Source organism: Zosterops lateralis, assembly GCF_965231275.1.
Source record: "Zosterops lateralis genome assembly, chromosome: 3".
NCBI lineage: Eukaryota > Metazoa > Chordata > Aves > Passeriformes > Zosteropidae > Zosterops > Zosterops lateralis.
Window position 1 is genome coordinate 56,760,830 of NC_139764.1, and position 263,898 is coordinate 57,024,727.

The window sequence follows — 263,898 nt, forward strand, 5'->3', positions numbered from 1 at the left end:
TTAAATCAGCATTTTTCATATTTATATGAAAAATATAAATTTTTCAAAGGGAGAGCTTGGAGAAGTGAGAGGCTTGATGGTGTATTTTTAATACTATCTGTTATAATTACAACAGTTCTCTCAGTGCATGTCGGAGGGTTCTGCTTCCCTTCCCCAGGTCATCAAGGCTGGCATTTTAGAATTACTTGATCCATGAACCAACTGCATGACATTATTTCTCCTGTGTAAAATCACATGGTCTCTTTGTTTGGGCTGTACCTAACAAGGCTTAAGTAGAACAGGGCTACTCTGTGTTGGTGTGCCTTTCTGAGCAATATCAATGATACAATTTGCATCTGACAGCAGTGAGTGACTTCAGTGCCTGGTCTTGGAACTATTACCCACTTTTAACCTAGGCATTTATAGGTAGGCTGGCTCAATCTCACCCCATAGAGAGCTGGATGCATAACAGCTTCACCAGACTGTTTTTCTCAGATTACTCTACCTAACTGTATGGAGGGAAGGGTTATGAGAAAGCAGGGCCCAGGTGAGTATGTACAAATGACTGGGTCAGGAGCAGCAGCTTTGCCAGTCAGCAGCACAACTCTTTGGGAAGTGTCCCTAAGAAACCCACCTGCCTGGCAGAGCCCCGCACTGCCCACTCTGGGCTGGCTGCAGAGAGAATGGTGGGAAATGGGGAAAACTGGTCCAGTCTGGATCAAACTTTTGTATTTTAAGCAAAACTTTTGCACACCATTACCAGTTGTTTAAATAAAACTTAGAAAAGAAGTGATGTGAGGGGATTTGGGGTGTGTTTTTAAGGTGCAGCCTAGTGCTTTAGCTTCACTCACTTCCGAGGTGGGCTTTGACTTCAGTTCCCTTGGCCCCCATTGACTGCGCACATCCTCCTGCTGAGGAAGGTTTGCGGGGGCTGGCTCTGAGCATGGTGACTGCTGTGCGCTTTTGTATCCCTGTTCCCCTCCCCAGCTCCACATGGAATTCCCGCAGCTGGGGAGGCGAGGTCTGGTGTGGGGTGGTGCTCTGCTTGGCTCAGGGTGACACAGATGTGAGTGGCCAGGAGAGGAGATCTTGTTAACTTGGTGTAGATGTTCCTGACAGAGAAGAGGGTGAAGCAGGAGAGAAGGCACATCTATGTGATGTGGGGAATGATCTTGAAGTGTTGGTCTGCAAAGCAGCTTCTCAGGCCACTCTTGGTCTGTAGCTGATGAGCAGTGAGGCCAAGTTCTGTTTCAATGCCAGATCTGGAATGGCCTTCTAAACTGGTTTGTTTGAGGTTTTTTTTTTGGAGTGTATTGTCTTTCATTTTTTTTTCCTTGATCCTAAGCTATTCCCATTTCTTTCCAGACAATTTTTCACTTTTTAAAAATGTCTTTTAAGCATTACCTTTGCTTGTGCTTTTCTTTCTGAAGGCTGCTGTTGCCAGCAAAAGATATGTGAGTAGCTGGTATCTATCCACAGGCAGGTCAGTGTACCTATTATCACTGCATTTATTCGAGGTGCTTGGCAATGAAGTCTACCTAAAGTCCTATAGGTCTTCTGTGGCAAAAAAAAATAACTATTTTGGCCATAGATACTGCATATTGTGGCTTTCCACAGCTATTCCCAGCGTAATTCTGTAGTGAATGCTTTTTCTCTTCTGTATCACTGCAAAAATGTGGTCTGTTGAAAACTGTGTTCCCTGATAAAGGTGGAGAGAGTGAAGGGTGAGACACACATGATGCTGGAGTTCTTAGGAAAGCAGTTCCTTTACTGCTGTATGGCTCAATGTATAGACACTTCTTTTTCAGAGTGTACCCACCTATTTTTTACAGATCCTGGTCAAAAGCTTTGCTCACATGCGGTGCCCCAGCCATTCTGCACTAAACCCACGTGTTGCTTGTATGTTGGTAGAATTTTCCATCTGTGTTTGCTCCCTAAAAATGCCTGTTATTTGAGGAGCTGACTTGCCTAATTACAAGATAACCCCAAAACCCCCAACAAAAACTGGAGGGCAGTGGCCCAGAGAGGTTTTTCTAGAGATCAGAAACGCGTAAGTACTCTGATTAGGGGTTAAAGGCAAATTCTCTCTGGGTGAATTAAGGTCTGATTTCAAATGAAACCTAAATAATAGGGCTTGCAACATGTAGTTTAATAATTTATAGAGTTAGTCTTGACTTTTGGTCAAATATCTTTGTTACTTAAGTAGCTTGGCTGCCAACTAAAAATATCAGTGCTGCAGAGAGGACCGAGTTGAGGTTTTTGAAGTGGTTTTGATGCCAAAATGCCAACCCTAGATGACATTTTAGAGCACGTTGGAGAATTTGACAGGTTCCAGAAGCAAACGTTTTTTGTCCTATGTTTGTTATCTGCTTCCTTCACCCCAGTGTACGTGGGGGTTGTCTTCTTTGGGTTCACCCCCGAGCATCGCTGCTCCAGCCCTGGCGTGGCTGAGCTGAGCCAGCGGTGTGGCTGGAGCCTGGAGGAGCAGCTCAATTACACAGTTCCCGAGTGGGATGGCCACGGGGCCAGCTTCAGCAGCCGCTGCAGGAGGTACGAGGTGGACTGGAACACAACAGGAATCAGCTGCACTGACCCCCTCAGCAGCCTGGTGCGCAGTGGGAGCTCCGTCTCCCTCGGTCCCTGCCGGGATGGCTGGGTCTACGACTCCCCAGGGAGCTCGATCGTGACAGAGGTAAAAACAGCCCCCTCTGCCCTGTCCCCTCTGTTACAGACAAGGTGAGGGTTGGGGGAGAGGGTTGGTGGAGCTTAAGCTGTGTTAGAATATCCCCTGCTTACCTGGTGGAGGGATTGTTGCTTACTGTGAACTTGCGCTTGGGGGTTTACAAGTCATCTTCCCTCTGTCCTTGCTGTGAAGTGTTGCCTTGGCTGCTCAGGGGGCTTATATCTCCAGCTGGGGAGCAAAGCATATTTCAGCAAATAAATCCCCAGGTAGGTAAAGTCCAGTTGTGAATGAAATTCCTGTCACATGAGAGGTCCGATTGGTGAAGGTGTGTAAACAGTGCAGCTAGCAGTGCTGCAAACAAAACAGGCCAATGCAAAGGTCTTCTTTTCCCCCACCCCCTTTTTTCTTTTCTTTTTCTTTCTTTCTTTCTTTCTTTCTTTCTTTCTTTCTTTCTTTCTTTCTTTCTTTCTTTCTTTCTTTCTTTCTTTCTTTCTTTCTTTCTTTCTTTCTTTTTAATTTATTTTCTTTTTTTTTCTTTTTTTTTCATGTAGAAAGTCTCTTAAAGTTGGTGTTAAATAAAAATGAATGGCAGTCAGTGCAGGGAAAGGTATCCCTTTTGAGGAACTGAGGCCTCCTGCAATTAAACAGCTTAAGTCTGTAAAAAAATCCCAACTGTATTAAAAAAAATAAACTGTAGAAAAGCCAATGACTTTTGTGTTCTCAGAAGGAGTGTGAATAAACTGGAAGTGGTACTTAGGCTACTTGCTGTACTTTAGCAGTTTGGGTAAGAGGGTGCACTCTAAGTGTACTGCTTTCAGCAAGTTACCAGCTGTGAGATGTTAAAGTGAGGAAGTGAGGCACCTCAAATGCAGGATGACCCAGGGCTTCTACGTGGCAACAGCTCAGCAGGCACATCTCACTGGAAAAGGCTCCAGCAGATCCTGTGGTTCAGATGCCCCCACCATCATCTCCTGAGTTTATGGGAAGTTGAGCACTTGCAGTCTGTGTGGGCTCATGCAGTCATGCTCTCACATCAATTGTCTCCTCTTTTCTGCTGAGGGGCTGCAAGACCAGGTCCATGGGCTGCTTCCTTCACAGGATAACCAGATACATCACATAACTCTGCATTTTGTCAATGAGTTCCTGGTTGTGACTGCTTCTGTGAAACTTCTCAGGCTCTGTTATGTTATCCCCTGCTCTGATAGCTAAGAAAAGAAAAGGACAGTGGAGTGTAAACCATGTTATTTCAAAGGAAAAGTTTGCATATGGAAGAATGTCCTCATGGGAAGTCCTATAAAGCGTCAGAGGAAATATTTGGTTTTGTGTTAATTATGGATGCATAGATTCAATTAAATGCAGCTACCAGGAGGAAGGGAAGGGATTCTCAGTCATATTAGGAGAGTTTTTTGCAATAATTTTTCTCTAGTAGCTTTTATGTTTTTCTACAAGTAAGATAGGACAAGACTAGATGGCAAATATATGTGGGTACCCATGTGGTATAAAGCTTGGCCCTGGATAAAAAATATTTGTTCTCTCAACGCATACAACAACGTGGTTGAGCTAAAGACCAGAGCAGAGAGAAAATGCTGTGGCCTCAGGGCAGATGCAGATACTTCCACCCTCCTCCCCGAGGCCAGTGCTCCATGAGATGTGGGACGAGGCAGGTTCCTGAAGGCATCTAAGATACTTTTAGTAACAGCATCACTCTGAGTGGTCTGTGGGGCTACTCTGCCATGCCTGGGTATGAGGCAACAAGAACTACTTAGAAATGTTCACCATCAGCCACAAAAAAAAGCTGTTTTAAAACCTCAGAGTGATCATCAGATCCATGCTGATTTGATCAATGAGGACCAGCATAGGTTTGGATGCCAGTTTTAATGGATAATAATTCACTTATGCTCTTTTGCAAAAAAGAGAGATGAGACATGAATGGGAAATGCCAGTAAACTTCTCAAGGGCTTGTTCCAGTTTTTAATGTTGGACAATTAGTTAAGTCAGTAGGATTTCTGTGTACTGACAAAACAGGCATTGACCCAGAAACAAGTTTAAATCTTTAACTGAAGTGAAGGAGAGTTGTGGACGTGAGCCAGCTCCTCATTTCACTCTTTTGTCTCTGACTGTGGTTGCTCCTTTAGTTTGACCTGGTGTGTGAGGACTCCTGGAAGTTGGATGTCTTTCAGTCTTCTGTGAACGCTGGGTTTTTTATTGGCTCCCTAAACATTGGCTACATTGCAGACAGGTACGTGTGGGCTGACTGCAGAGCCCTCTGACCTCCCTTATCCATGTTCAGCACCCAAACTCAGATAAAGGTTGTGCAACTGGTATCATCTCTGCTCTTATGAAAATAAGGTAATCCCCTTGGATGTTCAGTTGCATCATGAGCCAGTATCCTGCCTTTTAGGTTGTACCTCATGGTTAGCACAGATCTGCTCAGCAAGCCCTGCAGAGTGTACGAGGACTATTTTAGAACTGTACACCCCAAACTTCCTACTGTGCCATGTCAGAGCCCTCGGGTGTTAACCAAAGCCAGGAAATGCTGCTGGTTTGGATCTCCCACCTATTCTGTTGCGCTCTCTGTGGCTGCAGCTTGGAAACCTTTTGCTTCTCTTGGAGAAGCTTAGAAGTAGTTGGCACAGATTTGCCAGATGTGTACAGCAGCAGTCACTGTGAAAAAAGCAGATAATCCCTCTAGCTCCCTGTTCAGAGCCAGCAGAGTCAGACTTCCTGGCTCAGGCACCTGGGGGTTAAAGAAAAACAAATGCCAGTACTGGAGGGCCCATTTCCCCCCTTGCTCCCCTTCTGCCTAGGACTGTTAGTACAGCAGGCTCTGAGTTGCTCCAGCTCAGAAATGGAGCCCACTCACAAGTAGATCCATGCATTACTAGTATTATAAAGGTTAAGGTTGCAGTAAATAAATCCCCTATAAATCTGATGCATGCGGACATATCAGAATCATTACATTAACCCACGCTTATTTTTCAGTCCCAATGTAATACATGTAAACATGGGACTATTCTTTTTTTCCTGGAAGTTTTTTGTGGAATTGCTGAGGAACTGGCACAGTAACTTTTCATGGCATAGAAAAGCAGGTGAGTGAGTAATGGGCAAAGAAAAAAATCATGTCTCTATTTTGCATAGCAAAATTGGATTTTTTCTGTCTGAAGATACACAAAGCTCTTACTAGTTTAAAATGCTCCCATGACTAGTGGTTTTCTTCATGCCTATCATTTTCCAATCCAGGTTTGGCCGTAAATTTTGCCTTTTAACAACAATTCTTGCAAATGTTGTGTTTGGAATACTTCTGGTCTTCGTGCCCTCCTACCTGTGGATAGTCATCATCCGGTTCTTGCAAGGGCTGGTCAGCAAGGGCTGCTGGACTGCAGGCTACATCCTGGGTAAGTAAGTTTGGGACCTTCTCCCAGGAGGGCAAGACTAGCTGCAGAAGATGAAGGTGCAAAACTCAACTCCAGAAAACTTGAAAAAAAAAAGCCATTTAAAAAATGCCTCCCATGGTGTTTCATTAAGGAGTTTTCTCCCTATTTGACTTCTCAGGATGTTTTGAAGCACTGTCATTAGGGAGAAACAAGAGCAGCCTTCAAAGTTTGAGCAAGTGGTGGTATATTAGGGCTCTTACCTTGAGTTAGGCTTTCCCCTGAGGTACAGTTCACCTTTGCAGATCTGTCTGGGTCTCATGGCTCTTCTTCCTTCCATCAGGCTCTGGCTGGGGAAGGTGACCAGGCAGACACAGCCCCTCCAGCTCGGGCACAGACAGGATGGTGACAGAAGAGGCCATTAAAGAAGCAGGCAGAGGGTGGGGAAAACTTGAGACGTTTTTATGACACAAAGAGCATTAAAGGGCAAACAGAGGCTTCAGAACATAAAACTAACTGAAGAACAGCACGTACTTGCTGATAAAAAGACAAGGTGTTTGTCCTGTGATACATCCAGTGTGTATCCACTGGGCTGAGCAGAGGCCATGGAGGAGCCAGCCTGTGTGGGTGCCTCTGCCAGTGCCCTGCACCAGCTGTGGCTACTGGTGAGGCACAGCTGTGCAGCCAGGCTGGGTCTGGGGCCACCTCAGGGCCATTTCCTGGTTCAGGGTAGAGCTGCCTGGAACTTCTCTCATTTTTCTGGAGTGGAGTTCAGTTTCTTGTCCAAAATACCCAACTGCAAGCATAAGTATTTTAAAAGCTGACCAATAGAACCTTAACTGGGTTAGGGTGGCAGGTGGCTCTACCAAATATCTCTGAGAGGTGCAGTTCATTGTGATAGTAGTAAAAATGTAAAAATCAGTGCCCTAAACTTCCACTAAGTCTTTCACTATGGGCATCTTGCTAATTCAGTTATCCAGATATATGATAAAAATAAAATAAAAGCACCTATCCCATAGTCCAGACTGTCTTCTGCTAAGACATGATTATTCCTTCCTGTGCATTTCTAGATTCTTGCTTGGCCTCTTAAATCTTCTCGTGGCACATATGAAATCTCCATCCCCTCTTCTGGGGAACTTCAGGCTGTTTTAGAGCACAAAGTCCTTTTCAGGACAATGATTTGCCCCATCCTGATATTTTCTCCCTGTTACATCTTATTATTCCTGAATTCACTTGAAACTCTCTTATGAAAAAGATCCTGAACCAGCCCCAAAACTTCCTTAAATTTGTTTCTTTTCCCTAAGGGTGGCCAATACTGAATGTCCAGGGAAGGATACTAGGACAAATCAATCTTGTTATCCTGCTCTGCTGGGGCACTCATCTACCCTTCAGCTGCTTCTGGCTCAGTCCTGCTGAGTCTGAGGAGATGTCTTTGTGCATCATTTGGCTGAGCAGCCTTAGCTAATCTGTGGTTCCAAAACTCAGCAGTTCATTTGGCTGCTAATTAGTTCCTTACTGTTCTTTTTGTAATGAGTTTGCTTTCTTGAAGTCACACAACAGGATGCAAAATGTTGAGTGTGCTTGTGCCTGTCTGCTGGAATAGTTGCTGTTAACTCTGTATGAACACGACTTACTTGGAGTGAGATGCAGGCTGAAAGCCTGTACTTTGGAAACAAAATATTCAGCTTTGTTGTTGGGCTGGAGACATGAGGTAAGTTGGCATTAGATTCCACAGCAAAATCTGCCTGTGCACTTTGACAAATGCTTGATTTACTCTGAGACCTCTGCAGCAGAGGACATTCCTGGATGTCTCAGGCCAGTGCACAGCCAGCAACAGTGTTTCCTTCTCTGCTGGGGCTTGGGTGCCAGAAAAACAAACCAGGGGGTTTTGTCTGGAGGAACCATGCTGAGAAGCCCGTGATTACCAAGGTTTCTCCAGGGTGTTACCATAGCATTGGTGCTACAGCGTCCCCCCAGCAGGTTTGTGTGTGGGGGGCACCCCGTTCCTCACCTGTCCCCGTGCACGTTTGCAGTGACAGAAGTGGTGGGCCCGCAGTACCGGAGGACAGTGGGGATCCTCTACCAGGCTGCTTTCTCCGTCGGGCTCCTGGTGTTCGATGCCATCGCCTACGCCATCCCTCACTGGCGCTGGCTGCAGCTCACTGTCACTCTGCCCACCTGCTTCCTCCTGCTCTACTACTGGTAAGTGCCCTTCCATGGTACCTCTGCCCACAGCCCAAAAAAACTGGCTTCTGCTGCTTGATACTGAGAGAGACTGGCCACTCCTTTCTGGCCCCCACACCTCGTGGGGCAAACAGGAGGTCCCCAGAAAAAAAAGAGAGGGAAATAGGACCCTTCAGCAACTGAGATCTTGTTGAATCCTAGCCTGTGCTCTCTCCTGATCTTGTGTTTAAAAAACAGACCACTTGGACAAACACTGAGGGAAAATCAGATTAGTATAATTTATGTTTTCTTTAAGCAATTCATAAATTAAAATAGGTGCCTTGGCATAACTTATTTGGTCTTGCACTGAAAATATGGTTATTGACAGATCACCTAAAACTAACATAATGGTAACAGGTTGTTAGCATGTTCTTTTGAGGCAGAAAAATTGCAGGTTTTTGTGGTCCAACCAAAAAAAACCACCACTTGGGCACTCCTTCATTTTAGTTTATCTCCTCTCTTTTTAATCAATATATTTTGGGTTGAGTGCTTTGTATTTGAGAAATTGTCTGGATGGGTCAAGAGGTTAGGAAGAGTAGAAAGAAATTTGTCACCTTCCTTCTTCTATATTTATGAATTTGGTAAGACAGTTCTAACTTATTTAGTACTTCTTAACCTGTATTGGTAGAAGTGAAAAATGGCTCCCTAAGAGGAGCTGGTTTGTGGTGAAGGGGCTGGATGAGAGCACTATTCTCACTCAAAGCTCCTCCCTGATTTATCTTCAGTAAACTCCTCTTTGACTGTTAGCCTCACCTGTTCCTCTTCCAGTCTCAGCCATGGGATGTACTATTTTTTTCTGACTGGAGAAGTGAGAAGAGGCACACAAAACCTACTCCCCAAAAAATAGTAATAATAAAAAAACAACCCAAAAAAAACCCCAAAAAACCTCAATCATCTACTTCTATTTAATCCTTCCAAAGTCCCCACTCATGGGAGAATAGGTAGGCTTTATGTTTTGTTGTACAATGGCATCCACTCACATTGTAGGTGCCTCCCAGAGTCTCCCAGATGGCTGATATCTCAAGGAAAAAATGACAAAGCTATGAAAATTGTCAGAAATATGGCTAAAACAAATCGGAAAAAGATGCCTTCTCATTTTGAGGTAAGCTCAGGGTTTGCTTGTGCATGTAAGTAAGCATCATGACAGTACCTTGCATCAGTTCCTCCCAGAGAAATTTAATGTACTATGTACTGGCTCTTCCATAGGATATTAAATTTGAAGAGGAAGATTGTGGAAAGCAGACTCCCGCACTGGTGGACCTTTTCAGGACACCACAGATAAGAAAAAACACACTCATTTTGATGTACAACTGGTAAGAATATAACACTAGAGAGCTGGTTTTGGAGCTCTGGATTTGAAAACTCCATCAGGACACGGATGCCTGTTCTCTTACTACCTAACAAATCCAGGATGCTCTTCTCTGCCCAGGTTCACGAGCTCCGTCCTCTACCAGGGGCTCATCATGCACATGGGAATGGCTGCTGACAACATGTATCTGGATTTCCTCTATTCTGCACTTGTTGAGTTCCCAGCTGCCTTCATCATCATCGTCACAATTGACCGTGTTGGGCGGCGCTACCCCTGGGCTGTGTCAAACCTGGTGGCTGGGGCTGCCTGCCTTGCCACAGCCCTCATCCCAGAGGGTAAGTCACCTGAATGGAGCCCTGTGAGGGCTTCCCACCCTGTCCTCTGGAGCCTCCACGCTGCTTTGTGAGGGTCCCTTTGCTGCCACTCATGTGGTCCTCACTGCTCCCAATCCCTCACTCACACAGGTGAAACAAGGTCCCTTAAAAACATCAACTGACATGGGATCAGGGGTCCCACAAAATAATACTGTTGAATTAATTGACACCTGCTGAATCACTGGGATGCTTTTAAATGTATTGAATGTATTCTCTCTGCAGATGTACATTGGTTGAAAGTGATTACTGCTTGCATTGGGAGAATGGGAATTACAATGGCTTTTGAAATGGTTTGCTTTGTAAACACAGAACTGTATCCAACTTACATCAGGTAGGTGCATCCTCTCCCCAGTTGGCATTTGGCCTGGAAACAAATAGTTGAGGCTGATGTTTTATGCTAAGTTAAGTTACCCCCAAATGTGTCAGAACTACACAGGTACTATTGAACATAAAAAAGGTGAAGCACAATTAAAATGCTTTAAATAGGTGGCTTAATAAAAAAAAGAAATGTACTTTTAGACAAGGGGAAATTCACAAGACTGAATTAAAGGGAAAATTTGGGAGAACCAGGATGGGTGAGGGATCTGAAGTTCCACACAGTGCCTGGATCTGTCCTGTGTGAGAGTTGTGATCCATCCACTTCCAACTGCAGTACCCTGACACTAACATAATCCCTTTGCTGCCAAACCAGGAATCTCGGGGTGATGGTTTGCTCCTCTCTGTGTGATATTGGTGGAGTCATCGTCCCATTCATTGTCTACAGACTGGCAGAGATCTGGCATGATCTGCCACTGATTGTCTTCAGTAAGTGCCACCTGACCTTGCTGGCCCCTTCCAGGGTGCAGTAGGGGACCCAAGTTCCAAAGGGAGGGAAAAGCCACCAACACTGCTGCTTTAAGTTCAGCAGAAGCCCCTTACTCTCTACAAGGTCTTAGCCTTCAGTTCATGACAATTTGGAACTTTTTTATGCACTCATATCTCTCTTGCCCCTGTGACTTCTCCTTGCATTTTAGAGGAAGTTAGAGTCGAATACGTGTTTGACAGATGGCAAAGATCTCAGAAAAACTTTGATGAGCTTAATATTTGATGGATTTAAAGCTGATTTATTGTCTTTGTCCAGCAGCCAAACCGTAGAATTTCATTTAATTGCCTATTCAATGGAGTACAATATGGCTGTTATGTTTCAGCTTTTCCTACATTTTGTTAACTGGCTCTTCTCCAGCTATTTGTAAAGTGGCTGGTAAATAAATGCAAGATAAGTTTTGAAGGCTAGTGACCTGAACACTCAGGTCAGGGCCTGCAACACTTTTATGAATCTTTAGGTCAGCACAGTATTTTAGAAAAATACCTTGAATGGTAATAAGCAGATTTTAACAGACAGAACATCTAGAAGGCCACTTAGTAGATTTAAAATACATACCAAACATGTACAAACTGGATAAAAGAAATTATCAAAGGAGAATTAGATCATATTGCTTAGAAGATAATACTTTGTGTATACACTTTCTAATCTAATGTGACTAGCATAAAAATGGAATGTGATTCCTGGTGTGCTCTGGCGCTAAAGAGTTCTTTCCTCTATTAAGGAAGGATCTGTCCAGTTTGAGGTGTCCTAGTTCATGCATAACTCACAAGAGGACTTGGCTTGCTGCTGTCTCCACAGAGCAGCCATGTTCTCCATTTATGCACCAGCATGACAGTTTTGCATATAGAGACATGAAGGGCACATCTTGTATGAAAGAACAGAACAAAATGTCATTGACAAGCCCATTGTGTCTGGCAGTAGCAAGTGGTTGATAAATGCTTACAAGCTCTTTGTGCCTCTGTTTTGAAGCTGTGCTTGGTTTGATTGCGGGTGGATTGGTGCTGCTTCTGCCTGAAACTAAAGGAAGAGTTTTGCCTGAGACTGTGGAGGATGTTGAAAACTTTCAGAGGTGAGTCATGATGATGAACTTGTAGCAGTTTTCACTTGAAATTTGGCATAATCCCTGTCCAGAAGGAATCCCAGGGGTTACTCGGCTGCCTTATTTGTTCCCAAGGAGTTGCTGGGTAATTTCCAGACTCTCACTGGACAGATTCCAGACTCCTTTTATCCCATGTCTACCTAGGCATCTTGAAAACAAGTAGCCAAGGCCTTTACTGGCCTGTGAATAGCTGCACTAGTCTCTCAACACCATTATAAATGGTATTTGTGTAAAAAAAAAGCACCTTAACAATTGAACAGAAAAAGGGCAATCTTGATAGCAGCTTCACATGTGGTGTATGAAGCACCAATATCTGCTGAGGAGCCAGAGCAAACCTAAGGGAATATGTATATCATTTTCTTGGGGCCAAGGCAGAGCAGGTGAAGAATTTGAAGTCAGGGGCTCCCTGAACAACTTAATTCCTGGCTGATGTTCATGTCTTATTACTCTTGCAGGCAAAGTGCTCCAGAGGCCAAAAAAATCTATCTCTATGCCAAGGAACAGAAGTAGCACGTGGCTGAAGAAGTGATAATTCTGCTTTAGGGCAGTAGCATGGAAATGCCACTTAGAATAAATACCCTCTCAAAAGCCTTGCCTCTTTTATTTCAATTTCTACGTCTATCCTTTATTTACAGTGTTCAGGGTTTTCTGATGGGATTGTCCCTATTGCTGCATAGCTGCTTCCCACTCTGTACATTAAGAGAAACTTATTTTAGGGCTGGGAAATTTTTGTACCAGCTGTGTGGACTTCAATGTGGACTTCAAGAGGTCTTAACTTGAGTAGGGTGGGATCCATACCAACAAAACTTTGTAAGTCTCCATGAAGTCTGACTTTATTGGTTTTTCTTAAGTAGAGGCAGCACAATACAAGAGATTAATCTCCATTGCAGAATCAAGGTAAATAAAAACCTGGTCCAATCATGTGACAACTTGCACAGAGTTTTTAGAAAATTGATTTTATTTTTTCCTACTTTATTGGCTACTCACAAGGATGGCACAACTCCAGAGCATGAGAAAGCGTGTACAAGGGAAACCCTCATAATCCTTCATAAGGTAATAGCATTATACATGTGCCCTGCAGGGGCTTTGCTTTGGAGTGAGCTGGGATCAGGATTGAAGACTTGCAGGACCCTGACCAAGGGTCCTGTGCATCAAGGAGAACCAGGAATAGCACAGGGTCTTCCAGAAAATATCCAACACCTTCAGAAATTTCCTAGTCCATCCTGTTGAGCGACTGTAACAGACTTGTTGTTGCAGGACAAAACAGGGACAGTGGTTCTGTGGCTCCTCTTCCCTGTTTGTGTTGCTGGTCCCCATCTGCCGGAACACACTGGTTTTCCATAGGGATACTGTGAGCACGGTACAAGATACCTCTGCCCATTGATAATCAGCTGCAGGGAGAGAACCCCCAGCTGAGCAAGACACTGCTGACTCCAGCAGGCAGGGTGAAATTCCTCCAGGATTGAATCCTGGAGTGCCAGGGACCTTGCACCTGGTTTCAACTGACCTGAAACTCAGTTAATGTTCAGTGTTGCCATGAGGGCCTCCAAGGCAGGGAAGCATGCTGTGCAGAGAGGCAGGGCCATGGCAAGGTTGCCCTGAGAAGAGTAGGGACAGATCAGGAATGACATGAAATTACATGACTTTGGCCCGGGCAGTTGCAAAACTAGTATTTGCATTAGGATCAGAGGAGAATATGCTTGACCTGAGAGTGCAAGAGGAACAGTGGGGGTGTAATTATGTATCTGATAGAGCTGATGTCCTGCTATGGTTGCAGACGTGTCTTTGCTCTGCACTAAAAAAAATGTAGATACTTCTGATTTACAGTTCTTTGATATAAAACCTGTTGAAAACTCCGTAGATGGAAAATGCGGGCAGCAGCAACAAGTCAAGCAAAGCAAAGACTGAGATGAATAAATGAATAACTATTACAAAAACTGAGACCCTTGCCCATCACACCGGTGATGGTGTTCATTCCCATAGGCACTGCTATTGCCACAGCAGGAGCTACATAGGTGGTAGGCTCTGGCAGCTACATCTGATAGTGGCACCTGCTTCAGGTGGCAGCTTAATAAACACAAGCGCAAATGTCCTTCATTCATTTCTTTGCTGACATTTGCTCATTCATGGATTGCTGCCTGGAGCTGGGAAGTCAAGAGATGTAAAAGCTGCAGCTGCACATGGCTGCTCTCAGAATGGGGAGCAGTAGCATGGTGTCCTGGGGGGTGGCAGGAGTGTGCCACCCCCAGGCTCTGAGTCAAGCTCACATCCTGCCTCAGGTAACACAGTTTGACAGCTTCCCTTCCTCTTAAGAGCAGCTGATGCCTGTCTGCTCCTGGGGCTGCTGGAGCATGACCAGTGCCAGGGCTGCCCCTGGAGCCTGGGAAGGAGCACTTCAGGACCAGGCAAGGAGCCTGGGAGCAAGTAACAGAGCCAGGTTAATGAAAGTGGGACTGACCCCTTAAAAAGGTCCTGCCCCTCACCTAATTACTTAAACCTGGACTTTATATCAACTGTGACTGAAGAGAACATAAAAGCTCCGTGTTTTGGAGTACTCACCAGCTTTCATCAACTGAGTTTTGGCCAACCAACTTTACTTTTACAAATTTTCTGGTGTTCTCCATGGCATCACCTGATGGGCAGATGATCTTGTGGCCAAGGGCTGCATCTTTCTAGGCACTGTTCTTGTCCTCTGCTGTTGCTGTCAGCACCTAAACCCAAATGCCAACATGCAAGTAGAGCTGCTGTTTGGACACCTTTGTGCTCCTATCCCTACTCTACAGCACTGTGTCATCCTCCATCCTTAATATTTTAAGATATTAAGAAATTGGGCCTTCTTCCACAACTAGAACTAATCAGGAAGCAAACTCAAATCCAGAGAATAAATAGAAGTTGATGAATATGATGAATCACAGGTAATGAATCACAGCTTCACAAGAGCTGTGGAGACGACTCTTCGATCTCCAAAGGCACCACAGCAGTGATTTTCCACCATGATATAGAGGGAAAACTACTTTAAAAGCCATATCCTTTCTTGGCTTTTTCCCTCTGGCTCAGTACTTATTTCTGCCAGATGTTTGGGAGTTTGGCCATGTAAATAATCAAGCTCAGGGCATTAGAAAAACATTAATGCATAAACACAAAATTTAATGTGCTTTAATATGCAGGGCAGAGTGTCCTGTTTTTATTTGTGCTGGTCCCAGGCGGTGTCTGTGATGGGACTTTCTGCCCCTTCCCCATCACTGATCCCAAATGTTGATGCAGTTGTACATGGCCCAACACATCCTGAGGATTCACTGCCTCCAATTCCTCATTGTCTTTTTTTTTTTTTCCATTTTCCATCTTGCCTAACATCTAGTCAGATTCTGGAACGCCAGATATTAAAAGGCAGCCTGGGCTTAGAGGTGCTTGTTTATTGTACTTATTTCTCTGGAAGAAGAGGAGCAAAACCAGGAGGGAAAAGGGGCTTGTGGATGCCTCGGCTCCCACAGTGGGCTCTACAGTGGCAGCATTCGCTGCTGGGTGGCAGGAGATGAATTATATACCAACAAAACATCAAGGTTTTAAGGCAGGTAGAGGAAATTGTGATAGTAAACCAGATACTGCCTCTAGGTTACTTTTGTGCAGAGGCAGGTGTAGTTTGGAGAAAGTGAATTGGGCTCGTAACTGCACTCCTGCTTGCTACAGAAATGAGCTGTGACTGAGCATCCCAAAGAGATTTTTAGTTTTATAAGAAGCAAAAGAAAGTTTTCCTTCGTGAATTTCCCACTTATGCCACGTGAGTAGCTGCTGCCAGATGGGACACCAGAAACATGAAAGTGTTCAGAAGGCAAATAGAGAAAAAATTACAGGATGGTCCATGAGGGAGTGAAGCAAAAATGCTTTTGCCTCAGGAAGTCTGCTCTTGTTACACACAGTGCTTTGAAAATCAGATGGCATCTGTGGGGGTCAGCCTTGCTGCTAAACAGGGGTCCCTGCCCAGAAGGTGCAATTGCAAACTGCATGACTGAGGACATAGCCTGTGAGCCAGCCTCCTTTGCTGGCCAGTCCCTGGATCAGGCGGGGTGTCACCGTGGAGGGAAAAAAAGAAAAGGAAGAGACTCAGCTCCTGGAAGGGTAGAGGGCAAACCAAAGGGTTTGAAGAGGCTGGAGAGGGTGTCTGTTAATTTTGAATAGGAGTCTGTATCTGCTCTTCCCTTTGCAACATTAACCATCTCTATGGAATTTCAGGGAACTCACCTGTCTTGTGTTTTCAGGTCATTGCTCACTTTTGGTTAATGACTTGGCCAATTAATTCAAGATTGCTCTGATATGGCTTCTCAGCCCATCTTTCAAAGCTGCTATAGCTTTATAGTGGGGATTTGTTTGCTAACTGTGATCTTTTCACATTTTCTTATCAACCCTGGCTGAGAATTGAGCTCTTCTTGAGTGAGGTTTTGTACATCCCTGTTGTTTGTCATTCCCTTTATCACTGTGACTCACTAATATTCAGACATGGAGGGTTTCCAAAAGAAACAATCTAACTTGAACACTGGAATGGCATTTGATTTCTAGCTGACAGAGGTACATATGTGGTTAGAAGTATGAATTATAAAAGCCATTAGATTAGTCAACATCCGCTAACAAAAATAGCACGATAATAAGTAGCAGCCAAAATAAGTGTCTTTTGTTTTCCACAATAACATCAGCAGATCCCATCACTCAAATTTCTCCTCTCACACAGATATTTTTGACTTGCCTTAAAGTTCAGCCCATGAGAGCCTCATCCCACCACATTTGAGACTTCTGGTTTTGTTTTTACCCTGAGCACAGTACGTCCTGGTTATGGTGTTTTGTGTTGCTTTTGGGTGCTCTCAGTGCAGGAGCAGCAGCGAGCTGGGACTGGATGGTGTGAGCAGAGTGAAGACCCCTTAACACTCTGACATGTATGTGTTTTATCTTAGGAGAAATCATATCCTACTCCCTCATCTTTTCATATTCCTATTTCACAAAAAGCCTTTGTAAAAAGTTCGTTCAGTATTTTGACACAGAGAGAGAGACAGAAGAGCACTTTGACTATAAATAGCTATGAATTTGGAAGCTCTGGTTTCTTTTGGCTCTCACCATCATATGGTGGCAAGAAATGCCTTTGCTAGGGAACAATTGCTTGGAAAGATGATCTTAAGAGTGGTGCTTCTGACAATCATGGAATCTGCTCTCTGCTATTTCATGTCCTGTTATACCTGGATGAGGGTGCACCACCACCCAACCTTCAGTTCTGGGAGAAAGGATGGAATGCTTTCAAGTTTACTAGGAGATAAATCAGAAAAAAACCCCTTGGATTTAAGGGAACGAGAGGATGAGGGAGGCAACAAATGTTTCTGATTAAAACAAAACAAAGATCTTCCAAAATGCATGTGAAGAAAAGTTGAAATTGTCATAAATCTGTCCACTTTTGTCCTTGAAATCAGACAGAGAACTCCATCCCAGGACGGAAGACTGGATGTAGGATTTTTTTGGTACTTCTGTAGCTGTTTGATGTCTTTCCCCTGAGAATTTCTTTTGCCTAAGGTGTAGCCACACACAAGATGTGGCCACAAAAAGTTACTTCAATAAGTTACTATCTACTGATGAAAAATCCATTTAAGCAGAAAGCTTCTAAAAAAGTTGGTCTGGTTCACTGGTGGTATGGTAATGATTTAATGAGGATGGGAAAGCAAGCTGTCCAATCTGTGCATAGATGAGCGTCTTCACAAGCAGATTTGTCTGCACAACCTTACTGATGGTGTGTTTGCCTGCACTGAAACTAGGGAGCAGGGACCCACAAGACAAACACAATCTCATCTTAATTTCATGACACTGCAGAAATATTTCAGGGGATGGCTATGCCCCTTCCCATAGACTTTCCCCCTTGGAGGAGTGGGACAGGGAAAAGAAGGGAACAATCTATTCAACAGAGACAATATTGGGGAAGTCTTGGGAGGAAAAGGCTATTGGGAATACAAAGAAAAAAAAAAAAATAATTTCAAGACAGACTGGAACTCAAGATGGATTGTTCACTCCCTGTTACCTCCATTTCTTCAAATTCTAGTCTCATCCTCCCTTGTTATTTTACTGAAAAATTTGGTAAATATGTGGAGGCAGATCAGCTACAAAGCACTAAATTTGTTCAGAGTCTAACCTATAAAGCAATCCACTAGCACAATATATGGCACAGTGATAATTGTGATGGAAAAGAGGAAATGAGGGACAATAAGGTCTACAACTGGCTAAATACAGACTCAGCTGAGAAAAAAAGAGGAACAAATAAAATTTAGGCAGAAATAACTGCTTCCATTTCTGTATCTGAGAAAAACTTTCCTATTTTGAAACTGATTTATGGCCATCTGGATACTGTTAAAATTATTGTGAAACAAATTTATCTCAAAGATGAGCAAATAGTTCTTGGGGCAAGAGTTGAAATTTCATCTTGGACCCAGAGCTTGCATTGCAGTTTGCACCTGTGAGAGAAAACAAAGTCTCTTCACATGTGTGAATTCCACAGGGTTATAAAATGTGGAGTGATACCTTGGCATTTTTGTGGATTCTTGAGTCACAGCAGCCTTTGAAAGTCAGACCTTAGAGACCACCACACATCTCCCTTTTAAGTGACACACAGACTTTTTCAATCAGGTTTTGGTTGCATTTATTTTCTTTCTGAATCATGAATGTTGTTCAACAACATCAGAAAGCAAACAGTCAGAGGAAAGAGTTCATCTCACACCTGTCTACACACCACCCACCTGTCTGCTATGTAGCCAATGCTCATGGAGCCAATAAAAAACCCAGCATTCACACACCACTGGAAGATGTCCAGCTTCCAGGAGTCCTTGCACACCAGATTAAACTGTAAAGGTAAACACATTTAGAAGCTCAGGGGCATTCCCCACAAACCATGGTTGTGGAGAAGGAAGGAAACCGATGGCATCAACTAGAAAACAGAGGGAAAGAAGCCCTCTATCCTCTTAAACTGATGTCTGCAATACATCTTGTTTAGATTTTCCCCAACCTTGTGAAAGTTACACATGGGAAAATGGTTGCATAAAAACACATAAAAGGAGAGTGAAAAAGGGAGGAAAACTGAAAGAACAAATAAAAAAGTTCAGAAAAATCTCATTCTCTTGTCATCGCTCATCTGCTTGAAATTTGGAGGACACTTGGAGTATCATCTCCTTCCCAGATGCCAAGATCTGTCTCAAAACATGTATTTCCTCACTGCAAAAGCCAAACCAGGTGAGAGAGATGGAGGTGCTGCCATGAGCCCTGCTGGGGTGGAGCCAGGAGCTGGGGTGTCCCTCACCTCACCAGCACTGGCAAAAGGCCTAGGATTTGGCTGGCTTTTCTCTGAAGGGAATGGGTACTTGGGAACTTGCTTTTGATTTACAATTAACAGGTTGTCAGGACACACCCAACAAAGGGAGGAGGGTAAATTGGTAATAATTTCTCTACAGCTGGAAATATTACACTAAAATGTAATTAACCTTCAGCCCAGAAAGAAATATGAATGTGTTTGGCTGCTTATTCAATCTTTTTCTAACCCAGACAAGTTTGCTGGGCCATACCAAAGAGCTCAGCTCAGTTTCCCTGGTGTGGGGGACCTCTAGAGTGCTCCTTTCTGCCCCAGCCCATCTGTCCCAAAGGAAAATGAGATGGACTTACTTTGTAATAGTGATGATAATGAACTAAGGAAATATGAACGCCTTACCCACAGAAGCTATGAAGTATCCAGCAATGCACTTTCATAAGATTGAGTTACACAAACATCTGCTGGACACAGTTTAGGGGTAGCTAATACAGATTTGTCAGTAGAGGGGAAGTAGAAGAGATCTGTTTGGAGGTCATCCCTATACACCAGGGAGCCTCTACATGGCTTTAAGAAAATTAGTACTGGTTTGCATTGTCTTTCATATTCTAGGTTATCTAGTTTAGATACTGTAAATTGAGTTAAAGGAATACTGCTGTTGCTAAAAGTATTATATGAGAGCTGTAGCCCTATCCTCTGCTTTTTGTTCATTATGGATGAATGTCTGGATTATCACGCAGAAGTGCATTTCCTCAGTTTGGGCTATGGGGTGCTACCCTCAGTTTGGTGATAGGAATAAAAATTATGAGAATAGCCATTGATGACAAGATTGCAGTATCATGCTGCTAGGAAAAGCAATAATTTCCTCTTGTTTATATACAGGAATTTTTGTCCTAAGTGCCTAGTAGGTTCTGATATTGAATGTTTATTAGCAGTCGGACTGTACACCAAAAGCAAATTTTATTAATCCAGCATATTCTATCTTTAACCTGTGCAGAGAGGAGTGATTTTTCTGGACAAGCTATACCTTACCTCTGTCACGACTGAGCTCCCTGGGGAGTCATAGACCCAGCCATCCCAGCAGGGACCGAGGGGGCCAGTGCAGCTGATGCCTGTTGTGTTCCAGTCCACCTCGTACCTCCTGCAGCGGCTGCTGAAGCTGGCCCCGTGGCCATCCCACTCGGGAACTGTGTGATTGAGCTGCTCCTCCAGGCTCCAGCCACACCGCTGGCTCAGCTCAGCCACGCCGGGGCTGGAGCAGCGATGCTTGGGGGTGAATCCCAGGAAAAAAATCCCCACATAAATGGGAGCAAAAGTAGCAGAAGCAGGTGTAAGACAAAGAAGGCTTTCTTCTGAAAGAAGTCAAATTCATTGACCTGCTCTAAAATGTCATCCAGGGTTGGTATCTTTGTGTGTCACAAATCATGAAAGTATCTAACTCAGCTGCTTTCAAGGGCTTTAGCTTTCACTGCACGCTTAAATAAAAGCTGAGGTGTTTGCTTTAAACTCACAAACATATAATTAGTTAACTTTGTCAATTGCCAAGTCACGCATGGCAATCTTTGTTTCTTAAATGCCATTTCTAAACACACTTTGGCTCTTCTTTTTGTCTTCTGTTGTTAATTTGTTCTCTTGAAATGCAAGATCTGGAGTCTTAACTTATGGCTGCCTCAGTCTGTCATTGAGAATCTGCCAGTGCACAGTATGGGGCAGGTGGTAATTACTCTGTCCAGGATTTTCAGAAGCCATAAATACTATTAAAGCAATATGATCCTTTTCCTCATGTGCATATACAATTGGAGAATCTTAAATTTACAGTGGACATAGATGACTGCTTGTATGCTCTTATAAGGGAATAGGAGAAAGCAATAGAGCAAAATCACAACAGGGCTGACTTCTTTTAGCTACTTAGTGGCTAAAGGGTTGTGCCTCAAATGGGAAGCATACAGTCACTGCAGTATGAGCTGGGGCCTTTGAGTCAAAGGATAACCAAATTGAACTTGCAGGGGTTCACAGGCAGCTGACACGCACTCAGGGAACTGTGAGTGGCCCCGAGATTGGTCACCAGACCTTGCATGTCCATCCTGCCCTCTGCCTCCTGCCCTACCCTGCATCCTGGGGATGCAGAGGGTAGAGGCTGCTGCAAGATACAGCCCCAAAACCAGTTTTCAGCTATTTAATGAGAATTTATTAGACAATGCTAATGTATAAATGTGTGATTAAGCAATGGAGACATCCTCAGCCTCCTTTACTCAAGACGGTGATTAATGTCATGTTCCCATGGCCTGATTGCATAAGGTTCTTTCATGTTGTTCCTCATTTCCTCCAATGATGGGGACTGGAAGAGGTTCAGTGCAGCTGAACATCAAAAGTGTGGATTTGGATAAAAAGCATCTATGGGCAACAATATCTGCTTGAAAAATTTCTGCCATCTTTCTGTCATCTGCAAATCTTTCTGAGCCAGATAAAGACTCTGTAGCTTGATTAGTGTTCCTGAAAGGAACCTCTGAGCAGCCTGCTGTCCCTGGGTTAGTTTTCCCCTGAGGAGCACTCCATGACCTGAGTTTTATAAAGCACAAAACTAGATAATGAGGAAAACAGAGGTGATCAGTAATAAAATATTTAAAAGAGCTATTAAAACCAAGCATTCTTTAGTTACAATGACCAGCATTCCTTGGAAATGTCATGAATCACAAACAGGACTGCTCCTTTGCAATAAACATCTTTTGCAGCAAAGACCAGACCTTTGACAGTGTACAACTGAAGAGTTCACCTATCTCTGTTCAGTCTGGTTTCATTAGCAGCAGAGAAGGGACTCTTCCCTTTGTTAATGTTCAAGGAGCTCACTGCACCAGCAGCTTTTAAACCTTGCACCCTCCTGCACACAGGCTACTCAGCAGTGCATGTATTTGATGCAGCGTTTAACAGCTAAAGCCTGCCCCAGCCAAGACTGAATAAAGTGCAACAAGAAGTGCATAAACTGGTGAAATCTGTTATACTCCCTTTCCTGATTCTGCCTACTGTAGTTTCAGAAAGCAAGAAGAGAGTTGCCAGTGTGGCGTTGACATGGCCAGTTATGCTGGAAGAAGGTTGTATCTCTCATCATGATTAATGTTATTTCTTCTGGAAAACCTTCACTGTCACTTGGGTATTCTCTTTTATCGCCAGGAAGCAAAGTGTTGTCCTACAGTGGAAGTGACCATGAGTAGCTTTACATATTGCAGGATGTCCAGAGGTTTTGGCTACCATTATCCAAGCTGCCCTTGAATAATCCTGGTCAGATTCTCTCCTGTGTATGGTCTCACCAGTCTTTGAGGAACTAAGTGGTCTATCCCACTAATATAAAGGCAATGACTCTTGTCACCTGGATATCCCCGAGTGTGATGTCTTTAAGATGTTTTTAGTATGGGGTTTTTTCCACTTTGCTGGAGACAGAGTAGGCAGGGAGCATGCATACAGTTCTGCTGGTGGATTTGAGTGTGAATGGAGGCAGCATGAGAGCTTGCCAGGGTGACATCTGTACTGAAAAACTAGACATGACTGTGCATGGACACAAGCACTGTCTCACAGCCACAGTACTTCATCTTTACCACCCTCCCCAGTACTGTTTTGCCTGATTCCCATTAGCACTTCACAACACCAGGCAGGTCTGGGGAGGTGATGTCAGGTAGGATGTTTCTGGTGGTCGGGAGGGAACAGATCACCCTGGCTGGGGATGGTGTATACAGAGGTGAGCCATTGCCTCCAGCCTGTCCATTTATTAGCACAGATGCAGCACAGCATCAATCAGCCCATAGCAGGTAATTCAGCCAGATGAGAAAAGGGAAGAATGCCAGAGCAGCTCTGTTAGCAGAGGGCATCTGTGCCCCTGACAGAAGACCCATGTCAGGTTCATGAAACACTGTCAAGTGTGACAGGTTTGCCGGGTATAATCAGTAATCCCCTCAGTCTGCAGTAGTGAAGCATTACCATGACTGCTTTAAAACAAGTCAGCATTCAAAGGCTGGGGTAAATGTTCCTGTACTCTGACCTTCCTGAGCTTTAGCTGTAGGCTCAAAGGGTTGGTGACATGTGAACAAAACCAAGCCTACCACACTCCTGTAAAAAATAACAGATGAAAGGCATACTGATAATGGTTGTATAAATAGCTGTTGGCTGCCAAACAATAGCCCCAATTCAAAGATCTGAAAGCATCTTCTCATTAAATCACTCATAAAGACTGAGAAACTGAGGCAGAGAGATCTAGCAGATTAGCTTTTCAGAGAAACTGGTTTTCAGATCTTTGAGAATTCAGGCTAAAACAGTTTGCTAGAGGTGCCTTAGACAGACTTTCCCATTGAGATTTTCCCACCAGGAGCATGCTGACATGTTTTCCTACAAACCTTTTTGCACGAGTAACTTTTCTGCATTGATTCCCTTCTAGTGAGTCATTCTTTCATCCTTGCCACTTAGTGATGATTTTGGTTCAGTACTTACCTGTGTATTTGGATCTTATCATAGCTCTGTTTCCTGTGAATATATCAAGAAGATAGACTTATAACAGGGAGCTCTGAGCATGCTATCTTGTCATAATAACAGGCTACTATGTACCTGAGCAGGACATGCTTGATTCAGAGGAATGGGATGGAGAATCAATGGAAACATCCATGCAAACAGCAAATCATGCACCCACTGAGATGGACTGCCTGTCCATTGGGGTGCAGGTACTTCAGTCAGGCTGAGCCAGTCTGGTTTCTTGGTGCAAAGGCCCCATCCCCTCTCCTACAGCTTGTTGTGGCACTTGTTAGTCCTGCACACCACAAATTGAGTCAACCTGCTAAGTAGACAGAGGCCAATCCCATCTGCAGTAGTAGGTTTAGGGGCTCAGTGAAGGGATGAGGAAAATTCAGCACAAAGGGAGGCACAGGATCACATGGCTCAATCTGCTGGGAGAAGGAAGCTGGAAAGAAGAGGGAAGAGGAGGGATGTCCCTGTGGTAATGGAAGAACCATCTGTCTTGTAGTTTTTGGTAGGGTTTCACCTGGGCTAATGTCAGCCACACAAATGCTGAAAATGTAGTATCTAGTTACCTCTGCATATATATATCCAGATGTGAAGCAGGAGCTTACAGTGGTGCTTAATGGCAGATCTGTGGACCCAGAGCTGCTAATACCACCTGGAGCTTGGATCGTGGGACCTCAGCTCTGCAGGTCAGCACTGAGATCTAGAAATCTAAGACCTGACTGCAGAGGGAGCCTATGCACCTTGGTTTTAGGCTGTTCGAATTATTTCAAAAGGCTCATGTTTGCACTTGGTATTTATTTGCACTGTGAGAACTTATTTTATAACTGAGAGAAACAAAGTGTACTTTATGGTTGGCTCATATACTACTAACACATTTTTCTTAGATGATAATTACACTGTATTTGGCAAAACCCTCTGGTTTAAGATTATTTGCATCTAGATCCAGAAGTCACAGCTTGAGCTAATTTCTTCCTTGCACATTAATTACCCCTTGGTATTGTGCAACCGAGGAATATCTCCCTTGGTGACAAAGACAGCTCACTGCAGTTCTTACTCCTCAGCCTTTGCAGTGGCACAGAGCACAACGTGTTCATGGAGTTTGTCCTCTGAAGGTTTCATTTCTGCAGTCATGAGGCATGGCATGCCTTTTGCCAAGACCAGGAGCATGCTGAGCTGCTGTACCACTGGCATTTGGCCCCATGGGCTGCTGGAGTGCTGTGTGAGCACTCTTTGGGCCAGGATAAGGATGCTTGCGCTGCCCAGGAAGAAGGAATTGGCCCTGGGGCAGCTTGGCTTGTTGTAAACCTGTGCCCTGGTTTGTAGGGTCCTGTAGCTTTGTTCTGACTTCCCAAGGAGATGGCAAGGTCACTCCACAGTGTGCTTGGGGTTTGTAGAGCCGCTCTTATCAAAGGGTGCACTGATAACAGGTTACCAAAGTGAGCAAAGGAGTCCAGACAGCCCTGTAACTCCTGGCACAGAACATGGAGGGTATGCTAGGCACTTCAGGAAAAACACACAGTTTTTTTAAAGTGCTGAATAGAGAGTTTTCCTGAGCCCACTCACCCATCCACTTCACAAAACTCCTTCAAGAGCTTGTCTGGAAGGGGTAACTACATCTATCAGCAGAGTCAAAGACGGAGCTGGGCAGACCAGCCTTCTGGGATGTCACAGCACAGGTGCAGCACACCATATATAGTTATCCCTGTGTCTCTACCCAGCCTGACACAGCCACCTGGACTGGGAAGCCCAGTGTGACTGCAAAGGGCAAGCCCCATCCCCAAAGAGATTGCAGTCTAAGTGTTAGCTTTGTTATTTCTTTTGCGCAGTCGAACTGCTGATACCTGCTGCAAAGGTAGCAGGACCTACCTGAGACAAGCAGTGCAAACAGTATTGGTATTGCAAGGCTGGATCCTGCTCAGAGGACTTGATAAACAACTGAGGCAGGGGTGAACTGGAGACTGAGGCTGCATCATAACACACATTTCTGCTGGTGTTGAAGATAGGCTTTGCTGTCATGGCATACTGGGTAACTGCACCCAAAGCTACCTGTCAGGGGCTGAGGTGGTGCCTATTTCACTGTTCTCAGCCTGGACATGGTCACTCCTGAGTTGGTTTAAGCACACTGACCCCTTCTGTCCCATGTGTAGAAGCTTCTTTTGGACCACCAGCTCTGCAGAAGTGGGAGCTGCTTCATGCCTGGATAAGAAGGAAGAGTCAAGTAAAGTAGACTTAAATTTAGAGCTGAAAGAAAGGTTGTGAATTCAAAAGGGAAGGAAAAAAAAAGGAGAAAGCAAACCAGCAAGTAGCAAGCAGGTTTGCAGTTTGGAACTGGCCACGTTCCAAGACTTTAGGATGTAGTTAATTACAAGCAGTTAATTTTGCAGTAAGGTCTTGGGAGTGATTGCTTAATAAGTTCCTAGATTACACATATCAGTCATGTCCTTACTGCTGTGCTCAGACAGGGTATGACAGCTGCACAGCACGAGGTGAGGCATGGGGCCATCCCTGGCACCTCACCAGGATCAGAGCAGGATCAAGAGTGGTGGCAGGAGTTGAGACTGTCCTGCAGGGGTCAGAGCAGGGGTGTCCTGTTCCCACCTCTGCAGGTCCCTGCTCCCAGTGCTGCTGCTCTGAGCAGCTTAGGAGGAGTAAAGGTGACAAGGGAGCAGCACATCTTATAACTGTTTCCATCATCAGGGGGCTCCAGATCCCTGCTGTCTGGAGCTCTGTCCTGGCCCATACCTTTCTCCACCTCCACAGTGGGAATGGCCAAGGGAATGCCATGCAGAGGTGCCCCGCTGGGAGGGGGGGAAAGGGTGTTTCTCTGAGAGGTGAGTGGCTGTCTGAAGAAGATGGTGACCCTCTGTCTCATCAGACAAGGCTGCTCTGGAGCAAGGTGTCCTGGCCATGGGAAGATGGACAGGAACAGGGGGGTGTGAGGAGAGAGACTGCTCTTGTCCTTCCAGACCAATTGCTCCCTGTCAAACTCACCTCTCTGCCCTGACTCAACCTGTGATAGTCCCCTTTGACTCCTCTTGCCACCCCTGTTTTTGGCTTAGCCCCTTCAGAAATCCTGTTTGATCCTTGAGGCAGCAAAATACCATTAACTAGAGGACTGGGTTGTCTAAACCCAGCCGTAATAGAATGAAAGGTGGTATAATAACACTACAAGAACTGATTTTTCTGAATTTCTGGTAGCCTTGCTCCTTGCATATCACCATGCAGCTGTTAGGATCACTGGTGTGAATGTGGTCTAATGAGAAGAACTAACTACACCATGCCAGAAGACTTCAACTTCAGAGTCATTATGAACAATATTTTGGATTTTCCATATGGTCCTCACCTAAATCGTAATTCTAGCACTTCTGTGAAATAAGTAAACACACTTCTATCTCCTGGCATCATAAATTGCTCTTTAAATGACAGAAAGCTTGGAATCAAACATAAAACACTAATTAAAAAGAGCACTAAAGCAGTTAATATTGACCTAGGAAAATTGTAATAGGGGATCAACCCAAATTAAGCAACAGATTTAAGTAAAGGCTTCTTGACTCTGGGTTGGAATATTTTTTTTCCAAATGCAAAAGGAGTTCAAATATATTTTGCAAGCTTGAATCTTTGGGGAGTTAAGTATCATAAGCACACAACAGTGATGCAGTTCATCAGTGCTTGTTTACACAATTTTTATTAGATTGGACATTTATTTCTCTAAAAGAGCTTTCTGCTCAGCGGGAAATGAAGCTATTTCTTCCGCTCAAATTGCTTTAAAAAACAGTCCTTTTGTAGCTGAGAAATGGCACATTGGTCTGTGAGATTTTGTGTTCAAGCCTGGTGCCTCTGACATCCAAGGTGCTTGGAAGTGATGTGCTGCCCAGTAGAGGAGGAGGTATCCAACACTACTTGTCATGGCAGGTGCTCCAAAGTCTTCACTTCAGGACAAGCTAAGAGTTCTTGCTCTCAACTTTTGTTTCCATTTCTTAACCTGTGTTGTAAATGTTTGGATTTCAATATATCATAATTTGGTTTTGTGAACATTTGAGTATCTGTCTACACTTCTGAGAGATAATGAAAAATCCTGATGACACAAATCCATTTGCAGCTACAAGTGAGGTCATACAAACACAATAAACACAGTCTCTCAGGGTCTTCAAGGGTGAAGAAAACCATCAAGGAGCAATGGCAGGAAGGTGTCAGTAGTTAAGTCCAGGGGGAACACACAGACACAACATTCAATCTTTGGTAGAGAATTCAGACTAAACTCTACCAACCCATCATGAAAGCAGACAGCCCTGCTTCACTCTAGCCCCAGGACTGCTGAAATTTCAGTGGAACTAGCCAGAAGTACACTAAAAGATGCTGGTCAGGGCACTGGGGGAATCAAGCATAAGGGCACTAGCCAGCAGGCAAGTTTGAGTCCAAATGCATACTACATGGAATAAGAAACAGAGAGCAAGGTTTTTCTGAGTCTTCCCATCCTAATTGCCTGTCTGTGCTGCCCAGTGGGCTTTGGTTCTTCCCTCTCTGCTGCAATAAGTGCCTTCAAAATGGCCTCCAGAGTAAGAAATGAGGCAGTGGGCAGACATTAGTGGTGGAAGAAGCAACGAGACAGTGGTAGTCACCATCAGATATCCTGTTTGGAACAGTGGTAGGTGAGAAGAAGTTGCTCACATGCTTCAATGAGATGTGACCCTTGAGCATCACAGAGTTGGTCAGCTCTTCAACAAGCATCTTTTGAAGTGAAATATCCATGGGAAAACTGGGCCACTTTACAGCTAAGAGAGTGGGTGGAATGAGATCACTGAACTTGGCCCTTCGTACAGATGAAAGACGAACCCAGCACAGAGACACTGAGCCAGAGCAGGTCCACTTTTGTCTTGAGAGGAATTGGCTAAGTGAAGGCACAGGGGAACTCCCTGTGGAAGAGACATTCTCAGTGGACTGAAACCAAGGCATGAAGTTGAGCAAGTTAAGTGACTGCTGAAGCTCAGCCTGTTAATAAGATCAAGACAAAAACAAGGAGAAAATGTAGGCAGCATTCACAGGAGGAGCCACAGTGGAACTGCAGCATCTCTGTGTGTGTGTGCATAGGGGCTCTGCAGGCCAAACAGGCTCTCTGTGACCTGCATGGCCGGCCATGCCCACACACTGAGCCCACTCTGCTTTCCCCAAGCTGAGGCTGCAGAGCCAGCAGCACAGGCAGTTTTACAATGCACAGGCTGCTCTCAAGGGAGGTATTTTAGACTGAGTGACCTTGTGAAACGCATGTCCTGACTCTTCTATGCAGCAAACTGCCAATTCAGTACAAGACATTACTGATAACTTCTGAATTACTGGGCTGCTCCCATAAATACAAGAGTAAGTGGACTTGAGTGCACCAGGAAATTGTGAGCCTAAATTGTCATTAAATTGTCTCTCTGAGTCCCTAAGGTTGAAAGTGGGCAACAGGCAGGGTTAGTCATACCTGTGGAGCCCACCCAGGTGAATGTTCTTAGACATGTATGCACTAAAGTACGTAAAACACAAGGTATGTAATACACTTACATAACACACAATGTATGTAATACTGTTGGGCCAGGTCATAGCTATATCACAGCAATGTTAATATTTAACTGCATCTGCCCCTTGGTTCGTGCAGAAGATACTGTGATCTCAGCTTTCCCTCCTAATTTCTGTGGTTCCTCTGCAACCTGCAGCAGAATTGTCCCATACCAGTGACACCAGTGCTGGTTCCCAGTTCAGACAGCATTCAAAACTGGCCTGGAGCCCAGCTCACATTTCAGTCAAATGAGTGCACGTGACATAGGATCGATGCCATCTCTGCCTTTACATCAGTTTTAATGTCAGCCCCAGCATGACAGGCCCAACCCAACCTGCTGATAGAGAGGGATCTCAGCTGGCACAGATACTGTTATGTCCCTTCAATAGTTAAGTTAAACCAGAATCAGCTGAGCATGTTTATGCATCATTTTTACCCAGCACTAGAAGCCTTACAGCCATGCTGACCAGAGACTCTCTGCCTGACATTGCTGCTGGTGGTGCATGGACACTCCTGTGCATTGGGCACTTCTGGTGTGTGGGATATGTGTGGCTTCTTGTTTTCTTGAATGCCACAGGCCAAAGGGAGTAGCAGATAAAAATAAAGTCATCAAGGACAATAGACAGCAGGAATTTCAGTGAGTTTGGGAGGGTAGAGCTCAGCAGAGACTCCATTCCTAGGCTGGATGTACTTTGTGGTGGTTCACACACAGGTGCTCTGCTGGGCTGATCAGAGCTATGCCCAGTGCAAAATAAATCTGACTACTACTGACAAGCTACTGAGCAGGGAGAAATACACTGCAGACTCCCAAACTCTGACCTTATCAAGAAGATCCTATAACACCTGTGTGTGCTCTGAGATAATTAAAGGTGGCAATGGTTAAGAGGAAAGCTTTCAAGGAAGTCATATGATAGCACACAACAACTTTGTTTAAACTTCAGTTTGCACTGTGGTTTTCTTGGCGTTCCCAGGAACAGTGAAATCTATGAAAAAATATTCTTAATAGCTCTAGATCTGCTAAATGAAACTGCTGCATAGCAAGTGAGAAGCTGAAAGCCTGTCTGAAATTTTTCAGAAGCTTCACAGGAATGAGCCAAGCTTTTCTAAGCAGACACCAGGAGTGATCAGAGACAGAGGCTGAATGAGAGGGTGGAGGAATGCCACATCCCTGTAGATGATATATGGAGGTAGTGGCAGTATTAATTCTGCTGTAACAGTCAACAGTGCTGAGTTTCAATATTATTTATCTGTACTTCAAAGAGACAGCCACTGGATGAGCAATAGTGCTTCCCCTCACTTCTGTGACCTCCTTAGTCCCCTCCTGCTATTTGGCAGTCCTGTACTTTTTTTTTGCACACACAGAGTATTTTCTGAGAAAAGCATAAGAGCAGAGGTGAACTTCAGAGAAACCCAGCTTGCCTTTCCAGGGTAATGGCTTAGCACAGGTAACACAGACTGCTATTGCTTGGACTTTGCAAGGAAAAAGAAACACAGAATAATCATAGATTGGTTGAGATTGAAAGGCACTTCTGAAGATCACCTGCTCCAGCAGGGCCACCTTAGATTAGGTTGCCCAGGATCATTCCCTGATGGCTTTTGAGTATCTCCAAGGATGGAGACTCCACAACCTCTCTGGGCCACTTGTTCCAGTGCTCAGTCACCCTCATGCTAGAAAGATATAACTTCATGCTCAAAGGGAGCATGCTGTGGTTCAGCCTGTGCCCATTGCCTCAAAACATGATCCTTAATAATGTGCTTTAATCCTCTCCTGGAAAAATTCTGCAGTCTCTGTACACAGAAGTCTGGACAGAGCCTTAGTCAATGGATCTCTGGAAAATCTTGACACAGTAGGAACTACCAGGAATCACAGCTGGGACTGTAGTTGCATTGCCTGAGGCCTCCTTATGTTGGTCACAGAGCTAGAGTTTCCTTCTGGACTGTTGGCTTTATGGAACAGGAGAGAAATGGGAGGAGGAATTTCTCATACTGTACACAGAGGTTCTCAAGTTTCTGGTTTTGTCCAGGAGCAAACAGGACTTTCCTGAAAGGTTCATTCTCAGAGGAAGGAAAATTGAAGTGGAGCAGAATGTTATAAGAACAAAACATTATGTGATGGGAAAACCAAGAGAGAAACTTCTCTGGGTATAGAATAGTCAGTGAAGGACTGGCTGGGAATACCTTAGACTTCCAGAAGATAAACAAGGATCTTCCTTGTTGAAAGCTGACAAATTGCTTAGCAGTGCCACCTGTCTGAGCAAAAGCTGTTATCAGGAAGAATTATGAATGAGGCATTCCTGGTACTTTAGTATAAATTGCCATTTTAATCATACTGCTGAAAGGAAGGAAGAAGAATGATTTTGAAGCGGAAGGAGGCTGGTGAAGTTGCCTTTAAACCTGCCCCATGCCAGGATGAAGGGTGGGAGAGTGACAGCCAGGACCTGCCAAGCATGAGGTGTGTGACAGCCAGCCTTCCTCAGCTGCACACACTTCTCCTGCATCCCTGCTCTGCCACCCTGTGCTGGATGGGCAGTGAGTCTGGTATAGGCTCAGCTCCCCCTCACCCCATGGGAAGGTCTGCAGTCCTGCAGTGAGGTCTACAGATGAGGTCTGCAGTCCTGCTGCAGATGAGGAGAGGATGAGGTCCATGCTGATCCCTGCTTCCTATGCAGAAACAAAAATGCCTCCTTGGCTCTGCTGGCCCAGGAGCAGTTTGCTGTTGTAACACAGAACTGGAGGAGGACAGTAATTTGAGGGGTCAGGAGGGTGCCAGCTGCTGTACTGATACATATATGGAAATTATATGGTAATGTTGCTCTTTTCATTTATTAAACAAACCCAAAGTAAATCCTTTTTGCTTTTCTTCAGCTAAAGAATAATTTTGCTAAAAATACCATTGAACTAGCCCTATAAATATTATTTTCATAAAGTTCATCTTTGAATCAGTCTCCTAAATCTAAGTTTCAAGGAGCTGGCAGTTAGTCCAGGAATTTCTTGTTTACTGAATTTGGTCCATTTCCCATCTCCTCATCACGGTGCAGAGGAGCAGATATGTAGGACTGGAAACACTGGCTCTCTGGAAGGATGGATGGTGGGCCTGCACCCAAGGAATCTACCCACCCTGGCAGCAAATGGCACCATGCCAGACTTTGCAAGACCTCCCACTTTCCCATTTCCACTGCAGCATGGAGCTGGGAGAGCAGCAGTGCCGTCCTTTCTCTGCAGCTGATAATGTCCCTTCATCATCCAGCAGTCTCAGCTCTTGGCTGCTCCATGTCTGCAAGGACTGAGTCAAGGGTTGCACTTATGCTGAGACCAGCTGCCAGTGGGAGCAACCTTGCAGCAGGAAGAACAGTCTTTTGCAGACCATGCCTTCCAATTCCCGGTGCCCAGGGCTTTCTGCTGCTGCATCATGGTGACACTGCCAGGGACCACCTCTCCAAGTTTCACTGCACTCTCCTTACACAGGGTCCTCTGTCAAAGCCTGGGTTTGGTGACAGAAAGCTCAGCCTAAAAATATGGAATTCATCTCAGGAACTTCCTTTGCCACCTACATTATTTTACCTGGGCCAGCTCCCCATGATGCAGGTGTTACACTTTCCATCCAGTCACTGCACAGGTGTGCACTGCACAGGAAAATGTGCATACACAACTGCTGCACCTTTTTCAGACATACTCAGCTTGAGCAGCTTTTGTTTTAGCTAATCTCAGGATTTGGGGATCTTAGACCAATGTAAACAATTTCTTCATTTTTGAATTTGTTGAATTATTCTTGCTTTGTGCCTCCACATCAGATATTTACATCTTTATGGTTTTTTCTTAAATACGCTCAGATACACTCAGGAACGTTCGCTAGGGAAGGGAAAATATAATAAATCCTGTGTAATAAATACACTGACATTTAAAATCAAATAAACGTTAAAACAACTGAGTAACTGAAGTACCCTGTGGTATGTTACCACATACCCAAAAATGTCCATTTTAAGTAGTGTGCTAAGAGCTGGATCATGAACAGAGAGCATGTTCATCCAGCTAAGCAGCCTGATGAGAGTACTCTGGTCCCTCTTCCTATTAATAAAGCATGGCAATAAAGCAGGAGGTGAGAACCCAGCTGTGAAGAATTCCTTTGGGCTGGTATTGTGCAGTCAGGACAAAGGACATGATGTTATAGCAGAGATAAACTACAAAAACAGAGTGAACTATAAATAGGTTGTAACCACTAAGGGTTTCCAAAAACAACGACAAGGAGAATAGAGAAAGGCACTGAGAAATTATCAGTTCCCATCCATCCTTCCAGGATGACTTGAACTTTCACTTGTCCATTTGGAGTGTGCAGGATCTCTGCAGCTGCTCTGAACTCACTCTGCTCCTGCAGCTTTTTTTAGTTTCTGCAGAGCTGTTTCTCACTTCTTTTTCAGTGTCATTAAAAATAATTTGCTATTGTCTTGGAAAGACAGAAACAAGAAATCTGTTGAGATTAGATAATTTTTCACACAAATATAAAAAGCATATTTATTCTCCCGTGTGGACTTTGATCAACTAAATGTTAAGGCTCATGGGGTATTTTGAACTCGAATTCTCTTCTACATCAGCTCATACTGTTTCTACCCACAGCTGCCCATAAGATGGACAGTAGTGGTCTAGGGAAATTTCCCTGTTACTTTCTTCTCACAGGTATGAATGCTGGCATTTTTGTTGTGAAGAAGAAGAAGAAGAAGGAGAAGAAGAAGAAGAAGAAGAAGAAGAAGAAGAAGAAGAAGAAGAAGAAGAAGAAGAAGAAGAAGAAGAAAACAAAAAAGGCTCGTTGGGAATACTGAATATAAAAGTAAACCAGAGAAACAATATGAAAATAGATAATAGAGTCCAATGTAAAAAACCCTGCAAGGGGTTTCCTGTGAGGATTTTTTCTCATTTTTTTGTTTTTAATGGAATTTCCTCTTCAGAAATAGCTAGAGACAGGCACTCAGAATTCATCATTGCACTGACACTATTATTGATAGGATTTAAAATTTTTATTTTTATTCTCATAAAATGGATCTAGAAACTTCAAAGCAAAGTCCTTGTATTAGTATTTAGAAATGCTGGTTTCCAAGCTAAATGGAAACTGAATCATAGGGGAGGGATGTGCAAGAATGAGGAAATCACAAACAGAACCAATGTGACTTCTGACTTTCCAAGCAGAACCTGAGGCATGTGCAGCTGAGAGAGGAAGCAACCTTGTGATTCACACCTGTCTGATAACATGAGAGGGAACATTTTCATTTTATTAAGTCTTTACACTCATCCCTGGAAATATGCCTTGTTTGTTCCATTGTGTAAAATATCCTCTGGTGAACTTGGCTTGTCTTATCTTACAGCTGAAATGCTTGCTAATTCTGAGTCATTAGCTAGGATCCTGATAAACATGCTGTGGAATTATGGCATATTTATCTGAAGGATAAATTATGGCATATTTATCTGAAGGAAGGTAGAGCCTGGTGTAACCTCTTCACTGACCTCCAGGGTGGCCGGGTGAAAAGAAAAATCATGAGGGAAGCCACATATAGACTGTGAAAATGGGTACGTAGGAATCCTTTTTCCTCTGGCTGCCTTTCCTTTAGCTGCCCTTCAGGAAACTGGTGAGCCCTTTTGATTCCCAAGCCTGTCTCAGATTCTGAGCTGAAATCCTGGCAAGCAGGTGTTCCTACACCTGTGTGCAGAGACACATTTCTGCTGCTTTCCCTCAGGAAGCTGAGGGTCAGCCTATCATCTGCAGGTACCCAAATGTGTGGTACCTGACATTCTCTGACAGGCAAAGATGAGTGGTATGCAACCACCATGGGGGTGAAACAGCATTGGGTTTGGGAAATAAAGCACAGGCCCAGCAGGATCCCATTTGCCTTGAGCAGAGACTGCTTCACCCCAAGAAAGCCCTGAGCAAGGAAAGGTGTGGGGTGTCAGGGAGGGAGACCTGGTGGCTGTGGAGGGGATGAGCCTGGGGGAGCCACAGGGGCTCTTGGACTTAAATCACATTTGACCCCCACCTTCTGCACCTTGGCAGTGGGAGGAAAAGCTGAGGGTGTGAGAATGAGCACATGCTGCCGATTTAGCATGGCTTCCTCAAAACGACAGATACAGGCTGTCTTCAAAGTGGTCACTACTGGTCTGATCTTTCCTATCCTGTGAGGAGAGAAATAGAAACCTCTGTGCTGCTGTTTTGCTTTTGCTTTCCCTCTCCATGTTTTTTTTTCCCCTCATTTAGATTTTCCCTTCTTTCCCCATGTCTCTATTTTCTTCTGCTGTTTCAGCTGCTCTCTTAGCAGTGAGTACAGATTCCCCTGGTTGTTGTATTCTACAGTTCCAAGTACTGCATTTATTTATATTTGTTCCTGGGATCAAGAAGATAAAAATAGCTCACAGTCCATGGAAATACTGAGGGAGGGGAGTATAATGTGCATTGCTTTAATGAATTGCCAAAAGGTGGAAACCCTGTTGATTGGAATTGACTTTTCCCATGTCTCAAATTCAGCCTACAGCTCACTAAGTTGATCTGGAGGCCTGGGAAAGGACATATTTCATTGAGTACATTTGCCACCTTTTAGAAAGAAAAAGAGGAAATCTGGAAGAGGAAGAGGGAGATAAAAGAAGAAGATGAGAGTGGGTGTGGGAGGAAGAAGAAAGATTAATAAAGTGAAGGGAAAAAAGCCAACAGCAACAAAAGCCAAAATAAAGGAACTGTCAGAGAAAAAGCTACATGTAATTTAGTGTCCTGACCTGGAATGTAATTGTACCATGTGTGGGAGAGGGCAGCCTCAGCATCTTTAACTGCCCCATAAAGTGGTCTCACTCTGGTCTTTAAAAATCCACTATTTATTTAATCACCAAAACTGAGCTCTCCAAAATGGAGAACATTCTAATTCTTCTATCTTCTGCTGTGAGCCAAGCCTTGCCATTAACATCTGTGAAACGTGCTTTGAGCTGCCACTGCCTGGTTCCCTGTTGCAGTTTCTGCTGCGGGGTCTCCAGTGAGCAGAGGCTCAAGTAGTCCCCAAATGCGGGGCTGTGGAGATCCCCACCCCTTCTCCTGGCATGGAAAGTGGAAGAAAGGCTGGTGCAGACAGTCTCCTGTCCCTAGGTGTGAAACTGACTGGTTTCCACCTTTGCTGCTTAGGGCTTCCTAGTCTTAGCAGTTTTGTCTGGGGGACAAATATTTGGTACAATATGATGCTCCATCAAGTGAGATAACAAGCAGGGGGGATGATTGCTGCCCAAGCTTGTTCACAGGCACTCCTTTATTCAGCAAGAGGCATGTGTCTGTACGGACCTTAAACCTAGGTTGTGGTTTTCTGCTGAACTTTATCAGTGCTGTTATGTAGGATGGTGCCCTCAAGTGCCTGCAAAGTGGGTGATGTCACTGCCTCACTGCTGACAACGTTCCAAGAAGGACTTTGAGGTTTTTAAATGATTATCTCATGCAATGGCAGAGGTTATTCAGGGTGTTGCAGTAAAGTTTTAGCTTTCCAGGATTCAGTCAGAGTAGGTATTGATCAAAATACCTCATGCTGTCTCATGCTGTCATCCAGGCATGTATAAACAGTAGTCTAGTGCCACATGTGTACAAGAAGTGTATGTGCCTTCCTCTCTAGACTACATGGCTTTCATTCCGTGTCCAAAATAGCTGTGACATTTGGGCTGCTAAACAGAGCTCCAAATGAAGATGCCTGTGATTGTAATTTAGTTGTACTTCTATATCTCTATTTTCTCTGCTCCCCTTTCATCACCACTTCTGCATCTGCTCTTTCCCTGGCTTGCTCCCTTTACACTCTTCCCCCTCCTTCTTTCTGTTCTCTGCATCTATTTTTACCTCTTTTGCTCTTCTCAACATCTTCCTTGGCTTTTCCCAGGAACAAAGAGAATATTTTTTTTACTGTATGCATAGGACAGAATGTTTAAAATTGTGACCCAGAGATTTGTTCTCAAAAATTTAAACACATTCTTTCAGGAGGTTGCAGCTACAGGCTTTGTGTACAATCTCATCACCTTCCTGTCCTTAGATGTGCTCAGCAGTCCCAGCACATGAAGCTGAAGTTCCAGAAAAAGAATGCAGAAGCCAGGAATTGCTTGCTATAGAATAAATGCAGTAATGCACACTCTCATGGATCTGTCACCATGGTATTTTAGATTTCTTTGACAAACTGGAGCCTTGCAGTACACTGATACGGCGACAAATACTGATACGCTGTTTTCGGACAGAGAACTTGAAACGCAGGTTAACACTGAGAAACCAGGGTTGCCATGACACCATGTATGCCAGGTGGTGGAAATGATTTTACTGAATGAATCCTTGCCTCTATGATCAGCAGCGTTGCTACAGGGAATGTTAGGGAGAATCCCAGATGTCCTCTGCCTTGACCTTAGTCCTGATCTCTCTCAGGCTTTCTGGCTCCTGGTCTGACAGACTGTGATGCATGTGCTGTCCATGACCAGAGCATGATGGACAGGGATGTGGAAGTTTTGACATGTTTTCTTTTAGGAAAGAAAATAACTCCAGAAGCAAGGTTGCAGCAGTGGACTGAATTCTCCCTCAACTGAATCTGGTCTAGCTCCACTGATTAGCAAAGAGATGGCACAGTAATTACACCAATGGATTTCTGAAACAGGAGGGATGCTGGGCACAGCTGTGTTGGTGCATGGCATTTAGGAGGCTAACCCCAATGATTCTGAGTTGAGCTAATGTTCTCTAGTGTAATAATGGAAGGTGTCCCTGCCCAGGGAAGCAGGGTTGGAACAAGATGACCTCCAAAGTCCTTTCCAACCCAAACCTTTCTATGAGTCTATGTTAATATTCAGCAGGAACAAAACCAGTATTTTTTTTATTGAGGTAAGGCTTGAAGAGCAGTGGGTGTTTAATAGACCCTTGGTCGGATCTGTGATAACAGCACACAGTCTGACTATCAGGCTCTATCCCTATTTCTTGTCTTTATGGTATTCCCTACAAGACAATCTCCACCCCCGTCACTGGAAGCTGTTGGAATAAACATTATCACTTTTGACATCTCAGCATGATTCACTTCCAGTTAGACCTGCTGGGATAAAAAAAAAACTTCTCTTGTTTGAAACCAGCCATCAGAGTGTTCCTCATCTCCACCTGGGCCCAAAGGTGATACATTCATGGCCTCTAAGCTTAAGTACTGCAAAATAGCATAACCAGGCATCAAACCAAATTCCCTCAAAAGCGTATTCTGATGCAAGCACAGGAGTGCACCAAACCTAGAAATCTGCATTTTTGCTGAGCTCACACCACAGCATCAGTGTTCATGCCAAGTAGCCTGTATAGTAATCAAAGCCTTCTTTGATTTTTGCAGCTGTTCTTAAAATCATACTTTGTTTCAGAACTGTAGATACCCACAGTCAAGGCTGCAGCTAACCAAGGACAAGGGATTGCAGTGGACATCTTTGATAGAAGCTGTCTCTCTTTGATAGATGCTCCTTCTCCCAAGAGAATACAGTTGCCATGGACCTCATGATCCCGAGGTTCAAAACACCCCACTATTGAATCTCTGATTTGATTCATGGTGCTCTGTATAAAATATGCCCACATGCACACAAAATGGACCCTGGTCCTGGCTCCCTCTTCCCTTCTCCCCCTTCCTCAAACAGCTGAGTAAAAAACTTGTTGTCCATTCATTTTTGAGAAAGAAACACTGTCATTTCTCTTTTAAACATTTGAGAGATTTTGTGGAACTAAATTTAACAAGGTCATATAAAAGCCTCCTTGAACAGGTGGATCAAACTTCAGGAAAAAAAACCTTGGATTTTGGTTTGTTGCAGTCTGTGATCCTCACTTTATTTATGCTACAGAAGGAAAAGGTCTGTGTGAACAAGGTGTGTACAGATGCTGAAACAGTGCTTTGAAGAAGTCATTAAACTTTGCCAGAGTATCAGTTTCTATTTGTGGAAGAAAACACTACAGGTCTTTTGAAACAACTTCCTTTCTGCCCCTGCCGTCCTGCAGAGAGCCTGCATCATTCACTGATGCTTTTTGCAACAGCTCCTGCGCGCTTTCCCCTTTAAGCCCGCCTTACCCTGGCACCTGTTAACACACGGCACCGCTGCGGGAGCTGCCCTTTGGGTCCCGAAGGAGTTAACCGGGTTTATTACATAAGCAGTTCAACATTGGGGGTGAATAGGAAACACACGCCCCTCCTGTGGTACAATCGGTTTGTTCTGTCCAGCCCGCTCCCCTCCCGGCCGTGTGTGAGCGGTGCCGCCGGTCCTGCCCGAGCCCGCGGTGTGTGCGGGGTGCGCTCCGCATGTCCCCCCAGCCCAGCCCAGCCCAGCCCAGCCCTGCCCGCTCCCTCCGCTCATGCCCCCGCCGGCACCGCGCCTGTCCCCGCGTCCGTCCGTCTGTCCGTCTGTCCGTCTGTCTGTCCGTGCGCACATGAGGAGAGAGGAGCGAGCGGAGGCCGGACCGTCACGTCTGTAGGAAGCGCCGGCGGCCGATGCGAAGCGTGAAGGGAAACTCCGACATCTCCCGGGCTGCCGCCAGCCGACACACCGCCCCGCACAATGCCATCTTTCGATGAGGTTCTGAAGGAGGCTGGGGAATTTGGAAGATTCCAAAAGAGGGTCTTTTTCCTCCTTAGCCAGACAGGCATAACTTTTTCCTCCCTGTTCGCCAGCGTAGTTTTCCTGGGGCGAGCACCAGGCGACTTCTGGTGCAGGATCCCCGGGGCAGCCGAATTGAGTGAGCGATGCGGCTGGACGCTGGAAGAGGAACGAAACTTCACGGTGCTGCCCCTGCACCTGGGGAACGAGTCGGCGAGCGGGGAGTGCGAGAGGCTGGATGTCAGCTGGGACCCCTCTGCCGGCTGCAGCAGCCCCCTCGCCCGCCACGGCAACCGGAGCACGGGCAGCTCGCCCCTCGCCCCCTGCCGTGATGGCTGGGTCTATCAACAGCCCCATGCGTCCATCGTCAGCGAGGTAAGGGAAACACCTCTCTCCCGGTGTGGGATTGCGGCGGGAAAATGGGATTGCCAGTCCAAAGGGTTGTTGCTCTGCTGGCTGGTTTTCCTCTCCAGATTTGTTTGATTTTGAGTCACAAGCAAATCCAGACAATGAGTATGGTCAAGTGCAGGCACCAAGCTTTTAGGGAAAGGTGAGCTGATGTGAAAGGTGGCTGCTCAAAGCCAAGTGACAACACAAAGTCGGATACCCTGCAGAGTTATTGCTCTGTCTGCAGAGGAATGTTAGATTAAAACAATGATGTAGTGTCCTTGTAGGCTGTTGTAAGCCATTAACTTTGGTGGTGTAAATTCCAACTGCACTCTATGACCAGGATCGATGTAGATTATCTCTTCTCTGTATTTCCAGTATTGAATATGTAAGTTTGCAGGTAATAAAAACAACAGGTGGCAGAGTGCCTATCTGAGATCTGACAGGAGTCAGCAGAAGTGATTGTGCTTACTAAAGGAAAAAAGAAAAAAAAAAGGCAAACACACATTTTTGTCCAAAGCTAACATTCAGCTTTTCCTGGATATCAGTGTCAGAGAACAGCAGGCTGTTATCATCAGTGGTAAGCACCGGCAAATGCAGTGATTTTTTTAGTGAGGCTGCAAAACACCAGTGAAGATGCTTTTCCTAGGAGACCTGTAATGGTGCTGGGGGTGTGCTCTGGTCTGGCTCCAAAATACAGTCTGCACACTAGGAGTGTGTATTTTAGGGTCATTCTGACAGCAATTGTCACTCATGCAGTGATGAAAAAAAACAAAGTGTACTTAGAAGGATTGGCTCAGAAATAATCAAGGTGCACTGCAAAGCATGTCAGCACAGTTGAGGGCTCTGGTTCCTCTCTGTCTCATGAGCCTCCTGCTGTGCTTTTTAATTTGGTGCTTGCACTGGAGCTGTGTCCTCCAAAGCAGGGAGCTTTGAGGGATTGACAAGGGATGCTTATCCCATCCTTCCAATTCACTATCCTTCTCCCATCTGGCTGGGACTGCTGTATCCATCACAGGCCTCAGGCTGTCCAGACCAGCAACTTTGTCCCCTGTGCACTTCATGCAGCCTAGGTATGCTGCCTAAAGCAGCTTTAGCCAGGGCCTGTGCTCAGGAGAAGAGAAATCAGAGCACCTGACTGGCCCTTGAGCAAAGGTTCAGATCTGGCTTTCATGACCGATCAGTGAAATCAAGGCTGCTCAAGACATGCAGGGAGTTGGTGTCAGACTTTGTCCCTGATAACAATGTACCTCTGCCCATGCTGGCAGTGGAAGGCTGGGCTAGGTGGGCAGGGAGGGAGGACAGATGGTGCCTGGGAGCTGCAGCCTGGCTCTGGAGCAATCCATAGGGTATGGACATGGTGGGAAATTTATACTGCTACCAAGGTACTCCTGTTGGGGAACAGCAGAGGAGTTAGAGCTTAAAAATACAGAGATTCCTTTTCTGTTGTTGTCCCTTTTCTTCCCCCTTCAGCCTTGCTATAGGTGAAAGCACATAGGCTGTGTCCATAAGATTGTGCTCAGAGTCCATTTATGGCAGCCTTTTGTGTATCTAACAGAGCCATTGTGATTCTCCAGCAGCAATGGGTACAGCTGAGGGAAAAGGAAACCAGTATTTGTCTTGCAGCAATAAATGGGAGTGAAAGGTTCAATGTTCTCAGGAAAATACCTCATCCGTCTTTACTTTCTTGCTCTACTTTGCTGGTAAGACCTTTCAGGGAAGGGAGGGAGGGATGAAGGGATGATTGGGCAAGCACTCCCACATGTGCTCCCTAAGGTGCTTCTTGGGAAAACCATGGAGTAACAGTCTGTAAGGATGGGACTGTCTCTCCCCTGTGCCAGGACAGCAGGTCACACACCATTGATGTCACTGGTGGCACTAGAGGTGCTTTTGCTGGCCAGGTCCACCTCGGATGGAGGCTGCTGGCTTGTGACCTCTGCCACTTGGAACCTTTTCCCAATTTTGCAACATTTTATGGATAAATCATATCCCACGAGGCTCAATTTCTTAATCTAGAAAGGAGGCTTGTAGCATGCATGTCCTGACTCAATTGCTCTGAGATCAGCAACTAAAAGGGGCTTGATATCTTGTTAATGAGTTATATATCCAGCAAAGACAATTTATATCCCAGATGTAATTTAGTCTTTTTTTCTCCCAGCTGAGTCTCTAACAAACCATGACTCAGTTTAGGCTCTGTTTAATTAGCTCACCAAAGACTGATTTTCTTAGCCATCTACTTGCAAATGCTTCATTTTGTCCATGTGTGCAGAAACGTTTCTTTCAGCTAAAGATTTCTGGCATGTCTTGTTGAATCAGCAGTGGAAGTGACCACAGAGACAAAGTTAAAAGGATGAGTTACAAAACAGTCTCAGGATGCCTGTTTAGGAAGAAAGAGGGAGGAGAGGGGGGGAAAAGTCAGTGTACTGAAGGAGTTCTTCCAGGCAAGCACAGTGTGGATTTGCAGCATGACAGGGAATTCAGAGGGCAAAAGCAGGCATATAAAGCCTTCTCTGTGAATAGATGTTGTATCACACAGGAGATCTGGCAGCCAAAGCACAGGCTATTGCAATAAGTTCTTAGCACCCTTCAGAAGCTAAATGGCACTGTAGTACCTGACTTCACTGCTCATATTGCTCACTGGTCATTCTCTCATCTTAGAGAGTTGTCTTACACAAAAGTGTTCACAGTAGCATCAGCACAAGGAAGCAAAGGAAAAAAGGGGAGTGTGGATTAATACAAAGCACACACTTCTTTTTAATTACTACTTGGGGTGCCTGCTGCATCACCTGCTGCTGCAGGACTCCCAAGTCTCAGTGTTGGGGTACAGTGAGGTTCTGGGAGAATGTACAGGACTTTCCTCCTTCATCATTTGAGGAGAAGAGCAAATTGTATCAAGAAATCACAGGAGCAGCATGTGGCAAAGCCAGTTACCTCATTCTAGTGATGGGCAGCAGAGCATTGCTAAAGATTCTCTGTTAAGATCTTTTGGTGTCCAATGGGCTCTGACAATAGATCCGTAATTCTGCAGTAATGTGGCCAAGGGTCTCTGTGCTCTATTGCTTTAGGTCAGGCTTTTCTGTGGGGGAAATCCAGATTTGAGATAGTTGCTACTGATGCTGCACACACAAACCTGCACTGTGCTGGAGTTGAGCAAACAAGACCTGGGTTGACATAAAGGTTTTGAGATATCATTTTGGGACATAGCTGTGGCAAGGTGGTGTAGCTGTGCAGAGGACCTTGGCCCAGTGCAATCAGCTCTGGTTTAATTGAGTGTGTCTTGCATATCTCCCTGTGAGTCTGCGTCAGCAGCAGGATGGGAATGCAGTGGCTTCTCAGATTTTTCCTGGAGAGGGAAGCCGACAGGGTAAATTATCAAAGTAAATCAATTCCTGATTCAAGCCAGCTGGTGCCATCTGAAATGATGCTGGTCCCAGCAGGTGGCTGGCACTGCTCAGGTGAGAGGGCTGGTGACAGCAGCAGCTCCTCAGAGGGAGGAGGGAAGGGAAGGACGGTGTTTCTGCGCAGCAGATGGAGACGGAGAACAACATGTGCTGGGGAACTGCAGTGGATTGGGGGGCCACAACCTCATGCTCTAGCCCAGGGGTCTGGAGGGGAGCACAGGTCATCCCCTGAGTTCTGTAGCACTTGAACCAGAAAGTGTTTTGCCTGCCAAGTCCTGCTGGGTGAGGTTTGTGAAGGACCCATGTGTCCAGGACATACCAAAGTAAATAAACCCAACTTTTCCAGGAAACTGTGCTGAAGATGGGACACTGATCTTTAAGACTGCTGGGTTTTGGCACTATGTGCTATTATCCCTAAGAGACAAATCTAGCACTTTGTGACAGGATGGCTGGAAATAGTGTGCAAAGGGAGCATAATTTTCTTCAGACACATTTGTCATTGGCGACTCCTCAAGGCATGGGCATGATTTACAACTGCAGCTGCAGTGAAATGGCCTGAGGCAGTGGAGGAAAGGAAGAGGGAGGTCTATGTGGTCATCAGCAGCTACAGCACAGATGGGCATATTTTAGGCAGCATTTATTTCAGGCTTTGTCAGCAGGAGTTGAGCAGAAGGGACAGATTTCAGTATGCCCTCTCTGCAGCAAATCTTCACACTGCATATGACACCATTGAGGACTTAACAATACTTCTTTGCTAAATTGTGAGGTCTGAGATGGACAAATGATCATCTGAACATAGCCTGTTGCACCTGCTGGGAATCAATCTTCTTACTTCTCTGCTTGCCAGCCATCTCAGAAAATACCAGTCAACATTTGCAGAGAAACCTGGAAGGAAACAAATAATGTTTGTCTCGTAGTTTTTACAGTCCCTCAGAGAAGGAGATAACATGTCAGTCAAACTCAGGGTAGAAAAAGCACATCTGGTCTTTCTGCTATCCTCCTCCAAGGGAATAAACAACTCAATTTACCCTCAAACTGTTGATCTAGTGTGACTGTTGTTATTGGCATGGGAGTATATACTGTCTTATTTTCACTGTCATGGTGGGGTTAATATTAATTAGGGGAGGGAAAAGGGCATACAGAGAGCAGAGGGAGGAGCAACTCCTGAATTTCTTATGAAACTCTGACTAAGATTTCTCTATATGAAGGGCTGGAACAGTTTCTTGCAGGGATTATGCCAGTGGGGCTGTGCTTCTTCCACTGCCATTAAACCCACTGGTACTAGTTGAGGGTTCAATTTTTTTCTTACTATTTTGAGGACAGCTGCTGCCTTTCCCCTGTTAGGAGATGAAGAGTTTCTCTACCTCCCTCTCGCTTTGGCCCTGAAGAGACAGAGAAAAAGGAGAAGTACAGAACAGGCCTTTTGTGCCAGGACACTCAACGAATGAGGTGATCCCAGTGGCAGGGACACAAAATTCATGGGCTTTCAGTCATGCACAGGAAGGAAACTTAGAAAGCTTTCAAAACTAACCTGTCCCTCAGGCCCTGAGCCCCAGTGCCCTGGTGGCAGGGTAGTGACTGACTCCTCTTGTCCTGGTAAGTGCTCACCTTGAAACAAGGCACAGAGAAGGATAGTTGCTTCATCTCTTAGCATTCTGCCAGAAGCTTTAACAGAAAGCAAAAAAGAAGATAATTTCTCCCTTTCCACTGCATGCACTTGCAGAGGGGTTTGTTGCAGTGAGGATGTGGGAAAGAACAGTTTGAAAGGCCAGTGGACAAGAGGAGAACTTCCCAGCAACAAATAAGGAACATGCAGCAACAGTCAGCATCTCCCCAGGTTTCCTTAAACTATGAATATCTCACTGAACCATTTGTCACTGGGAGTGAAAGGGTAAACCAAACTCTTTTTGGTCACTTGTATGAATGCCATTTAAAACCCGTGTCAGGGCTGTGGACATGCTGCTGCAATTGGGCTGGAGAATCACTGTAAAATTCTTTTTTGACCATAGAGTTTAGTCCATTGTTTTGTAATTTAATTGTAACAGGCAGTAAAGCTCTTCAAAACTCTTCCCCAAGGTTGCTACATTTTGAGGAGATTTTAGTGGTATGTTGTGATTTAAACCAATATATTTCTACAGGGATATGTGTGCTGAAGTGAATAAAGGTCTCTCAAGTACCAGGAATTACAAGTTTGTGGTTAGTCTGTAGGTCAAACTGAAAGGGAAAATGTTTGCCTTGTTCCAAAGTCATGAAGAAATGAGAAGTTGCCACAGTCCCATATTTCCCAGTCATTAGTCATGCACAAGCTCATCCAGTTGCCACTCCTTAGAGTGATTACACCACCAATGAGCTACAGGGAGCCAGTGCAAAGCCTCTTCCTTCTCCCAGAGAGATCTCAATTAGCTGGTTTGCTGCTCCTTTATGGATCAGTGATGCGCCCAGGGCCATTCCTTCCAGTCACACCACTGCTCCTGTAGATCTGAGCACCTCGTTGGTGTCTAAGCCTCAGCACATATGCAGACATTCATGACAGAGGTGTGTTTCCAACCAGCAGTGGATGGCTGCACGGACTGCAAGGCTGGCAGGAAGGACAGAACCATTTTTCCCATCTGTTAAGGACATTTTAGAGCTGTTCCTGCTGCCTGCCTGTGATTGCAGCACCTCATTTCTGCTTACGATGGCAGCTCATCGTCAAGGCTAAGAGAAAACCAGTGAGGAGGTGGATCGTTTCCCAGTTTGGGCAGTTTTTCAGTCAGCTCCCTAAACTGAAAGGATCTGTATTCAGGTGCACAGTGGTTTGTGTCCTACAGTGGATAGAAATCCTGCAGGTGGGGACAGGACTGAATGCAGGGGTGAGTTGCAGGGCTGTGCTGAGTGCTTGTACTAGTACAGTGAAAAGCTTGGCTGAGAGTACAGCAAAGCCAGGAAGAGGATGTGCCTTAGCTGGAGCTGGCCAGCTGAACCTGGTCACCTGCTTGGTGCTTACAGCTGGGAGCCAGCTCGCTGGGCTCCAACAGGCTCTGTTAGGGTGTAGCCAGCGCTCTACAGAACAACAAATAGGCTTAAGATCAGGGGAAGAAAACCCTAAGGTTTTACATTACTTGTTCATATCCTTCTCCCCCTGCCCTCTGGCACTGCAGCAAATGCTTTAGCATTTTTAGAAGTGTAAACATCAGCCCGTGCATGTACAGGTGTATGAATGTTCAGAAACAGAGAAGACACCTGCCTGCCATATGCCACTGCCCTGTGTGGAGGCTGCTGGCAAGGAACGTGGCAGGTCTTTGGGAGGGGTGTCCTACAGGGGGACTGAGGACTAACTGGAGGCAGTCTGAAAACGTGGGTAAACTGTTGCAAGGGATGCATATGGGGATAACTTTCATGCACAACCAAACCAGGTCACAGCTAAAGCAGCGAAGTGGGTCTGACAGGCGGCTTGGATAAAGAAAAGGTCTCTGCCGAGTGTTCAAGCCTCTTTTAAAGGTTACATTCCCCTCTAAATGTTATGTTTGCAAATGAAAAACAAGACATTAGCAGGGTGATGACTTCAATGCTAGGTGTTACGTCAAACAAACAGGAGTGCTTATCTATATCAGAATTTATTTAAATACTTAGAAGATGACAAAGAGCCGGACTAACTTAGGAGAACAGTTAGTGTATTCTCACTAATCTTCAGAAAGAGCCCGTAGATCCTTAGAAGTTTCCTGTATGTTACTATTTCCCAGAATACATACAATATTTGACTATATTGTTAGTGTAGAGATAATTCCAGCTGCTGCATAAATCATAGGAAATTGCTGTACAGATGAAAGAATCCTCTCCATTAAAGATACTTTCCCCTTCCTTTCTGGCATGCACTTGTTCTCCTGCCTTCTTTCATGATAGTTTATTCCCTGCTCGTTTACAGTAAAGAGAGATCAAATAATTTAAAAATAAATACAGTTTTGAAAAGGGGTCAAGGAGAGTCTCAGTCTCTGGAATCAGCACAGGCAATTGCATTGTGATTTTAAAAATCTTCTTTTAATGGTCATTCTCATAAATCCCCACTGTTTTCCAAAGATACATCTTTTGATACTATTTGCTAGCACAGCAAATGATACTATTTGTCATAGCTTCAAAAAGCGAGAGGTTAAGCAGCATTTGAAATAAAAGTGCTGCTCAATGTTCAGTCTATTTTAGGAAAGCATTGCAATTGCCCTTGAGTATGAGAGCTGAGAGCAGGTTTTATTCCTCTCAGAGGTTTCCGCAGCCCTCGCTCAAGATTTACAGAAGTGGAAGCTAGGTGCTCATAGCTTGACTTGGCTGAAAGGTGGCCAGTGAGGCCCCTGGAGTAATGGGGTCGACATCAAAACCATGACTTTGTTCAAAGTCAGTGGAGGTGGGATATCTATCAGGTTGGAGACCTGTGAGGTGCTCCTTGTATGCTTGTATCCTGTGTAGGCACCTCTGAGATCTCAGGCCCAGGTAATACTCTGGGCATTAATTACAGCATGCAAATGGGCTGGGAATGCAGCTCAGGGGCACAACAAAAACTTTTAGGGTCTGGAAAACTGTGAATGGCCAAAGAGGCTGCTATTTCTCTAGCCCAACCTGCTCAAGCAGTGCTTGAGCATTGGTGTTGTTATGTGCTGGTGAGCACAGATGTGTGTGCTTTAGCAACCAGCACCATGTTGACAATTAAAATTTTCTTATGGCTCACGTCTGAAAGCAAAAGGGTCTCTCTAGGTAAATGGTAGATTACCCCAGGTATGGATTAAAACCTTTCAAATCCCATATGGTCTGCAGTGGTTAAATTTCTTCATTTTCCAGGAACTTCTAAAGTAATCTCCCATGCCATGCTGTCAATGGAATTACTTCAGTTTTAGTTTCATTTTAGTTTTAGTTCCTAGTCCCTTCCTTCCTCTCAACCACTTTCCCCTTCCCTTTGCCTCCACTCATCCCCACCCCCATCCTTGCTAGGGAGTTATGGATGCTGCAGTGTAAGGAATAGAAAAGTCTTGGAAAGCTACACCAAGAGAATACATGTTCAGTGTATCTGAAATTGACCTGAGATGTGTTTTCAGTTTCTTCAGAGACTACATGTCTTTGCTTTTATCTAGAAGTCACTAAGAGGTATAACTAAATCATTTCTATAAGATGCTGCTTTCGCTGGCAATAGCTGTGGACCCTTATTCTGCACCAAACAAAGTCAGGACTTTGCCTTGGCACCATCTTTAACAGTGTTGTTTGCAGAGGAGCGATTTTCTTTCCAAATCTGGACAATTGATGTATGAAAGGCAGCATCCTCTTGGCAAGGAGGAGCTCTCCCTGTTCATGACCACTTTAAGAGTGTTTGCTCTGGACCCACTGGTGCTTGTTATTGAGCAAGCATATTTGAGCTTCCCCTTCCCGTGTGGACCTATGCAGTGCTGTAATGTTTTGCCCTGAGGGTGACAAATGACCCACCTGGGTGTTTATGGCTCTCCCTTGTTCCCACAGTATGATCTTGTGTGTGACAATGCCTGGATGCTGGATCTCTCCCAGGCCATCCTCAATCTGGGGTTCCTGGCTGGAGCATTCATTTTGGGCTATGCTGCTGACAGGTACAGTATGAGCTCTGCTGTCCTTTGGTTTGTTGGGAGGTGAAACCACTCTCAGTATCACCTGCAACAGGCATGTGTCAACATTTTGAAGGTTTAATTCTTTTGGGATAAATATCCCCAAACTGAGTTTACAAAACCCAGCCAATGTAATCTTTGCTTTGATTAGGGCTGGAAACTTTATGCAATTGTACTTACTGGTCCTATTTGGACCTTAAAATGCCATGAAATGAGCTTTTCTGGTAGTTTCTGAAATTTTCTGTGCACATCTGGACCCAGGAAGGGCAAAAGGACACAGAAACAAAATGGAAGCATTCAGAGGAGCTTTCTGACTGATGTTTATTGAAGAATGTTTAATAGGCACCATTGAAGAAGAAAGCTGCTATCTGAGGAAAGAAGGAAGAGATTCAGTGTGGTAACTCTCTCCATTCACAGACTGGACTCATGCTTACCTCTGATGTCATAGCTCCTGCCAACCAGTCCTCAGCTCTGTGAGAGCTGGATGAAACCAAGGAAAACAAGGAAAAGTTCCTCTCAATCTTACCCATTCAGTGATTCAGTGAAAAGCTGTGGGTGATATTCAGGCTTCAGTAGCTAACCTGCTTCAGAGTGGGGAGCTCCCACAAGCTCTACCTTGCTCTGAAAGTAAAGAAGGGAGCCTAGTTTGTGCTTGGTGCTGCTATTTAACAGTAGTCAACCTGTCCATTGGCTGAGAGCACCACTGATGGTTTCAATGACAGAGCATTTTTCTTCAGTTTGCAAATTACTTTCTGCCTGGTTTATATGTTTTTGGTATCTATAGTAAAAATAATAGCTTAGACTGTGATTTCTTAATCTGTAATGGCATCTCAGATAGAAAATATTGAATTAGCAAACAAAAGTAATTTCAAGGAAAACCTCATCTTTCCAAGGATTATAGTAATAAGGGGAAAGCGAACAAAAAAGAGGCCATGGCACAGACTAACTTAAGATATCTCTGCTCAGTGTCTGGCCAGGCAATTGTGATACTAGCACCACAAAACTGAAAGAACAGAGATATTGCAGCCAATTATTAAAATAAAATAATATACCTAGGAGTGCTTGTGTAGTAAGCCTAATGAAACTACTGTACAGCTGTGAATGTTGTGTATTGACAGAACTGGGGGAATGTGCTGCAGCCAGATCATTTCACTCTTGTCTCCTTGACAGCACTCAAAAGAATGGATCTGGTTGAAAATTGCCTGGGTTTTGTCCTGCATTAATTCTTTTAATGAAACCCTTTGAACAAAATGAACAAACAAATACTGTTGCAAATACTCCATGGTAATATAAAGAGCTGCATAATTTTTTACAGTTTCTTCTTAAAACAGCGACAACAATGACAACAATGGAGAAAAGATCTAGTTGTGCTCTAAAGACACAATTCCATGAAACTATAGGAACATTTTTTTTAAAATTATGGTTTACCTTGGGCACATAATTATGTTTCTTGCTGGAAAGTGAAACTCCTGAGTACATTAGGCACATTTTGAAAAGATTTGATCTAAACCTAAACCAAAGAAAATCACATAGAGTAGTTAAAGCAGAAATTACTTCCACAGAACTGGCTGTAATTATTATTAGAAGACTAATTTGTGGAAACAGAAATTCCCAGCAAAAATTGCCCTTATCAAAAACCTGATCAGATCAACGACCTGAACTGCAACATGTGGGCCGTAGTTTAGGTACAAAAAGACAAACAGTTTTCTAAAACAAAATGAGGGCTGGCGAGGGCATTTCAAGTTTTGAAATTAGTGATGTAAAGACAATGATAACTACAACAGGGAAAAGAGTTCCATATCCCAAGGGCCAATACTACAAAGTTTAAGAGAGCCACCTTTTGGAAAAAGGCTGGTCTCAAAAAGGCACTGTCAGATCTGCCATTAAAATGAAATGTTGGGGGAAAAAGAAAAAGCTTTGTGAGTTTTCATGATTTCTACTTTCTTTTCCTTTTTCAACAGATATGGCAGAATCCCCATCTACCTGCTCTCCTGCCTTGGAGTTGGGATATGTGGTATCATAGTGGCATTTTCACCAAATTTTACTGTATTTATGATCTTCCGTTTTCTCCAAGGCATGTTTGGCAAGGGAACCTGGATGACATGCTACGTGATTGGTGAGAGCTGTTATCCTCTTTTTTTCTTGGTTAGGGAAAGTGAGGGATTTTTGGAAGATAAAGACTCTGGCTGCATCTGCTTGTCATAATATTTTTTCCTTGGGAACAAGGCCCTGGCTCTGGAGTCAGCAGACAAAGAATACTCAAGTCCATCCTAGTTAATGCATTTGTCTTCCAATGATTAAGAGGTGAGGGAATGAATTATTCACATATAAAGGTTTTTTATTACATAGATCACCATGATGATAAAAATCGACAGAGCAAGCCTCAAATAAACCAGATAAACAAACAGGGAGATGGTTTATTTTGGCAGAGTCTGAATGTCTTCCACAGATGCTCAGAGGAGTTAGCTGCCTCTCCCCACTGGGAGGACAGCTTGGCTGGCTGCTTTCATTCTTTAGCTGGGAGATCTTGCTTAGTGTCAGGCTGCACACCAGGGTCCATATTAGGATTATTATTTTCCTGAAAAGGGAAGAGAAAGGGAAGCTTTGTTATGAATAGCATCAAAACAGCAGGGATACAGAATCTTTGGTAAATTATAATTTATCAGTCTATAGTCTATTAATGAAGCTCCTTGCATAGCAAGCTTCCTTTTGACAAGGCAAGGATATTGTTGTGGTGTCTTGAATGACTTCCAGATTCAGTAAGGCAGTCATAAAACATGAAAAAGCCAGATATTGAGTAAGGCATCCTGCAAGAGATGGGATGTCAGATTTACTTAAAAACAAAACCAGCCATTTGGTGATCTACTGCTAAAGACAAAACCATAGTGAGAACATCATTATATAGGGCAAAAGCTTGTATCATTGCTGTTGTCTATGAGGCCTGTCATAAGTGTTTAAAATTCCTAGTGGAATTTAGATGAATGGGAGCAGAATTGCAGACAGACATAAACACTTACAGTGAAACCTGGAAGCACTGTGGTGGTGTATGTGCAAACATACCAGTCTAGCCCTTTTAGCATCTAAAGCCCAGAAGAACCTTGTTTTTCTGGGCCAAGTTACACTGCTGAGCAGCTCTTGTCTAAGATCCAGTGAAAGGACCAGAAGCTGCTTTTCCTCTTACTTCCATGCACATGGCTTAATTTTAAACTGAGATCTTATCTTGAAACTTTGGCAAGTGCTCTAACCAGCAATATATTTTATGACAGACCCATGGCTTCCTTAATATGGCCAAGTTTTAACAGAAAGGAATGTTTTTCAGTGCTCAGATCAGGCTGCCTGGGAAAGATTCAGAGATCCTGAGAACCTCGGGCATGCTGTATTGCTGCAGACCTAAGCAAGGTGCCTAACTCTTAGAGTGATTCCTTCCAAACCCCTTCAGGGATCAACTCTTACCACCTGGTATCATCCAGAGTATTTACCAACCTGACATCTTTTAAGAAACATATACAGATCATAGGTTTGTTTGCACCAGGAGGGTGGTTGCTATTAATACATTCCCAGAGCTCTTGATGTGTGCTTCAGGCTGCCCCAAACACCTCCCTTTGCTTTTACATACAATCCAGCTCCTTTTGAGGGCAGTGCTGATCAGCTATCTTTAGCCAACAGAGTTGCCCCTGAGCTATGCAGATGTGATGGATAGTCAATAAAAATGGTCATGCTGTCATATCTCTCTGCATTGACAGCCGAAAAACCACCATTGTTACTTGTAAATTTGTGCCTCCTTTAGCAAAATAAATAAATAAATAAATTTAAAATAAAATGCTTTCTCTGTGTTGCAAACTAAGGTAAAACCCGCTGCTTTTTCTCTGAAAATATTGTAGTGGAGACAGTTTTAGAACAAACAGGAGACACTTTTTCATGCATTGCTCACCTCAGTTGTGGATGTCATGGCCATGGGATATTGCCTGAAAAACAAGCATAAATTTCAGAGCTATTAGATACATCCACAAAATAAAAAATCCACCAAATGATTAAAAAAACCCAAACAACAAAAGCTAAAACTTTCCTAATAAATAAACAAACCAGACTGGATCATACCTTACCCTCAGAGCAGCGTCTGCCTGAAAGATCCCCTTGTCTGGGGCAAAACTGCACTGGGGAGAGTGCTAAGGATTTCCCACCAAGCATGATCATGGTGCAATCTCAAACTCCTGTTGTGGCCCTATGTGGCCCAGTAGCAAACATGCAGTCAGAAACCCCTCTGGCTGACAAAGGGTGGCTGAGTTGATGAGGAGGTGTCACTCATGTTTGCCCTGAACAGCCTCAGTGACATGCCTGCACTGCTGAACACAAGAAGCTAGGTTAGACAGACTTTGGCCTGATATGGCATAGGCTTCCTTATATTTCACCTCTAATTTTTTTTTTTTTTCAAATTGGGTTTGTTTCTGTGTTACTTATTTTGGCTTTGTCTCTGCTCAGTGACTGAGATCGTTGGTTCCGATCAGCGGATTGTTGGAATTGTGATTCAGATATTCTTTACCCTGGGAATTATAATTCTCCCTGGAATTGCATACTTGATTCCAACCTGGCAGGGGATCCAGCTGGCCATCTCACTGCCCAACTTCCTCTTCCTGCTCTACTATTGGTAATGTTGCAGTCATTGCTCTTGTCATTATTGCTATTACTATTTGAGCACCTTCAGAGTCCTGCTGTGGCTCCAAGTCTCCAGAGTAGATGTAGGTTAGGAAGAAGATATCTGCATATGGTAGACTTTGTAATTTGTATTTCCTTTTTTAGTGAATCACAGACATCCATTACTTTAGTTTTTCTGCCCATAGTTTGCCTCTCTAATCAGCCACAACTGGCCCTTCACAGAACCCTGATCTGTTTAAAAGGTTAACTTGACCAAAGTTTGTTTTTCCTATCAGCCATGAGACCCCACTTCTGCCATTATCTACTTAGTCTGACCTTGCCCTCAGGTCCCCTGAGCCGGGCAGTACAGTTGATGAGAAAGCAGAGTTCAATGCTATGGTAAACACCTGTCTCAGTGCAGCCATCCTGTGGGATGGATCCAAAGAGACTAACCCACAGAGCCTCCTCCTGAACATTGCTTACTTAAATGCTGCCTGCTGTGAACTTTAACATAGTGAATCATCTTAACCCTAGGCTAGTAGAAACTGAAACACCCATCAGTGATATTGCTTTGTGTTCAGTTTATAAAAGAAGTATACATCTGTGTGTGTGTGTCCTATAGTAGTACAGCCAAAAGCTTCCTGATCTGCCTGTGTGTGTTACTCTTACGTGTTTAGTGTTGGCATTTATCGTTGCTGTTCTACAGGAATCTTCTTTGCTTGTTGGTTATACTTTTGACAACCATTGTCCAGATACAACAGTTGGATTTCTGAGTTTTCAGCTTTGCAGAGTATTCATGTGGTCTATTTTCTTTTTTCTTGCCCACTAGTATCAAATATTTTACAGAAGGCTGACTAGAAAATCAGTCCTCAAAAGAGGTTTTTTGACTGAAAAAGACTGAAAAATCTGTGTTTTGTGTTAACACAGGGTAAAAGATAAAAGGCTTTAGTTTACTTATGATGTTACAGAGTAAAAGCCTTATTCATGACTTTTGTGTTCTTACAGGGTGGTTCCTGAATCTCCACGCTGGCTCCTGACACGCAAAAAGGGAGAGAAGGCATTAAAAATCATGCGCAACATTGCAAAACACAATGGCAAATTTCTCTCACCACATTACTCAGAGGTACAGTCATATATTTGAGCTAGAGGTTTTTTCTAAGCTTTCTTAAGAAAGCGTAGAACCTTCTTTGGAAGGTTCAGTGGTGTTAAAATGTATTGTCTTTAAGGGATGGACAATACTCTTGGAGAGTCACACCAGAACAGTTTTTTGTCAGTCACATACCTACTTTGTTAATTGCAAAATGGGAAAAGTGAACTGGCTGGAAATATATGGGCTGAAAAAAAAATAAGTTTGTAAAGCAAGGAATCAGGTCTTTCTTTTGCAACACTAGTACTTTAAAAACTTGTGGGAATTATCAGAAATGAACCTGAGGGGCAATGGTACTTCATAGTAGTTGCCATCTTATCTGACAGAGAGAGTGGAGATAGCGGGATCCACTTTCCTGGCTCCTTTCCTAGAAGTTCCTTTTACAACTCTAAGAGAAAAGGAAATTAGATTTTAAGTATAAATTTGCTCCCATCCCAACAGGGAGAAAATACACTGCAACTGAGGAAGCTCTGTCTGAGATCACTATTCACAAAGTAGGATGATATGTTAGAGTTACAGTCTTGGGCCAGTGGTTGTGAGGGAACTTGAAAGGACCAATGCATTTCAAATAATGCTGTTGTGACATTGCAGCACTTGGCTTGTTTGTGTTAGTAGCAAGTGTCTGGCCCTCAGACCATGATTATTGCAGCATTGGACTTATGGTTCAGTGAGAACAGATGTGGTTAACTGGAGTGATCATTAAGGTCCCTTTCAACCCAAAACATTCTATGATTCCTGTGCTGGGGACCCCAGAGCTGGATGGAGCAGTCCAGGCGTGGTCTCACAAGGGCAAAGCAGAGATGCAGAATCCCCTCCCTTCCCTGCTGGCCACACTGCTTTGGATGCAGCCCAGGATACAATTGGCTCTCTGGGATCCAAGTGTACATTCCTGGGTCGTATCCAGTCTCTCATCCACCAGAACTCCCAAGTCCTTCTGGGCACAGCTGCTCTTGATCTGTTCATTCCCAGCCTGTGTTGATACCGGGGATAGCCTGGATCCAGGTGGAGCACCTCGTTAAACCTCTTGTTAAATCTTGATAAGTGAGCTTACAAAAGGACATAGACCTGTTGGAGTGAGTCCTGAAATGATCAGGGGGCTGGAGCACCTCTCCTATGAGGAAATGCTGAGAGAGCTGGGGTTGTTCAGCCCAGAGAAGTGAAGTTTCCAGGGAGACCTTAGAGCTGCCTCCCAGTACCTAAAGGGGAGTTACAAGAGAGCTGGAAAGGGACTTTTGTCAAGGGCATGAAGGAACAGAACAAGGGGGAATGGCTTAAAATGAAAGAGGGCAGTTTTAGATTAGATATTAAGAAGAAAATCTTCACTGTGAGAGTGATGAGGCACTAGAACAGATTTCCCAGAGAAGCTGTAAATGCCTCAATACCAGATAGTGTTCAAGACCAGGCTGGTCAAGGCTTTGAGCAACCTGGCCTAGTATACAGTGTCCCTGCTTATGGCAAGCGAACGGGAACCAGATGAATTTTAGTACTCCTTCCAACCCAAACCATTTTATGATTCTGTGAATTACTGTCTTTTGCTGGGGCATATACACCAGTATGATTCCGACATCCAGGTCAGAATTATGCAGTGCCAACCGTTCCCCAAGTCATGTAGCAGGAAGTTTGTGCTGCTGCAGCTTCCCCTCCACATTCAGCCCTGTATTCCTACATCCACTTCCTCTCTAAATATCAGCATTTTCAAAGCATCATGTCAGAAAGATTTGTCTTTCCTCGCTTTTCATTTTAAGTTGTATATTTTTTTTTCCCAAAGAATCCATGTTCATGACCTTAAGCCACTCACAGCTGCAACAGATTAACCTCCACACATCCAGATTTGTGCTGGATCTGTTCCTGGGATCTTTTTAATATAGAATCTCTGTCATCCTTTGTGCTGTGGCCAGAGGAAAGAGAGCATCTCTAGGAAGTGCATGGGTAATGGATCAAGGGTATTTCTCACATTTACTGATATCAGACTTTTCTTTCATGAAGAAGCTCCAGAATTTCAGGCTAAGTGCTGCGGGTGTGGAAGGGGGAAGTGAGAGGCATTATCCCTCAATGCACTTGGGCTCAGATTTTCCAGGATGTCTGTATCAGTTTCATCAGCCAAGTCCCTTACACAGCTCTGGATGTTACAGCTTTGGGTTTTTGTTGGCATGCAGAAACCACAGATGACCTTTACATGAAAAAGGATAAACATTTGCTGCTTTTGCTTTGTGAGTTACGACACTGGTATAGGTCAACGCCAACCAGAACTCATCAAATTAATTGTAAATTATAAACTCTTTTTTCCCAGTTGCTCATATTTATTCTACCATGGAGAGTATTTTCAAACTAATTTTCTAATTTTTGGTCTCTGTCCAAAACCAGAATGAAATGCAACCCTCTGAGTAGGAGCTGCTTCTTAAGAGAATTTTGGATCAAAACCTGTCCCTTTATCTACAGATTTTTTCCTATCCTATAGAACCTATCTAGACTTTCTTGCATATATTAACTTACATATGTAAATGCTGTATACATCCATTTAATGTTATATACATCCATGTACATATAAACCTGCATGGCCCATGAAGAATTGAGCATGTAGAACTATACACATAAAAATAATTGTGGGAAAACTGATATGTAATTTTGCTGGAACATGAAATTATGAGGGAAGTTATAAAGCTTCATCCAGGATTTTCAGTTAGGGTATCTTTGGAAACATGGGCCCTGTCACTGAATTCCTGACTCCACTGGTGTGAATAGAAAAGCTCTCCTTGACTTCAAAGAATAAAAAGAGGATTTTTTTCCCCTGCAAAGTGTTGACTCTCCATAATGCTTTTTGCCTTCATCTATAAAAAAGTGCTCAGTCATGCTTGGGGTTATTTTGACTTTATTAAGACATAAAAATACAAGTGGCAGTTGTGCTGAATTTATCTTTAGTCCTCTGGAAATCTATAACCATATTTGCACAAAGTCACAGCTGATGGCTGGCAGCCTGTTCTTATAAACAACAGACATGGCAGCTTTATAACCGTATTATGAAGGAGTCCAAGAGCAGTGCAGAAACCCAGCAACCTCAGCCTGCCTCACTAAGGACTCTGGCATGCAGCACAAGTGGCAGTGCTTTGAAGAAAACTTTTGGCTCTGGTTACTGAAGAAAAGTGAGAGGGAGTAGAAAGGAAGTTCAAACAAATGTGGGGTTTCTCTGTCTTACTTACAAAGCTTTGTGTCAGTCAGTTATGAAAAAGTAATGTGTAAATACATCGAGCCAAATCTCACTGAAAAGCAGCTGTGCTACCTTATGATATAATAAAACAAATAAAGGGCAAAAGCTTTGGACTCAGCCCTGGATGAGCTGATGAAACCCCTAGGGCAATGCCTCTGGCTTTACCTGAGTTCTCATCATGGAGCTGCACATTACCTTGAGCTTCTCTGACTTTTCACTCCTGTCTCCCCTCTGACCTGGGCTCCTGCACCTGTGTGAGCAGCAGGTGCTGTGGTAATAGAGAGAGGTTTGCTCCTCTCTTTGCTGCTTTAGGCCTCCTCCCAGGAAGGGTCAATAATGGAGAGGTAAAGCAGCAAGGCTGCCTAAAATTCTTCTAAAAATGGCACAGCTGGTTTAACCCCATGTTCCCCACAGCTGCTTTGAGAGCTGATAGCAATTCCAGCTGTGGCAGCATCCTGGCTGGTCCCTGCCTAAAACTGCTTCTACCTTTTCTTCCTTTTGTCTTCCTCACCTGCCACATGACCATATGAACAAAGGTTTGCCACCTGGCTTGGACAGCATGGTTAAAAACTGCTGGCTGGAGTTAAAAACAGCCTAGATCAATGTAACTAATCCCTTTTTGGCCCTGCTAGTGTTCTGGCTCTGTAGTATCTACAGCAATGAACTTCATTGGGTAAACACAGGACTGTGCGAAATCCTGCTCTTTTCTGTGCTAAACCTTCTAACCAGTAATTTCATTGAGAGTCTCATTGAAATTGTATTGGAGGCAGCTGAGAACAGATTTATTGTACTTTGTAGGCAGTATGAGGAACATTAATTCATACTTAGCAGGTTATTTTTTTCAGAGTAAAAGCCATGTTCAGCACAGTGGATGTGTATTTTAGGACACTCTGAACTTCACTGGTTGAATATTTTGCAGCACCCAAGCACTGTCACAACACCAAGCTCTTTCTCTCACTCCTCTTTTCTTCTTGCTGTCCAGCTGTGCTGCCAGTGATGTTCCCAAGCCCATTGCTTGCTGCTCAGCCCCTCTCTCCCTGTTTGCCTCAGCCCATTGCTTTGCCCTGTCTCCTCCTCTCTGCTACCCCTGGCAGAAGGCAACTCTGTGCCCAGTGGCCCTGGTGTGACAATGACTGCTTATTACCTTCCAAGAAAATCCAGGTCAACAAGGAGGAAATAATTTTTCCATTCTCAAGTTAAGATTGTGGATTTTTAAATCGATTTTTGCACAACCATCATTAAGGAAAGCTCAGAGCCATATCCAGGTAAGCTGTTCCAACACCTGTGCACTGCTCTGGAGTGCTATGAGCAGCAAAATGGCTTGTCAGCACCTTTGCTTGCTGGAGTGGAATATTGTTAATCACTGTATTTACACAGAGACTCTGTCCCAGTGCCTCCCTGACTCCTGACAGCTGACTACTGCTCACTTGTCTCCTCAGATCACTATTAGCAATGAGGAGGTGAGCAACCCCTCCTTTCTCGACCTGGTGAGGACTCCCCAGATGAGGAGGAACACACTCATCCTGATGTACGCCTGGTGAGTGCCCATATCAGCCCAGCTTGTTACCTGGGTGTGGTGGGGTTTGAGGAACAATTCCCTTGTGACTTTTATGGCCTCTCCCGCTGCTTCTAATCATTTGTTTGCCTCTCAACACTTCTTTCTCCTTTGCTGTTTAGGTTCACAAGTGCCCTTATCTACCAAGGGCTTGTCATGCGCCTGGGAATTATCGGGGGAAACCTCTACCTGGACTTCTTCATCTCAGGAGCTGTGGAGCTGCCTGCTGCTTTCCTGATTATAGTGACAATTGATCGCGTTGGCCGGCGCCTGCCCTTCGCCACGAGCAACATTGTGGCCAGCATTGCCTGTCTCATCACTGCCTTCCTGCCAGAAGGTAGTTCCCTTCCCTGGGTCAGGCTCCCCAGGTCAATGGCTGCTCTTTGACATGCCCTGAGCAAGGGCAGTGAGACATGAAAAACTGCAGATAAAAGTAAGAGCATCTAGTGATACAAGCAGCACAACTGATTTGCATATAGATGGCCCTGGGACATTGAATAGCCGTATCTTTGATGGGTTATAAACAACAGCTGGGAGTAGTCTTAGAGAAAAGGTATATAAAGGCCCTGTGCTCTCTTTAAAGGCAAATGCAAGGGAAGAATACACAAACATAAGGGGAAAATACATTCCCTGGCATGGAACACACTCGGTGATGTAAGAAATCAGTGATTTTGGTGAGTCATCTTGGTAGTCTTTTCCTTTACAAATAAAACAATGCAAATCACAACACAATGTAAGGGCTGTGGTAGGCATCACAGAGATTGTTGCCTTGCCCTCACTCTCCCAGGGGTTTGGACAATACTAAGAGGCTGGGAGAAAGATATGGCTTTTGATTAAGCCATTCTTATCTGGTTTCAAGGACAGATAAAAGGTCTGATACTGCACAAAGGCTTCCCAGCACTTCTTTCTTTAAATTGTTTCCCTACCATGGCTGTATTTTTTTTTTTTAATCCCTAGGGAGGCATTTGGAGATGCTTTGAATTGTATATAACCATAGGATTATGCTTTGCCTTACTGTAGCTGAGGACCAGCAGCTCAATGGACATGAGAAAGGCATATTCCTCCCCAGAACTGTTCCTATCAAAGTGAGAGACAGTCCTGGCCATCCTAAGAGATTTTAGTCCCTCAAGGTATATCATAGGGCTGCCAACAGCCTCCTCTCAGTAAGAGAGGACAGCCTTGGGATTAAGATACTTGCAGATTGGACACTAGAGGTCCCAGTCCTGCTTTGAAGAAGTCTGTTTGTACAGATGGAAAAAACTGCAGCTCTCAGCTATGAGCCCCATCACACTGTGTTGCTCACACAGTTTGAGTCCCCTGGCTGAGGGAGGATCCACATGGACGTCACCATCACCTTGGGACTCTGATGGACTGAAGGGGTGCCATGGAGATGATGTGGATTTGTTTTGTTCTTTTCAGCATTTGTTTTTCTTCTATGTTTTTGAAAACAGAACTCTTCAGGGCAAAAGCAGTGTCTTGCAACATGGGATGAAGTTTGATGGTGGTTTGTTTGGTTGTTTTGGAAGGGAAATAAACCCAAGTGTCTCATTTTTGGTTCAGAGAAAACTGAAATGTTTTCTTGTTCTTCCACTGAAGGTTTGAAAAAACACAATCACTGCCAGAGCCCTCTCCAGTGGCAGAGCTCCCCTTTGTGCCAAGTTCAGGCTTGTTGTTTCACTCGCCTCCCTGTCAGCCTAGTCATGGTTAGACCATGCAGGAGACTGTCCTCTTCCAGGAGCGTGACTGTGCTTGTCACATTCCTTGTGATGCACTTCCAGAGAGCACCAGCTCTCCAGAGAGGGGTTGCTCACAGTGAGAGGGGCAGCTCTGTCCTGCCCTGTGTGGGTGACCACCACACCCCTGCTGATGTACAAGGGCTTCCCACTGATCTATTCAGGGCAGTAGCTGCTCACCACAGCTAGAGTGGAGCTGGGAGAGCTGTGCAGAGCCAGTGGGGCAGTGTCAGGTACAGCCTGTGTCAGTCGTGCCAGGTATGATGGAAAGGGAGGGGAGGATGACTAGGAGCAGCATAATTAGGAGTGTGTTTAATGTGCAGTGGCTATAAATATTACAAAGGGTAGGTGGAGTGCTCTAGGGAGAATTATTTTGCTGCAGCCTTCCTGGAGGTTTTTAAGAGAGGTGTAGATGTGGCACTTAGGGCCATGATTTAGTGGTGGAGTAGCAGGGTTGGGTTAACAGTTGGATTCAATGGTCTTAAAAGTCTTTTCCAACCTAAATGATTCTGTGATTCTATGCAGCTTTAGAGGTACCTTCCTTGTGGTCAGAAGGCTTTGGGAGGTGACTCAACAGTGTTTCTTAAAGCATAACATGCCTATATAGAAAAATACTTCTTTCTGGAGCACAATTTGAATGTGATGATGGAAGCTTATGATGGTTACTCTCCACCCATGCTGTTTTGTCCCATCAGCATTTTGAATCAATCAACTCTAGTGATTTCTAATTCTCCAAAGCAGCTTCACATAATGTTAAAAAACAATAAATGCCAGTATAGATTGATACCTACAGCAGAGGCCTTTCAGTCTGATTTGCAGTGTTCCTGTGGTATAATTTCTGCTGGCAGGGCCTGGGGCTCTCAGAAATGCTCTGCTGATGTGGCGGAGCATACTTCACACAGAAGTATTTCTTTTTGTATGGACAGATATCCCATGGCTCAAAACGACAGTTGCCACACTGGGAAGACTGAGCATCACAATAGCTTTTGAAGTTGTCTATCTAGTGAACAGTGAATTGTACCCTACGACACTGAGGTATGTCAAAAGCTCCCAGGAATCTTTCAACTTTTTTTCCTGGACTTTTCCCCATTTCCTATTTCACTGTCCTTTAGTTAAACTTGGTTTTCTCCAGAGTTTCCCAGCTGCATAGCCACTGCTTAATGTGGATGGCATATACTGAAGAGATAATTTTGGAGCAAAGTCTACATTCTGCTCCTTAAACTGCTGGTTATTCTGTCTGGTAGCACCTCTCTAATATCTGGTACTTTTTTGTCTTTTGCAGAAACTTTGGTGTTTCTCTGTGTTCAAGTCTGTGTGATCTTGGTGGGATCATAGCCCCATTCCTGCTTTTCCGATTAGCAGCCGTTTGGTTGGAGCTACCTCTAATTATTTTCAGTAAGATTTAGTTTACACTATACTTTTTGGTTTAAATATTCTTCTCCTAACAGAGCTTTCTTTTGAGGTAAAAGTAGTATGTGGCCTTATCTCGCCCTCAGACCAGAGCTTCATGCCTAGAACAAGAGTCTGAATGTCAAATGGGTGAACCATGATTTCTCTGCACTATGCGAAAGAGCTCAGGTCTGCTTAGGTAACTCTGCTGAAGGAGCAGAAAAGAAACTATGTGAAGTGCTGTAAGACTGAGAAACCTTACAGCTAGGTTCTGTAATTGCATGTGAGTCTGTGGCTAAAACAGACTTCTAGGAGGTAGAAGTGACTGGAAAAAATCAAAATTGAAAAGATAGAATAAGAAGAGAAATTTGCACCAATGACGACTTTAGCTGAAAACAAAATTGGAAAGATAAAAGACTTTTTAAAAGATTACCATTCTTTCAGGAAAAGATACAGAAGTAAAGTGTTCACAATATCTAATTATTAAATTCTGCTGCTTTTGAGGGATATATGAATTCCCTCTCTCTTAAGTAAACAGCTACAAAATCAGAGTGAACTGTGCAACAGCCAGGGAATATTTGATTTTTTGCTGCAGCTCCTCTATTTTTTACTTAATACATTATGTAAATTATATCTATGCAGGAAATCATTCCAAAAACATCCATTCTTAATTCAGATTGTATCTGAATTCTGCTCCCCAAGGAGGAGTTTTTATTCTGAATCACAAAATTTACTTTGGCCATGGATAAAGGAAGAGAGTATTTCAGGAAAATCTCAGTGGTTTCAGGAAACAGATGCATCTACATGACAGATGTAGAATTTGAGAAAAGCCAGATTTTTTCTACATGAGGAATACCACCCTGGTTCCCGTGCTGGTTTTATACACTTGCCTGTGTGCAGTTATCTCAGGTTTTTGACTTCTAAGATCTCCTTTTGGGGAGATCAGGCTGCAAATGAGCTCCTGGCCCTCAAGTGATTTTGTAATAGGCTAAATTAATGCAATACAGAGGTATTTGATTAGAGTAAGTTAATCAGAACTAGTTGATGCACTTAAAATAGCTCACTTCAAACTCAGCCTGAATAAACTTTTTTCAGTGGATAAATGCTGATAATAAAAAAGTAACAATGTTCTTATTGCTTTTGTATTTCTTCAATGTTCATTGTAGGTATTCTTGCAGCTGTCTGTGGCCTCCTAGTGTTGCTTTTACCAGAGACAAAGGGAATCCCGTTACCAGAGACACTGGAGGATGTGGAGCAGCTTCCAAGGTATGAGATGTATTTTCTTACTTTTACTTGGGTGATGTTTCCTGAGGATGTTCTCCTCTGACTTTAGCAACTGTTATAAAGTATTGACGTTTTCCAGTGTCAAAGTAAATTTCCTAGTTAGGTTGATGATATGAGCAGGTGGTATTTTCTTCAATAGAAACCTGAACTTTCCAGTATCACTAAGAAAGGCTATTAAAAAGATGTATGGTGATAAAATCTGTATTTTTCTCATAGAGACACAAGGTTGTCCTGTGCATCTCTGGAAGCAGATAGCAGTAGTGCACAAGAGAGGTGCTACGAAGCATAGCCTGCAACTCTCTGCTCGAGAAAACCAGCCATTACTTCAGTCAAAGAATCCTGTGAAGAAGGGTCCCTTACATGGATGCAACCCCACAATTTGTCAGGTCATTTAAAAGTCACATTTGAGACAGATTTATAGCTGAAGAGTTGTAGGCACAGCTTTTCCATTCCTGGCACACAGCAAGCCAGACTCTTCACTGCCTGCAGATACGTGGGGGATATTTGCACCTTGGCTAAATAATTTGAGGATCTAGTGCTATACATTAATGTTTCAAGGAGAGGCTTCAGATATTACATTAACAACTTTTTTTCTGATTCAGTGTACAAACTAAAGAAAGAGGAAATTTTCTATGCAAAAAACCCCCCAAAAAACCCAAAAAACAAAAAACAAACAAACAAACAAACAAAAACTTTCAGCACTGCAGCTCAGACCACAATTTGAACTACACATTTTCCTGGTTTTTCACACTTACACTCCTCTCTCCTTCTGTTTCAACAGTCATTTTGGAAAATGTGGCAAGAAATGGAAACACCGGGACACCAACTCTTATATTTGACTTTTGAAGGACAGCACTGAGCTAAGAACTTTGTTCCCATACTGGGAATTTGTTCTCCACCTGCCACCACTTCAAAATTTGCTGCAGAATATGGATTAAACTTCATGTTCTCCTTCTAAGCACAAGGACATTTAATACAAGTAGCGTATTTTTCTATGAATATGGAATAAATACTTTTTTTCCTGAATATACTGTTTGCAAAAAGGGACTGTCGTTCTCCATAGAGAGCAGAACAGCTTTAAAAATATAAAATGTCCAGCTCAGTGACCTTGTATTTATTTCTGTATCTATTTGAGACATTTGTTTATTGTTTTGTTAGGACTTACATTTGTGTGGGAAGGATTTAAACGGTAGTGCTTGTTTAAGATTTAGATTTGAGGAGGAGAAGATGACTATTTTAACCTGTCCTCCTTTGCCCCTGAAGAATCTGGACCAATAGAAGTTATGATGGCTAAAGAGGGAGAGTACTGATCAGGCTGACTCTTTCCTTGGTTGAGAGGGATGGAAATCAGCAGTGTGTGTCCCGAGAATGAACCTCTCTCTGGTCTGATTGTCATCCACAGGGACCCTTTTCAACAAAAGCCTTGCTTCCCTCTTTGTTAAAGGGCTTTCTGAAATGTGGAAGCAGTGCCCCTCACCTTTCCAGGCTTTTATGTAGCTGTCATACCCTGCACAGGGCATTAGCTCTGCAGGACAGATGGGTCCTGCTGCCCATTAGTGCCTTTCCCCAGACACGGCTGGGATTCATGTGACACCCCTCATATCTCCAAGGGAAGGGCTTCTGCATGCCCTCCTCTGTTGAATGCTTTTTCAAACACCTATTTCAAGGGCATCCTGATTTCTTTCCTTTGCAAGTCATGCTCTCTGCCCATCCCTACAAACCGAATTCCTTCACCCTCACCACTGCCAAGATGACCTGTGATTTCTGTCTTCTGTTCATTATCACTATTTGTCATCTTTCTGTCTTGGGGATAATTTTTGGGGGTGATTGACAGAGATGTCAAGCTGTCTTGGGCAGGGATAAGCCAGGAGCTTTGGTTATGGAGGGAAGTAAGTGTTAATTGGTCCTTTGAAGCTGACATGTAACAGAATAACTCTGGCTCAGCAGATTCTAAGGACAGACTGCCTTTCCTTTCTCTTGTATGACCTTCATCAAGAATTGTGTCCTGGCCACTGACTGGTGAACAATACACTCCTTGCAGGGAAGGACTTGAAAAGACGTGGCATTCAAAAGGTATCCTGTTACCAACAGAGAAATAAATAAAAGAAAGTCAGTGAGATGTTGTAAAGGACCTTATAAGCTCACAAAACCCCATGTTTGGCATAAGCAAATGAGTTTGAAAGGTTCGTACCACAAATCAGTAGCACTATAGTACAGTCAGTGAAAATGAATGAGCACTGCTCCAGTCTCACCATCCTAAAAGAACAGCAGGATTTCCTACGGTGAGGAATATATTGTGCTTTTCAACAATTCCCAACCCTCCCTGCCTTTTCCCAGCAACTGCCCTTATCACCAGCCCTTCTGGAGGAAAACAGGACCTTTAATAATAATCCCAGCCTAATGTTTGCACACTTTAGGCAGTTGGTGATAAAGGCCTGTCTTTCAAGGCTGTTTCTGACTTACTCTGAGGCATAGTAAAGGTCAAAGGTATGCTTAGCAAAAGTCAGTAATGACTTAGAGATATGAAACTAAATGAACATCTCACAATACATACAACTAATCTAGAAGACACCACACAAAACTGGAGCTACTGCTACAAGGAGAAAACTGCTCCTAGACCAATAAAATCTGTGGATAGCTGAAGACAATAGCCCAAGGCTGGCTGGCAGAGACCAGCCCTGAACTGGAAGTGATTCATAGGGTAAAGTGATCACATGTGATGCTGGACAAACTGAACCACCCTCTTCCATTTAGTGTTTCTTCTTTGTGATATTTTTTTTAAATTGGTGTCAGCTTGTGAAAGGCTGCAGAGATCTTTTAAAGCTACAACATTCCAAATAAATGTAAATAATATTTGACAGTTTCTTTAGTTTGTGGACAACTAAAACACGTTGAGAAATGAGAGATGCAAAGGCTTGTTTCCTCCTTTCAGATCATGCTTTGTTTTGCATAGCATTATGTGTTGCTCTAAAGATAATATAAGTGATAAATTTTGGTAGGTAAAATGGCTTGGGGCCGTGTCAGATGTTTGAATATATTTATTTCTTAAAGTGTTTTGTTTTTGTTTTGTTTTGTTTTTTTTTTTTTTTTTTTTTTTTTAAGGATGGCAGAAAAAAGGCCTATGTGTATGTTTTGACTTCTGATCTAGTAGTGCTTGGCAATTTCAGGTAGAGTTTGTATTTGGTAATTGCCCCTGTGCTAACAGGGATTTTGTAAGTTGAAAACTCCTTCCATGTCTGTGAAACTTTGTGCTTTTGTGTTGCTCCCTGAAGGTGCAGTGGTATGTAAGGTGGTGTATGACCAGTGGTTTGGTGATGCTGGGGTTACACTCTTGTGGAGGAGAGAGGGCAGATGAGGTGGTGGTACCAGACAAAGAGTTTCAGCAAGGGAGAGCCCCAGGCAAAACCAGCTGCATGGAGGTGGATGCACATGGGCATGCAATCCACAGGACAGGCTGTTTGTTTAAAAAAAAGTTATTCTAAACTCGTATGTGTCTCAAACAGCTTAATACTTACTGGGAAGACCTACAAGCTTCTCAGGAGGCACAGCAGTGTTCTCCTAAGAGGCATGTGTGGACACTAAAGTGGGTGTTGTGACGCAGCTCACTCTGTGAGAGGCACCTCTTCAACGAGGGCCTGAACTCTGTCAGCTACAATTGTCCTGCATGTGTATCCTCCAGAGGCACAGTGAAAAATGTGAGGGACACAAGAGACAAAAGGTCACCGTACCATCACCAAAGGCACATGAACAATGTGACCTCAGAAACCGAGCTGTGTTTTCCCTGTTGGCAAAGAGGTTTCTTGGACCAACAAACAGATGAAAGTGCTATTTTGGGTCAAATGTGCCACTGCCACCACATGTGCTGGGTTACTTTACCCAGTCTGTGCAAATGGTTACCACAAAAAGTGGCAATTTTTATTGCCACTGACAGTCTTGCAGAAGGAAAAATCACAACTTGCACTGTTTGAAGGGTTATGAGGTAGGAGTTTTGTGGCCACTCAGGCATATCCAGAAATTTCTAGCCAGTTTGGCAAGGAGAGCAGGGCCAATGGTTTCTCGATCTACAAGCCAGGTATTAGCCATGCCTTCAAGAGTTTACATCTGAAGAGCTTAACAAATCAAAGTCCAAGCTGCAACACAGAATTTCTGTTGTCAGGGAAGCATTGTACAAAACTCTTGGCTGGTTTAATGACCAAAGTGAATATATATGGAAAATATACAGAAGGGTATTTGGGCTCAGTGACTCCCTCTGACCAGAGAGGTGGGTGGTGTGTGCTTTATCACAGCTGCTCCTGTTCAGGAAGGCAATGCCCTGAGATGATTTCATCTCCCAGAACCAGACTCCAGATGTAGAAGCTTCAGAAATCACCCTGCAACCTAACTATGCTTAGTAATTCTCATCTCCCTTTGAGGCAATAGGACAAAAAACCCAAACCAAACCAAAAACTCCTAGGATGCTTGGATAACACATCCCTTCTGCATGCACAAGCACACAAAAAAATAAAGAAAATTTTAAAATTATGTGCAGCTTGGCTTGTCTGGGGGTACAGACAACAGACAAGACAAATCCCTCCCCAGGATGCAGCTGTGTTACTTAGAATAGACTCAGCACACCCTGGGGATGCCAGAAGGACCCCTTGCAGAGCTGGGGGTCTCCAGATGCCTATGGGGAGCTCCCTGGTTTCTATGCCAGAGAGGCAGGATGTGAGCAGGAGTTCATAGTCAGCAATTCTTACACTTTCGCAAGCATGAGTCAAGATTTCCCTGGAAGCATTTTGAAAGAGTTAAACTTATACTCCCTATAACCAGATGTGTATGTAATCTTCTTTCAGAGGAGAAAAATGTACATCTAACAATTACATAGTCAGATAATGTTATACAAAGAAATAAATGGGTACTATGGACAACACAATTTTATAATATGTAGAGGTATTGTCACTATTTGTGGTAACTATTGATAGCTATTTTCTTTTCTTTACTAGGGACTACCTTCTGGGTGAGGCTGTTTTTTAATTCACTGTTTTATATCTTTGGTGCAACATTTATACTTTTGCTGACAGATGTATTTCCATGATGATTTAAAATATAAAAACACAAACCAAATGTGTCTCCTTGTTTTTTTTTTTTCCCCATTCCATGTATTTAATGCTATCAAATATATCTAATAAAATTTCATAGACATATAAGACATGTACTGTGAGATTCTTCTTTGGTTTGCAGCATCAAGTTGGTAATAGGTTCAGACAACTCATAGACAATAAAAAGTATTCCCATTTCTTCATATGTTAGAAGCACAACATCTTGAAAATGATGGCCTTAAAAGAAAATGTCATTGCAGAGCTAGTAAAATACAAAAATACAGGGGTCCTGTTACAGTTAAGTTTGGGATTTTTAACATGTATTTCAGAGGTGGGTAAGTCTTTCGTCTGACATAGCAAACAAATCATAGAGCATACAGAAAGAGGGTATAGAAAGAAGACTGTCAGCGGGGCTTCTTGGCAATGAATATTAATTTACAGCAATTTAAAATGGATGATCATATTTATTTTGCTTTCTTAAGAATGATTGTATTAATATTGCACTTGGAATCTTGTATTTCTGACGTGCATGCTGCTTTCCAGGAGAGGGCAGTCCATACCCAGGATCAGTTGTTTTCCATCACACTTTTGATCCAACGAACGTAGTTGGAGACTCGAACATAAACACCAGGTTTCATGGGTTGGGCACAGCCAAGACCCCAAGAGGTGACTCCATGTTGGACAAATTTATCTTGGTCCAGACAGACTAGAGGTCCACCACTGTCGCCCTAAAGAGTGAAAGAACAGGATGACTCCTTCTTGGACAGACACATGTGGCCTTCCCACAGGAGGCACAGAAATAGAAGTACCTCCTACATGCAAAGGACACAGTAGTTATAAGAAAACATTGGAATTCTAGCAAGGCAGGAGCTCTCTATGCATATTGTTGAACACTTTTGTAAAGTCCTCTTCATGTCACCCAGGCATTACATTTATTTTTGAAGTAAGGGGATTTATTGAGAAAGAATATGATTGCCCTTGTTAACTCAAATTGTGCTTCCTCCCTCAGTCTCTTTTCTGAGTTCTTCATGGGTTCCTGTTGTTACTAGATGATCCAGTGGCACTGATACTTGGAAATTCATAGCTCCTTTGGCCCTTGTTTTGCCTGCATGACAGGCTCCACTGCAACCTTCCTTACTGCTAACTGAGATGCTGTTAACTGCGCTAGCTTGGACATTGGAGGTAATCTGGTTGAGGCTAGCAAGGGGGTCTGGGGAAAGAAAATCAGACCTTTTGTCATTCTAAGTTGGCTTCCATACTCCTGACTTGTGCAGCTGCTTGTTACCATGTGCTCTGGAGTTCAGACTTATCTGAAAAATTGCCCCCCTTCCCAGCAGCAGCCAAGGGAGCAAGGAAAGAGCCGAATACATGGGCATTTTTCAGCTCAGATACCATGAGGTGTGGCAGTATCCTGAAGATAATTCTGGGCCTCTATAGCCCAAGAAGCAATGCCCTATTTGATCTGAATGTGCTTACAACTGACTGATGCTCACAGACTTTCTTACCTGGCAGGTATCTGTGCCACCATGAATATTCCCAGCACAGAGCTCGTGTTTTCTAACTCTACCGTTCAGAAATTCAGGGCGGTTGCATATTTTATTCTCGATTACAGGAAAGCCAGTTTCTTTTAAGTAGCCACTACCAGAAGTACCTTTACAAATGAAAATGAAACCAAAAAAGAATGAATGACAGGCAGTTATCATATTCACAAACCACAAATATCAGGATATTGATAAGCAGTAAAATCAGCATAGTGTGCACTGTGCACACACTTCCCAGGCACAATATGAAGATATACCAAAATCAGTAAGCATTATCAGTATTATGGTACTTAGCACCCTCTACCACCCACCATTGAGCTTCCTGTTCTCACAGCACATCCATGCGGATCCAGTACCCACAGATACTTGTGGGAGTCATTCCCAAGCCATTTCATTTCCCTATATCTGAATTTTCTGTGGAAGAAATTAGGTGGGAAGCAAACAGTTGAAAATGGCATGATGGGCAAGGAGGCAGAGAAGGTACCAATGCACTTCTCAACGAAGACAGAGTGGGAGGTTTTGAAAATGAGGGTTTTATTTGTGTGAGAAGTGAACCAGCCTGGTTGGGAGGAGGAATCACTCAAGAGAATAAGCAAACTCACATTTATGTGATTAAGAATTAACCTAAATCTAGAAAAACTTTTCATCCAATTGGGCAAAAGCTCATTTTTGAGAAAAGCATATGGACTGAGAGAAAAGTGACTCCTTAGCTCTGCTTCTCCTCTTGTAGCAGCTATTTTGGGGGTTTCAGTTTACATGGCATTGGATGATTTAGGAGAAACAGTGTCAAGAGAGAGACAGTGGAAAATTTGGCAGCAGCTGATGAACTTTGATGAAATACATTTTTCATCAATAGCTTGTGTGGGGCACAAGAGAGGGCACACTTTGGATACAAGTATATACCAGTCTGCAAACATGGAGCATTAAAACGTGTTAATGCTGTCTCACCTTTTGTATCTCCCCAGCCTGTCACATAGCACTCCTCTCTTCCTCCTAACACAGAGTTTTCTTTTGGTAAACAAACTGGGATTACATGATTATTAATGACTGCTGGACTGAAATGAACAAAGAAGAACAATCATTAGCACAATTATATTTAATACTACCTTCAGGTTTCTAAAAAGATTTTTTTTTAATATATTTAGCCTTTTATCATTTAAATCCTTAGTTTCAGTTAAGGTTTATTTCTGACATGCAAAATTGTTTTTCAGGCTCTAAACCCACAGAAAATGATATACAAAAGAGAAAAATCTGAAATTGAGAATGACATAAAAAGAACCAACATTCATCCAGGAGAATGCTTTTACCTAGGCTAATACATAGCTAACAGAACCTAATTATCAAACTATTAAAAAGGATACGATTTAGTGGCATTTAACACCTAGCTTGCTCTTTCTGCATCCAGTCTGATTTTAAATCACTTTCTGTCAGGATACTTAGCACACAACAGAACTTAAGACCATCTGACTTGCCTTTGGGTGCAGCTGAAACTCATTTAGAAGACCACATTTTTAAGCTGACCCCGCATCTGTTTTGGCCATGCACTGCAGCCACAGCAATGAAAGCCCAAGCACCACATATTCACATCTGCCTGCAGCTGCATGGACAAATTCCTTTTGATTGCACAGTTCCACAGAGAGCATTTCCAATGAATGAAAACAGATGCAAGAAGGGCCATAATGGGCGTTACACCAAATTCTGCCTGCCCACTGGCCAGCCCTGCTGGAAGAGGAAATCTCCCCACCACAGCATGGAAACAGCATACATCATCATGCTAATACTGCAGGTTTCAATCATCATTACCTTATCAAGGTACAAGCACGTAGAAATACAGACTGAAAGCACCCTCTAGACATTACCTCCTCCTATTCTGCTGCCACTGCCTCACCTTCCAGCAGTGACACCCAGTGCACTTCCAGCCTAACTGTCCCTAGCCCTCCTCCCCTCTGAAAGGCAGCCTTTCCCTTTCTGAAACCCTGGAGCTTCTCCAGAAAGTGAAGAAAGATCAAATCACTAATTGAACACAGAGTGTGCAGGAACACTCATTTGTACAACACCAGCTACCACTTTTTAGTCATCTTGTCCCATCTGAACAAAGGAGTGCTTCAGGTGGAAAGGTACCTGCGCAGTTTGAGCAGAGCAATGTCTGCTCTCTGTGGCTCCTTGAACAACCTCTCTACATCACGTTTTTGTACTGACGACTCTGTCGCTTGTTCTTTGTGTAATCCAAGGTACACTTTATATGCAGCTGGTCGTGAGGACCTATTGGAAATGGTTGAACATGGTGAGCTGATGAATACACAACCAGAACAGAGATCCCTTACAATGTTATTGAGCACCTTGTCCTATCAAAGGCAGATAGCCAGCTTTGGAGTAAACGTAATCCCTTATAATGGCACATGAAATCAAATTGGCAGAAGACATCACTGTGACTCTGTTTTACAGTCAAAATTCAGCTTAAATGAATGACAAATAGACTTGGCTCAATTCTCAACTGGTTGCAAACTGTTTGCAATCAGCTTGGGTTGGTTATTGGGTCTCTTGTTTCTCTTGTTATTTTCTATCTTGTGTAAGAAGTTGCTAGTGCAGACTATAACAGATACTTACTTTTCTAAGCAATGGGCAGCAGTAAGAACCCATTGAGGATCTATCAGAGTGCCCCCACAGAAATGCAGGCCATAACTGTAATAGAGCAAAAAGTCATGAGAAGGGCAGTGGTTTAAGATGGGGAAGTTAATCCTACTGTAATTTATCAGGTAATATTTCTAATGTGTACTTTTATAAACTAAAGATATTATTCCACAGTTTCATTAAGAAATGTTTTGCTTTCCTTGAATAATGTTCCTTACAGTGACAGTAGGGTTCCGTGGACATTTTTAGGAGGCCTTGTATGAAAACACCTAAATCTTAATTCTTAGTCAACGTTTCTATTACTGAAAAATGCTGTGTGCAGTGAGCTTCACTATTTTAGAGATTTTGACTTTTTATAGGTCTAATCACAGTCATAAAGCTCTTCAATTGGCCTTGATTGCCAGTGTTATTAATAATTTTGCCAGTAGGATCAAATACTTACATGGAAGGACTGATCAAGAGGTGTACTAGCCATACTGTTGCTTTTATTCATTGGAAACTGATTCTATTGTAGAATATAGTGACAGGTTTGAAGTCGTTCTGCCTTCTACTGAAAATGTTTTTGAAATTAACAATTAACAATTGATCATCTCCCTATTTGTCACAAAACAGAGCACTCTTGGTTGTCCAAATGACCTTCTTTAAGAATAGCACACACAATGTTTAGCTTTGAGCTATTTTTAAATTGAAATCAAGTTTAGAATGCTTAAACCACTTACTGTAACATTGTATGAGAGGCAAGGTTTCTTTGCATGTAGAGTCTAATGTGATGGGGAATAACAATACCTGGTACGGAGACTGATCTGCCAGGGCCAGGAGTGTGGATGTGAAACACACCCTGCGACAATCCTCTGAGCACACAGTTTTGGTCTGAACTTGGCTTTTCCACATTCATACTGAGGAGGAGCTTCAGAATAAGAAAAAATATCACTATAAGGAACTTTAGCGATTTGTTATACATTCACTATGAATTGAGTAAACTAGAAGGTGAACCTGTTACATTTGTCACTCCAGCTTTTGATCCTCTTCAAGTAATTCTACACAATACATCACATATATTTTGTTAGGTTACCTTCATCTGGAACACCTAAAATTGCCTAGTAATTTTTTTTTGTCACATGCAGTTGTCAGTGGCCAGCAAATTACACATGGGTAGCTCTACAGTCAGATAAAAAACAAAAAACAAACCCAAAACAAAAACAGAATGGGAAGGAGAGGAAAAGTGAGAGAAAGAAGAAATAAATTCTCCCAGCATTCTTAAATGGGCTCTTATGGACGTCAGCAGTGTAGAAGTTGGACTGGAAGATGTTTTAAACTAATCTTGGTGGTACAGCATGTGAAATTCTAATGACTCTAATGTTCTCTGAGAAACAAAATTTTGTCAACTCTTATCTTAGGATCATTTGGCACTTCAGATGTCTACGAGGTATTAGAAAAAGTAGTTCATATGTGGCCTTGGTGAACTGACTCTTATCAACACAGAATTTAGAATTTTGTCAGCAAAAAGAGCTAACTAATGAAATTAAAGGAAAAAGCCATGTTTCCTCTGTTCTTTAGATTACCATCTCAACAATAAAACAGTATTAATTTAAAGAAGAAATGGATCATCAAAATAGAATACAATAGTCATGTGAAAATATGATTTTTTTTTAAGAGTCCCAGCCCAACACATTCACTGCAGTATTACTTTCACAGCTCCAGTGTGTATACAACAACTATCTTTTTCTTGTTTACTCATTTTTGGGTTTTATCTGAGCACATTTTCTTCTGCTCACTGCTGAGGGAATAAGGCAGCAAGAAAGTCACTCTTCTTTCGAGAGCTACCTCCCTTCCTAGCATAGTTTTTGTTGTTGATAGACATGAAAGGACTGGAAACTAAAATGTTATAAAAGTTTATCATTGTTGCACTACCTCATACAGAGCTTGATTACTACTAACAAAGACAAAGGGCATTTGGTTAAACATTTAGGGTCAGATGCATTTTGCAGACGTCAGATATGGTACAATATCAGAGGAGGGACAATGTGATTATCATCCAGAACAGAACCAGAGCCACACAAGCAGGGAGTGCAAAAATTTTGCTGGTATAAGAGCATGCCTTGTTCAGCCAGACCACACACAGCGCAGTGACAGGAGATTAGGCTGGTACAGGGAAAAATTTTGCTGGAACTGCCCATTTAGAAACACATGGCAAAACCCCATGAGATTCAGTGGCCTCTATATCTTGTAGTGCACTTAGGGCTTTCAAGGAAGACCAATCTCAAGCCTTCAGACAGAGACCTTGAACATCACTTTCCAAGAGCCTTGATTTCTAATCTAAATCTATTGCACTTAGATCAGTCTTTCAGACTAATCACAGAGTATTCTCCAGCTGTTATAAAAAGGTACAGGAAAGGGAGACATGTTGTCCTTAAGAGAAAGGTAGACTAGTCTTAAAAGGAATAATTACGGCACTTGGGAATGTCACAGTACTCCCAGGCTTTTCTCGGGTCTGTTGTGTAGCACCAAGGTCCATTCACATCTCCATCAGGATTCCTGCAATACTGTAACAAAGAATAAAGGCACCAGCTATTAACCAGGGAATAAAAAGGCCAAGCAATTAAAGTTTCAAAATTAAATTAAATTAAATCTGGGAAATTTTATTTTTATTTCCATCCTTATAAGTTATTTCCAATTCCTTTTGTCAAAATTTATTTCATTTTTCTATTTGCTCTGTGAGTTTGGAAAAGGATGATCAGACTTCTTCAATTGTCTTCAGACAGTAAGCTTCACTAGGGCAACCTTGGATCTCTGAGGTCTCAAAAATCAGGAGATCATGACTTTGGATGAAGCTTTCTAAAGCACAGAAAATATCTACTCCTGCTTTCCCTGCAGTTAATAGGAGCAGTAGGATCACTCCTGAGGTCTTTTCATATCCTCTCTGGCCGCATGACCCAGGGACAAGTGAGTGTTGTGTAAGCTGTTCTTGCTCAACTTGATGATGCCTGTGGTGATGCAGGGCTGCAGTGTTCACCCTCATGCAGGTGCTGGCCAGCTCAATCACTCTCTAGGTTTTTCCTGGGCATATTGACTGATCTCTGCTCAGCACAGACACCTCACACAACTGCATGCTACCAGGTATCTTTTCTAGTTCCCTTCCCTATCCTGAAACACATCCCATGTCTTAGAAAAAAGGAGAGGACAGGCAAAGTTCAATGGCAACAAGTATTAAAGGAACAGTTGTTTACATTTTTTTCCAGGCCTGCATTTGGATGAGTTGTAGGAGTGAAATAGTCGTGGCTTTGAGGCCTCTGAGAACTCCACTCTTGACAAGTCCTGCCCCTTGCAGTTTTTGCCACTGTGCCACGGTAGTCAATACCATTTCCAGTAATGCACTCTGTGAAAAACGGAGGAAAGGAAATGGTTGTTAGCGGTGAGCTGTTGGGCTACATCCATACTTGATGGCAGTGAAGCAGAGATAAATTTGAGGAAATACTTCTGCAATTTACACGTCCTACTTATTATGTAGAAGAAGAAAGAAGGGCTACATAGTGTCAAGGATGACTAACAATATTTTTAATTTCCTTGCATCTTAGAAGTTTTCTTCATGATCACAAAAGTCATAAATCAAAGAAGCTTACATTCAGTCAATCCCTCATGACTCCAGAAATCAACTACAAAGACCATTCACTCAAAAAATATTTTCCTTGCAGACCGTGATATCTGTCCAATGCCACATTTCACAATAGGAAAAAAACAATAATATCTATTCAGCCAAAATTATTAACCTTCTAAACAGTGAAATGTGTCATAGCAAAAAAAAAAAAAAAAAAAAAAAAAAAAAAAAAAAAAAAAAAGCTGCAATACTCTAACCATCTACTGCATAATAGAGTTGCGTCTGAACTGAATAAAAAAAAAAGCCATCTGTCCTCTGATGGTAAATGGAACCCTAGAAATGTGAAAGCATGGCACAGGAAAAGACTTTTGGAGCAGGTAGGTGTCAGCAAAATGCCATCACTGCTCCATTTTCTGTCATTGATTGTCAAAGTTGCCCTCCCACAGTAGTGTGGAGACTAGTAGCCATCTGCTTCCTTGCCTTTCCAATATTGCCAGAGGTAGCAGGTAAAATATGCAATATCAGTCTAAAATCTAATGCAGAAACCCTGCTATAAAGTTCTACAAAAATGCTCAGAAAATTAAGAGAGTGGATACATGACTATATTAAATATATTTATTCAGAGTTTCCTGTACTTCATCCTCATTAAATCCTTGAAGATGTTTCCATAAAAACCAGCTTCCTGGTTATGAGCATTTGTGGGGAAGCTGAAAGTATTCTCACCAGGGTTTGTTTCCACTGTTGTCTGAGGAGGCTTAGGTACAGTCTGTGTCCCTTGGCCATCACACTTCTTCAGGTCACAGTACTCCCACCTCACACTGGGGTCGGTGGTGTAGCACCATGGACGGCTGTCGGCATCTGGGTTTCTGCAGTAATTTTGGCTCAGGCCCCTACAAATGTAAACATGTTATATTATATCACATTATTATATGCCACTGCCCAGGGGAGAGCTCAAAAGAACATTTTAGAGAGCAGATCTGCTATGCAGTTAGCAAACATGATTTATCATGTACATTCCGTCATGGCCAATTGAAATTGTTTTTGCAGCAGAAAGAAATCAGAACAAATATGTGGAATATTTAAATACGCCAAATACTTATTCACTGATTAACACTTATGGTAGAATGTAATTTAAAAATCCAGATAAGTAAATGCATATATGTATAGCAAAGATATAATTAATTTTATTTTTTCAAATAAGGTAATAGCTTTTAAAAAGAAATAGTTTTTTGCATTTTGGAAAAAATAAGTGATAAATATTAGGAATAAGAAAACAATCTATCCCTTCCTCAAAGTTTTAATGACTTGTAGACTAGGAAGCAAAGACTTGAACTCATGAACGAATTAGTGCATAGAAGCAGTTCATTTCAGCATGAGGGAAAATTTATGACAACTATTAATTGCTTAAGAAGAAATGTAGAAACACAAGCTTAATTAGTGTAAAGTATAATAGTGGCAACTATGGGTGTTTTCAAGATGAGTTTAATAAAAAATGTTTCCATGATAAAAAAGAAGAAAAGGAAGGGATTACTTTTATCTAATACACTCCCTTCTCAGCTTTATAATCATTGTTGTGCAATGATGATGCAAATCAAAACAAGTTCATGAATGACCACTGTCCAGCGAAACCTGGAAATGGGAAATACACGTACGCGTTTGGGAAGTTCTCTGCTGTTTTGTTGTGCCGGTGAGGTGACATTGAGCTCCAAGCTTGACATTTCTTTCCCGTGACAGTGAAAGAAGCTGTACCACGATAAGTCACCCCATTGCCCTGATAGCACTCCTCCGTAACTTGAGACTGCTCAGGCACATCAACATCTGCAGTGAATAATAGAAACCAATCTCTTGCATCTTAATACTTTGACATTTGCACTTGAGCACAGAAAAACAACAGAAAACACGCCAGAGTGTTTCAATGACCACCACAGCATGCTCTCTGTAATGGAATCCTTCTCAGACAGTAGATCAAATGGAAGATTTCAAAAGATGTTTGCAAAAATTGCATTACATGCTAGGTTAAAAGCACTTGTACATCATTTTACTGTTACACATGGGGATTTATTTCAGATAACAAGCCAAATAGTTCACATGGATCAAATTTTTTTTCAGGATGGGTGCTATCTGTGTCTTTGCCATAGACCCACGTGTGGAACAAGACTACCTTGTGTAAGGTGAGTTTTTTTCCTCATTGTTTTCTATGGAGTCTTGGTTCAGTGTTCCTAAATTATCTTAGGTTTTACTACAGACTCAGTTTTTAATGAACTGGCATGTAAAGCTAACTAACTTCCCATGAAGCATTTATAAATATGTCAGTGGAGGTGGCCACCACTGGGCAAAATGAAAAGACTTCTGTTACTGCAATATTTCCTGATCTGAGTCAGTAGCTGACTTAAAATCTGTACTTCTCTGCCACACTGAGCCCACCAGCCTGGGCTACACATCAGACCCAGGAGTTCAACTGGACACAGCAAAGCAACTGAGCAGAGTCACACAAGACTTTTCAAAATATACCATGGTGACCCTTCACTTCCACTTGTCTTCTGTTCTTACCAGGGGCCTCTGGCTTGGTAGTATCACAGGAAGGGATGTTGCAATATTCCCACCGGGCAGTTGTGTTGGTGGTGTAACACCATGGCCTCTGCTCACCATCAGGATTTCTGCAGTAGTTTTCATCTAGGCCCCTAAAACAGAAAACTTGACTGATAAAAGTCTCCCATGGAAATCTGTTAGAAGTTATGAACAAAAGGAGAATTTCTTGCCGCCAACAGTTTACTGTTGTATTTACTGGTAGGTAACCGCTGCTTCCATTTACTGATAAGATCTGTTACACGAATAATTGCAATTCACTGGTGTTTTGGATGTGCTAAACCCAACACCTGCTCAGCTGATGGATGAATTAATAGATTGTAGTACTTTGAGGTCAGAGTAGCACAGCAGAAGGAATCTAGGGTGAAAGAATCTAGCCTCAAGCAAACATCATAACTGTACCATTCTTACATCCCATGGTTTCATCTGAGCAACCATACAGTAAAAACATGAAATGAGGAGGGAAAAAGACAGTCAAGCAGAGCTTGAAAGTCAGAAGAGGAGACACCAGTATTCAAGAACAAAGTAGTCAATAAAAAGAAATGTATGAAAAGTTTGAAAATACGAGATCCAGCAGGTGATGAATGCTGGTGTGTAACTGAAGAACGGTGCAATATAGATAAAGAAAACTGAAGTGATTCTGAGACTTGGTATTTCTCATGGACACTGAATAACAGAGGAGTTTCACTTACTGGCAGGGATAGTTTTCAGGAGTGCGAGCGTGCCTGTGGGGAGATTGAGAACTCCAGTGCTGACAGGTATTTCCTGATTCAGTAACAGATACGGTGCCTCGATAGTCTTCTCCTCTTCCTGAGAGACACTGACGCCCTGGTGCAGGAGGTGGTGGGGGTGTTGCTGTTACAGGAAAAGGAAGTGAAATAAATCAGTGCCTTGTAGATATAGTAAAAAACTAAACCAAGAAACCACTCTGAACTTTATAATTAAGTGGGCTTTTTAGATTTCTTTGCAGGTAAGTTGTAAATATCAAAATATTTGAAAAGTCTGAAAGGCAGAGTAATACAGCCTTGCACGTGTCCAGGATGGAATGAGACACGTGAAGATGCATCAAGTCTCTGAGGGTGTCCTGCACTTCTCAGGATGGCTTAATAATAGCGAGATGACTTCTCTGGACATACCTTGTAAAATAAAAGGTTTTAATAAAAGAAGAAAATAGTAAACGTCATTAAACAAAGGAATATAAGTCCAACACAGTGCAGAGAACTCTGACACTGGCAAGGCAGTCTCAGAAAAGCAAATGAGCTCTTTGTGCAGCCTCTTTAGTACTCAATGGTCTAGGTGGGCCACCTGGAAGCCTGCCCAAGGAAATTGGCAACAGGCTTTGAGGTACATTTCTAAAATGCAATCAGTGCCTCTGTGCAGGCACTGAGCCAATGCAAATGAAAAGGGCACAGAACTTTCTAGCTTGGTTTCCTTATATGTTTAGGTAAGCTGAAACTTTTTCCCTTATATAGAAACACCTGCTCAATATGTGAAATGTATTCCTACAGCAAAGATTTAAAGATATCTTTCACAACTTTCTCCCATTTTGAGTTCTTCATAAGCAGTCAGGCTGCCAAACGGCATTTGCATCTGCCTCTTTTACAGCAGCCAGGATAGAATACAGGATACAAAAGTCAGGATACAACAGTGCTAGCAGTCTCATCAGAACAGAGATGGAAAGTGAGCAAGTGGTAATACTGTGAAGGGAACTGGGGTGAAAGCGTCAGGCCCATCAGTGATACCGACAGGTGCACGTGTAAGATAGACAGACTGAGTGGTGAGAGAGAGCAAGGATGAGGTCTAGTGAGAAGTCCCAAGGAAAAGTAAAATGGCAAGGACAGGCCTTTAGGGGAAAAGAAAACTTAAAAGGTGGAGAAATCATTTGGAAGAGCAAAACAAAAGGAAGAAAGTTGACATCAAAAGAAGAACATCAGAAGAAACACCAGAAATTGGTCGTAAAAAAACACACCAAGGAAGGGAGATATCCTCCAGACAAAACCATTGGAAATGCCTATGACAGAAATGTCTAGCCTCAATAAAGCTATCAAAGGTTCATTTGAAAGTGATTAATTTTTTTCTTTCAGATAAAACTCAGCTGTCTTTTATACTTTTCTTTATCTCTGGGATCTCTTCTGTTTGTTCTAGATCCTTGCACCACTGACTGGAAGAAGTCTAGAAGTCAGACTCACTGCAACGAGGAATGTCACAATAGTCCCAGCGTTTAGTTAGACTGGTAGTGAAACACCAGGGCCGAGGTTCTCCATCAGGATTACGACAATAATTATTCTTCAGATCCTTCTCTGGAAAACTGAATTAGAAAAATAAGATTTTTAAGTTTTAAGTTTTAAGTTATACTACTAATAGCTGTAACAATTATCCTGTCTGGTTCAGGGTGGTCTTCAGCCCACCATTGATGATAAAGAGACCATCACAGGACCTGACTCACTTTTCTGGGAGGTATCCATGGGAGTGAGGTTCCTGGGAGTCCCAGCGCTGGCACACAAACCCAGACACTGTTGTTGCAACTACTCCATGGTAGTTTTCTCCACTGCAGTGCATGCACTCTACTGTAGGAACAAAGCAGAATTAAGTACAAGAGACAGACAGACTGCCCCTGATGAAATGGTCCAGAAACATTCCCACTCATCTCACATGAAGCACAAGAGCCTGATCAAACCTCAAGGCTGAAGTACAATAATTTTTTTTGAAAAGTAAAATCTTATTTTCTTTGTGTAGATGACTTTAACTAGTTGATTATATTTGTAGTATTCCATTAAAAAAACCCAATTACAGACTGCAAACCAATTACAGACTGCAGACTTTAAAAGAGCTAAATTTAATCTATTAAAAATCATTTAAATTCTGTGCTTTGCTACTGTCACATTTTATTGAGTTTAGCACTAGTTTTGCGCACAGTTTGCACTAGCAGCTGTGATGGGTTCAATTCTAACTTTATGATATATGAATCCACCCATATGCCTTTTTTTATCTAGAGGAAAAAAAGACTTTGCATAGCTGTTATCAGGCTCTTTTGATATCTTCCTTCTTGATGTTGAAAATGTTTTGGAAAGTTTCATGTTGAACTAAATTCAAGTTTGAAGCAAATGCTCAATTGAAAATAAAAGTATCTGAATAACTTCACATTCTTGAACACATCTTGCAAAAAATGGAAAGAAGTCAGTATGTGTATCCTGACCTTCACACTCTGGGATGTGACAGTAGTCAAATCTGGTATCAGGATCTGTTGTGTAACACCAGGGTCCCTTTTCATCCTTGTCAGGATTTCTGCAGTAGTTTTCTTCTAGTCCTGCACTGGGATATTTTTCAGGTGTGTAACTGGAACAGAATTAAATGAGATTACAGAATAAGGAAAGTGTCCCAATTATTCAGCTGAGGACTCTAAACATAAAATCTTTATCTGAGGACAATTTTGTAGATGTTGGTTTTTAGAGGGCCTCTAAATGTTACTGTGTGCCATTGCTGAAGTGTTAGAAGTGCTACAATGATAGACTTCAGGAAATATAGTGCCTCTGTGGCCAGTTATGCCTTTAATACTTGCATTTTCTTCAACTATTATTTCCAGGAGTTATTGTTCAGTCAAGGTACCATGTGGCATGTAGTGAACTGTTTCCTCTGGGATATGTTCCCTGGGAGGTGCAATGAGAACATATTGCTGAAATGTGAGAGTCCTCTGTAACCTGAATGCTATAGCTTCTGAATAGAAGGGTACTAAGTAAACCCAGTTAGGTATTTTTCAATTAAATACAAGAAATACTACCTTATTAGTTGTGGATTCACTGATAAAATTGAGCACCTCTATTTCCCTCGTCTGCCACATGTTATACCTTTGGCCAAGAGAAGTTGTTCTTGCTCTGGTGAGATTACTGAAAAAATTTTGATTTCAGCACAACCAGATGTTTCTGTCTAGTGTTTTGCTCATGTAAAGACTGTAAAATTTAAATGCGACTGCCAAGGCTGACAGTGTCTCTACTGATCATGCAGCACCACTTAGAGCTCCCTGAGTAACAACTCAGATTAGGGAATTATCTTATTCTAGATTCATACAGAAAAATATTTTATAAGGAGATTTCTAACACCAAAAATTGCTTACAAGACAAATGAGCATATATGTATGGCTTGACAAAATTTCAGAAAAGCATATAAACAGATAGGAAAAGACCTTACTTTGGTTTATGTGGGGCATTATCAGCCCACTTCTGGCACCGCACACCTTTCTGAGTTTTGGCTTCTGTTCCTCTGTAATCCACTCCTATTCCCTTCTTGCATTCTAGAAGATAAACTGAAATGGTATGTGCTTAATCAGTATCATGACATATCCATTGGATTCTAACATACAAAATCCATTTTTATGCTAATGCACTTAAATATGTTTGATGATATTTTGACTTTTTTAGGTTCTTAAAACTAGACATTTTACATTGTAAAACCCTGCTAGTTAACTGATATGTAAGTTGACTTAATTGGGACTGAAAAATGCATGTGAAAGCAAAAAAAGTTCTACACCAGAATTCCAGAGAAATAAGTGTAACACAGCCCAGTTACTTCGGAAAGCTCACAGTAGATTTAAATATTAAAATATGCTTTAAACATTTAAATAGATACTATAACAAAATAGAAGCACATTATCTTTTTCTTATCTCCTATGAGATTATTATAGTTGTGCACAGTAATCAAAATCAAATCTTTACAGACAGTCACCTGAATTCAGCTGAAGACAAGACAGCTGCAGTTTAGGGACAGTCACTGTCAGGCAATGCATCCTCTGGCTCAGAGAACTTAGTAGGAAGCTCATTTACCATTTCCCGAGGGAAGTAATCTGTCTTTTAGGTTATGACCTGGTTTGTCTCAGTGTCTTTAAGTAGTGTCCAAACCGAGCATTTGCAAAGACTCAGTTTTGCAAGTTTTTCTCAGCATCAGAGTTGTACCAAATCTGACATAGGAGCAGAAGATTAACAGAAATCTGGAGAAATAATGCCATTTTACACAGACCTGTCTTGCCCAAAGTGAAAAGAACTAATATAATTTAGACCTGAATTTATAGATGCACCTTTAGGCATGCTTTTATTTCAAGGTATATAGAGAGGCAAGTTTACTCCAGAAACTTTAGTTGGAAGCCATTTGGATCCCTCAAACAATTTTGCAATAAAATAACATTAAACCCTTCAATTACTGAACATTGAATCAGTCAGGTGTTGACTCTTCTTGTTTTGTAAACTTTTGACCGTTTATATAACCTTTAGGGCTTTTCCTTTCTGATGAGAAATGACTAACTGATCCCCAAACTCAGCCCATGTCCCTTGGGTTAACTATTCACAAACAGATATGTAGGTAGCAATTCCCAAATGCAGTTTTAATCATTTTAATTCTTTAAATTCTTTAAATACTTTTATGGTAAATCAGAGAAGATTAATTTTCTCTTGTATAGCACGTACTATAGAAAAAATGACCTCTGAAACTGTCAGTTTTATAGTAATTGTCATCCCTTTTTTAATGATAAAATGATAAATACAATGATGCATTGATAAATAGCATCTGGGTCTCATTGAGTCATTGCTTTGACTGAAAACATTACTGCAAATCAAAAGATGAGCAACACAGGCACCATCTGACACATACACAGTAGGTTGTGTTTTTGATGTTTATGATACAAGGTCCATCTTTTGGTTTCTGCAGGTAGAGGGGCAATTTTTGGAAATTTTCATTTTTTCAAACAACAGTTTTTCACACTTTTAGTGGTGTGGTTCTGTTATTTCAAGAAACTAAAACACATGTCTATGGCCTCAAAAGATGTAGTAACAAATCCCCAATGAGTATTGCAGGACCAGGTTCTAACCTCAGTAAATCCAAGGGATATCTCAAAAATAAACCAAAATCTCAAACTAGCTCCTGATCACAGTAAGCAAAACCAATATGATTTTTTATATGTAACTTACTCATTCAGTCTTTTAGCTCTGTTACTTGTTAATTGATCACTCAATTGATTACTCAATTTTCTTTCTAAATAGCAACTGCAGAAGATTTCTAAGTATTACTTAATGATTTATGGAGATTACTTATGATTTATGGAAATTCCCACCTGCTTCTGTGTATAATGAAAGTGCTAATGTTCTAAACATGAAATTACCTACAGAAAAAATGCAGCTGTCCAAAGGGTTCAGAAACTATTAGGTTAAAAAAGACCCTCAGTTGCCTTTGGTCCACAGCCCAGATATAGCACATTCAGGTTCTAAGGTTGGTGAGAGTGCTCAGAGCCGTGTCCAGTCAATATCTGCAAGGGTGAAAGCTCCACAACCTCTCTGGGCAATGTGGCCCCCTACTTACTCACCCTTCTGTGAAAAGTTACTTTCTTATATCCACAGTGCCTGAACAAAATCTCATTTGGATGTTTGGCTGCAATCCAGCTAAAACTGTTGAACTACTGTCCAAAATCCCCCTTCAGCTGCTATACACACAGCATTGTCTTATCCCACAGGGAGGGATAAGGGCAGGTCAAGAGAGAAGTAAAGAAGGCAGTTCTCTGGAGTTCATGGGTATTTACTGTCTAGTTTTTGTGATGCTTGCCTTTTGCTTAGAAACTGGCCCAGCAAAACCACTTCATGACTTTCAGCAGCTGAGAACCTGGTTCATTTTAGCTTGTTGAAGGAGACCAAAGCCTTGAGATCATATAGTTTCCAATTTCTGAATATTTTCAAATGTGTTAATGTTTTTTTTCAAAGTTACAAATCAGCAAATGGCAAAACATGATGTTCATGAAGTTATTTAACACAGACCAGAAATAATTCTATTCAGAGTTTATCATATTATCTTATGTCTGAATGATCCCTAAGGAGATCTTTTCTCCCTTATGTGTTGCCAAAGTCAGGGAGCAGCACAATGAAATTTATGTTACATTAAAAATAAACCACATTCCTTCTTCCCTGTATATAGCAAGAGCTCTATGCTCCATAATGTAATCCAAAGATGGTCTTAAAACCCAATTGTTTCCTTGCATCTGGCGTAAGGTGATAATTTTTGAAACAGGATAAAAAATTGGATAGCTGCCATTTCTCAGAGACACACTTCCTATTTTCAGAAAGAATTAGAGACCACTTCTGTCAAATAATCCTCATCTATGAGGAAAATATTCATAAATAAAGTACGTACAAAAGGGGAGCACAAAAATTCACCATGTCAATTAATTATGCCATAAAATAAGAATAGGATAAAAATGTCACCAAATTAATTAACTGAAGAGTACGAACGTCATACAATATACAAATACTATAAAAATAGATAATTTTTATCTGAACCACAGTCCAATAATATAAAAAAGATATAGACATACTTCTTTTTTCGTAAAGAACTGCATTTGCTCTTCTGAATACCATTGCTGTTTTGGTGTTCTCAGTCAATGTTAAACACTGTTGGTCTTTACTGGTAAATAAGAAGGCCCTGTTGAAATGAAGAGGAGAGAGCAATGTAAGAAACAATACTGAATAAATGCTTATTTTCCTGACAACATTTTTGAATATTCACTTGTCATTTTATAAAACACTACAGTTCAGTGATACTTAAGACTGAGAAATATTTTCAACTCATTGAGTATTGCAGTTATCACATTTTCAGTGGTGATTTTCACTTCTGAGTGTTCATATCTAACTTAGGTTGAAAGGGAGCTACAAGAACAAATTAGAACAAGGGATAAAAGGTTTACAACCTGCCAGAGGCTCAAGAGACCTCATGTTGAAGGGGATATATACACAAACACCTTGACCTTACTTCAGAAATGTTAGTGGTCAGTCAAGGAGTGAGACATTCCACAATATGCAGCCGTTGCCAAGGAGCAGGTAAAACACAGTCCAGGACCTTAAATTATTTTGTGGTGACTCTTCTGAGAGTTTATAAGCACTTTATAAGTCATAGCCTTTTGTCTTTTCAGCAAGTGCCTAGGCTGCAAACTGCAAAACTGAAGCAGATGGTGTAGCCTTTAGAATAACATCTAAGGAAACCTTCTGACAGGCTAAGTAATTGCTACAGCTGGGTTTTTGAACCAAAAAATGAGCAGCATGGCATTCAGTGGGTAGATCCATGCCAGGAAAGCTGTTACCCTGAGTCAAACCAATTAAGCTGCCAGTAATGTTAAATTTGCGTGTAAGGAAGCAACTAAGGGGCATGGCCCAATCCACCTCTAAGGTGGGATAACAGGTCTGAAGTATTGATCTGAACAGATTGGTCTGAAGCATTAAGGTCTGAAGCATTCAACATAACTTTCTTAATTACCCTATTTCTTATGTCTTCACCTATATGTCCCAGACATTCTGTTTCTACACATTTTTCATTTTTCCAGCAAACCTCAAATGTCCACACAGTCATAAAGGAAACCTGTGGAAGTTCAGACTGTTGATAAAAAAGGTGCATTGTTCCATCACCTGCAATGAAAGATATATGATGGAACCAATGGAAATTACCTGCAAGCAAACTTATCTTCATTTTCACATTTCTCTGCACATTCTTCTTCACTATTTGCTCTATAAACTTGCTTCATTGGGTTGAGCAACCAAGCTCCCTCTGTCCTCACATAGCCATCTAGGATGCCTCCTTGCACTGAAAGGAAAAAAAAGAGAGAAAGGAGTGAAAGTGAATGATGATTTGATTTAATTCAAACTCTCATGTTAAATTCTTTATCACCCAGTCATGTGACATCATCATTTAATTGCTGGACTAATTGGGGTAATGGGTAAATCTAAAATGCCATCCTGATATGGTAAAAGCATTACTGAAAACCCAGTGTAAGAGAAATTCATCTAACAACCTCTGGGATACAGCTGTGTGTCAAATACATAGGATACTTAAAAGTACAGCTATGTTTAATGGTAAACTCAAAAAGTGTTCAGGAACAGTCCTCCTTGTAAAGGACTTTGGCATTTAGCATTTTTCTGTTACACCTCTGCAGTCTCAGAATTAGTGCATAGCACAGTAACTTTCATGACTTCCAGCTGCAGGGTCATGGAGTTGCATGAGTCCTATGATTTTTACAAATTCTTTATCAGTGGAGCATGTGACCCTTCTGACGAACATTTGGCTCTGGGAGTTATTACCTGTTCTGTAGGGTTTCAACCCCAGACAGACCCCCTGGCCCCTGGTCACTGCAGGACATCTCAGTCCTGCTCTGTGTTTTTGTGCCTGGCCTTATGCAATCGCTGAATAAAAGGCAGACAGGGGATGAACCAGACCATGACTGGAATCTCAGGAATAACAGCCATGCTGCAGAGAGGAACTTCTTCACTTTCTCTGATCCCTGTCTGTCCCAAGATCATTCTGCATCTATAAGTTGAAGCTGGTGAAATAGGGAGAAGAACCAAATTATGCTTCCTCTCAAACAACTGCAAAAGCATACAAGTTACTGAAGGGTTTTTTTCTGCATTAAACAAGGGAAGAGTTCATCCCTAAAAGTTGACAGTTACTTTAGCAGTGTGCATGGAAGAAAAGGATAGCTGCTGGAAAACAAAAGCATAAGTGAAAAAGAGTCCAATGAAATTTCCACTAGTTATTTCAAAACAAAAACATTGAGAAGAAATGAGTTTTGAGACAAAACATTAAACTAGGTTAAAGACAATATCATAGGGATGCTGCAATGCCTTCCACAAGGAAAAGAAAAACAAGCAAAGAATACCTATTATGGTACAGCTTCCATGCAAACTTAATTCTGTTCTGTTTTGACGTTTTGCATCATCATTATTATTACAACATTTGATTTTAGAAATATTAACAGGGTTATAATTGATTTGAGTAATAAAAATATTTTCCCCTTTTCTGTTATATTTACATGGCAAGGCATAATACTTTAAGGAAAACAAAAGGAAAATATGCAATCTGAGTATAACAGCAGTAAATTTTTATGCTACCATTTTCCCTATACCTGTGTTATTTTACAGTCCCAGAAAGATGTATTGCTATCTTATTCAGAAATGCAAATATTTGCTACCTTTTGATAAAGGATTTGCAAGCAAAAGTATAGTATTTCAGATGAAAGACTAAATTGTATATTTTTCTCCCCCATATAAATTCTTACTAAATTGAGAATGGTATTTGATTTTACTGAGGCTGTTCTTTTGCAAAAACAAGGCTTAGAAACTATAATTTAAACTAAGATAAAAAATTTTAGCATTAAATAACAGGGTTTTTTTAATGTTGGAGAATGTCTATAATATTTCCAGCTAAAATCTACCCATATATTTTCCTAACTGTTACCTTTTCTTATGTTTTAAAACTGCACATGTAAACTGCTTATTTTATTGCAGCTTTAGATATGCATTAGCACACTCATAACTGTACTTTTTACTGCAATCACAACATATTAGGTGGTTACACAGATGCCTGCAAGAAGAAGTGTGGTCTGAATCTCACAGTTCATTGGAGTTTAAGGTTTTCAGGACAGGGAATATTCATATGTATGAAACCCATATAAATACATCTAAAGAGCCCAATTCAGTTCTTGTGTGTTCAAAAATTTTGGTATCATCTTCCACAAAAATGTCTTTTCATACCAAAAATATTACAGAAACTAACCCTGATCAGATTTGGTCTCCCTATCACATGGAATGAAAAAAAAAACACTGCTAAGAATGTGGTTATGAAAAAGACTAAAACTACAGTGTGTAGAACAAGCTTTCCTTTCCTTTGCAATTGTGTTTTGTACAAGTATTAACAAACCTTAAAGCAATCAGCGTAAGGATCACAGTAGCTGGCACCAACATAGAAAAAATCCCCAAACCTAAGATAAAAGGCTGCTGAAACCAGAGGGAGCCCTGCCTTTGTACAAGCCTTTGACAGACTGCTTCCCAAGGGTGTCCCTGTCTCCGGCCATGGGAAATGCTTGCTGGGAGCCATTAGTTGCCCATGCAGAGACCAAGGCTGCTCCTTTTCTGCTGTCTCTAATGAACACAACCCTTGGGCACCGAAAGCTCTCACTCTATTCAGCAGCAGCTCTTGCTGGCCAGCAAGCTCCAAATCCATTATCATCCAGGGAAGTTGTGACACAGGAATTTGGGGACCTACCTTCATCATATGGAGCTCGTAAGTGTCTGGCCCCAGTTTCACCTAGGCAAGAAGAAGGCAAAAGACTCTTACCTGAGCTGAGAAGGAACAGAAGGAGAGAGGCAGCTCTGCTAATCCCCATTTTGGGCCAGCTTGGCGGGTGCTGGAAGTTGTGTGTGTCGCTGCTCAAAGTTTTATTGACTCCCACTGGAGTGAGGCAGCATCAAACAAACAAGGCAGGAGGATTAAGTTAATCATTCTCCCGTGCTGCTCCCCCCTTGCCATGGTGTGGCCGTTCAAACAACCTTGAATTGGATGGATTACCAAATCAGATTCAATCATTTCTACTGGATGCTATTAAATGCAAAGGCCCTTTCTTGTTTTCTAGGGTACGTTTTGTTCTCTAATGGTTGGGTCTTTCTCTGCTAGAGAAAAGACAGGAATAATGTTGCTGGAAATCATGGGAAATCATGTGTCCAGGCAGGATCTGAATTTTTCTTGACATTAGAGTCCCAATAGTAAATTCAGACACGCATACCTGTATTGATTTATAAGGAGCAACTTCTATTTAATTTCATGGTAAGCATGGCTATAAGATTCAGATAATATTAACTCTGCAGAATAGTTTAATTTTACTATTTTATTAAAGAATTCATTTTCTGCTGTCTCCTTGACCTAGCACTTTCATTTTTTTTCTTCTATTTGGGTGTAGTACTTAATTTGAACTTCATTTCAATTTTAGATTTAAGAGGATACTCTAAACCTTAAACATTAAGTTCAAGAATCATAGGTAGCAATTTAATGTTCTTCCTTACCAGACATTTAACCTCACTCTGCATGCACAAACTCATCCAGCGAGGGTGTCAGACTTTGTTCATCTGTGTGCTATCCTGATTTCAACATCAGCTCACTCTGCATTTCCCAAGCAGCCTTTACCTTGGAAAAGTTGCACTGCAGCACCATTTCCTGGCTTCTCTTGCATGTTAACTCTCTGGCATTGCTTCCAAACTTATTGAATCAAATGTGCCAGTGACTCAATAGAGGCAGGAGCAGGATGAATACTGGACGGGGAGAACAGACTTGAATGGACACTGCTGGACCATGCAATTAAATCTTCTGCAATTGAAAGCAAAACGTTTACAGAATAATGAGTTGCTTCTGAAAACTAATGACACTGTCCACTTCTATGACATCCTGCCTGCTTTAAGTAGAAACTACACTGAGGGCTTAGAATAAAGCTAGGAATAAATATGTGAGAGAGGCATTCTAGCATGAGAACAAAATTAGCTCATATTTGATTGATTATGTGAAAAATCTAAAGCTGATCCTGCTTGTGGTCCTATGCTATTTTTCTCCTGTAGGGTAGTATCACACCAAGCTATTTGGTTGCTTTCTGTGCTTGAATCTGTTTTAATGCAACTTGTGAATGACAGCAAAACATGAGATATCTGTAGAGGCTTGGGATACCACTGATGTTAGTCCAGGGAAACAAATCAGATGGGGCAAGGAGAGGAGCCGGTTGGAGCCAGACTTAGTTCAGGGATGCCTTTGAAGGATGAGAGGGAGAATGGGTCGGACATAATGCAATTATATGTGGGATCAGGCTTATCAGGTTTTAGGAACAATTGCTCATTGAGAAAGAAGGGTAAAACAAAGGAGCAGAACACCAGATAGGCTTTACCAGCAAGCAAGCTTTTGAAAGCTATTCAAGTCTGGTTTAGCTCCATGTTTTTAACAATCTCAACCTCATTTGCAATTCTAGCTCCAAATCCTGGTTTCCATCTCCCCTGCTCTATACAAACAGGATACTCCCTGGCTACAAACAGCATCTGCTCACCAATGCCTGTGCCTCCTTCCCATCAGACACTTTCAGATAGTGGGTCTTTTCCTTACTCCAAAGCAAAATTGCCCTCTCCAACATCTTTGGCACCTTCCCCATTTTTCTATATCCCCCGTTTCCACTGAGGTAGTCATCGGGTTAGTGTGTTAGGTGCACATCTGGTGGTAAAAGTAAAAGAAACAAAGCTGCATAAGCAAGTGTGAGTGCAGCTCTTTCTGCTGCATGGAGAGACTTGAAAGGCTATGAGTCTTAACTGAGTGTGTAGAACACATCAATAAACACTGTGTGTTAGAGATTTTAATCAAATTAGCTTTTCCTACTGGTTTTCAAAACCAAAGAAGCTCATTGTGGTATCCAAAGGTTTGTTAACATGTGTCCAGGATAGTTTGGGAAAATTTGCATGCATCAGGTAAGCAAACTCTTTTGCAAGCATTCCTCATGTTAAAGATCTAGATATAGTCCTTCACAATCTATACTCCTTCCTTATAGTCTATAGTTGTTGCCACATTTAGGCTTGGCTCTGCTTCTTCTCTCAATCTCATTGTCTCAAATCTGATTAAAATGCACTTACATTGGTGTGAATGTTTTGAAGAAAGCAAAGAACACTCAAATTGCCATTTCATTCAAAGATGGCAATACAGATTTGAAGAAATCTTATTAATCTATGGCTAAATAGATCTGACTCTGGAAAACTGGACTTGAGAATATTGTCAGCAACTGTTCCTGGTACAAAAACAGTCATTCTGTAAGTTTTCCACAAGAAAATGACAAAACAGTGGTGTCTTTTATCTGCCACACTGGTACTCCTCTCTGTTATCTTGTGACAAGGATGTGACCTGTCAAGGCATTATGTTGGAGAGGATCTCTTGTAAACTGTTGATTTATCATTTTGTGCCTTTCCTTCTTTCCTCTTTTCCCTCGCAGATGCACACAGTATCTAAATCTCTCCCCAGATCTGGTCTTGTGGTGTTTGTTCTCATTTATTTGATCACTGTGAGGCCCACCCATAGGTGGAAGTTTATCAGATCTTATTTCAGAGTCAGGGTACATTAGTTAGCACAGTGGTTAAAATATAAACAACAGTAGGAGGCTTTTTAAATAGAAATTGACCCTTGAAATTGGGTATACTGTAAGTCCAGCAAAATATCCCCACAAAAGAAATTGCAAACAATGTCAGAACACAGAGCACAATTTTTTGAATAAATTCACTTAAACATAAATTCTCTAAATTTCAGAACCAGAAAACGTCAGAAAACAGACACTGAGATATCCCTTACTTGCTAAGAGGAAAGAACCAAAGAAAAGGTTTAGTTATCTTTAAATATCTTCAAAGGAAGGGAAAATTTCAAAAGGCATCTCTAAGTCATTGCACATCTGCAAGACTGGAATGAGCATGAAGTAAAGGAATTCATGTAATTGCTCCAAAAAGTAATGCCATGACATAGAACCATGAGCAGCTGGGAAAAAAGGAAGGTATTTTTACTTTCTTGGCAAACCCTACCAGAACAACTAACAAAGTAAGACGTATATAATCCTGATCCACAGAGCCAGAGGGAACTTTGGGCAGCAGCCCCAGACGGATAATGTGGATGGCTTCTAACAGCAGATGCTGCTGAATGCAAGGTAGGGAGGAGTTCAGGAGGAGAAAGGGTAGCCAAGTTAAAAATAAATTCTGTCCTTGCTCTGCACATGAAAGAACCCAGAGGGCAGAAGATCATGTAGATAACCTCATCTCTGTGATTTCTGGCCACAGATGCTAATGGATGCAAGGTAAAGAAAATGACAATAAGGAGATAGAGAGAGGATGATTTTTCAGTAATGAAAGCTTCTGTCTCTAAAATGTTCATTTGTTCTGGCTCCTGCCAAATTTAAGAAATCAGCAGAATACAGTCAGACAAATGAGAAGGCAGAACTGAGCAAACTGAGTGTCACTTTATAACAGAAACATCTAAAGAATTAATTAGTGAGGCTTCTGCATTGTTGAAAAAGTATCTGGAAATGCAGGGGCTGTGCAATTGCCTTTAAGAGAGGTGTGGAGAGCATTAAAGCCATAGAGATTCTGACAGCCAGCACTTAGCACACAGTGTGTTACAGGTCTTTGCACATGGGGGACAATTACATCATGTTGGTGCTAGACAAGAGGGTAAAACCATTCTTCATTTCCTAGACAGAGAACATCAGAGAAACCACAGCGAAGCTAAAGAATTGTGGACAGCAGATCCACAATTGTGGATTGTGCAGCCTTGAGTCGTGCATGAGTGTCCCAGCATGTAACAGCCAGCACTAGCACTGCTTTGGGAAATGGTTCAGCAAAACTGCTGTAGTGATCTGCTGTAGCCTGCTCCACGTTGGTGTCAGGGGGAGCACATGTCCTGCACCCAAACTTATCCTTCCTTGATTTTGTTTTTCTCACTGCTGTCACCACCCTGCCTAAAGAGTGCTGCCCACTCTTTACATGAGGGGCTGCAAAACACAAACAGAGAAGCAACACGTAATAGGGCCTGAAGTGCAATCCCTATGTCTGATTTTCTTTTTAGTTCTGTTCTTCTTGGAAGAGTCTGTAAGGAAGTGAGAATCTTTTTGTATTCAGGCTCCTCCAGGACTGGTTCATGCCAGGTCATTGCTGCACTTCTTTGTGTTTAGCAGGCGAGCAGCTCCTGTCTCTGCTGTTCCAAGTCACAGGACTCACCTCTGAGCTCTGTTCTGGAGCCCCTGCAGAGGGAGGGTTGTTGAATTCTTGTCAGTCCTTCCTCTGATACCTCCTGGTGCAACTTAACCCTTTGACCACCCTGTTCAAAATGTTTAGAGTTACCGGGGAGTCCTTGCATGAGGGTAAGGAAAATTTGGCAGCAGAATGTGGAAGAGAAAAGAAAGAAAAGAGGCATAATGAGTATTTCACTTCTGGTTAGAAAAGCAGAGGAGAGACTGTGTGGAGGAATTTTGCGTTTTACTCAAAAGTTGTCCAAGTGCTTCCAAAGACCCTTGCCTGCTATTTGTAAGGTGCTGTTCTGGTCTTTATCTCAGGCAGTTTTACACAATGATCAGTGCTGCAGTGTTTTCCCAGCTGATGGTTCCAGCCAGTGACGAAATCAACTGTATGGAGATGTCATTGAAATAAGATGAATGTTTAGAGTTCCTTCTATGACAGGTTCAGAAAAGAGGGACAAGCCACCTCCATTTTTCACACAAAGTGTATATTGAAATTTCCAAGTGCATTTTCTGCTTGTCACTTCCATGTAGGTTTATTTTCATGCTAATTCTTGGCTGGTTAGCTTGCGTAAAGGAGGGATGTTCTAACCAGTTTAATCTTACTGAAAGTAAGTCTTAAAAAGAGTAAGGCAGAAAATGTTGTTAATATTCCATTCAGGGCTGTTTGGAAGGGGATCAGTTCAAGACACTTGAGTCAGAGAGATTTACAGCAATATGTCAGCAAGGCGAGAATATTACCTTCAGGTTTAGTTTAATATTTTGACAAATTGCATGAGTGTGTGTGGGCATGCATATGTGTGAGTGTGTTTATGTGTGTGAATATAACCTGCTATAACATCTTTGTTTACAAACAGTTAATAAAAGTGTTTATGACAGTCCTGGTTTGATTGATGTTGTATAAAACTCCTCTATTCTTTAATCGTTTTTATGTCCCTATGCAAAAAAGATCTTGTCATTATATTCCACAGCTTGCATTTGCTGAAGACAACATTCAAAAAATTGCTTGGTTCTTTTTTTCCTGGCCCGCATGTAAATTCCTAAGTCGAGAGCAGGAAATTTTGCATTAGAAATCTTGCAAAATTTGCTGATCAGCTTTATTATTTGCTCCTATTATATTTTAATTCAAAGTAAATTTCTGAAAGCTATGCCACCATTTACATGTGCTGTGTGTGCAAAGACTGTAGCATACTGTGTTCTGTTTTTGGCATAGAAAGTACAGAAATATGAGTCATCACAAACAGTGGGATGGAAGGTGGATGAAATGGAGTAAAAATTAAACAGACAATGCTGTCAGCAACTGGAATTATCTTAATTATGTTTTCCCAATTTGTTTTTCAAACTCTGCAGCACCTTCCCTAGTTACAAACTACCCATTAGTGTTCTGACATCTTGTCTAAGATATCTTCTTGAAAAAAAAAAAAAAAAAAAAGCTTTTCTAGCACTCAGAAAGCTTTGGAGCATGGCAGTTTTCTACAGGATTAAGATATAGGAAAACAAAAAAATCCAGTGGTACTACATTTGAAAATGTGAGAGAATAAGGACATACAGATCACCAAAGCAGGTGAAATGAGGAGGATGGTACTTGTGTTCTAAGGATGCAGAGTCCCATCGGATGACAAAGTGTTGGTGTTATCATCAGAATCAGTGTCCAAGGTCCTACATTCTATGACAATATATTGACACAGTCCTAGTAGTAATGACACAGTCCTAGTATTCAAATGTAAATATGAGAAAAGAATTATTATTTAGGCATATCGAAGACGGAAAATGCAGAAAATCTTGCCAGAAGTATCACCTGAATAGGTGCCTGAATTAGGACAGACGACTTATAGTAAATCAAGAATTCCCATGCTGCTAGAGAACAGATAAAACTGCAACCATTTTCTCAGCTGGAGAAAATAATGCAAGATATTTGTGAGACTGTATTCTCACAGAAGCAAAACAATCTCCTAAGTCACAAAATTACACATAAAAAAAAAACTCAGCTGTGGAATCAAGCCAAAGAAGACTCAGAGAATATTGCAAAGTGAAGGCCTGACAGTTTTAGCTCCTGAGAACATCCTATATCAAGAGGATGGGCTGTTAACGAGTCACACAGATTTATGGGCAAGAAACCTGATTTCCAAATGTGATGCTTAATAACATGAAAATTGTTTTTCTGACAGTCACCCCAAAATTAACCAAGGAGCACTAAGAGGTAAAGTGTCTGAGAAGAATAGCCTTTTAAAAACTTTTAAATCAAGAACAACAGCCTTTGCCTTACATGAAACAGCAGCAGCTTTTCAGTGACAAACACAGGGGGTTGCTGGGTTCCATGGGGAGTTTGCTGCACGTCTGTCCTGCTGTGATCTGTGCCTTACAGGCAGACTGTGCCAGGCCTCTGCAGGCAACAGCATCACCTAGGGGGGCACATCCCCAGCAGGCACAGTTCAGCATCTGCTGGCAAAAGACAGTATCAAATAGCAGAAATTTCCATTAGACAGTGCCCACAGGACCTGCAGAATGTCTCACAGGAACCAAAAGCAACAGGAACGATTTTTGGGTCTGGCCAGTTATTACAGAGAATTGATGCCAATATTTTTTAAAGAGCAACACTACTGGCAGAACTTTCAAAGCCAACAGTACACGGGGGATAGAAAGCAAGTGCCAGATGGCAGCAAGCCTTTTGTATGCTCTGGGAAATGTTGTGCTCAACAGGTTCTGAAAACATCCAAATTTACCAAGCATGAAGCTCAAGAAAAGCATTTGGGGCTGCAGTACAACAGGAGAACTAGGGAGAGACACACTGAGTACTTTGCCTGAGCAAGGGCAGCTCGTTTTGCATTCACATTTCAGGTTTTTCCTTGTCCCACTGGTTGACTAGTGAGGGAAATGGTAACAGCAGTCTGCAGAAGTGGCTGTAGGCTGAAGGACAGTCCCCTGTAACAGCCCGTTCAGATGATCACACAGGAAAAAGTGGAGGGGAGCCACCACCATTTCCAGCATCCCTGTGTGAGAGTACAGGAGTCTGTGGTGGTGTGAGAAGCTCCACACTAAGAGCCACATGCTCTGAAAAGGTAGCCTGCTCTTATGGCCGTGGTGGGGATCCTAAGGGCAGACTGAATGGGAGAGCAGGAGCTTGGAGGCTGGAACAATAGTCAGGACTTGGAAGGAATCCAAGAAAAAGGTGCTTTCAAACAAAAGAAATTGATGAATGGGTCAGAATGGAAGCCATAAATCATTGATGAAGATTATCAAGGAGTAAACTGAGAGCCGGCAAACATTTTATATATTTTTAGCAGTAGCTTTTTTAAAAATCCCAAAATGAGTTTTTGCAGAGCCTGATCTCTGTAGGGTTCTTTATAGCAATAATAAAACACCTAAATACTAGATATAGATTTATAATATACTTTATATGAGGTGTTCAACAGGAAGACTTAAAAAATATAAACATCCTTGTTCGGATTTAGAGGTCCATTTCTATTGGGCAGGTGTACATTTCTTTCATATGTAGGTCAATATATATTCTGTTTGGAAGTGTTTTTAAATTATATACAGAAAACTGGAAAAACAGCTAAGAATTCTGGAATTAGTTTTGGTTACTGACTGGGAGTCTAGGGGTCAGGTGTATTTCTGTTGATTTTTTTTGTTGTTGTTGTTGGAACATGCCCCACTCAATTTCCTTTGGTCACTGCAGTACTGCTTGAAGGACTAACCCAGACTTTCCTGACACTTCCAGCGCCAATCCTTTTCCATTGCTCTGAGTGGCATCCAGGCCCAATTCCACGGCTCTGGGAGGCTTGACTAACCTGTGGGTGCTCCATTCTCCATTTCCCTGCGGGAGACTTACCTAGATTTACATGGATTTGAACTCTTTCAAACATAAGGTGTTTTCCGGACAAGCAAGTATTTGTGAAACCAAGGTTGAATTTTCCCCAACTATAGTTTATTTAGACGTGGAATTCGGTCTCTGCTCCCCCTCCCATGCTGATTTTGTGACCAAGGTGCATGACATAGCACGACACTCTTTCCCACTGCTTAAATGCAAAAATAGTGTGTTGGTTTCCCCATCCTAATAGACTTCAGAAGAAATCAAGCCTGTCCCATTTGTTTTGGCTGTGATCACCTGAAGTTTAGGAAGAAGCTGCCACCATGTGGCAAGCTGAACAAAAAGAAAAAGGAAAAATTGCAAAGTAAGAGCAGCAAGGGACAAGGTGAGAGGAAAGCCAATAATTGCTGTCTATGCTAGAGAAAAGCGTTTCTTAATAATGCTGATGATTTTCACTAGTATTAGAGTGACTACTCTTGTACTTATTCTCATAACATCAGTTTTGTTGCTAAATGACATGAGAAAGAGAAGAAAGTACAGCAACCTCTGGAAGCTTTATTGTGAAACCCAGAGACAGGAATGGGTTTTCTTCTTTTTATTTTTTGTATTTTTTGGATGCACATACAGAGAAGAATCCTTGGCTTTGTTTTACAGTTGGAATGTTAAAAAGGCGAGTCTGGCAAATGGGGTGGGAAGGGCATCCCTTGCCTACAGCTCAGCAAGGCCAAGTGTGCTTGTGGGAGTTGGTTATAACAAAAGAGTTGTATGAGCACGTCAAAGGACTACACACTAAAGTCTCCAAACTGACTTGATTAAAAGAACAATCCTTTAGGAGAAAGAAAAGATATCTGATGAACCACATCAAACTTTCTGAAACAAAACAAGTACGTTTTAAAGATAAATATTTTTCTGAAAAAAAGATTGTGGGAATTAGTCCACAAATAAAATACTATTAACCACAGGATACAATAGGGATATTCAGGAGATCTGTTACTCTTTATTCAAGCTTCTTGTATAGCTTATAAATAGCACAAAAGGAAAATAATTTAATTAAAACATATACAAAGACTGACTAACCCTACAAGGGAAACAACTCTATTCTGCAAAGTTAAAAAGCAACAATGCTGTACTTAGTTACAGACAAATTCTAGCTCCAATATGCAAAGCTTCCAGAACACATCACAAAAATGAGACTTAATGACATGTGCTGTTACACTGCCATCCTGTGGCAAAGTCCCTGAAGTTTTCTGAGAACACAAGGGTTTTTCCAAATGATAACCTGCTTTCAAAAAGACTTTGCATTCTTGTTCTGAGGACAGGAAAACATCTGTAGAGATTTAGCCATACCTCAGGAGATGTTGCTCAGAGAGATCATGACCTCTTTGTCTGTACACAAAATTTGAACCTGTGGCTTCTGAAACCTCGATTTCTGGAAGTGAAATAAAAGGTGTTTACCTTCTTTTCCTCATGTTGCAAAAGAAATAGACATTCTAGTACGTTGTCATCTGTCTCTACCCCCCAAAAACCCAATTAAACAAGTCACCTAAAGAGATCAGATTTATTCCCCTGACATGGAAAATGGGCCTGACCACTACTTGCTTCTAGAGCTCAGATGGCACAAATGTGTTTGTGTTTGTCTCCATCTTGTGTTTGTCAAAGGTGTGATGGTCACAGAAATCTCAAAGACATCCTTTTGAAACAAGTGTTCTGGGAAACTGGACACAAGCTTTTGGCAGTGATAGAAAACCTGTCAATGTCTTATGCCAGACTTATTTAGAAGGCTTCATGGCCCATTACTGCTGGTCAAATTAGACAGTATCAAATCAGCCTCCTATGTAAATGATTTAAAATTACCAGTTTGACTTTGCCATAACTGAGCCCCTGAGCTGCCAGGAAGGTGGTTAGGAAGGAACATCTGGATTTCTGGTCCAATCCCTTGTTCAAGGCAAGGCCAACCTGAAAGTGAGACCAGGTTTTTCAAGGCCATTATTTCATGGAGTTTGGGGCACTATGAAGGGCAGAGAGGTAAAAGAATGGAGATACACTGAGGATAAAGAGAAGCACAAGAATGTTGAGGAGTGGGATTTAGTTTGTGTTTTGCCAAGGCAACCCAAGGACAACTGCCTTGTGAAAAAAGGAATACCTCCACCTGTCAGCTGAGTGCATGCAAGCATTTGAGAAAGTAGAGGACAGCTAAGTACAAAAAGAGACAGCAGTGTCTGCCACTAGTAACACATGAGGAATAGGGAAGGCAGATTCCAGAAGGTGCATCCTTTGGGAAACCAGTGTAATTCAGTGACAGAACTTGAGGGGTGCAATGCTTGGGAACTATGTCACAAACTCAGGACCACAAACATTTGCTCACCTCTAGTTTGTGCAAATTGCTGTCAACTGAAGGCTAATTTTACCCAACTTCCCTTCTGGAAAAAAACCAAACTACGTTAATTGAAAACCTTGCACTGATTTCTCAAACCTTCTAGTGCATGAGAGCTTCAACGTCTACAGTTTTAGTAATTTTTTTACACAGAAGTAATTAATATATTAATATATTAATAGTTTTCCAGTGACAAATATGCTTCAGTTTATTAGATAATTATCCCTATGAGGAAAAAAAAATCCTCCAAAACCCTGCTCAAATCAACTACTAAATCAGGCAACAAATAAAAGTTTCTCCAGTATCTGCACAGCTCGAGGACATCCATTTGTGCTGTTTACAGAAAGTTTGTGTGCAATCCAAACACTTGTCACTTGCCCTGCTGAGCCCAACAGAGCCCATTGCCCAGGGACTGTATTCTTCCTCGAGCAGCTGCTGTCAGTCTGAACTCCGAGAGCTAATAATTCTATAATAGCCAATAGCTCTACGGTACTTTCTACACCTTTTTTTTTTTTTTTTTTTTAAGGACCATAAATTACCCGTGTGAGTGCTCCCGTTTCTGACGCTTGTTCTCATCTATCTATCTATCTATCTATCTATCTAGCTAGCTAGCTAGCTAGCTAATCTAGCTAGCTAATCTTTCCCTCTCGGTCCCCTGTGCGCCTGCGCGGCGCGCGCCGTTTCCTTGGGAGCCGGGATTGTTTTGGGCGGCACCACCCGCGCGGCCGTGGGGGGGGAGCGGGGCCCGGCCGGGCCCACTGGCGGAGGGCAGGGGGGGCCGGGCCGCGTCGCGGCGGCCGCGGGAGCGACGGGCCCGACGTGAGTGGTGCCCTGGGCGGGGAGCGGGGCCGTGTCCGGGCCGGGCCCCGCCGGGCCTTTGCCGCCGCTCGTCCCGGAGCGCCGGGGGCGGGTAGGGCCGGGTAACGCCTCCCCGCCGCTGTTCCCGCCCCGGGGCGGGGGGCTCAGCCCGGGGCCGGGCACGGCCGCAGCCGCTCGGGGGCCGCCGGCGTTGGCGCGCGCGGGCGGGAGCGGGAGCGGGGCCGGGGAGCGGGAGCGGGAGCGGGGGCGCGGTCGGGCTTGGCGGCAGCCAGGGCGGGCGGGGGAGCGCGGGCGGGAGCAGGGTTCGGCAGCGGCAGCGGGCGGCGCACCCGGCCCGAGGGCCCCGCGGTATCTCGGCTCCCCCCGGCGGGCGGAACGGGCGGCCCGGGACGGCCCGCGCTGTGGCTGTGCCCGTGGCTGTGGCTGTGACTGTGGCTCTGGCTGTCGCTGCCCGGTGCCGGCACTGGGCGGTGCCCGGGAAGCCCCGAGCCCCGGGGCGGTGTCGGGTCGCCCCTCCGCCGGTCAGCGGGGCTTTATCGTTCCCCGCGGTGACGGGCCGGGGCAGCTGTAGGGGCCGGCAGGGCCGCTCCGTGCCCCGCCCCTCGGGCTCCAGAGCGGGGGTGCCGCCCTCGCGTGCGGAATGAGCATCTGCCTGCGCATCCCATCCCCGCTGAGTAATTCCCTCGGTTATCCGGCCGTGCTGTGTGCTCTGAATGGCCCTTGAGAGCTTTTAAATCCAGCACTGTTCTTCCAGGCAAAGCAGAACGCTACACTGGAAATTGAAATACTTAGGGTGGTCTCTTGCTGAGAACGCATTGTCATAAAGCAGAAACTTAATAAACAATAAAACTCTTCTATATTTCCTTACATAGAACCAAAGCCCCTAATTTTAACATCAGAATCAGTTTGCAACTTTCTCTTGACTAAAGGTGCCAAATTTCTCGGGCCGAAACCTCAACCTGACAGTTCCTATGAATCAAAAGCTTTCTGGTATGTTACTGCTAGAAAACATATTTTTTTTTATTAGTGTGAGCATAAGGTTTTTACAGGCACATCTAAACTGGTAGAAAACCACTGCACTTGTATTAGTTTTTATTTGACATGCAGGTACACAGGTGCTTACCTGATCTGTCAGTTTTCTGGACTAAAATACTGAATTTTCATTAATAAAACTAGCTTGGTTTTTGATGTCAGATTTCTCAATAGTGAAGAGGAACAGATTCATCTTGGTGCAATTTTGCTGTGTAATTCTGAGCTGAAGCTCTTTCACATCTCAGAGTAATGATCCCTGCATGTAGCTCAATTAGAAACCTAGTACTAAACCCCAAGATTTCCCTCCATGGTCTAGAAGATGAGAAATAAACAAGGCCTGATGTTCTGCTTATTTTCAGTCACTGAAGTTTATGCTCACTTATGGTGACAAAATAAAAATGAGGAATTTAGTTCAGGAAAATCCTAAGTGTGCAATCATTTTGTCAGCTCAGTTTCCTAAATAGCTGTAATTAGGTAGGAAATTTTTCACTTCCCATTGGGTAGTGCAAATTGTGTATGTTCTGCTCATTGCAGTGTGGGTTTGATTGATCTGTTATTAGTGGTCAGCAAAAGCAGGTTCTGTGTCTGGTGACCTTTGTGGCACGTTCAGCCACACAGAGAATCCCTGTATTGCAGATGGAGAAATCAGCAACTCATTAAGTATTGTAAAATACTGTGAAAAGAGCAAGAGTTTAATGTAGAATCACTTTTATTAATGCAGATAGAGTAGATTGGAGAAGAGCAAACAAGGTTATTTTCAGGAAAGTACAGTAATTGGGAGTTTGGGCTTTATGAATTTGTTTTGCTGTTTATTCCTGGTGGCTGGACTGTGTCACTGTTCCAGATAGGTGTTTTTGTCAAACTTGGATTGTCTTATGTTTACTAGCTGGGAAGAGATCCAATCTGATCAGGCAGGAATGCTTCTTACAAAATAATAACTGAGCTTACTCAGACTGGGGCATGGTGGTTGCTGAACTTTGATATAGGATTAATTCTCTCCTATTCTAAGGTGAGATTACGCTAAGTCAACAGCCTGTTCTTATCCTTGTTGATTAATGATCTATATTTACACAAGCCTGATAGTTGCTTTAATGCACCATGTCAAAGACCATGAAGATCTAAATTGGAAGTGCCTTTTAAACAATAGCACTGTCATTAGAGGACTTTATCTCTTAGTTTTATTGCCACAACAGGGTAGAGACTGAATAAATAAACAAACAGTGATGCACTCATTGGTGAATTTTGCTAATTCTTCATTTCACAGAGAATTCTTGTAGATGCAAGGTGAGCCCAGCCTTTGGTAAGATGTTTGTTTGATTATAATCAAAAACTATCTGCAGAATTAATATTTTAACCAGCCTATAGGTCAGTTGGGTTTTTGGGTGGACTAATTTATTTAACCTTTGACCAGAAACTTATTTCCATACTTAGAATAGGTATATACTTATTTCTTATTGGTTTTGTGTATTATATTGTCTCTGATATTTTTTGCTTTAAATTTAAGAGCCGTTCAGTATTTTATTTCTTGTTTCTAATTATTTTCTGAGGGCTTCTTGAAATCATTCAGCTAATTATAAGATACTTTTCTGTGTTCATGTGGTCCTCAGTTAATGATTAAAGTGATAGAATCCTCTGTATTTTTGAATTTATTTAGTTTTCTACTCTTCTAAATTGTGTATTTTCTACCCAGTTGTGAATTGACTACTTGGAAAGCAGCACTTAGTAGCTGTAGTACTTTTAAAATGGCCATTTGTTTTAACCAAGTATAAATTGCGAAAGCAGTTTTATTTTTTAATGGTGTTTTCTCTTTTAATTTATTGTAAGAAGTGTTATTTTTAACAGTTGGTTTAGTTGTGACAGTACGGCTTTGCTGTTGGAGTCAGAACATGTTTTAGGTAGTGAAAATATTGCAGTCTTATCAGTGTCATTTCAAGCATATTGCAAAGCTGAGCATTTTCTTGCTGCTGCTGAAGCCCATTTGGCCACTTTGCTCTTTTGAGACATCCTGAGGTTTCTGGATACTTAGTATAAATGCTAAAGGCATGAAATAAACAAATTACTCTTGGCATCTGACTAATCAGCTCCTGTGTAATCCCAAAGCAACCTGAACACTTTGCCTTTTTTTCCTTAATTTGGTTTAGTTTGGATAGCCAGCAGACCAAAGCACTGTAAGTAAAGAGTGTGAAATGACCTGAAAGTACCAGGGCTGTGCAAGAGATGAGAGAGATGGGAGAGTAGGGTGGTGCAGATGCTTGGGGACCCAAGTATAGCCTCAGCTCTTCCCTGTGCTGGTGAAATGTGTGTGGCCAGGAGACATTTGTAGTGCTGTGAGGCCAAGTGCTGTGTTTGGCTCACTTCACTGCTAATTAACTCCCTCGGCCTCAAATCAGAGTAGCTGCATGCAAACTGCCTATTTATAGTAACCCATAATAACTCCTAAACTATCCAGGCATAGTTTGGGTGAGTGTTAGGTGGCTTGGACCAAAATGGTGTGAGAATAATGCAACCAGACATCCTGGCAGTGTTTAATGCTATGCCTTAGTTTGTTAGGATCAGTGTAGTCTGGGTGTGCAGTGAATGTGAGTTACTGGTGTCCAACAGGAGGAGTTACCCAGGGAGAACTTGGAGCTGTTACCTGGTGGGCTGTGGGGGACATGGGTACCTCCAGAGTTGCTTGCATGGAAGGCTAAGGGGAACGTCACACCTTGGTAGGAACCTACACTTCATTAGTTCCACTGTTTACAAAACAGCTCTTTGTATTAAAGTTTTGTGTAGAACAGTTGGAATTTTCTTGATGAAAAGATAAACCTGTGTAATATTTTTATTTGCCTTCAAGCTTTGTTTGGATTGCATTTGTGGGCTTTTTTCCACAACCAGGAGGGCCTTACAATTTTTTTCTTTAGAGAAATGAGTTTCATGTTGTTGCTTGTCTGCTTTATAAAAAATACAAATGCTTTATATAAACATAAATATTTAGAGATTTGTAATAAGGTTAGATTTGCTGGCAGATACTAACCCTTGTGTTTAAAACTATCAGCTGGCTTCCTCAATGATGGTGCCAGGAGAGGAATCTGATTACAATGGCTTCAACATAAATGGTTTCATGGGTCATTATTATTTAAATAAACTGTTGGGTTTTTAGAAGACTGGAGGACTGCAGTCCTGAATTATTTCGTTACTGCCCAGAAATAAAACTAATTAAATTGCTTGTAACATTGTTTTTGTTTGCCCTCAAATAATAAGTATCAGAGCTGGGATTCGATAGCAGAAAACTTCTAATAATTTAGACAAGCAGGGAAATACTTATTTCTAAATAAAACATAGTCATCCCTAATACTAATTAGCACAGATTTAATTATTAACTTGAAGTCTATGGATGATTTATGTTAACAACAGTTGTTAAATACTTTAAATAGAACGGTGAATTCTGATGAAGAAGCAGCTGTTGTGTTGAGCCACTTCTGAGGAATGAAAATGCGAGCAGGTAAGGATCCTTTGTGTTTGATTTCCAGTACCTATTTTATAGTTAGAAATAGGTGCAAATGGTAGAAGTTATTTCTATCTATTTACATATGTCTTATATAAACCTTTAATGCTCCATTGGCTCCTTTTTGAGTTCATGATTATAGTTGATTTTCAAAGTGGTGTTAGTTTTTTATTTTTAATTCAGGGTCTTTTGTAAAAGTTGCACTGATAGTGGTAAATATGCTGTAGCTGAGGATTCAACAGCCTTTTTCAGTGGTGTGCCAGGTTGCATTTTCAATTCTTAGTTACAAATTAAGCATTACCTGAGGCGAACTAGAACACCTACTGCTTCAAGAGTTGAAATGCTGCTGATGGCAGTATGATTCATAGAATGGCAAGAGTGGCAGCTCCTGGCTCCTACAGATCTGTCTCAGGATGGTGCTGCTCTGGTTTCCAGACCCAGTAAGAACCCAGAGCTGCTGCTTCTCCTGGAGTGTGTCATCTCTGCTCATAAACAGGGAGGGCAGTAATCTGTCCTCTGCTTTGGCTAGCCCAGGTTTTGTGCTGATCCTGATGCGCGTGCTCTTCAAAATGTGCTTTCTTCAGGAGACAGAGTAGATGGTGCTGACTTCAGCAGCAAGTGGAAGATTGGGGGTGTGTGTGTGTCTGTACAAAGGTTCTGAGTTACCCTTTTATGTGTTGTGTTAGCAGTGGAAATTCTTAACTGAATACAAAGTGAATTTCTTGGTAAACTTTCCCTGATAAATAATTCTCATCCTTTGCAATTTTAAAGCATTATGCACTTTTTTTAGCAATGATGATTAATGAGATAACAAATCATACTCTCAATTTCTTTTTGCAGTTGAAAGTGAGGCAAAGGCAAAAACCAAAGTCCGCTTTGAGGAAATCTTCAGACGCCATGCTGGCCTACCAGACACAAAGAAATCAAAGAAAAAGAAGTTTGACTCTCAAGAGAGTATTGTGGTGAGTTAGAACACATGCAGGCTTTGGTTGCCTTCCTTAACTGAAAAAAGATCAGGAAAATGTATTGCAGAAAGGAGATGTAAGCATTTAAGAAAAAATTAAGTGTAAAGTATGTTTCTGTACGTACCCCTTGGTTTTGGTGGGGCTTTTATTTTCTTTTTTGTGTACCAGCAAAGCATCCTTATAACTTGAAGGTATGCCAGAATTATAGAGAATATAATACTGGTGAAAAGAAAGTGGCATCTGCAGGCAAGCACTCGTTTAATGTCCACCACTACTTGTTTTTCCATACCCTTTTTTCATAAAATGTTTCAAATTCAGTACTGACTTTACTGGGAGTTAATTAGATGTTTGAGGGCTTTTAGAATTACAGCTGTGAAAGTATTTAATTTTGAGAGCACTACATCTGTGCAGTACAGGTATGTCTGTCTAATAGAGCTGTGAATTGAGAACTGATGAGAAAGTATAATAATAGTAGAGATAATAATTACCAATTCAATTTTCTACTTTTTTTTTAAATCTCAGTAATCGGTGAATTTCTGCATGTGCTGAGCTTTGTGTCTTGAGTGGTTCCGTGTTCACATGTCAACTTTTTTTAAAGATTTTGACCTTAGCTTATGATTTGCAGATTAGGAATGATTCTATCACCCAGACTTTATAGTTAGATGACATTTTTGTTTGTGGCATATCTGTCAGTAAAGGAGCCTCAGAAATCCCTCTGAGTAATGGTTCACACTGTATTCTTTTTCCTGAAGAGAGAATTAAAGTTCAGTATGAACTTGTTCTATATAAACTTGATTATTGACTTAGAAGATTTGGAATTTGAAAAGAAAGTAAATTGTTTAGAAAACAAATGTTCTGGTTTTTTATTTTCCTCCTGATAGGTTTTATATTTTCAGTCTTTTTTCGTACAATTGTGTCCATATCAGATTCTGAAATGAATGTTCCTTCATTAATACTCATTTAAGACAAATGAGTGGTATTTCATGCCATATCATAAATATTACATGTAGTTGTATATATTAATTATATTCAGAATAGATAAATTAAACTTAGTAGTGCTAAATATTTGGTCTTAGATTGACAATTTGGATTTTATATGACAAGTTGGATTTTGTATGGACTTTTAAAAAATTTATATTCCTTGATGTATATGCTATTTAGTCAATAGTCTATATAAAGAATCAACCTTATGTTAAAAAATAGTACAGAGAGTTAGAAGGTGGGTTTTTTTCCTTATTTACTGGCATATATGTAAATAAAAGACTTAATAAATAAAATAAATTCGTCCTCAGTTAAGTTTACTTTTTTATGAAATGTGAATTTTTAATTCTGTAATATATAAGTATTTTTGAACACTTAATCGTGTGTTCATATGCAACTAGATATTACTCATAAATGTTTTAAACTTGCTTTGGTATTAGAACTGATTTCCATTTCAGAAGTCTCTGATGTAAAACACAAGTGTTTTGGAGTTATGTAGAAGCACTTAAAATCCCAGTAACCTGAATGAAAACTCAGTGGCATGCAAGCAAATTAAGAAGCATTTTTAGGATCAGTGTGGAAGCTTAAATTTCTGGCTTTGTTGAGGCTATAAGTATTACAAATCAAACCACTTAAAAATTAAGGACTTGATGAGAGCTTGTATTGAAACTTATTACTGATCATTTGGAATATTTCCTTAAAGTGGGACAAATTTTCAGGAGCTCAGGTTGGTATTTTCCATGCTGGTTGCATTCAAGTAGAAATTTCTGTAAAAGCTTCAGCAAATAAACAGTCATTTCTCTGTAAAAAATAAACGTGTGTGGGAGTGGAAGAGTAGGTAGATGGAGGAGGCTGGCTGGTTTTGTTCCCATTTTCTTCAGTTCATATGATTTAGCTGTACAGAGTTTCACATATCTTGAAATAATGTGAAATTTGTCAGTGATGGTTGGCTTCGTGTCACGCACTTGCCATAAATGGTCTCCCAGCTTTGATCAGAAACAGGTCATGGTTCAGAGCCTATTTCCACTTGAAATGTTCCGGTCTGTTTCCTTCCTTTGTCTCTGCTCTAGCCTTTCTTAAAGATTAATAAGACTTTTTCCCTTATAGTCCACTGTTTCTTTGAAACCTGAGTTCTGGAGCTGCAGGGGGTTGCTATGGCTTTAAATTACAGAAGTGAGGATAAGGAGAGTGCCTGCTCTGCTCTGCTCTGTGTGCCTACTGCCTAGAGAGCAGGGAAGCAGTGTGCTTGGAAGAGGAAAGGTCTGCAGGGCAGGATGAGTTTGAAGCCACAACTGATAGGAATGAAGAGCTTGTAATGGAGATGGAAATACACATCAGCTGTGGCCAGTGAAAGCTCTGCTTTGCTTTTCAGTAAATAGCCACTGTGGCAGTGGGTGTGAAGCCTAAAGGCATCGTGGGAAAAAACAAGCAGTTGAGACACAGTCAGAAAGTGAATTTGCTAATATCCCTTCTAGGGAAGTCACTATATTTATTTTTTTTCCAATTGTGCTTCCTATTACAACTTGTTAGAATGAGGCAAGCTGCAGATCAGGCAAAGTCCAGGTACATTAATCTGTCTTAAGTCATCATGAAAATGATTGAATTTATTTGGTTCAGTCTAAATTCTGTGGTTGAAAAGAGGGTGTTTAAAATTTTTCTATCAGATGAAAAGGTTAGATCTCTCTATGGAGGCAAAAATTTCTTAGACTGTAGTCTGATCAGATTACAATATTGGGGTGGACCAGCATTGCTAACTTGGACTGATTTATCTGGTTTGTAGGCTGAAAGGCAATTGTTGAGATTGCCACTGGATTTTACCCTTTTGTTTCTTGTGCATAAAATAGGAGAACTGGTAATAGTTGACTGTATAATTGATCCACACATTTTTGCAGTGTTTTCTGTTAGAATTTGGATTCCAAACCCATCATCTTATCTGTAAATTAAAGTTCTTTCAGCTTTGCGCGTCTATATTTTATAGCCTTAGACAAGCAATGGCAGTAAAATTGGTTTCCTAGTACATTAAGATTTTTTTAAACATCCCACCCGAACAAGTCATTATCACAAGTACATTCATTAACAATTCAGCTGGAGGCTAATGGTCTTTTATAACCAGTACATGCCAGCGCTTCAGTGGGCTGGCACTGTCCAACCCTAATTTTTCAAGGTGTGCCTGTATTATTAGGGGCGGAAATTCAGGTAAATCTCTGCAAATCAGGTTACACAAGTTTCCAAATACCCGTGGCAAAGTCACTCTGTAAGTTGCCAGCTTCCACTCATGCATATTTGGGAAGCCCTTTTTGAAAAGGTGTAAGATTCTTAGGTGTTGTTCCTGCTATCAGCTCTGGGGCACGAGTGGCAGTGATGTGACCTGTAATTGTGGTGTGAGCCTTGAGTGTCAGCCCACGTGTGCACCTTGGCTGGCACCTGTCCCCTGCTTCTCTCAAGCCAGAAGTGTAAGCAAGGCTCTTGTGTAAGCAGAGGGGAGTGCTTCCTCTGCCCTGGTGTGATGTGGCCACAGAGCTGTTTTGAAACAAAGCCTTCTTATTTGTTCCATATTTTAAGCTGAGAAAGTCAGTTTCAGGTCAGCAACCCTCTGGATTTACTCCAGAGACAGGCCTGTCTTACTAAGCTGCTTTTTTAGCCTAACTCCTTTCTCTGATTCAGTTCAGTGTTGATATTTTGGTGATTGCTCTTAGTTGGTATCTCTCAGTACTGTCTTTCAGAGAATCTATATCAGTATTTCCACCTCTGCCAGAATCCTAATCTGAAGGCTTTTATGTACCTCTTGGCTTTTACGTCATTGTTTTGTAACTTCTTTGCATCTTTCTCCTCTGTTTAATTATGTCATGTAATTACAACATGTGGGAAAGGTGGCCTGAATTGAGATCATACAGGCTGTTTATCTGTGGGAATTTATGTCTGAACTGCTGGAACAACTTTGTTCTGACTGAAATATCTATTAATGTTTCTGAAATTTGCTGTAGTGTGAGACTGTGGTTTGTTTTCACTAAAAGGAATGGCCTCAAGTTGTAGCAGAGGAGGTTTAGATACTAGGAAAAACTTTTCCATTGAAAGGATAGTCAGACATTAGCTGCCCATGGGAATGGTGGAGTTAGAATCCCTAGAACCGTTCAAAAGGCACGTGGATGTGGCACTTGGGGATATAGTTTAGTGGTGCTGGATTAATGGTTGGACTTGATGATTTTAGAGGTCTTTTCCAACCTGAGTGATTCTATGAATCTATGATTTTTTTGTTTATAGGCAATAATAAATAACAAGTTCTAGTAAGTATTTCAAGCCAGTTTTTGCATCAGGTAGATTTCTTTAAGGAGATAATTCTTGAATATCAGAGTTATTTTAGAAACTCTTGTTTCTAAAGAAGAAACCTGTTTTAGAAACCAGGTCATAGATGAGGGCTTTTTGTTTAGGATTTCTCAAATAATTCTACTACTTGGACTTAGTGGATTAGTGTTTTATTAAGGACAAAAGTCAGCATGACCTTAGTTATTGACTGCTGTTGGGTTTTAATTGTCAGTGTGTTTTAATCTTCATTTCTCATACTCTACAGTTAAAGTTATTCACAGAACTAAAAATAAGGAAGTGAACAATCTATTAGAAAAAATATTCTGTTTTGGGGTTTTTCTTAGTTTATACAAAGCCTACTCTTTATTCTTTTATTTTCCTTACTCTGTTCTGTATTTCAAGGTATTTATATGAAATTTTCCACATCGTCTTGAATCATTGACTTACAAATAAATATGATGTTAGTGGTTTCTTTAAGCAAGTATAAGATAAAAATAAAAGGACAAATTTTTCTTACCTATTATCCTTTTTTACAAATGTTTGAGACAAACATGATTCTGTAACTGGGAGACGTATCCTGACTGGAAGGGAGCAGTGTCTGTGTTTATTGAGGAAGGAAGTTTTGGCAAATAAAACTTTCTAGGCAGATATGTGTATTTTCTCCAAACTTTTCTAATTTCTTTTTGTTGTGTTTTAAAGCCCTTTCTTATATTTCACATTGAGGCTCTAAGAGAGTCTTTTGTAAGACAACAGCATAAATGAACCTCAGTGACTTTATAGAAATTACATCAAGGAACAGAGATCTCTGCGTTGAGCTTACAGAATTAGACCTCAGTTACTTGCTGTGTTCTTTGGCATTATCACAGAATCATAGTTTGGGTTGAAAGGAACTTTAAAGGTGATCTAACCCAAGCACCCTGCCATGATCGGGAACATCTTGAACTAGGATGCTCAGAGCCCCTTCCAAGCTGACCTTGAACATATCCAGGGAGGCAGGGATGTGGCATTATAACCTTAATACAGTAACTAGAAATAGAAATAGAGTAACCAGAAATATATGTAAAAGTCATATGAAAACCTAGTGTAACATTGAGGATGAGGTGCCCAAATATCAAATGTGTTTTTCCAGCGTGAATTTTCTGCTGACTTTCAATCTGTCACTTGTCAAATTGAAACAATGAAATAACTAGATTTTTGACCTTATTTTACTTTGAGTACTATTGCTGAAGGAATAACATGAAGTGCAGTGTTTATCCTTGGAACATGATTTTTAGTACAAATATGTTTTATGTTCTTTTCATTTATAGCTTGATACCTTTAGAAATAATATTGATCTGTCTAAGGAAAGTGTGAATGATGAAGCAATTATAAACAACACATATAATCCTGAAGAAGAGAGCCCAAGATTTACAAAAAATAAATTGAGAGAGAAAGCGTCAGTTGCAAAGAAAATAAACAATGATGTTGTTAGTGGAGAAGAGAACAAGCAGCCAAAGTCTAACAGGAAGAAAAAGAAATCACTGTTACAGGAGCAATTTAATGAGGAGGAAGACTTATATGATGCTAAATTGGGAGGTTTTGAAGAAAAGACTAACGATTTTCCAAAGAAGAAAACAAAAAGTAAATCCCAAACAGATGTACCTCATCAAGAAGGTGAGAGAAAGATCAAAAATTCCTTGACTGAAGTGAGAAATGCAACTGAATTAGAAGAGGAAGAGCAGCTAATTCAAGCCTATCAGCTGCATGTGGCTGAGGAAGAGGCAAATGCAATTAAAAAGAAAATGAGAAAGAAACTTAAAGAACAGATGTCTGAATCTACCTCCACTGTTCAAAGGCATGAAGTTGCATTGAATAATGAAGTGGGCAAAAAGAAGAAAAAGAAGAAAGAGCGAGAAGTTTTAAGTGAAGCTGACACAAGGTAACACGACATGGTGTGTCTGTGAATTTTAAACAAAATGTTTCATTTTAAGATAGGCAGCAGCTTTCTGATAAATTGTTCGTATTTTCTAAGTGATTAGCTGGATGATTCTGTTATGAAAAAATAGTACTAAATCCTTTCTCAAAAGGCTGTCATGATTAATATTTAGCTCATGGATTATTACTAATTTATTTTTTTTTAATATTCTTCATTGCTATTTGATGGTGTTTTACTGTGGAACTCACTCTTAACTAAGTTAAAATAGTTTTGTGCTTTTTTTTTTTTTTTTTTTGTGATAAGTGATGGCCCTGATCCAGCAAAGGAGTATTTCTTTAACTCTTCACATAAATGGTTCTGCAATCGTCTGGAAATTAGGGGAAAAGGAAAGGGGGAGAGCACTGTAAAAGGCACTAATGGGGCTGGGGGCTCTTATGTTTTCAAGATAGACAGATGATGAGTTGCAGAATTTCAAGTGGATTAATAATGGCTATGAGTAATTGTATCAGTATGTGCAGTGACTGCAATTGATCCATTACCTTGCAGTGCAATGTCCCTTTCTGAGCTGCAGCATCATCATCCAGAAGAAGGTGGCAATAAAAGTCAGTCACCTGAAAGACTATTTGCATCAGAAGGAGAGAAACTGCAGGAAAGCCTGGATAAACAGAAACCTAAAACCAAGAAGGTTAAGAAGAAAACCAGAAAAGGTCGGCCAACAAAATGTTGTAATACTGTACTACTTTGTTGTCTTTTTTTTTTGTACTGCTGCAGAAATATTTGTCCATAGTAGTAACACGGAAGTGGTTGAGCTGTTTGAGTTACTTATATTTCTTAAGTTACTCTATTGTATCTCTGTTCTTCCAGTTCTGAGGCTTATTTGTGAGGATGTTTAGGTGATAAATCAATCTAAATTTTTGAAAATTCATCTACTGTAACTAATTTTGAGTTGAGACAGAAGTTACTATGTTCCATTAGTGACAGTTTGTTTACTTCGCTCCAATCTCTAGGAGAAGCCACAGAAGTTTCTACAGAAAATGATGAGGAAATGAAGAATTCAGAAATTTCAACTCAGTCTAAATTTGGTTTTGGTGATGATCTTGTTTTGGGAGTTTATATCCATCGATCGGATCGACTTAAAATTGATCACTTGGTATCTCATCCTGTGGTTAAAATCCATGTTGTTGATCAGAGAAGTGGCTTATATGTGAAGAAGGATTATAGGTGACTTTTAATAAACTGTTTCTGTTATCCCTGATTACAATAAATAGATATACTCTTCCCCACAAAATTAAATATGAAAATGAAAACAATGGGGTATTTTAAGTTTGTGTAGCCTTTTATATTAAGAACTTTTAAAATCCTTAAATTAAGTTTAGTTCTATATATTTCTAATTACTTCAGTTTCTTGTTTCTGCTGTCATTATCCATAATTTTCCTGAAACCAAATTTTAATGGGGCTTAAGCAGTAGACTCCACCATGATCATTATGCATTAATTTGCAAACACTTAATTGTTAGGATTTTCAATTTCACCCTGTAGTTTTCCTATATACATTGCAAATTGTCTTAAATTTTCAGTGAGTTCAGAAAATCTTTTCTAGAATTAGGCAAATAGTATCTTATATGTTTCTTAACTTTCAGTAATTGAATATATTGTTTTGTTCAAGGTTGTTTTTTAAATGCTCTAACAATTGTAATTCTTTGGAAATCTTCAAACAGCAAGAAGGAAGATTCATCTTATGAACATGAAGAAATAGAGCACATTCTTCCTGTAATGACACAACCATGTGACTTCAGAAAGTCTAAATCAACAATTCCAGACTGGGAAGAGCAAGTAATATTTAATGAGCGTTTTACTTATTTTCTTCAAAACACTGAGGAAAACCCTCAGGTTATCCTGTTTTTTGAGGTAAGACAAAATATTTTAGCATCTGCTTAATGCACGTTATTTTTTTTGGTTTGTTTCTTCAACAGTGTATATTTGACTGAATCTAGTGTTTTATTTCAGTTAAATTAGGTTAATAGCATAGTTTTATGGTACAAAGTCAAGGGGAGATGGAAAAATGTAGGGGTTTTTATAGGAAAGGATTCTGTTTTCATAGTAACAAGAAGTATTAAGGTTTCTTATAAAATCAGCTCTCAAGCTTCTGGGGAGGGCTGGTAGGGTATGGTGGATATCACTCTTTTCACATTCTTGAAATCTGAAAAAAGATTTAAGTACAAGAAGCTCAAAGGCAGAATTTGTCTGCATGTAGCAGCACCTCATTGTACCCATGAACAAACTATTGCATTGTTTCTGTTAACATTTTACACATCTACCTCTCCTGTCCCAATCTTCATAAAGTAATTATTAGTCTGCCCTCCAGTACAATTATGCATAAAGGAAAAATTTTAGGTTATATATTCAATGTAATTCTTAGCTTAGGCATTTCAATATTTGTACAGAGAGATTCTGTAGAATTAACATAAAAATGGAAACCTAATACTATAAATATTTTTTGTTCCTTGTTTTTTTTTCCTATTTCAAATAGATTGAATTTAATTTATTGCCATATGTTTCTTAATATTTTGTGATGCTTGTAAATGAACATATTTATAGAATTAAGAATCCTTAATTGCTTAACACAAAACTAATTATGTTTGTATGTAAAAATTCTTCATGGAAATAATGTTGGAACCAAAAGTATGATTCCAATGAAAAAAGTGGAATCTTTCACTGATCTAGTGAAAGATGTCCCAGCCCATGGCTCAGAACTCTGATCTTTGAAGGTTCCTTTCAATCCAAACTGTTCTGTGACTGATTTGATGAGAAAAGTGATAAAGCTAGGAAAGAAAAACTAACTTTTTGACTGCCATTTTCCATATAGATTAATATGCAGCTGGTTTTAGCTATCAGAATTGTGATCTAAAAGATTTCTGAATTATTAAGAAAATTTCACATTATTGGTTTTTTTTTACTTTTATTGAGCTATAAGGAGAGCAAGAAGTTTTTTCAAGACTAGATTTCTTTTTTAATGGAGGTCATAAATAGTCAGCAGATAAATGCATAAGGACATGTTATTTCTATTTTCATACTTGTGTGGAAGAAACACCGATTTTGTAATTTCTTAAAATTTAAATCTGTTTAACTTAGTGAATTGACCAAACATATTTTCAGCAATTTTTTTTTCAATTACCATGAAGTGTATGTTTATTAGTAATGCATTTATATTCCTGCTGATACTTCTAGGTCCTTGATTCTCCAAGTATGCATGAAGTGAGAGCCAGCTCTGATATAAAAATTCAGGAAGGTCGTTACCGAAAAATTTGTTGGGCATTTCTAAAGGTACTGTAAATAATCAAATGAAGAAACAAAATTCATAAATCCTTTTATCTGAAAATCTCAAACTGTACTAAGTAGGAAGGCATTTTAAAATATTTTCAGGTGAAGGAAGGATGGGGGCTGCCGTAGCAATTCAATGCAGAGATTCTTCTGAGCTCTGCCCAAGATAAATCTACTGGAATCAGGGATCTGCTATCCCATGTCTGTTAGCAGAGCTGGTAGAAACTGTGCATCTGGGCATTCAGTACAGCCAACTCCTGAACACAGGGAGGAGCAAATTTTCAGCTCATAAATATGAATAAAATTGTTTCCTGTTCCTCATTCTTACTGCATCTGCCTGGATTATCCTTTTATCTGTGTCAGTCAAAGTAGAAATGTCCCAATTCAACACTGATCAGTAAATGGCAGTAGGTACTTCTGGTATTCTTCAGTTTAGTAGAGAGGACTCTCTCTCCTCTCAAGTTGTGGAAGTTACTGCATTATTGTATCTTCTGCTCTGAACCAAAGCCTTACTGATGCCCTTCATTGCAGCATTCAAAGAGGGCAGATTTGTAAGAAGCTGTTTGTGGATTGGCAGTCCTTTTGAGATTTGGTTCATTTTAGCAAGTAGTAGTTTTAAAAAAAAGAAAAGGTGTACTGCAGAGGACTTCCCACTTTCAAGATATTACTACTGTGACGCGTCTTTTGAAACTAGACTGCCATCTAAATCTTCATGATTTGATCCTGGGGGGATTAAATACATACTTAGTTCATTATCACTTTTAGAGTTAGTATATTTCTGCAATGGGAAGTGACTTTCAAGAGTTTATACTGTTAGTTAAGATACTAGAAATTATCAATTGCTTTTGTGTTCATCTTTCTTCCTCTTTCCTCTTTTTAATCGCCCTTCCAGCTTGTGGGTGCAAATGGAGTTCTAAATGTTGGTGGAAAACTTCGTCTGCAATTATATTACCCACCTTCAAGGACCAAGTCACATTCAAATGTTGTTGAGGTTTATGACTGGTGGGCAAAATGTCCTAGAAATCGTTACCCATCAACTCTATATGTAACTGTAAAAGGCCTAAAACTGCCAGATCAAGTAAGTTAAATATATAATATACAAATATGTTTTTAAATATGCAGACTTTTCTGTAGGAACTAGTACCTTGGTAGAGCATGTGAGTCTATGTTTGTATGCATACATATAAAGCTGTGCTTACATGCAGTATATAAAATATATATAAGAATGTTACATCTCAAGACAGGTGTTTCAAACTCAGCCCTTCATAGTTATCTTTGAAAAATAGGCATACTTTTCTACCTACAACTTCAAATATTTTGCCACTGACAGTCAGAGGACTTTCAGAGTACTTTATTGAAGATTACTGTTCCTACCTATTAGCAGAAATGCCATTTTTAAGTCACTGAACTCACACAGGTGTATAAATTGAGAAAAAATGCAAGTTACTGAACTTTGCTTCCCTGCACCCTCTAGCTGTATTGAGCTGTATGTTTTTTTCATAAACGACAGCTTCTTTAAAAATAGGTCTACACTGGTATGTGCTGAGATGGGCATTGAAAATAAATATGGCATTTCCTTTTCTCTGATGCAAATACAATATTGTTCTATTATATAATTTCCCATTTGTTATTAGAGCTGTAATACTTTCTTCTGCTAACTTTTGTACTATGAGGAGTGAAAGCCTGGTGAGATGTGCACCTTCTCAGTGGTACAATACAATAGTGGAGTAATTCTAATTTTCACTGACCTTGACAGTTACTAAAAATAGGAGATTATCGATTATTTGAAAAAATTGTGATACCACTTGATTGACACAGCTTTGGAAGCTTGGATTACTCTCTGACTTCCTGGTTACTTTAAATGACATTTTGCAAGGCAGTTTTCATGTATTAAGCTTTTCCAATCTCTGTGTTCCAGATATAAAAATGCAAGACATTTAAATTAAAAGTACCTTTTAACCTTTTCAGAAATTACATTGTTCACTTTAAAAATATTTTTTCCCTGATACTTAGTTTTGTTTGCCTTAAGGTTGGTCCTTCTTTTCACTCTATGGCAGCTGTTCAACAGGAACTAAATACAGCACTGTCTGAGCTCCAGAGAGAAGGATGTGAGCCTTCTTCAGAGGAGAAAAAGGATCCATTTAAATGGTCAAGATTGCCTGGACAGGTGAAGCATTTTTCTTTGAATTTTAAGTGAAAATAATTTAAATATTTACTATATTTTTGTAAGTATTATGGAGAAGTAATTAACTAAAATAATTAAAAATATATTGATCAAAACATAAAAAAATCTCATAGAGAGTAGAAGAGACTTAACTTAAGCAAATATGGTTGATTTAATCATTTTTTCACCAGAACAGTCAGGTATTTTTATCTGCAGAATTCTCTAAGAATTTGAAAGAGTAGGGTTATTTGGGTAATGGAAGTAAGACAGGAAGCCATTTCTCAAATTTCAGCTTGATTAGAAATATATTTTCTTGACTTTCCTTTTTGTTTGTTGAAGACATTTTTAAACTATGACAGAAAGAGCTTACATTGAAGAACCACACAGCTACTGTGGATATTGTCCTTCACCTTAAACTTTGAATTTAGTTTTGGAGAAAAAGCCATTGGGTCAAAAAGAGGTGATATGCTGGGAGAAAGGAAGGAGGTCTAAAATACCAGTTCAGTTTTTTGAACTGTTTAATCTCTGGTTCTGTCTTTATAAGTCAGATATTTAAAACCAGATGAAGAATGTTAAAATTATTTGGTAGAAGACCAAAGGTTTGAATGTATTTGGTTGGGTTTCTGAGTTCACACTGCAGTCATTAGGTTGCTAAAAGTTGTGCTTAGACTCCTTAAACAAGCTTCATTTACAGTCTAATTCCACAGCATTGATTACAGATCATTGATTGTAGACATTATTAAGTATTTCTTCAGATTCAGGAATTTATTTCAATTTAAATATTTTTTAGTTTTTTTAAACTTGCTAGTTGTTTTTCATAATGAGGCAGAAAGAAATATACGTTCATGGGGTCTAGGTTGTGCTGCAAAACTGTCTCTCTTTGTAATATGTTGAATTTTACTTTGGAATGCCATTAAGATGTTTCTAGCCTTTTAGAACTCCTGCATGTCAGGAGCTAAGAGTGTGTTCCACGCATTGGATAGTTAATATTCCTACCAATTGTTCCCTGAAAAGCCAGGCTTGTCACATACCCAACAAGCACCTGTTTTCCCTGCGAGGAGGAGATATGGGCTGCTTCTGTATCCGCTTCTCTCATGATGGGAGGACACTGGCAGCAGCATGTGCAGGAAGGAATGGCTATCCCATTTCTTGTAAGTTTAAATACATTTTGGCTTTTTCCTTATAATCCATGTATTTGGAAATTAAAGATTAACGGAAGTTAATTTTTAAACTGTGCTCTTTTAGAGTTTCTGGTTTGTAGTTGTGATTAGAAGATTGTTCTGTGCATTAAAGAGCATTGAGGAAAATGCTCTTTCTGTGTCGTTAGGGCTGGAACTGGCTTTTCCTACATAGTTACATATACACAGTTTATTGGTATGAAATTGCACCATTTCTGCCCAGAGGCCTAATGGAAATACTATATCAGTTTGCAGAAGGAGCATAGTTTCTGATGATAATGTTTTAAGGGAAATAACATTTTAAGTCTCCACCTCACACAGTTTTCATGTAAATTTTTCTCCTAACCCATCTTGAAAAATGGATACTGGAATGTTACTGTCTCCAGACAGACTACTGGAAGCTGCTGTATTCCATGGTCCAGTTCAGTCAAAGTACAAACATTCCTTATAACTTTAATTTTTTACTCTTTCATCATGGTAGCTTCAATTCCATAGTTCTTAAACCTTGCATAAAAGCTTTGAGATTTAGGGAGAGCACTATTTTAAGTGTACACAAAGTAAGTGTTTAAATGCAAGGAACAGTAAATCTAGATTCCTTTATTACACAGCCCCAGAAAATCACCTCAGTGTTAAAATATTTCTAAGACTGTAAATTAGTTGTCAAAACTTAAAAAACCCCAACATAATTGTAATCTGGTTCTCACAAATTAATGCAAATAAAGTGTTTCTTTGGGGGTGAGACATTTGTGACATCCGTGAACCACTAGATGGAAGTAGATGCTTGCTGTCTATTCACATCTAGCTGTTATTTCATCCTGTTGCCTCAAAATGAGAAGATAAAGAAAATGAGTTGATTTATGCTAGCAGAAAATCAGCCCAAGATGAGACTAAACTTTGGCTCTAGTGGCTACATCTGTTTGACTGCAAATACTTACAAAACTTTTATTTTTCTATTTCAACTTCCCTAGTGTATGAAATTCCTTCTGGACAGTTCCTGAGAGAATTTTATGGTCACCTTAACATAGTGTATGATCTTTGTTGGTCAAAAGACAATCAATACCTTCTTACTGCTTCCTCTGACGGCACTGTCAGGTCAGTATGATGAGATGTTCTGGCAGGTACCATCAGAAGCTGAAAAGAAAGGGGTCCAATTCAGTGTTTTAGTACAAAGTGTGAAGTTTTACTATAAACTGTGATATAATGTTTTAATTAAAGATTTGGTTATCATGTGACTAAAATAATATAAAAATGGTGATTGGCTTAATTACTTACACTGTATTTACTATTTCTAATGTATTTGTATTTTGAAACTAAATCTTTCCCAAAACCTCTAGTGTCTAAATCTACAGTGCAGTAAAAAACTAAAGAAGATTCTATTTCAAGAAGACACTGAGACAGTTGTAATCTTCTGTTCCTGGAGAAATTGCCATAGGATGAATGCAGTATTAAGTTTTCAAATTTGAACACTAGGCGGGAAATTGAAAATACAAGATTCAAATTATGCGTAAATTTACCACACTGCGTATATGTATTTTGGTGGTATTCTTTTGGTTTTTTACGCTTAGTAAAGTAATTCAGCTTAAATTGCTGTAAATTAATTTTGACACTGTTACAAAATTGAATCTTCTACAAATAAAATGTGCTTTGCTACAGTGTTAATGTTAAAATATTGCTCTGTTCAAATTTAAACACCAAAACCCTCAAAGCTGTAGATACACATGGAAATATCACTGGGACACTGTACAGTTTTATTGTGAGCAACTTCATTGGTTTTCATAGAGCTTTTTGGGTTTTTTTAGCTCTGCAGATCCCTATCTATTATTTCTGTTATGCAACTCAGTAATGCTACAGGCAGTTGCGTAATTGGAATGCCAGAAGAATTGTTAAATGATATATTGTATGTGTGAAATTGTTTTAGGGTTTTTTTGCTGCTTATGTGTAGGCATAAAAAGAGTGTGTTGAGAGTTCAGCACTATTTTTTTTTTCATTGGAGGGGATTAAGTAAGAATTTTTTATGTTGAGGTAAATATCAAATTCAGTTATTTATGTTTCCTATAAGAAGGCCGAGCTGCTCCTCAATTCTTGAATTTGTGGCAGCAAGTTGAAACTGAAGTGGTCTGCCTTCTTTTCTATGTACTATGTGCCGTCACTGTATGAGTTATTAGTTCCTGTATTTGTTGTGAGTTGCCTTCAGCTCCTTAAAAAGAGTCAGCACCCCATTGCTTTGAAGTCATTATCAGTTTAATATTTAGATTATCTCATACTGAGTTCTAAGGCAATGTGAAGATCAATTCATGAACTTAATGTGAATTGTTCTTTATGTAGTGTTCTATGTTATCCTGAAGCCTTCCCAAGGTTTAGTCCCACATTATTTGTAAACAATAAATTAAAAAATTTTTTTAGATTAAAATCATTCTAAAACACAGGTAAACTTCTTGTGGTCTTTCTGCATCAAATTGCAAATTATTTGCTGTAAAGAGTTGCAATTTTGTAATTAAGTCACCTCTAAGTAAGCTTAGAATTCTTCAATAGCCACTAGAAGTGGTTGCTTCACCTGAAGGGTACCACTAAAGCAATTCAGTAACATTTTGTAACTGAATATCGTGTGTAATGTGCTGCCCACCTGTATTTAGTGATCCAGGTACTGTTCTGTTCTTTGTGGACTCATGTTTGGGGAAGTCTCACTAATAAAATACATACCATCAAATAGAAAACTCTAAGAAAAATCTAATCTTACAGCTATGCATGGCAAAGGATAGGGAATAGATTAAGAGTAAGAAGAGAATTTATGTGATGTAAATATCCTTGAGATCATGATCACTGTGTGGTTGGGAATTATTATTCTAAAATTTTCTGGGATTTTATTTATATTTAGTGGTCCTAAATGTTCCTTTATGGGTTTTCTTGATCTAATATTGTTTTAAATTAATGATACCCCAGAAGAGCTTAATTTGGTTGTAACTCCTGAAAGAAACTAATTTATTCTGTGGGATTCTTTATGTATACTTTAAAATGAGAAATATAACCATTAAGTGAGTAAGTAGTAATTAATTTGCTTTGAAGTCTGAATACTTTGTAAAGTAGTAAATTTTTCTTAATTCTTGTTAGAAAATACCATATTTGAGGATTAAATAGAGGTGGAACAAATTAGTGGGATAAAGAGGTATTGTTAAGTGTTTGCAAGCATTTGCCTCTAGAACCAGTAGCACAAAATACGGCATAAGTTATACCTGTGTGTGTGACTGCTTTATACAGTAGAAATTCTAACTTTGTTTCCTTTTAGAATGTGGAAAATAGAAATGAAGGCAGCATCTGCTGTGAGAGTTTTCCCTCATCCTTCATTTGTCTACACTGCCAAGTACCACCCAGTTGCTGACTCTTTGGTTGTGACAGGATGTTACGATTCAGTGATAAGAATCTGGAATGCAGATGTGAAAGAAATCCATGGGCAACTGCTACAGGAGCTTGATGGCCATAAAAGTTTCATCAACACACTTTGTTTTGATGCAGAAGGTATGTAGTTAATATTGCTTTTACAAATAGTTGTCTTTCCAATTGAAGACCAACTTGAGTATTACTAGTTTTCTTTACTTCATGGAGGTAGTGTATTCTTCTTAGGAAGAAATTGTTCACTGGGAGAGTGCTGAGACACTGAGACAGGTTGCCCAGAGAAACTGTGGATGCCCTATCCCTGAAGGTGTTCAAGGCCATGTTGGTCTGGGCTTTGTTCTTGTAGAAGGCGTCCCTCCCCATTTCAGGGAGGTCAGAACTAGATGATTTTTAAGGTCCCTTTCAACCCAAATCAATCTATGACTTTTTGATAAAGAAAATGAGGTAGTAGTAATTAGATAGTGAGAATTTTAGCACTAGACTGAAGAAGTGGGAAGATTATGAACTTTTTAATATTGACAGAGAATAGGAAGCATGGAGAGAAAAGGACAGAGATTTGATCATTGTGAGTCATGTTAACTCACAATAGGTTTACAGCTGTAGGTTTATAGCAGAAAGTGAATGTTGTACTGACATGTTATAGTGGAGGAAGAGTTGAAAATGGATGAAAATTAAAGTTTGACTTTTTCTATTATTAGTGACATCATTAATAGTTAAGTGGTTCATTTTAGTCACTGGAGTAGATACTACAAAGAGGAAAGGTGGACTCTTATAAAGAAAAAGTATTTGTGCTTAAAGAACAAGTGTTGGAAAACACTATTTGTTCTAGCTCAAGGTCCTCTTAGTGAATGTATAAGTAATGTAGATATTGATCTATCATGAACTGTAAATGCTCACTTTTTGCTGGTTGTAGAATATGAATAGAAATGAAAAAAAAATTAAAAATCTGTTATGCATCTCAGTATTTAATATCTATGCTACATCCAGATTTATGGATGTAAATGGATCCAGCTTATATCATGCAATATGAGCAAAATGAATTTGCAATGAGTATATTATAGCAAAAGAGATGAAAGATTTGGTATTTGCCTATTCACAAAAATGAAAGAACAAAAGATTGTTTCTTGTTTTCTGTATTGTTTTTTGGTTGGTATTTTACTTATAAGACATTATTTCTCAGGGCACTACATGTTCTCAGGAGATAGTTCAGGACTGATAATAGTTTGGGATACACCTGTCAAAGGAAGTTCTCCACACCTTTTTCAACATTGGAAGATCAATAAGGTAAACAGGTTTATTAAACTAGCATTGTAAGTTTATGTGAACTGTTCCAAATCTAGTAATCTGATTTGAATGACATTTTTTTAATACATTACATTTTGTTTAACTGCAGAGGTACATTTTCTTTAAAAATTGGTATAGAAAACCTGATACAATATGCAGTAGCGATTCACTGACTTAATTTGTTTTAAATTGTTTTGCAATTTAATTGGGTTGGACACTAAAACAGGTTCCCCGGGGAAGTGATCACACCACCAAGCCTGAGAAAATTCAAGAAGTAATTGGACTCTCAAGGAACATGGTGTGATTCTTGGGGCTGTCCTGTGTAGGGCCAGGAGTTGGTCTTTTATGTTCATAGTGGAGCCCTTGGAACTAAGGATATTTTAGAATTCTGTGATTCTGTAGGTTTTTTTTGCTATATAAAACATGAAAATACTTGAGGTTTGATAGCACCGTTTTAACAGGTAAATGCTTTATTCTCTAGAGACAAAAATAAGATAGACCCCAGGCTTTAAAAACCACCTTTGTTCATACTTTAGAGCCCTAATGTTCAGTCAGCATTTCTGTCATCAGCTTAATTTTTTTAAAATTCAGACACAACATAATCTGCCTCATGATTGTAAAAAGTTGATGTCTAGGGTGTAATGCCCTAATATAGGAACAAACTTTTTCCTTAACCAGATAAAATTAATTCAGCAGAAAGAGAGTAATGCAAGAGAAAAATGGGCAATGATGTGTAAAAACAAGAGTTTTAAAACACAAAGTTATATAACTTTCTTTATTTTCCATCCTTCTGTAGGAAATAAAAGAAAATGATCTTAAAGGAACACCAATAAATCATTTGGAAGTGCATCCGAATGGAAGACGTTTATTAATCCATGCCAAAGACAGTACCCTGAGAATTATGGATCTCAGAATGTTAGTATTTTTGGTGACAAATATGCATTTCCTTTATGCTTTAAAATTGACATGGGGAAATAAAATACCATAAAGGTATTAGTTGTGTAGCTGGGGAGAAAACAGATGTCCTAATAATCAAGGATAGAAATGTTAGGGTTAGGAAATGATTTCAAAACACTGGTGTGTTACAGACCTCCTGGATGATATTGAGTAAGTCTTTTAGAATGGAATATCTAAAAATTACTAGATTACTTGGGAGCCTAAAGTGGCATGAAGAATGCAATGTTAGTCTTCTAAAGATTGAAATATCTTTTAAAATGCAATCTGGGCATGAAAAGAACTTGGAAGTGATATGTGTGTTAGTTTTGCATTTTTAAGACTCTGGGAAGGATATTTTGATGATGAAATGGAAGATGATTGTTTTCACAAATACTAAAAACTGCAGTGATGTACATTTTATGGGTTATTAAGCAGGCTGTGAGATAGTTTTGCAGTTTTTGATGATTTTCTCATTCTTAATTGGTATAAGCATGATTTTTTAAATGACAAACAAAAAGAAAAAGCAAGGAGTGTATAGACTCATTTGAGTTTGATGTTGGAGAATGACTAGTTCAACCCAATAGTCAAATCACAACAGCATGCTACTCAAGAGCTTTATACAATTGGATTTTTAATATTTTGAAGGATGAAGATTTTACAACTTCTGTGAGCAACATGCTCTAGTGTTCATTCACCCTCAAAAGACTTTTTTCTTCTTTTTAAATAGATTTAGCTATATTTCAATTTATGTCCATTCCCTCTTGTCCTTTGATTGGGTGGGAGTGAGCATAGTCTCTCACCAATCACATACATATGTTGATAAGATGCACTTGAACATTCTATTCTGGAAAGTCACATTAAAGATATGAACAACTTTTCTAAAATGTTTTGTCCTTAATTTGATAGGTTTCTTTCTGTCCCTCACCACACAGAAAATCCTGGGAGGTACTTAAAAGATGTGTAGATGTGGCCCTTAGGTACATGGGACAGTGCTGTGTTAATAGTTGGAATTAATGATCTTGAAGATCTTTTCCAAACTTAGCAATTCTGTTACTGTACTGGATTGAATGTTTGTACTAGCTGAGGACTCTACTATATTATGCTGTGGGTTTCTCTTTTACTGTAAATGATAAATTATAATGACCATGCTAGAAGCTAAACTGTCCACTCAATTGAAGCATGAAATTGCTGAATTAAGAGAGGAAACGGTAGTTTTGAGGCAGCATTTTGTTGCTCCTCTTCCTGAAACGTGCAGGGTTTTAGTTTGAGAGGGAAAGATAGGCATGCATATTAATCTTTAAGAAAGGGAAATCTTTAAGAAATATTAATCTTTAATATGGGGTGTACTTTCACAATTATTTTAAGCAAATTTATCCATAGGACGTACCATCTCCTGCAATCTCCCACACCTTTGGCCGCGTATTCCTAGCATTCCTTTTTTATCATCTCTAGAGATCTTTTGATGATCAGTGAGCTGATCTGGCTAAAAATTAGCCTACAAATACAAATGATTAATTCTCATTTTAATCAACTATCTGATCAAACTCATCTGATCGCTGCCCAAACACTAGAGAAGAAATGAGGGAGAGCCTGGGAAAATAAGGGTGGAGAGGACACCACCAGGACTGCTACTTTGACCACAGCCCGCAGTTACATTGACTTAAGTCTATCAATAAACCACAGGGTCAGATACCCAGCAGTGATAATTTTGCACGTCAGCATTAACTGTTCATTCCCTGCATGAGAAAAGAGGGGGTGGAGGTCACAGATGAACACAATTCATGTTGATTGACAGCTGGTTGCTCTTAACTTTCCTCTTTCAACTTGCTTTTTTTGATCTTTTTGGATAATGCTGCTGTCCTGTCACTTAGGTATGTGATCAAGGATTTGGTTTTGGTTCAGTCCTCTCCTTAGGGGTTCATATGAAATTTAGTTTTACATCTTGCAGGGCTCTACTAATGACATCTTAGAGATACTATCTTTCTTATTCATACAGCTAAAACTCTTATTTGGGCTAAAATGGTCTTGCACTGGAAACATTAAAGCTTCCTTTTCTCTTACTTGTGAAATAGAATTTCATCTAGGGTATATTTATTTAGAATATTGTTTAAAATAATTTTCCTGTCATATTAAAGGGACTGCTATTCTCCCAGCATTCCTCCATTGCTTTTGCAGTAACAAATGTGAAATAATACTGTCCTCTGTCCTTGAGGGCTATTGGTGGCCTATTGCTGTTCTTGCCTCAAATTCTGCATTGTAGTACTGCTGCGGGGTTAGTCTCCATGTTGAACTTTGATATCCTTTTCCAAGCTATGCCTCATGTTTAAAATAGCTTCTTACAAGCTGATTTATGGTTTTTTCCATCCTTTTGTGGATTCTCTCCTACTTGATGCCTACAGACTGTTTGACAGTAGATCATTATTACTGTGCTGACCAATAGTGTTTCACTGAAAAAATATTAGGATACCTAAGTTGCAAAATATTAAATATATTAATAATAAGTCAACATTTATGTCTGAAATTGTTGATTTTACTGCTGGTTTTCTGACCAAGGAGACATTAGTTTGCAGAGCTGAAGAGAGCTGCTGCTTAAGTTTAATCATTCAAGCTCAAGAAGCATAATGAAAACTTCTGACAGAGCTTGGACTTATAGTGCCAGTTTCCCTGTTTTATGCAAAGCCCAGAATTAAGATAGTGCAAATTACTGCATCTCTATCTGTTCTCTAGATCTGATCTCTAGATCTAGAATTTCCTTTTTCTGCTGAAAGACAAGGATGTACATTTTCATCTATACTGTCAGGTGCATTATGAAGGTTAGGGAAAATACAGGGTAAATAAATACTGCACTCTGCAAAAAGCGTGTGCTTGTATATACCCCTTGAGGTGCAAGGTGTACTGATTTTTCTGAGGGATAGAGGGGGAACTGACACTTAAAAAGTTACATTGTCTTTTCTGAATGTATCTTCTGTATTTGCAAACTTTCTTTAGCTTGGCAACAAAGAAATATGTAGGTGCTACGAATTACAGAGAAAAGATTCACAGCACCTTAACACCATGCGGTACGTTCCTGTTTTCGGGAAGTGAAGATGGAAAGGCTTATGTTTGGAATCCAGAAACAGGTAACTGATTATTTTATGGGCTTAAGCCAAATTGTCAAAGCTGAGGGAGAAAGGATTTTTTTTTTTTTTTTTTTAAAGGTTTATTGAAACACTTTTGATATGGAATAAAACTTCGGTAAGACGTTCTTAAATCCTGGAGCTTTAGCTCCACCTTTTAAATAGCTGTTATTAATCTCTGAGATTTAATTCTCCAGAGGAAATTAATAGAGGTAACACTTGTAATATCCAGCCTGACTGGAGCACCTGAGGCTCAGCTTTTTGTATACTGCAACTCTTTACATGTGGTGAGGATCTTAAGATGGAATACACAAAAAGTGTTTTAGGTCAGGTAAGTTTTTCTGTTGTGTTGTTTAGATTTGAGAATCAGACTCTTGTTCAGAACCACTTCATCTCTGTGGCGGGTGGTCAGAGACTGACTATTTTTGGTGTGTGGTATATAAGTTTTCTCAGTGAGTTAGTCCCCAAGCTAAAGAGTTTCAAAATAGTTAACAAAATCTTTCTGAAAAAAATGTGATGAAAGTGTAAGGTGGAGTTTCTTGTACAGGAGGTAAAGGAGACAAAAATAAGAGTAGAAAGTAGCAGAATACCATTTTGGATTTGATGACGTTATATTCTGTCTGTTATTGTACTATATATAATTTTTTAAAATAAATATTTTGAAACTGGCAGATAACTAACAGTTCTGTTTTGAATTTCTTTCCATGTTTCCAACTACCTCAGCTTGCATCTCTGTTGCTACATAATTTGCCTGACAACTTAAAAAAAATAAAGTAAAAGGAAGGAGGAACTTTGTTATTAGTATGTTTTTATTGGATTTTGACTTTTGTTTACACACTGTATTTGCATTTTTAGTGCCATCAGCTGAAGAGCTAATTTTATTTATATGTTTTTTAATAACTCTCTGCTCAACTTTCACTCCTTTTATCAGTATTATATAGCTGAAATCCACGAGTCAGATGGCTATCTTTGTACAGTGCAAGCACAAACAAATACTGCGGAACGCCACCTTTCCAGAATGTGCTTATCAGAACAAGAGAACTCATCTAACCTGGTGCATCCTCCTCTGGCATTTCCTACAGCTATTGCAACAGCACTGACTTTTCTGACTTACTGAATAACTTAAAAGCATGCAATATTTCCTTTGTCTTATGCCAAAATACTACTTTTCAATCAGGAAGTTGACTGAAGAACATTTATTTACAGTGGCAAACACTGCAATAGTACAAGATTTAACCAACTGTTATTTTGCTCTATCAAATGTTTCAAATATTTTTCCACTTATTTCACTTCTGCAGGAGATCAGGTGGCCATATATTCTGAACTCTCCTTCACATCTCCGCTTCGTGATGTTGCCTTTCATCCACACGAACACATGGTGTCTTTTTGTGCCTTTGGTCAAAACCATCCAATACTTGTATACATTTATGATTATAAAGGTACAGTACAAATTCTCTTGATACCTGTAAGTTTTTTATTTTTAGAAGCAATTTGTTAATATTTGTACTTCTTTTGAGAGAATTTGATGATAATGCTTATCTTTTTTCTGGGACGTACCAAAACTGAATTGAACATGATCCTGCACAACCTGTTCTATGTGATGCTGCTTTAAGCAAGGGTTTTGTCCTAGCCAAAATCACCAGAGGTTCTTCAAGCTTTTTGTATTTCATACCATGTGATTTTTGCAGCACTTTATCATATATAGGCAGCATCATACAAAAGCCCTTTTTGCAATATCAAGGTGGATTACAGAGACAGAAAATACTATTATTTGGAAAACTAATTAGTAGCTTAATCAGAATCTGAGTAGTTTATGCGAGCTATGTTACAAAATAATGTTGAGGAGCTGTATAGAAATGAATGAGAGTGTATAGACTAATAAATAGTCTATATAGTATAGACTAGAGTGTATAGTCTAATAAATAACCGTTACAGCTGTGATGTGATTATGTCAGAGATGTGTTTATTCCTCATGTTGTTTTGAAGAGAAGGTAGTAATAAATGCTAACTTTGAAGTTTTGGTATACAAAATAAAATTCAGATTGTCCTTTGCAGGCTTTTTTGATAGTTGTATTCAATTAAGGTTATTTCCATCTAGAGAGTTAATGTGTTAATATGAATTACGCAGTAATTTTTTTGTATGAATTACATTTGCAGGGGACACAGATCTGTAAAGCTGATCTTTTCTTTATACGCTGGATTTTTAAGTAACATGTAGTAATAGGATTACTCATAAAATCTCAGTGTAGGTTATTTGTTGAATTGGTTCACTTTTACAGGAACATTTAGTGGAAGGACTATGCAATCAATATTTAGTGCTATACTTCAATTAAGTAGGATATGGGTATTTTAAAAAACAATGAAATTTTTTGGGGGTGAAGGGTTTCTTCAGAATTTTTTGGTTGTTGAACAGGCAGTGAGTCTTAAAAAACTTAAAACAGTAGTTTGAAATATATATACATGTGTGTATACACTTTTAGAGATTACATAGCACAGTGGTAGTTATTTGTGTCTTCTGACTTCATAACTGCTGACAATAAGATTTTGCATAGATTGTGGTCCTTTTTTGTGTCATTTGTCGCTATCTTTTTGTTCCTGTTTTGGTTAAAAGCACCATCTTTGGTTTCAGAAAATAGTCATACTGCCATAGTGTTGAAAGAGTTAAACAATTAGTAATACTAATTTTAGTCACTGACACAATTTTTAAGACTTTGACAGCATGTTTTAGTTACACCAACAGTTTTATTAATATCCTGGGCAGAACTTCCATGAAGAATTCTTTTAAGCTTTGTTGGCTTGAGACCATAATACAAAAAATTACAGAAGTCAATTTGTCAGTCAGTGAGTCCTGTATAATATGTCTGTCAACTTATGATATATTGCTCAGACATCATGAACTCACTTGAACTAGGCTGGAAAAAATGTGAAATGTCACCAACTTGAACTCAGTGCATGCTTTATAACTTTATTGCCTTTGAAAAATTCCTTTCTCTTCCCACTCTTTCCCCTCACCCAGTGCCAATATTTCTGCATGTTGCTGGTATGTTTACTGCTACAAAAATACAAGTTCTGTATGAGAGATTACTGAGCTCAAATAACTGAAGTGAGATATTGTGATCAGAAGAGACAGGGGGAAAATGAGGTAGTAAGGGTAAAATTTCATGTCACTTTCAGGTTTTCCATATAGCACTATTGGTACAGTTTCTGGTGGTGTTTGACTGAAGACATGGCTGGCAAAATGACTGTGATCCTTTGATTTTTTTTTTTTTCCCCATGGCAATGTAAGGCTTCACCTGAGACATTAATATGGCTTATTTCTACAGTTGCACAACAGGAAGCTGAACTCGTAAGAGATCTCAGTTTATCACTTACCACAGCTGCACCAAGAGGGCCACACTTCTTTAGCAGTTTTTCTGAAATTCCTGTACAAAAAAACTCAGTGATGTCTCCAGCAGATCAGTTTGTCAGTGTTGCAAGAGCATCAATGAGAATGCAGAAGGTGAAACAAAAACTTGATTCTGTTACGGTAAGTCAAATTTAATTAATTCCAGAAGTGTATAGTCTTCCCATATTCTGGAACTAGTATACTTGAAAAAAACATGTATGTGTTGTCATGGCATCTGGTCTTTAGAAATAAAATCTCTCACTTACACTAACGCAGGTGTAAGTAGCTCTTGAGAAAAGAGCAATCATAAAAAATTTAATTTTGTTTTTCAAGTACTGATGACAAGGGCTTTTTTTATGCTAGTGCCTATTGCTGTTTGTCCGTTTATGTGAAATCAGGGATCCATAGATCATTATGGCTGAGATTCCTATTTACCTTAAAAATTGTATGTGGCATAAATGGTAGAGGTTTTAGGGAGCTGCAGAATTGGGAAGAGAGCATACCCTGTGCTGGGCACAGCTGTTTCAAGCCAGCTCAGTGAAGGACGATATGGACCCACTGCACAACTGAAACCAAAGAGAATATGGCACCTCTGAGAAAAGAGACTTAAGAAAGGTTGGAACCTACTAGAGACAGGAAACACCACAGCAGAGGAAAAATGCAAAGGAAAATGTGTCAGGGGCCACAAGGGAAGATACAGGAGGAGGGGTGTGAGGAGTCATGTGAAATGAGGAGATGTGAAAGAAGACAGCAGAAGGAGGTACGAAGGTGATGCAAGAGACACAAAACAATGCAGAAATGGAAATACAGGGGAAATAACAGAGTAGGCTTGAAGGGAAAGACGAGCGATACATGAGGACACACAAAAGAAAACACAGATGATGGTACACCTCCAAAGGGGTTGCAAGCAATGGAAGAATCCTTGCTGGACAAGGTGCAATCCCCAAGGGGATGTTGTCTGGTGGAGGATCCATACTAAAGCAGTTGAAAAGAGCATTCAAAAGAGAATTGAAAAGAAAAAAGAGTCAAAAAGAGCAAGTCACTATGCACTAACCTCACTCTACTGCCCCACCTTTCCATTGCCTTTCCAAAGGGACTGAGTGTAATGTAATGTCAAAATCAAGGAGACTGGGGATTAGAAGGAGAAAAAAGGTGCCTGAAGTGGAAACAGACAAGGAGGGATGAAAAATGCTTTCCTTGGCTGGGTGTTTTTACTATTTGTCTTGTTTCTCAATGCCCAAATCGGCACTTAAAGCTTTTCTAATTTGCAATGAATTTAATTAAGTTATATTCTCCAGCTTGAAATAATGTTGCAATAATAAATTTGCAACAAGAATGCAGAATGTTCCTGAGTAGCACTGTGGAGTTACAATTACTTTTCACAATGACATGAACCGCATTTGAATTTACATTTACTGTTTTTAATTTTGAAGTACTTTTGAGTGCATGTAGATTTTTTTTAATGTCGTTTTAGATTTTGTCTGCATTAATAAGTAGTGAATCACAAAAGAAGCAGATGGGTAGATGAAAGCAGTTGTTGCTGAGGTTGCTGTAACTACTGTCATCATGCTTTAGGGGTTTTACTTTGGATTAGATTTAGTCTGGTTCCTTAGCTTTGGCATCCCCATTAGGCCTGAACTTTGAAACTGTCTGGAAGAAAGGTATCCCACAGACCTTCACACAGACCACAGATTTCTGAATAGTGAACTCCCAGTGAGCCCCTTCATGAAACATCACATGGTAGCTCTCATGGATAACAGTAGCATGCTGCTTCTACCTTTCAGTTCCTTATTGACATAAGGAAGCAAACCTTGTTTCTACTTTCTTCTCATTCTATTTTTGCTCACCTACAAAGTGAGCACTGGTGCCGTCACGTTGTTTATCAGAGAAGGACACAACATGGAGAGAATGGAGCATGTGGCCTTGTGTCTGGGACAAGTACTCCTGGAGGATACTCCAGGATAAATTTTTACTGTTCTGGATGTCTGGTCATGTGAAGAAAAAGATGGGATTAGAAAATTTATGAGAATCTTTATCATTGCAGGTGTTTACTCTTAGATTAACCAGCAGTTCTGGACTGTGGAAGACAAATGTGGTTTAGCAGAAGCATGTAGAAGTTCCACGTTACCATGTGACTAAATGGAATAGATAAGCCTACAACTGTGTATGAGAGAATAACTTTCAGCCACTGGAGTTTTGTAACCCTAGATTTCCACTGGCTGGTTTACTGTGAGCAGGGTAATGATCTGTGTTTTTGACAGCATCTTCCAAGCCCTCTACCCATGTGGGAGATGTCAAAAAGTTCATCTGAGTCTTCTCATTGGGTTTCCAAACAGTACAGGATGGTGGTTGAAAGAATCCACTTCCAGTTTGATATCTGTCACATAGCAGTAGTGATTATAAACACTGAGAGTGCTTTCTTGCAGGGCTTTATGAGCCACTGAGATATTGGAGAGGAGATTTCTTTGAAAGGAGTATTGATGCTAATCTTTTCAGTGATCCAGCATGAGACTCAGGGGACAGCAGTGCATACTTTGCAGGCAGGGCTGGGGTCATTTTTGCGTGTGACTGCAGTATTGCTTGCCTGGTTTATCACATTTTGGACAGTCCCAGAGTAAAATATACAACATCAAAACTTAAAATTTCTACTAATTTGTAATTGGGAATTAGTTTTTAATGTGTGTGCAGTTTTCTTTCTCATATGAAAGATGATGCATGTATGTAAGTGCAGGCTTTGCTGGAAGGCTAATTAGAGTGCACATGCACATGGATGGTTTGCTAAAGTGTTTGTCAGAGTAGAACTCTTAAAAGTTGCCATGTGTGAGAATGTGCTAAAATTTCTGGGAACAGACAAGCGAAAATGGAGAAAGATGACTTTAGGAAACCACACATAGGGTGGCTTGCTGCTGTGTGGTCAAGTTGTAACATTAAAAATCCAGATGAGAACACAGGTGTTACCTTGTCTGTATTTCACAGAGTCATAGAATATGTTGAATTGGAAGGAACCCCCAGAGATCAAGTTCAACTCCTGGCACTGCGCGGCACCAACCCCAAGAGTCACACCACGAGCCCGAGAGCATTGTCCAAACACCTCCTGAGTTCTGTCAGGCTGGTGCTGTGACCACTTCCCTGGGGAGCCTGTTCTAGTGCCCAGCCACCCTCTGGGTGAGGAACCTTTTCCTGATATTCAACATAAACCTCCCCTGACACAACTTCAGGCCATTCCCTCAGGTCGTGCCACTGGTCACCACAGAGGAGAGATCAGTGCCTGCCCCAGCTCTTCCCCTCATGAGGAGGTTGCAACTGCAGTGAGGGCTCCTCTCAGTCTCCTGCAGGCAGAACAGACCAAGTGACCTCAGCTACTCCTCTAACAACTTCCCCTCCAGGCCCCCTTTACCACCTTTGCTCTGTCGTTTGCACACTCTCTAATGGTTTCATGTGTTTCTTACATTGTGGCACCTGAAACTGCACACAGCTCTTGAGGTGAGGCTGCCCCAAGTGCAGCGTAGTCCTGGTCTGTGGGCTATGTTTGCATGCCCTTGTTACAGACATGTGGCAACAATAAATACCATGTTGGGTCAAGCATGGTGGCAGCATACCTTGTAGACCTGGCCTAAGGTCACACCTGGAGTCACCTTTTATGAGACGAAGGGGCTGGAACACACAAACAGCAAATCTGCCAACACAGCAGTCTCTGGTTTTAACACGTGCCAACAGCATAGCTACTTTGGAGTTTGAAGTTCTGTGACTTAGATACAGGATTGGAAAAATTGATGTCAGTACCTTAAAGTTTGCCTTAAGGCAGGTAGAGAGAATACTCTGATCCTGTAGAAGCTTGGGTTCTTTGTCTTATGACCTGTGTCCCATTTCCAGGTCCCATTAGAACCAATATTTTTTTTTGTTTTGTTTTTCTTCTTTTTACCTAAACATGAACCTTAATGAATGATAGATAAATGAAGTTTCTTTTCTTCTCTTCTGCAGCATTGCCATTCCTATTAGCCCAGAAATTAGAACTAAGAGTTGACTATTGTGCTAAAACTTTAGCAATTAACAAAAACTAAGACCTTTTGATACAAAAGGTAAAAATTAATTTCTATGTGAAACCAGAATGCAGAATTAGCTTCTGTATCACATAGAGAAATTATGGAGTAGTGAATCCTGGCAGCAGTTATTACTTATCTCTACCTCAAGGAATGAATACTAATGTGTGATTCTATTAATGGAGGTTTTGGATAGGAAAACATTTAACTCATCTCTGGCTCTTGGAAGTGCTCATAAGTGTTTTTCATTCAATTTTATTCAATATTATTTATGTTTTTTAAATTTCACTTCCATCTAGCAGTGAAAAAACCTGTTTATAACTATCCATAACGATAGAATATGTTGTGTAGGTATAGAGAGAAGGGCTTTCTTTGAAGATGTAGTATCCTAGCTCAGAAATTGGGCTTTTACATGTCTGACCTCTTTGTGGCACTTATGAATAGCCTCTGTGTATACTCTGTAGTACTAGTCTTGGAATCAATTAGTTGTTGGCTGCTTTATTTCTCAATATATGAATGCTTAACTTGTGAATGCATAAGTTAAAGTATGATTAGCTTTTTCCAGTTCTTAGTTAATGATGTATTTCTGGAAAATGTTATTAAAAGTGGTTACCACTTTTAATTATCTAAGTGTTACCAAAATTCTGATACTCGGAGTGTATTAAATGCAGTGTTAGACAAGTAGAATGCAAAATACTCTTTCCTATATACAGAAATGCTTACAACTGTTTAGTTTTTGTCCTATAAGTGTATTTATTACTATAGCATAATTCACAAAGAAGTAGATACTGTGAGAGAATACAGAAGCCTATACCTTGGATTGCATGAAATGTACTGAACTTCCATCACTGAGCTGTACGTCTATAAAATATATTCATAAATAATGCTTTGGTGTAGTAGACATAATATACTTATATTATTTAGTCCTTTGAGATGATCTCCTTTTAGAATTTCGTGGACATGCAAAATACATGTTTTTGTGTTAGAATAGAACAGAATTTAAAGTCACCACTTTGAAGAAAAAAATTGTGCAACCCTTTTGGGAAACACATAAACATGATATTGAGCCATCAAGTGGAAGAAGACAGAAACTTGTGTTTCTGTCACAACAAAGACTTAGGGGCACAGCTGGAAGCCCAGGTAGTGTGTATTTTTTATGCTACCATTTTCAGTCTGATAAGAATCTGTCCTCTGGTTCTTCTTAGTTTTGGTAAATTCTGAAATACCATGCTTGACTTCTGGGGTTTAGTGCAGATCTGGAAGGTGAGAGTTCTAAAGTAACTTACTATAGCTTCTACTTGGAGATGGAAAATGGTGTTCATAATACATGAAGTACTGAGGACTCTTTAAAACATTGCCTATTCTGTGAAATTTCTTGGCCTAGTACCAGATAATGCTGCAGTGCCTCTGCAGGCTGAAATAGCTGTTTCACTTGATCATGCCTGCAATACAAAATTTTAACCTACAAACTGCAAGGGAAGGTTCTGGTATTCTATAATCTTATCATATGTATAAGAAATGGGAAGTACTTTAAAAACCTCTTTTTTAAATTTTTATCATATTAGTAGGTATGAACATGATCCTGTAACACAGGCAGTCATTTTCCATATGACCTGTGCAATGTATTTCACTGGATGAGAGCTTTTAAATTAAATAGGTGGGTTTCTTAATAGTTATGTAGGCTTTTTCCTATTCCTGTATTCCTCTTAAGAATGCTAGGACATGCTCTTACTCTAAGAAATTTTATTCAGTTATTACTTTACACAAAGCTACTCCCAACTGCAGACTTGTAAGGATGTATTTTGTAAGCCATGATATATCAATACCCTGTAAACCTGGGCATTTCATTTACTATGTTAAAATAATTTTTATAAAGCTCTTTTCTATTTGCTAAGCAGATACTGTTGAATCATTGTGATTTCATAAACTGTTTATATGCAATGGCTGAATTATTACTCTGTTAGTGTCAATTTCCATTTGTATGTCCTTGTCATTTCTGGGCTTCTATTGGGAAAAATAGTTGGGCACTCAGGTTACAAGGAAACCATATTGCCGTGTAGACATGTAAGAGGACTGTAGGAAGCTTCAGGACAACATACTTGCTTCAGACAAACAAAGTAAATCTGTTTCAGTTTTGCCTGTGTGTGTGGATAATATCTCATTTTAGCTGTGTTTGGCTTTTCTACTTAGTCTAGAGCTATGTAAGAGCAGAATAGATTATCTGCAAGTGACTGCAGGACCCTACCACAATAGAATCCCAGCTTTCATTTGAGTCCTTCTAGTGCTGCTGTCATAGAAATGATTGTACTTTTTCATCAATGTAAACTTGATTCAAACTTGTATTGCAAATTTAAAAGCTGTAGTGCCATATTCCTATTTTACGCATTATTGCCTATGTGTTTTCTTTATACATTGAGAAAAATATCAGATTGTGTTGTGGGGTTTTTTTATTTCAGATTCAGCTTTTAAATTCTGAAGAATAATGTCTTAATAATGCTTTTAAACTGTCTTTAAAAGCAATGTCCTAGAGACATAGGCTTTCAGAAGAGAAACCTAAAACTAAGAGATTCAGAAGTAGTATAGAGCTGACCAACTTGATTTAGTTTGCAAGTATGTATGGAAATGCTGATTGTATTGATTGCAAAGGTCATGAAATAGCATTCTTAGGAAAAAGAGAAATTGCTTTTGCCACTTTGTCAAGTCTTAGAGCATTCTATTTTTGTCTCGTGCCATTCACTTTTAATGTGGAAACTAGTTTCACTGAAAATGTGTATTTGCATAATTTGCATAGAGCTGCCCTAACACAAAAAAGAAAATGCAAATTGTCTTTGTTTAAGCCTGACAGAAATTGTGTAGGTATCTTTATTGTGACAGAAACAATAAGAATGTTTTGACTCTTAGTTTTATTCAATTCTTAATAGTAGTAAACTGTGTCTTTGATAAAGCTGTGGTTTATGCATGAAGAAAGCAGAGCCTGTTGTGAAAAATAAGTAAATTCGTGGTTGGCTATCTTAGCCAACTTTGATCGTTGTTGTAAAGGTATTTAGCAATGTTTTCCCACAGCATGCATTTCAAAAAAAAAAGGTTGCTTCATATTGTTCTGTGGGTAGTCTTATGTCTGCCTGTTGTAGGAGAATGAATTATTTTTCATAGAATAGTGTACTTCACCTAGAAACAGTTGTGCTTTAATCACTATTCCTCACTTATTAGCTGAGTGCTTCTCATTTCTGTTACAGTATTGTGCCTTTTTTTTTCTCCTTGGGCCTCTTAAAAATTTAAATAATGCTTAAGAGCTATTGGCAGAAAGGTCATTGAAACTCTGGTTTTGTCTCTACTTTGAATGGGCAGTCTTTTATAGTTCACCTGAATTCAGCTTCACTGCCATCAAGGGGAGGAATGAATCACTTCCTGTAAGGCTGCTTAGACTTAAAACTTAATATTTAATATCCCTTTTATTAAAAAGGCTTTTGTCTTGTTTTTAAAGCCTTGGACAGGAAGGAAGTATTCTAAGAAACTTATGCTGCGTTTTAGAACAGGTGGTTTTCTTAAATCCTCAGGTCTGCCCATTCAGTCTTCTCTTGTGTGTGTCTTATTGCATTTGATTTCAAAGTGTTCTGTTTGGCATGTATACTGAGACTGTTTGCATAATGCAGCAGGAATATAAAGAGAAGTGAATTAAGTGTTGTACAGGAATAATTTACATAGAGTTCCATATCTCTTATATAATTTGTTCAAGGACCAGAACCTATACAAAATTAGCTTCATAATTCTTTCTTCTAGGATGAACTGAGAAGGCATCTATTAAGTGTTAGTTTTCAATAGTTTGCTCTGTCCTGTTTACTTTGATTTCTAAAGGCCTGTATATTCAACCTGTCTTCATTTTCTGGTATTATCTGAAACCTAATTTTTGATAGCAAATTTGAAAAAGACTTCCATTAAAGTATTTTACTGGAAAGCCTCAGTTTGTCTTAGAGTGTAGTGTGCATTAGCAAGAAATTCATGCAAAGGGGAGAACTTCTCATTTATCTAGGGAGAAAGGCTCTCCCTGGAGTTTACAATGGATTAAAGAAGATGAAACACTGGGAAGCTGAGCTCAAAACATTTGCAGAACAGATTATTTTTCTGTAGTTGAGTAAATATATAAGCTAATGGCTTTCCACCTTTTTTTTTTTTGTATCAGAGAAAACTTTGTATTAATAAAGCTTACTTACTTGCATATGTAGGAAAAGCAGATTGATTTTGTTGTTGTAGTTGTTCAGAAAAACAGGCCTCCACTCTGATAACATTTCCCAGCTACTGTTTAATAACATTCATTTAAATTTGTACACTGTAATAAAATCTAGCAAGTTTAATGCTTTTTAAAAATCATGTTCATTGATTAATCTCATTTTCTCTCTTGCTTTTTTTTTCTGTCAGCTTTGCAGTATAGTCATTACAGTTGTGCACTTTTGCTGCAAGATTCCTTGTTAGTCAAAGATAGTTTTTCCTGTAAACTGTCTTCATCAGAATTAAATCCATATTCCTGTACAAAAACCAGACACATTAAGATTAAGGTCAGGTGTAGTGGTGCAGAGCAGATTGTAGCAGATACCCTCTGGCCCAGTCAAGTAGATCAACACGTGTTTTATTCCTATAATACCTGCATTCCAGTACACCTGCCAATACCCAAATATCATGCATTATTGAATTGAATTTCAGAAATAATAGTTATATAAAATACATAATTTTTGAGATAGTTCAACCAAAGTGAATCTGTGATTGCCTCCTTTCTTTAAATAGAATTTACAAGCCAGTAGTTTGAAAACTTGAAAATGTTACTGGCCCACAACTGAAGTTTAAGGTTCTGATCTAGAGTTTACTGAGGCCAAAGGTAGTGCTCCACTGATTGGGAGCTTTTAGTTGGATTAAGTGATCATATGCTTTTATTCTATATGATGAAATAGACTTGACTTTTGGAAAGGTCAAGAATTATGGCGTCTTATGTAAATAACTCAAGAATTTTAGCATATAAGCATCTTGCTTGAAGAAAGTTGCAAATATTTTTTAAGGCCTATTTTTCTTCCACTTTGGCTTTGGTGTATTAAGGCAGTGAAAATATATTTAGCAAACAGTAAAATTCTCAATTGGATCAACCAAAAACTTAAGATGATTACACTTTTTTTCATCCACTGTATTGGATAATATAGCAAGAGTAGAATTTGAGAAGGGCTTTTGCTTTGTAATAGTTGTATCTATATCAAGAAAGTCTATAGGAAAACAGATTTTAGCTACATCATCTTTGTTGCTATGGACTGGAATTATATTATGTGTAATTTACATGCAGAAGGTGTCTGGAATTTTGGTGTTCATTGCTTTGCAGAAATCAATTCTGTGCTAGGATTAGTTTAAGATTTTTTTCCTGTAGTGGTGAGTATCTCTTTATGGATGTAGTACAGTCTGAGTACTCAAAAATGAGAAATTATTTTACATTTATAAGTTTATGAGCATATGTACATGTCAGACAATTCTGTTTCATTGTTTGCGCTGCTTGAGAGTTGAGTGTCCATATATAAACACACAATTCAGTTTATAGCTGTGCCAGTAATTTTTCCAGGTCTATATCTCCAAATACTAAGAAAAAATAAATATTGAAGTTGTTAATCATCATTGACTTGAGTTTTAATTTTTTTCCTGGAGTTTAATCGTTATTTACAATAAGCAAATATTTATCTTCTAGCTATTGCATCAGTAAGTCACCCAGGAAATTACATTTCACTTTCTGATTTGTCTTCCTATTACAGGCAAACTCAAATCTCTTGCTTCCTGCACCATCATCTCTGTCACCACACTCCAAGCTGAGACTGCCGGGCACTCTGAGTATTCCAGTGAATTCTCTGTATTCTTTCACTGCTGAAAGTGGTAAGTTTCTTTATTTCTTCACTCTTCATAGGGAAGGGGTGATAACTTCTTTGAGGATTTTTTGTTTTCTGCTTTTTAAAATTTTGCTGTGCAGCTGTTTCAGGGACTAACACAGTTTTTTATATGTGATCATGTTTATTAAGTGCAGTGTGACACAGTCCTATGCTGATGCATGTTTCTTTGTAATACTTTTTTTTCTTTAGGCTGTACACCTGTTTATTAGTGCTGTAAGTTCGTAGAAGAGGATGAGGTTGCTAGTTTTTCTTAATTTAATATTTTCATTATATTTTAATGCTTACTAAAGTGTCTTAAACATGGACACTCAAAACCAAATAGAATTTAAAAGCATATGTACTAATATAGAACCATAGTGCTTGATAGTCTATTTGCAGTTGTTTTTAATCAATTTTTAGATTTCTTTTCCTAAAGATACTTTGTATTGAAAGATTTTGAGAAAAGGGTAAGCCATGCAATTGCTTATATTTGTGATGCTTACTTTGCTAATAATATCTGTTTCATTGCTAATCACAGTATCTAATAGTAAAATTTATAATTTCATGCCATTTTCTCTTTCTGGGCACCTGTAAAATAAGACAGAAAATTGGCACCTTAATTGCGAAGTGTTTTTGTTTTGTTTCCTTGAGAAGGGTAAAAAGAATTCGAGAGGGAGGGTGGAATATATAATGAAATAAAAACAGGTAGTAGAGATTTAAAATGTAGATAGTAAAGATAGGAATAATCTCTGTAATTAAACAGAATTATCTCCTAAAGGCAGACTTTTTTTTTTTTGCAAATGAAGTTATTATTACTTTTTCAGAGCAGCTGGGGACTGGTCCTTAGCATGGTGTAAAAGACTGACCACTGGTCTCAGAATCACTCTTAGTCACTCATTCACAGCACAAATGGCTATAACCAATAAACTTCAGTATTTTTATTTTCTACCTAAACCAAAGAGCTTGGAGCCATAATAATATTCATCTGTTGCTCAGTGGATGCATATTATTTCCACAGTGTGTAAATCTCACAGAGGCTGTAGCACACATATGCTTACATATTGTGAATACTTAAAGTAAGTGGACTAACCCTGTAAAGAACATTAACATATACTTTTAAGTTGTTCTGCATGTCTATTCCTAGTATTGCTCAAATGAAGGAATTTTATTTTCTTGAATTTTACTTTATGCAGAAGCACAGATAAAAAGTATTGATGGCGACTTCCTAAATAGCTTGAGTGAACATAGGTTTATGTTACAGCTAGTCATGAACACTCTCAGTGGTTTTGTTTCCAAAACAGACTGATACTTCCAAGATGATCCACAGGTACAGGGTAGTATTTATACAAGGGAAGCATAGTAAAAAAGGAAATATAGTAAAGAAGAAGCCATGAGAACAGGAAGATTTTTAAGGGAAGGCAACCATAAAAATACTTGTGGGCCACAATTGAAATAGATTTTTCTGTAAGAAAATCCTTTAAAACTGTGAATTACTTCTCTGTCATTTTTTGGGCCTCCAAGTTTTTCTACTGTGGTAGACTTGTTTTCAGTGAAACTTGAAGAGGATTTACTTATCTATTTCATCATTCCCCATTGGTTATAAACTGTGAAAATAAGTGTTGGTGTTCAATTAACTTCCAGTTAATTTTTGCCTTTGAATAATAGAAATTCTGTACTTAAACACATCTGTTGATTTATTGATTCTGTGCTGGAAGGGCAGAACCTTTATTTTCTGTGTTGCTTTTATATACAAAGTATATTTTAATTTTTTACTCATGTTAATTGCGATGTTGCGTTGTTAACGATTGCATGTAGTAGGGGTCCAGCAGATGGTTACATATTCCTGAAGGTTATGTTGGCAGTTCAGTTCTGTCACCTTTTGCTGTGCATTTAGTGCTTCTTAAAGCAAAATGCAGAATTACCATTTACATGCACAGACCTCTGGTAGCAGTATATTTAACCATGTAACTGGTGTATATGCATGCTCTAATAGTTTGGTAAGGTGGTAGCTGATATCTTGTAGTATGAACAGTGTAGTAGCCTGAGTATATGCAGCCCTTTCTTTTTAAAAGACAGTTTATTTGTCTCGGTCTTGCCTGAGGTGGGAAACAGTAGAAAAACAGTGTTTCCATCTATGTGCTATATGGGCAGTAGCAGAAATACAGCAGATCTTTCCTGACTTTTAAATCTTTTCATATCCAGATACATTTGCAGAATTAGCTGTATGTGACTTTGTAATATAATACTTCAAATAAAAATAATATTCACTGCTATGGCTTTTAAATATGTGTCTTCATTGTGACAAATGAGTTCTGTATACCCTGACATGTCATATGTCTTGGTTTTTCTTCAAATGCATGATTTCGCAGGTTTATAGGCTTTAATGGAGCCCAATGTTATTCTGCTATTTATTCTATTTCCCTACTTCCCTCAAGATCAGTTAACTCATGGATTCTGAGGCAAGATGGCCTTTGTTTCCAACAAGTTTGCACTAAATTAAGTAATTAATTGTTTAATCATCTGATAGAGAGCTTCAGTATCTTTCTCAGTGACAGAATATTCTTTGTGTGAGATGAGTAAAGACAAGATCATGATATTATTGACCATGACCATTACTGACCAACTCTCCTCTTAAAGTGGATTTGCCTAGAGCTCAGGACTTTGTCCATTTGGATTTTGAATATCTCTAAAGATGGAGACTCCAAAACATCTCTGGACAACATATTACAATATTTGACTGTTCTCACAGGAAAGATTTTTTAATTCTCTAAATTATATTTTGTGTATTTCAGTCTGCATTGGTGCATGGGATTATTTCTTCCCTAGTTCAGGACTTGGCATTTCCCCTTGTTGAACTTCAAGAGGTTCTTGTTGGCCCATTTGTGTGGCTCATTTGTTCTGAATGGCAGCATGTCCCTCTGCTATATCAGCCCCTCCTCCCAGATTTTTATCATCTGCAAATTTATTGAGGGTGTACTCAGTCCTATCATCCAGGTCATTAACGGAGAAGTTCAAGTGTGGACTCCAGTAGTGACCTGTGAAATGCACCACTGGTCTAAAGTCTTCAGTTACATTTCGTGTAGAGATTACAAACCTCTAAACTTTCCAGCTCAGCCAACTCCCAGTCTGCTCCACTGTCTGTTTTACACATAGCACACTTAAGCTGTTTGTCTCTGAGAATGTTATGGGGGACAGTGTTGAAACTCTTGCCAAATTCAAGGTTAACAACATCTGTTACTTTCTCTTTGATTCTATGCAATGCTGTGCAAGAGAGAGTTTTGTCAGGAGCATGGTTAGAATTACTAGAAAAACGTAATGAATTTTGTCAAATAGTAATTAGCTAAATAAGTACCACAAAACAGATACAAGACGTGGATCCACTTACTTTTTTGTGTTACATATAAAGCACTTCATTGGAGACATTTAATCAGATTTAACAGAATTAATTAAAGAAAATGTGTATTGTGTGCTTTCCTCTCACAAAGATTGTTTTAAATTTAAGGGAAAGGCATGGAACTTAGGTTTTCTTACTGTCTGTCATGATAGCCTATTAGCTGAAATTTTTCAAGAGTGTGACTCATTTTACCATGTCAGGATAATTTTTGTGTCTGCCTTGGTGTAGTTGTAGCTGCGCTCATAGCTATTTCAATAATTTGAAAAGTTTTCTAGATGTTTGTCTTTGGAGAAAGTCATCCCCTTTGAGTTTTATATTTGAAAATTAGGTTCACAAAGTCTTACAAGGAATCTGTCCCTAAAGGTACATAATACGTAAGGTTGCTGAACTTCTTTTCTTCTTCCTTTCCTTTTCTTCTTCGTTGGTAATACAATTTGATTAAGATCTGTCTTTGATCGTCAGAATTGAGGTTTTACCTTGCCTGTACTGTATAGCTCTGCTATGCTCATGCTTAATGCTAGTTTTAGCATACCTGGCCTATAGTGCTCTTTTGCAGCAGTGCACTGTGTGCTATCCAGGACTTTGTCTTAAACATTCCTGTTTCTTTCTTCTCATATGCTCCTCTTTCATAACTTCTTCCAGGATGACCTGTTTCCTAATTATTATTTTTTAAACAAATAAGGAAGTAGCAAAAGCTCCAGATTTTCAATTGCTCGTTCTAGCTGACAGACATTAAAATCCTCTCTGGTTTTTTTTTTGCCTTTCCTCTTTAAGACTGTGAGCATCTTTGGACAGTGAAATCACCTTCCCTGTGAGACACTGTTTTGCAGGTCTGTGGCATGCCATGAAAGAAATATCCGGCATCTTTGGGCTTTATTCAACAGTGACTCTTCAGTAACTACCACTATGTTCAGGACATGCTTTCTAAAATAAGTTTTAGGTTTCAAGTCATCGTAATTAACAGTGACCCTAATGGTTAATTATGTGGGAGATTGAAGCTTGACTATAAATACTACACAGATCTGTTCACTGAAATTTGGACTTCAATAAAACCAGTTAATTAAACTTGCTCTTAAAAATTAATTACGTATGTGCTAGAAACGTGATGGTTCTTGTATCTTTAAAGAAAATCTCAAAAACAAAAAACACAACATTTTGGCAAGGTTGAGAACAATTAGAAATTTTCTCTCCATTAACACAACTGACAATCAAAGGTGTTTTCCACCTATATAAAGTGAAAGCTTCAAAGCACTCTTTATTGCTCTCTAAAGATATTAACAAAACTGACTTCAGATTTAAATCCTCTGTTACATTTGATAGACTATTTAAAACTGCTTCTTTCAGTCTTAAGCAAATGGTGAAATAGATTTCTACATCAAAGATATCAGAAATGTTTATGCATCAATTAAATGTTCTTAAAATACTATTTTTATTCTTGGTGGGTTTTTTTAGAATCAGAAAAAGGAGGTACACGAAGTAGCAAAATTCACATTGTGCTGATATGCTGCAGAAACATGTCAAAAGTTGCAATCTCATATGTATGTTAAATCATTGATTTTTTTTCCCCCAGGATTTTGTACTTTCTCCCCAGTTCTGTAACATCTATCCTTCTGTACTGCAACAGCCCTGGAGGAATTGGATAGGTTTGTTTGGGTTTTTTGGTTTGTGTATGCCTTTCACATAATTTTGTGCTACTCAATGAAGAATGTCTGCAGAAAGCTTGTTGAGTGTACTCTTACTCTTTTCTTCTCTTACTAAGAAACTCTTAGGGGAAAGAGGACTTGCACAAACTTGAAAATGTATCAAATCAACAATTAAATTCAATTTCATTAGTCAAATAACTTACTTTTTTCTAATTTGAAAATAATCACCAACAAAATATTTCAAAGAGGTGCTAAAAAAGACAACAGAGTCTATATAAATTGGAGGGTGCACGTATGTATACTATATAGTCCAAGTATGAGATGAAATACAGTATTTGTAGTGTCTCTTGAAAGAGGTGATAGAAAGACATAAGATGACTAAAAGAAGCCATGTGGTAGAGGTGGCAGTGTTGCTGTCTTCCCTGCACTACTGTGCTGAAAGTACATAATTTTGACCTTGGGGGAGAAAACATTTTTGTTTAGAGGAATGCCAGTGGGGGTGCCCATTGGAGAAATCTGTTACTGGGATTCAGTCCATGCAGACAAATTGAATGGCACACAGATATTGAATACATACTTTTTTGGTTTTTAATCCTAGCATATTAGTATTAATACTATATTTTAACAAATCAAATTTTAATGTAGGAGTGAAATATCTTCCTGTTCACTTTTTAACAGAAATGTCTTGAGTGTGTGTAAAAGAATTCTTGCCAAGAATATAAACATAAGAAAAGAATTCAATTTTGTTGTGAAAGAATGTAGGTATATTTGTTCCCTGTTGAATTGTAATGCTGCCTCATTAGCTCACCCAGCAGCTTCATTTAGATTTGCTGTGATGGTGAAAGCAATTAAGCCTGCAGGGCTCTGCACAGATCAGAGCTATGGAAATGGTATAGCAATTTGCCATAATGTCCCATTGACATTTTTCTTTTTATCCCCACATATTTAAAACTGGGGAAGAAGCATATTATGGTGAAGAGAACCAAATACACACCTAAAAGTGGTTCAGAGCCCACACTATTAGTTGAAAGTGGTTTGAGTGCAGTACAATCTGCTAGGAAGAGTAGGTAATGATAGGAAACTAATTTTACTTTAATTATGAAAAAATTTACAAAAGGGAAGTAAGTAATGTATAATAATTTCACAAAGTTTCTCTATTTCACTAGCATTGGTGAGTCTGCTGGCCTTTTTTGTGTTGTTGATTGAGACAATAATAAAGTGGTGTTATGAGCTGTGCAAATGGTCTAGTCGTCTTTGCACTGGTTGCCTGATCTATTTATCTTTTCTGTTTATTCTTACTACTACTACTCCCTCCTTCCTCTATAGAGGGAGAAATCCAAGTTTCCTGTTCACTAAGGGATAGTCCTAATGGCCTCAATGTGATCAGGCAGTCTGGTGGGCAAAATATGTTTTGATTAGCAGGCTGCTACCCATTAAGTCTGGAACTGAACAGAAATGCAGAACACTTTTAGTATGTCCTTTAGAGGTACTGCCAGCATAGGAAGTGATACATGAGAATGAATGCGTGCAGAGTGGTTAGCTTTCTGCAAGCTACAATCTGCTGCTAGTAGATTATGTCATGTGTTTGAAAAAGGGGAATGTGCATCAAGATGAAAGAAATAAGTGCCTAGTACTTGTCTCTCACTTTTCAGTTATTTTTTCTGTGTTCTTATGCAGTTTGCTGTCTTCCTGCTCTGTCTGAACAACTAATTCTGCCTGACACACTTGTCAGAAATTGAAACTTTAAAAAATTTTCAAGAGAACTGCTCTAATATTTTTATGGGGATAGATTTTTTTAAATGTGACCTTTTTCATTTAATTATTTTAGTGGGACACTGATGTGAAAAAAATTCAAAAATTTGCCTACTTTTTTCTTTTATATTCTTAAATGTAGAAATGTGAGTTGCTTTCTGTTATTACAAGAAATATCTTATTGCAACTTTGCAGAATTCTCACATTTTCTGTAATTCATAGAATGTAATTGATTTTAACTCTGTAGCTGGATCAAGAATGTATGTTTTCTATCTTTTGGAAATGGTATTACTTAAAGATTCCTACCACCACTTGGTCTGGATAACAATAATGTAGAATACTAGCACTTTTCAAGTGAGTGAATGTCACTTATTTTAGTCCCTTGGTTTTTGAGTATATTACTCTGTTTGGGGATATTTTCCTCCAGTTAACTGAAGATAAACATACCTTTACAGTCATTACAAACCTTTGTTTTAACTAAAGATTACTTTGTAGTCACTGAGAATTTATTATAATGAATTAAATTTTAGATCCAGTTAGAAGATTTCCTCCTTATTTTTCAAAAGATGGTAGGAGAATTCAGTAGAGAGAAATCACCAGCTCAACACTACAGATCAGCTCTCAGCAAGTGTCAACTGATGTAATTACACTGATGTTTGCTAGAAGTATTTTTACCATAAGCAGAAGAGCATTAAGTCTAAAGTGCTTTTTATATGTATCTGTTGATTTGAATGGGATCTCCCCTGGGGAAAATGATAATTCATTTTAAGATATTCATGTCTCTCACTTTGACTCAAGGGAAATGGGTAAGAAGGGAGAAAGAAAGAAAATAAAACTTTTTTTTTGTTATTATTTGCTTATAACGCAGTGGAAGAACTGAAAAATACAGCTTACAAATATTTTTCTCAAAGTTAGTTTTATTTTAAAACAATAGGAACATCTATCACAAGATGTTTTTGTTACTTTTTTATACCTCCTTCTTTTATAACCTAATGGGCTATACCATTTACATTTTGAAGTAGCTGTGACTCAGTTTCTTCAGTGCAAATAGGTTACAGAGGCTGATGATGTTCCAGCTTACCACTGACTTTGGCAGTAAATAAAAATTAAGAGTATCAGGACACACCTGTGCCTTCATCATGGCTTAAAGGCAGCTCAGGACATTTTGCAGGGGAAGGCACTTTCTCAGAGCTCTGTGACCCTGCTGTTCTGCCCACATCACTGGACAATGTCAGAGTTCTGGCTTAAGGGACACATGCAGGGCCTTGTTTTAAGGTAGAAAAACTGGGTGTTTACATTTATAAAATTAATAGTAAAAATGTTTTCTTAATTCGAAAACATAAGTTGTATAAATAGATTCATCTAACCACAAAAATGTTCCAACAGAATAGTAAAGACACAGAGACATAACCATTAACATTAATGACAGTCTAGTTCTTCTATTGTAAAAGGTTTCTTATCCAGTTTCTCCTGTCTGATTGATAAGATGTTATAAATGTCAGGAGAGTTTGTATTTTCTAGTTAAACTTGGTAGAATTGTTTATACTGAGATCAAAGATACTCGTGTTCCTTTATTATATGTTCTTTTTCGTGTTTCTTCTAGGTAAGTTAATTAAAATATTTCTCTAAAAATTACACTAAATACAGAGCACAATAACAGCAATCTTTGAAGATTCCAAAAACTTTATCTAAAGAACACCATTTATATTTACTTGAAATTGGTGTATGTTAGGGTAATTACTGCTGAGCCTTCAGGCTAAAGGAAGTACTCTCAGCCAAATTATACAAGGGTGTGGATTAAATGAAGCATTACTCTCTGTTTGGCAGCAGTGGATAAAAGATTGCAAAATCAAGAGTGTGACGTAGTACTGTGGAAAGTCTCTGCCAAAAGTGATTTGGCCTAAGTGTGCCCTTACTTTCTCAGTTATGTGGATCCTAACACAACTGAATGTAATTAATTCCTGAGTAGAGAGGTCCTGTTAACTGTTTTCATTCTGAGCTTGTCTGTAATTTTGGGCTATTGAGCCATGAGACATCAACATGCTTGGATGAAATTGCAGCTGGTCACAGAGGGGAAGACAGTCCTTCTGCCAAGGACTGTCCAGTAAAATACCAGTTCTCTTGTCTAGCAGAAAGCTCACATCAGTAAAGATGCTGTCTATACAGCAGTAAACATGAGTGAATAAAATGGAAAATTGCTCCCTGCTTGTATTGCTCCAATCCCTCTGTTCCTACCATTTCCAGAGGAGCTGGGAGGACTACGCAAAAACCCAGTAGCAGCCATGGTGCACAAGAGGGAGACATCTCCATCTCCCAAGAGGAGATAAAAGTACTTTGGCTATATCATTGGTTTTGACAAATTAGCAAAACCTAAGTGCATCAAAAAATAATAATAATTTTAAAAAATTGTGTTTTAAACATACATTATCCATCCCATTCTGGTACACATACATACTTTTTCAACTGCTCTAAAAAGCCTTCGCTAATTTTGTTTTATGTGTGAAGCAATTAAACTTCCACGGATTCATATGCACCTTGTTACTCTCACTGCTGAAGCACCAATTTCAGTGAGAGCAAACTTCCCTGACGTGAATAATTCTATTAATATAACACCTTAAAGTTAACTTGGGTGTATGTGGTCTGTAGTATGCTCTGCAGTAGGTTGTAGTACTGATACAATTTGATCATTGTAGTTTGATATGGATCACGTTGGTCCTGTATAAACTAATGATAGCGGATGGTGGCTTGGGAAAGCATTAAACAAGCAGAAGGCAGGTATAGAGGAGTGAGGGCTTCTATGGGGGTGTAACTCAGACATTGCTGCTGTCACACAGTAGTTTGCTGTTACATAGAGAGCTGGCCTCAGTGTGCTGCCTTGATCCAGGTGAAACGGGAGCTTCACTGCAGCCTGCATGCTCATCTTTAGCTTGCTTTCTTGCTTGCTGGAGGTTGTAGGGAACAGTGGCTCATTGCTTGTTGGCTTCAAATGAAGTGCTACAATTCTCTTAAAGCTCTGCTTCTGAAAACTTGTATTTGGGTGTTTTCTGCAACCTTATGGCATGCAATGAAGGAAGAGATTGCAGAGGTTCTTTTCTCATGTTTTCCTCTCACAATTTGGGCTCAATTTCTTCAGTTTTTACTTCCTCAGGCAAAGAAAAAGGATTCAAGTGACAAGTAAATTCAAAGCAACTCTTTTAGTGTCTCCCCTGCTCACTTGACCCTGGGCTTTGTTCTGGCTTGCTGGACAGTCCCTTTGCAGAAGGTTCTTACTGGACCTTGTAGCAGATAATATTTGACACTTATCTCGTCTGAAGATTAATTCCAGCATACTGCATTTCCATATAATTCTAGATATCACATCCCCTTTTCCTAGCCTGTCAATCTCTACTCTAGCTGTCTATCTATGCCAGCTTCTGGTGCCTCATTGATTGGGGTTTTTTACAGATTAGCTGAAGGGTGTTGCAGTGGCATGTATTGATACAGGTCTTTCTGGAATCCTTTCAGAGCCTGACTGGTCAAAGGAAGGAGACTGCTGCATTTAATATGCCAAACAATAAAATACAGAACATTGGAGCTTCTTTCAAAATATGCATTGAGCATGTTTTGGTGTTACAAATTGCCTAGTAGCAATTTGAAATGTCATGAGAATTCATTCCCCAAACTTCTGGGTGTTACTGTGCACCTGCAGAGCATAACAAGATTCACTTGGTAAAGTGTTGCATTTTCAGGTGAAGACCTTGAATAGGTTTCATTTTCCTACTCTTTGTATCTTTGAGTTTTCATTAATGGATAATCACATTTAAGCAGAGTTCACCTCTGTAGTAAAAAAGGATGATTCTGTCCTTAAAGTGCGGGGTTTTATGATTGTCTCAATACAGAGGAGGTATCCATGAGGTGTGTCACCTCTTCAGATTTATATATGTTGCTAGTTGAAGAACTTCTGTTGTGAGCCAGGTCCTAACTAAAACCAAGCTAGTGTTTCTTTCCTATAAGGACTCCAGGCATGTTCTTGGAATTTTTCATTTTCAAAATAATTTAAAACACAAGTTCTGAATATATACATAGATTAATTAGTGGCAACTTTTCACCTTTTGTGTCCAGCAGTTCAATCTAATATAATGTATGTTCTGCCAAATTATAATTGCTTCAGATTTGTCTGCTTCTGCATAAAAAGTAGCAGAAGAAGAAGGAGGAGAAGGAGGAGAAGAAATGTAATTGTTCTACTGTTATTTGCAAGATTTAGAGTGTAGTGCCCACCTAATGCACATCTGTAATATACCACATCATGTGTACCTTGATAAGAGTATTTTTTTTGAATTTTTTTTTTCCTCCTGGTACAGAACATAAAGGAAACTTCCATTTTTGTTTGCTACTCACACATGTAAAGGATCTTCAGCAGTTGAAATGGTGGTTGCAATTAAGACTCTTCCTGCAAATCAGCTCTTCTTACCAAAACAGTTTTCAGAGTAAGTTCCAGGAATCACTCAAAGAGAACAAGGTGTGTCCAGGGTTGTCTGTATCACCAGTTCTTGAGTTAATAATTGGCACGTAAGTGTGTGCAAAAACCATCTAGGAAGGTTTACTGAATAAGGCTATTAAAACATATGCTTCGAGGCTTCCAAATTTAAGAGTGTTACTAGACAATTTTCTGTGGTTTTCAGTTGTTTGGTCCTTTAGAAGAAGCAATTGTAGCAATTGGTGATGAAGTCAGTTTTAAAGAAACTCAGATATAATTCATAATGCATAGCAATGGGTGGTTCCTTTTAGAAGAGGCTGTGGAGAAGAATTTCCTGTTCTTGAATATTCAGACCTTAATCACCTTCCTCTTACTCTCTTACTGATCAATGTGAAAACTTAGCACTTGCTGCATTTGTCTGGGTTTTCACTTATTGGAGATGCTGTATGAGCATAGTCAGTAGTGATTTTAGCTGAAACTGGTAGTCAGACTAGAGTGGATGGGTCATATAATTAGGCTTACATGTTAAAATACTGTAATTTTTAACAGTTTGACTACCTATGTGAAAAAAGACAGTATGGTATTGTATTAAGTACTTAAATTATATTTCATGATATTGTAAAAAATATTTAGTCAAATGGTATTTTTTCATTCAGATTTTAATTTTCATTATTATTTTTGCTTACATTTTTAGATTTGCTGTGCAAATAGTCTTGCTAGCAAAATTCCTATACAAACAAGATACTGATTCATGGGATAAGACTGTTACTTCTACTTTCTGGCTTGCCACTGAGATAGTGAAAAGTCTTACAGTCTTCTAATACCAGCTGTAGCATTTTGTGCTCCTGATTTAACCTTGGAGAGAATTTTGTTCCCTCCAGTATAATCGAGAGTTTTAGAAATGTGATCTGAGCTTAAAGCTGGGCACAGCCACTCTTTATGAATCTGCCTGTCTTGATTTTCCTTCTTTTACCTCTCTTCAGATCAGGTACCACTGTTGTAAATTAAAGGGAGTATTGCCTTCTAATTATGTTTGTTGCAAACATTTTCCATGCTTTTTTCTTTTTGCATATCCCCCGCCTAAGACCCAAACATTCTGAAAATCCACTGCTGTAAAAGCAGTAACAGGTTGCTGTTGCATTCTAAAATCCTTGTAGGTAAAGAAAACTGAAAAATCAGTATCATTGAAATCTGTGCCCAGCTGGATCTCCAATGTATTGCTTTAATGTTGGACATAACGTTTCAGTATATTTTCCTCTGTAACAGATGATATCAATATTAGTCTCAAGTGCTTTTTCATGTTATTTACAAGGAAGTATATTCAGATTTTCTGTTACCCAAGTGATTGAAGGCCATTATTTTATTTTCCTATTCAATTGGATACTAATTAGAAGGGGCTTACTTATTCATACATGTTCTAATCACTGATACATATAAAAACTCTTTCTAAAAGTAGTTTGTTTATAAATTTTCTGAAAACTCTAAAAGTGTGCATGTGGGAAAACTCTCATGGAGTAGTTAGGTTTCACTGCACACGTATTTCCGTGAAATATCTGGCCACTCCAATTTCTGAACTACGAAATGGAAAGTAAACTTGGGGGTGTATTTTAAAAACATGATCTTTTATTTTTGAATATAGAAGTATGTTTGCCATGAACTTTTTCCTTACTTTTTTGATCTGAGACCAAATTAAAAATCTGATGTAGTGGTTTCCTGGTATAGTGTCTGCCAATCGTCCTGCATTTTTCAGGTTTGATAATGTATGAATTATTTGGCTATTTCATGGAATTTTCTGGTAATACTTTGTCAAAATTAATTTTCAGTACTGTGTGAAAGTGCTTATGTAATAGAGAAAGTAGAGGCTATTCTGGTCATGATAAAGACCTGAAATATCAAATTGACTTGTTTTTTCCATCATACTGCACATGGTGTTGGTGATACTATTTTACCTTGAATGTAAATGTTAGGAAAATGCTACATAAACTCTTCAAACAGTTACAAGATTTGAATTTTTCTTTAGTTTTTTTTTCCATTCTAGATGTGATTTGACAATGCGAGGCTTACTGGGTAATATAGAAATTCAGTAGTTTATGCAGTAACTGGTTGTTTTTACTAAGCTGACAAGACTTTGTATTGCAAAAATGTGTTAGTGGCTGATTTTGAAAGATATTTGTGGTGTTCTAAGTGTATTTTCTTACAGCTTTCCACTTGTAGACTGGCAAGCTAATTTGATTTAAGTAACTGTGAGTAACTAGGCAATGCTGAATTCCTATTGTGGGAAGAACCATGCAAAAATTTACTTTGTTTTCCTTCCTTGCATAATTTTCATTCTTTGTGTTTTATCCATAGTTAAGTATGTTTTTTTTAAAGACACGAGTAGAGTCATGAGGCCATAAGATACTTGACTTTGAGAGTTTTAGACAGTTAAATTCTATTTAACTGTATTACATAGGCATTATCTGTATTAATAAATAAAATTTAACTCTTCTACATATTTTTAGAAAGCAGATAATCATAAATTGTGCTTAAGAACTCGATTTCCTCTGATTCAGGGAGGGTAACTTAAAGCAGAAGCAAAAATATTACTAAACCCAAAAGTGAAGGTTGCTACTTCAGTGTTGGGCATCTACAACTCCAAGGGACTGCCGGTCTTATATTTCATGAAGTATTTTTTGATAGGGAGCACCACAAACTACATGTAATAGAATACAAAATAAATTTCTTTTTTATTTTGGTTTGTTTGCTTTTAAATAGTCCAGGTGAGCTTAGCAAAACTAATCATGAATTTCATAGGATATCTGCAGCAGTGGAAGAAAAATAACTCTTATTAATACAAAGAATGCGTCATAGTCTGCATTTTCCTTACATCTTTTTTATCTGCTATCTGAAAACTTGTAAATAATGCTGCCAATCTGATTTCAGAAAGCTGATGTTATCTATGCAGGCTTATTGATGTTTGCTGTAGAATCACTTTCTGTTCTCCAAGTTGTAGAAAGAAACAACTGGATACTATAACCTCTGCTCATTTTCAGTGATATCTACTGCCATTGTGATGTAATGTTAGAAGTTGTCGTAAATTAGCAGGTTCCTGATTAGCATGAATTCAGTAAATGTTCTTTACTTCAAAAGAATGCTTGGGACACGTGCTACTACTTGCATTGTTTATATATGGTACTGTAGAAACTTAACATTTGCGAGAAAAATGTAAGATGATGGTTTGATAAGATTGCTCAGAAATAATTAGGTGGGTGTGTAGGCTGCTAAATGTATTTGATTTTAATCTCTAATTAAAAAGTTGGATTTTTAAATTGGTTTTGTGATGCAATAGTTTTTACTTCATTATGCTTTTTGTAAATAGGGGCCCAATTCTGCCTCTTGATTGTGCCTAAGTACAGAATAAATGTTTTCAAATGAAACCTCAAGTCAGTGTCAGACAATCTCTATAGTCCTTGTGGAGGATTATTCTCAGAGCAAACACATATATGTGCCCTTGTATACCTTGGATCAGGAATGAAAATGATGGCTAACCTTGAATGAATATCTCTATGCATTCTTTTGGCTGATGAGAGATATAATTATGCTGTGGGATCTGGCACTGCCAGAAGCATAGTGTTTTCATGTTAGTGCTGTCTGATTCTGAGGTCTCTTATATGAGGATTGGAATTGGTTGATATTACAGCAAAGGTATCTCTCTGTGGATCTGCAGGTGTGAATTTAAGCCTTGCTCTGTTCCAGTGTTCACTTAACTCTGCTGCAAGGACAAACTACTTGGTCACTTGAGCTGTGGAATCAGACAACCAGATGCATTAGCTAGCGATAACTGCATCAGTCCTTGGATAAGGAGGTTACTGTGTTAAAGCACAACTAGAGCAGTTGTGTCTGTCACTTCAGGAAAACTGTGACTTGCTCATGGTTTGGGAACCCACGGTTGTCCTAGTAGCTGCAGCTGGGGCATCCACTGGGAAATCACATGCTGTGTTAAAGAAGCTGCAGCACAATGTATGGAACAACGGGGTTCTGAATTGTGAAACTCCCTCAAATTTTTTTTTTCTAGATAACTCTTTTTTATACCGTGTTTAGTAAACAGTTGATTGAAAAGGTAAACATTACTTACTTTTTCATTGAAAGCTTATCCTTCTGTACAGACTTTTCTATATAGAGTAGTATTTTGAATGATAAACAAAGCCTGATCTATTGACATAATTTCCCAAGATTATTTTGTTATTTTACAGGTTTTTATTGGATTAATAGTGACAGGGAAGGGAAACAAAAACAAGGTATGCTTTTCCACCTATCAGCAACCTGTTTCAGCTGAACTTGGAGAGGTTTTTTTATGCCTGCCGTCTAAATCAATCTCCACTAACTGGAGGAGTGACATATGGCAGTACAGCTGCCAGAGGTTTTTTGTCTCTCATTTTACTGAAATGTATATATACTTCTCTTACAGCTGTAGGAAAAGTATATAGCGTGTAAACAGCTCTCATATCCAATGAGCAAAATAAATTAACAGATATTTTTCTATATAACTTATAAAAAGTGAGACAGAAAACAGAGAGGAATTCTAGTTGTCCTATAGATTCTAGGTTTTGGTTTTAAGTGGATAGATTTAGGTTAGTAAATTGGAACCCCACTTAAAAAATGAGAATGACATTGACATTCTTTTTCGGATGCTTTGATAAAAGAAAATGATGGGGAAGAGAAAAGGAGAGCGCTAGTAACGGCATGGGCTGACACTGAGTAGACTTCTGTCAGTGCAGAATACACTGCAAGAATCTTACAGGTGTACTTATAGAAGACCTTTGCATTCAGTAATGTTGCCATCACAGCACCTTTGTATATACAGCATGTGAGAGCCGCCTGTTCTAAGCCAATACATTTTAAGTGATATGCAAGATGACAGAATCACAGCCTACAAAATCACTGAATTCAAGCTTAACCAAGAGTCATCTTGTCAACTAGACCATGGCACTAAGTGTCACATCCAGTCATTTCTTGAACACTTCCAGGGGTGGTGACTCCACTGCCTCCCTGGGCAGCCTATTCCAATGCTTAACAACTGCTTCCATGAAGAAATTCTTCCTGATGTCTAACCTGAACCCGCCCTAATGCAGTTTGAGACCATTTCTTCTTGACCTGTCACTATGATACAGATTGAACTTCACTGAAACAGTTTTCAATACACTTTAGTCCTATCGATTCTCCTTTCAGTCTGGAATATCTTCAAAATCATAGGTGCTAGACAAAGTAGAACAGAGTTGGGAGTGGGTTTTCACCCAAAGCAATGGATATTAGTGGACTATCTGCTTTGCTGGTAAAACAAAAAGGTATGCTTGTGTTAAGTACTGCATCCACTCCTTACATTTTGTGTGAACTGCATCTGAAAATGTTTATAGTGGGTTTTAAATGTATTTGCAATCCTGTGTTTAAATAAAGGACAACAGGTTCTTACCCAATACATAAACCATCTTTTTATGTAATGAATTCTGTTTGATCTATTTGAGCATAATTGGTTTGAGGATAAAGTCTTTGAGGGAAGATTAATATATATTTAGATCATTACAAAATTATCTTCATTCCCTTACATTTTACAGAGTTTGAAAAATGAAATTGCAGAAATAGCTGAAAGATTTTACTTTAAAAACTTCTAAACTTTCCTTTGAAACCCAAAGGAAAGAGATTATATTGCATATTAAAAGATCCTTTGGTCATAAAGGTCATACTTTTGGTCATACTACTGTGACTGTGCTGAAAACATGATTCTCAGTACTAGAAACAGTTTTAAAGCCACAGAAGAGGAGTGGAAGTGAGCTGATCTACATATACCCATCTCATATCTGACTTGACTTTTTTTCCGGTGTTTGTTATTTAATTTGGGTATATTTTAACTACACGGCATTGTAAGAGACCATGATATAATTCGTAAGAATGTCTGCAATAAGAAATACCATTTCCTAGAGGTGTCGTTTATTTTCATGTCTTCCAGGATTTTTTGTGGGTTTTGAGACATTAGCAATTAGTGTAAACCTAAAGTAAAACTCAGTTAAAACCAGAATAATGTATGAGTAGGTAAGATTTTTTTTTTCTCTCTGCATGCTTTAGAGGTGTTTGTCACAGAAATGTCTGAATATTAACATATTTCAGTTTTCTTAGATATATATTTGTCTTTTGCTCTGTGATTTTCTGAGAATTTTCTAAGATGAATTTTTGGATGATGTCATTAGCTGTAGATTCTATGTGACTGGATTCCTTAGAGATTTATTATGCTCAAATACCTTTAGTAAGTAAAAAATTAATTTATCAAGAACATTTCAGAAAGTGAGAAAAAGCCTTCTTTTGAAAAGTTCATTTAAACAGGAGTTCTGTAATAAATGTTCTCTTAACATTTTTTTAAAAAAGCATTTTTCACAAAAAAAAAATTACTTTGGGTGGTTACAGACAGTCCAGTAGGATAGTAGTGGAATTATGTGACTGTCTAGAAAAACTTCTGCCTTGTATGCTATTAGTTTAAAACAAGATCTCTAAAGATGCTGTTATTTAAAAGGAAGCGGTTTTAATTATTACAAGTGCTATTCTCGGGCACTGTTGCTGCTGTCATATTAATTTCTGTATAAGTCTATTTGGTAGTGAACTCATCTACTTTGTGCATTTCAGTCCAACTACTTAGAATTTGATCACACTGCCGTGTTTATCAGAGGGTAGTTTTTCAGTGGAACCATGCAATAAAACTGGGGACTTGGCATTACAGACATATTTTGGACTGGACAGCTGCTTGGCTTCTGTCTTCTTTCCTCTAGATTGCAAAAGAATAAATTGCCAGAAGTGACCAAGGGGAACTGAGGATACACTTTCAGTTCACTGTTCAAATTGTACAGGAAGCTACCATAGTTTCAGGTTCCTCTCAAGGTAGACAGATACACTGTTTTTCAGACCAGTTCTTTGATAGGCTCACAACATAATTGTAACAATAGGATTATGTCGACCCTAAAGAAGAGCTGTTAAATTGTGTTAAAGTGTTAAATTGTGTCGATGTGAAAATTCTGATCATTTGAGATAAAGGATTAGCATCTATCCTTTTGAGATGCCTGATTCGCAGCTAGACATTACCAGTAAGTTCTCCTAGAAGTAATATGTTCTTCTCATGTAAAATTCTGTGTAAAGGAAACCACTGAAGAATTAATGCAGAGTAATAGGAAATGCAGTCATTCAAATGTTGAGACTTTCATAGGGAAGATTAGGTTCTCAAGATGTATATGATTTTGAAGGTGAGGACAGCAGATAAGAAAGAAGATTGTTGGAGAGTACAAGTAAAACATCTGCATCAATAAAAATGCTTCTCCATTAGTGATTCTGAAGCATTCCTAAGATACAGTGTAGATTACGCTGAGTGTTGGGGGTGTTTCAGGCTTGACCTTACAAGGGATTTAATGACCTTTCTATAAGCTCAGACTAAGCAAGAGTCCCAGCAGGTCACGGTGTCCTGTAAACTTAATATTTAGATCAAGTGGAAGTGTCCTTCTGGAATCCAGACCTCAGTTTCAATATAGTAGTTGAAAAGCATATACAGCCTGGATGAGAGGGAACCAAAGCAAGCACTGCTGAGGCTGTTAGTCACACCTGCTTGATGTCATTTACATGCTTCATCAAGCATGGAACCATATCAAGCCTGTAGCTGTGGAACATTGCTTTAAAATTCTACTGCTTCATTTGGGGAAGAAGGGATGGATATTCCTTGCTTGCTGAATGGAGCTTGTTTTTGTGAATGAGAAATGTTTGAACAAGTTTTTTGTTGGTTTGGGTGTGTTCGGTTTGCTTGGCATTTTTTAATGTGACCCTTTTGAATGCAGGGGCTACTAAAGGAATGCCTGATAATTAAAAACAAGTAACAGATAACACTAAAGTCTACTTTGGGGTAACCAATAGGCAGGATCATAGAGTATTTGTGTCCAAGTGTGCTGTGATCTGTTTATACCTCAAGCAAAGTAATAAGTATTTTCTGTTTGTCTCTAGTCATGGAAAACACTGAGTCTGAACTGGTGCCAGCTTCTAGAATTCTTTACAGCACTCCTTATATCTTTGAGTTGCACATCTGTCTCTGTCCTATGCTTGCAGTGTAGCAGGTCTGTGCTGCCCTGTACCGGGGCTTAATTGGGAATATTGGTCTAACCATGCAGTTTTCACCTGAGAAGCAGCTGAATATAGAGGCTGCACAGGAAAACTAATGTGTGTAAACTACAGTCCAGGAGCACTTGGAAGTAATGTGTGTTTTACTTAGAAAAATATGAAGGTCAATGATGTTATTGATAAAAATGGAGATTAATGTTTTTAATTAAAACTTGAATATTTTTCCAGACAAGCAATTGTTTTTATCAAATGTTTTGTATATCTTAGTATGGGTTTGTGTGAGTTGGCACAACACTCCCATGCTCAAATTGGCTGTCTAAAAAATAAAATTTTTATCATGCAGACATTTTATTGATTTTCAGTTTGTTTGTTTTTTATTCAAAGACTTGATACAATGTATATGTGACAGTATATCCATATGTTGTATCATCTCTGTAGCATCAGATTTTCTGACGTTGTGAGTGTGTAGGTAACAATATTAATAGGATTAATATCCCCACTGACTTTTGGTTAGTGTTGAACAAATGTTTTGGCAAATAGCTTATTTGAAAAAAGCTATTTTTGTTGCCTTCAGGGCTACTGTCTTTAATATGGGTTGCATTCAGAAAATTATTTACCTTCTCGTCTCTTTCTTCTTCTTAAAGGAGGTGGGGAAAAGTAATAAAAGCAAAATAAGCCTTTCAAAATAAATTATTTCAGAATTTGTACAAGATTTTTGAAATTATTGAGATCAAAATGTTTTTAATTCATAAATGAAGCTGAATAATCCATTATTGCATGTATTTAGGATTTCTCACAGAGAGATTAGTCACATGCAGATTTGCAGGAGCATGGTTTAACTACAGTTATTTGAGCTTGCAGCTTTTATTATAGTTAGAAATATCTAAATATCTTAATGATTAAACATTTATGAGTAAATCTCCTGTGAAAGTCAAAACCACTAGGCTTTAGAAATTATACTGTAGGTGGAGTTGTGCAAGTTTCCTTGTGGAGCTCTGCCAGTACATGGGACTCTGAAACTGAAAAGTCCTCTTTATTCAGATACTGGACTCCTCAAAAGCAGGTTTTTCGTGTGGCAAATGAAAAGGGTTTTCAGAACTTATTTTTCTTTAAAAACAAAACTTGTTTCAAAGCTAGTGTCTCACAGAGAAAATCCAGTGAGCTTAACTCTGTGTTGCCTGGTATTTCTGTACTTAAGAAACTGTTCTCCAGTGAAGCGGTTGCATTTTTCACTGTCATGTTCAACGATTTTCCGATTTTTTTGTATCTTTTCTTTTTAAGATGTTTTCTTAAGTGTACAGCTGAGGAGACCAATAACAAAAAGATAAATCTATAGATGATGAAAGGATTTTCCTAAGCTTAGTAGTTAACATAATAGTCTGAAAAGAAAAGAATTTACAAGTACTTGTTCAAGTGTGCTATGTAGAGAGTGAATAAAATAAACAGCAAGATGTGTTGTGATAGGAACTCAGATGATCAAAGGGGACTACTGAATAGGAATAGTTATTCTTTCAGATAAAATAAGGAAGTAATTCCTTTGTGAATTTTTGTGATCATTTCTGTTGGAAAACTTTGTATGCATTACTTGGAAATTCAATGAAGAGAAGAGCAATACAGCCTAGATAATAGTGTCAGCTTTGAGCACGAGGTGGCATGTGGACATAGCTTGAGCTACTTCTCCAAATCATTTGAATGGAAATATTGGATTAGTTAACCTTGTGTCAGGTCTGTTAGTTAAATAAACCCTCCAACTGTTCCTGACTGAAGGATGCATAGTTGTGACTGAAAGATGCTGCTGCTTTTCATTAGAATTTTGTCAAACATACCCTGCTAACATAATGATTTTAAAATAAAATGGTTTATTCGATGGAAAAGGATAACAAGCAGAAAATTCACAGCCTTTTCTTTTCACAGGGTGCTTCAGCCCAGTAGGAAATCCTCTTAGTCGAACACTATTGGGTAGACTACAGAAGGTAAGGAATTCTCCTTGCATTTTTTTAAATTGATGTTTAACTATAAAATGTCATTATTCACAAGTTCTCATTGTAGAGAGGTGTGTTTTTTTTTTTTTTTTTAATCCTGGCTTTATTCAGAAAAGAGGTATCTTCAAACCAATTGTCTACATGGCCAAATTAGCTTATGCTGTGACCAGCTGGTAGTGAGATCAGATATCTGCAAATCAAAAGCTTAATATTTTTTCATTATTTAATTTTTATTGTTTAGAAATAAATAAAATACAATCACATGCCCATTTTTTTGTTTTCACTAAGAAAACAGACATGGATGAGTAGCTGAGTGAAAAGCTAAAACAATAACTTGGAATGAAATTCTCATTGCAGCACCATGTTTTCATTGTTTTCTTCATCTTTTTGTAACAAGTTAAATCACAGCTATCCTCTGTTTACTTAACTGCTTATCTATTAAATATTGATTGTAAACTTCTCCTAATTATATTTGTTCCTTTATTTCTGGTTTCCTGATCACCATATTAAAAATCCAACAGAATCTGTAAATGCCATTAATTGCAACTATACATTTGATGAACTTGTATTAAACACAAAATGTATGGAGAAACTAGTGAAGAAAGAACAAGTGGTGCTTCTAAATACTGAATGCATTTGTGTCTCCATGAAGCTGGGCCTGTTGTAGTGGAGATGTTGTTCCTCCTGCTCCCATGGACAGAATGCCATGATTTAATATTCTGTTATAATTGCACTAATTTTAATTCTTGAAAGAAATGTTTTAGATGGACACAAATTAACTTGGGTCATTTATATCTGTTTTACAGTTTTAGTTACAGGATTTGTTTGAGTTTTTGGACCTGCCTTTTTTAACAGAACCTGTTAAGATAGTTGTGGAAATCTTGTAAGATACATAAAATTCACGAAGAAATTTTGAAAGCATGGTTTTACAGTGGTGTTGTGTTAGTTGCTAAATGATTCCTGTTTTCATGTTTTCAAATTTTTAGTCATCAATATGTAATTTTTTAGGAAAAAATACATATTGTTCAGCCAGTATTGTAGTGTTCTCCACCACAGCAAGCTTGATAAAAATTTGTAGGACCAACTGTTTTGTGAAATGCTAGGTAGCAGCTAATTTTAAATAGTTTTTTCTGAGAGGGCTAAATTAAGGTTTTGAATATTTTTTTTTACTTCTTCTGTTATAAGTGCATTAAAATATATATAAGTGCAGTTTAACTGAGTAATTAATATCAAAAACTAGCATTTTTTAGAAATATGGTTGAAGAGGTTTTGAATAATTTCAGGAGTTGGAGTATTTCCTGTGCTTTTGAATTGATCTTTTTCCCTTTTTTCTTTTCTGTCTTTTTTTTAATTCCTTGTAGGTTTTACTGCAGCAGCTGTGTTTGCATTTCTGATTTCTGTTTGTACATTGCAGGTTTCAATAAAGTGCAGCCTGGTGCAGTTCTGGTCCTTTCTTCCTCTAGGCAAATTATAGATTCCCATGCTTATTAAATATTGAAGAACTGTAATCAAATCAAGATTGTGTCATCTGAAGCCTAAGGAAGTAACTTTACAGTGTCTACAGACAGATTAATTATGACTCAAGAAGAGTTTATCATTCTTGCTGGTTGATACTTTTATTAGCATAATTTTAATTTAGCTATTAATACTAGTATTTATATTTCTGTTTTCCATAGACTGAATTTGTAGTTAGTTGTCCTGAGCTAGGACCAGAGAATGAAAACAGAATACAAAAGTGCTAACAGTATCCAGCTGTTTTCTTCTAAGTTTATCTTACATAGCATTTAATTTAAAACTTCATTTACCGGAGTAGAGAGATTGCATAGTGTTCTTAGGGGAGGAGACAATTAAGTAAATCTCTAACCTTTAGGATCTTAAGGAAAAAGAAAAAAAAATCTCAGATTTATTCTGTAGAATTTTTAAATATTTTGCATATTAACTTTTAAGCCAACCAAGGGTTTTCAATCAGGCCCTATAAATTAATTTCTTATTCTTTCTCCTTTAAAAAAACGAATCAAGAAACCAAAAGCAGAAACAAAAGAAGTCAGCACAAGGTAACAGCCTCAGAATGTTGGCTATTTCACACTGAGGCACAGATTTACTGGACAGACAAGAGAAGCTGTAACACACATTCCCTGTGTCTTTTCTGGAGTGTTTGCATAAGTAATATTCCCGGTTTCTCTTACACTGTGTCAGATAGCAGCTATGGGGAGGTGGAGTGGAGGGAAGCAGTGCTATTGAGAAGCATCCAGGAAATAGATGTTTGTCCTTCTTCATGTCCCTGGGTCTGTCACTAATGGGAAAGGGAGGGAGGGTAGCTTTGGCCCTGTGTGCATAAACACTGGAGTTTAACCCAGTATGTGTAGAGTCTGCCTAAAATTAATCTTAGAAAAGCTTATTTTCCAAGTGTTGTTATTGAGAGTTAATGGTTAATTAAAAGTGGGACTTATTCTGTATGTTTTTTCTGTTACACTGAAGAATATGTTTACAAATAAGGAAGAAGCACATGAAACTATATGAATCATTAGACTTTACTTTTCTTTAAATTTTGATATTGTGGTAATTGAAGCATACTGGTTCAGTAGTAGACATGAAATGCTGAGATTTTTACAGAAAAAGGCAGCAATAAGGTATCACTTATTCTTTCTCAGTGCTCCTTCTCTAAAGGGAATGAGTGGTATCTAATGCCCAAATCCTGTTGGCCACTATACACCTGCATCAAAAAACCAAAACCTCCATTTGAGCAATCACTGAAACTGACTCATTAAAAAGAAGCCATAAACATTTTAATTAGGGCTATTATCAAGAATTGATAAAACTTGATACAACAATAGACCAGGTTACTTTCACTTGCAATGTTCTCTTTTGTGTCAACGTCTTGAAATGTTTTTGTTTGGTTTTGATTTAGAAATGTCAAGGGTATCTAAGTGGGTTAGTCACGGATAAGTAATGTGATACCCCATAGTCTAGAACTCTTCATCAACTGATGAGTCTATAGATTTTCCTCTGACAATGTTCCTTAATACTGAAAGCTCCTAACAGCTTTGTTCAACCACAATCAGTGTGACATGGGACGCTTTTTCAGCAAGCATTTTGTTTCTGTTTCTCACAGATGATCTGCCTCCCAAAAAGACCAACTCCTCAGAACACAGCTATAGCCCCACATCTGTTCCAGTGCAAGAATTACCTAGTTTCCATCTTGCCTGAAAATAAAGAGACATTAATACTGTATTAAGAATGATGTATTCGTACCATTCAGTATGCCTGTTGCTTTTTTGAAATCCTGAAAACGTGTCTTAATCTTGTGACACAGCATTTAAAAAATGATGTTTCTAAGCTGAAAGGCTGCTAGTTTTTGTTGGGTGTTTCTTGTGGTGTAACTGGTACTTGGCACTATTTGAGGGATGGCATGGCCCAGCAGAGGCAGCCTTGCAGTCACTGTGTGTGGTAGGCAGCCACAGCAATTGCCCTGGACAGCTGGAGGTAGAGGTGTGTGCAGCCAGTGACGTACTCAGAGCACCTCTTTAAGAGGCACCTCTTTGGATTGTTGTTGCCTTTAAAAGTTTAAGGCAGTGTCTGAGAACATTCGGCATAGTCTCAGGGTGACTCATAGATGTTAGCTTGTTATTTCCACACAGCTTGCTCTCTTCAAGCTGTTCTCGAGTGTTTGAGAGCCACATAAATACTTTATTAAGAAAAGAGAGAGACAGATTGAGACACAATAATGGGGCAATATGAGTACCTGAACTGGATACCTAAATAATACTGCTAATAATTCTGATGAATCATTTTTGAGCAACAGGAGGCACTCCCATCCCACAGGCTAAGCACACTGCCTGCACAGTTCTCTTAACCTTGAGAATGGAAAATGAGAATTAGCTGAAACCTGCACAGCAGTGCTGACTACCAATAGACCACTGAACAAGCAGTGTACTCTAAACTGCAGCTCCACCAGTCTTTGTTCAAAATTTGTTTATCAAATCAGGTAGTTACACTTTTTTTTTTCCTTCTATGCATGTACATAATTATTCAGAGCTCTTTAGGTGGTAGGCTTAGATGTTCTGGTAGATGATAAGAACTGAGTGCAGCTCGCTTTTTTACTGAGTTCATCTGTAACTGCTATGTGTGTCTGCAGCTACTGTGGCAGTACCAAAACAATGTGGAGACTGGATGGAGTTCAGGATAGTCAGTGGTTTCTTTCCCATATGGGATAAACCCAGCTAAATTATGAAAACAACACTGAGGGCAATAATGCCTGTTCACAAGAATGGCATTTATTCTACTGAGGATTTGCAAGGATTTTCTCTCTAATTTGCAATGATGTTCCTTGGGCCACCATAATAAAAACTAAAAATCCTCAAGCATTGAAAATAAAAAGAACAATAAATTTTAGATTTTTTTTTTAAAGCAGAAAATAAATGCGTTCAAAAGATATATAAAGGAGTGGCCCTAAAATATGAAAGAGATAAAGGATGTTGGATTAAAATTTTCAGATTTAAATGGTTATAATGCAGTATATCTGTTAGAGGTGGCAATGTTTACTTCACAAAACACACATTTGATGCTTCTAAAATATTTTAATTGCTGTGTAATATTTCCATTCTGTATAGTAGTGTGTTTCCTTTCATGCACACAAAATTGAGGGAAAGTGGTTTCTCCTTTGTGAAGATAGACCACTGAAAAAAAAGCAAAGGACTTCTAGCTCTTCCTTTTTTTCCCTACTTTGTTTTTCCTCTGTTAATTTTCATAATTTTTCTATTCTAAAGCTTCTTTCAACTTAAGCATTCAATTATTTTACAGAAATCAAAAAATTTTTAAGGTACAGCCGTATCCTGATTATTGCAATATATATCTACTATTCTTTTGAATTCATTGGAAGTCTGAAGAGCAAGTGGTAAGGATAGAACAATTTGAATTAAAGTACTGGTTATTAAGACCACCCTAAAATTCTCCATTATATGGAAGTGACATCTTCTGCATACTGGTTTAGAGGCAAAGTTCACTGCAGCAACTTCTTAAATATCTGCTGTGGTTTGTAATGCAAACAAGCTTGGACTGCCTAGTCATCAGTCCAGCTGTGTCTTTAGTGCAGTGTACATACTTAAGGAATTTAATATCTTTTTCTAAACATCTACCAGCCAATATTACTCAGTGTTGCTTAACATTACTTCTGCTTTGTCTTTTTTGAAAAAAGCATTTTGTTGCAGGTAATTCTTACAGTCTTGCAGGAGAAATGAAAATATCATCATAGGTTACCAAAATGCTTCATATTAAAATTTAAAACAACTTATTCTTCTAGAATGATGACAGCCTGACTGCACTGGGAGTGGGAGGAGGAAACAGTTGTCCACCCAGGCAAGAGACAGTAAGTATTATGTAATTTTTTGCAATATCTTCTGTACCTGTTATGCTGTGTCTGCTTTTGAAAGCATGCCCCTTTTTTTAGCATGATCCCAAGGACATTCTTCTTTTTCCAGTGTCGATTTTGTAATTCTTACAAAGATGTTTCTAACTGTATAACTAAATTTCTTCTGGGTTTATATCAATCTCGAAAAACAATTTCATAAAATCTTGTTGAATATAGATTTTTTGTTTTTTGCTTGGACTTTGACCCAAATAGAACTTAACAAATCTTTAAATTTCATACCAGAAGAAAGTCCACTGCTTTAGGTGTAATTGTGAGTGGTTTACATTCTTCTTTGGTTGGTTCTGAAGTGCATTTCTTATATCCTGTTATGGTCATTTTTCTGACCATATGTTGACAGAGAACATAATGGCAATTTCCACATTTTATTTAAATTGTCAAGCTTACTAAACCAGTTGTATTACACTGGTATATTAATGTCTTATTTCTGAGAAACAGACAGTAGGACTTGCGTGATTGGTTTGAACGATTTTTGGCAGTTTCCATGTGACTGAATTTTTGTAATTTTTTCCAAAAAAACACAACATATCCATCAGAAGTGTCTTGCAAAAGACACTGCAAAACAAAGTAGTTGTTGTTCTGCCTTTCATTGTTTTTCATGCTGCCAAGTAATTAGTTTTGCAGTCCTACATTTCTGTTTGGGTTTTGGGGTTTTTTTACCTTTAAGTGACCTTATGGCTTTCATGAGATTGTCACTTAACTGAACTGGGCACTGTTAGAGCACCTCTTACTGGACATGGTCATGGAGCTCATTAGTGTGGTTTAGTTTGGTTCTGTTCATACTTCAGTACTGCCAACATCACCTGTAATTACTGTTAGCTTTCCTAATGCAGGGAGGAGAGTTATGATAAAACACATTTCATGGTTTACCTTCTTTATATAAATTCAGGACAACTGAATGCATATTTAGGTAAGTTTCCTGTCTACTGAAAACTATGCTGATGCTAATTCTTTGGTGCTGACCAGCTCACAAATTGCCACATAAAATTTACAGTGTTAGAATCATTTCCATGTTTTCCCATTCATAACTGATTTAATCTGTTTAATTGGTGACATGGAATTATGAAAATGCAAGTGACATTTGCTATATTTTTACACATGCAACTCTCAGGTGATCTTGTGCAAAGCAGAAATACAAAAATAAAAAGCATTGTGGAATTCAGCAGTCTTAACATTTAAATGCATGTATGAGTGATAAAAAGAAGGGGTTTTTCCTATCCATATTATCGTAACTTTGCTGTCTCCTTCAATCCCATTAACCCTTCTATTGTGCCTAACCATCCCTGTTTCTGACCTCTGCTTATGATTTTGTAGTGGAATATGAGGTGAAGATTGTAGGTAGGGAAGCAGCATTCTGTGTGTAAAATAGGTCATAATTTTTCTCTTTGCTTATGATAAAGGAAGTGAGCAATTCCCTTATTTTTTCAGTTCATTTGTATTTTGTTCATGCTTTTCTGCTCAGAGTTCACTAGGACAGATTTTTGTTCATAGGGCATAGGAAATAAATAAGAAATTGTACTTAATATTTTCATATTCAGGGTAGAAAACAGGCTTCTAGTAGTTTATTATATGTAGTATGCATGGTCCTGATGATTGTTAGTACTCTTTTTCGTAAAACTATAGCTGCGCTGAATTTCACTATCAAATAGATTTATTATGTGAAATAGAATATAAAGTGTTTTTGCAGATATTTATAAAATTGTATATCCAAATGTGTATTGCTAAACAAAACAAAAGAAATTTTAAAAAAGAAAAGAAAAAAGAAAAAAATGGAGTGATCAAAGAAAAACTTTGCAGTGTCTTTTTGTATTAAATTTTTCCTTGGATAAAGCTGTCATACTGTTGAAGTATTTATTCAAACACATATGCTTCATGAGCACACAGAGAATGGGATCTGAAGGTGGTGTAACAATTCTGTGAAAGTGACTGTATGAAGTTTTTTTTTCCCTTTTGCTTCACAAGCAAATTGCTTATAAAACTAACAGCTGCTGTTTTGAAGCTAATCTTAGTGAATTGAATGTTCTTAACCATTTCTGCAATCCCACAGTCCTTTATCTTGCCTCTCCTGCTGCTTTCCCACCACCCCTGATCCCATTAGCAAAACTTGAGGCAGCCTCAGCTTTTACCAAAGTGCAGCTTTGGTTTCAGCTGCTTTTCTGCAAGAGGAAGTGAATGTTGCGCTTTTTTCTCTGTGGCATGGTTGTGATAAAGCTGTGGTGTTCTTATCTCTCTTTTAGGTAGTGGCTCTTTATGACTACACAGCGCATCGATCAGATGAGCTAACCATCCATCGCAGTGACATTATCCAAGTGTTATACAAAGATAATGATAACTGGTGGTTTGGCAGCCTAGCAAATGGACAGCAAGGCTATTTTCCAGCTAATTATGTGGCTGGTGAAAGTAAGTTTACTGCTGTCTTCCTGGTATACCGGTGTGGGTTTAACTGATGCACCAAGATTTTACCGTGCTGTTCTGCTTATTGTTCTGAAGATAGGAATTCATGTAGTACACACGTGGCATAATGATGACTTATTGTGGTACAAAAATAGTATAAAGTTAGCTAACCATTGCACTTGGTTAAACATTTCAGCTTATGAAGTAAGTCAGCTTATTATTGACTTAATTATCTGTCAGCTGGATTGATCCCTTGTCTCTTCTAATACAGAGCCACCTAATTCAGGCCCCAGCTTGGCAATGTTTTAGGACACATCAGAGCATTTCACAAACATCTTGGGGTTTTTTCTTAGGCAATTTCCATTAAATCTAGCTTTTTTACAAACTCTTCATTTTTCCCCGTGCTCTAATGGAGAATGTTCAGTTCCCAAATATCTGAATTTCAGTATGAAATTTTTAAAGAACAGTATTGGTTAAATCTCACATCTGAGCATTGAACTTGCTACCAGGTCCTTTTCTTTAAAACAGTTTTGATTAAACTGATACAGACAAACCTGGATGAATTTGAACAAATACTATAGGAAGCATCCTACTTCGTCCACTGCTATAAAGATGCTCATTGTGCTGGCAGTTGTAAATATTCAGCTTGTGAACCAGCATGTGGTTGCACACTAAAACACGTTCATTTGCCTTCCTAAGCTATCAAACTATCAGTTATACTGGTATTTATAAATCTTTTAACCCAACATTTCTCAATATGGTTTTCCCCAATTTTTTAGTTCCTCCCTATGTCTTTCATGTATTTAAAGTGAAATCTAATTTAATCTTCTTTTCTAAAAACCACTTGAATATTACACTATGCTCACTTGATCAGGTTAATTAAAGTTAGATTTACTGTGCCCTTCCTTATTGTCTTCTATTTGTACATGCTGTGCATTTTGCCCTGTCTTTCCTCCTTGCAAGATAACCCAGAGAGAAGTCTGAAGGAAGAGTCTTCAGTGAGGGCCTTAAAAAAATGGTCTGGAAAACAAACGAGGACAAAAAAAACCTAAACAAAAATTTTGAGGCACTTGTCCAACTGTGAAAAAATATCTATGGTAAATAATTTGCTATTGCAGCTGATGGTCATCTTACAGAATCAAAAGAAACGTGTAAGATACATTTGTTAAGTATCAGCTGCTTCCTAATAGTATGAGCTTTGTTCTTAGGTAAATGTGTGAATGCTTTTATACAATAACCAATATATAAATCACATTATAAAATATAAACTTGCTAGTATAAATAAAGGTTTATGAGAGAAATTTTCATAAATTCTCATACAACTCTCTTCAAACATTTTTGACCTGTTTTCATTCACATCCTGTTTTTGGCTGGATTGTAATGTCATGGTGGTTCACAAATTCTTTCATAGTTCTCATAATGGCGAATTATGGTTCCTCTTTTCAGAAGAATATGAAGAACAACCTTCAGGATTAGTACCAGATTCTGCTCCTCTCCTACCAGAAGGACCAACAGAAGCAGAGGAAGGTTCCCTGACACTAGATAAGGTAATAATTTGAGAAGTAGTGGTAGATTGTCTTTTGTGTGCCACATGGACTGTACTAATTTTTGGTCTATTTTGTAAAAAATTCTTATTTGTAAATCTCATTCCAGGCAAACAGGTATATTTTCAGCAGAAGTTTAATATTTATCTTGTGTGGAATCACCTCTTCCATCATGTGGCAATTGAATGTCCTGCTTACTTCCACCATAGTAGTGGGTGGCAAATCTCCCATTGGCTCCAAGTTTACAGAAGTTATGTGTGCATAAGCATTCCTGTTTCTGTGATTTTTGTTAGAATATAAAGTATGTACAAAAGAACAAAGAAACAGGACCCAATTTTTAGTCTAGGAAAAAAAAGTACATTTGATTTTTATGGACTGGGGTTTTTTTGCCTGAATTTTAGAAATTCCACTGTATGCAAAGTGGAATTGACCAATTGACTTTCACTTCTCCAGGGGATTAGAAACTTTGCATGCTTATGTTTCCCGTCTGTGAAATAAGACTGATAATTGTCTTAAAACATGGGATATCTTCTAGAAAAAAAAAACCAGTTCAACAACTGTTAGATTTTCAGAATTTTTTATTTCTAAATGTTTATATCCTTAATAAGTGTACTTTTCACAACTATTCATTTACTGAAATGCTACTAACAAAACTACTTTAAAAGTGTTGTTCAGGTTTCTCTCAAATTATTTCCAAGTACTTTTCTAAAATTGGATCTAATATTTTGTGTCTGATGTGTAAGACTGTAGGCATATTCTCTTGCTTAACTGACAACTTTTGGGGACTTTTCAGATGATTCATCTAATCTTAGCTCTACAGTGTATACAATCATAGAATTATTTAGGCTGGGAAAGACATTGCAGTGTTCAAGGTTAAAACACTCAAGACTATTTCTATTGACTTTTTTTTGTGCAGCTTCTGGTTTTAGTAGGTGAATATAGAGAGGTAACATTTAATAAATTATTGAGTACAGATTACTCATTTGGCAGTCTTGTTGAAGCCAGCTCTCTTCTTGAAGCCAACTGCTATAAATCGGATTACTAAGTGTTTTGTTCCTAACTATACTTGAAAAAGAGAATTATTTACTACACTAAATAGTAGTAATTTATCTGAAGTATCCTTTACCTCTGTAGCTGAGAAATTCCTAGCCAACCCATTGTTCAGGAAAGACAGGGGTGCACTGCTTCCAGACACTTCTGTAAAGGCAGACTAGAATATACGTAGGAAAAATTTCATTACTGAAGATTTCTTTAATTTATATCTGTGTGGCTGGAGGCAAAGAGGGTATCCCAGAGGATGTTGTTGTAATCACCCAATTTCACTCATACCTAAATTAGAAGAGAGAGAAACACTGAGATACCTGTTGTTGTTAGACTTGGTCATTGTTATCCACATATTTTTTTCTGTTTTGATCTGGTAGGAATCTAGTCAATTTACTGTATCACAATACTGTTATGTAGACCAACTAGTGTTACTAACATTTGCAACTCATATTTGTTATTCAGCTTTGTGAGAAGCAACATTTGATTCATTTTGATTGCTTAGAATTTCTTAAGTGTCTATGGATGACGTATTTTTTTAACACTAGTTTTTGTATTACTAGTAGTACTTGCTTTAGTAACATTCAGCTTTAATAATATTTCATTAAAATGCTCTTTACTTGAATTCTTCTTGTACCTTGAGTTAAATTAACTACATATTTAATAATTAGTTGGGATTTTGTAGTAGTCTACATAGTACTTATAGACATAAGAAAGATGTAATGAATCAAATGTGCAGTAACAATCCAAAACCAAGCAAATGCATTGCTTTTCATCTTGTGCAGCAGCTAAGGGCAGACAAAATCATGCAGAATCTAGAGGAAAGTTATGAAACGGGTCCTGGAAAAAGTTATATGAGGGTGTAGACATATGAGATTAAACTAGCAAAGAATGAGCAGTGGAGAGCGTGCACAAAGTAGTACCTGATGTGAAATCAATGCAAATCTTCTTTCTTTTTCTTTCACTTTTCTTACCTTCTGATATTAAACCAAGTCAGGGAGCATTAAGCTGGAATGGAACACATCTAGAGTCAGTAGAAGGAAATTCGTGTTTATGCCATGCTTAGTTACCCTGGTGAACTCAACTATTACAAGACACTCTTAAATATGTGCGCTTAGGGATTAATTGGTGTAATAACACATTTTAGGCTGAGGTAATGGCTGAGATTTCAAAAGCATGGGAAATATGATGTGGAGGAGTTTTTTAAATTTCAAGTCACATCAGCACCGTATAAACCATCAAGAAGATAGTGAGTTGAACCAAATGATGAATCAAATCTCTGTGAGACTTATGATGCCCTGAAATATAATAGGTTTACAAAAGCTGCAGAATTCTGCATAGAAGAAACAACTTGTCATTCAGCTGTTTGCCAGAATGAATGAAAGTTGTACAGGGCTTTGGCTTTAGGCAATACCAGAGATTTCTGAGACAAAACTGCTAAGATGACCACTGAGGGGGCTCATCGGTTATGGCAGTTCCTGTCTTGCAGCAGTGACACAGCAACTTTTCTTCCTATTCCTTACTTTTTTTTTTTTTTTTTCAGTATAAGACCTGATGAAGGGAAATTCTCATTTCCTTTATATGGGAAATAAGAAAAAACATTACTTTGTAAAACCCTGTGTTTTGTTGTGGTTTTGTGTAGTTTGTTGGGTTTTTTTTTGGTTGTTTTTTTCCCGTGGCAGAAAAGAGTTTATTTTTTTAAATAATCCAAAAATATTTATTGAGTAATTAGGTTGTTGCTTAAATTGTTGACTGGAAAATATAAGAGAATATTTTAGTTGTTTGTTTTTGGACACAAGTGTGTTTTCCCAAATACTCAGTTATACCTAGGTCTGCTGTATCTATTGTTCTTTCTGGGTTTTTCTGAGGTTTACTCAAATGTTTAGCACTGTTAAGACTGCAAAACAGTTACTGTGAAAATCATCCTAGCAATTACTTGTGAAAATTTGCTGCTGTTCAAGACTAAATAAGGCACTTAAAATGTTGGCTATGAGTATGGTTTTAATTACTGAGAATACCAGATAGTCTAATTAAGAATAGTTTTCCAACTGCAAATATTACACGTGCATATCTAGCTAATCATCAGGGCTTTATGACTGAATAGAGTGGAATTATTAATATTAGACAAGGGCATAATACTTAAGATCCAATATTAATATTTGCAAATAATTTTTAGAAAAGCTTTAGTTCAAAGAACTTTCTTTCAAAACACTTTCTACCATCAGTTTTGCATTCATAACATAATAATTTTATGCAAACCTTGTTTTCCTGCCTTATGAGTTACTTAACTCCTGAGCCACAAAATTAGGTCATAATCATCTTTAATTACAACATGCATGTAAACTGCCAATAGAAATTTCATGGAGTGAAGTTCTTGCTGCACTTTTGAAGAATTCCAAGAAACAGAGATGGACTTTTCATCTGGCAGCTCCAGTTAATGTGTTGTTTTCAGATTCCTTCAGATGAAAGTGGAAAGGACAAGAATTCAGATAGGGTTCTATTAGAAACAAAAATGTGGGTTTTGCAAGATTTTGGCCAATCAGAAACATTTTAAAGCCAATAGAGTATCTTTTTTTTTTATTTCCTAGAATTTTTCTGCTGGCTATAAGATCTTGTGAACATGTTTTATAATTTAATGGTCTGCCACTCACTACATGAAATACATGTAACTGGATTCTGAATATTAAATATGCAATACCATATTACATGAGAATAGTAAGAAGTAGTAATAGACAAAATAGTAAATTTAAAACTGCCATAACAAGTGTAAGAAAGTGTTCTTTCTGGTATATTTATCTTTGGAAAATGATGCCAGGATATAAAATAGAAAAAAAGAAAAGGCTTACTGGCAAGAACCACATTATTATTGCACAATTTGAATAATCTACCCAAAGGTCATCAAAACTTGATTCCTTGTATATTTAATCAAAGTTAGGGATTATCAATGTTCACATAAATAATTCACGGACTCACTCTTCTTCCCCTAGAGGAGGTTGTTGTCAGACTTTGTGAATACTTAACCCAGCGTGTCTGAGACTAACCTGCCAAGCAATTGATGCTTTTCCCCTGGGCTTGAGCTGTTTACATGTGGGTGATTTTGTGGGCTTAAAAATTATTTATTGAATCTAAAAATTTAAATTTAAAAATTTAAAAAGCATGGAAAACTTGTTCCATATTTCAAAAATAATAGCTAGAGATTTTTTCTATTAATTTCATCAAAACCTTTAATTTTATAGTTTATACTGTTTCTATTTTCTCCATTAATGGTACCTTTCTTCAGTTTACTGGGGAACACTTCAGAAACTGATTATGTTTTAGGAAGAAGAGGGGGACATAGGAAGATGTGATTATGCTAATGAGGGAAAGACTAAGGAATTAATACAATGAAGCTCTTGCAGTGAATAGAGCTGAAGACTTTTGACACATCATGAAATGTTTTCATTTTCAAGGTTCAGATACGAAAAAAGTGATTTTTCAATTGATTAGATTGTCTTATTGTGAAGTTCATAATTCTGGGCTTCATTCCTAGCTAATATGATTACAGATCTCTCTGAAGGTATTGACATCTGGGCTGAAAGAAACTATGCTTATCTAGAATCAATCTGAAAATTTACTGTGTAATCTTCCACATAAATTGTTAAGTAGCATTATAAAATAGATATATCTTTACAAATCTTACTTTTGAAGTAGTAATGACTTTGATTATTCTTTAAGAAATCATTCATCTGAAGGAAATGCTACCGTGGCACTGTCTATGAGGAATGGGCTATTTTTCTTAATCCTTACCCAACATTAACATGTTTTACTTTTTGAGTTCTTTAGTTTCCTATTTCTTAGTGCTCTCTTTTTCCTTTAAAATGCAGTTTGTACTGTTTGAGATAGAATCTTAGAATGTGAAGAGATTGAAATGGACCTTAAAGATCATCTAGTCCCAACCTCCTCTGTCATGGGCAGGGAAACCTCCCACTAGACCAGGTTGTTTAAGGCTTTATCTGACCTGGCTTTGAAGACTGACAGGGTTAGGGCATCCACAGCTTTCTTGGGCAACCTGTTTCAGTGTCCCTCCACCCTTACAGTAAAAAATTTCCTCCTAATATGTAACCTAAATTTCCCCTCCTTCAGTTTGTACCCATTATTCTTTCTCCTGTCATTACAGGCTGTTGTAGGAATGGTACTCCCCAGATCAGTGCCCCCACTGAGGCTCTCTCAATCCACATACCACTCTCTTGCTCCCCCTTCCTTCCCCCCCTTTCCACTGTGCTGGGATGAAGTTGAGAATTAGAGGCACAAAAGATGAAGGTTGTGGGTTGTGATAAGAACAATTTACTGTAAACAGCAATGAGATAAGAAAACGAGCAGTAACATCAGCAATGTTAATAACAGAAGTGTACAAAAGAGGGAGTGATTCACATCCAAAGATGCTCTCTGTGGAGTCTGCTACAATAAATTAGCACCAGATGGCTTCCCCCTACCAAGTTTCTGACTGGAAGGAGCATTCTTCTCCAAGAGAGTCTTTTTTCCCTCACCCCTGGCAATGATGTGAGGTCCTATCACCTCTGGGTCCTGGCTGTGCCCCTCTCAGCTATTGCACAAAATTTAACCCTGTCCTGGCTGAAATCAGGACAGAGAAAGAGTCTCTCTCCAGCTCCTCTGTAAGCGCCCTTGAGATACTGAAAGGTTATGACATCTCCACAGAACCTTCTCCAGATTAACCAGCCCAAACTTTCTCAGCCTGTCTTCATAGGATGGTGCTCCAGTCCTCCAATCAACTTCGTGACCCTACTCTGGAGTTGCTCCAACAGTTCCATGTCCAGAACTGGGCACAGCACTCGAGGTAGGGTCTCACAAGAGCAGACTAGAGGGGCCAAATCACCTCCTTTGACGTGCTGGCCACACTCCTTTGGATACATTCCAGGATTTGTTTGGCCTTCTGGGCTGTGAGCACACATGGCTGGCTCATGTTGAGTTTGTCATCAGCCATCACCCTAAAATCCTTCTCCACAAGGCTGCACTCAGTCACTACTCTGCCCATCCTGTAGGTGTGTCTGGGATTGCCACAACCCAGGTATAGGGCTTTGTACTTTGCTTTGTTGAACTTCATGAGGTTTGCATAGACCCAGCTCTCAAGCTTCTCAAGGTCCCTCTGGATGGCATCTCTTCCCTCTGGTGTGTCAGCTGCACGTGCAAGTTGAATTACTCTCTCTTAAGCATATGTGGTGCTACTTTATTTGTAGCTGGTAGCTACATGTTCTGTCTCAAAAGATATTTACACCTGTGTCTGTAGTATTATTTGAGTCATTGAAAGAGAAGGTATCTGGTTTATAAGCAAATTAATACCTGTTGGGGGAAAAAAGAAAAGATGAAATTTCATGCATAGGTGTTTACTGTAGGTGACCAGGCTGTTTAAAGATAGGAAGAATCAGGCTGAGCTACTGAATTGGTCAAGAAGAATCAAAAATGCTGTTGAGTGACACATATTATCTCAGGAGCAAGCTAACTTCTCCCTTCCCAATTTTTCTCCTTGGGTCCTCATAGCCTCTTTCTGAAGAGCATTGAACTTTTTAAATGCAAATGTTAATGAAAAGCTGTGATCCCATATAAATTACCAGAGGCCAAATCATCAAGACTGAAAACAGGTATTTTAAACCATACTGCTTCAATCTGAAGTATCTTGTCTCCACTCCTCCTTCTTTTTTTATCCCTCAAAAACTCACACAATGGATTTGATTCCTGAGATGCAGTATTTGCTGGTGTTAAGCCACGACTACAGTATTCACCCAACGGATTTTTCCTTTTATGCAAAAGATAAAAATTCATGCCAATGTCTGTCTTGTATACAGAGCCATGGTTCTGCTAGATTCTCACAGCTAAGCTAATACTGTTAGATATAAGGGCCAGACTATGGTCAGTCTGATTTAGATAGACTTGCTCTTCAAAAACACTAAAGAGAGGAAAAAGCAATTGTAAATTAATTGCATTTTAAATGGGAAGGTCATGGCAAAGAAATATATGTAATTCTGCTAGCAGAGGTCTCTGCCAGCTGTTCATTTAATGGGCAAATGTGTGGATAGATGCAGAATAGCAGAGAAGAAAATGGTGAGTGAGGTGGTGTCACATTTCTCCCAAACTCGGCTTTTTAGAACAGTTTTGACAGCAGGCATTGGCATAGTTTTGGGTAGTTAAATATATGGCTGTGAATCTTTTATCCGTGGACTGCGTAATAGCAAACAAAATACAGACTTAGTACTGAGTGTAGTGTCCTAAAGACGAGTCTGAAAAGGCAGAGACGTGTTCATTCTTGCCATCTGTGATCCAATGAGTTTTTAATTAGATGAAATTCCGTAGAAACAACTTCTATGGGAGAGTTCCTCTGTAGGCTATAGAGCAAACTCATTTACTGTCGTGGCTTGAATCATCTGAATAGATTTCCTGCACCACTCTATTCTGTCCATCAACCTCCTAGTCTGCCAGAGAGCCTCTGTAGACCATCAGTCTTAGGGACAACTCTGCACAGCCTAGAGGAAAGCACCACCAAAAACGTAGATTTGGGATGAGACTACATCCGTAGTATTTCCTTTAGATGCCCTCTGCTTCAAGTTCTTTTAGAAGGTGTGTTCTGGAATACCTAATGGCTCCTACAAGTTGCACAGGAAGGGTTTAGTGCTTGATTTACTGCTGTGGATTCTACATCAGGGATCAGGAACTTGATATGCTTTTGTTTATTTTGCCTTTATTTATATTGTCTTGGTTGCTTCTTATGTGGCAGCAAGAGAGAATGTTAAGCATAAAATAAAAGAGCTATAAAGCAGGCAAGCCTTTAGAAATGGAAAATATGTACTGTATTACAATTTTCCTTTCTATGATCATAAAGCAAAAAAACCCTTTAGAAAGTCCAAGCTTCTACAGTTGACATGAATTAATATTCTCTTCTTCTGGTGGGCTATATCTCACAAACAGGGGGAGAATTAGAACACGGCAACAAAATTGAACACCATTAGTGGCACTGTCCAAATGAGTTCATTTTTTGTATTGTGTTCAGTATTTGTTCTTGTGAACAGAAAAATATTCATAAGTATTCAAAACATTACAGTGTTTTTCTTTAAAGCAAACATCCTAATAATTCTTTAAAGCAAACACTGCCCTAATAATGCTATCTTAATGTTTAAGCTCTGTCATCTGGAGGAGTGTCATGGCTCACACCATGCCTGTTCCAACACCAGCTTTACTGCATCTTAGTACAGAGCAGTGATGATGGTGCAGAGCTGTTTGGAGCTTCCTGGGAGATCTGCCCATGCATAAAAAGTGGTTGAGAGGTTTGGAAATGGACAATTATGAGATCAACAGCCTCCTCAGCTCCTCCATACTCCAGCCTTCCCTGGCTTGCTCCTTACATTGACATGTCCTTAGTGAGTTCCCAGTGTGTGTTACCACACCTCCTCTGCCAAATATCTCTTGCATGTTTTCCCAGCCTCCACTTCTTCCCCTTGATGCTTCATCCCCTTGTTTCACCAGCTCCTGCACTGCCTCCTTGCATCTCCCACTGATCTCCTCATTTCTTCAGTACTCTTACTTACATCACTAGGATGGGACAAGACGGTCAGGGAGTAGGCTGAGAGGGACACAAAGGTGTGTGGGACAGATGAAAGGAGGTAGTGGCAGTGAGATCTGCTTCAAAAAGATCTGGTATCTAGTTCTTCCTTTGTTACATGCTTGAAAGCTTGTAGGAATGAAGTAAAAAAGCTTTCATAAACAGTACGGTGTCGTGTCCTTGGTCTGTCTCCACAGACCAAGGAGTTCTCATGAGTTGCCATGTGAGGTGAACAGGTATTTGAATGTCTCCAGTTGTGTGCTCTGCTTTCCTTGGCACTCATACTAAAAAGCTGTGCTTTAATATATGGAAGGCTATGTGATGAGTTCTTTTTAAAACAGATCATAAGAACTTTCAGTTGAGCAGCTTAATTTAGTGGATACCTTAATCTTCTAACTGTAAAACAAGGATAATTTTCTGTGTTTAGGTGTTTGAAAGTATTAAAAATCTTAGTCTATTTTTATAAGAGGTTGATATTCTGTAGTAGCCCTTTAGGGAATTCTACTATTCTTCAGAATGGTTCATATTTGAGTATAGTGAGTATAGTGAGAAAATTCTGTAATATTTACTCAAAAAAGTGCATAAAAATGGTTCAACATTATTCACACAGGATTTTTCTGAAAAGGATTTTGTTTTGACTGCAAGCAGAATGAATTCATGATTGTGTATGGGAAGGAACCACAAAGTTATAAATGCTGAAGGAAGTATTAATTACTTGGAGTCATTCCCTTTACAACACTCCCTTGTATTTTCATATCAGTGGTATTATAGTTCCTTCTTTTGTGTTTACTTTTACCATTGACTTAGCCTGAAGTTTATTACTGTATTAACAAGGATTTTGTGTGTGAAATAGATGATTTTTCTTCCTAGCCCTGCCAGTGCTACATTATTGTATTCTAATAGGCTGACTTTTGTCTAAACTAATCCAACAATCTGTGTTTTTACAGCAGACTAATTCTAATGACTAATGTTTGAACATGGTTTTTGTGGGCAGTGTAAGTGTATGAATTCAGTAAGTCAGTGGGAGCTTGATCCTGTTTATTCTAAGTCAGCAGAAAAATAATATTAAACTAGTAAAATAACCTGTCCCTGAAGACTCGGGAAGGTCATTCACATTTCCTTATGGGAATTCTTTCATTAAGTTTGAGACCTGTTAGAATTAGGTTTGTTTGTAGAGGGAGCAAGTTTTGCAGAGACCCTATAATTCATTTGGAAATGAGAGTATTTACTTCTCTAGATTTGGAGAATCTTTTTAGCCCTGAATTACAATGTAAGCTGGATTTGAACTGCTTTTGAATGAAACTTGCAGGGTTAAAAAAGACAGGTTTTTCTTGTGAAAACTGTGCAACAAGACTTTATAGCATTCTGTTTTTTCACTTGTAGTAGCACAAATAATTTTTTTAAACTATGTGTGTTTTAAGCTGTCTTCAAGCAGATTCATAACCTCTTGTTTCTACACATACCTGAAAACTGTCTTTTCTTTGCAAGTAGCTTTTCTTTTTTTTTTTTTTTTTTTAGCAAGGCACTCTTTCCTTGTTTGTAACCACATAGGAGTTAACATTTTATGGCTGATAGACATTCTTTTTCAAACGAGGTATATTCTGTCCTTATTCAGGAAGCTGGTGGGTTTTCTATGCACATGTGTTGGCCCCGTTGTCTGTTGTCTTTTTACCTTCCTGGTTTTTTATTTCTTTTACAGATGTCACCAGTCGCCAGTAAGTCAGGGGACCTGAAATTTATCTCCAAACATGACACAGATAGAGACTCACCTACAACACAGTAAGCAAGAAATTTGCAGTGTTATTCCTACAACTGTTGTTTGAAAACTATGAGAAACGTTGGAAGGGTTATTTTTTTTTTTTTTCAAGCAAAACAAGAAGTCAGCTTTAGGGTGATCAGTGAGAGAGTGCTTTACACCTAAAATGTGAAGGAAATAACAGTTCATATACATATGCACACCCCCAGAAAAACAAGGACTATAATGTACATGACAATCAAAACTCAGGGATATGTAGTTGTTCACTGGCATCCCTTAGCTGTGTATTAGGATTTATTGCTGTAGACTGAAAGCTATTTTTGCACTTTCTAAAACTTAATTAATGTAAATTCCAAAAGATTTTCACATTCTAAAAAGATGCCAGCAGCACCTTTGGTTGGTGGTGACACTTGAATATCTTAAAAATTGTAGGCCTCTGTTTCCTGAAAGCTGTGAGCAGATAAGATCTCAGTATTTTGAACAGGAGCTTCCACAATATCTTTATCTTTTGCAACCATTTTTGCATCAAAATTTGATATCTGAAAATACTTCTTGTGTTTGCCATTGTATCTGTCACCTAAGCAAAGTTATTTCATTGATCATTTTCCAGACTGGTTCCCTCCTCATATAAATAATCTGTACATTATGCTGTAGATGCAGATACATACCTCATTTTAACCTCCCTTTAAATCTGAATTTTGTATCTCCAGCAATATGTAGATTTGAAAATAAATTGTGAATGGAAAGTTTAACCTCAACTGTGATGAGGAGTGGGCTGTACAACTACACATTGACAGAATTCAGTGTTGAATTTTGGACACAACTATTCTAGTAGTATATACATTAAGGAAGGAAATGCCTTAAAAACACAGTTACTGTGACGGTTGACAGTCTGTTAGAAGTCAGTATCAAAAATTTGGGATGACTCAACCCCATTGGTAGGACTTCAGGAAGCAATTATTTTGAGTGACCTTTCCAGGGCATCCACTGAAAAATGTGGGACCACAGATTTAAAATGTGGAATCACAAAAGATTTAAGAAAATTCAAGAATTTTGAGTCATATTAAATACAAATGTTCATTTTAATGGAAACTAGGACTACCCTGAGAAGATGTCACACTGAAAGAACAGAGCCCAAAAATCACTTCAGTTATAGCTCAAAAAGGTGAGAGAAGATACCTACATGCTTGAGTCACTGGCATGTGCTCCCTCATGCTGAACTGCAGGGAGCAGGAGCATTGTGGAGATTCCAGTCTGAATTCATGCATGCTCCATATCATAGCACTTCATAGCAGTGACCACATGTACCAGATTTTTTTCAGAAAAGACTACAACCTGTTGCCTTATTTTGAGAGCTAGAAAAAAAATCTTCTGACACTGCTGATCCCACTAGTGTGAAAAACTGTCAGTATTTCTGTTTATAGGTATTTATACAGCAAACATCAGATAATAAAACAGGTCAGAAACAGGGCTGCCTATTTTTCATGAAAACTCCCACTTTACTGTTTACCAAAAACATAACCTGCCAAGACTCTAATTTTCTTGCTCACTGCAGTCAATGTGTCTTGAAATAACCTTAAAAAATTTACATAGGTGCAAATGTTGTCATCTAAACTGGAAAAGGTTTATATTTCAGCATCTGACAGCAATATCAACATGACTTGAGATCCAGTCCAATCTGTATTTAAATAGTTTCTCCACCTAAAACAGGCTGTTATTTTTCTGTGAAAATATACTTAATATTCATGTCACATTGACATATATATTATGAAATTTACTGCACAATTCCTAAAAATCAAGTGGTTCCCAAGTCCACACTTTTAGTATGGAGAGCTGAAACATCAACACCTGCAAAACTCACTAAGCTAAATGAATGATTGCTGGTTTGCTTATTAGAACAGTGTTGTTCACTACAACTACAATATCTGCTGTAAAAGAACATGAATGGCAAGTCCTTATGAAATGTCTATCTCTTGAGAATTTCTGGTGGTAAATACGGCTTTGCAGTAGGAAAACAAATTTTATACAAGATGGTAGTAGACCAGATCTTAGCCAAGCAGATGACTGCAGTCTTCTGCAGACTCTAGAAGAAATAGAGAAATTATGCTAAGTGTTTTTAATCTAAGTTTTGATACACCATCACATTTGATGTTCAAATAATAAAAAGATGTAAACTGCTTCTCACAATTAGAGTAGCTTTTTCTTGGAAATAGCATAATAACCTTACCCTTTGAATATTAGTGTTTAGCTCTTACTTGTCAGCACATCCAATATGTCCTTAGGTATGTGCCCATTGTATGGTTTTCTTGAGCTGCACCTAGGTAGTGCTCTGCTCTGCATAAATTTACACAAGACCCAGCTGAACACTGGGTTTGGTATATTGGTACTTGTAACACTGAATAATTATGACTTTGTACCCTGATTTCCTCATGCAGCAGTATTCCTCAAATTGTTCTAGGAATCTTAACATAGACTTAATCTTAGACTCCCAAATCTTTTTCCTTAGGATGTTCCAGTAAGAACTAGAGCTGCAGCAATCCACATATAAGTATACAGTTTAGCTTTAAAAAAAGTTCCAACTACAGGCAGGTATTCATCAGTTCATTAGCAAGGCTGATGTGTAAACATTTTCATCTATAAAATCTGATTACCTTAAAACAGTATCATCAACAGTGCAGCACATGTAACACCATTTTTGTGAAAAAGACACATTACATTCTTCAGTCTTGATTCATCCATTTGCCAATGTGTTTCAGCAGCGTTAAACAGTTCAGGTCATAAACCAAGACCCTTTTGTGCAAGTCACAATACAAATTTTGAACAAAGACAGTACCTTCCTTTGAAAGGTTAGAGTTGAAGTATTGTTACGTATTTATAGTTAAATAAAGTTACAACTTCTGCCAAGAGTGGGAATTCATGGTAGAAGTGGTGTAACGTATGTCATCATGTACAAGACCAGTTACAGGCATCAACTGGGATGCAGGAGCTTGACTGATCCTTTTGGGAGTGTATGAAGGCTGATAAGCATAAATAGATGTAAAAGTGATTTCTGACTCTGTCCTTGTTAAGGTAAATTAAAATGGAAAAACTAATCTTACACACTTTGACTGCCTGTCTTATTCTAGTCACATAAATAAACCAAGAATCTCTCCCTAATTGTGAAATTGTTGTCTGAGCTTGGGAAAGTGGAAAAAAACCCAAGTGCAATTGCTTTTATGAGAGGAGGAGACTAGTAATTTGTATTTTTTAATTACATCTGTTGTCTATTGATCAAGAGGAGCAGATTTTTAAGATCATGAGCAGTTCTTTTCAAAGCAATGCTGTGATAAAAAGTAGACTAGTGGAGTGGTCTCATATTTTGTCTTCATGGTTTTTCTGTCTTTGTTCTGCTGTGGAACAGTAGTTTTTGTAGTTGTTTCAGCATTGTGCTCAAGAGGACAGGCAGACAATTGCTCTAACACATCAGCTGTAGGTGGAAAAAGCTCTAAATTTGGGCTAACTTTGTGTTTCTTTTACTCCTTTTGTATCCACCTTCCTCTAGAGGTACAAAGAAAAAGAAGAAAAAGATACAAAGGAATGAGAGAGAAAATCAGCACAACTTAATGAGTGTCGATACTCCTCTGTCATCAGTTACAACTAATGGTGTTGAAAACGAACCTACATCCCATGGGGTGGAATTGAAGAAGAAGAAGAAAAAGACAGCGAGAGGCTCAAACTTAAGCACAAATGGAAGGACAAATATTGCCTTTGAGCCTGAATGCCATGACGCAGAGGCATAATTTATTTCTGAATACTGGGGCGACGTTCATTACATGTGTTGAAGGCTGCAATTATGATCTCTCTTCTAGGATTAACAACAAACAAAGAAATTAAAATACTTAAATATGCAAAATGGTACCAGTTGTGACTTATCAATGGTGCAAACCTGTTTTGGATGACTTTTGCCCTGGGTTCCTTGAAATCAACAGGACTTGGAGGTTCAGGTCTTCACTGTGCTGGAAAAGAACTGAAACTATCAAATACAATGTTTCCTAATTTGATATCTGATTAAACCGTCACTTAGGCATTTATGTAGGCTGTAGATCAATCCATTGGGAGCAAAGAATCAAGTGAAAAAGTGTGATCTAGAACAAAACAAGCCCAACCACTACGTAAATTATTAAATTAGCATTTTAAAGTGTGCTGTGAGCAAAATAGAAGAGTATTCAGAATGGTAAAATACCAAAGGAGTGCTGACATTAAGGTGTACCTGAAAACACAGAAATATTTTCCTGACATATCAAATATGTTTGGACTGCATTTTGCAGCTCTGAAGGGAATTGTGTAGTAACTACCTATGCAACTACACTGACTTCAGTAGGACTACTTGTTCTTACCAAAATAAATTAGTGTTGCAAATTCCAGGCAGTTGTATTTTTCAAATGATGTGTGCTGTACATAGTAAAGATTCATTGCAGTTTTGTCAGAGTTCCTGGCTGCTTTGGCAGCAGTCTTGCCAAACATACTTTCTTTTATCTGAATGAAATATTTCATATCCAACTATGCTCTTTGTTTTACTTGTAGTCCTTATTCACTTGTAAGCGTCAGTAATCTATTTTTTTACTTGAGTATTATTTTGTGAACTTTTGCTAATGACTTCACTAATTATCTATGGTGTTAAATAATTTATATTTTATATTAAACAAAACACTTTCTACCAGTTAGTGTTGGTATTTTTTCTGGGTTATGATGTCCAGTTTATTTTTACTCTGCTAGGAAATTCTTTCTCCTCCCCCTCTGAAGCAATAAATAACATAAAATTAGAAAACCTTTATTTAGTAGACAGGGCACTTGATTCCATTAAAAAAAGAAGTGAAAATAACAATGCTGGGCACTGATGTGTGAAATGCACCCAGATGCAGAAGACTAGTTGCTGTGTATTGTAATACGTTCCTTGCACATGTTTTGAAGCCAGAAAAATCTGTAAACTTTTTTCTTTCGAGTAAAACACAGCAGAAAATCCTCTTTTTTTGCCCCACTGGTAGCTGTTATTTGCCAGCAGTCCTAACTTTGCTCTGCCTAGAGCTTGTGCATGGAGCCCTGCCCTAAATGGGGCTTGCATATGTGTACTGAAAACTTAGTAATGTCTCTTTCCCCAGTCAGAGGTGGTGTAAATCACCTCGGTCCTGGGGCTGCCTGATTCTGTCAAGGCTCCGCACTTCTTATGTCCCTGCAGTGTGTTTCAGCTCATCATCCTGTGTGACATGTGGCATTTAGAGATTTTATAAAGGAGAAAAATCTCGACATCTTACATTTCTTAAAATGTCCTGGGTCACGTTTAAAACAAGGGCAGAGCATGACATCAGGCTCCACGTCAGGGAGAGCTGAGCAGTAGCCAAGATCTGAGAGCTCATTGGAAAGCATTGTAAAATGTTAATTTGCCATTGTCGACACTGAAGACAGAAATAACACTTCAGATAAACACCACAGAGAGATGGAAGTTCTAATCAAAGGCACAGCACCTCCTTTCATGCTTGCGAACTAGGGCTCCAATTATGTTCACTGCTCTGAAGCTGAATAGAGCTGCTTTGCCACACTTTCCAAATTGAGAGGAGAGGCAGCAGTAGTGTCTTCCAAGGCACAGTTCCAAATAACAATTAAGCAGAAGGAATCAGATAAGAGCCAAACATGAAAATACAGGAGTTGAAAATAAACTTTTCATAATGTTTTCTTGTAATTGCAATAGCTTTTGTTTTGCTTCTGTAATTTTTTTTTTCTTCCCTACCACATGGTTGGTTAGAGACTTCTTTTCCTTTATACTCAGTGTCACTGTGGTGCTAGTTTTCTGCATTCATTTAACAGAAAAGGAACAAAAATATCTGAAATTTTAAAAAGTCTATGATCCTTCAGTATTAAAATTAGAGTCTTCACCCTAAAATCTCTTTAACAAATTATGAGCATGGCACAATGGCAAAGACAGTTTTTACCTTTTGTTCAGAAATATGGCTGATACATTTCATTTTCAGAAGAACTGCTTTTTGTTATTAGTAGAGTCTTTATTCTTCAGACAGTGCTGTTGGAATTTTAAACTTTAAAAAAGCATAAAACTTTTAAATACTTTAGTGTAATGTTTAAAAATAAGGTTTTAAATTAAAAACTTTATATAATGCTTCTTGTTTCTGTGTTAATGCAATCTACGTGTTTTCTAAAATCACGGTACAGTGACTACCATGTACGTTTGCTGAATATTGTCCAGGTACTTAGAGGACATAAATTTCAGTGGAAGAAAAGAATTCCAGAAGGATGCAGATTGCCTACTGAAATTTTTCCTTTTTTATTAGATGAAGCATTATGAGTGTCCTGCAAAATTGCTCCCTGAACCATGATGTGTGAATTAAAATGCAAGAGTTATGAAAGTCTCTGTGAGACTCCTTAGAGGGTGACACGAGTTCATTGCTGGAACAAACCAGATAAAATGTTGCTTTAAAAAGTGTGAATATTAGATATTAATAGCTGCCTGGCAGTAGCAGGGTGTTTGTAGGTTTTGTGTGTGTGGTTACACCATAGAGTTGCTGTTAGGTTTTTATGATAGGGCAGAGGTATTGATAACTGTGTGTAAATCAACAGTGCAGACGAAAACGTGTGCCCGTGTTTTTCCATATTGCATTTAGGTTCTTTCCTTAAAATAATTTGAGGAACAGACATCATAAAACATAATAAGTGTATTTGTAGCATCACTTAATTCAGAAGGCAGTAGGGGATGGATCACAGTCAAACAAGGGCTAATGAGAACACAGAGGAACATGACAACCGAAAGTCTCTGTTGACTAGTGAACTAAATCTGCCGGCTGGACGCAATTGTCTGACAGAGAATTGAATGTCAGGATCATTTAGGGTTAACAATGGCCCATTACAAGCAAAAGCAGACAGCTATGAAAAATAGCCGGCACGGTAGTCATTCTCCAGGCTCCGTGGATGCAAACTTGATAATGAGGCGCTTCATTCACTACATCCTTCTGCTCTAATTACTCAGGTGAATAGGAAATACTTCGTTTAAGGCGGGAACAGACTAGAGCAAAAACACTTGTTTGGTAAACACAAAGAGTGATGGGTTTTTTTAATGATCCTTTTCCAGCACATATGAAATTAGTATGTATGCAGTGCAACCTATTTTATGGATGTGGAAATTGGGAGGGGATAGAAGTATTTTCTGACTGTGAGGCCAGGAAGATTCATGTAAAGGTTGGTACTCCAGGGTTTTTTCCTTAGTATTCCGTCCAATGTCCATACAGAATATTTCAAACAACTTTTACACCTGCACTTGTAAAAATATATTGTGTTAGTTCAAGGGGGTTTATTGCTTGGAGTTTAGCATACATGCTTCAGGAACAAAACTGTGTGTAGGGAATAGAAACAAGAGGAGGTCTGAGAGAGGGAAATAAGCAACTTGAGAAGAAAGCTGCTGCTTGGGGAAGACTTGCAAAAATGTGGCAATTAGAAATTGGAACTTAAGAAGAAGGAACAGAAGATAGCATGTAGGTGTGTTATAGCAGAGCTTTGGTTGCTTCAGTCATGTTTTTTAGACTTTGGAAATTCAGATATTTAACCACTTCACTTTTTAAAACATTTGTTTTGTGCCATTTACAGAAACCTTCTGGATGAACTCTCAGAGCCCATGAACAACATTCTGTCTCTCTTTTAGCTCTCTGGTGTTCTAACTCTGAGCTACAGCCTACAAAGTTCCACGTAGTCTATGAGTTGCAGAGCTGTTAGGAGGGATGAAGCTTTCACTCCCTGATTTCTGGTACAGGTTAGGCACCTCTGCCTTGATTCAGTCCTTTCCAGCCTCTTCATCTGGTGCAAAACAGCTGCAGCAAAGATTGGAACTTCAAGAATCAAGTTGCTCTTTCAAACATTTAATGTCATATGATCCCTTTCTTACATGTAGATATGTTCTGCCCACAGTGGTTTTGACAAGAGTTTTGTCTTTTGTTCATCTGTTGTATGCAGGTTGCTCGCTGCCCTCCCCTTTGGAAGGGTTTGTTTACCAGCACTGGGATGTTTATGTAGAGTCCCAGTCCTGCAAGCTGTTCGGAGTAGATGGATCTCTATGCTCAAGGCTCCAGCAAAATCAACAAGGAACAGGCTTTGAGCCACAACATCTTGGCTGCAATTAGTGTATACTAACTTTAAAGGCTGGGAAAACATTTTCTCTCTTACAGTCATAGATGAAGATGTCAGCTCTGCATTTCATACAGAACTTCGTCCACCTGATTGTTTGTGAGGACTTTGTCAAGCCAAATGAATTTTCACTATGTTTGCCTGTGACCAGCAAGTTTACAAGTCCTGTGTAATGCTCAAATACAAACAATCAGCAGAAACTGCAGATGCCACTTTTAGCGGAAAAAAAAAATGTTTCCACACCGGTAAAGCAGTATCAGTAAAATCTATGCTCTGAGCAGACTTCAAATTTTTGTTGCATTTATATTGCCTGCAAAGGCAGGGAGTATAATAAACTAGTGTGTAGCAGCTGTAAATTTTCTGAGGATTTATCTAACCACAAATACATCGAAATGGGGAAATAGGTCTATATTAAACTGTGCAAGATGCTGCTGGAACTCAGCCACTTCTGCAACATCCTGTAATTAATTTATTATGACAGGTCTGGCAAACTGAAACACCCAATACGCTTGCGACAGACTGTTATGATATAGCTGTTTGAAAACTCTGTAGTCACATAAAATGCAAGGATTAAAGGAAAAAGAAAAAAAGGTGGCCCAGTATTACCAATATTTCTCTGTTATGTAGAAATTTTTCACCAGACTCACATTTGCCAGTATCCTGGCAAAGTCAGAGCTCTGCCTGAACTAGCTGGGAAGGAAATGGTTGCAGAATATATTGGCTTAGATCCTCCTGTTCTGGGATCAGAAGGAAAGTTAATGAAGTTCTGCAGACATGTTCAACTGAGGAACCTCTCTTCACACATTTTCTGAGTCAGCACAGGCCTAGCCATGTCTTTTGGTGATGAAGTTAATAAGTGGAGCTGAGACACTCAGTGCTGATTTAACTTTCTTCTTGGTCAGTCCATATTTGTTTTTCTGCCCATGTTTAAGACTCTTGGTTTTGTTAAATAATAGTCAAAGAGTTCAAATGAAATTTTCTGTGCATTGCAAAGAGAATTAGTACAGATTTCTCACAAATCAGTTTTTTAATGTCTCTAGTTCTTACAGGGGTGACTAGAACAGGCTGTCCTTGCATTCTGCTGCTTATCCTAAGTTCATTGCCTCAGCTCTCAGGTAAAATAAATACTGAATTTCATCTTTTTCTGAGGGCTGTCTTCAATGTTGAATATCCTACTATTAATCCACAGCTAAATATAGCTAATTCAGCACTGCACAACTGTATAATTTGAAGAAAATTCTCTTTCTTCCCTCTCAAATTTTTGATAAGTAGAATAGGCTGGTTTGCTCTCTTGCTTGCACTGGGTGTTTTAATGTGCACAAGTTAAGCCTTTGCGTACCCACTGCTGCAGGTGAGCTGTGCAGAGTACATGCAAGTAGTTAACACCACCAAGTGTTACTGACTTGGCAGTGATGGTTTTTTATGGACCATAATTACTCCCTTAGTTTCACCTCAACGTTTTTATTTTGCCATTGCATCATCAGCCAGCTTTTTTTTTTTTTTTCTCACTGTATGTCATCAGGATTTTGACACCTTTGTATAGACACTGTATAAAGCAACTTCATGTTATGTTCCGCATTTATTTTAGCGCTTGATGGGGATATACAATCATGGGTGTAATAGTGACATCAGCCTGAGGCTCATTAAAATAAGTGCCATCCAAAGCCAAGCTCTAGCAGCCTGCATAAGCCTATTATACGGGGGTGGTTAATCCCCATTGTGGCTGGTATAATGTCATAATAAAAAAGTGACATCAGGGAAAGGGCAGAAGGGGCAGTAAATGTGCTCTGCATTGTGGTCGAGGGCTCCTGACATCCCTCCTCCTTAAGCAACAGCATGAGCAGAGCTGAGCAGGTCCAGGTTGCAATGGGGGGCGACTGAAAATGGCTCTTCTGTTAACAGAGACAGAGCTACAGAGCCATGAACATCCCAGCGTGGCTTTCTGTGGTGATGCACTGTGGATGTGTGCAGGCACACAGAAGGTGTGGAGCAACATGTGGCCCTGTGCTGGCTTGCTTCCCAAGGGTACGGCTTCATTGGACCTTGCAGGCCCTATTCTCCATGGGAAACATTCCAGAATCAAGACTCCCAGTTTAGACCCCAAAGCTCCTCTAATTTGTTGCCTGTATCCAAAGGTTTGGATAAGAAGGAGGTGGGCTGCCCTTAGGGTCAGCAAGGGCACCCTCACTCCTCTGAGCAGGGGCACCCTCCCCAGGGGCTGGGACTCAGCAGGGCCAGGGCTCAGGCTTCCTGCTGCCCAGGGATGAGTGCCAGGCGCCATGCCAGCTCTGGGAAGGAGGCTGGAAGCTCTAGACTGCAGTTTTGCCTCACACTCAGTTGAATTGGTAGCTACAGTTGTTTTTTCTTGCTGTTCTTTTAATCAGGGTTAGATTTTCTCTGAAAGCGGAAAAAGGCCTCAATGGCAACTCTTTGATTTCACTGTCTCTGGCATTTTGCCCTTTGTACACTTTGTCAACACAGTAGTACAGGTTTTCAAGTCATGTTTGGGAACCTGGGCACCTGGCTCTTGCTGAGACTTACTTGAGGCAGTGTTTTTGACATCAGGTTTGTGTGAAGAGAGTTAGAGGCATGGCTGCCTCCAGTTAGATCCCTGAGTAGCCTGAATTCACAAGGAAAAAAAAAATTGTCTGATAATTCTGATTGTTGGTCAAGTTCTGTGTTGGAGGAAGAGACCTGTGTAGACATGGTCTAAGATACAATTTCCTGATGGTTTGTGCTATCATCCAGCAGCAGCTTGGTTCATTTTGCTTCATTGGGAGAGTTAATACTTTTAACAATGCTTAGCATTGATTGTTTTTTCATGCCAGTGAAATGGAAGGCAGTACAGGACAAGTTATGCTGACAGCCATTATCAGCATCGCTGTCAACAAAAATTTCTCCTGAGCCATGATAACTAGAAGAAAGCTGTAAATATCTTCCAGCCTAAATGTACATACAAGGCCTGCCACCAAAGGTGATAAACCTAATATTTAGCTCAGGTTGCTTGTTCTAAAGACACATTTTGCAAGGAGAGGAAGGAGTGACTAGTTTAGCACATTGGAGCTGAATTTGGTCCAACACTGTCAAGGTCTGATCTTTTTGTAGGTTGAGGTGGCTTCATTGAGTCATTTAAATTCCACCAGTTTCCCACGCTAAGATCAGTGCTGTAACATCTGTGAATGTTTTGGGTTTTCTTTTTTCTTTTTTTTTTTAATGGTTTTGTTCCTTTTTTTTGTTCTGAATGTGTGGTAAAACATATTAGAAATTTGTATAATTGAAGAAATCTATTCCTAATTCATTTGAACTGTTGGTATGTTTTTCCAGAGTGTTGCCATATTTTCCTAGAGCTAAAATTAGCTAAATTTAGATACTCGGTTTCTTAGGACCCAGCAATGGACCAGCACAGCTTCCAAATTGAAGATGCATGTGTTTGCACCTGTAGCTGAATGCTGGTTAACCTCACTTGCAGAGCTCCGGTGTGAACTGGAGTTTCTTGTCATGAATACATCTCACAGGGTCAGATTGAATCCTGTAAATTGAATAAGAACTCAGCCAGAGAGAGGAAAAGAGAATTTGCTGCCATTTAAACCTGTTCAATACCAGCAGAGAAGTGCTTGAGCAGGGCACTGGCAGCCTCCCTGCACAGTGCAGCAGTGTGGAAAACAGGCCTGGCTCTATGCAGATTTGTAAGCAGTGGCACATGTCACACGGGATTAAGGACTCCTAGAAGGACATGCAATTTGTGGTGCTGCTCCCATTCTTCCTCCCAGCTGCCCTCAGTTCCCTGCTGGCCTCCTGCCTCCTGTGTAAAACTCCAGCTGAAATGGAGAAATGGGATGGGTGGCAGGATGCCAGCTGCCCGGGCACCAAGCGCTGCTTGTCTCTCCGCCGCCCATCCCGGAGTGACTCGCTTCTTCAGGCACTCGTGCCTCCTGGAGCTCAAAGAACTTGTTCACTCCTGGAAAAATCTGTGCAAATATTGATATAGCTGCCTTGTTTTACATCGGCCCTTTTGAAGGCTGGCTTTTTGTGTAGGCAGATTGGCTGCTGATTTGCCACTATCTTTATAACTTTTTTGGCCAAGAAGTAAAAGTAATTTTTGCTTCTTCTGTATCTGCTTTAGGGAGAAAAGTGTTTGGAAATGCTTTGGAAATTTAAATTTAAAGTTGTGGTCTGGGTTCTTAGTGCTGTCTGAAAAACAAGAAAGCACTCTGTCAAAAGATGTTGAAATGATTATTTGTTTCCACTTTGCTGAGTTTAATTTACAGCTGTTTTTTTGAGTTTCAACTGAAATCAGATTAGTTAACTTTAATCTGAAATTTGTGCCTAAATACTCAGTGACCTAATTCATTAGATATTCAACAAAATTGTCAGTATTTATGAAAAAATACCAGCAGTGATTTTACAAATTTTGAAAAGAATAGGATTACATTGTCATAGGAAATATTGAAAATGTTGACAGTTTTTCACAAAGAAATTCTGTTCTTATTTAAAGACCATTTTGGGGGAAAATCCTTCTATGAAAAATACTGATGTTGGATATTCAAATGAACCCACTTATTTGGCAGTAAAACTAGTCTAAGTGAATAAGACTGCATAATAAATGACATGACCTTTGATTTCAGTAAGATTTTTGATACTGTCTTATATAATGTTTTTTATTGCCAAATAGGGGGAAATACAGTCAACTATCACAAAGAATTGATGCATAACTAATTAAAAAAGAAAAGCTGCATTCAAAAAAGAGTTATCCAAATTTAGTTATCATACCAGGGAGATATTGCAAGGGAGGTCCCTGAGGTCAGTTCTCTGTCACTTCTATTCACTATTTCCATTAATGAGCTGGATGATGTAGTTGTATTTGTAAAATGTGTGCGTGACACCAGGAGTTTGCAGGATGTTTGTAGGACATGATCAGAATCAAAAATTATATTGGAAAATGGAAGTAATGGTGCAAATCAGTAAAATGGGAGCCAGTAAGATTTGTACTAGAGGAAAAAGGAACCAAAGACAAAAATATAAAGTGGCTTTTCAGTTTCATTGCAGAAAAATGTGAAAGATGACAGGTTCAAAGGCAAACCAAGTGAATCATCAACACACTATGTCTGTTTGGAAAAAAGGGTCACCTGAGTGATGTCACTGAGGTGAAGTGTGTAAGATCAGAAGATTATTACTTCTTCCCAAGTTATGGTGGTGAAGCTTCAGCAGGAGTCCTTAGTTTTGGGCACTGCATACTGTAGCTGGCAGACACGCTGAATATGGTTCAGGGAACAGTAGTGGATGAGATAAGAGATTTAGAAACCTACAAGAAATATGCAAGAGATTGGAATTGTTAGGGTAGAAGAGGTAGGGATTGGGAGACACAATAGGGATGCTTAAGGTTTTTACAGATGGCAAGAAGTGAGGCAGCTCTGTTCAGTACAATCTATGCCCATGTGATTTCATTACAAAGCTTGTCTATTATTTTTTCTCTCTCATGGAAAAGTTTAGTGTTATCTTACAGCAGTGTGATGGGGGGAAAAAAAGTGTTTCTGGGTCCATTTAAGTAATATGATCATATATTTCCTTTCTTTCTCTTTGTTAAGTCTACTATTATTAGTTGCCTTTTTCCTCCTCTAGAATAGCATCTGTAAGACGCACTTAGATCAGTGTTGGTGCATAACAACCATTCTTTGAGAAGAAAATTGCAGTGAAAATGTTTTATTCCTTATCTCCTCTGCCATAAATCTCTAGCTGGAGAAAAAATCCTGACCCTGAATCTTTCTCCAGAACTTGTGAGCCCATGGCTATTCAGTTTTAATTGTGCTCCTCCAGTGATTTATGGCATGACCTTGGGTAAATTGAACCTCCACCTCAATTTCCCTGTCTTTAGCTGAAGATACTAATATTTCTCCCATGGACAGCCTGAGAGTTAATCTGTGTAAAACTGTCTTGACAATGTCCAGTCCTCAAGCAGAATCTTGAAACTTTAGCTGTCACATACCTATGACTCAGTAGTTGAAAGGTAGTCTGTATTTATGGTGGGACTAAGTTTTGAGAGTTTGGGGATTTTTTAAAGTACTTCCATAAAATCATGTTTTTCAGTCTTATGGCTTGGAAAGGCAATTTTGATTATTTTAATTTTGGGGCTGGCACTATCAGGCATGAGAGGAAAAAGCTCTGGAAAAGGCCTTTGTTTGTAAAGGTGGATTACTCAGCTGTAGTTGGACACTATAACTTATTACACTCTGCTGGCAGCTACAATAGCAGAGCGAGCTCCACTGGAGCTCCAAAAATCTGGGATGGGAGTCTGGCCAGAAAAACTGAAAGCCTTGAAGTATGTTCCATGGCAAGGAAAGAGAGGTTACTTCTCCCCTCAGGTTTCTTGCATTGAAAAGTGATAATTACCATTAAAACAGAGAGAAAAGATAAATGCTGGATAAGCTGGCAATGAGAGGACCCAAGTTTCTGTCCTATACAAACAGGAATGCCTGCCCAGCACATATGATGGTGTCTCAATTTGATAACAAAACAGAAATGTGTTAAAAAGTAGTTGAGGAGAGCCTGCTTATTTTACAGAACATGAGATAATAATGTCCTATCCATAGATAGAGGGGTCATGCTGCAAATCCAGTATTTATCTCAATTGTAAGCACCCTCTCATTAAGGAGTAGAAGTATTTTGAAACAGAACTAATAAAAGCTGTGACCACTTAGACTTTTGAAAAATATGCAGACTTATATGATGACAGCAGGTAGAGGACGGTATTTCTGGTGGGTCCTGACCTCTGCACCTTCATTTCATTAATTCACTGAGCCATATGTTTAAACTAAAATAAATACTGTGGTATGGCTGGAAATGTCTCACTGTTGAAGAACATGGCCTTTTCCCTGTCCATTTCTCTTCTTTTGTGATCTCAGTTGGTGAGTGGTTTGTAATGTTCTCACATTTTTTCTTTGTGGGGGACTCTTTCTCCACAATTCAGAATTAACAAGATTTCTGTTCAGGAAACTAGGTAGTCTGTGAATGCAACCATTTGGTGGACAGGAGGGAAATAATAGTCAGGAAATTAACTACATCCTATTATCACATTTTGGTTTTGTTATTTTCCCTACACTTTCCCATTCCCACAAACTGTCTGAGAGCACCGAATCTACTCCAAGTACTAGTCTGAGAAATTGCTTTTTGCTTGCTGGTAAAATGTATTTTCCCCATGAGTGTGTTAGTTTCATGCTACATAGAATAAATGTGGATTTTATGGCACATATATTGAATAATCTCACAAACCATTCAAATAATTTGGGTTTTGGTGTCAAATGACAGAAGCTGGACATTTTTTCTAAAGAAGTTGCTGATGCACAGCTGAGTGCACATAATCAGTGCATTTAATTGTCTACAGTGTGCTGCACGCTTTTCCCTGAGAAGGCTCCAAAGTGCTGGAGCAGCTTTATGGGCACCTTTCATCTCACACCCCATACCCAGACTGAGCCTCTGTAAACTTTAAAATGTGGAAGTTCTGCAAACAGAGATGTTTTTGAGCTTCACTGCTGGGAAAGCCTTGCTGGAGTCTCTGCAAGCTGCTCTGGAATACCCTGACGAGGATTCCGATTTACCTCTGCCTGAGTTCTGGCAGCTGGACTTCAGAGGGTCTAAACTGGAAGGAGCCTCCAAAGGCTGGGCTTGAGCAGTGCTGGCCCCTTGTCCAGCTCTGTGCAGGCACAGCCCTTCCAGGATGCCCCTGGGGCGCTGCCCTTGCACTGCCACGGCTGCAGAGTTAAAGTGCAACTTGTGAGTCTGGCTCCTCAGCCGCCGGGGCCTCGTGCAGGTCATGCTGGCAGCACCTATTGTTCTGGAGCATTTGAAGGGCATCCAAGTTTTGGCATCATTAGATTATTGCCATGGTGCTTGGGCTGCAAATCCTGTACAATAAAAGGGGTTTTACTTTATGTTCAGTCACTATTAGCTGTTATCTGCAGCTTTCATCTAGTCTCCATTAATGAAAGAACAAATAATTCCAGGGACTAAATAGATGTTTGACCATTCAAATATATGCAAAGTGATACAATTTATAAATGGGAGGAAGTTGTTTTGCAAGCCTAGAATTCCATTTGCTGTGGAATTTCCATTTAACAGTGTGAATCCAGTTAAATCCTGAAATACTACACTTAAGAGAGCAGGTTTTGTCATAGTTCAGCTCCCCTTCAGCTGAAGGCTCCTAATGGCTGATATTTCTAAATTCCATTTTATTTCATTAGAGGGTAATTATCTGTTAATACTATTAACATTGCTGCAAAGAGGAAAACATCAAGCTATTCTTTATGATTTTGCTGATTGAAAAAGAAGAAATAGGCTTGAACTGCAGTGAGAAAGATTCAGGTAAGACTTTGAGAAAACATTGTATGAGGAGGAACTGAAAGGTCTAAAGAAAATGGGCATCTCCACCACCAAAGAGTGTTTTCTATTTTTACAGCCAACAGAATGTCGAAGACTTGCTGTTGCAGTCTCCTGGCAAGGGAAATGTTTTCCCTTTCACTGAGTCTGCACATGGCATTCTTCAAAGCGAGGGATACAGAAGGCACCACTGGCCCAGCCCGGCAGTGTTACCGCAGCGTGGCCGATGGTTGCCAAAGGATTGCATCACCCCCGGCTCTCCAGCAGCTCCAGCCCCGGAGCTCTCGGCTCTGGAGGCAGCGCTTTCCCTGGCGCTGCTCCTCAGGGCCAGAGTGGGCGGGTTCGCTGAGGGCCAGGAATGAGACTGCAGCTCAAGGATCCCCAGCTCGGGCCGGTGAGGTGTTCTGAACTGGCCTGTTTGAGGTGAATCAGGAAGGGCTCAGTAGTTCTGACGCTGGGGCTGAACTCCTGCTGTAACAGCACAACTGAGGATTTGTCCCCCATTTCCCCCTCTTTCCTCCCAGACCTATGCATTATTCTCTGTTTATCAAAACTGCCTTATTTACAGCTACAAAGGCTTTGGCAGAGCTAAGTCTGGGTTTTGTCACATCTAAAGAGCAGCTGCAGAGCATCCTTACAAAATCTCCACCCTGAAAGCTGAGGCACCAAAGACTGAAGGTAAAAACAAGCCCAGATGTTGCCTGAGTGTTTGACTTCTCTGTCCTGCCATCACTCGGCTTTTAGTGGTGTGCAGGCAGCTGTCAGAATTTGTGACAAATCAGAGGGACAGTTAGTTCTAATTCTAATGTTGCTATGGAAAAACTGATGTTGGGGGAAAAAGTAACCTGGACCAACTAAAATTTCTGTGAGGAAAGAAACTGCACTGCTAGTGAGGTTAGACATGCACTCAGCATGTGATTGGAGAAGGGAAAAAAAGCCCAGGGCATTTTGAGAGGGGCATTTAGAGGTATCAGGTGATGGAAGCAAGGAACAAGAACCTTCCCCTCTCTGCAGCCACTGCGGTGAACCTGGTCCTGGAGGGCTGGGGGGACCCTTCACTGATGGGTGGATTCCACAGAGGCTGCCAGAGAACTAAGTACACCCTTGTTAATGACAGCATATTAGCTAGAGAGTGAAAAGGGGGCAAATATTATACATATACATACTCAAATGGTAACGATGGACATTTTCTTTTTAATGGAAGGAGATATAAATAGCAGGAATGAGATGATAATGAGAAGCAAAACTTGGGCTACATGTAAATGGAAAAACCTTAACATTGGGTTTATGGGATCATCTCCTCAGGGTGATGGTGGAAGCCTGTAGTTTAGGACTTGAACAACCAGCCAGAGAAGGAGCACGAGGCACCACATTGCAGGGAACAGTCCTGCCTTTTGTACTTGGATTTCCTCATAAGGCTCCTTTGCCACCACTTCTCCTTGAGGATCTGAAGGAATGTTTAATGTGGAGGCTCAGCCAAACTGCAGCTTTGGGAATTCTTATCTATCCTCAAAGTCTTATCTCTTATTTCAGTTGTTTAGGTTTGCTGACTTCCCGTCTACAGTGCTTATCCAAGTTTATTGTTCAGTTTTACTATTCCTTGCTTAACAATTGCTCCTTTACTCTTGACGGTGCTTCTTGAGTGATTTCTCAGTTTATCTTTACCACCTTGTTCAGGTGTTAGAAGTAACATGCTAACCTTGGAGCTGTCTCAGCAATCCAAAGATGCAAATTTTCCCCACAGATTTGCTGGGTTTTTTTTACTTAGCATAGCAACCTTTTTATTTGTAGCACAGTTCAGAACTAGATATGATTCTTGCATTTCTCTACTCATGTAATTTTATTCTAGTTTAGATAGCTTTTAGGTTTTTTTTAAAATTTTTTTTTCTCCAATCCTTTCTAGGCAAAAAAGGGTTAATTAGCCTCAGTAAAACATTGACAGTCACTGGGGACTGCTGCGACAGAGATGAAAAACAAGACTGCACCTGTATGCTGGCAATTTCAGATAGATTCTGGTCAACTATTTTTCTCTCCTGCTTTGTTCTGCCAGCTGCCTCAGAGCTTTGGATGCAGGTGGAAGGATGGACTTTGCTATCTATAAAAAAATTAAATGGTGAAGACCAACTTCCGTCTCACCTCCCCAGGGATCAAAGTGATTGCCACAGAACATGGCAAAGCAGGAAGCAGGCTGCACATGGTCTCCATGTGAGAGAAATAGGCTGAGAATTTTTTCCCCTTTTGCCACCCTCCTTTCTTTCTCACTCCTTTGTTTTTTTGGGTTTTGGTTTCTTTTGTTGTTGTTGTTTTTGTTTGGTTGATTTTTTTTTGGAAGAGACAGTAAAAGCATGGAAGGAATCCCAAACTGATTGACCATACTGAGGGAACAAGCCATCAGTGTATAGTACACACTCTGCACCATCACTACTGCAGTTCCTCGATAGAGGAGCTATTGCAGCTCCTCCAATAAGCAAAAGAAAGGCAAAAGACCTTGGGAGCTCTGGCTGTATGTCTTGATGCATGCCTATGGAAGTAGTTCTCACAGAAACTGTGTAGATTTATGTCATAATATGACATAAATTTATGATACAGATTTATGTCATAATACGCCCTTGTATGATGAAAATCGGTAGTCCCACCTGCCTGTGAAGGTGCCTTCACTGCCTGTTGCGAGCAGCAGAAAACACATGGACTCTTTGAAGGGGCAAGATCTATTCTTACAAGAGTATTTTACTAGTAAATAATTCTCCTAGCAGCAAATTTTGCTCAACACAATAGGAACTTTCTGGGCTTGTGCTACGAAGTGTCTTACAGTCAGGCTCTCCTTGACGTTTTTGACTGGTGCTGTGATAGAAATGAATAACAGGTGTAAAGAACAGTAGTAAGATCTGAGATATTTAAATGTGAGTAGAACGTAAGACTTGCAGGATAACAGTCTCAAAGAAAAGGCTTTCAACAGGGGGAAAACCCCAAAATATCCATTGGAAAGGTTAAGGAGTTATGCACTGTTTGCGTGGGTTTTGAAAATACTGTCAGAAGGAAAAGACATCTGATTTTCCCCTCTTTTTTCAGTGATATGAACAGATGCTTAATTTAGGTTGTTTTCTCAGGTTGTTGTTTTACATCACTTCTCTATAAGCCCACACCTTCAAAGTGCCATTAAAAAAAAAAAAAAAAAAAAAGAGGAAAAACCCCAGAAGTTGCTAAATGTATATCAGTGAGTTACAGCAGCTGAAATTAACCCACATGCATATTGCAATGAAGTGTGTGGGGACTTTGGAGGAGGTAGCTGGCTTGGGTTTTTGTAATTTTATTTTGAGCTGCCTATAACCTTGTAATGTTAATCTATCTTTAAACAGTGTATATTTATGTGTATAACATGGGCAGCTGGCTACAAAATAACACTTGGTATTAAGAAAGATTAACTAAGTCTCACATGTCAGGGCATGCAGTACCCCAAAAAGAATGTCTTTGCCTCTTCTCTACCACTGCAGAAAATACTGACCTGGTTTGCAGATAGTTCTCGCCTGTCCCTACAACAGCAGGTACCACCAGCTGTGGTGTGTGTGAGGCAAAACAGAACAATAGCTGGATGGAGGATCTTACCTGCTCTGGTACATGCACAGTGTGCTGCTGTGCCTCTGTGCAATTTGGCCTTTCTGCCGTGTGGTGTCAATGCCACCCTTAACTTTGTGTAGGAGGTCCCGCCAGCGCCCGTTTTGCACAACCACTGCCATGTGCAGTCATGGGACAACACTTTGTCCCACGTGTGCCATGCAATTAGTGAGTGCTCCCCTACCTGTGATTGCCCAAGGGTGCAGATGAGGTTATGCTTTCTGCTGCAGAGAAAAATCAAAGTCTGTAATATCTTTGCATTAGCTCAACCATTGATCTAAGAAGCTCTATCAGGTAGTCTAATAAAAATATTGCTCTCCTTGTAAACCTTGTCTGACTCTGTAGTAAATGAGTTACTTTTCCTGATAGCTGGTGACAATTTGCTTGGTGCTTAGATGGGTTTCTGAACTTTCTATACACACCGTGAAGTTTTATCTTATGTTTGGCAGAATACTGGCATCATTAAGATAAATGACTCACTGTTTCACTTTGGTAGGGAGAGTTACATAAAGCAGTTACTATCCTATTCATAGTGCTCATTTTACATCCAGATGCATTAGTAATAGTTAATTTTGTCTTAGAGAGGATGAATTTAAGGTTATGTTTAAAGTCTGCGTTTTTTACCAGAGGTGCTATTTGTAAATAGGCAATTTTATGCTCTTGTGAGCTCATATTTGACATAATTTTAAAATAATTTCAAATTGTTCTCCAATGCAGACATGCATTCAGTATAAGTGCTGTAGTCTGTGTAAAATGGTGGAGCTGAAACCTGAAATACTCTAATCTGTGACCAAACACTGGCAACTGGAAAGTGAATGCTCAGCACTTGAACAAATGAGCAAGTTTTTACCTCAAATGGACTGAGCCTGAAAGGCAAGCGTGACTTCCTGAAGAGAACTTCTTTCTTCCTTTTTAGATCCACAAACTTTAGATGGGCCCAGTTAGTGGAGAAGGGCTGAGTTGGATGCTATGTTGTTTTGCTGTTAGCCTTTCGCTTGGCAAAGCTTTGGGTTTAGCCCATGTTGACTGGGCTTGTATGTGGGATGTGCTGGGAATGGCATCTAAAGGCATTTGTTTTTTAGTGTGAATGCAGAAATGTTCTTGGCAGGTCGGTGGTACTGGACATGTCTGATAATGAGGAGGGGTTTGATACTCCACCTACTGAGTATGTTAATGGGTTCCCTAGTTCAGCTCTTTGTGCTTTGCACAATTTAATCTCTCCTATGAAATATTAAGATTTTTTCTAAGCAGAAATCCTGGAGCTACTAGTGTCATCCTTGCCACACTGAAGAATGGAACATGACAATTCATTCTTGGGTCTCTGAAGAAACGTACACAAGACTTTTTGTGTAACGAAACACCTAGTTACCATACTGCAACAAAACTGTGTTCAACAGTAGTAACCAAATCCATAGGAATGTGTGAATGCCACAATGCTGATTTTCGAAAGTAGAAATTACATAATGAATCTTGACATTGACTTAACATAAAGGGACTGCCATAGCTCTTTGAATCCTATAGTAAGATCAAATGAAGGTGTCATATCACTTTCCCAGCCAAAGGTTTGTTTTGACTGTCAGAAGACAGTAGTGCACAACCAATACCTTTTTTCTTTCACAGTACTCACCTCTGAGGCTTTCCTTCATGTGGAAAAGGTATGTGTGTCTAAGTGATAGAAGCTGTATTTTGAATATTATATGAAGCTGTCCTTTCTTTCAGTCCCGAAGTACAGAGGTTTCTGAAGTACTGAAACAGTATAGAAGTGCTGAAACAGCATAAGTGTTTCTGACGAAGTTTCAGAGATTTCATCCCTATCTTTGCTCTAGCTGCAGTTTTCTGGTAATGCTATTGAACTATTCCAGTAGCCTTAATATGATCAGATATGAATATGAGGAATAAATGCTGATCTTCATGATGAACAAGTGCCTAAAATATAAATTAGTGTGGTTAGTAAAACTTTGCCTATATTAATATGCTTGTTCACTTTACCTTAATGCAGATGGGCATTCTGCATATCTGTTCAGTAAAGGCATTTGCATCTTTTAAATTACTTTTCTTAAATGTAAACTATTGGTGTCAAATGTTGCCCATCTTTTGAATAATCAAAAGGTAAAAGTTATCATTTAAAGTATAAATTAAAAGATCATTAAGGCTTGGGAGTGCAATACTTCAAAGTTAGAGGAGTCAGAACTGAGGTTTGACAAGCAATTAATTCACCCTCCCCTTACTCCCCACTTTTCTGTATATTCATTACAATACTAATCTTAATTACACAGTCACATTTATGTGTGTGCACACACTCATGCACATATTTACATCTGGCTCCTAGCCAGTAATTCCCATGGCTTCCAGCTTGCCTTTACACCCACCTTGCCCCACGTCCCTCCACACTGGTGTTGGGTAACCTGTCCTTCCCATGCAGCAGGCACAGTGTGGAGCAGCAGGAGGGACCAAGGCAGCTCAGCCGAGCCCGGTGTCACATTGCTTCATTGCATTGGCCCCTACAGCACAGAGCAGGGTGGTGGATGGCCAAGGGCAGCCCCTCACCCTCAGAGGGGTGGTCTGTCCTGCCCAGGAGGGGAACTGCCAAATGGAGGTGAGCCCCTGGTGCTCCTGTGCTGAATGAAATGCTCAGAGGGTGTGACTTGGTCAAGTTTATATGAATCCTCATAGGAATAAGAGTCACAAATCACACTCCTGCCTAAAATTTTGAGTCCCTGATCCACAGCATAAAGGCAGGAGATTTTCTTAATTGCAGCCAATATAAGAATATTTAAACTGGTTAATATGGTTTGAAACCAAATGACAGTGGGGAGCCTAAATGGGTTTTTAATCACAGCATATGCAATGCAAAACAAAAAGTCAGTTAAAGTTCACAGACTCATACTATGCTAACTAGACCTACAAGGGCAAGGAAAAACGAGTTTTCCTCAACCTCGTTCTCAGAAAAAGCTGAACTGTTTTTGCTACAATCTTTTTTTTTCCTTCGACATTTCTCTTTATTTGTTTTCCATTCTAGAGTGTGTGCTCTAGTCATTCTCCTACCTGTGGTTAGTGTTATTCAAAGAAGACACACTGTAACTGAAACTCTGAGTTCCCTCCAGCTAGTCCAGTACCACCTCCATTGTCTGCGAATCCTGAAAATAGTTAAAAATAAACATGTTTTTCAAAGTGGACAAGGCTGCTTTTCTAAAATCAGAGCAAAAAAAAAATCTTAGCTAAGAAGAGTTTAGGTTTTCATCAGAACCATGTACATTACCAATTACCCTGAAATGTGGTGATAATGTATATAAATATTTTTCTACTGAAGAGCATTCACCAGGTACATTTTTGGCTGAATATCAGCAATTTTGTGATGGGGGATGATTGTGCAAGGCGTATGAAGATGCAGACAGTTCAGTCTTCCCTGTGTGTAGAAGAAACATCTGACTGAAATTCATATCTGGAGTACAAGTTCTGATTTTTTTAAAATCTTAAGCAGTAACTTGCTCAAGCCTAAAATAATCAGGGCTCAGACTATTCATGTTTTGCAATATTTTTAGCAGCCAATAAGTATTCAGTGTGTCCAATAAGTATTCAGTGTGTCTTTTTTCACACAACCTTGGTGAACAATTCTGAAAAATAAAGCTGTGTCATAGATTACACCAGTCCCAATGAGAATGCAGCAGTTGCACAGCTCTGAAAGCTGTGGATTCTCTGAAACTCGAACCACAGTGGGAGGCTAGACATTCACAGGATGTCCTGGAGCCTATGGTTTTTTCAGTCAAACTTTCTAAGTCCTCCTGAAGAAGATGGCTGCGACACAAGTTGACCAAGCATGTTGTCCGATCAGCATGGACAGCTGTGGCTTTAAACAATGACAGCCATTGTTAGGTCAATTTTAAAGTAGGTCCTTAAAGTTAATGTGATTATGCAAATGTTTCCCTAACTACCATGGCTGTCTTATATCCTTCACAAATGAGTGCATTGTCACTTTTCATTATGTGCATACAGTCCTGGTGGTTTGGTGGTATCATTGTATCTCTTGGAAATGGACCATGTAAAGGCCATTCACTATTGGCACTGCATTGTGCTTTTCCCCAAGCAGACCAACCTTGACCCACAAATGAGGGTGGTAGAGATTTTCAGGCTGAAACCTGCGTGTGTTATTCACATGATTACTCCCATTGACTTGGCTGGAAACTCTTGCAGCAGGCATGGAAGAATTAGGTTAAAATACGGTTGTGAAATTAAGTCCAGTCCACTCTAAACCCCGATGTATCTGCACCAACCTCTGACAAACTTACTTCTAATATAAAAGATCATGTGTTAAATTGCTTGCAACATAAATTGAAAAATTAACACATTATTCATCAGGGATAAAAAACCCCAAATGTGTCAGACAACTTCTGCATATGATTTTTTCCATGGTATCTTTATGATTGTTATTATTACTATTAATTTGATTTTAATCATTAAGCATCCTTCTACAGAAATCTATGATCACAAATGAGGAAGCTGAGAAATCTCAGGATCTGTGTGATCTGGAAGGTGGTGGATTTCGGACGACTCATCAGTTGGGGGACATGACTGATTTCAGACTCTTGGTTGCATTGCTTTCAATGAAAACCAGTGACTTGCAGTTTCAGTTCTCATCACAGATTATGTTCTCACAGCAATCTCTTGTTTGGATGGTTTTCTCTTTTTCTGAATGTGGAGTCTGGTGTTTGTCTGAGTTCTGTCGTTTGTGAGCTTTTGTTCTGGTGGACAACAGACTCCATAAAGCAAGCACATGATACACAGCCTGTAATAGATTGAGACTACTGGTTGGGATTTGGGCCTGCTCAGTAAAATATCCTTCCTTTATTTCTAACAAAATACACAATATATATAGAATAGATAGACACAGAGAGAGAGAGATTTGCATACACTTACTTAACATGAGTAAAGGTGAGGGAAAATCATCACCTCTCAGGAAACCCCTTTGCTGACTTGCAGCAGCTGTCTTGTGAACACAAACTTCCTCAGCAGATTCAAGGGCTTGCAAACTGCAAGGGCAGCACACTCTGTTGCTTGGTTGTGTTATTCTACATGCAACTTCTCAAAACATCCTCATCACTGCAACACTTGAACATTGCTCCGCAACTAGAGTGTCCTCGGCCAGCCTGTGTGTTTAGTCAAGAGAAATCTGGTCAGTCCAAACATACACATGTAGCAGTTGGGCTTTCCTTTCACAGAGCCCGGTTTTACTGGAAAGGTTGGATTAGGGTGTGGAAACCTGCTTTGGTGGAGCGAGGCTGAAGCTGCAGCACCCTCAGCATGGTCTTCCAGAGAGTACAGGACTGCCTTTAGGACATTAAGCCTTCTGGAAAAGTTCCTGGGATCTAGACAAAAGTGGATTTCTGGTTTTGGAATCCTTTGGAAAAAGCTAGTTATGGATGTTAAAGAGGAAAGAAGAAGAGCTTGTATCACTGACAGGAAGGCAAACAAAAGTATCAAATAAATTTCCACATTCACTCTGTTCAATCTGTCACATAAAAACCAAGTTGCTCCATTGATCAACTGCCAGAGAGGATGGTAACAAGTATTTTTTGGATGTTAGACAGACAGCACAGCAAAGCCTGGTAATGACAAAAAGGAGTGGGAGACTGCTGGAAGAATCCAGCATCTTATTTTAGTCATCATGCTTGCTGGATTGTGATTTCTGAGGCAAAATTGTGGTGCAGGTGTGTGTTGGGTTCAGTCCTCCCTGATCACGCTGGGTCTGGCTCTGAGATCCAAAGAGTAGCTACTGCAGCTGGCTACAATGAAGGTTTGTACTAGAAAGCCCTAGGGTTCAGGGCAGTGGTGGAGGAGTGACTATCACATCAGTTCTGTAGCTTATGACCACACAAACTGCATTTGTATTTGTTCTGGGGTTTCTGTTAAAGGATGTGGCCATGAATCAGAGGTTGACAAGAAAAGGATTACTCTAACCTCTTTGATTAAAGAAAATCAAGAGTGTTTCTGTGTCACTGATAGCTCAGGAGGGGAGCCTGTGAGTTGCTGCTCCTGGACTGCCACTGAAGGGCTTCATGGGGCAGCAGGAGAACCCATCCGTTTCCTGGGCAGGTGGGAAGCTGCTGAGAGGGTGCCAAAGCTGAGTGCAACCATGGCTTGTCTTGCCTATTCCTGGAGGACCTTCCAGCCAGGAGTGTATCACCTCCAGTGAAAGGCTTTTGTGTACCTCCCTGACTGGAGGATGTTACTCGAGACACAATCAGAGCTCTCTTTTCAGTGAAGATGGTCCTGAGTCTGGGGATACCAAGAGAATACACATTGTCAGTGTGTGGGGCCCCTGCTGAGTGGGAGTGGCAGGAGCACATCAGCCATGGGCAGGGAAATGATCCATGTCTTTAATCCTGGCCTAGTATGGGCTTGGGTTATGGAGACCAGAGACTTTTATCAATCCTTTTGTAGCAGTGTTTGGGCCTGAACCCCATCAGGGCCGTGTGCCTTGGTGAAACAGAGATGAAGTGGATAGGGATGCACAGGGGGTGGCCAGTATGAGCAGAGCAGAAAAGGAAAGCAAAGTGTCATCTCTTTTCTTTATTATTTCACTGAAAGGTATTTTAGGCCTTTGACTACAACAAACCACAGCTGATTCTTAGTTTATTTCTTTGGTGCAAGAAGGCTTGGCAAGGCAGGTAGGAGCTCTAACCTCTTGCAGATTTCCATTTCCCAGCCAGCAACACAGGCTAGCAGCCCCTTTATCTGTACAGGAAGGCTGAGCCAGCACCTCAGAGGTCTCTGCCTTGAGCTGGTAGGAACACAGATATCAAAAACCCATCACTGAAATAGTGATAGCCTCCCTGCACCTTCAGATAACTCCTGTGCTGATGTACACTGATGAGAGAGTTAATGAAACACGAGAGAGGCAGCGGGCAGGAAAGCACACCTGCAGACACCCTTTCAAGGCTCTCTGGGGGCTGACTGTATCGGGAGGGCCACGGCAGGCTTGCAGCTGGGCTGGCAGGAACCGGGAGATGCAGAGGTGGTCTCTATGGTTAGTGTAGAAACCTGTCTGGGGAGAGCTTCCTGAAACTTTCTTCTTCATCTTCTTTGCTTCTCTGACAGATGTGTGCACAGAGCGTGTCTTGGAGCTGAGCTGATGGGTAGTGATTGAATCAAGAGGTAAAAGTTGTTTTCCCCATGAAATGAAATTTCCTTGGCTGTGAATTGAGCTAGGCTGTAAATGTGCATCTGTGCAGTCTGAGAAGTGGAGGCTATTTTACAAAGCAATTAAGAAGTCAGAAATTATTCTGATACTCAAATGTATTGGAAGAATGCCTTCTAGAAATGTCACGTATCAAGAGGGATTGTAAAAAACAAAAACAAAACAAACAACCTGGTCACCAATAATTTATGGAAAAATAATAGCAGAGTGAATATATTTTGAAGCCCTTAACAATGGGCTCTTTAACCACTGGCAGCTTGCAAACACAGCTGAGGGCAGAATTTGGACCTCTGGTCTGTCTTCATTATCTCACCTCCATCAGTCACTGAGAGCAAAAAAGTCACAAGCAAGTTTATGCTGGTAGCAGGGTCTTCAGTGAAAACTGCTGAGACATCAAAGTCAAGTTCAAAGAAAAGAGGCAAACAAAGGGAACAAGTGCATTTGGTCAGGAAACATGACTTCCTTTTGAATTAAGACATTAAACTGGAGATTGAAAGATGTGACCAGTGTGTTTCTTTGGCCACCCAGGCAGAACTCCACCATTGCTCCTGAGCAATGTCTGCTCTCATGACTGACTCCAGCCATGCTAGGAAACAAGGACACAGGCAAAATGTAGACCAGTGCCTCAAAACCATCCTTTCCCAAACTGAAATATTTTTAACATGCTCCTTAAACACAGAACAAATCAACAACCAAAAACAAACCCAAAACCCCACCATATTTTAAATAGGTTTCTAGCAACAAGTCTTTTTTTCTGTGCTTTGCCATCACACCTGTCTCAGATCAGGAATGCGGTAGAAATACAATTAAATGTGGCAGGAGTAAGAGGAGGTTATGGTTATGATGTTCCCATCACAGTGTTGCAGAAACATCCTTTGCCTATGCGCCTGCCTGTGTGGGCTTGAGGGAGGGCTGATTGCCATTGACTTAGCTGGCACGGATCAGAATCAAGATTATGAATATAGAGAAAAAAACCTTCTGGCTTTTTTGAAGGATCACTCTATGCTATGGAATATTCAATGCTGTGCTTGCTCTCTGCTTTACCTTCAGCGGATTTATTTTGGCTCCTAACTACAAAGTCTGGCTCTTTCATTCAAGCTCTATTTTTTTCCCAAACCAATTCAAACTCTGGCCCTTTTTTGGTTTAGGTTTATTGCTGTCATATGGGTCAGACCTGTGGGATTTGAACCTCCAGGATTCCTTGCAAAGAAGGCTGAAGAATGACAGGAAATCAGCTGGGAAACACCTCACACCCTGGTAGTTTTCATTATATTTTGCCCTGGCTCCTTTGCCTCTCCATTTTTAATTAGTGGCACATGCTAAAATGATAATTGAAATTCTTTTCAGAAATCAAAAGAATTCCCACTGACAACATTATTAAGTCATAATTACAGAGGATAAAAAGGTTAATAGGACTTTGAGCCAAATATCTACTCTCCATTAAATAATAACTTGACTGAACATGCTTTCCTTCCATTTTAGTAGGTTATTCTAAGTTTAAATGGATCCAGGATGACCATACACCTGTGCAAAGGGCCACTGCCAGGTCAGGTAGTTGCCACCAAGACCATTTACACTGACCTATCTCAGGACAGCTCTTGCCTGACCAGCTCAAGATGGAATTTGTCAGAGAGGTAGGACTCTTTGGGACTCTGAAAGATGTGTATTTCAGACAAAAGAAAGACAGACATATGTATATTTCAGACAGAGAAGAGCAGGGTCAAAGGGGATATTTTGTGTGAGAAAGATGTGTGGGAGGTGGCACTTTGCTGCAGAGGAAATGTAGCCACTATTGGTGGAGGGAAAATAATCAGCTTCCAAAGAAAGAGTCTTCCTTCACCCATGCTGGGCACCACATGCATGCAGAAACATATGCAAACCAGCCTGAACCTACGGAGTGCTTTGCATTTTCAGTGAAGCGAGAAACAGGGAAAAGAAACATTTTCCTCTGTATTAGCTTTAAGGATGACCATCAAGAAGACAATTATTGTAGTAGTTATACATGTTTAAAATGGATTTTAAAGCAACTGAAGGTGCAGGGAAAAAAAAAAAACCACTCCTTTTTCTGGGCACCTGCAGGCTGAGCTTCCATAGCTCCAGCACTGGGATAGTGGTCTCTTTAAACTCAGCCAGGATCTGTGCAGTAACCACTGAAGCCATACAAGGCAGGAGTTTTGCCTCGAAGTCCCGTTGTAAACCTGGCGTTCCTTTTTCCTTTTTTTCCCTTTAAAGGCTGTAAGGCATTGCCTAAGCTGTGTGGCATGCCTCAAGGCAGGCCTTTCCCTCTGCCCACGTTGCACACCACCGGTCCCGCAGGGCTCTCACATCTTGCACAAGCGTTTTCACAGGGTGAGCCCGGCAGCTCCGGCACAGGCAGCGGCTCCCGCAGACTTCCCCTTCTCCGCAATCCCCGCCCGGCCCCGGGGTCCTGCCTCTGGTAACCGCGGAGGAGCTGCCTGGGGGTGGCTCTCCCTGGCCCCCAGCGCTGGGTGCAGAGCCCAGACCGCACAGGAGGGGTGGATGAAACAGCTTGGAGGGGGCTGCTGCAAGCACTGGTCCCTTCTCACACTGAAAGCCAGAAGCACACGGGCAGGGACCTGTGCAGAGGATGAAAAAGGCCTTTTTGCTGTTCCTTTTCTGTGCACTGCATGGTTTGAGGGACAGCATGTGGCTTCAGCCTGGGAGAGCTAGGCAGGTGCTGGGTAAGGAGCAAAAAGGACTGGAAGGCACCTTTGGGGCTCAGCACATACATGGCTGCTCTCTCATCATGGACCTGAAGTCTGCTGTCATGAATATCAGTATGACTTCGAAGCACTTGCATCAACTTACATTTCTGCAATTTATTTTCAAGCTATTTAATAAGATGCCTTTTCTTTTTTTTCTGTCAGGATGCCTTTTATTTGTTTGTTTGTTTTGTCAGGAATTGCTTTTATCTCTAGCCTTCCTAGGGCTGAAAGTCCCTGAGCACATCAGCTGTGTGAGGCTCTTGCAGGTCTGTCCAATTATTTGCTGTGAATCACAATGCACCAGAGTTTCAAAGTAGATTCTCACCTCTGTTTTCTTAAGACAAGCATGAAAAAAGCCTGTTCTACAGTTATAAGAACTCCAGAATATTTTTCTCTTATTCAGTTAGTTCCTGACCTGATTGTCCTTAGATGAAAAAATTAAATTAGCCAGCATTGTGGGATAAGGGCAGTTTCGCACAAAAGGTGCGGCGAGTCTCCCACTGACTGAAGCTGACCTGGACTTTGGTGTCAATAGAGATGTGCCCTGAGACCACAACATGCTCAGTACTCACTGTTTTGTGCTGTGTTCCTTCCACTTCCTTAACAATCAATGAGAACCGAGGATTTTGAGGCTATGGTGTGCAAAACTCTATTCCTTGCTTATCTAAGTGTGCTGGGAAAAACCTTCTTGGCTTGATTGTTGCCTTTAACACCACCGCCAAAACACTGAAGACAAACAAGATTAGACCATGCAGGTTTAAGTAAAAAAGAACACACTTTATTTTATCTACAAGGCAGTACATTGTTGTATAAAAAATTAAGTGCAGATAAAGCTGCACCAAATGCTATTAAGGCAGCAAAGTCAGAGGCTGTTATAAAAACACACAAAAATAAAAAAATAAAATAAAATCAGTGTTTTGCCATATCAATAAAGATCATTGTATGGCAATACAATGAACCATGTATTTCTAAGAACCTGATTCAGTACACAAGACCCAAGTTAGGGAACAACTAGCTAGACATGGAACAGAAGAGACAACATGAACAAGACAGTGTTCTCCCAAACATATGAAGGTGCAATGCATGCTGTTACAAACCAATTAGAAACAAAACAACCACATCCACACAAATAAAAATCTCCCAAGAACAGTGTTCAAAAATATTGCTTATAAAAAAAAAAGGGGAAAAATATAAATGATGTAAAAAAAATTTAAAAAATATTAAAACCAAAAGGTCTGAAATGCTAGTGCATAGTCAATTAGCTAACATCAACATTTGTTTTTTTCCATATAAAGCTCTACTGCTCCTTTTACACTAGCAGCATGTCTACACGCTAAAGTCTGTAGCAGCAAAACACAGTATTCATTTGGCATTTACAAAATTAAATTACTGAATAAAAATATAATTTTTCTCATAAATCTATGTTTCATACAGTAATATTTTTTAAAGCAAGCTAATTACCCACCCCCCCCCAACACACAATGTATAATGGCCTAGAACCAAAACAGAAAGGATTATGTCAAGAGACATGGATGTTTGAGCATTCACGATCTTGATCAGCTTTCCCCTTTTGCACAGACAAGCGTTTGTAGTAATGCTTTTCACTTCGGCATTTTACACCAATTCATTTTGTTCAGTGATTAAAATATATCTGTTTGAGTACCTGCTCTTTTATTATTAAAAAACAAAATAATAATAAAAAAAGAAACAAACTAAACCCCACCCCTGGCTAGCACATCACTGAAATAACAATACTGGTGTATTAAGTCTGCTTGATCTCAAAAAGTACAAGAAAAATTATCATTATTATAAGACTGCACTTAAGATCATTAATTACTGATTCAAACTCAATACCTAATAATTTAGGCAAGTATCATTAAAAAAGGACAAACTCTCAAGTTGGGTGAAATCCAACAAGAATATATATATATATGCTGAGTGACTAAATGCACTTTGTGCTGCTCCCAACTGTTGTACCACAACAAAGATAGGCTCTTCTCCCATTCATGAAAAGTTCTCATGCAGAGGAACAGGAATTTCCCAGAGGAGGTGAAGTGTTCTCAAAACCATAATGCTTCTCTGTGCGTTGACCCTTTCACATGACCAGAGTCCGGGTGGGGAAGGTGGCCATGTATTTGCGTGCCTGATCCGGCAGAGCCATCTGATCCTCGATCTTCCCGCAGGATGCTGACTCCCAGGTGTTGTTCAGATGCTAAATTAGAAGAGAGGGAGAGAGATTTAGTTTGAATGCTATGTGATTTATTCAGAGTCCCAGCCAAAGCTGGGCCTGCTTGCAATTAACTGTTCCATGATCAGGCAACGGGAGGTTGTCCTGTCCCCTAAGAAATTGAAATTTCAACACAACAGGCAAAAAAATGTCACCCTGACTTCTCAGTTAGCGACCATAGGGGCAGATAGACCAGATGATCTGCAGAGGGGACACCACAAGAGATCCAAACTTTCCTGCTTCTTTCTTAGGCAGTGTCTTTTCTATAAGGCCATATCTATAGCCTTGCCTTTAATCCTTTAGGAAGGTCTTAAGAAGAATGTACTTGGCAGGTGAACTTTACAGTCAACAGAGCACAGACAGGCTACAACCCACAGTTAAAATATTCAGTATTGTGACCATGCACAAATTCCTGCCAAACCTCCATTCTAAAAATGCAGCTGCTCTGTCCTGGAGTTCCCTAAAGGAACCTGAAATCCTCGACTGCCTGACCACCACTGCCGAGGATTCCCAGGCTCAAAGCTGCTTTCACCTGTGTGCAGCGATCAGCACCCGCCCAATAGCTCAGCTCCTCTGGCAAAGGAGAAGGGAGGGGGGCTCGACTCTCAGCAGAAACAGCTTTTTAATTATCATGTAAGCCATTTCACTTTTTGTGGTATTTATGGAGGTTGCAGGCACCATTTAGTATAATGCTAAAATGAGATAAACCTATCTGCAGAGGGCTGTGTGTGCTGTATTTATTTACTCACTACACATGTGAGATATTTCTCATTGCCTTGAGCTATAAACAGCAATGAAATTTCAAAGCTCCTGGAATTTACCAGGATACACACTTATTTTTTTCTGTTGAACTCTCTCACTTACCCAGTGTGTCTGCCTTTCCATGCTGAAATTTTCTCTAAGACCTGAATAAAACCTCTATTAACACGTAGTTAGCTGTACAAATACTCTGCATTCCAAAAATGCGCTCAGTTGTGCTTATCTTTCCACAAAGTGATCCCAGTACTGCTGAATATTGAAAAGCATATGCTCAGCATCCACCAGTCAAGACAAGTCAGGAGAAACCTTCCTCTGGTCTCCATTGCATTCAAAAAGGATCATCTTTGCAGTGCAACAATTACATTGCTCAAAGAGATGTCCAAAGCCTTCCCAACCTCAAGGACACTGGGTGAATCATGATGAGTGGAGTGCAAACCATCTGCTAAGAGCAGAACTGTCCTGGCGTGCCCATGGCTCTTTCTGCCAACCTCTAGTAACCAACTTCTAGTTGCTAACTTTGCAAAAGGATCCCTGAACTATTCTCTGGCCTAAATGTTTACAGAATGCTCTTCTGACTGTAAACAGTGTTATCTAAGACATATGGATAGTAAAAGGCTGGGCAACTATGAAATGCAGATAATTTCACATAACATGCCCTAATCAGGGCACCAGCACAAACACAGAGACCGAGGTTCCTACCTTGGAGGGCTTACAGTCTAAAAGGGACAAACCCAGTGAATAACTAAACAAGTGTGTTAGTCCTCTGCAAACTTCTGTTGGGCTTCCCTAGACATGGCTTTCTCTTCTCTGTAGACAAGTTCCAAATGTTGCCTCTTCTCCTGGATGCCATTTTGCAAGCAAAACTGCTGAGTTTCATCAGGAGTTCCCTTTCTGAAGAAGAACTAGGTCAGGTCTCAAATCATGAAATATCTGCAGTTTTTGTGGGAAAGTTGCATTTGTGAAGCGAGCAGACATGCCATACACCTCTTTTCTAGAGCTGCGTACCTTGTGCTGTGGCTCAGCTGAGGGCACAGGGCAGAAAGCAGGTGTGACACACTTTCTGCGTGCCACAGACCCGCATGCAACACACCACAGCTCCTTTTATGTTTTGGTTAAACAACTTCCAGGGTAACTTTTTCAAAGGCACCTACACAAGCTGGGAACCTACAACTCCCTATTGATCCTCAGTGGGACTCGGGCACCTGTGCTTGTTTTCCCCTGCTGTTTTAGAGGTATTTGCATGAGGAACCAAATTAATGTCTGGTATAATGCCATCGGTTTTACTTAGAAGTTGGATTTATTCTGTACACCGCAAAAGCAGCTGCTAGTTCCCGAATATCTGTAATTTCCAAGGACAGAAATATGCATCTAACCAGTATTTCCCTGTGATCCCCCAAAGCTTCAATGCACCAGTCTAGAAATAAGAGATCAGCAGTCCCTTAAGTAACTGAAAACATGTAAGGAAAAGTCCGTTTATCACAGTATGTCAATTTCTGAAAAATACAAGTAACTTGAGGTAAGGAATGTCCCTATTTCATAAATTAGGCTTAATTGTTAGTATCTACACTGAGTTCTTTGTATTAACAGCCATGTGCTTACTAGAAAAAAAAAAATCTGTATCCTGATATCACCAACATCTCAGCAGGCTGCTACATGTCACTCATTCCATGGAAAGCCTGGTCTTCATCTTTAACCTGATGTCAGTGTGGCAGAAGCTGCTCAGGCAGGCAGTAACCCTCTGCCCTCCCACTGGGCTCGGCTGCCCCGGGGAGCATTGGGCAGCAGATACAGCAAGAACAGGAGGTTCAGCTCCACCCTCACTTGAGCCTGCTTGAAACAACTTCAGCTTTGCTGTAGGGACAGAGAAGTTTTCATCCATGTATTATTTTTCCCAGAAAATTACACTATTTACACTTTCCCCCACCTCCCTATTGTGACAAACTTATAAAAAGAGGCTAACTTTGCATCTCAGTGATGATGGTGAGAGCTCTGCTCCAGTGAAGAAAGAAGAATTGGACTCAAAGTAGTATGTTTTCTGATGCAGCATATTTACTAACACAGTTTTCCATTCTACCCTTGGGGAACTGAGATAACATTTAAGTGGGTATCCTTAATAAACATTTTCTGTCTGAAGCCCCGACTCCCGGCAGCCAACACAAAACAAAGCACAATGCCTCTGCCTTGCCAGCCCCGCAGCGCGGTGCCAGAGGCACGTGTGAAAGTCACGCTGATGGGAGCAGCTTTCCTTCCCTTCTTGGCAGGGAGCGCTGGGTCCTACAACCCAGGCAAGAGTGCCTTGCCAGGCCTGGTCACACACAGCTAGGGGATCTCTTGGTAAACAGGGAAAAAAGGGTCCCACAATGGCTCCTTCCACGCCAGCATTGCAACAAGTACTGCCAGGGCTCTTTCCCAGGTCAGCGGCAGTGCCCCACAGACAGTACTGCTCAACAAATGTATCAAAAGAGAAGAGACCCAGGCAGAAGGGTACAGGCATGCAGGAAAACAGCACAGAAACCCCAGCCAGAACACTCCTGTTGCAGAATGCTCATTGCATCCTCCTGACCACACTTACAAGTCTAACTCCACAAATGGATGGAAACAAGATTTTTATAACGAGAAGCCCTGACTCAAACCCCACCAAAATTGATGGATATGTTTTCATTGATCCATCTAGCTTAAATTCAGTCATGTAAGAGAGAGGTGTTCGTTTTGGCACCTAAATTCCTAGCCACTGGGAAGTGAAAGGGATTACCACAGTAAATTCTTTCCACATACACAATTTTTTCATTGCCTCACGGAGTGGGAGACTAGTTTTAATTTTGCTGTCAATTAAAAGAATTCAAACCTTTTCAGCCAGTACTTCCACTGTATTTTTCTCTTCCAAACACAGCAGTTTCTTTAAGTTAAATTTGGGAGTGGGGGAGGAGAAGAAAGCGTAGTACTACAAGTTCCCATAGGATTAAATTACAGATTAATTACATGGTACAATTCCAGCTATGTCATTCTCCCTGTCCCTTTTCTTTTTCTCTCTCTCTCTCTTTTTTTAAAACCTCAATAATCCTACTAGTACATCCTTCTCCTGGCTGCGAAACTACCTTATTTATTCTGCAATATGCCTTTGACTGCCCTCAGGCAAATGTGAACTGTAAACAAACTGTCAAAGCTGTAACTGGGATATCCAGTTAAAGCACTTTAAATAAAAACTTGGACCATCTAGAGAAAACAGACCAGAGCAAGTGAAGAAAACAATGTGGAAAGGTGCTTTTCTAACAGAACTAGTCCTTCTGCTCTTGTAGCCCAGACTGCCTTTTCATGTGCTGTTTCTATAGCTTAAGAAAGCTCCTCTGTTACAACACCTTCTGTGTTAGAAGCCAGTGCCAAAACCAAACGCTGCTGCAGTCCTGCAGTGCTGAGTTCCCAAACTGATGAAAGTCTAGTAGAATTCTTTGGGCAAAGAACTGTGTTAGAAAACAGATTTTACATCTCTGCTCTGTTGGCAGGTAGCTTCAGCAACTCCAGCAAAGCTAATGATGTTACAAACATTCTCACTAATTTAGCCAAGCTTTGTTTGTATTTAAAATAATTTTTAAAAAGCTAGTGTATTTAAAATGCTCAGACTATTAGAAGGTCTCTTATCGTGTTTTCCTGCTGCAAAAAGCTGGATTTCTTGCCAGCTTTCCCTTAGATTACATAGCATAGATTGTCTGCAGAATGTGCCACTGAAAAGAAGGCTTGCAGCAGAAATGCAGCACTTCTGAAACAGTAAAACAATGCACTAAACGAGACAATTTCCTAGCAGAATACGTATGAATAGCATAGGACAGCATATGAATAACATGGCTTTCCATTCTGTAAGGATGCAGAACTGGCAGAAACCTATCAACACCAGACAGCAAAGACTAATTAAAAACTAAAGTGACCATAAAATAATTTTTTATCTCATTTGACAAGACAGACCACTATTTCTACCCCTGTTGCTAGCTTTCCTCTGGGGCTCAGGACAGAATTCTCCTAAACTTTGGGGCTTTCTGAGTTGCTCAGAAGTACAACTTGCTAAATGTGAAAGAATAAGATAGTCCAACTTTTCAGCTTTTGTTATAAGCATGATACTAGAGCTAGAAAGAGCTATTTGATGGCATTTTTAAGAGCTTAACCCTGAAGTTCTTGCTCAGATAAAACTCCTGCTCAAGATTATGAGCTTGCCAAGTAAGAAGAATGGACAAGATATGGAAGTGGGCTAAGCATCTGCAACAAGGATATTCTTCCCCTTTCCAGTTTTGTCCTTAAGTATTTTTTAATTATTATTTATTTTTCTTCTTTTTTCCCAAAAAAGATCAGAATACATTGCTGCAACTGTGACTAATAGTTAAGCTGTCACTTTTCTTCCTGAGAGACCATCACCAGCTCAGGGCAGCTGTAACTTCCAATCTGTTTGCAACCCAAATTCTGCCTACCTGGGAGGAAAACATGCAATGACTGGCCTCTAACTTTGAACTTGCTCTGGTTCCCTCAGCTGTGGTAAGCATATCTCCTTCCTGTACACATCAGTCACTGGGGAGAGAAGGGGCAACACAGGCAAGGGAAGCCTGTGGGGCTACCTTCCCTTGCTGTGCAAATCTCAAACACAGCGTGCTTCCCCCTCTCCCTTGATTAAACAAAGAAAAGTATGAGATTTCAGGACCTTCTTCCCCTGAAAAAGGAAAAACAGAGAAAGCCTGCTGTTGCAGGAGACCATGCTGCCTTCCTGGCCATTTTGTCTACAAACAGCTGCAAATAAAACAACGTTTCATTTTTTAAACTGGGAAAATTAAGCTTCATGACAGCTCAAACACTTGAAAAAAATGTTAACCAAGTTACTGTTTTAAAATCCTTTAAACTTAACTCTTTGAAGAAAATAGCTACATAAACCGCTGAAAGTCAGGAAATTCGAGCTGAAATGTGTCAGTCTGTGGTTAAAAAATGGAAAGTGACAGGAGCTAGGGGTTGAAGAACATTCTCTTTAGCTTGCAGGGCTTCTACCTTGTGTTGTTTCCTTTGTTACTGGGGGAAGAAGATATCAAAGCAGTGCTATTTTCTTAAAAGGCTCCATTTCATGATGTCTTTTGATAGCCTGCAGGGTTAGGTGGAAGGTCTGTGATTTAGCCTACTTTTCTATCTGTTAAAATGTCTATGTTAGGATAGTTTGTATTACGTACTGCTACAGAACATAATGTGAAATAAAATTTAACTTTAACATAGGAAGGGCCAGAAACAGAGAGGTTTTTATGTAACCTCTTACAAGGCAAAATTGAAGTACATGCTCAGTGCAGATCATCTGTTTGTCTTGGTATTGGAGTACCTTATCCCAAAATCTTAGCCCTTGAAAAAGGTGTTAGTGAGATCAAAATCTCCCTGACACGCAACTAAGTGACAAAAATATAGGGTGCAAAAATACAGGTTTTAACTAACCCCATGAATACAAACAGAAATGTTTGGGATCCCTGCAACGGAAAGAAAGTCTACACCAAGGCAACATGTGGGTTTGGTGATACATTCTTGTTCCTGCCAGTCTGATAATACTCAATGCACAACCATGAGATTTGTCACATAGGACAGAAGAGCAGGCTGAACCTCCACACCTTACCAGAAAGATCTCACACAAAACTGCCTTTACATCCAGTGTCTGAGGGAGACTTAACAGGGGATTGAATGAGGATAAAGCCCAAACTCTTCTTGGGTCTATGTTGGCTTCTTCTCCCTTTTCTCTTTTTTCTTCCCTTCTCCTTTCTCCCGTTGCTCTTTTGGTTTGGAGCACCAAACTCCAGTGGTGTTACAGGGAGCTACCTGACCTCACATGCCAAATGATGCAACATGCTGCTCCTGCTAAGTGATGGTGAATCATGTTGTGCTATCTGATATGGTCATCAGCTGCTATTTACTAAATGGCATATGATCAGTCGTGTACCCAAAATGCAGTAAAAAATATATCATTAGAGATGTGTTTGAACATTTGCTACTCTTGCCTTCTTTGGAATTTAACAGCAAAACAATAAGTAATCAAGGATTTTGATCAGTTTATTGCTAGCCAAATATCTTTGTGCAAATGTAGTGCAAATTATTAAAGCAATGGAAAACTGTGGCTGGTAAAAATATTGCCTCCCTCTTTTCTAAGTTCAAATTTACAAGAAAACGGAATTTTAAGAACCAAGTATATTAAAAGTACCCCCAAAGTTTAGTGCTGTCTATGTTTCTCTCTTCCCTCTCCATGCACAGATCCCAAGGTGCAGAGATCACTGTAATTCTTTCTTGGACTGAAGTCAATGAGAATTTGCCTAAGTAAGAGCAGTTGGATCGGGACCAAAATATTAACAGCAGCAATGTCAACATATGCAGACACAATTGAATTTCACCCACATGAGTTCTCTCATGCTTAATGTCTACTTTCATGGGATCAGTGGATTTAGTCCAATATTAGTTTGTGTACATGCATGCGTTCATGTATGAGGGTGAGATACCAAACCCTAAACCAGGAAGGGTAGAAAGCAAAGGAAAGTAACGTGCTAAAATCTGCTCGTGTACAAAATGCAAACAGTAAAAACGACAAGCACAAAGGCTAATGTTTTCCATGGCTTTGCACCTTTTAGACACGCTATACCCTAGATATATGAGTCCATTTACACTGAGGTGGAGGAGGGGAAGCACTAGGGACAGAGCAGCAGCAGTTTCTGGTGTGAACAGTGCCAGACTTCACGTCCTTTCTGAGCTGCACAGGGCCACACTCCTCCCTGTGACACAAAGCCAAGCAGCTTCACCATTACTTTTAACCACGACAGCAAGTCCAAACCAGAGACTGCAGCCACTGGCAGGCAATACTGCATTGTTACAAAAAGTCTGTATTTCATTCTGAAAAAGCTGTCTGTGCCACCATCACAGAAACCCCAAGCCTCATTCTTCATTTAAGATGGCATTTCAGCTGAAAAGCTCAATGTTTCATCAGCAGAGAACAATTTTACCTTCATACTAGTACACCAAGAAGCTGCCTACTAACTATTCATTTTGGGGCTTTTTACAACTACTTTTTCTTTCTGTTCAACACACTTTAAACACTGAGAGGAGTTGGGAAGTCCTTTTTAACTCAGTTCCTACTTAAGAAAAGGTCCTCTTTATCCAAACAATGAGCATACCTGACTTTTAACACTGTTTTCCTGAGCAAGGACTGAAGAATTGAATCCAGAATGATCCACAAATTGACTCATGTAAACTTCCTGAACAAAATCAGCATGAGTGAGGACAGAAGGTTAAACAAGCCCCTTCGTTTACAACAGCTTGTAAAAAAATTATTTTTAGATAGCAGGAAACATAACACCAGTACACCAAAGATCAAAAGATCCTATTTTACAGACCTCTCAGATCCTTCTTTTTTATTACAGCCAGAGTGCAGGCAGCTACCACTAACAGGACAACACACAGCCTGTGATGTTTAGCTACCTGAAAATCTTGCCCTAAATCTGTGAAGGAGCCCAGAGTTTGGATGGGATCACGGTTCAGACACGTGTTGGGATACAGAAGGGCTGAGCTGGTGGGGACCAGCAGCCTCCTCCCACACACCCACCAGGGAGCTCCAGCAAACCCCTGCAAAGCTGGAGATCCAGGCTCCTTTGCCACGAGGTGGGTCTGAATTCAGCCCCTAGACCAGGGGCAGTGGACCTGCAAACCCTTCTCTTGGCTGTCTACCACAGTGCAGCCAAGAAACACAGCTCACAAGGGAAGAGCAGATGAGCAATACTTGAGTGCGAATCTTTGGCCTCTACAGACACCCCCATGCCAAGGGGAGCCCTGGTCCCTGCTCTCCAAAGTTGTTTTTCATCAAATGATTCTGCAGCACAAAATACAAGCTCACTCCATGGCAAACTGTGCCAAATGGGGACATGTGTAAAATTTTACTATCTCCTTTTTTAATGCCTGGCTAGAAATGCTTAATCAAAACCAGTCTTTATTCATTCCAACAAATCCTAATGTAAATTCTGGACAGAGGGAGGAAAGAAAGGATTAGCCATGTGGACTATCTGTCTGAAAGTCAGGAACTATAGAGTTACAATTTCCTTCCTGACAGTGACTCACCCTGGGGAATGAGACATTTTCCTTTAGTTCTCCCATGTGGAGAAAGGCTACAAAATCACTTAGTCATCTACCTCAGAAATACAGAAATTATGTTTTATTTTCTGAATGACTCGCTGTGGGTTCCAGCCTAAGTACACAAGAGCTGCCAAACTGGCTGCTTGTGACTTTGGTGGGCTTTGGATCAGCCCCTGTGAACAGCTCTATTTTAAAGTACAGAAAATGTCGATGTTTGTTAACACTTGGCAAAAGCACAGACATAAACCCCAGCCTCACATCTGACTTAGATTACAACAATTACACATTTAGCCTTCACTGGAGAAAGGCCATCCTGATGCTGGGCTGGATGGGCAATACTGGTCACACCTGTGCCAGCCAGGCAGTGCTGGAGTCTCTCCTCTCACCCCCAAGGGCACTCACAAGTTCTGGCCACCACTACACCACTCAAATCTCTAAAACAGCAGTGCCACCTACAAGAAGTCTATTAAAAAAAATCCCCTCTGGTCCATGTTAATTCTCAATCCACCAATTTCCCACTGCACCCAGCTGAGTTACATACAATATCCCACACACAGGGCTGTGCCCTGTTTAGCTTCCTGGCTCTGCTGCAGCCACTGTGCCCCCACGCTCCACAGGCAAAGTGAAATCCTCAGCCACATTCATCTCAACATTTCATTCTTCCATACCCAAAACTTAAAATCGGTCAGTGAGAAAGCTATATATATATATATATATATGTATATATGTATTTTTATATATAGAGGATACTTTTATCAAAGAATAATTACCTGTAGAGGACTAGCTAGTGGTCTGTTTCTAGGTACTGCAACTGTTTTGTGAAAACTATCATCATCTTCAGACACAGGCATCTTTAAAATGGAACTGGTAAGAAGATTCTGAACAGGAAAAGAAAAAATAAAAAGGTTTTCAGCAACTCATGAGAACAACCTGAACTGGAATGCACTCAGCTTGAGTGCAGAAGTTGATACACTGGGCACAGCCACAGATGAAGAGCAGACCTCAGGCTGCTGTCCCTGGACTCAGCCTTGCAGGAGCATTGCCCTGTGCAAAGATTTGCCATCCAGCGAAAATCCCAAGTTCAAGAATAACAGTAACACTGAATAATTACTGTGCTCATGCAAGGTCTCCATTGCAAAAACCAAGAGAGAGTCTCTCTTTCTTTTTCACCAGTTTTTAACTCCATGATCTAGTCATTTCTACACACAGGTGCAGGCATCCTTCAAGTGTAGGCTCTTCAAAGTCTGTGGGCTGCCAAATGACAGCAACTTCTGTAACCTTCTATAGGCATCAGTGATAATTAAGAGTTGTATTTTGCTTTTTATGCTTCATGTACAGGAAAATGATAAGGAAAGAAGGAATAAAGCCTACTTGTGAAGAAAATCAGAAATAATACTCTCTCTTGCATTTAAGAATTGAACAGAGACGTAAAAAAAAGAATTCCTTTGATGGTGTGAAAACTTATACTTACTGGCACATCTTCCATAGTAGACCCCGGTGTAAAGAGCTGTGTGTTCAGGTTTTCTCCTTCCCAGTGATTTGAGCAAAAAAAATTTCCAGCTTTATCTGTTGGGGACTCCACCTTAAAGCAAAAAAGGCATGATTCAACCACTACATAACTGACCAGGAGATTTCTGTCAGTTGCTTAACAAATTGAACAAGTCTTCTTCACAGAGGTGCATAATGTATGTTTACAGCAACGCTTTTTACAGCCCCCTTGCTCTTTGCAGAAGAAAAAAGTTCAAGGTTCTCCAAAAAAATCCCCATCTAATAAAACTTTGAATACTTGCACTCAGTGCTCTGTCAGTATTCAGGAGTTTAATCCCCTAGAAAGGATTGAGAATATATGTATTTTTAGAACTTTAGTGACAAAGTAATATAATGCAATGTCCTCAAATGTTCAGGTTTCTAAGTCACTCCATGGAGCTTGGTCCCCATGGGGTTCTTCTATACTTTTCACCAATATTTGAAAGATTCAATCCAAATTCATATCTAATTTTTCTTTTCTTTTTAAGTTTCAAACGAAAACTGCATTAGAACGGCCCAAGCAAACCCCCGCTGAAAACAGCAGAAAGACTTCTATGGAAATCAATGGGAGATGAATTAGACATGGTTAGTGTACTATATGGAACCGACACTAAGATCTTGGGGCTCACATGAAAGAAAAACAGACAGCTATTTAACAGAAAAGGCATTGCTATAAGTTTCTCAGCAAAGAGTTCTGAATTAAATTGCCTCAGGTAAGTTTGAGATTTACCTCTTGTTTGATTTTCTTCAGCAAAGGGGGTCCACTTTCATGTAGCCCAGCCACTATTGCAGATTCCTCCGACTCCTGCTTGATAACATCCTGCAGATCTTCTACAAGATGAGTTGGAGTTTGAGGCTGAAAGAAAGAAACGTTATATCCAAGTCCCAGAACATCCCTCTGCACTAATATCAAAGCAACTTTTATCATTGTTTCCTTCTTACCAGCATCTTCAAAGGACCGTATTTGATTTCCTGAGCTGCAAGTGCGTTTTTGAATGGAGTGGGTGTTCTTGGAGAGCTTTCTAATATCGACCTCTTGATTGCTGGAGTCCTGAAACTTTAAAAAGAAGGAAAGGAACTTTAAAGGAACATACTTGGAAATACTACCTCTTTACAGAAATGCGTGCATACAGGCGGTATTGTTGTAAAGACTTTGGAAAATATTTCCCTGTGATCCTATAATCTATTTTGCTTTTACAGCAGAACATCTATTTGACTGTGATAATGTGTAATGACTTTATTTTAAAAACTGGTGAACCTATATGCATGGTTTAATAACCTACCTCAATAGTCATAAAGTGGAAGTTTTACTCCCAACTAAGAAAAATCTGAATGTGCGAGCAAACAATTCTGCAGGAAGCACAGAATCATAGAATGGTTTAGGCTGGAACAGTCCTTAAAGATCATCTAGCTCCAAACACCCTGGCACAAGCAGGCACACCTTCCATGAGATCAGGTTGCCCAGGGCTTCATCCAGGGATAGGCCATTCACAACTTGTCTGGCCAGCCTGCTCCAGTGCCTCACCACCCTCCCAGTAAAGAATTCTTTCCTTGTATCTAATCTAAACCCACCCTCTTACAGCCTAAAGTACATGCTGACCCAGCACCTTGGCTGCATGCAGATGTGAAGAAATGGACCCTCATGAGCTCAACAAGACAACAGACTTACACATGGTTTTCCTTCTGAGCCTTGAAAGCCTGGTCCCTGTGGAAGGGGGTGGAAACTGCCATCTTATGGCCACACACCGGGGTGGAGGTAAGCGCAGGGGTGTCCAGGTTCAAGTTTTCGTGATTGGATGAGGTGTTTAAGAACTGCACGTGAGGAAAGAAAAAATTAACAGGAATGTCCAGATAACATGGCTGGCTCTTAAGCTGACATTATTGAATAAAAGAAAAATAAATGTTTTTCTTCTGGTTGACATGAGTCACTCTCCTGACCCTATGATGCGAGTAGGGGTATGTGGGCTACCTGACTACATTGTGAAAAAATAGTCAATATTTGGCTCAGGAATATAGAAAGGGAAATTCTAAAGGAAATGTCACTCTGTTTCAATGAGAAATACTTTCCCCCACTTTCAGAGCCCGATTTGGATTTTCTCCAAACAAATTTTAATTAAGACCAGTGTGCCCAAGAAAATGAGTGAAAATGAGCAAGGGATGTTTCAGAAATAACCCCACAGGAAACAGGGTTAAATTCCACAAATATTTACATGGGGCATCTAGGGGCTTTTAGGGCACTAAATAATGTGTTTATGACAGGAAAATAAATTTCCTATCATCTCTCTCAAAAGCAAGTACTTCATTTTCAGAGCATAAAATGAAAGCTGCCACCTGTGACGGGTGTGTGGAATGCTTTGGAATGGAAACAGCTGACTGAAAAAGAGGCAGCACTATTTTTTTGGAGAAAACTGCTCTTGCATGGATTCTATCTAGTAACCTAAAATATTGTTTCTATGTCTAGTGTCTACAAATCTGTGAGCATAGTGCTATCCTTTATTCTGACAACAATTCAATGTATTCTCTTCTAAATTCAATCAATTTATAAAAATGTGGCATGTAAGAAAATCTGGCTTTCACTGGAAAAATGGCATAGGATTAAAATAGCTAATAGGTAATGGGAAATACAGTGGGAAATCATTACATGAAATCTTTTACTATCCTTCATGACATCAAAGACTAAAGCAAACCAGCACAGACAAACAAAAAATCCAAAACACTTTTAAATAGTGTTACAGCTGTGAAACAAAGCAACCATCATCATGAATTTGAAAGTGCATGCCAGGCCATTTTAACAGGCCATTTTCCTCCTCATTCCTATTCCACTCCAACTCTCATGGCCTGTGTGGCAAGGATGGGCATATGTGATTTGAATTTTCTGTTGTCAGTTTGTCTCACAACCTGAATGCTATTTAAATGCAGTTTGGGGTTTTCTAGTCAATGAAACATACTGTAAGTGGACAGAGATGGAAAGTATCACAGGTGATCAGAAATGTTAAACTCTAGTAGTTGGAGTTAGCAGGAAGAGTAAAGTAAGGAGTCACACTCCCCTACAAAAAAAAGACCCAAAAAGGCAAAAAAACCAAGACACAAAAAACCAAGCCCCACTGATGAATTTAAAAGACAAGAATCAACAGTTAGATTGCTGATTAACTAAACTCAGTGGTGAAGACTAGGAGCAGTGAGAAGATTCAAACACGGAGTGAAATCAACAAGCACAACGGTAATTAGTCATTTGTTCCAAAGGATTAGTTTCTAAATTGTTAAGAGTGGGGTGACTTTTGAGAATTAGTAACATCTGTGCAGAAGTCTTGATCTACCTGCGAGGGAGAGAAGGGCAGGCTTTTGACAGGGGAGCGCTTAGGAGGAGTTGAGCTGCTGACGTCAGCTAGGACCAAGGTGCTACCGTGGCCACTTTCTAAGGGGCTGCAGTGCCCTCTCCTTCTGCGAAGAAGGACCCACGGAGCTGCACTGCCCTGTGAGGCAGATGAGGTCTTTGGTGAGCCAAGAGAGCCCTGACTCGACATGACTTTGCTCAAATTTGTGGTGGACTGTCCTTGAGGTCTACAAGCACTGGCCCCTCTTTGCTGAAGCTGTGCGACTGTGCCTGAGGGAGCTCTGCTAGTCGGAGTGTCTGTGTCTTCAAAGAATTCAAAACTGCTGAGATCACCCCATGATGAAGGATCCTGAAACAACGTGGGAGGCACGGAGCTATAAGACAGTGTATAGTGCCACCTCATGAAAATACAGTGCTAGGATATGCCTGTAACCAACAACAACAACAACAACAAAGTTTTTCCCAGTTCAGTTCAGCTTGACCCTGTTCATGGGAACAGCAACACTGTGAACACAATTTGTGTTTTCAATAGTACCTTGATCTTATCAAACTGTCTGACATCCTAACAGTGTTGCTGGCAACTGAGTCCCTAACAAATGAGTCAAATTATGTCCTCACTATTTGCTTGCCTAGTGTTTTCTGCTTGGTATGATGATGGTGCCTTTTGTTATAAAAAAAAGTGTGCTGTAGACCGAGACTGGCCTCCTCCTAACATGCAGTGCTGCTCTGGATGTGCTGAAAGGGAAATAATACCATATGAAGCAGACACCTCTGCTTCTGAAGGAGGTTGCCACCAACAAACTAATTCAATGTGCTACTCCTTGACATGTAGCATCCCAGAGACTGCAATAAGAACAGGTCCATGTCAATGTCAGTCAGATGCTTGACATTTAAATGTGTGTTTACAGTCTTTCACATATGCCAGGGCAAGCTCCTTAAACTTTGAGAATCAGCTATTGAGGCTACAACTAAAAATTCTAGAGAATGTTGCAGATACATGAGCGGCTGCACACAAACCTACGGCATGTGTTGCTTCAAATATCAGTAAATATCATATAATTGTTTAAAATTTTTTGCATATCTCTGATTTTCTTTTAAGGAGACTTAACATTGAGAGACTCTTTCAAGCTCCTATTGTGCAGCTTGCCAAAACTCACACTCCTGTTCTAAGATGTAGCACAAAAAAGCATATGCATCCTTGCTTGAGGGCTTCATTTACCACCAGCTGTGTTTTGTCATGTCAGAATATAAGCTTGAGATCCTGGAGTAACTCAAAGTTACGCAGGAAAAGACCAAAAACCACATTTAGGATAATCCCAGCTCTTCACCCCTTACTCCTTGACCATGCACAAATCCACCTGAGGCAGCAATTTTACTTACGGAGTCTATTAACTGGAGTGTTTCAGCAAATTCTAAGAGATTCTTAACATTATCCAGGATGTTGCTCTGGTGAACAATCATGCACCGTGCAGGGGATGCACTTTCCTCAGGTAGGCAACCGTGATCCACCGGTGGAGATGGAGTACAGTGGTGATGCTCCCCCAAACAGGAAACAGGTGCACTGTCACCACTGGTCCTGGTATTGTCAGCAATTGTGGTGCTGTGCCAGCCTGGGTAGTTTGATGTGTGGTTCTGTGTCTAAAGGAAGAAGAAGAAAAAAAAGAAGAAGAAAAGGGAGGGGGAAAAGGCAGAAGGAACTTAGCAATGAAATTGCACAAGGTGTCAGATGCCACTGGAGGAAAGATAAAAGTAGTTGCATCATCATCTAAAAGCTTATGCCTATGAAACAATTGTCAAGATGTTTCCTTTCATCAGTGCAAGATCTTGTTTTAAGTAATACTGGCATTGTGTTTGTTATCCCAAAGTTACCTCATAATTTACTTCCAGGATTATAGGCATATGTCATTACTAACACATAATCAATTCATACTTTGTTACTCCAAGTGCTCAAAAAGTGTCTGCAAGTCCTTTTCTGTAAGAAGCAAGAAACGGCAGGATTTCCCTACTGAGTGCTCAGCACTGTAGAAGGCTACAAGTTTTTAGAGTTAGAGTTGCTTTTGTCTGCCTATCTCCTTTTCTTCTGCTATCCCTGTCTAATGCTACAGCTTACGCCAATGCAATGAAGAGGCTGTCAAATCAACGTGGTTAGGAAAGCAGAAGAACAAATTAACAGAAGTTTCTTTCCAGTGTGATCATGCAACAGAAGAAATTGCAAAACATTAACTAAAGTTAAAAAGTGGCCAAACTAACGTATCATGCATGCAGTTCTTTTACCATTAATTTAAATATTACCCAAAAAATCTGCTGGCTATCACCTATCTTCAAATTGATTTTGAGATTCTTGGCTTTGGCGACAGTGTTAAGTAGTTATACAAGGGTTTTCACACATTAACATCCAATGGCATATACAATGGAGTATGAGAATTCAGTAATAGCCAGCACTTGCTCCACGCATGCAGTTATGAAGAATCTAACATTATTTGGAGGAGTAAAACAAATTCTCAAACATGCACCATATCTGAAGCTTACAAAGTGTACAAAACACAGCTGAAGGAAAGAATACAACAGAGAAGAAAAATCTAATGCACAGGCACTACATTTTCACATGAACCATTGCACACCTTCAGAAACACAGATCTCGTTATTGATTAAAGGTCTGTAGGATTTTCAATTTTTGTACAATCATCATGTTTCCGATATTACATCACGTTACAGAGCCCAATCCTGCTCCCACTTTGCAAAGTAAGATACCTGCAAAATTTTTAGATTTTTTTTTCCATAAAAGAATTTATGAAGCAGATACAGATTATATATGTGCTATGTTTCATTGTTTTAAAACGGAAATATAGAGCCTTGATTAGTATTGAAGGCAGAGGGGGAGTAAAAAGTTAAAAAGACAAGCACTGGGGTAAGGCTGCTATCCCTCCATCCAAGCACACAGTGACAATCTTACTGGTAATGCCTGCTGCCCTTTCAGTTCATTCTCAGTCGACATTAGTAGCAACTCTAATTCCTTTATTCGCTTTTCTTTCTCAGGGTCTTCATCATTATAGTGTCTCTGAAATTAAGAGTTAAGGGAAAAGAAAAGATAAAGGTCTGATAGGATGTAGCAACTAAAATGCTCATGGTTTGCCGACCTGTGATTATAATAGCCAAATTAGATTCAAAGATGAAATAAATGTCAATTGTGTTTTCCACTACCAAAGTCTCTGCTGAATTTCAGTATAGATATTTGAAATGGAGAAAGTGAAAGCTATCACACCAGATGTCAACTACTTCATTTTAAATCCACTTCAGAAGGAGCAATTATTAGCCATGTTAGAACTCCCCGACCTTCCCCATTTGCTCTTTTCACCACACTTAATACATTACAATGTTTCCTTAATGTACAATATCTGCATTTTAGTTTATCAAATATTTAAGAAATTGACTCTTGAAATGAGGTTCAAGTTATCTACCTGGATAGCTGCAGCAGCTGGCTGAGGTACATTGACAATATTTACATGCAGTGCTACTGGATATGGGATCTGACCAGGAACCTAGGTCAAAAAACAAAACATTTATTATTTTGATCATATTATCTGCTTGCATTGTCAATTTGTGTTAAGCATACTTTGGTTTTAGGTACTTAATATTTGTAGTCTGTGGAGATGAAATAGCAAAAAAACTAAAAATGTTTACAAGAAAAGTAATTGGGTTTTTAGGAATATGACAGCGAGCATTAGAGAGGAAGAAAGAAAAACGATATACAAAATATCTACCCTTCCTGAACAAGAAAAGATGAATAATTTTGAATAATAAGATGAATAAAGACACATTTGTAAGGATTTTCTAAATTGAAATGAAAAAGCAAAAGATGCAGTTTACTATCATCTAAAACTCTACAATACAACTGTCTGAAGGAGGAGCCTGTTTCATTATTAATAATTAATAGAAAAGAAATCTGATTTAAAATAATACTCATTCATTTGGTTACAACAGGCAACCCACAAACAGAATACTACTAAAGAGAACGTGGGAGATTTCGACATGGATCACAGAATTAACCAGATTCAACTGATATTCAAGAAGTTTAATATTCACAACTCTAAGAAATATGTGAACTGCTCCTGAGACATTAAACCCCCTGTACCTGGTTCCACCACCTGAATGCCACCAGCTTGAAATGCACTTATTTTCACCACTGAATGAAGTAAAAGTCAAAGAAATCCTCATCTGACATCGAACACATCCAAGTCCACCAAGACAAAGAAAATCCTTCATGCTGAAACCAGGCATTGCTAAACTGCACCCATCTGTCCAAGGAGGGAAAGCAAGCACCCCCAGCACAGCCCTGTGTTCAGGCACTCACGTTCTGTGGCTCAGGGATGTGGTAGTAGGGGTAGTCACTGCTCAGCGGGGGCTGGCTGGCCACCGGCAGCTGGGCGGGTGGTGACGGGTTGTGAGCAAAGGCCATCAGGTGGTTGTTTTTCTGAAAGCCAGTGGCTGCTGAGGAGTGGCAAGCCTTGGAGGACTCCTGCAGGTAGCCCTCCTGCTCAACCTTTCGGCGCATGGTGGAGTTCCAGTGGTTCTTGATAGCATTATCAGTTCTGCAACAGAAATACAGATGCTCGAGGAGTTTCAAAAACGAGCATTTCCAACTTAGACAGGTCAATGGGCAGGGAACTGCCATTGGCATTTCTGTTAAAACCCAGAGCTCCCCTCTGACCTTCCTCCTACCCCTACCACTACAAATGCCACTCCAAACTTCTCAAGAAAGATGCTATATAAATAAGTATAAAAGTCAGGGAAGAAGGAAAATGGGCTACAGTTGTTTACATACTTTTTAAAGCAATCTCTCATTACTTAGATCCTCAAATTGTAAGGAATTGCTAACTTCATCTTCACCTCATTCCCATGAAGTGAGGAGACAACAAAGGCTAACATCTCTTTGAGGTTACCCTAAAGGAGTGCCAATATCATCTTCCTATATCTTAATATTTCAGTGGAGTCTGATTGTGTCTCATTGCTGGAAAGAAAGACTGTGGGGAACAGCTGTGAATAGACTAACTTCCAAGCAACTTTCCAGCTGGTCACCTAGACAACAACAACATCATGCTCAGTACACAAAAACTCAGTAAACAAAACTGTTGGAATTTTTCTTAGATGCAGAAAAACTGAGATTCAAATTCTCACATATATGAGTCAGGAAAGGCAAACTTACCAAGTTTGTGAGATTTAAGAGTACGCTTCTAAACAGCTCTGCTATTTGAAAAACATCACCACTGCATGATATCATTCAAAGTAGTATCTGTGATGTGTGGAAGCTACTAAAATATTTCCAAGGGCTAATTCCTTTCTTGTTATCTTCTAGAAGGTGAAAGCAGCCCAGGGGATGACTGCTTAAAAGCCTATCATGATCTTGGGCCTTGTATTTTAGGTCTTGAAGGTGTTTTATCAAATAGCAGGAAAAAAAAGTAGGAAGGGAAACCTCTGCCTTGCTTATATTATTTGCTTACCCACATTTTGAGTCACTTTTAATCACAGCAAATAAGACACTAAATCTTTGAGGTTATATACAAGCTGTACAAAAGCTTTCAGTGAGACAAGTATTTCCAGGACCAGAGTTTGAGGAAAAAGCTTCTCCTGTTTTATACATGTTTTTTTAACAAATCAAAATCATCTGGATGATTCAAGAGCAATTACAAAAGTTGAAGAACCCTTCTCTTAAATAATTTTGAATAAACCGACTGGATTTCATGTTGAAGGCATACCATTAGCTGAACGCCAACTATGTTCTACTTGCAAAGCCTGATCATTCCCTGTTTAATTGATTTAAATTTTGACAGTCATCACAGGGACAAATAAGACTGCACAGACATTTAGGAAACTCTTATGGTCTTGCTCCACTTACTGGCTTTTTTATCTATAGCAAACATTAAAAACCTGTAAAAATAGCACACTGTTGCATGTACTGACCAAACAGTGAAGTCCCCCACAGAGAAAAATGCACATTGGTGTCACTGGCTTCCCAGGTTTTGATTCCAAAATTTTTTTCATTTACACAGTGCAGCCTGAGGCAACCAAAACAGACTGCTCAGACTCTCAGCTTTTTCCTTTTTTAAGAGCTAAAAGCATATGTCATTACCGTCCAGGCAGCAACTTTGCAATCTCTGCCCATCTGTTCCCCAGCCTCTTGTGTGCCTGGTAAATAATTCTATCTTCCTCTTCTGTCCAGGAGGTCTTCTTCACTTCTGGATTCAAATGGTTGTGCCACCTCTCCCTGCACTGTTTTCCAATCCTTCCCTTCAAATGCTTAGCAATGACCGACCAGCGCTTTGGGCCATATTTCTGCACGAGCTCTATTACCTTCAAAAAAGGACATAAAAACTGCCTGTATTTAATGATGCATCATGGATCAATGAAATTTTTTTCTGTGGTGAAGCAACATTTTGAACAACATTTCTCAAAACTGCCACAGTAAAACTAATAGCAATTAAGGTTCCCCACTTCCCATTCATACTTTTACCCAAAAGGAAAAATCTGGTAATAGTTAAGGCATTTCTAGACTGCAATTCTACATTACAGTGCTGTAAAGCAACAGTAATTTATTTGCATAGCAAACTTAGAAAGCACTACACAAATACAATCTGCCCCTGGCTGTAATAATGTTGAGACCACCAAAGTTTCTGGGAGTTTTGCCCCAACACCTGAAATCTGCTAATAAAGCAATTATCAGACAGAAAGGAAAACTGATTACCCTTTGATCCTCCTCTTTAGTCCATGGACCTTTAATAAGTTCTGGGTTTAGTACCTTCTGCCATCGGTGCTGGCATTGAACATCTGTCCGATTCTAGTGAAATGTGAAATACACAAAGTGGATAATTCTTTAGACAAGATGAAAGTAGAGTGAGAATGCCCTTATTTGCATACACTTGTTTTGATGTATTTCACTGCGAACTAAGATTAATAAACAACAGAGAATGATACAGGAGTCTGAGAAGAAGATGGTCAACTATTAATTTGCTCACAGAATAGATAAGATTTCCATCACTTCTGCATTGAGGACTCCATCACGAAAACTACACAAACTTTATCTTCCCCATCTGCACAGTAGCTGGCATGATTCCACATGCAGTATTTCAGCAACAGCCAAAATGTTCACAAAGTAATTATCTTCAAAATCATAGGTACAATTCACCAAAGTTACTTCCACCCCCCCCACCCCCGCTGTGCTGAGACATTTTGTTTCATTGTCACATTGACCACCTACTGTGCGAGTCCCCAACAGCCTCATTTTTGCTTGTTTGATTTTTTTGAACCCTTTCTGAGAAGTGAAGGGAAAAATAAATGTAAGGGTTTCCACAGTAATCTAACTAAATATCTAAAGTCTCCATTTGTGGCAGTTTTATATCTTCCCTGAAAAGGTAACTACAAAGCAACCACTCCCCTTCACCTTTATTAAGGAAACCCCTCAATAAAGAGTTGCTACTAAGCCTGGAAACAGAAACCAATATCCACTTACAGGAAGGAAATTGGCAATGACTTTCCAGTCCTCTGTGCCATTCTGCTCCACAAGCTTCTTCAGCTTCTCATCCTGAATCATAAAATTAATGATAAAATTAATATTGCAATCTCTTACAATCCAAACAATGTTTTTTCAATTCATTCTTGTAGCTTCCTATGCATCTACTTCTGCTTTCTGAGTGTAAGGGAGGGTGGTCTATAGACTTCTCATGCTTTTAATTGCCTAAAGCAGAAGATTTTTCTACTCCTTTGGATTTTGCTAGGTTCTTTATTGTGCTGCAGGAGAAAGACTGACTTCTGTGCAGTTCTTTGACTCACAATCTACATTCCCATTTTACTCATCAAAACACTGTAACTGTTATTCTTGGACTGGATTTGCAGGAGTTAATGGGTGTTAAGATGCCAAGCATCAGAACAACCTTGAAATTCAGTGACACTCAGGCACTCAGCTACCTGGGAACCTCTGAAAATCACAGCCTTAAGTTTGCAAGTATGTGGTTTGCAAGTAATGGGAGTTCCAGTGATTTACTCAAGGCCTACCCACCTACAATAAATGCACAATAAAACTAACAGCTCCTTTTTGCTCCTGTTCTCTGTGAGGGAGTTTTGCATACTTGTAAATAGCAAAAAATTTGGCCCAATCTTTTTAATGATAAGGCCAGAAATATAGACCCTTGAGATGAAAGAAACCAGTCTTATGTACTGGGAAAGATCAAGATAGTGCAAAACAAACCAGAAATGCTCCAAGAGGTAAGAGGAGAAGGGTAGCCCTCTCCTTCCCCAGTTAGCACCTCCCTGTATGCTCCCAGTTCATGCCACAGGACAATGGCCACTGGACCTCATGGCCATCCTTTCCTCCTTGGCCACATCACAACCATGTCCACCTTTGTAAGGGCAGACTACAATTTAAAATAAATAAAAGGCTTTCAGGGGGTGACCTGCCACTGTTTTTACATCAATACACGTTGTTAGAGAAGAGAAAGTCAAAACATAACTCAAGAGCTGTATGAATGTATTCCACAACAAACTCAAACCAGTTAAATGGCCAAAGGAGATCCACCTGACAAAGGACTTTAATACCACAACTTTCCCAGAAAGTCAGCACAAGGGTATCACAACTAAAACATATTCTGACCTTGAAAAGCAAAATACATCTCTAATGCTGGATTTCTCTCCGCCAGCTTTTACTTTATTTCCTTGGAATCATAACAGTGCAATTAAGGTGCAAAATTCCAATGGTACAGAAGGACTGCAGCAGTTTCTGCCACAGTTGTTGGCTGCTGTGGGACACTGAGCACAGATCAGTTCTTGCATAGCAACAGTTTCCAAACAGAAAGAGGCAAGTAGCAACAATGAAGCGCTGCTGCAGGTGAATCGGAACCTGCTTCTCCAACAGGGATTACACAGAGATTCACACCTCACATATCCTAACACAGAGCTTGGTGATAATTAAGAAGTTGCATTTATACATTTTATTTAAAATGTAAGAACTATGCTCAAAGTTAAATAAAACAATGAGTGTAGCTAGCAGGTCAAAAAAGTTGTCTTCAGATATGGGACTGTCACTGAAGTATATTTGCAGATTAGCAATATGGTGAAGAACATGAAGCAACTGGGAGAAGAATGTGATACATGCTCTCGCTTATCTTTTTACATGCAGGAGAGGAATGAACTCAGATTTACCTCTTCACGGGTCCACCTGGTTTTTCCTAAGTGACGTTTTCCAGTCTTAGGAAGCAGACCATCATAATCGTGATCATACACCTCAACATCTTCTTCATCATCATCACTACTATATATACTGCAAAAGGAAACACAGTGAGACAGAGTGGAACATGAGGACTTGAGCTACTTAATTACAAAACACAAAAAACCCCCCACTACAATCCTTACAAAGGTTACACAGATAAAAGTTTTAAAACTTGCACAACAAGATTTTGTTCTGCATTCTGTTGTTCTAGTATTCTGAACTGGTTCTGCTGTTTTTGGTATCCACAGATACAAGCAAAGGGCTGGCAACCTTCGTATTACTGTGCATGTTTAGACCTGCTCCTAATGTTAGATCAGTGGTGAATTACACATTTGGCAAACTTTCAACCAATGAAGGTTTCAAATTAAAACACAATGTTTGGGACAATAAAGACAACCAGAGGCTGTGTCCAGTACACGAGTACGTGTTTAAGATCTTTAACTCGTGCCATACATTCTAAAAAATATATGTTCCTGTATGTTTAATACAACAAATTGTTTTACTGTTTGAAAATATAACAGACTGTGTAGCAAAACAAAAAGCTAAACAATAACCTTGTTTGAGAAAATGCTTGTAGACCCTATATGAGAAGGCACAAGTTTTTACAATTAAGTAAAGACAGTAAGTGGCAGCATTAACATGCAATAAGCTCTAATACAAAATATGCCCTCCATTTATGGGTTTGGACAGATAAGGACTGAGGACAAGTTTATTTGTTTAATATTCTGCAACCAACAAACGAATGACTGAACCCTTCTATACTCTCCATTTCTATAACTTTATTACCTTTAATCTATTTCTAAATCCCTCATATTGTTTTTGAAATACTCTGCTCACCTAATTCATGACTAAGGGATTTCCCCAGAGGCTATCTATGGGTAAAAAGGACTCCGTGACTCTCTTCACAAACAGCACTTGCTCTACCTAGCTAACTAAATCTAAAGGAGTGTTTTGCAACAAGACGTGCCTTTCTGGTGGACAATGTTTTACTTCTAACTTTTAAGGTATGAGCAGCAGTTCGGATACTTTAGCTAAAAGATGCTAGCCACAAGTGTTGTTAGAAAGGAGCCAGTGTCATTGGATTAAAAACTGGGATATATCTGACGGTATGGCATGTCGTGGTATGTTAAAAGTATGAGTAAGACATTAAAATAAAGTCATTTTGTAATAAAATTAACAGGCGCTGTTTATGCTGTTAACTTGTTTTCAGGAGATTACTTTAAATGAAGTTGCAGTGAAGCACGGTGACTGTTAGTCAAGATGCAAACCCCTCCGAGACACAAGAACACACGTTCCTTAAAACTACTGGGCTAATCGCACCCTACATCTTCCACACTGTTTTCTGCCCTGTGTCATCGGCCATGAAGGAAAACGCTTACATGCCACATGTTTACATGTACAGCCTGCTGCCATCTGCCTGGTGTTCCTGCAGCCTCTGCCGGGTGTCCCTGACTCGCCCACCCACCCGCCCATCACCACCACCCTCAACCCGTGCCCAGCGCGCTGCGGTCCCGCAGCCCAGGGTTCACTCCCTGCTCCCCAGAGCCCGTAGGCACCGGCAGTGAGCCCCGATGGAGGCTCCCGGTCCGCACGCAGCCCTCGCTGGCAGCTGGAGCCTCCCGTGCTTGAGCAAAAGCTCCCACGCTCCAGCTGCCACAAGCGCGGCTCCTTCCTCAGCCGCCGCTCAAAGCAGATTCACTTTTCTCAGTGACACACCGAGACAGCTGCGCCGCTGCTCGTATGCCAGAGGAAGTTTTGTGGCACGGTTTCCAAGTATCGTTTTGAAAAGGAGTTTTCCGTAGACGGCACCCGGCGGGTCCGCATCCATCGGCAGCGCTTCCTGCGGGCCGGGCGCCGCAGGGAAACGCCGCTCTGCAGCGGCAGCAGCATCAGCGGCCAACACGCTAAAGGACTTCAGCGCAGTTCTGTCACAGGGTTATTTAAATGACTGGGGCCTCGCCGGCCCCGCAGAACTGAGCGAACTTCACTGTACTACCCGCGTCCTCCAGCAGGAGAAAAGTACCCGGGGATTCCGGGGCGCTCGGTGGTTTCTGCAGTAATCCGGCACTTCAGCGCTGCTCTAAAACTTTATTTTAGACCTCCGGCGGCAGTGCCGAAGCCTTCCCCCGGGCGGCTCGGCTCGGCACGGCACGGCACGGCACGGCACAGCGCTCGGCCCGGCCGGGACAGCGGGGGTCCCCGGGCCGCCCCTGAGCGCCGCGCTGCTCGCTGGGGCAGCCGCCTGGGACAGCGGGGCACGGGGGAAAGAACGGGAGGAAAAAAAAAAAAAAAAAAAAGAGGTGTAGAGGAAATGACTGGTCGCTGTTACGGAATTCTGGCAGCAGCCCCGCCGGGCAGAGCCCGCGCCGCGCCCGTGGATGGATGGGGCGGACAGGGCACCGCCGCCCGGCCCCGAGCGGGCCGTGTCCCTGCGGGAGGCGCCCGCGAGGCAGCGGTGCCTGTCGCTCTTTCGGGAGAGCCGGCCCGGGTGATTCACCGCCAGCCCCAGCGACAGCCCCGCTCTGACACTGAAAGTACAGCCCGGCGCTCGCCGCCTCCTGCCGCACCACAAGCCCCTCTTCCTCAGACAGAGCCCACCAAGCCCCCAGTCCCACCGGGAAGCGACAGGCGAGGCTGCGACCTTCTCCCCTGTCACAGCCAGCCCGAGGGGAGGGGAGGAGGGGAGGATGCCGGGCTCCAAAGAGAAAGAGAAAAAAGCCTCCACGTGTCCGACGCGCCGTCCCCGGCTAATTAGACAACAACCCGCTCTGTGCGCCCGCCCGGCAGCGGCGGCACGGACACGGCCACGGCCACGCGGCGCTGCCGCCCCGTCCCGTCCGGTCCCGTCCATTCCGCCGCCTCCGGGGCACCGCCGCCCCCGGCCCTGGCCCGGGTGTGTGGCCAGGATGTCTCTGGCCCGGGTGACAGCTCCGAGCGCTCCGCCGGACCCGCAGCCCCCGCGCCCCGGCATGTGCCGAGTGCCGTCCGCCGGGAAAAAGCAAAGCCCCGCAGGGGAGAGTCGCGCTTCCAAGGGCAGAAGGGTGGCAGGAATAATGGAAAAAAAAAAAAAAAAAAAAAAAGTGGAGAGAGTGAACCGCGTCCCCGCACCCGCCGCCCACCTGCCGCATTCCCGGCCGGGAATGAATGAATGGGATGGGACGGGACGCGCTACCTGCCGCCACCGATCCCTCCAGACATTGTCCCGCCCTGTGGCTGCGGGGCTCCGCCGGGTTCCGCGCTGGCTCCCGGGGCGGCGAGCCCCGGCCCCCCACGGGCGAGCGGCGGCCCCAGCGCCCGGCACCGGCGGCTCCGCGGCGCGTCCCGTCCCCAGGGGCTGCGGCGGCTCCGGAGGAGGGGAGCGCCTCGGCACCGGGGGCGGAGTGGACCAGGTGCACGGAGGACGGGGGGCTGCCCGAGCGAGCCGGTCTGCCGCTGCCGCTTTCCCTGTCTCCCGTCCCGCGCCCCGTGTGACAGGCGCGGAGCGCACCGGCCGTCCCCCGCCCGCGGGCAGCGGGTTACCTGTGCCGGGGTCTCCGGGACATCCTCGCACCGGCCGCTGGGGGAGGAGGACGGGGCAGAGCGAGCCCGCCGCCGCACCCTGCTGCCGGGCTGCGCCTGGGCGCTCCGCCGCCGCGCACGGGAGTGCCGAGGAGCCGCGGGAGGAGGAGGAGGAAACAGGTTGAGATTAAAGAGTAAACTCTGTAAACAGAGATGCCATCAAACAAAGGGCCCTTGGACACTCCCCCTCCCGCCAAATCTGGCGCCCCTGCAGTGCGCAGGCGCCTGGCGGGCCCGTGCGGCGGCGGCGGGCTCGGGGCGGGCGGGCCGGGGGCGGGTACACGGGGCCCGCGCCCCACGGCGCCTCCGCCCGCCCCGCCCCGCCCCGCCCCGCCCCTCCCGCGCGCCGCCGGCGGGAGCCCGCGCGCCAGTGCCGCCGCCGCTCCCGCGCCCCGGGCCCCGACGGCGCGTCCGCACCCCCCGAGCCCGCGCCCCGCGGGGGCCGCCCCTCTGCCCCGGGCACGGCGGGCGGGGAAGGCCAGCCCCGCCGTGGGGCGAGAGCTCTCGGGCGAGACCCCGCGACCACCCCCGGGCCCCGCAGGTGCCTCCCGCCGACGGTGGGGCGGGGGGGGGGCCTGGGCGGGTGCACCTGCTCCGCTCCCTGCGCGGCGTGCGGGATGCGGCCCCCGGGGGGCAAACAGCCCCGGCGGCGATGGAAAAGGAACTCGGAGGGAACTCGGAGGGGCCCGGGGCTCGGCTGCGGTTGCCTGGCCGCGGGGGATTTCTGCCATAGTTCCCCTTGCCGTGCCCGGCGGGGGATGCTGCCTGGCGGGAGGGGTGGCGGGTGTCCGATGAGCTCCAGAGAACACGTTTTTTGCTACAGAAATGAGTCAGGATGTGAAAAATGGCGAAACATGCAAAGTTCCCAGGCTGCGCTGCTGCTTGAAAAAATCATGGCTTTTGCAGCGGTTTCGGTGCACTCGCCCTTTCCTCAAAGGCCCGCGGCTCATCAATGAGCCGCCGACGGGGCGGGCCGGGGCGGGGCCGCTGCCGGAGGTCGGAGCGGGCTGTGGGGCGGGGAGGGCCGGGCCGTGCTCTGGGCAGAGCCCCCGGGCAGCCCGCACCGCTCCCGGGCACTCCCGCCTAACGCGGGTCCCGGCCCGGGCAGCGCGGGATGGATGGATGGATGGATGGACACGCAGCCGGGGATGGATGGACACGCAGCCGGGGCTGTTTCCCCAGCGGACCCATCACTGCCTGGGCTCACACCTCGTGCTGAATTAGCCGCAGGGTGCGCGCCGTTTCTGCTGTGCCCTGGCCAAGCCTCCCATAGGAGGTGCCGTGCCTGGCGGGCTGTGTTTGCCCACCTGTGAAATGGGTCTGCTGCACCGGGGACCGGTGTTAGTGCGGAGTGAAGGGGCTTGTACAGTGCCGCTTCTGCACAGCTTTCTCTGCGAGGAAGGGGGAATGCTAATAATTAGCGTTAATAATGCTAATTGCTATTTGGGCAATGAAGGAAGTCAGGAGGCCAGAGAAAATAGAGAAAGATGTCTTAGTGTCCACAATGTTGCCAGGTGTTTGGGATGTTACTGCTGCAAAACCAAAACTGATGATAAGCCGCATGAGTGTAAATTTTGTGTGTATAGAATGTTCCTGAACACTTTAGAGAAAGTTATTTGGAAATAAAAGAGTTTTCTGAGTATTGCTCCAAGAGTGAGTGTTGCGTACATGCACAGAAGGCCCAGAGCTGGGCCTGCGATCAGTGCAGCTGTGAGGATATGACAGGATTCACTGGACCTACTGTTAATGATATGTGCAACTCCTCTGTGACTGAACATGCTTGTTTCACTGAAGTGGTGTGGTCATTTTGCCTGTAGTATCCCAGAGAGGTACAAACAAAACTGTGCAAGGTTATCTCTTCCTTCTTCTGCAGGAAACACTTTCTCTTGTTGATTTTTGCAAATATTTCAGTGTTAACAGAGATAAATCCAACATCTTCCTGATTTGGATGTAAATTTGCTGAATAAATGCAAAGAATGTCTATTATTGCTCTCAAGAGAGTTGTTAGTATGCACAATTTTCTTCTGACAGTTTTTTTGCAAGACTACATTTCTTCTCCAGTGATTCTGAAGAAACACATTTTTTCATCCCAAATTGAAAAAAAGGAATCTACTACATTTGGTTTATAAGATTACATAAAATTGCAAAGAAAACTCATCTTACTGTGTTCAAAACAGAGAGGGGAAATGACACCTCTGCTCCAGGTTTAAAGATCAATCTTCTAAAAATCACTCTGCATATTATAAAACCCACTAAAATCAGTAAGGTGTGTGCACGCACTCCACTGATGTTGCTTCATTCTTAGTGTTTAAAATTTATTTAGAAACAAGCCACACCTCTACCATTTTGCTTTATTTTCCAAGCATCTGTAGCCTGGGGGACTTTGATGTGTGAGGATTCTTTATAATATATTCTTGCCAAAGCCCAAAAGAAAAAGAAATCACCCTTCTACATCTCAACTTAGATATTATATGCTTTAAATGTGAAGTAGCAGACTTCTTCTTACATTACCCTTCCAACTTCATTAATTAGTGATGTCTCTGAACCTATTTATAGTAATTGCATCGACTGACAGTGTAATTGTAAACAGTGTAACTGCATGTTCTGGAGATTTTTTTTCTTACTTACACAAATTATATAAGTAATTTAATAAAAGTAATTATATAAATGGTAAGTACAAGTGGAATTACTTGATTTCCTGCACCTCCACTACAAACATAAACCTCAAGATGAAGTTTAAAAGCACGTGGAGAAAGTTTCAAGAATCCTGGTTAAACATCAAATCTGAGCTATGTTGTCTTTTTCCTTACTGTTTTCCTGTTGTGATCTGTTGTTTAGCTGGCGTGACTTGGGCTGAGTATTGCCAATGTCAGTTAACCAGGCAACCAAATAGAACAGGAATAATGAAGGAAGTTAAGCTGTGAGAAGAACAGTAAGTCTGAACATGAGGATTTTCCAAATGTACAGGACATAGTTGCATACTTTTTATTTAGACTTTGTAAAATCTCAGCAGTAGTTTCTACCTATATGTTTCTATTTTTTCTGTGTTTGTCACAGAATCTTCAAGGAATACTGTGAAATCAGTGTCTAACAACTTGTATGATCACATGTGGTTTTTTTCCTATCAAAAGTCTTATAAATTGCCTACTTTCCCTCTGGTGCAAATATATCTTAGAATTCAAGAAGCATTTTTATAAATGTATGTTTATGTGCACTTTTTTGTTTACTTTCTGCATTTCTTTCAGCCTGTGTATCATAAAACAACAAGCAACTTTCACTTTTTTAGTTTCACTTTTAGACTGTAGTTACGGTAAAGTTTCAAATGCAGCTGTGGTATTTTTATAATTGAACATCAGGTGAATTTTGGTATTTTGGCCAGAAATGTTTTTAATAAATATTCTTAACACATCTGAATCAAAATAAAAATTTATGTTTTCCTTTGATGTAGACTTTCTCACAAGTTCCTCATAAAAGGAGATAAGAAGATTGATTAAGTTTGGGGGAAGGAGGCAGGAGACCAGGGTTTAATGCCTCTTTTTTCATGTATCAAGTCATTTAGAGCCAGATATTTAGCCACATTCCCCTACCTGTGGATACACATTATGCCCAACAATGTGCATTAACATTTTTGTTCCAGTAAGGTGTTCAGTGTGTGAGGGCCAGGCTGGTGTGTTCCTGAGGGATACCTGCCTCGGAGGTAGCTGGGTGTATTACCACCCAGATTTGCACATGTGCCAGAAATCCAAGAACAGCAAACACTTAGGTGTGAGTGGCAACCAACTCCCTGCTGAAAATGGACATAGCCTGGTCCTGGGTAAGGCCAAAACAGATGTGGGTCAGCAGGAGATGCAGCTACCTCCACACCATCATACTCATGTTTTCTTGCAGCCAGGCTAGAAAGCCAGAGACAGGGTAGGAAGCCGACTGGAAACTTTTAGCAGCTGGCAACAAGATCTCTCCTAGGATATGCATCCCTGTGCTTAGAGAAAGAAGAGGTGCTCTTCTGGCTCCTACTGCAGCAGTGGAGGTGGTGTAGTGTGGATCTTTAAGTCTGTACCTCTGGTTTCTGCACATGCAGGTTTAGAACCCTCTAGACCACTGTTACCCTGATTACAGCAGAGCACTGACACTGAAAATCCAGTGTGTTCTGGTGTACAACAGAAATAAGATAGCAGTGGTTCAGATTTACCAGTTGATTGCACTATATCTTTTTCTTTATTCATTTTGAAAGTATAGTTGACCTTAGGTCAAGTAGCAATAAGAATTCAATGATAAGGCAAAACTGAATCAATTGAAATTTTATAGAACTTGATGAAACGAGGATCTTGAGTGAGGGAGCAAAGGTAAACCTTACACTCTTCAGCAGAGGCTCTTTTTTGTGGTAAACTCTCTTTGTTTGTGTATGGCTTGGAAGGATAGTAATGCCTGAGGCCTTCCAACTGCAAAAATAGCTTACTATAGGAACTGAACATATGTTATACAAAAGCTGTTTTTTCATTTGTTCTGAAACAGCACAGTACAGTAGGTGCAAAAGGAGGCTTGCAGCAAGTGTCTCCAGATCTTTGGACACAGCAGAACCCCATGTCCAGTTGGCTGCCCAAGCACAGTGAGCTCAGTGATGTTCCAAGTGCAGGGCCTCCTCTGAAAACTAACCTTTCCATGTAATGCCCTAGAACAATCGAATTTCTTTTTAAAATGCAGTACTAGCAATCAGAAACATTCATTGCACATATTGTAGCTTCATCTCTTTAACCTGCAGCAGAGCACTGAGATGCAAAGTGGTAGAAAATTTGCGATATGATGGGCTATTGACTTTGTATGTAACCAGAACACTTGGAGAAATACAGCCTTTCCAGCTACTTTCATCGCACATGAGACTATGTGATTTCTTGACTTTATTTTATTGCTAGCAACTACCACTTGAAAGGCCATAATGATGTTTATTTATTTATTTTTTTATATAAATAGGATGTGATAAAAACATTAGACACATTCGATTAATAACAGGAGAGGACAAATAAGCGTAAACATAGGCAAATAAGCTTATTTCCTTAAATGATTCCTTTAAGCATACTAATATGTCAAGGAACAGCAATATGCATTTCAAAATGATGAAGTAAACCCTATTCACAAAAGAAGTGATTTGCTCTATGTACATGTTTACCTACAAGGGTGTGGTTACTATAATGTATGCCTGGCTGGCAAGCAGAGAGGCTTTTGTTCCCTGCTTGCTTTTAAAAGTGTCCTCTGAGGGAGGTGCAGCTTTGCACCAGTTTGGCAGAGAATTCCATCTGTTCCTTCTCTCCCATTTTTACTCTTGTAAATGCAAAGCTACTCTGGCAAAGTTTCTTAAGGTTCTATAGATATACCTGGCTGTACCTGAAAGCAGAGCTTGATCTATACACTGTAGCGGTGTGGTTGAGAGTAAACACATGTACATGAATTTAGCCACTTACTTGTGCAATGCACAACATAGCAAGGTCCTACAGACACCAGCTGTTGTGCACTAGCCTTTTTTCACTGTCATGCAGCTGGAAAGGCCTGGTTCCCCACCACAGCTGTCCTTCTATTGACTTGGTAAGTTGGAAGGAAATATGAGGCAATTTCCACCAGCTTAAATAAAAGCACAGGCAGACTCTTGTCAAGTCCATTGTCTCTAAAATTCTGCCTCTGTGGTTCTAACTCACTGGTTGCAGTCATTTCTTACATGTTTTCTTTTAGATGTTAACCCATTATTAGTCTCAGTTTTTAGATTTGTGATGGACACTTCTCACACAAAGCCTTATTTCCCAAGTACAAAAATATTTTGTATTTTATATGCTTATAACCTTGCCCCTTTCAGACCTTCTCCCATCATTTAACTGACTGAATATTGTGAAGTGGAATAAATCTATTCTTTTTGCACTCTCCTACACACTTACTCTATTGCTGTGGCAGACTACTGTAGGCTAGCTACTAAAGCTTTTCATTTTCACCATATCTGTTTTACGTCCTCCGGCCTTATGTCACTCCTTTCTGTATTAGTCAGTAGGAGGTGCCAAAATATTGGCAAGAAAAGTAATTTTTTCAGGCCAAGGCAGAATTAATCACCTCCATTTCTGTATCTTGCAACCCTTGTTACTCACTGCTGTTTAAGAGGTAGTCAAATTATGTTTGCAGTAAAGCTATGTATACAAATACAGCAGTGCTCCTTCCTTTCTTCCTTGTGCCCATAAGGAAGGCCATTCCTTGTCCTGCCATTCCTTGTGCTGCCATTTAATTCCTATATCATGCTATCACACTCCTATATCACACTAAGCAAGACCAAGTGGTTGGATAGATAATTGCTATCACTTAGATAACCCTGAAGCAATCACTATGTTGTTACTAAGTATTTGTGTCCAAGTTTGGGTATGAACTTTGAAAATGTGTTCGCCAGATATTTTTTAGCAATAATTTTTCAAACTGAATGTTTCCATGCACTGTTTTTTCAGTGCTGGAAATAACTTCTGTGACCTGCAAAAATATTTCCCAAGCTATCTTGTAAACATCAATTGACAACATCAGGCAGCTTGTGGTTTGAGAGCTCAACCAGAGAGGAAAAAGATAGTCAAAAATATTGAAAAGCTTGTGCTCAGCTTCTTGAAGAGAGGGCACCTCACCAGTGGAGGGTGCTTAGTTTTTTTTAGGGATTTGAGCCTTTATAGGATTTACATGGCAAAATCAGCTGGAAAATTATCCTCAGTGGCAAATTGTAAAATGGAGATGGTTTAGTGGACCCATAAAGAAAGTGATTAGAAAGTGATTAGTCTGTGGCCAGAGTGACTTGCTTGCAGTGCTTGGCTTTGGGTCCTCTGCTGTGAAGTAACTACAAAGATAAATTGTGAAAATGAAATCAGCTTTGAAAGACAGGTGTCAAAGTGGAATTTTCTGTGCTTTCCTTTACTTCTCCCTTTAGTGAAGCCTGGTGAGTTAAATAGAAAATGATACTTGGAAGACTCTTTCATACATTTCTTATTTAGATGACCTGTTCTTTTCTTGTGCACTCTCTCGCACGTGTAAAAAAAGCCATTAACTTTTGCATTCACCCTTCCAGTGCTTTCATTACGTTCATTACTAATGACTGCACTTTCTGGTGTTTGTATCCCTATTCTTTAATGTTTTATTACTTCTGTTTTGTGCTTCCCATATGTTTCCAGGGAGAATTCCCTTCTTTCTTTTACTCGTCTTGTTTCTGCTTGCTCTTTCTGTGTATGCCAATTAATAATGAAGGCTATGCCTGTGCTTCCCCTCCCTATGGCACAATGTGGTTTTCTCTAGCTCTCACTTTTTGTGAAAAGTAGGCCATCTACTGTTGCTTTCTAGTATGGATTACAGATCCCCCAGCAAATGGCCATGGCATGAATATAGTTCCAAACTGGACTTCACAAGTGGCTATTTTCCTGTTTATTGGCACTTCTTATTTTGCAGGCATATTGTGATGTAAAAGTTTCAATAGCAAAATGAAATATTATTTATTTTTTTCCTTTTTTTGAATAGTAACCAATATAATTGGTTCATGTTCATCTGCCATAAGCCAAGTTTTTTTATTATTATTATTATTTTGTAATCTAAATAATATTCAGTGTTCTGGTTTGCTAATCTAAAACTTTTCCTCAAATGAACATTTTTCTAAGTTATGCATGAAGCAGCTTTCCCCTTTCCCATCCCCACTGAAGTTAGAGGGCAAGAGATGACCACCTATTGATTTAGGCAGCTATTAGTGACAGTTTTTGTCAGTTTAGCACATCTTTGTTGTGGGGTTTTTTTTTTGAGTTTGGGGTTTTTTTTTTTCTTTTTTTTTTCTTTTCTTTTCTTTCTTTTTTTTTTTTTCTTTTCTTTTCTTTTTTTTTTTTTTTTTTTTTCTTCAGTGTGGTTTTGAACAGAAAAGTGACTTTAAAAATTGAATCTTGGTGGTACACATTCTCCATATGTCTTCTGAGTCATATCTGTATACTACACTGATGAAAACAAGCTCTAGTGTTGTCAGCACTGTAAAACACAAAGGGCCTTGAAAGGAGAGCTGGCCCATCATCTGGCTATTACACCACCAGGTCTGCAGTTGGGTTCTGATTCCTCAGATACCTTTGGAGATGCTACTCTTTAAATTCTTTAGATTAACAGAGAGGCAGTCTTCCACTGGATGCAATTGCTGTGCAAAAGAAAGGGAAAAATAAAGTAGGTAAAGGCACTTTTAGTAGCTCTGAGAATGATAAAATTAGGTAGACCCTTAGTGCTTTGTGGGTAGAAATACTAGCCAAGTGGAGACAACTCACTCTTCTTAAACAAGACAATTAGGGAACGAGCTAAATTGCTGAGGGGTTCATATGAATAAATAAAGCATGTGTCCTTGGTGATCTATCACTTGTCAGATGTTGCTTTAATTTGATGAGGAGGCCAGTAACTGCTTATGGCCCTGCTCTCTGCTCAAATACAACTGGAGAGCAGGATTCAGCTCTTAGGGTGAGGCACTAGAAGTCAGCAATGGCAACACACCAGCTAAGTGCCACTATGGAGATGAGACAAATGACATTTTGATAGATATGTAGGAGCTGTCTGATTACACTGGAAGGGGCATTTAAATTAACCTCAGATGCCCTAAATCTCAGCATGGTAAGCTAACACACAGGCACAAATTCTGTCTTCCCAGGAGCCAGTGCCTTCTAGAGGTGGAGAATGAAGTTGAAGGCATTTAGTCTGTGTTAGAAGGAATCTAAGTCTAGAGGAGTTTGGACAGAACTGAGAAACTGAGAAATTTATAGTGTTTCCAGTATAAATGATTAAGTATTCAATGACCATGCCTAAATGGTCCATCTCTAGTTTTCAGACTTAGTCAAACGAATGTCGTGAGCTTATTACAGGAGCTGCTTCTTCAGACTGCTTTAAACAGACATAAATCCCACACCAGTTCATGCTGTTCAAATTAAACACATTTGACTGAAGCAAATATGTATTAAACCTATTTTTACACTATCAGAGGTTGCTTTGGTGCCAAATCATGTGATTTTTTTTAACCTCAGACTCTTTGCAAGAAATACAGGCAATGTTGCTGTTTCTGTTAAATATGCAGTTTCAGGTACTCTTGATAATAACAAACCAGCATTTTTTGTAGAAAAGTACTCACATGATTTTGCTGAAACAATTTGTTTTTGCTCCTCACCTAAATTCTCATCTAAATGTTTCAGAAACAGCTGGACATTGTCAACATGGTCTGTACAGCCTCTATCTTCTGTAAATAGTAGGTAGATATATGTAGAGTTTCTTCTAGCTTCAGTCACTGAGATGGCAAGTGCTTCTCTGTGAAGTCTGTTTTATTTAGCTGACATAACAGGAGCTGATCTGTACATAACTGTGCCAAGGAAGGATCATCTTGTCTGCACATTTCTTCCAGTCTCTGCCTTTGCTTCAGGATATTGAGGGCTGGTGATAATGCAGTAAAAATTGTATCTTGCCAAAAAAGCTTTGAAGCCTTGCCCTATAAACCCTAGCCTTTTTTTTTTTAAATATTTTTTTTCCCCAGTAATAGTTCCTCTGGAATTCCCCAGTAAGAAAACATACTCTTAACCTTCCTAGTGACATTTTAGTTGTACTTGACAATCACACAGTTCATAAGTGTTTTGGCTAATATTCTAGCCCAGCTGGCTATTTCTCTCCCTCTAGCGCACAAAGATTGATATCCACCCTTCTAGTCTCCCTCAGACAAAGCTGGTATTATCAGAAAATCACTTTTTTTTTTTTACTGCCTTACTAAAGTGTCAGAATTCAGATATTCTCATGCTTTTTTTACATGCTGTAGGCCACTCTAGAAGTAGTGAGTTTTTCAGCAGTTTCTGAAGGCCTCAGGGCCATCCTGTCTTCTATTTTCAGCTTCCTCTCCAGGTTTTAGGGATTACCCTATACCTAGAAAAAATACACTTTTTTTTTTGCTTGTAGTTAGCAATTCACTAGTATTTGAAAAGTCAGGCATGACTGTTTACTCTTCTCTGTAAGGTACTGGTCAGGCAAATGTATTTCTGTTGGTTTTGACTTTCTCAAAGATCAATGGCCTGTAGAGTTCCCTGACCCTCTGGCATCTCTGCTTTCTTCCACAGCATAAATATATAAATATTTTTGTTTCTGTAGCTAGGTGACAGTTTGGGATATCCATTGTTATCAAGTCTTTCCACAAGAAAAGTTTTGGAGTAATTTACCCCAATACAGTATTAACAGAAATTTGTGTAAGGAACGAGTCATAAAACTTCACATGATTTCATATAAGAAGAAAGAAAGAAAAAGAAAGAAAGAAAGAAAGAAAGAAAGAAAGAAAGAAAGAAAGAAAGAAAGCAAGCAAAGGAAAACAAAAGAGAAAGAAAGAAAGAAAGAAAGAGGACCGTTTTACTTTTACATGTAAGAGACCAATACAATTCTTTGTGTTACAAGAAACATTTTCAGGGAATTTAGTACACTACACAATTATTTTTAATGGGTGTTGGAAAGGCCTCATCATTCTGTATTCCTTTCCCTTCTGATACAGATGAGCTGACTGTGCAGAATGACCTCAGGGTTACTGTAGTCAGCAGTGAAACTCACAAAAGATTCATTTGTAGAATAAGTGTCTTCCACTGGTCTCATGTCACAAAAAAGTACAAAGCCCACCAGCTGCTTTCCTTTGCATGAGGAAAATGCTCTCCACTTGCAGTGATCTTCTCTGTGTTGAGAAATGAGATATGATCACTGCGCCACTGCTACATCACTCTCCAGTTTTTCATCCTTCTTGACACTTTCAAGAGATCCACATTCTTCAGATGTACCCCTTACTTCTGTATCAGCTGCATTGGTATGACACTACAGCTTAACAGACTGCAAACCTCTGTCTGTCCTATGCACAGGGTCTCAACCAACAGCCCCAGTGTGTTGTCTCCTCTGTAAACTGCCCTTTCCCTTCCAGTTTTCCTGCTGAGCTACTGAGGGCAACACTGGCTTATTTTAACTTGGATTGATGATGAAGATAATTGTATACTAGCTCTGACAGTATAAATACCAAGTCTGTTTTAAAGCTCCTGTACCTGCCACAAAGTAGGAAACCTGCTTTCCAGGGTTCATCACGCTTAGTGACTCAAGTAATAGAGCCTGAGAGGAATGGCTCTGCATGCTCCTCCTGGGTGCCTTTTGTTCAGCACACGACTGAAAAATGACCCTTCCTCTGTAATTTCCTACATTTTGCATTTCTAGCACATCTGTGATCAAGATCATTCTTTAAGTCCTGCCTATTGTTTTGATCTCATGTACTTGCTATACTTTTCTGTGTCCTTTTAGTAACTGCAAATACTTTCATAGCATCTGTCTCAAATACTTTATTAAATTGCCAACTTCCTATTTCTTAGGATCATCTCAGTGGTGTTCCTTGAGTGCCAGTGGCATGTGACTAGAAAGCCATCCACTGATCCTTTTCAGAAATTACAATTACTAGGTTAGTCTAAAATTCAATTCCTTTCACAGAGTTACATCTTAGCAAGCACTTTGCACTATCCCTTTGGCTGAATTACCATCTCATAAAGCTTTATTTAGACATTAAGCTATAGCTAAGTTTCTTAGTACTTTCAAGACTTTAATATTTTCTTTTCTTTTTTTTTTTTTTTTCCCTCCCTCCTTGATTAGGAAACCTATAGTTGGCAAACCAATATTCTCTTCCTACACTTTTGCAAACTGATGGATCTCTCCCCCACATCTAACTGTCAGTATAAAAACTTGGTAGCTGCCTGTGAGAACTCATTCTATTTTGGCTATTCTGTAACTTCATCAGCATTTTAGTGCTTCAGAGTACTAAGGCCAGACTGCCAGAGTTAAGGTTGTTTATCTTGAAATTACACTGGAAAATGAGTGAAAACAGAGTGAAATGTGGAATAAAGCATACTCTTTTTGTTCAGCCTGACTCACATCAATTTAGCTCTAACCATCTATTTGGGATAAAATTTATATGAATGACACATTTCAATTATTTGTACTTCATCAGTTTAAAAATGTTATTTTTAAACTATATCATTTTTCATACAGACAAACCTCACTGGTAATACACAAATAAGACTATTTACTTTCCTTTAAATTTCCTAGCTACATACACTTCTTGATGTACTGAGTTAGTAAAACCTACAACCTGAAGCTCTTGGAGAATTTACTAGATAATTATTAGAGGTAATACATGTCTGACCTCAGTGTTTATTGATTAGCTGCTTCATTCCTGTATTGAGGTTTGGGCATACAAACAACAGGTTTTGACAAGCTCTCTTAGACTGGCAAAGATGGAAGGTGAGGGTAAGAAATCAGTGAGAGGAAGTAAAAATGCAAAGTAGTCTAAGGAACAGGTTGTTGGACATTGATAGAAAAAGATGTCTACAAATATAAGTATATACATCAATTTAGACAGAACTTAGACTTACTCACATGCAACCCTGAATTTGGTTCTTGAACAGGCTCTTTGCATGTCATATTCCTGCTCCTGTTCACAGCAGAGTTAGAAGATTTTTTCTATTCATCTAAATGAGAAAAGGACAAAACCCAGAACATAACACATGAAGGTCAGTCCCAGATGTAATGACTGCAGAATGCAATGCCCAGCAGAAATTCACATAGGTACAACTTCCTCAGGTGCTCAAGTGTAATCTTGGAGCTGCTGAGGTCATGTGTCAGAGCTTAAGAGAAAAGGACTCCAGGCTGCAATTGATGTGCTGCATGATCCAAAGCATATAATCTATCTTCAAGTCCAGCTTAAGGACTCTTACAAGGGTTAATAACATCACTGTTCTTTAAAGGACATGCAAAAGTTAATCCAATAAAGTTCATGACAGTCACTGAAATTATTGTGATGTAAATCAAACGGAAAATTACTGAAGCAAAAGAACTCTGAGAGATATCTTTTAAAACTCTAAAAACTCTTTTAAGTTTTTTCTGCTTCACTTTTTTTTTTTTTTTCCACAGTGGAAGTCAACAAGACATTACTTTTTCTGATATCTACAGATTTTTATTACACGGTATTTAGGCAATTTTCTAAAAGGAAAGTAGTATTTCTGCCTTTTTAAAAAGTCTTCCACATCTCTGGCCTGAGAAAGTTCAGCCTGGGTTCTTCTGTCAGATACTAAGGTCTGTTTCATTCTGGAACACCATGCAACATGAAGGGTAATGGTACCACTGTCCCCCATACAAGTGAAATCTGATTAAATATGGTGGGTCTTCTTTTTTCATCCAGATTATTCCAAACTATTTTTTCCTTTAAAGCTTAATCATCACAAATGCCTAAACTATTTGTGAGAAAAACTTCCCTGTTGATTTTTAGTATTCTTATCTTTCTGTTGTGGCATGAGAGATTTCAAAACATGGGGAGGACATCTAACAAGGGCACATCTGATACAGCAAAGAAAAGAAAGTAAACAAAAATTTGCATGAAAATAATGTTCTTTTGAAACAGCAGAGACAAACATGCCATGCCATAGTTTTTTTCTACTCTTACAAAACATCAGTGCTCAGAGCCTCCGTTACAAATGATAATGGCAATAGTAATGTGGGTCCTTATCTGAGACCTGCTGAAGTCAGTTAAGGGCCTTCCATTGATTGCAGGGAATATTAGATCAGGCCCTTTCAGAACGTATTTTGGTCAACTCTTGTCCAACCGTTATTTCACATTGGAGAAATGGGGTTTATCTCCCTTCTGCACTCTGGGCTTCTATCAGCAGAGTGACATCCAAGTGAGGGATCCAAGCACGAGAAAAGTCCAGGCTGTCCCGGTGGTGAAGTACAGAGGGTGTGGTTTAAAGAGTCTCAACACAATGACACATGAGAGAGAAAGGGAGAGTGAAACAAAATAAATCATAGAGCAAGACTGGAAGGCAAAGATGTAGAAAATACAAAAGCAGTTTTTTCTTTAGGTTTTCTACCAAAAATAGTCCAGTCGTGTTAAGACGTGAACAGGTGGGAAAGTACAGCTTTGCAGCTTTAAAATTGTACATTGTTTTTCATCTGTAACACAAAAGAGAGTTTGAAAAAAGTGAAAAACGTTCCAGCAGGTTTTGGAGCAGGAAGGAAATCATGCCAAATTATTGCTGATGTTCAGTCTTTACAGGTGTGCTTTTTTCTTCACCTTGATGGGAAATCCCCTCATTTAATCTCATACAATGTAGCAGAATAAGCAACTTCCTACCTGGTGTCCTTTTCTTCTGCTTTTCAAACCAGTGAGGCAACAGGAATTAAGACCCTTCAGGTTATGGCATATGGATGAAATGGTATCAGCTTGCACAGCATCTCTGGCACTGGGGTTCTGGAGGGATGCTGGCAGCCCTGTGCAAGGAAACATTTAGCAGAGCAGGGGCCAGCTTGAGCTGTTTGCTATGGTTTGGTCTTCCTCTGAGTACTTGCTCCCATACTTCCCAGTAAAATTTGCTTTCCTCTTACAGGGTGTTGCAATTCAGTAGGGAAATGTTGACTGTAGGTTCGATGAGAATTTGTTTCATATTATTTCAAAATAAAGATGATTTATGGGGAAAAAGACCTTTGAAATCATATCCTATCATATCCTGTCACCATTATGCAAATAGAACTAGAAACTGACATGCTGTTGCACATTTTGTTGTCAAAAACCCAAAATGACAAAAAATAAAAAGAAAGCACAAGCATGACCCAAATGTATGATTTCCCTAAGATCATAAGATTCTTTTAAAATACTGAAAGATTATCAGAAGACACTGTTAAAATGCAAATATTTCAGAAGATTTTGTTTAACTTTTAAATAGTTTGAATCTTATGATCACTATCAGCTTCCATATGTTATTTTATTTTTCTTGTGCTATTTAATTTTTATTTGATTTGTATTTTAAGTTTTATTAAAACTCCTACATCAGTGCTGATGTCTGTATTCTGTTAAACATTAGAGAGAAAAATAATACTTTGTGCTTCTGAGTTGAGATCATGTAGCAAAACCATTTTAATGTGTAGTCTTTTGATACAGTTGCTTTTATGGTTTTCCAGAAACCCTTTGGATATTTTTTTTTTAATATATAAAGCATATTGCAGTATTATGACACTTTGCCCCAAATCTGGAAATGCAGTTTCCTCTTACCTGGCACTAAGCTGCTCATCAGCACCATTCTTTTCTCAGTTTTCATGGAGTCCATATGAAATCAGATATTCTTGTCCATGCCTATTCCCACCTTGATTGTAGAACCATAAAACCAACAAAAGTCCTTTTTGTTGTGCACTCACCCAACCACCTGGGACTAGAAATGAGACATTATTTCCTTCCTGTAGGAGCACAGACTTTATCAGCATCAGGGATCCTGATAAAGCTAGAGAGCTGTAAAAAAACAGGGCCATATCTTATTCCACATCTTTTTAGTAAGACACTGTCTTTTTTTTTTTTTTTTTTTTTTTTTTTTTTTTTTTTTTGTGATTTATTAGTATGAAGAACAGAATGGGAGATGAATACATCTTGTAATAATTTTGCAAACATACCACAAGAAAATGTATACCTCAGAATATCTGATAACAATTCACATATACATTGCTACTATGTGCAATGAAAACATAAAGAATGGCACTGTAATTTCAAAAATGTGAATTGTTGAAGAGATTATTATAAATAGAAATAAATATTCCATTAATTTTATTTTTAATCATTATTGGTTTTCACTGTGTTTTGGACTCACTAAAGTGTATTACAAATTAAATATTTGAATAGAGCAAATTAAGCAACAAGTTAGAACAAGCCTTGAGAAAAAAAGTTTATTCATTACTTTTGATCAATTTCCATATTTTTAGATTTTTTAGTGTGATGAGAGATATAATTAAACAATTTTCAACAAAGGCCTGATCCAAGATTTGTGAAAGGTAGTAGATACCATCACAATTTCATTAAAATTAATTGGGAAGTCTCCTTCATTAGAAGAAGCAAGATTTTGAGCATGGTAATTTGCCTGAGTTTTGAGAATTCAAACTTTATGTTTTGAGATTAAAATTCCTGTTCATACAAGTACAGCCCGTAAAAAGTAATGAATGGAAAGTAGGGTGGAAATCTTGAAGTGCTTATTCAATTAAACAAGGAAAAATAATGTTAATAAAGATTTTTATAATACTTCGGCAAGAAATTACAAAAATGGTCAGTCATTTCAGTTTTCACATTCTGTATATTGATATATTAAACTGATGTTCAGATTAAATATTAGAATTTATTTTTTTTTTCACTGAAAGTGTGGTCAGGCAGTGGAATAGATTGCCCAGGGACGTGGTGGAGTCACTATCTCTGCAGGTGTTCAAGAGATGTCTGGATGTGGCACTTGGGGGGATGGTTTAGGGATGATTATGGTGGTGCTGGGTCGATGGTTGAACTAGATGATCTTGAATGTCTCTTCCAACCTTGAGCATTCTGTGATTCTGTAAACTGGCAGGGCATTTTACACTTACTATTGCAGCTTCTTCTATCATAACATTAGGCAAAACCTCAAGGCCTAAAATAAATCTTGCCACATACTGAAAACAAAGTATATTTCAGAATATAACAGAATATTTCAGTTTGAAAAAAAAAAAAAATCAAACATTTAACGTGTCCTGCTGATTTGTGATGAAACAAAGTGATATTTCAAAGCTGCTCAGGGAGTGACTCTGAGTTGCACACTGGTGGCCACTTTTTACGGCCGCTTGCGTGTCTTGCCACTCCTTTGTCTTGCAGTCAGTGGAAGTTTTGCCTTTGAGTAAAATAGGATGACAGCTAAGAGTTTTACTTTCTTTTGAATAAATATCTTAAATAAATATCTTTTTCTTTTGAATAAATATCTTTCTAGAGACCATTTCTCTTCACTTCATCACCATCTTTTTCCTCTTGCATGCCCACAACTCTCTAATTTTATATGGCTGCAGCCATTTAATCTGACAGACCATTGTGGGCTCAATCCAGCTGTTATGTGCTACATGGACTTTTTGTGATCAAAGTGCCTCCATTTCAGGGAGAGCTGTCTAATTGCAATGCCTCTCACAGCCCCATCTCTCTGTGATCAAAATCTGTTTGTCTGGTGTGATTTCAAGCTGATTGTGACCAGCCAGGAGGAAGGAGAAAAGAGGAAGGACGTTGATGCGGTTATGGTGTTAGCCAGAGCCTCAGGGGATGAAGGTGTGTTTTCCTGTTCTGCCACAAATGGCTGTCGTGGCTTCAGGCAAATGACTCGAAGTAGTATACAGGTCCCTAAAATGTTGCTTAGGCAGCAGAATAATGCTTTAAAAGGCACAGTCCTGAAAACACCGATGGTTGTGGCCTAAGCTCCTGCATCTCTCTGCCTGTGGGAGAAATGCCTCAGTGAGGACACAACTGAGCAGTTTAGGGCCTGGCTCATGCCTTGAGCTTGCCTGGCCAAAGAGCTTTGGTGCTTCTCTGCCTGCTCCTCCTGCTGGGACAGGGCCTGGCTGGTGGATGTCCCTGCTCCCATCCCACCCGACTGTGTCCCGGGCGAGGGGACACACAGGGCTTTCACTGCATCTCACAGTCCACCTTCCAAGGGAATGCCCTGCTCAGCCTGCCCCACTTGCCCTTTGCCCAGGGAATGTAGAGGCTGGGTGTTCTTTCAGGTGGAAGTAAGCTGGGAATGCCTCACAGGAGCTTTCAGCACCTGGTGCCAGACTCCAGCTGCTCATAAACTGAAACCTCAGGCAATGTCCAGCAGGTGGACATTGGGTTGGCAACACCAACACACCACAGAGTGCGTCCATACCTGTTGGGATGTCCTACTTCCTCATGTAGATGCAAGAGTGGGAATTAAGAGCAGAGATGCTCCATGACATCCTTTTTGTACCTTACCTCCCACGGCTGTGAAGCACAGATCCCCACCCAGAAGGGAGGATTTCATACTCACTTTAAGTTGGACATTATCATGCTTGAGTAAAAATTTCATTAAAAAAATATGTATAAATAAATTCTCTCTTGGAATGAAAAATATTGGGCCAAATCCTGTGCTTAGTTAAATACATATAATAACCAAGATCCTGGGAAGTTTCTTCCTCTATCTTTGTAGAATAGTCAGAGAACCTCTTAATCTGCCCTGATGCCCTTTACTAAAATGTAGACAAATACTGTCCTCTATTATTTTAGCAAAATGGGTTGGGAAGGATGGGAGAAAAACCTATTTTCAGTGTCTTACAGACTTTTACATTTCCCTATTTTTTTCTTGAGTGAACTCTTCCCCATACCTACTTTCAAACAGGTGTGAGAAACTGATGTACATTTGACCTCCTGTCTCCCCTCTGCACTCCACCACTGTCAGGTGATTAGTCTAACTTCTCCAAAACTGTTTTTCTGTCTGTATTGTTAAAATCTTTTATTTTCATATCCTAACTCTCCTAGTGGTAACTTGAAAAAAAAAATACAGACTTTCTTTCATTAAGTAAAGGGATGCATTGCAAGCCATGTAATTAATCTTTGACAAAATCTTAAGGAAGACAAGACAACTGAAGTTTTTAAGCCCCATTAGCCAGTAAGGAGGGATGAATGATTTTACAAGAGCTGGAAACATGAAGCTATATAAATATATATAAAAAATTATAAATAAAAAAATATATATATATAAATAAAAATATATAAATATATATATATAAAATATATAAATAAAAATTGCTACAATATTTTGAGTTTTTAAATCTTGTGCAATCAGTCTTTGAAAGAGATGAAAACTGAAATAGAAATCTAGAATACTTCAATGGCTGGTATCCAAGGGACAATGATTTTTCAGAAAGTTTGAGAAAATTAAAAAGCTAGGTACAGTTTCAACATATTAGTTAAAATAACTACAATACATTCCTCAGGCACTCCTTGACTGGATAAGAAAGATAAAAAATTGGGTTTTTTCCTTGGTTTCAGGATTGTACCACAGATCATGAATGAAATGGATCAAAACCAATTCTCACTTTGGTTTTCCCTTCTTCATTTTAGAGAAGACAAGGTCTCTATATGGAGCACATACCAGGTGCGTACAAAAGCAATATATAGTTTCAGTATGAAAACTATCACCTCTGGGCCTCAGAATAACATATGCATCATCCTACTGAATATGGGGTATGTTATGATTGCCACTTTCAGGAGCATGAGGGCAAAAGAGTAATACAAGACGACTGTGTCCTTCAGTCAGTTTTGTATTGGGCCCTTGGTTGTCCTTTCTGAATTGAGCACTGGCTCACTCAAAATCCTTGTACAAGCCACTTGGGGAAATCATTTCTAAAATTCCCCCACATTTTGAGTTCTTCTCTTTTTTTAAGATAGCCTAAATTAGACACCTGCTGGTAAGTCTTTAAAGCCAGACAACCGTAAACAGAGGCATGCAAAGTCAGTGAATACTTTTGAGCCCTTTCAGCCTTACCTCTGTATGGCTGAATAATTTCTGATGTGATTTGGGAGGCCCAGATGTATTATATCAGGGTTAAATTGTGAAGCTCATGTTTATATGTATAAAACATGTTGAGTTTGTTTGTGGGTTGGTTTTCTTTTTTTGAGGGGTTGTTTTTTGTGAGTTGTTTTTTTTCCCCACAAAAAAAAGCTGATAAAGATTTTCATAGTGTAAAGACTAAGGGTAAGTCCTCAGTCTGCTTGGATACCTGTCTATGCAATATGGCCTGCTTGATGAGATGTATCTCTTGACATGTTGAGATGTCATTGAGATGTTTCTCTTGAAAGATGAAAACAATGTATATTTAGATTCCATAACCTTAGGGACTTAAGACAGAGATGAACCTCTCACTCCAGTACTATTGCCAACAAGACATGATTTGCAACTTAGTTAAAAAATGCAAAGGAAGGTAGTATGAGGAGAAAGCACATCTGGTGGTGACCTTTTTACTGCTAAACTTATCTCTGTCACAAGGAATTAAAGGGATAATCAATAAACAAAACATTGAAAACTGAGAAATCCACAAGAAAAAAAGAATATGACTCATGAAAGATATGGTCTTACTTTCCCTTATTGGTAAAAATGAATCACAACTGTGAGTGAGAGCTAAGTGAAAAAAAGATCAACTGTAAATACTGCTTTCTTTTTCCTACCTTTTATCCTGTTCTTGTACCTATGAAAAAGGTTGCTATGAAAAAGAAATTACATTTTCTGAAGCAGTATTCACAGAGGCAGAATCTTCACAACACTCAGCCAGCTAACCTGGAAGTTAACTTAGGTTCACTTGTTCTGTTCAGCTGCCCAAGCTTTTGGTCAAAGTGAATGAGACCAGTTTTTACAGTTCAGCTCATCCTCGTCCTTAAAGCCAGTATTTTTTGCTTTTTTTGGAAATTCTTGTACTCACCTAAGATGGAGAGGTGGTGTTTTGTCTGAGCAGGCTTTTGAATCTTTGATTCTGAAACCTCATGCTTGCAATTTTAGTTTGATCAAACTTTCTTGTGTCTTGGTGCCTGTGAATAAGCCTGGCCTTTTTTCTGGGCAGTCTGCGATAGAAAAATAAGAGAAGAATTACGGGTGATTTGACTTTGAAGTTAACAAAAAATAGGTATGATTCAGTAACTAAAAGAAATCCTTCCCCTAAACTTGACCTTGGTGGTTATTGGCCTTTGATATAAAATCCTGAGTATGTGATGTATACCAATGTTCAGTAAAAACAAAAGTAAACCAATTCCATTGAGTAATTGATTTTTTTACAATAAAAGATGCCATATAAACCAAAAATGTATATATATATATTTAAATTCCTAGACACTCCCATAATACTCCCAGGTAAAATATTCACACAACACAGATAGATATGTTAACATTTGAACAGGTAGGGCCAGATCCATGATCTCTTATAAATCAAATAAACTTACTTTTCCCCACTGGTGCTGCAGCCAGTGTTCCCTCACTGAGGATCATTACTATTGTAAATTAATGATGGAAGTGCAGAGCTACTCCTGGAGCTACTACTGCCACTACTACTACCACTGAAGTAAAAACAAGTGCAGTTATTAGATTATCATTCAACCTGATCTTTAAATACTTCAGTCATTTTTCTAGGGAAGTGAGTAAAGTCTTCCAGAATCTGTCCAAAAGACTTTTATCACCCATCTGCATACCACTACCACTTGTATTATCTGAGTCATATCCATAGATCCATTTATCAACTTCACAATACCACATGCCTCTTCAAAACTACCCAGCACAGACAATATCCTTCCACCTCTGATTTAATGGGAGAATCAGAATGGATCCCAGGCTTGGCGAGAGGGTTTAGAAGCAGAATACATCTAAGATGCAATATAGATGTGGCTAGAATGCTTTTGGGGACCCACAGTATTAGCACAGGTGGTGAAGGCACCATTAGAAATATCCTCAGCTCAGAATAAACCAATATTTCTCTTTTTTCCTTAGCCATGTGATATGTGATCT

The 263,898-nt window shown here is 40.0% G+C and overlaps 5 protein-coding genes across 10 annotated transcripts; 3 read left to right on the forward strand and 2 right to left on the reverse strand.

Moving 5' to 3' along the window:
* The first annotated feature begins 2,170 nt into the window (after positions 1 to 2,170).
* On the forward strand, positions 2,171 to 12,491 carry LOC310906692 (solute carrier family 22 member 2-like). Its single transcript, XM_083856139.1, has 11 exons — positions 2,171 to 2,671; positions 4,798 to 4,901; positions 5,903 to 6,057; positions 8,067 to 8,235; positions 9,244 to 9,358; positions 9,463 to 9,569; positions 9,686 to 9,900; positions 10,162 to 10,270; positions 10,631 to 10,743; positions 11,774 to 11,873; positions 12,359 to 12,491. The coding sequence occupies exons 1-11, from the start codon at positions 2,261 to 2,263 to the stop codon at positions 12,411 to 12,413; spliced, it is 1,653 nt and encodes a 550-aa protein (XP_083712265.1). The 5' UTR covers positions 2,171 to 2,260; the 3' UTR covers positions 12,414 to 12,491.
* A 26,702-nt stretch (positions 12,492 to 39,193) lies between these two features.
* SLC22A3 (solute carrier family 22 member 3) lies at positions 39,194 to 69,221 on the forward strand. Of its 2 annotated transcripts, XM_083857716.1 has the most exons (13): positions 39,194 to 40,222; positions 49,111 to 49,214; positions 51,191 to 51,345; positions 53,709 to 53,874; positions 54,867 to 54,984; positions 59,653 to 59,750; positions 59,891 to 60,105; positions 62,428 to 62,536; positions 62,784 to 62,896; positions 64,057 to 64,156; positions 64,391 to 64,560; positions 64,956 to 67,242; positions 67,277 to 69,221. In XM_083857716.1, the coding sequence occupies exons 1-11, from the start codon at positions 39,809 to 39,811 to the stop codon at positions 64,461 to 64,463; spliced, it is 1,665 nt and encodes a 554-aa protein (XP_083713842.1). In that variant the 5' UTR covers positions 39,194 to 39,808; the 3' UTR covers positions 64,464 to 64,560; positions 64,956 to 67,242; positions 67,277 to 69,221. The 2 variants fall into 2 exon arrangements, with proteins under 2 accessions (XP_083713842.1, XP_083713843.1); XM_083857717.1 differs by lacking the exons at positions 64,391 to 64,560; positions 67,277 to 69,221 and having other exon boundaries at positions 39,211 to 40,222; positions 64,956 to 67,178.
* LOC310907480 (plasminogen-like) lies at positions 67,226 to 90,839 on the reverse strand. 2 transcript variants are annotated; one of them, XM_083857715.1, is made up of 19 exons: positions 90,736 to 90,839; positions 88,074 to 88,209; positions 86,951 to 87,057; positions 83,791 to 83,905; positions 82,802 to 82,941; positions 82,052 to 82,169; positions 81,795 to 81,913; positions 80,298 to 80,460; positions 79,570 to 79,700; positions 78,672 to 78,837; positions 77,743 to 77,909; positions 76,652 to 76,800; positions 75,874 to 75,967; positions 74,211 to 74,331; positions 73,401 to 73,475; positions 72,915 to 73,055; positions 71,742 to 71,848; positions 70,758 to 70,903; positions 67,226 to 69,980 (listed from the first exon to the last, which is right to left on the reverse strand). In XM_083857715.1, the coding sequence occupies exons 1-19, from the start codon at positions 90,782 to 90,784 to the stop codon at positions 69,819 to 69,821; spliced, it is 2,406 nt and encodes an 801-aa protein (XP_083713841.1). In that variant the 5' UTR covers positions 90,785 to 90,839; the 3' UTR covers positions 67,226 to 69,818. The 2 variants fall into 2 exon arrangements, with proteins under 2 accessions (XP_083713841.1, XP_083713840.1); XM_083857714.1 differs by having other exon boundaries at positions 82,052 to 82,172.
* Positions 90,840 to 101,309: 10,470 nt separating this feature from the next.
* On the forward strand, positions 101,310 to 188,463 carry AHI1 (Abelson helper integration site 1). Of its 2 annotated transcripts, XM_083856278.1 has the most exons (25): positions 101,310 to 102,192; positions 106,641 to 106,708; positions 107,552 to 107,673; positions 113,268 to 113,878; positions 114,422 to 114,582; positions 114,883 to 115,096; positions 115,594 to 115,783; positions 117,104 to 117,199; positions 118,089 to 118,274; positions 119,226 to 119,363; positions 120,379 to 120,511; positions 121,507 to 121,630; positions 123,822 to 124,051; positions 125,109 to 125,212; positions 126,009 to 126,127; positions 129,137 to 129,267; positions 130,563 to 130,703; positions 132,588 to 132,790; positions 142,470 to 142,587; positions 163,861 to 163,919; positions 169,228 to 169,293; positions 171,591 to 171,753; positions 173,194 to 173,294; positions 183,620 to 183,699; positions 187,218 to 188,463. In XM_083856278.1, the coding sequence occupies exons 2-25, from the start codon at positions 106,693 to 106,695 to the stop codon at positions 187,453 to 187,455; spliced, it is 3,744 nt and encodes a 1,247-aa protein (XP_083712404.1). In that variant the 5' UTR covers positions 101,310 to 102,192; positions 106,641 to 106,692; the 3' UTR covers positions 187,456 to 188,463. The 2 variants fall into 2 exon arrangements, with proteins under 2 accessions (XP_083712404.1, XP_083712405.1); XM_083856279.1 differs by lacking the exon at positions 117,104 to 117,199.
* Positions 188,464 to 214,366: 25,903 nt separating this feature from the next.
* MYB (MYB proto-oncogene, transcription factor) lies at positions 214,367 to 242,499 on the reverse strand (the record flags this gene model as incomplete). Of its 3 annotated transcripts, XM_083856551.1 has the most annotated exons (16): positions 214,367 to 215,951; positions 225,611 to 225,718; positions 226,312 to 226,422; positions 227,098 to 227,223; positions 227,310 to 227,424; positions 228,037 to 228,179; positions 229,685 to 230,050; positions 231,082 to 231,339; positions 232,655 to 232,759; positions 233,160 to 233,240; positions 234,053 to 234,290; positions 235,829 to 236,049; positions 236,441 to 236,533; positions 237,206 to 237,277; positions 238,891 to 239,008; positions 242,477 to 242,499. In XM_083856551.1, 16 exons carry the CDS (start codon positions 242,497 to 242,499, stop codon positions 215,835 to 215,837), a joined length of 2,295 nt encoding a protein of 764 aa, XP_083712677.1. In that variant the 3' UTR covers positions 214,367 to 215,834. The 3 variants fall into 3 exon arrangements, with proteins under 3 accessions (XP_083712677.1, XP_083712678.1, XP_083712679.1); XM_083856552.1 differs by lacking the exon at positions 229,685 to 230,050; XM_083856553.1 differs by lacking the exons at positions 229,685 to 230,050; positions 232,655 to 232,759.
* Between the last annotated feature and the right edge of the window lie 21,399 nt (positions 242,500 to 263,898).

What these genes read in the sequence shown, in the direction of transcription:
- LOC310906692 (XM_083856139.1), top strand. Translation starts at nt 2,261, where the DNA reads ATGCCAACCCTAGATGACATTTTAGAGCACGTTGGAGAATTTGACAGG. An exon ending in ATTGGCTACATTGCAGACAG is followed by an intron (nt 4,902 to 5,902) that starts GTACGTGTGGGC and finishes TTTCCAATCCAG; the next exon opens with GTTTGGCCGTAAATTTTGCC. An exon ending in GACTGCAGGCTACATCCTGG is followed by an intron (nt 6,058 to 8,066) that starts GTAAGTAAGTTT and finishes GCACGTTTGCAG; the next exon opens with TGACAGAAGTGGTGGGCCCG.
- SLC22A3 (XM_083857716.1), top strand. Translation starts at nt 39,809, where the DNA reads ATGCCATCTTTCGATGAGGTTCTGAAGGAGGCTGGGGAATTTGGAAGA. An exon ending in CTCATCCTGATGTACGCCTG is followed by an intron (nt 59,751 to 59,890) that starts GTGAGTGCCCAT and finishes TTTGCTGTTTAG; the next exon opens with GTTCACAAGTGCCCTTATCT. An exon ending in GATGTGGAGCAGCTTCCAAG is followed by an intron (nt 64,157 to 64,390) that starts GTATGAGATGTA and finishes TTTTTCTCATAG; the next exon opens with AGACACAAGGTTGTCCTGTG.
- LOC310907480 (XM_083857714.1), bottom strand. Translation starts at nt 90,784, where the DNA reads ATGGGGATTAGCAGAGCTGCCTCTCTCCTTCTGTTCCTTCTCAGCTCA. An exon ending in ATGCAGGCCTGGAAAAAAAT is followed by an intron (nt 75,968 to 76,651) that starts GTAAACAACTGT and finishes TCTTTGTTACAG; the next exon opens with TATTGCAGGAATCCTGATGG. An exon ending in GCTGCCCATTGCTTAGAAAA is followed by an intron (nt 73,056 to 73,400) that starts GTAAGTATCTGT and finishes CATTTCCAATAG; the next exon opens with GTCCTCACGACCAGCTGCAT.
- AHI1 (XM_083856278.1), top strand. An exon ending in TTCTTTCACTGCTGAAAGTG is followed by an intron (nt 142,588 to 163,860) that starts GTAAGTTTCTTT and finishes TTCTTTTCACAG; the next exon opens with GGTGCTTCAGCCCAGTAGGA. An exon ending in TATTGGGTAGACTACAGAAG is followed by an intron (nt 163,920 to 169,227) that starts GTAAGGAATTCT and finishes TTATTCTTCTAG; the next exon opens with AATGATGACAGCCTGACTGC.